At 38.4% G+C, this 288,358-nt stretch overlaps 2 protein-coding genes and 2 pseudogenes across 11 annotated transcripts; 3 read left to right on the forward strand and 1 right to left on the reverse strand.

The window, feature by feature from the left end:
* The first annotated feature begins 14,223 nt into the window (after positions 1-14,223).
* On the forward strand, positions 14,224-14,832 carry LOC112427356 (non-histone chromosomal protein HMG-14 pseudogene; annotated as a pseudogene).
* Positions 14,833-31,101: 16,269 nt separating this feature from the next.
* Positions 31,102-31,237, reverse strand: LOC112427378 (U2 spliceosomal RNA; annotated as a pseudogene).
* Positions 31,238-45,107: 13,870 nt separating this feature from the next.
* On the forward strand, positions 45,108-179,840 carry LOC105485489 (helicase for meiosis 1). Of its 10 annotated transcripts, none has more exons than XM_071080610.1 (39): positions 45,119-45,396; positions 48,902-48,999; positions 53,560-53,672; positions 55,574-55,883; positions 63,348-63,607; positions 63,955-64,002; positions 68,233-68,303; positions 68,980-69,112; positions 69,996-70,147; positions 70,733-70,810; positions 71,030-71,188; positions 73,500-73,700; positions 73,781-73,869; positions 93,416-93,459; positions 93,557-93,658; positions 94,061-94,206; positions 95,056-95,150; positions 95,819-95,952; positions 99,541-99,588; positions 103,506-103,586; positions 128,778-128,869; positions 131,123-131,229; positions 131,325-131,372; positions 135,196-135,293; positions 135,377-135,508; positions 138,114-138,199; positions 138,419-138,502; positions 138,631-138,788; positions 140,361-140,464; positions 140,925-141,071; positions 159,675-159,755; positions 159,997-160,112; positions 161,944-162,023; positions 162,943-163,046; positions 173,066-173,176; positions 174,793-174,883; positions 178,002-178,113; positions 178,199-178,350; positions 179,236-179,840. In XM_071080610.1, exons 2-39 carry the CDS (start codon positions 48,929-48,931, stop codon positions 179,303-179,305), a joined length of 4,308 nt encoding a protein of 1,435 aa, XP_070936711.1. In that variant the 5' UTR covers positions 45,119-45,396; positions 48,902-48,928; the 3' UTR covers positions 179,306-179,840. The 10 variants fall into 10 exon arrangements, with proteins under 10 accessions (XP_070936638.1, XP_070936675.1, XP_070936846.1 ...); XM_071080641.1 differs by having other exon boundaries at positions 45,134-45,211; XM_071080670.1 differs by lacking the exon at positions 45,119-45,396 and adding an exon at positions 45,449-45,579.
* A 44,678-nt stretch (positions 179,841-224,518) lies between these two features.
* LOC139358793 (small ribosomal subunit protein eS1-like) lies at positions 224,519-225,417 on the forward strand. Its single transcript, XM_071080902.1, has one exon. The coding sequence runs from the start codon at positions 224,558-224,560 to the stop codon at positions 225,350-225,352; it is 795 nt and encodes a 264-aa protein (XP_070937003.1). The 5' UTR covers positions 224,519-224,557; the 3' UTR covers positions 225,353-225,417.
* The last annotated feature ends 62,941 nt before the right edge of the window (positions 225,418-288,358 follow it).

Below are 288,358 nucleotides of genomic sequence, written 5' to 3' on the forward strand. Positions count from 1 at the left end.
TGAGCACTTTGCTTTGCCTTGATTCCTGTTTCTTTATTTGAATAAAGGGCACAGATAGGGTTATTGTGAGAATTAAGTGAGATAATTCATGTAAAATCCCAACACTGTGTCTGACATAGAGTAAGGGCCCTGAATAAATGTTAACTGTTAGATATATTAAAAGGACTTGAAATTATTATAAATTTAGCACAATTGGAAATAACATTTCAAGTGAAAAACTATTGGAATCATAGGTTTCTTCAATAAGCCTCATACATAATAGAAATGCTTTTCTAAAATTTAGAGAAACTTTAAAGAGACTTTGATTATGATTTCTAAAAAGGCAGGGATTGAGAGACTCTTTAACAAGACAGTCCTTTATCATGACAAAACTAGCCTAGGAAAGCTTCATCCAAGAATTGTCACAGCATCAATTTTAGGAACCCAGGTTGAAATAACATGCTTCCCCCGCCTCAACCCCACTTTGCATACATGATGATTATAAAATGAAATAAAACAACAAATATAATTATGCTATGATAAAAAACATTTTAAAACACAGTACAGAAATATGTAAGATTTGGGCCAGGTGCGGTGGCTCACGCTTGTAATCCCAGCTACTTGGAAGGCTGAGGTGGGAGAATCGCTTGAACCTGGGAGGTGGAGGTTGCAGTGAGCCGAGCCAACCTGGGCAATAGAGTGAGACTCCGTCACAAAAAAAAAAAAAAAAAAGAAAAGAAATAAGTAAGATTTGAAATTTTATATGATAAACTTCATTCTGGAGGCCAACATTTTCAAATACAACTTTCATTTTTAGAAAAGAGAAAAGGGAGGAAAACAGTTATAAAGTAAATAAAATGGAATGCATTTAGTTTACTGGATATTTTAATTTCTTATAAAATTAATTCACCTATATCTAACTCTACTTAATACAGTTGTTATTGACTAGAAATGCATAATTTTCTTACTTTCCATTTTTATTCATTTGTTCAGTTAATAAATATTTTTTAAAACCTACACTAAAATTTGTTTTCTGTTGTGAACTACACAGCCTGTTTAATAGTAAAACATCTCTTTCACAATCGAATATCTCCATACACTGAAAAAAAAGTCTATGCTTAAATCACTTTTTTGGTATTTGTAATTTATTATGACCTTCCAAAAGGCAGACATTAGAGAATGAAGGTTAAAGTATTTGTATCTATGACACAAAATAGTGTGAGACCAGACTGTAAAGAATTTAACTTGAAGTGGATGCTCTTACAGTATACAAAACATGTCTTGTCTCATTTTACTTGGCCAAGGGTAATAAAGAGGATAAGTAACAGTATTGTCCAGAAGCCAAAAAAGCCTAGAGGCAAAAAATTGCAGATGGCTTCACAACACAGCTCAAGTTACTGGAATCTAGTAAAGGATGAATTTAGAAATACAGTAAACTTTTGTTTATCTTGGAATTCAAACAACCAGCATATGCAGATAATGAGAAAGTTCTTCCTTTCTATTCTGCACTCCATTTTTAGGAAACGAAACAAGTAGGAAATATGCTTTTGCCAGAATTTTGCAGAAGTTTGGTTTAAAAACCAAAACCAAGGTATGCCATAGGGTCAGAACAGGTTAGGCATAATTTTTCACATCTTCCATATAGCTATCCAGTGAAAATTGGTCAGGGTTACATAAATCAGGTTTAACCAGACCAGCATTTCCTGTGCATTTTGTCCAGTTAGTCATACATGCGATAAGTGTGTATGCCCCCTGCCACGTGTCAGGTATACAGTAGGCCCATGGTACAATTCTGTGCAAATTATTCAGAGAATGTACATGAATGAGGACTTTCATTTAAGGAAATAGTGAGAAATTAGGTTGGGAAAGTAGTTTGGAGCCTGACTCTGAAAGACTTTGAAGATCAGGCTAAAGGATCGTGGAAGAATTTTTGTGACAAAGAATGATATGACCAAAGGAGGGTTTTATTGCACTCATTTAGAAATGGATTGCAGGCTAGTGTTCTCCCTCTCTCCTTTCATGGGACCACTGCTGATATAGGCAGAGGGGTGGGAAGCGAGCTGTTAGTGGCTATAACAGGACCCTTCATCTGAGATGGTCAGTGGGATTTGCTGGGCCAAATGGAATAAGCTGAGTCGCAAATCATAGAGGGGAGGTGAAGTTCAATGTGCCTAGTGAATGGTCAAGGAGTACCAAATCAGCAAGGGGTAGAAATAGACACTGGGGCATGAACCAAGAATTTAAAACCAGGGAGGTGAAAGTGCATTGTGTTAAGTACATTATCCATATCTGTTACCCTCTAATAATAAACATATCACCTAACAAATCTGCTACTATAACTACTGTTATATTCATCTTATGTGCTTGTGATTGGTAGATTAATTGAAAATATTTCAATAAGTCTAAACCGTATTTTGTGAATGCAGCAAGGATAGACTTAACTTTCCATCTTCTTTTTATGAAGTCATGCAAGCAGAAGAATATATAATGAAATTAAGGTTTTGTAGGAACATGTACATCATCTGTGTACCTGTGGTGCCAACTTTCTGGGTTCACAAAAGGGAACGATCATGGAAAGCACCAAAGGTCAGTAAGTTCTTGTGCTCACAAATATGAATGGAGAGAAGTTCCAAGGATCTGGACAGGAGAGCTGATATATCTGCTTTTTAAAAGCAGGACTTGGCTCAGCCCTGCGATGCCTGTGGACTTGCTACAAAAAGCTGTGCCTGAATTACTCGTATTTAATTATTTTCTATCTACTTTCTCTCCAAATAAAGGACATGAGTTATCGTAGCATCAGGTATTTATATTTCAGGAACTTTTTTTTTTTTTTAAAACACAGTTCTAGTTTTCCTTGTTCATCCCATGGTCAAGGTACTAGTGAGCAGAGAAATAACCTAAAGGCAAGTTGTACTTAAGAGAGGAATAGGGATCTGAGGTCTCAGAATTGGCCACAGAATTAATACTTAGGCACAGAATAATTGCAAATTCGATGAATACAAAGGAAAAGAAAATTAAATAAAAAGTATTTGTTACAGAATTTTAATACTTTATGAATTCCAAGGAATTTTTATTTTTAAAAAATGGTCTTTTTTTTTTAAACTTTAAGTTCTAGGGTACAGGTGCACAACGTGCCATGTTGGTTTGCTGCACCCATCAACTCATCATTTACGTTAGGTATTTCTCCTAATGCTATCCCTCCCCCGGCTCCCCACCCCATGACAGGCACTTGTGTGTGATGTTCCCCTCCCTGTGTCCAAGTGTTCTCACTGTTCAATTCCCACCTAAGAGTGAGAACAAGCAGTGTTTGGTTTTCTGTCTTTGTCATAGTTTGCTCAGAATGATGGTTTCCAGCTTCATCCATGTACCTGCAAAGGACATGAACTCATCCTTTTTTTATGGCTGCCTAGTATTCCATGGTGTATATGTGCCACATTTTCTTAATCCAGTCTATCATTGACGGACATTTGAGTTGGTTTCAAGTCTTTGCTATTGTGAATAGGGCCGCAGTAAACATACGTATGCATGTGTTTTTATAGTAGCTTGATTTATAATCCTTTGGGTATATACCCAGTAATGGGATTGCTGGGTGAAATGGTATTTCTAGTTCTAGATCCTTGAGGAATCACCAGACTGTCTTCCACAATGGTTGAACTAATTTACACTCCCAACAACAGTGTAAAAGTGTTCCCGTTTCTCCACATCCTCTCCAGCACCTGTTGTTTCCTGACTTTTTAGTAATTGCCATTCTAACTGGTGTGAGATGGTATCTCATTGTGGTTTTGATTTGCATTTCTCTGACGACCAGTAATGATGAGCATTTTTTCATGTGTCTGTTGGCTGCAAAAATGTCTTCTTTTGGGAAGTGTCTGCTCATATCGTTTGCCCACTTTTTGATGGGGGTTGTTTGTTTTTATCTTATAAATTTGTTTAAGTTATTTGTAGGTTCTGGATATTAGACCTTTGTCAGATAGGTAGATTGCAAACATTTTCTTCCATTCTGTAGATTGCCTGTTCAGTCTGATGGTAGTTTCTTTTGCTGTACAGAAGCTCTTCAGTTTAATTAGATACCATTTGTCTATTTTGGCTTTTGTTGCCATTGCTTTTGGTGTTTTAGTCATGAAGTCCTTGCTCATGCCTATGTCCTGAATAGTATTGCCTAGGTTTTCTTCTAGGGTTTTTATGGTTTTAGGTCTAACATTTAAGTCTCTAATCCATCTTGAATTAATTTTTGTATAAGGTGTAAGGAAAGGATCCAGTTTTAGCTTTCTACACATGGCTAGCCAGTTTTCCCAACCCCATTTATTAAACAGGGAATCCTTTCCCCATTTTTTGTTTTGTCAGGTTTGTCAAAGATCAGATGGTTGTAGATGAGTGGTGTTATTTCTGAGGCCTCTGTTCTGTTCCATTGGTCTATATGTCTATTTGGTACCATTACCATGCTGTTTTCATTACTGTAGTCTTGTAGTACGGTTTGAAGTCAGGTAGCGTGCTGCCTCCAGCTCTATTCTTTTTGCTTAGGATTGTCTTGGCAATGCGAGCTCTTGTTTGGTTCCTTATGAACTTTAAAGTAGATTTTCCAATTCTGTGAAGAAAGTCATTGGTAGCTTGATGGGGATGGCACTGAATCTATAAATTACCTTGGGCACTATGGCCATTTTCACGATATTGATTCTTCCTATCCATGAGTATGGAATGTTCTTCCATTTGTTTGTGTCCTTGTTTATTTCATTGAGCAGTGGTTTGTAGTTCTCCTTGAAGAGGTCCTTCACATCCCTTTAAGTTGGATTCCTAGATATTTTATTCTATTTGAAGCAATTGTGAATGGGAGTTCACTCATGATTTGGCTCTCTGTTTGTCTGTTGTTGGTGTATAGGAATGCTTGTGATTTTTGCACATTGATTTTGTATCCTGAGACTTTGCTGAAGTTGCTTATCAGCTTAAGGAGCTTTTGGGCTGAAATGATGGGGTTTTCTAAATACACAATCATGTCATCTGCAAACAGGGACAATTTGACTTCCTCTTTTCTTAACTGAATACCCTTGATTTCTTTCTCTTGCCTGATTGTCCTGGCCAGAACTTCCAACACTATGTTGAATAGGAGTGGTGAGAGAGGGCATCCCTGTCTTTTGCTAGTTTTCAAAGGGAATGCTTCCAGTTTTTGCCCATTCAGTATGATATTGGCTGTGGGTTTGTCATAAATAGCTCTTATTATTTTGAGATACGTTCCATTAGTACTGAGTTTATTGAGAGATTTTAGCATGAAGGGCAGTTGAATTTTGTCAAAAGCCTTTTCTGCATCTATTGAGATAATCATGTGATTTTTGTAATTGGTTCTGTTTATGTGATATATTACGTTTATTAATTTGTGTATGTTGACCCAGCCTTGCATCCCAGGGATGAAGCCAACGTGATCACGGTGGATAAGCTTTTTGTTGTGCTGTTAGATTTGGTTTGCCAGTACTTCATTGAGGATTTTCACATCAATGTTCATCAGGGATATTGGTCTAAAATTCTCTTTCTTTCTTGTATCTCTGCCAGGCTTTGGTATTAGGATGATGCTGGCCTCATAAAATGAGTTAGGGAGGATTCCCTCTTTTTCTATTGATTGGAATAGTTTCAGCAGGAATGGTACCAGCTCCTCTTTGTACCTCTGGTAGGATTCAGATGTGAATCCATCTGGTCCTGGACCTTTTTTGGTTGGTAGGCTATTGATTATTGCCTCAATTTCAGAGACTGTTATTGGTCTATTCAGAGATTCAGCTTCTTTCTGGTTTAGTCTTGGGAGGGTGTATGTGTCCAGGAATTTATCCATTTCTTCTAGATTTTCTAGTTTATTTGCATAGAAGTGTTTATAGTATTCTCTGATGGTAGTTTGCATTTCTGTGGGATTGGTGGTGATATCGCCTTTATAATTTTTTATTGTGTCTATTTGATTCTTCTTTCTTTTTTTCTTTATGAGTCTTGCTAGCAGTCTATCTATTTTGTTGATCTTTCCAAAAAACCAGCTCCTGTATTCATTGATTTTTTTGAAGGTTTTTTTGTGTGTCTATGTCCTTGAGTTCTGCTCTGATAGTTATTTTCTGCCTTCTGCTAGTTTTTGAATTTTTTTGCTCTTGCTTCTCTATTTCTTTTAATTGTGATGTTAGGATGTTGATTTTAGATCTTTCCTGCTTTCTCTTGTGGGCATGTAGTGCTATAAATTTTCCTCTACACACTGCTTTAAATGTGTCCCAGAGATTCTGGTATGTTGTGTCTTTGTTCTCATTGGTTTCAAAGAACATCTTTATTTCTGTCTTCATTTCGTTATGTACCCAGTAGTCATTCAGGCACAGGTTGGTCAGTTTACATGTAGTTGTGCAGTTTTGAGTGAGTTTCTTAATCCTGAGTTCTAATTTGATTGCACTGTGGTCTGAGAGACAGTTTGTTATGATTTCTGTTCTTTTACATTTGCTGAGGAGTCCTTAACTTCCAACTATGTGGTCAATTTTGGAATAAGTATGATGTGGTGCTGACAAGAATGTATATTCTGTTGATTTGGGGTTGAGAGTTCTGTAGATGTCTATTTGGTTCGCTTGGTGCAGAGGTGAGTTCAAGTTCAGGATATCCTTGTTAACCTTCTGTCTTGTTGATCTGTCTAATATTGACAGTGGGGTGTTAAAGTCTCCCACTATTATTGTTTGGGGGTCTAAGTCTCTTTGTAGGTCTCTAAGGACTTGCTTTATGAATCTGGATGCTCCTTTATTGGGTGCAAAAATATTTAGGATAGTTAGCTCTTCTTGTTGAATTGATCCCTTTGCCATTATGTAATGCCCTTCTTTGTCTTTTTTGATCTTTGTTGGTTTAAAGTCTGTTTTATCAGACTAGGACTGCAATCCCTGCTATTTTTTTGCTTTCCATTTGCTTGGTCGATCTTCCTCCATCCCTTTATTTTGAGTCTGTGTGTATCTCTGCATGTGAGATGGGTCTCCTGAATACAGCACACTGATGGGTCTTCACTCTTTATCCAATTTACCAGTCTGTGCCATTTAATAGGGGCATTTAGCCCATTTACATTTAAGGTTAATATTGTCATGTGTGAATTTGATCCTGTCATTACGATGTTAACTGGTTATTTTGCTCATTAGTTGATGCAGTTTCTTTCTAGCATCAACGGTCTTTACATTTTGGCATGTTTTTGCAGTGGCTGTACCGGTTGTTCCTTTCCATGTTTAATGCTTCATTCAGGAGCTCTTGTAAGGCAGGCCTGATGGTGACAAAAATCTCTCAGCATTTGCTCGTCTGTAAAGGATTATATTTCTCCTTCACTTATTAAGCTTCGTTTGGCTGGATATGAAATCCTGGGTTGAAAATTATTTTCTTCAAGAATGTTGAATATAGGCTCCCACTCTCTTCTAGCTTGTAGAGTTTCTGCCAAGAGATCTGCTATTAGTCTGATGGGCTTCCCTTTGTGGGTAACCCGACCTTTCTCTCTGGATGCCCTTAACAATTTTTCCTTCATTTCAACCTTGGTGAATCTGACAATTCGTGTCTTGGGGTTGCTCTTCTCAAGTAGTATCTCTGTGGTGTTCTTTGTATTTCCTGAATTTAAATGTTGGCCTGCCTTGCTAGATTGGGGAAGTCCTCCTGGATAATATCCTGAAGAGTGTTTTCCAACTTGGCTCCATTCTCCCTGTCACTTTCAGGTACACCAATCAAACATAGATTTGGTCTTTCCACATAGTCCCATACTTCTTGGAGGCTTTGTTCATTTCTTTTTACTCTTTTTTCTCGAAACTTCTCTTGCCACTTTATTTCATTAATTTGATCTTCAGTCACTGATACTGTTTCTTCCACTTGATTGAATCAGCTACTGAAGCTTGTGTATACATCATGTAGTTCTCGTGCCATGGTTTTCAGCTCCATAAGGTCATTTCAGGCCTTCTCTACACTGTTTATTCTAGTTAGCCATTCATCTAATCTTTTTTCAAGGTTTTTATCTTCCTCGTGATGGGTTCGAACATCCTCCTTTAGCTCAGAGAAGTTTGTTGTTACTGACCTTCTGAAGCCTACTTCTGTCAACTCATCAAAGTCAGTCTCCATCCAGCTTTGCTCCATTGCTGGCGAGGAGCTGTGATCCTTTGGAGGAGAAGAGCCACTCTGGTTTTTAGAATTTTCAGCTTTTCTGCTCTGGTTTCTCCCCATCTTTGTGGTTTTATCTACCTTTGGTCTTTGATGTTGGTGACCTACAGATGGGGTTTTGGTGTGGATGTCCTTTTTGTTAATGTCGATGCTAATCCTTTCTGTTTGTTAGTTTTCCTTCTAACAGTCAGGTCCCTCAACTGCAGGTCTGCTGGAGTTTGTTGGAGGTCCACTCCAGACCCTGTTTGCCTTGGTAGTACCAGCAGAGGCTGCAGGACAGCAAAAATTGCAGAACAGCAAATATTGTTGCCTGATCCTTTGTTTGGAAGCTTCATCCTAGAGGGGCACCTGCCTGTATGAGGTGTCAGTCGCTACTGGGAGCTGTCTCCCAGTTAGGCTACACAGGAGTCAGGGATCCACCTGAGGAGGCAATCTGTCCACTCTCAGAGCTCAAACGCCATGCTGGGAGAACCACTGCTCTCTTCAGAGCTGTCAGACAGCGATGTTTAAGTCTGCAGAAGTTTCTGCTGCCTTTTGTTCAGCTATGCCCTGCTCCCAGAGGTGGAGTCAACAGACGCCTTGCTGAGTTGCAGTGGGCTCCATGCAGTTCAAGCTTCCTTGGCTGCTTTGTTTACCTACTCAAGCCTCAGCAATGGCAGACACCCCTCCCCCTGCCAGGCTGCTGCCTCGCAGGTGGATCTCAGACTGCTATGCTAGCAGTGAGCCAGGCTCCATGGGTGTGGGACCCACTGAGCCAGGCGTGGGATATAATCTTCTGGTGTGCCGTTTGCTAAGACCATTGGAAAAATGCAGTATTTAGGCGGGAGTGTCCCATTTTTCCAGGTACAGTCTATCATGGCTTCTCTTGGCTTGGAAAGGGAAATTCCCCAACCCCTTGCGCTTCCTGGGTAAGGCATTGCCCTGCTCTGCTTCAGCTCACCTTCTGTGGGCTGCACCCACTGTCCAACCAGTCCCAATGAGATTGAATATTTCAGTTGGAAATGCAGAAATCACCCATCTTCTGTGTCGATCACGCTAGGAGTTGCAGACCGGAGCTGTTCCTATTCGGCCATCTTGGAACAGACCCCATTTTTTTTTTTCCATGAAGCCTCTTCATTTGTCTCTCCTAATGAAACTTTTGTCTTTTGTTTTTGAGACAGAGTCTCACTCTATCCCCTAGACTGGAGTTCAGTGGTGATCTCAGCTCACTGCAACCTCTGCCTCCTGGGTTCAAGCAATTCTCCTGCTTCAGCCTCCCAAGTAGCTGGGATTACAGACACATTCCCCCATCCCCAGCTACTTTTTGTATTTTTAGTAGAGACAGGGTTTCACCTTGTTGGCCAGGCTGGTCTCGAACTCCTGACCTCAGGTGATCCACCTGCTTCGGCCTCCCAAAGTGCTGGGACTACAAGCGTAAGCCACCACACCCAGCCATAATGAAACTTTTGAAAGACAATGAATATCTTTCTAATGATGAAGCTATAAGTATACAGTTTAAAAAGATGTGTGATAATGGGAATTAGACAGCTTATTCCTAATCACTACCATAGCAAAATAGTCTGAAAAATTTAAAAGGCAATAGTAATACATAGCATACACCATGTGGGAAAAACATAAAGTGGAGAGATATTAATTAAGATCTATTAATGGAAGTGAGAATAATCCATTTTTTAAAAATCAGGGAAAGCCAATTAAAGCTTATTTGTTACAATTAAAATATTTCAGCTCCATACACTTACTTGAAATAGTTCTCTTCACTTCTAGGACAATTAATGCCAGAATCACCAATTGCTCTCATTCATTTTTTGAGAGGATCAGGCCATCTAGTGGTAAAGAGACCTATCTATCACAATGGGCAGTATAAATATCTTGTGGATTACATATGATGCTATATGAGGGTGGGAGTTACAGCAAAGAACTGTCACATGGAGATATCAGGTTAGCCTCAGACAGTATTTTGTAAAAGTGTATTGTTTTTCTTAATGTAGAGAAAAGAGAAATTCACCACAAATACTGAAAAACAACACAAAGGGAATAACTAGCTCAGTAATAAAAAAGTTAAAATAATTACTTTTATAATCAAAACTATGATTCATATGGTTGAATTTCTTTGATCAAACTAAGTATTGGAGCATCAGTGCTGCTTCCTAATGTCTAAGATTTAGTCTTGACAGATGTTTAAATTTGAATTATTTACTCATATCAACTGAAAAGTGTAATTCCAAATAATTAAGGTTTATTAGTTGGCTAATTTAGTAAATAGCCTCTTATGTACTGGAGACTGTGTTGGGTGATAGAAAGGTAACCAGTTAATCTGGCAGTTTGAACTCACTGGAGAACAAACATGAATTAGTTTTCTTCTTCTCCAGTCACTGCTCTCTCAATAGTATCCTAGGCAGATACATAACTTGCTAGTTGCCTTCAGTTATTAAACAATGTGTAGCCATTTATAAGCTCTAGTCTCATCTCTCCTTCCCCAGCCCCTGCTTAATTGTAACTCAGGGGACAAGGACAGGGAGACAAGAGCTGTTGGTTCATTGTTCTCACCCTCTTCTTCCTTTCCAAGCTCTCCTGAGTTTGACGGCATGGAGGAGAGATTAAAAGGAAAGGGTACCAGTCTTTTTAACTAGTTGAGCTCATTACTAAAATTGCTATGCATTACTGCTTCTCTGGCAAATGTTGACTAGACATTTGTACCCTCTCTGTGGCAGGTTTCCTACTGCTGGTTCTGGTGGGAGCACCTGTGAGGTTCTTCAGGGGAACCATTTTCTTGACACCTTCAAGGGGTGGTGTACCCCATTGGTGTACCCCCACTGTCTCTGGCTGCTGGAGTCACTTCAACCAGCAGAATGCCTACTAGCTGGGGCATGAGAAACATGGTTAAAGGCCTCCTACTCTCCTGGTATTTGACTCATGAAAACATGCATTCTTGCTATGCTCATTTCCAGTGATCGCTTCTCTCTACCCATCTCCAATTTCCTTTTCCTTGAAATGTAGTTGTGGGACAGGTCAACAAGACTACTGCGTAGGAAGTTGTACACCTAGGGAATGAGATTCTAGTCTCCCTGTATTGTGAACACCCAAATCTCTATAAGTTATTTTCTTGGTGCTCTGTTTATGGCTTGGGGGTGGGGTATGTCCAAAGAGAGTTTCTAGGCCATGGCACAGGAAGGGGGAGCCTAAATGGAGTCTTGAAGAATCCCTGAGTTGAGGCCTTTGAGTCCAGGGAGACCAAAGCAGATAAAGTTTAATGGAAAGAATTTCAGAGAGAAGAGAGATGCACAGAAAGAGAACTCCAGATACCTGCAGAGGATCCCCTCGAATATTCAGCTGTGTACTGATAAGCATAACCATGTAAGGAAAGACTCTTACCATTAGACAGGAAACACGTACTTTCGTCAAGGAAAGACCCAAATGAATCAGAAGTAACAGGGCCAGAAATAATGCTTATTCCTCACCAGCCGGACAGAAAAACTTAAAGGTTTATACAGCACTGGTAGAGTATACAAAAGCTTCTGCCTCAATCGTTGGGAATAACTAGGCTTAGATTGAGCACTGCTCTGCTTCCAACTAACAATCTTAAAAGCAAGATACAAAAGGACCAAACAGCTTCCAAAATAACTTAACTGTCTTCTGGAATGAAGCCCAACAATGTTTAAAGAATTAAAAAAAAATCTAGCACCCAACATGTTAAAGTTCATGATGTCTGCAACCCAGTAAAAATAACCAATAACCAGCTATACAGGAAACAGGAAAATATGACCCATAATGAGGATAAAATTAATCAGTTGAAAGTGAATCATAACTGATATAGAGTTAGAATGAGCAAAGATATTAAAATGATTGTGATAGTTGTATTCCATATCATAAAAAAGCAAAACAGAGACCCAAATCTAATTTTAGAGATGAAACAATAATATGTGAGATCAAAATATACTGGAGAGAATTAACAGCATATGAGATGTTACAGAAGAAAAACTTAGTGAACTTGAAGATAATAATAGAAACAATCTAAAACGAGACAACAGAAAGGGAATTTAAAAAACAACCACAGGGGAACAGTCAAGCAGTCTAATAGACATCTAACTAGAGTTCCTGAAAGAGAGAAGAGAAAGGGAGAAATAGAAAAAAATATTTGAAGACATAATAGCCAAAAATATTCCAAATTTGATGAAAAGTACAAACCCACAGAACAAAGAAGCTTATATGAACCCGAAGAAAATTGCACAAAGGAACATCACATTCAAACTGCTCAACCCTAGTGATTAAGAAAAAAAATAATACAAGCAGCCAAAGGGGAAAAAATCACCTTATGCACAAAGGAACAAAACTTAGAATGACAGCAGATTAGTCACTGAAATCAATGCAAGTGAGAAGATGGTGAAACAACATCTTCAATGTATTGAAAGAAAAAAAATCCTCTGTCAACCTGAAATCTATGTCCAGTGAAAATACCTTTCAAAAGCAAAAGGGAAAAAAAAGTGCTTTAGCAGACATACAAAGGCTGAAAGATATTGAAAGAGATGGGGAGAAAAAAATCTGAAAGAATCCATCACCAGCAGAACTTTACTGCAAGAAATGCTAAAGGATGTCTTTCAGATAGAAGGAAAATGATATCAGGTAAGAAACATAGATCTGACATCATGACAAATGATGACATAAGGAGTACAAAGGCTATGAGAAAAATGGAGGTGGGTCTCAGCAGCTTGGGTGGCCGGAGTGAGAGGTGACAATGTGCTAGCAGCCCTCATTCTCAGTGCCTCCTTGGCCTTGGAGTCCACTCTGGTGGTGCTTGAGGAGCCCTTCGGCTCGCCACTGCACTGTGGGAGCCCCTCTCTGGGCAGGCCGAGGCTGGATCCGGCTCCCTCTGCTTGCGGGGAGGTGTGGAGGGAGAGGCGCCAGCGGGAACCGGGGCTGCACACTGGGCTCACAGTCCAGAGTGAGTTCCGACTGGCCCCGGCTGGGCAGGCCGGCACTGAGAGCTGCCTGCCAGCGCTGCAGGCCCAGGGCAGTGAGGGGCTTAGCACTCGGGCCAGCAGCTGCGGTGGGTGTGCCGGGTCCCCCAGCAGTGCCAGCCCGCCGGTGCTGCGCTGGAGTTCTCGCCGGGCCTTAGCTGCCTCCCTGCCGGGGAGGGCTCAGGACCTGCAGCCCGCCATGCCCCAGTCACTCCCGCGGTGGGCTCCAGCACAGCCAGACTGCACTTGGTCCCATCAACCGCCCAGGGACTGAGGAGTATGGGTGCAGTCAGTGGGACCGGCAGGCAGCTCCCCCCTCAGCCCCTGTGCAGGATCCACTAGGTGAAGCAAGCTGCGCTTCTGAGTCTAGTGTGCACTTGTAGACTTTTTATGTCTAGCTAAGGGATCAAAAACACACCAATCAACACTCTGTGTCTGGCTCAAGGTTTGTAAATACACCAATCAGTATTCTGTATCTAGCTAACCTAGTGGGGACTTGGAGAACTTCTCTGTCTAGCACTCTGTGTCTAGCTAAAGGATTGTAAATGCACCAATCAGTGCTCTGTCAAAACGGACCAATCAGCTCTCTGTAAAATGGACCAATCAGCAGGATGTGGGTGGGGTCAGATAAGGGAATAAAAGCAGGCTGCTGGAGCTAGCCAGCTGCCAGCCTCTGCCTTCCCTTCCACAGTGGTGGAAGCATTGGCTTGCTCTTTGCAATGAATTTGGCTGCTGCTCAGTCTTTGGGTGCACACCGCCTTTATGAGCTGTAACTCTCACAGCAAAGGTCTGTAGCTTCACTCTTGAAGCCTACAAGACCACGAACCCACCTCAGGAACAACTCCAGATGCGCCGCCTTTAAGAGCTGTAACACTCACTGCGAAGGTCTGCAGCTTCACCCCTGTCTTGTCAGACCACGAACCCACCAGAAGGAAGAAGCTCCAGACACATCTGAACCTCTGAAGGAACAAACTCTGGACACACTGTCTTTAAGAACTGTAACACTCACTGCGAGGGGCCGCGGTTTTATTCTTGAAGTCAGGGAGACCAAGAACCCACCAACTCCAGACACAGGAGGAGTGGCAGTGGCCAGGCAGCCCAGTGTCGCGAAGGCTCTTGGCGCGCTGCAGCCTGCAGGCACCGGGCAGGCGCCCTCCCTGCCGCCAGGATGCCCAAGAGGAAAGGCAGCTCCACCGAAGGGGCCGCCAAGGAAGAGCCCAAGAGGAGACCCCTGCGGTTGTCAGCTACACCTCCTGCAAAAGTGGAAGCAAAGCCGTAAAAGGCAACAACGAAGGATAAATCTTCAGACAAAAAAGTGCAAACACAAGGGAAAAGGGGAGCAAAGGGAAAACAGGCCGAAGTGGTTAACGGAGAAACTAAAGACAAACGGGGAAACGAAAACTGAGGAGAGTTCAGCCTCTGATGATGCAGGAGAGAGAAGTCAAGTCTGATTAATACCATATACCATGTCTTTTCAGTGGTCCCTGTCTCCCTTCTTGTACAATACAGAGGAATACTTTTATCAACTATTTTGTAAATGCAAGTTTGTTAGTAGCTCTAGAAATATTTTTAAGAAGGAGGGAATCCCATGTCATCCCATTTTTTAAGTGTAAATGCTTTTTGTAAAGAGGTGAAATCATTTGCTAGTTGTTTATTTGCTGGTACAACCAGAAAATAGTGTGGGATATTGAATTATGGGAGGCATTGACTGTCTTAGGTGTCAGCTTAACAATCCATAGATGTTTTTATATCCTTTAATACAAAGCATATTAAATGGCAATATGGAGTCAGTCCTGCATTTAATGTCTTGAACATTTTAAATTATTTCTGTTGCCTTGTTTTTTCATAGATTTTTTTCCTAAAGAAAACTACTCTTTGATCATGGCTCTCCCTGTCAGAATTGTGGGCACTCTGTAGCATCTTTGGTTGTGGTAGTCCTATTTTCCTAATAACTTGGTTACTGTGCTGTGAAAGATTACAAATTTGAATATGTAGTGTACATGCTATTCAGTTGTGAGCTGGTGGGCCGTATGTAACATCTGACCAACATGTGAAGATACTGGTACTTGATAGCCTCTTAAGAAAAATTTGCTTCCAAATTTTAATCTGTAAAGTTACTGGAATAACTTTTTAAAAGAATTACAATACATGGATTTTTAGAATTTTGTTATGTATGTTAAAAATTGTGTACAAATTGAAATGTCTGTACTGATCCTCAACCAATAAAATCTCAATTATGAAAATAGAAAAAAGAAACGGAAATATATTATTGCTAGTTTCTTATACATGAAGTGCCAAAATATCACTTGAAGATGGCTATCACTTATAAACCCAAAGGCAACTTTCAAAACAAAAAAGATACAGCTAACACGTTTACAAAAGAAACACGTTATAATAATACCAAATGTTCAGATCGGAGCAAGATGGCCGAATAGGAACAGCTCCAGTCTCCAACTCCCAGCGCGAGTGACACAGAAGACCGGTGATTTCTGCATTTTCAACTGAGGTACTGGGTTCATCTCACTGGGGAGTGCCGACCAGCGAGAGCTGAAGCAGGGCGAGGCATCGCCTCACCTGGGAAGCGCAAGGGGGAAGGGAATCCCTTTTCCTAGCCAGGGGAACTGAGACACACAACACCTGGAAAATTGGGTAACTCCCACCCCAATACTGCGCTTTAAGCAAACAGGCACACCAGGAGATCATATCCCACACCTGGCCAGGAGGGTCCCACGCCCACGGAGCCTCCCTCATTGCTAGCACAGCAGTCTGTGATCTACCGGCAAGGCAGCAGCGAGGCTGGGGGAGGGGCGCCCGCCATTGCTGAGGCTTAAGTAGGTAAACAAAGCTGCTGGGAAGCTCGAACTGGGTGGAGCTCACAGCAGCTCAAGGAAACCTGCCTGTCTCTGTAGACTCCACCTCTGGGGACAGGGCAATAACAAACACAGCCGAAACCTCTGCAGACGCAAACGACTCTGTCTGACAGCTTTGAAGAGAGCAGTGGATCTCCCAACACGGAGGTTGAGATCTGAGAAGGGACAGACTCCCTGCTCAAGTGGGTCCCTGACCCCTGAGTAGCCTAACTGGGAGACATCCCCCACTAGGGGCAGTCTGACACCCCACACCTCACAGGGTGGAGTACACCCCTGAGAGGAAGCTTCCAAAGCAAGAATCAGACAGGTACACTCGCTGTTCAGAAATATTCTATCTTCTGCAGCCTCTGCTGCTGATACCCAGGCAAACAGGGTCTGGAGTGGACCTCAAGCAATCTCCAACAGACCTACAGCTGAGGGTCCTGACTGTTAGAAGGAAAACTATCAAACAGGAAGGACACCTACACCAAAACCCCATCAGTACATCACCATCATCAAAGACCAGAGGCAGATAAAACCACAAAGATGGGGAAAAAGCAGGGCAGAAAAGCTGGAAATTCAAAAAATAAGAGCGCATCTCCCCCGGCAAAGGAGCGCAGCTCATCGCCAGCAACGGATCAAAGCTGGACGGAGAATGACTTTGACGAGATGAGAGAAGAAGGCTTCAGTCCATCAAATTTCTCAGAGCTAAAGGAGGAATTACGTACCCAGCGCAAAGAAACTAAAAATCTTGAAAAAAAAGTAGAAGAATTGATGGCTAGAGTAATTAATGCAGAGAAGGTCATAAACGAAATGAAAGAGATGAAAACCATGACACGAGAAATACGTGACAAATGCACAAGCTTCAGTAACCGACTCGATCAACTGGAAGAAAGAGTATCTGCGATTGAGGATCAAATGAATGAAATGAAGCGAGAAGAGAAACCAAAAGAAAAAAGAAGAAAAAGAAATGAACAAAGCCTGCAAGAAGTATGGGATTATGTAAAAAGACCACATCTACGTCTGATTGGGGTGCCTGAAAGTAAGGGGGAAAATGGAACCAAGTTTGAAAACACTCTTCAGGATATCATCCAGGAGAACTTCCCCAACCTAGTAGGGCAGGCCAACATTCAAATCCAGGAAATACAGAGAATGCCACAAAGATACTCCTCGAGAAGAGCAACTCCAAGACACATAATTGCCAGATTCACCAAAGTTGAAATGAAGGAAAAAATCTTAAGGGCAGCCAGAGAGAAAGGTCAGGTTACCCACAAAGGGAAGCCCATCAGACTAACAGCAGATCTCTTGGCAGAAACTCTCCAAGCCAGAAGAGAGTGGGGGCCAATATTCAACATTCTTAAAGAAAAGAATTTTCAACCCAGAATTTCATATCCAGCCAAACTAAGTTTCATAAGTGAAGGAGAAATAAAATCCTTTACAGATAAGCAAATGCTTAGAGATTTTGTCACCATTAGGCCTGCCTTACAAGAGACCCTGAAGGAAGCACTAAACATGGAAAGGAACAACCGGTACCAGCCATTGCAAAAACATGCCAAAATGTAAAGACCATCGAGGCTAGGAAGAAACTGCATCAACTAACGAGCAAAATAACCAGTTAATATCATAATGGCAGGATCAAGTTCACACATAACAATCTTAACCTTAAATGTAAATGGACTAAATGCTTCAATTAAAAGACACAGACTGGAAAACTGGATAAAGAGTCAAGACCCATCAGTCTGCTGTATTCAGGAGACCCATCTCACACGCAGAGACATACATAGGCTGAAAATAAAGGGATGGAGGAAGATTTACCAAGCAAATGGAGAACAAAAAAAAGCGGGGGTTGCAATACTAGTCTCTGATAAAACAGACTTTAAACTATCAAAGATCAAAAGAGACAAAGAAGGCCATTACATAATGGTAAAGGGATCAATTCAACAGGAAGAGCTAACTATCCTAAATATATATGCACCCAATACAGGAGCACCCAGATTCATCAAGCAAGTCCTTAGAGACTTACAAAGAGACTTAGACTCCCATACAATAATAATGGGAGACTTCAACACTTCACTGTCAACATTAGACAGATCAACGAGACAGAAAGTTAACAAGGATATCCGGGAATTGAACTCATCTCTGCAGCAAGCAGACCTAATAGACATCTATAGAACTCTCCACCCCAAATCAACAGAATATACATTCTTCTCAGCACCACATTGTACTTACTCCAAAATCGACCACGTAATTGGAAGTAAAGCACTCCTCAGCAAATGTACAAGAACAGAAATTATAACAAACTGTCTCTCAGACCACAGTGCAATCAAACTAGAACTCAGGACTAAGAAACTCAATCAAAACCGCTCAACTACATGGAAACTGAACAACCTGCTCCTGAATGACTACTGGGTACATCACGAAATGAAGGCAGAAATAAAGATGTTCTTTGAAACCAATGAGAACAAAGATACAACATACCAGAATCTCTGGGACACATTTAAAGCAGTGTGTAGAGGGAAATTTATAGCACTAAATGCCCACAAGAGAAAGCAGGAAAGATCTAAAATTGACACTCTAACATCGCAATTAAAACAACCAGAGAAGCAAGAGCAAACACATTCGAAAGCTAGCAGAAGGCTAGAAATAACTAAGATCAGAGCAGAACTGAAGGAGATAGAGACACAAAAAACTCTCCAAAAAATCAATGAATCCAGGAGTTGGTTTTTTGAAAAGATCAACAAAATTGACAGACCACTAGCAAGACTAATAAAGAAGAAAAGAGAGAAGAATCAAATCGATGCAATTAAAAATGATAAAGGGGATATCACCACCGATCCCACAGAAATACAAACTACCATCAGAGAATACTATAAACACCTCTACGCAAATAAACTGGAAAATCTAGAAGAAATGGATAATTTCCTGGACACTTACACTCTTCCAAGACTAAACCAGGAAGAAGTTGAATCCCTGAATAGATCAATAGCAGGCTCTGAAATTGAGGCAATAATTAATAGCCTACCAACCAAAAAAAGTCCAGGACCAGATGGATTCACAGCTGAATTCTACCAGAGATACAAGGAGGAGTTGGTACCATTCCTTCTGAAACTATTCCAATCAATAGAAAAAGAGGGAATCCTCCCTAACTCATTTTATGAGGCCAACATCATCCTGATACCAAAGCCTGGCAGAGACACGACAAAAAAAGAGAATTTTAGACCAATATCCCTGATGAACATCGATGCAAAAATCCTCAATAAAATACTGGCAAACCGGATTCAGCAACACATCAAAAAGCTTATCCACCATGATCAAGTGGGCTTCATCCCTGGGATGCAAGGCTGGTTCAACATTCGCAAATCAATAAACATAATCCAGCATATAAACAGAACCAAAGACAAGAACCACATGATTATCTCAATAGATGCAGAAAAGGCTTTTGACAAAATTCAACAGCCCTTCATGCTAAAAACGCTCAATAAATTCGGTATTGATGGAACGTACCTCAAAATAATAAGAGCTATTTATGACAAACCCACAGCCAATATTATACTGAATGGGCAAAAACTGGAAGCATTCCCTTTGAAAACTGGCACAAGACAGGGATGCCCTCTCTCACCACTCCTATTCAACATAGTGTTGGAAGTTCTGGCTAGGGCAATTAGGCAAGAGAAAGAAATCAAGGATATTCAGTTAGGAAAAGAAGAAGTCAAACTGTCCCTGTTTGCAGATGACATGATTGTATATTTAGAAAACCCCATTGTCTCAGCCCAAAATCTCCTTAAGCTGATAAGCAACTTCAGCAAAGTCTCAGGATACAAAATTAATGTGCAAAAATCACAAGCATTCTTATACACCAGTAACAGACAAACAGAGAGCCAAGTCAGGAATGAACTTCCATTCACAATTGCTTCAAAGAGAATCAAATACCTAGGAATCCAACTTACAAGGGATGTAAAGGACCTCTTCAAGGAGAACTACAAACCACTGCTCAGTGAAATAAAAGAGGACACAAACAAATGGAAGAACATACCATGCTCATGGATAGGAAGAATCAATATAGTGAAAATGGCCATACTGCCCAAGGTAATTTATAGATTCAATGCCATCCCCATCAAGCTACCAATGAGTTTCTTCACAGAATTGGAAAAAACTGCTTTAAAGTTCATATGGAACCAAAAAAGAGCCCGCATCTCCAAGACAATCCTAAGTCAAAAGAACAAAGCTGGAGGCATCACGCTACCTGACTTCAAACTATACTACAAGGCTACAGTAACCAAAACAGTATGGTACCGGTACCAAAACAGAGATATAGACCAATGGAACAGAACAGAGTCCTCAGAAATAATACCACACATCTACAGCCATCTGATCTTTGACAAACCTGAGAGAAACAAGAAATGGGGAAAGGATTCCCTATTTAATAAATGGTGCTGGGAAAATTGGCTAGCCATAAGTAGAAAGCTGAAACTGGATCCTTTCCTTACTCCTTATACGAAAATTAATTCAAGATGGATTAGAGACTTAAATGTTAGACCTAATACCATAAAAATCCTAGAGGAAAACCTAGGTAGTACCATTCAGGACATAGGCATGGGCAAAGACTTCATGTCTAAAACACCAAAAGCAACGGCAGCAAAAGCCAAAATTGACAAATGGGATCTCATTAAACTAAAGAGCTTCTGCACAGCAAAGGAAACTACCATCAGAGTGAACAGGCAACCTACAGAATGGGAGAAAATTTTTGCAATCTACTCATCTGACAAAGGGCTAATATCCAGAACCTACAAAGAACTCAAACAAATTTACAAGAAAAAAACAAACAACCCCATCAAAAAGTGGGCAAAGGATATGAACAGACATTTCTCAAAAGAAGACATTCATACAGCCAACAGACACATGAAAAAATGCTCATCATCACTGGCCATCAGAGAAATGCAAATCAAAACCACAATGAGATACCATCTCACACCAGTTAGAATGGCGATCATTAAAAAGTCAGGAAACAACAGGTGCTGGAGAGGATGTGGAGAATTAGGAACACTTTTACACTGTTGGTGGGATTGTAAACTAGTTCAACCATTGTGGAAAACAGTGTGGCGATTCCTCAAGGATCTAGAACTAGATGTACCATATGACCCAGCCATCCCATTACTGGGTATATACCCAAAGGATTATAAATTATGTTGCTATAAAGACACATGCACTCGTATGTTTATTGCAGCACTATTCACAATAGCAAAGACTTGGAATCAACCCAAATGTCCATCAGTGACAGATTGGATTGAGAAAATGTGGCACATATACACCATGGAATACTATGCAGCCATCAAAAAGGATGAGTTTGTGTCCTTTGTAGGGACATGGATGCAGCTGGAAACCATCATTCTCAGCCAACTATCGCAAGAACAGAAAACCAAACACCACATGTTCTCACTCATAGGTGGGAATTGAACAATGAGATCCCTTGGACTCTGGAAAGGGAACATCACACACCGGAGCCTATTATGGGGGGTAGGGGGGAGGGATGGCATTGGGAGTTATACCTGATGTAAATGACAAGTTGATGGGTGCAACATACCGACATGGCACAAGTATACATATGTAACAAACCTGCACTTTGTGCACATGTACCCTAGAACTTAAAGTATAATAATAAAAAAAAAGAAAGTAAATAATAAAGTTCAAATGACATTGAAAACAAACAAACAAACAAACAAAAAGAATATTACATGTTTTTGCTAATTTAATCTTCATAATGTTGTGATCTTTTTAGAGATTTATAACCCTCATTATAATATGGCCAAATTGAGAACAGGACACCAAGTAACTTATCCAAAATTACATCATTTTTTAACCTTGTTACAACAGTAAGATTTGAAATTAAGTTGACAGTAACTCTGGCTGCAGAATCTATGCTCATAAACACTAAGCAGCATATCTCCTTGTGCAGAGAGCAATAACCTTGCACTGTCTACACTATCTAAAGCTCTAAGCAATAGCCATAAGTGGCCATGAGCACTTGAAATGTGGCCGTTCAGATTTCAGGTGTGCTGTAAGTGTAAAATACACATCAGATTTTGAATATTTAATTCAATAGATAATGTGAAAATGTAAAATATTTCATCAGTGATTTTGACAATGATTACATGTGGAAATAATATTTGGGATATACTGATGTTATTATTGTTAAATGTTATAACATGTTAATGTTAAGATGTTATTAATATTAAAATTAATTTTACTTGTTTAAAAAATGTGGCACATATATGGAATACTATGTGGCCATAAAGAAGAATGAATTCCTGTTCTTTGCAGGGATGTGGATGAAGCTGGAAACCGTCATTCTCAGCAAACCAACACAGGAACAGAAAACCAAACACCATATATTCTCACTCACAAGTGGGAGTTGAACAGTGAGAACTCATGGACACAGCGAGTGGAACATCACACACCAGGGCCTGTCGGGGGGTGGGGAGCAAGGGGAGGGAGAGCATTAGGACAAATATCTAATGCATGTGGGGCTAAAAACCTAGATGACGGGTTGATGGGTGCAGCAAATCACCATGGTACATATATACCTATGTAACAAACCTGCATGTTCTGCACATGTATCCCAGAACTTGAAGTATAGTAAATAAATTTTTTTAAAAAGAAGGAACAAGACAATGCTAGGAAGAATGTCCTTTCTTATTAAAGACATCAGTGTGTAAATAGTTACCCCCATCATGCAAAGAGTAAGATGGCTGAGGTTATTATTTATAATTAATATGTATATATCCACTTACAGTTTATAAAGTTCTGGCATAATACATCATGTCATTTGATCCTCACATCTCTGAGGTAAGGAGGACAGATATTATTATTATACCTGAAGCAATGAAAAGTTAAGTAATATGTTCAAGGTCACACAGATAGCAAACAATTGTGTGCAGATGCATTCTGGTTTCCTTATTTCAAATCTTGGGCTATTTCCTTTGCACTGTCTATGAAGTTGGATCAGAGAGCTGTGACAATCTGTGGCCCATAAAGCTGGGTTGGTCGGCATGACTAGGAAGATAAAGATGAGATTAATGAGCTTCTTAACTAGGCAGCTGGGGTGGCCTTCCAGCTGTCCTTAAAGGGCAGGTGGCCAAAGAAAAAATTGCAGCCTTGAGAGCAAAAGTAGAACGCAACATGGGCCGAAATGATGAGAGAAACTGGACCCAGAGCAGCGTTACAAAAATTATGGAGTGCGGAGATAAAGCAGGAATGTCATGAATGTAACCCAAAAGAATGGGTGCCAAACTCGCCGGTGCAGCAGCTACTTGCAGAGCTTGTTAGCAGTGTAGCTTCTCCAGCTGTAATTTAGGATTTCAGCTTAGAACTGAGTCTGCTGATTCAGCCAATCTGGGCTGGGGGTGGGAGGACATGAAGAACCCCCTTTCCCACCCTAGAAAATCTGATAGAAAACATCCATTAAAAAAGCCAGAGACAAAAGCAGCAGAAAACATCTACAGAGATTTTTGATGTTAGGGTAGCAAAATGTTGGCAATATAATAACATATTTTTAAGAAAAAGCAGAGGGAGTCTAGGTCTCTTTTAGAAAGTAATTTAATAATATTTGTTAACACCTGCCTTGTGCACAGTAATAAGCTACATACTAGGAGTGCAGAAGTGAGTAAGAAATTAAGACAGACTTGGTCCTCATTCTCAGGGAGCTTACACTGCAGATGGAAGACTGATATTAAATAATTATATAATTATTGTATAATGTTTTATTATGCAACAGTATGATTGTAACAATGGAGGATGTCAAAACAGGGACAGACAACAGGGGAGCCTGACTCTGGGAGATCAGGCCAGGACCATCCCCTGAGGAAAGAGCATATGATTTCAGATCTGAAAAATTAGCTGTACTGGTCAAGAAAAGGGGATGAGGAGGACAAAATAGGTACCCCAGTAGAATATTAATTTGCTGCTTCAAAAAATATTTACTGAGAACCCACAATGTGCCAAGTATTCTTCAGTTCCGGAATACAGCATTAAATAAGAGGAATAAACATTGAGCTTTATATCCCAGTTTATGAAACAAGACAAAATTTTAAAAATTACTAAACAGAAAATCAGCTGATAATAACAATATTGGAAGATTTCAGTTCTCCTCAAATCAATCTGTTGACTCAATGCAATGCCAATAAAAATCCCTGTGAGACTATGCCTGTAGTGCCAGTTACTCTGGAGGTTGAGGCAGGAGAATAGTTTGAACCTGGGAGGTGGAGAACCAAGATTGTGCCACTCCAGCCTGGGTGACAGAGTGAGACTGTCTTAAAAAAAAAAAAAAAAAAAAAAAAAAGAGGAATTAGGGTGTGGAGCAATTAGTGAAAGTGTAAACTGGTACAACCATTTTGAAAAATAGCTTGGCAGTACCTGCTAAAACTGAACATGTGCATGTTGCATGACCCAGAGATTCTGCTCCCAGTTATAAACCAAACAGAGATACATTCATAAATGCACTAAGAAACATGTGTATGGATGTTCACAGCAACATTACTTGTAATAGCTCCCAAACAGGAACAACCAAAATATCCATCAGCAAAAGAATGCTTAAACAAATTTGGTTTATTCTTAAATTGGAACACTAGACAGCAATGAAAGTCAACAAATCTACTACATGAAACAGTCATAAGCATGAAGGTAATATTGAGCAAAGGAAGGCTGTAACATAAGAGTACATATTATATGATTCAATTTATTTAAAGTTCAAGTACAGGCAATATTAATTTATGGAAGTCGTATTTGGAGGGAGATTATTTTATTTCTTGATTGTGGAATGGGATGGGAATACAAGAGTGTTCACTTCATAAAAAATCATGAAGTTATATACTTAGGATTTTTGTACTTTTCTGTATGTAGGTGTGTTATAACTCAATTAAAGCATTTGCTTAAGAATTAAGACCATCCAAATCTCTAAATCTCTCTCCTTAGTGAGAAGGCATTGGTGACTATAACCTGAATAGCAACTTATTAAGAAAAATTAGTAGCAGAAATTATTAGAGTTAAACATTTCAGAAAAAGTGTTTAAAATTTATCTTTTGTGTGATTTAATTAAGTTCATACCTTACTGTTATTCTAACATCCCAATTAGAAGATATTCAAGTATAACTGAAGAAAAATTACATGGTGTACTAGGGTAGGTGAAGCTACAATGTGGTGACAATGTTCTCCCCTCCCCTTCACCACCCTGCTCCCAAATCTCAATGGCTTAAAACAACAATAGTTTATTTCTTGCACTTAACAGTCTAATGAGATGTTTGACAGGTGGCTTTCCACTTGACGGTTCAGGGACTCAGGCTCTTTCTGTCTCACGACTCTGCTGTCTTCTAGGATCTTGAGTTCCTCCTGGATCCTCTCTATCTGGACAGCCAAGGAGCAAATAGAAAGTGGAAAAGACACACTATTTGTTAACCGCCTTGGCCCCGGGATGACACATCCCTTCTAATCACACAGTAAGAATTAGTCTCTTGATCCTATAAAAGACAGTGGGACTGGGAAATGTGGTAAATCCTGTGCAGAGGAAGAACAAACACATTTAGTGAGGCTCCAGATATCTCTGACATATCTGGAACCCAAGACAGACCATGAGGTCACTAGAGAAATGCTCAGCAAAGAGCTGCCAGGGAACGGGCATTCTAACAGAAAGAGTTACAAAATGGCATCTTAGTCAGGAATCTTGTTGCATTCAGAGATTTAAAAAAGAAGTCGGAAAAGGAACAGCCTTTCATGATTTGAGAGAAAGAGGTTTTGTGAGGGAGATATTAATTAGAAGAAAAATTGAGATGGAACTTCTTTTGTATTAGAGGAAGAAATATATCAAGATTAATATTTGAAGCAGACTGTTGGGAAGTTAGTGAATTCATGAGATACTGTACAGGTCAGTGAGACTTTAAGGAGAGGTAAACAAAACAGAGAGACAGACAGGCAGGACTATAAAATATTTTGCATTCTTTTGCCCTCAAGAGTAAGGAAGTCAAGAATATAGTACATATTTCACCAAAAAAGGGTGAAATTCTCGGAGGAAAACCTCAGGCTTTTACCCACTTCCCAACATCCCTGACAATGGAAACTGTCCTTAATGGTAATAATTATAATAAAGAAAAATGTGTAGGAAACAGTAATTAGACTCTGATGTGAATGCCACCTCCTGGAGTTGTTCAAAATGGTGTTCCTGACCACTTAGCTTTACTTTGGACTGCGAATAAGTGCATGGGGTTTGTGTCTCAGAAAATAAGGTCAAGAGGTGAAAAATGTGAATTATTTTAAGACAGTTAATTTTGGTCTTCTCATGTAAGAGAGCTATTGGGAATTAAGCATATCTGTTATTTCTTCTGTAAACCTTGGTCAAAGTTGCTGTAGACAATAACTTGTATCTACATTGTCTCTGTGCCTGATCAACTCACATAGCTGCCTAGAAGGAATCTTACACTTGGAATGACAGGTGCACATTCTTCTGGTGCCCTGTGTGAAAGCACATGGAATTGTAGAATCTGCTGCTTTGACTATTCTCCCTGTCCTTATTACCACCTAGAAGAACTGAGACTGAACTCAAGGTGTATTAGGAGAAGGCTAGCCTGCTGAAACAAAGACACATACATAAATTCAGTTTTTTGTTTTTGTTTTTTTTAAGGAAGGTGTATTAGTCCACTCTCACACTGCTATAAAGAAATACCCAAGGTTGGGTAATTTATAAAGGAGAGAGGCTTAATTGACTCAGTTTCACATGGCTAAGGAGGATTCAGGAAATTTAACAATCATGGCGGAAGGCAAAGGAGAAGCAGGCACCTTCTTCACAGGGTGACAGGACGGAGTGAGTGCAGGCAGGGGAAATGCCAGATTCTTATAAAACCATTGGATCGTTTGAGACTCACTCACCGTCATAAGAACAGCATGAGGGAAACTGTACCCATGATCCAATTATCTCCACCTAGTCCCGCCCTTGACAAGTGGGGGTTTTGGGGATTACAATTCAAAATGAGATTTTGGGTGAGAACACAGCCAAACTATATCAGAAGTAAAGGTTTGTTCCACCCAAGTAATAGTCTGCTGTGATTGTCCCACGCTGGCAGACAGCCCTTCTGATGGTGATAATTTAAGGACCCATGTTTCATCCATCGTGTTGTACTGTCATCCCTGGGGCACTGCTGCCATCTGCATGGTTAAAACTGGGTCACTGTGAGTTCTCACTGGTGGGAAAGAGAATGTATCTGAATGTCTGAATCAGAAGTGACACACTTCACTTTCATCACATTTTATTGGCAGGAACTCAGTTGTGTTATTCCACTGAACTGCAAGTTGGGGTCACAAATGCTGTCCCTAGTGAGATAAGCCCAGTTATAAATTCATTTATATGAAAGATGAGAAAAATGGATGTTGGTGGATATTTGGCAGTAGCTGTCCAGGAAGAAAAGAGAAAGTTAAACAGAATCACTCAAATTATTTTACACCTATTATTAAAGCAACATATACTTGAACTTTGTTCATACTAAAGTTGTGTACACCATTTATTGTAAAATATTCTCAAATTCTGAAAATTATGATTTTTGAAACTACCATTGTACATTACAGTTGCAGAGAATTTTTATCCCCAATTTTGACTTATCTTTAAATGACTAAGATTTTGAAGTCCATATCTTTAAGATTTTCTGTTCCCTCCTTTTCTAAGTCAAATTATTAATGATAAATAAACAAACACATTGAAAGTTGGGAGCGATATAGTTACTATAAAGAAATGAAAGCAGAAGTTCCCTTTTGTAGTAAGTTTATAAAGCAATAATCCTAAAAATTTGTTTGAAAGTTCCTATTAACACACTGAAAGTATAGCCTTGTTAGTTACAGAATATGAGATTTTGTGATTTAGAGTATATAGAGTAAGATACTGAAAGATAATCTTACTTTCTGGTTTTGGCTAAGGCTAGAAAGAACATTTTATACAAGTCTTGGTGTATTCAAGGAAATCACATATCTGGACCCAATATTTTAGTAATATACAAGACTTAAAGTAGGTCCTGTTTGTATTTTTTATTAAGGTAGTGATTTCACTGATATATACAACTATCATAATTCATTAAATTGTATTTTTTAAATAGGTGCAGTTTATTGTACATAAATATTGTACATACCAAATTATTGCTTCTGGTACGGAGGAAGAAATGAGAAGCATGAGAAATGCTAAATATATGGGTAACTGTGGAAAACTATTTTTTCTATTAATTTCTTTAAAATATATATAATTTTGAAAAGCAAAAATTAGAACATTGCCTTGAGGGGTTTAAAATATTATGTAGAAGTAATGTATAGAACATCTATAACATAAATTATGGCAGGAAAGGGTGTAAATAGACCTAGATTGCTACAAGAAGTACTATATTAACTCTAAGCAGACTGTGAAAAGTTTAAGGATATATATTGCAATACCTAAAGCAACTACTTTAAAAACTGTGAAAAGGTATGATTAAAAAGCGAAGAGAGGCCAGGTGCGGTGGCTCAAGCCTGTAATCCCAGCACTTTGGGAGGCCGAGGCTGGTCGATCACGAGGTCAGGAGTTCAAGACCAGTCTGGACAAGATGGCAAAACCCTGTTTCTACTAAAATACAAAAATTAGCCAGGTGTGATGGCAGGCGCTTGTAATCCCAGCTACTTGGGAGGCTGAGGCAGAGAATTTCTTGAACCCAGGAGGTGGAGGTTGCAGTGAGCCAAGATCACACCACAGCACTCCAGCCCGGGCAACAGAGCAAAACTCTATCTCAAAAAAAAAAAAAAAAAAAGCTAAGAGATTCAAATAAAAATCTAAGAAATATTTAATAATCTGAAAGAAGGCAGGAAAGGGAAAATGAAGAAATGAAAACTGAGATGAGAAGTAGAAAATTAATAAAACAGTAGACTGAACCCAACCCTATCAATAATTACATTAAATATAAATTGACTAAACTCTCCATGAAGAAACAAAAATTGTCAGAATAGATTAAAAAGCAGACGTGACCACCTGCTGACTACAAGGAAGTACTCTAAATATGAAGATACACTTTGAGTATAAAATAAAAATTAGATAAAATATAGATATTTACATTAATAGAATTATAGTCCAGAAATAGAACCACACATATATGGCTGATTGATTTTTCAACGAAGTTGCCAAAATAATTCAATGGGAAAATGAAATCAACAAACTGCTGGAAAATCTGGATGTCCATATGGGAACAAAAAGACAAAAAGAACATCTACTCTTACCTCACATAACATGGAAAATTAACTGAAATGTATGACAAACCTAAAGATAAGCTAAAACTGCAAAAGTACTGGAAAATAAAATAGGTGCAAATCTTCCCCAACTTGACATAGGCAAACATTTCTTAGAATAAGACACAAAAATAATGAATCATGAGAGAAAAAAATTTATGAATTAGATTTCATCAACATGAAATATTTTCTCTTTGAAAGACACTATTAAGAAAATGAAAAGACAGGCCACAGTATGGGAGAAATTACTCTGTCATGTGTTTGACAAAGGACTGACTGGTATTTAGAATAGATAAAGACCTCAACTCAACAATAAGAAGACACCTCAATAACATTTTAAAAAAGATATTGAGTACATGAAAAGATGCTCAACTTTATTAGTCATTAGATACCACTATAACCATTAGAAAGGGTGAAATGGAAAAGACTGACAGAGCAAATGTTGGGAAAGCAGAATTAACTGGAACTCAAACACAGCTGGCAGGAATGTAAAATTGTACAATTACTTTGAAAAACAATATGGAACTTTCTTAAGGTAAACATATGCCTATCATGTAATCTAGTTATTCTACTCCTAGGTACATGCCCAAAATAAACGGAAACATATGACCATATAAAAACTTTTACACAAATGTTCATAGCAATGTTATTCACTATAACTCCAAACTGAAAACAACCTGAATGCCCATCAGCCAGTGAACAGATTAAAAAGTGTATTTTATTCATATATGGAATAGTATTCCCCAATAATACTAAACTATATTGAATAATATTCAGCAAAAGGAATGAATTACTCATATATAAAACAATAGGGATAAATCTGAAAATCATTAGACTAAATGAAAGAAACGAGACACAAAAGAATACATGCTATATGATTCTGTTTATATAAAATACAACTACTATGTAGTGATAAAAAGCAGATCAGTGTTTGCCTGCAGCCAAGGGCAGGTGGAACAATGGACTGTAAAGGAAATGAAGAATTTGGCGGCGGGGGGGCGGTTCCTAGAAATGTTCTGTGTTTTTTTTTGTTAAGGTGGTGATTTCACAGATATATATAACTATTAGAACTCATTAAATTGTGCCTTTTAAATATTTAAATATTTAAATATTTTAAAATTTTATTATACCTAAATTATTCATCAATAAATTTTATAAGAAAAATATAGGAAAATCTTTTTTGTATAATTCTTCATAGTTGAAATCTATTTCTCCCCCAATAACAACCCTAATTCAACGGTACTGGTTCAGCCTTCTGAAACCACACCTATACAAGCATAAGCAAAGAATATTTATTCTACTACAACAGTCCCTTAAATATTTGAAAAGGGCCAATTTTTTTTAGCCTTTTCTTCTCTGTATTATATAATACCCTTCCTCAATCCCCCAGTTTTTTTTTTTTTTAACATATTGTGTAAGTTCTAGGCTTTTTAACTTTCCTATTTTCCCACCTTTGAAAACACTTTATTGTCAATATTCCTTATAAACCAAATGCAAAACTCCAAGTGCTATCTGCTATGTCTTGTTCAATGGGAAGATTATGGCTTGTGGAAAGAGTAGGAGACCGGGTATACAGAAATTTGAGTTTGCTGGCTCTGCCAATGAGAGTTTTTTTTTTTTTTCTGTTTTTTTTTTTTTTTTTTAAATCTTAAGCAAAGCAATAACTATATTTCTCAGTATCATGAGGGAGTTGGAATTATTTATTTAACCTAAGATTTTATTCATTTTTGTACCCAGAAATGAAAGTATAGGTAAGAATCTTCTGAGAAACTTTCTCAATTAAGAAATTCAAATCAACTGAGACATTCTGATCACAAGTTACTGAGGTCTAAAAATTTTTTTTTGTTTAGATGCTAGGGTAATAATAGAAAATTAAAAAAAATTTTGGTATGATTTGAAAAGAATCATTTAGCTTTGCATTTAATTTGTACCCATTTTTCTATTTGCATATGTATCATTATCCCCTAATTTCTGATGTTGGAGATTTTCCAGTTATGTGCTTTAAACTGATAAAAACAAATACTGCACTTGATCTTAGCCAAAAGGCTGAGGAGTGATGCAGTCATGTGCTTTCAGACCCTGCAGGTTTGTGACTTGCTACAAAATCTCCATGGGTTCAAAAAATTCAAAACATATGGCAGCTCAGATGTTAGCCTGGGGAAAATAAAATATTAAAAAATTTGGAACTGCTTAGAGGATGCTTTGCTATATATATTTTAATGTGATTTGTGTATATGAATATGTTTGGAAAGATGTCCCTTGGGAATGAAGTTGAAAGAAAAACTCTTTATGCTTTAAGTCCACTCTGGATAGCAGTAGATATTACATATAAAATGAGAATTTGTTCAAAGCCAGGTATTTAAAAAATATACTTCTTCTGATAGTAATGTTTAAGTAACAACAAAAATCAGTGTTAACTGCTGTTCAAGGGAAATGGTGTGGTTTGTAGAAAGAGCTGGAGATCACATATAGGGGAATTCAGGCAACATCACCATATTCGATATCAAATATTCATGTCTAGGATACTTCCTAATTTGGGGAAAATATCAGCTAAATCATGTGAATGGTACTTTTATCCAGAAAAAAGAAAAATATGTTTAAACTCCCCAGTATCATACCTTATAGCCTACAAAATAACTTATTTTGTCAAAACTTCCCCCAAATGACTTGTGATACAAACCATCCTGCTGGAAAAAGAAGCTTCCTACTACTTGAGTGAGCTACTTGTTCATTCCTAATGTGTGGATGGAATAGACAGTCGGAGCACAGGTTGCAGAAATTGGCAGGACTCCTTTTCAGAGCTAATGTTGTCATTTTTTTTCAGGGTAGCAAATTTTATATTTTCTGTTAATTAAGAAACACATAAAACAGGTGAATAAAGATAAAGTTCCTAATGTTCAATGACACCTTACAATTTGATAGCTCTTTTACTTCACAGGTATCGGAAAGATGTCCAATATACATTAACTCATTTTACTTTTAATTTTACTTTTATATTAATCACTCTCTTATCTTACTCGTTGTTTTCTGGGCTTATGAGGTTTTAATTCCCACTCAGTCTCCATGTCTTTTCTTAAATCCTCAACCTTCACCTTTTGAGTTGTGTTTCTGGGCAGAACGCTTTCACTGGGACTTGCTTTAACCCACACTACTCCATTTACTAGTGGAAGGATAATGTTCTAAAACATCTAATATATATATCTAGTCTGTTCTCCATGTGCTTGGTTTCATGCCATTGTCCTTCCCTCCCCATAACACACGCATGCAAGGCGCCTACCCTCAGCCACTCATTCAGACATGCGCACACACCATTTTTATGAATTCTCAGAAATTTGCCCCATCCATTAAATGAGCAAATGCTTTTAAACTGTAGAGTGCTACTAAATTTTTTTGTGACACTGATATTTCATAGGCCACTAATCTGAGTTAGATAAAGCAAAATAACAATGCAGATAACTCATTTCCTACCAAAAACCATGAAGCATTATTACTCTGAGAACATGCCCCAGTTGTTGGAATCCTAGATTCTCTGACACTCCCTAACCAATAGTCCCTCTGGTTTCCCAGCTGACAACTAGGAGAAGGGACTTGACAAACTTTCCTGGTTTTAGCAATCAGTTCAATTAACCATCATAATTGCAAGTACTTTTCATAAACCAGGCTTACATTCCTGGTTGATTTCATAGCTCCTAGTTCTAGAGCTGCCCCTGCAGCCATGGTGACAGTTCTGCTGCCTGCTTCACTGCCTCTACCCTGGCAACATGTTGTTCTGAGGCTAGCAGATCTCGCCCAAGGCAGGATTCTCAATTTTGGAAGGCTTAGTGGAGCCAGGCCCAGGGAATGGTCTGTGAGTATTGCTTAAGCCGCCTCTCCTCCACAGCCTGGTCCCTGCAGTTTCTCTTGCTGTGTCTTGCTCCATCTGTTGCTCCCTGGATGCGAATGTGCCTCCCCTAGGGCGCTGGGTACTGGGCTGAGAGGGTCCTAACCTCACCACTCATTCCCTACTGAAGAGTTACTCTATTCCTTTTGCACTTCAGCATCTCCCTCTCCCTCCAGAAAGCTATTTCATGTTCTCAGGACTGGTGGAAGCCATGAGCAGCCAGAAGTTCTAGAGAAAATGTTCAAATTTATCCCCTTTTCCTTCTCTAGTGATTATTGGTGGTGGCAGCTGTTGTGTAAAAACTGATGTGTCTATTTCCCTTTGTAGTGGCTTCAGACTTCGGGTAGACATGTATACAGCACTCTCAACTTTGTTCCAAGGATCACTTGAGATGCTAAAATATATGCTATTATATGTACTGTGCATTCTCTATGCTTTGACAAATTTAAACATGGGATAACCCATGCTTACATGCATCCTAACTCAACATATATCACAAATGAATAATCATCTGCCAGTTGTGATAGCATCTCTTCCCTCTCCCCGTTTCCTGGAAAGGATTCCAGACAAATGCATTATTTCTGCTTCTACACAGTGTTTCTTATTTCTTGTTCTGGCTACACATCAATTTGTTCAGTATCTTAACTGGTTATTTGTACCATTGCAATATCTCTTGATTAACTACAAAATTATATCACCTGTAGAAACTATCTTCTTTCTGGACAAAATATATATAATAATAATGAATCTTTGATCATATGGCTGCAAGATCCTGCCAATTACTTTTTGGCCTGAGACCAAAAACAAAACAAAACATAACAAAAATGCTTTTTTAAAAGTATGTTTTCTACTCTGACTTCTGACATTTAAATATCTTTTAAAGATATCTGCCAGTGGCTTCTGAAAGTTCCTTTAAATAATCTTTTTGAAGATAAAATATGTTGCATGTTTCATTAATACAATTTTATATAAGATTCTGGATGCCAGATTCTTAATTATAATGCTCAGGTAAAGTCTACTCCAGACACCAACCACCTGAAGGAATATGTTAATTCTTATTTATACAGGGACTTTATAACAATGGCAAAAGAATTTGCTAAGAATGACTAAACCTAGTATGCTCAATGTGAAGTATCTATAGTTTGCCTCACAAACCTGAATACAACTAACCATAAAATACACATACACTGGTTATGAGTCCCCACATACTTCTCCTGAAGAAACTGGCATTCATTTTTACTTAGGAAATAATCTATGCTGGTGCAGAATAATTCCCTTTGTCCTCAAGTTTATGTGCTGGGACGTTTGCTTCCTAGTTCAGGGTTTGTGTTAACACATTTTAGAATCTACTTATACAGTCAAGTACAAAGAACAGCCATTGAATGCTGAATCTTTCTTAACTGATTTCTATGGAAAGCTTATGTTCTTTGTAATACACCTTAGCTGGCTGTGGTTCTATGGTGCATTAATTCTAGGCCTAATTGGAACACCCTGTCTGGCAGTTCTATTAGGATCAACATTCTTGACTTTGGAGAGCAGAAGATATTTTAAATTCACTTTGGTGGGAAGAGTCAATTTCTGCCTGAGAAGAGAAAAAAACAGATTTTCTGAAATATGAGTATAGGATCTTATACAAGACCATTAAACACTCTCCTTAGCCATTTGGAACTCAAGGAATTGCTTTCTAATTAATTTATGTCATTATGTTCTCGGTTACATAGATACTTACTAAATCTTTCCTAAAGAAAAATTATCCTGGCGAGGCATGGTGTCTCACACCTGTAATCTGAGCACTTTAGGTGGCCAAGGTGGGCAGATTGCTTGAGACAACAAGTTTGAGACCAGCCTGGGTAACATAACAAGACCTCATCTCTACAAAAAATAAAAATAATTAAAAAAAATTGGGGGGGCGGAGCAAGATGGCCGAATAGGAACAGCTCCAGTCTCCAACTCCCAGCGCGAGCGACACAGAAGACCAGTGATTTCTGCATTTTGAACTGAGGTACTGGGTTCATCTCACTGGGGAGTGCCGGACGATCGGTGCTGGTCAGCTGCTGCAGCCCGACCAGCAGGAGCTGAAGCAGGGCGAGGCATTGCCTCACCTGGGAAGCGCAAGGGGGAAGGGAATCCCTTTTCCTAGCCAGGGGAACTGAGACACACAACACCTGGAAAATCGGGTAACTCCCACCCCAATACTGCGCTTTAAGCAAACAGGCACACCAGGAGATCATATCCCACACCTGGCCGGGAGGGTCCCACACCCACGGAGCCTCCCTCATTGCTAGCACAGCAGTCTGTGATCTACCGGCAAGGCAGCAGTGAGGCTGGGGGAGGGGCGCCCGCCATTGCTGAGGCTTAAGTAGGTAAACAAAGCTGCTGGGAAGCTCGAGCTGGGTGGAGCTCACAGCAGCTCAAGGAAACCTGCCTGTCTCTGTAGACTCCACCTCTGGGGACAGGGCAATAACAAACACAGCCGAAACCTCTGCAGACGCAAACAACTCTGTCTGACAGCTTTGAAGAGAGCAGTGGATCTCCCAACACGGAGGTTGAGATCTGAGAAGGGACAGACTCCCTGCTCAAGTGGGTCCCTGACCCCTGAGTAGCCTAACTGGGAGACATCCCCCACTAGGGGCAGTCTGACACCCCACACCTCACAGGGTGGAGTACACCCCTGAGAGGAAGCTTCCAAAGCAAGAATCAGACAGGTACACTCGCTGTTCAGAAATATTCTATCTTCTGCAGCCTCTGCTGCTGATACCCAGGAAACAGGGTCTGGAGTGGACCTCAAGCAATCTCCAACAGTCCTACAGCTGAGGGTCCTGACTGTTAGAAGGAAAACTATCAAACAGGAAGGACACCTACACCAAAACCCCATCAGTACATCACCATCATCAAAGACCAGAGGCAGATAAAACCACAAAGATGGGGAAAAAGCAGGGCAGAAAAGCTGGAAATTCAAAAAATAAGAGCGCATCTCCCCCGGCAAAGGAGCGCAGCTCATCGCCAGCAACGGATCAAAGCTGGACGGAGAATGACTTTGACGAGATGAGAGAAGAAGGCTTCAGTCCATCAAATTTCTCAGAGCTAAAGGAGGAATTACGTACCCAGCGCAAAGAAACTAAAAATCTTGAAAAAAAAGTGGAAGAATTGATGGCTAGAGTAATTAATGCAGAGAAGGTCATAAACGAAATGAAAGAGATGAAAACCATGACACGAGAAATACGTGACAAATGCACAAGCTTCAGTAACCGACTCGATCAACTGGAAGAAAGAGTATCAGCGATTGAGGATCAAATGAATGAAATGAAGCGAGAAGAGAAACCAAAAGAAAAAAGAAGAAAAAGAAATGAACAAAGCCTGCAAGAAGTATGGGATTATGTAAAAAGACCAAATCTACGTCTGATTGAGGTGCCTGAAAGTGAGGGGGAAAATGGAACCAAGTTGGAAAACACTCTTCAGGATATCATCCAGGAGAACTTCCCCAACTTAGTAGGGCAGGCCAACATTCAAATCCAGGAAATACAGAGAACGCCACAAAGATACTCCTCGGGAAGAGCAACTCCAAGACACATAATTGCCAGATTCACCAAAGTTGAAATGAAGGAAAAAATCTTAAGGGCAGCCAGAGAGAAAGGTCGGGTTACCCACAAAGGGAAGCCCATCAGACTAACAGCAGATCTCTCGGCAGAAACTCTCCAGGCCAGAAGAGAGTGGGGGCCAATATTCAACATTCTTAAAGAAAAGAATTTTAAACCCAGAATTTCATATCCAGCCAAACTAAGTTTCATAAGTGAAGGAGAAATAAAATCCTTTACAGATAAGCAAATGCTTAGAGATTTTGTCACCACTAGACCTGCCTTACAAGAGACCCTGAAGGAAGCACTCAACATGGAAAGGAACAACCGGTACCAGCCATTGCAAAAACATGCCAAAATGTAAAGACCATCGAGGCTAGGAAGAAACTGCATCAACTAACGAGCAAAATAACCAGTTAATATCATAATGGCAGGATCAAGTTCACACATAACAATCTTAACCTTAAATGTAAATGGACTAAATGCTCCAATTAAAAGACACAGACTGGCAAACTGGATAAAGAGTCAAGACCCATCAGTCTGCTGTATTCAGGAGACCCATCTCACACGCAGAGACATACATAGGCTCAAAATAAAGGGATGAAGGAAGATTTACCAAGCAAATGGAGAACAAAAAAAAGCGGGGGTTGCAATACTAGTCTCTGATAAAACAGACTTTAAACCATCAAAGATCAAAAGAGACAAAGAAGGCCATTACATAATGGTAAAGGGATCAATTCAACAAGAAGAGCTAACTATCCTAAATATATATGCACCCAATACAGGAGCACCCAGATTCATAAAGCAAGTCCTTAGAGACTTACAAAGAGACTTAGACTCCCACACAATAATAATGGGAGACTTCAACACTCCACTGTCAACATTAGACAGATCAACGAGACAGAAAGTTAACAAGGATATCCAGGAATTGAACTCATCTCTGCAGCAAGCAGACCTAATAGACATCTATAGAACTCTCCACCCCAAATCAACAGAATATACATTCTTCTCAGCACCACATTGTACTTACTCCAAAATCGACCACGTAATTGGAAGTAAAGCACTCCTCAGCAAATGTACAAGAACAGAAATTATAACAAACTGTCTCTCAGACCACAGTGCAATCAAACTAGAACTCAGGACTAAGAAACTCAATCAAAACCGCTCAACTACATGGAAACTGAACAACCTGCTCCTGAATGACTACTGGGTACATCACGAAATGAAGGCAGAAATAAAGATGTTCTTTGAAACCAATGAGAACAAAGATACAACATACCAGAATCTCTGGGACACATTTAAAGCAGTGTGTAGAGGGAAATTTATAGCACTAAATGCCCACAAGAGAAAGCAGGAAAGATCTAAAATTGACACTCTAACATCGCAATTAAAAGAACTAGAGAAGCAAGAGCAAACACATTCGAAAGCTAGCAGAAGGCTAGAAATAACTAAGATCAGAGCAGAACTGAAGGAGATAGAGACACAAAAAACTCTCCAAAAAATCAATGAATCCAGGAGTTGGTTTTTTGAAAAGATCAACAAAATTGACAGACCACTAGCAAGACTAATAAAGAAGAAAAGAGAGAAGAATCAAATCGACGCAATTAAAAATGATAAAGGGGATATCACCACCGACCCCACAGAAATACAAACTACCATCAGAGAATACTATAAACACCTCTACGCAAATAAACTGGAAAATCTAGAAGAAATGGATAATTTCCTGGACACTTACACTCTTCCAAGACTAAACCAGGAAGAAGTTGAATCCCTGAATAGATCAATAGCAGGCTCTGAAATTGAGGCAATAATTAATAGCCTACCAACCAAAAAAAGTCCAGGACCAGATGGATTCACAGCTGAATTCTACCAGAGATACAAGGAGGAGTTGGTACCATTCCTTCTGAAACTATTCCAATCAATAGAAAAAGAGGGAATCCTCCCTAACTCATTTTATGAGGCCAACATCATCCTGATACCAAAGCCTGGCAGAGACACAACAAAAAAAGAGAATTTTAGACCAATATCCCTGATGAACATCGATGCAAAAATCCTCAATAAAATACTGGCAAACCGGATTCAGCAACACATCAAAAAGCTTATCCACCATGATCAAGTGGGCTTCATCCCTGGGATGCAAGGCTGGTTCAACATTCGCAAATCAATAAACATAATCCAGCATATAAACAGAACCAAAGACAAGAACCACATGATTATCTCAATAGATGCAGAAAAGGCTTTTGACAAAATTCAACAGCCCTTCATGCTAAAAACGCTCAATAAATTCGGTATTGATGGAATGTACCTCAAAATAATAAGAGCTATTTATGACAAACCCACAGCCAATATCATACTGAATGGGCAAAAACTGGAAAAATTCCCTTTGAAAACTGGCACAAGACAGGGATGCCCTCTCTCACCACTCCTATTCAACATAGTGTTGGAAGTTCTGGCTAGGGCAATTAGGCAAGAGAAAGAAATCAAGGGTATTCAGTTAGGAAAAGAAGAAGTCAAACTGTCCCTGTTTGCAGATGACATGATTGTATATTTAGAAAACCCCATTGTCTCAGCCCAAAATCTCCTTAAGCTGATAAGCAACTTCAGCCAAGTCTCAGGATACAAAATTAATGTGCAAAAATCACAAGCATTCTTATATACCAGTAACAGACAAACAGAGAGCCAAATCATGAAGGAACTTCCATTCACAATTGCTTCAAAGAGAATAAAATACCTAGGAATCCAACTTACAAGGGATGTAAAGGACCTCTTCAAGGAGAACTACAAACCACTGCTCAGTGAAATAAAAGAGGACACAAACAAATGGAAGAACATACCATGCTCATGGATAGGAAGAATCAATATAGTGAAAATGGCCATACTGCCCAAGGTAATTTATAGATTCAATGCCATCCCCATCAAGCTACCAATGAGTTTCTTCACAGAATTGGAAGAAACTGCTTTAAAGTTCATATGGAACCAAAAAAGAGCCCGCATCTCCAAGACAATCCTAAGTCAAAAGAACAAAGCTGGAGGCATCACGCTACCTGACTTCAAACTATACTACAAGGCTACAGTAACCAAAACAGCATGGTAGTGGTACCAAAACAGAGATATAGTCCAATGGAACAGAACAGAGTCCTCAGAAATAATACCACACATCTACAGCCATCTGATCTTTGACAAACCTGAGAGAAACAAGAAATGGGGAAAGGATTCCCTATTTAATAAATGGTGCTGGGAAAATTGGCTAGCCATAAGTAGAAAGCTGAAACTGGATCCTTTCCTTACACCTTATACGAAAATTAATTCAAGATGGATTAGAGACTTAAATGTTAGACCTAATACCATAAAAATCCTAGAGGAAAACCTAGGTAGTACCATTCAGGACATAGGCATGGGCAAAGACTTCATGTCTAAAACACCAAAAGCAACGGCAGCAAAAGCCAAAATTGACAAATGGGATCTCATTAAACTAAAGAGCTTCTGCACAGCAAAAGAAACTACCATCAGAGCGAACAGGCAACCTACAGAATGGGAGAAAATTTTTGCAATCTACTCATCTGACAAAGGGCTAATATCCAGAACCTACAAAGAACTCAAACAAATTTACAAGAAAAAACCAAACAACCCCATCAAAAAGTGGGCAAAGGATATGAACAGACATTTCTCAAAAGAAGACATGCATACAGCCAACAGACACATGAAAAAATGCTCATCATCACTTGCCATCAGAGAAATGCAAATCAAAACCACAATGAGATACCATCTCACACCAGTTAGAATGGCGATCATTAAAAAGTCAGGAAACAACAGGTGCTGGAGAGGATGTGGAGAAGTAGGAACACTTTTACACTGTTGGTGGGATTGTAAACTAGTTCAACCATTATGGAAAACCGTATGGCGATTCCTCAAGGATCTAGAACTAGATGTACCATATGACCCAGTCATCCCATTACTGGGTATATACCCAAAGGATTATAAATTATGCTGCTATAAAGACACATGCACACGTATGTTTATTGCAGCACTATTCACAATAGCAAAGACTTGGAATCAACCCAAATGTCCATCAGTGACAGATTGGATTAAGAAAATGTGGCACATATACACCATGGAATACTATGCAGCCATAAAAAAGGATGAGTTTGTGTCCTTTGTAGGGACATGGATGCAGCTGGAAACCATCATTCTTAGCAAACTATCACAAGAACAGAAAACCAAACACCGCATGTTCTCACTCATAGGTGGGAACTGAACAATGAGATCACTTGGACTCAGGAAGGGGAACACCACACACCGGGGCCTATCATGGGGAGGGGGGAGGGGGGAGGGATTGCACTGGGAGTTATACCTGATGTAAATGACGAATTGATGGGTGCAGCACACCAACATGGCACAAGTATACATATGTAACAATCCTGCACGTTATGCACATGTACCCTACAACTTAAAGTATAATAATAATAAATAAATTAAAAAAAAAAATTAGCAGGGTGTTGTGTGGTGATATGTACCTGTGGTCCCAGCTACTTGGGAGGCTAAGGCAAGAGGATTGATTGAGTCCAGGACGTTGAGGTTACAGTGAGCCATGAGGTTACAGTGAGCCATCACATAATTGCCTTCCAGCTTGGGCAACAGAGCAAGACCCTGTAGAAAGAAAGAAAGAAAGAGAGAAAGAGAGAAAGAGAGAAAGAAAGAGAGAAGGAGAGAAGGAGAGGAAGGGAAGAAGGGAGAAAGGGAGGAAGGGAGGAAGGGAGGATTGGAGAAAAGAGAAAGAGAGAAAGAAAAGAGAAAGTGAAAGAAAAAGAGAAACTGAAAGAAAAAGAAAAGAAAGAAAGAAAGCAAAGAAAGAATGGACAAATATTTTTTTTGGTTTGTGCTTAATTCAGTCTTCCTTTTGTTATTTAAGTATCTACTGAATTGGGCCTAACTCCCTAAACTTTTCTTTCCTCTTGAGAATCCCATCATATCAAACTACTTTTATTTCCTTTTTTCTTTTTTTTCTCAGAAATTAATTTTGTAATTCTCAGTTTCTTCCCAAATGATCTCTTCACTGTTTCTTGTTCAAATCTGACAGTAAAAAACACAACACATTTCTGGCTGTCACTTGCAGAAAAATAGTCTTGAAACCTCAACATCTCTTGGTTCCTGCTTCTCTAGAGCCGTCAACACTAATTTTTCTTTTTCTTTCTTGCTTTTTTAGATACAGGATCTTGCTATCTATTGCCCCAGTTGGAGTGCAGTGGTGGGATCACAGCTCACTGCAGCCTGGAATTCCTTGGTTCAAGCCATTCTCCTGCCTCAGCCTGCCAAGCAGCCAGGACTATAGGCACACACCATCACGCCTGATTAGTTTTTAAAATTTTGGTAGGGACGAAGTCTCGCTGTGTTGCCCAGGCTGAGACTAATTTTTCAATATTAATTCCTACTGACTAATCAGAGTGTAAAATATGTGGACATTACAAAGTAAAGAAAATTTTGGTTATGTTGGATATATCAGCTAGAACTCATGGCATTGGCTGTAATAGCATTATCATACGTCCCAGCAATTCCACTCCTAGGTACATATCCAAAGGAATTGAAAGTGGGGACTTGAACAGAGATATCTACACACGAATGTTCATAGAAGCATTATTCACAATAGCCAAAAGGTGGAAATGTGGAAACAATTCAAATGTCCATTAGCCAGGATTACAAATGGATAAACAAAATGTGGTATATACATACAATGGAATATTATTGAGCCTTAAAAAGGGGTAAAATTCTGATCCATGCTACAACACGGATGAACCTTGAGAACATTGTGCTAAGTGAATAATCCAGAAACAGAAGAACAAATATTGTATGATTCCACTTATATGAAGTACTTAGGATAGGTAAACTCAGAATTAGAAAGTAGAATAGAGGCTACCAGAAATTAAGGAAATGGGAAAAGGAGGAGTTCCTGTTTAATGGGCAGAAATTTCATTTCTTTCTTTTTTTTTTTTTAAATTATACTTTAAGTTCTGTGGTACACGTGCACAATGTACAGGTTTGTTACATAGATATACATGTGCCATGTTGGTTTGCTGCTCCCATCAACTCGTCATTTACTTTAGGTATTTCTCCCAACGCTATCCCTCCCCCAGTCCCCCACCCCGCAACAGGCCCCAGTGTGCGATGTTCCCCTCCCTGAATGGGCACAAATTTCTTATTGGGGATAATGAAAAAGTTCCGGGTATGGATAAGGGTGGTGGTTATACAACATTGTGAGTGTATTTAATGTCCCTGAATTATACACTTATATATGGTTAAAATTATAAATATTATTCAGGTTTTACCACAATGAAAGAAAGGAAGAAAGCGCGCCTTCTAGTGGAAGCTGGGTGCAGAGAGAGCTCTGTATTCTTGGCTGCAGCTGTCTAGAACGGAGACTGTCTCGCTAAGCTGGGACTTGGGAGTCTTGGATAAAATACCACAGACCCTTGCCTTTCTTACCAATTTTTTATATCTCTTACCTGAAGAGATGTTTCTTCTTTTTCTATTTGCCCTTAGGATCATTTCCAGAGGGTCTGAGTCATTTTTCGAGAATTTTCACCAGTTTCACTGAGAAGTCAGTTAGCAGAGCTCTTTACGCTGTCATGCCAGAAGTTGATTGGGAAGACTATATTTCAAATGTTAGTTATGTTATTCAATTTGGAGGATTGCTTATAACGTTGTTGCACTGGTTGTAAAACTAAATCTTTAGGATTAAAATGTTTTCTTGAGAAACGTGGCAATATTACTAAAAACCATGGCAATCTCTCCCCCTAAAATGGGATTTTTAGTAACTTTATCACTGTCCTGAGGCTTCCTTTTAAAAACTGAAGCTTTGACATTTTTTATTACATTATTTTAAGAGAAAGGTAAGGCTCTATAGATTCCCCATGCATTCTTGAATAAATGAGTGAATGAATGAATGAATGTTTTTGTTTATGAACATGGTGGCCATTTGCTACTGTGTGCTTTGACAGTAAGACTCCCCCATACCTGCTTGTTACTGAATTCTACAATTCTATCACTCAAACCCTATCTTAGTTCAAGCTGCTATAACAAATTACCATAGACTGGGTGGCTTAAACAACAAACATTTTTCACAATTTTGGTGCCTGAGAAGTCCGAGATCACAGTGCAGGCAGAACCGGTATTTGGCGAGGGCCTCCTTCCTTGCTTGCAGATACCGTCCTCCTGTATCCTCACATGGCAGAAAAAGAGCGAGCTAACTCTCTGGCCTCTTAAAAGGGCACTAATCCTACTCATGAGGGCTCTACCCTTGTGAGTTAATTACCTCACAAAAGTCCCACCTCCAAATACCATCACATCGGGGGTTAGAATTCAACATATGAATTTCAACACACTGGGGGGTTCACTATAGCAAATGCACGGTTTTGTTATTTTCCTCTGTGCAGCCTATGGAAAGTAACTTTCCTCTCCAGTATTTTTGAGAGGAATGATAATTCAACCTTTCTATTAAGAATAGTTTATGCAATCAAAATGTTATTTTCTCCAAGAGACAAAGACTTGATATTTTATCAGTATCCAAATAACTGGCCTATCTAACTACTGGAATAATTTTACATCTCAGCGAAGGTGAAAGAAATTAATATTCATGCGCATTTACTGTGTGGTAGGACTATTGCAAATATTATTTTATTTTACCCTTGCAGCAGTATCTAGGAGTTAGAGCTTATTAGTATCATTGAAGATGAAGAATTAAGACTTAAAGGTTGGGTCTTTTCCAAGGTCATACAGCTAATTAACAGTAGAGCTGCAAGGAAAAAAGAGAACAGGAATAGGGCAGTCAGACAGCAGTAGGTTGGCCCTAGATGTCACAGGTGGGGGTTTCCAAAGGAAGGATAAATGTCTCTGCAAGAAAAGCATCATTGATTCGTTGCTATTTTATCATCTACAAAACATTCCCTGCCAAATCTTCAGAGGACAATTCTAAAGAAACTTAAAAGGATAACTTCTAGTTTGTTCATGTTTAAAGTCGAAGAACACATTATTGCCCTGTTTTTATAAATTCATGTTGACTAAACGTATTTAAAGATCATTGTGTTTTAGAAAATTTATTTCTGAAATTTAACTTTATTTCTGAATCAAATTCCTCAGTAATACGGACCTCATGAGTGCCATTATTATATTTTATAAATAATATAGGTAAAACACTTTCCAGGTACGGAGAGACTGGAAGTCCCAGAGCTAAGGCCTAGCTAATTTTTATGAGAAAGGCAGGTTGGGGTGTGTTTATGTAGTTGTTGTACCCTTAGGGAAAGGGTACCACTTAGTAGACCCTTAGAACCCAGGATTAGGAGCTGTATTTAACGAGAATAGACACAGTAACCTGCAAGAGATATATTCAAAACAGTTACAAACTTTTGGAGAAAAAAAGGTAGGAAGGGAGACGTTGGGGGCTCGGGCGATCCATTGCTTGGAGATCGGCTTAGCCAGGCTCGGGGCGGGAGGGTCCTCCGAGGGGCTGATGAATCGGCGCTCGACTGGCCTAGGAGCTGCCCGCAGGGAGTCCTGTGAGGACTGGGCCGGACGCCCGCGGAAAAGGTGGGGAGCGGGGCCCGACGCCCGCGGAGAAGTGGGGACCCTGCCGAGCCGTCCGGGCAGCGGTCGATCTCTAGAGCCATCTGCCGGGCAGGCAGCGGACGGGCGCGGCGAGTTGTTGGTCACCAGTCGACTCCAGGCCGCGGGCCGGCGCCAGGATTCTCAGCCGCGTTTCCAGTCAGAAAGCGGTGAGGCTTGAGGTCCGCTCGCGCGCAGGACTGGCCCAGTTCCCCGCGGGGTGGGACTGACTGTGCTTCCGGCCCGTCCCTAGAGTCGGCTGATTGGTGTCTTGTGTTCTGGTGTGTGGCGCCCCCTGAGCGAGCTCTGAGGGGACGTACCCACCTGTCTGATCCGCCGGTTTCACAGCGGTGGTAGGAAGCGGGAAACTGGGGGTGGAGTGACGCGCCCCTGTGTCTCGTTCTTGCGCCACTCTCCAGGCCCTAAGGCCTCTGCCTTGAATTTAGGATAGTCTCCTTAGGAAATCCACAGAGCTGTTACTTTGCTGTAGGTGCTGATTCGGTTCCCAGCCGGACCCTTCCAGCCCCGTTGGTGCCTGGGGAGAGGGGGTGACATCTGGGGCTCCGACAATTGTATGGTCCTTTCCCAGGCCGGGCCTCGGAGTAATTTGTTCCCGTTGATTTTTCCTTCTTTGTCAAATTCTCTGCAGTTATTTGTGACGGTCGGTTATTCCTGTAAATGTTGGTCCCAACTTCTTCCGTAACTCACAAACATTTCTAGCAAATCAGTAATTTGTATCTGAGTTTCTGTACGTTTAAAATAAGGAGTATATTTCTGAGTAAAAATAGTAAGAAATAAGTAATAGGCCCGCAATTTTAGACAATAAGTTTATCCAATATACTATACACTAATTGTATGCAGTACAATAATTTTATACGATAATTGTATACAATGCAATAATTTCATACAATAATTGTATACAATAATTTTATACAATAAGTAAAATTATAGAAGACAAAATGGTGAATTGTTAATATAACTAGAGATTAATTGTATCTAGTTGTATTAATATTTAAGTAGAGATTGTCATTAATATAATTAGAGAAGGTGCAGGTCTGCACTGCTAATTATGTAGTCTCAAAAAGTATTTTAACAGTGATTATAGCAGAGCAGACACTTAAAAATAAAACTACCTTGGATATTGTTTATTGTGTTTGGCAATCTAATTTTGTGCCACCTGCTGAAACTAAAACTTTAATAATGAATAATGGGAACTTAGAAAATCTGAATCTAAACCTAGAACTTTAATTAATTTAAAATAGCATCCCCTCACATCACAAACTGATACTAAACTGTAGCAAGGTCCCTTTTAGGACCTGTGTTTGTTTTTTAAAAAAAGATTTATTTACATAATGAAAGTGCTAAATTCATCTTTTAGAACCTTCATGATTTTATTTACATAAATCCTGAATTAGAAAAAAATTTGACATTTTTCAGATTGGACAAATTTTAAGTTTCTAAGTTAACAGAAAATTATTTTTATTTAACATTATTTTTATAAACTGGTTATTGCTAATGCATTTATTCCACAATAAATTTGTATGGACCATTTACTGTGTGCCAGGCACTATTCTGTTACTGGAACACATTAGTGAGCAAAAAGTCCATGCTTGCTCTAAAGGAAGAAACATAATAAAGAACTAAGCATATACTATAATGTTAGTTATCAATTCATGCTATGAAGAAAAATAATGCAGGATGAGGATGATGCAGTTTTAGATACGGGGTGTTTTTTTCCATAGGAGTGTATAAGAACTAAAATATGTACATGATATTTTTATTCTGAACCCAAAACAAGTTATATTCTTGCATGCTAGAACTAGAAATCAAAAATTCTTTTTGAAAATATATGCTGTTTGTATAGGAGGTTTTTGTTAGTTTTTTGCAACACTTTTCTTCCCAAATGTTTTAAATTTGTAGTTTTGTTGTCTATTTATAGTTGCTTTGGGAAGAAAGTTATTCAAGTGTGTAAATGTTAGTCTTAAGATTTTCGACTTAAATTCTGAGGTAGCAAAGCCATATGAAAGTGGCCTGGTGAGGTTTATTTTAGAAAAAGTTTCTTTTGTTTGAACGTAGTTTTCCTAAAACTAGAAAGGAAACATTTTATTTGTTACTTTTTGGGCACTATAAAAACGTGATTAACATTTTCATTTATACTTTTTCAGATAATTGTTTTCAAGTTCTGAAATTGTTTACTTAAAGCTGTTAAAGACTTCGCATATTTCTGAATGACTCCCTCTACCTCCTGCCCTATTATCCTAGGCTTCTATTTTGCTTATAAATTGTTTTAGACATTTGTAGAACCACACTAATTTGTTTCATTTTTACACTTGTTTTTGTTGGTAACTGATTAAAAATAGAGAAAAATGAAGAGGGCAATTATATTAAACAGATGGAAGGGGGAAGAACCCAATAACGAAAACAGCGAAAAACCCCACGATATTCTATATCAGTAAGAACAGCTCTAAAGTATGTATATAGGTTTAATTCTCATACAGTAGCATTTGTCAAGCAGTGTATGTGGAAACATTCTCCCTTCCCCACATCACTCCGACTTGTATCTCATCCCCACATCAAGGAGGATTCAAAATTGGAGAGACATAATCTGACTTGGTAATGCGTATTTCTTCACTAGATGGCATTAATACAATTTCTTCGATTGTAGTTTCTGTCTTGAGGACAAATTTACAATGTATTAACTAAAACAGAAGAAACAGAAATGTGATTTATGTTTTGCAATTCATCTGATTTTATGGTTTGTCATATAGAATGTTCTTTGATGTTTAAGAATTTAGAAAAAAATGGGATATGCAGGGAAAAATAATTCTAATGGGAGCTATGTATGTATCTAGAGATTAGTTTTTTTTTTTTAAATCACATTTGCATCTTTGTTCAGCCCCAGATTTTTGTTATGTTCCAAGGTGGCCATTGCTGAATGTTTTTATCCTTTGTGTTTAGATAATATCTCTGAGTGCAAAAATTATCTTTTAAAAAAGAATGTAAACATATGTAGTATATGCATTATGTAATATGATTGTAAATATGCATATGTATGTTAAACTTGTAATTTTTTAATTTTGAAAAAGTTCAAACATATGAAAAAATATTATAATGAACCCCATGTACCTATTACATAGCTTTTGCTGTGATCAACTCATTGTCAATATTATTTCAATAATCCTTCATCTCTCCCCTTTATTTTGAAGCAAATCCCTGCATATGTACATAGTATATTGTTAGAGGTGCACACATTCACAATAAAATGTGCTGTCCTAACTCAAAAATAAAGGTGTGAACAAAATATTAAGAGCCCAAGAAGCCTGATTAATTCTGCCTTGAGGAAGAAGACAAATTCAGAAAAGCCTTTGAAGAAGAAATGACATTTGACCTATACCTTGAAGGATGGGAGGAATTTGCCAGTTCGAGAATGGAAGAAAACACGTTCCAAGCATTGGAGCACTATGAAGAGAAGGGAGCAAGTTTGAATCTATGAATGAGTGGAAAACAGAGAATAATGTATTTGAATGTTGAAGTGCTTCGAAGGAAGCTGCAGATGATGAAGCTGGAAGGATAGTCTTTGGTTATATTTTACAGGAGACTGGAAAATTAGTGATTATAGTTTATACAGAAATATTTTTCTACATCTTTATAAACTGCTTTTTCCATATTTTGTAGATTTATGACAAAGTCCAGTTTTCAACAATGCTGAAATCAAATGATTGCTTGTTTTCTTTGGATAATTTGTTTTTTGAAAAACCAGATGAAGTTGAAAAGTAAGTCTCCCTTAAAGATTGATAACACAGTGTATTACTTTAGGGTTTTTTGAATTTGGGTGAGTTTTAGTTTTCTGTCTGGTAAATATACAAATAAAAATGAGGAATCCACAGAATGATATTTCAGTTACATATTTGGTAAACATTGAATTCTCTTACCAGTAGTATAGGGGAGTAACTGAAGTTTAACATCTTAAATGTTATGATTTAAAAAGTAGAATAGATTTGGGCCTGGCGTAGTGGCTCATGCCTGTAATCCCAGCACTTTGGGAGGCTGAGGCGGGTGGATCACCTGAAGTCAGGAGTTCGAGACAAGTGTAGCCAACATGGTGAAACCCTGTCTCTACTAAAAGTACCAAAAAAGTAGCCGTGCCTGGTGGCGTATGCCTCTAATTCCAGCTACTTGGGAGGCTGAGACATGAGAATCGCTTGAAGCCAGAGGCAGAGGTTGGAGTGAGCCAAGATGGTGCCACTGCACTCCAGCCTGAGCAACAGAGTGAAACTCAAGAATCGATTATTGCCTATTTGGTTGCATTTATTTGCATTTCTGGTTTGTTCGAATTATTTTTGTCCAAGCTAAAACTGAGAAATAATGCTCAAAGAGTAGCTCAGGACAAGGAATGACATCACCATTTGGAAACAATGAACAGTATGCCAAAGGCAAAGTACGATAGGCACATTAAGTGCTGGCAGGAAGTAGGGGTGGGAATAAAGATGTGAGACCAAAGAAAACAAGACTGGAGAGTAGGTAGTATGTTAAATACTGGCTTTTATGGATTTTCATGTGCATTGTTCAATTTTGAATTTTCTATGTATTTTTAGTGTATTGTACTATTTTAGTGAGGTACATTTATTGCCTCATTATTTTACTTGTTCATTCAAATATTGATTGAAAGTTGAAAGGGTTATAAAAAGGATGAAACAGACTTTTACTTACAAAATACTTAAAATCTAGTTGAGATTAAACACACAAATGGAAAGGCATTAATAAATAATATGACCATGTAAATAACCATCTATACTGGGACACTTTTGAGAGTGAAGGAGCACATCCAACTGGGGCGACATGTGTTAATCAGGACTGGCCAATGCAAATTTTGTAACATGGTTGTTTTTCTGAAAATATAGTCAAAAATATGTGCGAAGCAAATGAGAAGCATATGTTCATGCAACGAAATTTCAGACTTGGAAGGAAGGTTGTCTTGCTCTACACAGTCAGGTCAGGCTTTTTGGGTAGTAGGGGGAAACTGTAGGAGGCTTTGAAGGATTTGATAATTCCTATAGGAAGAGAAGAACTGGGCATTTGAAGGCAGAGTGTTAGAGCAAGAGAAAAATAATGGAGATAGGACAATTCATGGTACTTGTAAGGGATAACGTGTAGAGAAGTTGCCTGGAATAGACGATTCATGAAGGAGAAACATTGGGACGGACATAAAGTTAGAAATTCTAAGTTGAGGTTAGATGGTGATGTGTGTTAAGTGCTGGAATAAGGATTTTGGATATAATTCACTGTGGGTTAAAGGCTGTGGAATTAAATCAACAAATATTTATTGAAATTATGTAAAGGACTTTGCTAAGTACTGCTGATGTAAATGGACATAAAAATAAAACTCAGGTGTTTATAATCTAGAGGGAGTATCAAATATCTGTCAAAGCTATCCATCTACTTATCTGCCTGTTTCTCGCTATTATCTGTCTGTACATTCACACACCTCAAGGCAGACTATATACATATTATAGGTTCCTTCTATAAGAAGAAGGGAGGAGAAAATCTTTGGGAACCTAGGGAGATTTCTTGGAAAAGGTAGGATTTGAGCCAGCCTTTGAATATAAGCTCTAGTGCCAAGAATAATACCTGGCACATAGTACTTGATAAATAATTACTGAATGGATTAATGAATGCATAAAATAGTGGAACTTCTGTAGGTAGATGTCTGAGGGGGACAGGGCACAGGGGCAAGCTGAGTAAATATCTTTGAATGAGGGTGAGGAGTAACCAGGTACGGTGGCTCACACCTGTAATCTCAGCACTTTGGGAGGTTGAGGTGGGCAGATCACTTGAGTCCAGGAGTTTGAGACTAGCCTGGCCAACATGGTGAAACACCGTCTCTACTAAAAATACAAAAATTAGCTGGACATGTTGGTATATGCCTGTAATCCCAGCTACTGGGGAGGCTGAGGCATGAGAATCACTTGAACCCAGGAGGTGGAGGTTGCAGTGATCTGAGATCTCACCACTGCACTCCAACCTGGGCGGCAGAGTGAGACTCTTGTCTCAGAAGGAAAAAAAAAGTTGAGAGATAGAATGCATTATCTATTGTACAACAGGGAGTTCAGTTTAGTTTGGACTATAAGGTATGTGTAGGAGGGTTAAAACTGTAAGGTGGTCTAAGGCTACTAGGAAGTTTGGCAATCTTTGAAAGCCACTGAAGGATTTTGAATGGAGTAATGAAAGCAATTCGAAATGAATATGGTAGGAACTTATAAAATATATTAGAAAGCATGGAGGCAGTGAGGGCAGTTAAGACAAGTTAATAAGAGCCTTGATTATTTTAATGACCATGGAAACACAAAGGAAATGATGAATTTAAGAAGCATTACAAGGAATATACAGTAAGACCTAGTATGTATCTAGATCTGCTTAGTAAAAAAGATACTGTGGTTTGGATTCTGGGTGACTGGGATGATGATGTCACCTCTGGAAAAAAGATTGGGAAATTATAAGGAAGATTTGATTTTATTAAGAGGCAGAATAGTAGAGCTATTATTCTTCTTTCTTGGATTTTCTGAAATAGTCCTTGTGTAGAAAAGAGTTAACATAGCAGCCTAAACTGCTGTTCTTGAAAAGGCCTGCTTGCAAGGTTGGCTTTGGCTAGCGTCTGAGAACTTAGATTTCAGGAAGATCCCCTCCATAACTGACAACAGTGGCTTGCTGTGTGTAAACTGTTTATACAAATAATATGGTTTATGTGAACACCTGCTTTTTTTCTGAGATTCTGGAATTTAGGTGTGTGCCAGACAGGGGATGCTCATGCTAATGTTAGTTAGTCCCCAGTAAAAACCTGGGCATTGAGTCCTTGAAGAGCTTCCCTTCTTTGGCAACATTTCATGGGTATTGTCCTAAGTCATTACTGAGATAATTAAGTGCCTCCCGCAGAGTCTGCTGGGAGAAGACTCTTAAAAGCTCATGCCTGGTTTTTCTGGAGTTTGTCCTGGTAGCCATGAGTAGGACTGTATGCTGAGTCTTATGAGTCATTTCGGGAATTATTGAACTGGGGGTGATCTTGGGGACCCTCTGACATAGTCCTAAATTTTAAAAGATCTGGCCTGTTATTAAACAGTCTGTCAGACGTTGCCAGATAATGTGTTGTAGATTTTTTACTTGGAAAATATGGTCAGAGTAGCTATGTGCTAGGTGCTCTGAGAGACAGAAAAGTAAAAGACTGAGTCTCTCACTTTAGAGTGTGTAACATCCTAAATGACTAGATCGTAAAATCTTTGGGACTTAGTATAGACAAAATATATGACGCTCTTCTCAACTTTATTTCCTGTCACCCAACACATCTTTTTGTCCTAATGAAGAACAAGTCAACTTTGATGGGAAAGGAACCTTTAAAGCAGTATCAGTTAACATGATCACAGTTGAAAGATGAGGAGGGGTAGTTAATGATGCCAACAGGGTGGCAAAAATATCAATTACTATAGGTTATAAAGAGTTTGTCAGTTTCAAATGATTTCTTGGCTTTTTCTGTAGTTTCTAGATGGTTCTGGACTAAAAATATTTAGGTTAGGACATTAATTTGTAATAATGTTATAGGAATACTCTACAACGGTCCCCAACCTTTTTGGCACCAGGGACTGAATTTGCAGACAGTTTTTCCACAGATGGTTTCAGGATGAAACTGTTCCACCTCAGATCATCAGGCATTAGATTCTCATAAGGAGCATGCAACCTAGAGCCCTCTCATGTGCAGTTCACAATAGGGCTCGCACTCCTGTGAGAATCTAATGCTGTTGCTGATCTGACAGGAGTCAGAGCTCAGGCAGTAATGCTCACTTGCCTGCTGCTCACCTCCTGCTGTGCAGCCAGGTTCCTAACAGGCCAGTATCAGTCTGCAGCCCAGGCATTGGGGATCCCAGCTCTGGAATATAAGTAATGGTGTCATTTACAATTGATGACCCATGATTAGTTGTGAGATATGTCAAGTAATTCGTTACTTGTAATAGTTAAAATGCTAAAGTTTGAGAATGATTTACTACTTTGTTTTTATATTGGAGCAGATTTAAGATTCCTGTTACTTGCATTTGAATTGGAGAAAAGGATATAGAGTTATTGCCATTATTTAGGTAGCATATCTCACACAGCGGTTTCATTAATCCTATGATACATGAGGGTAAAAGGTTGAGAACACTGCTATGTAGGGATAAATCAAAGTGCTGACAGAAAGTTAATTTATAGGATGTTTAAGAGTCTATAATTGAGTAATGTTTAATAAATACATAGCTTATCATGTTATATCTTTATTAACATATGTACTCACATTTTTATATTTTATATAGCCATCCAGATAATGAAAAGTCATTGGATTGGTTTCTCCCTCCTGCTCCATTGATTTCAGAAATTCCAGATACTCAGGAGTTAGAGGAAGAATTAGAAAGTCATAAACTGTTAGGTAAATTATCACATATTTGTTTTGAAGCCAAACCCATACAGTTCATGGCAATATTTATTTTAAAGCCCTTATTTGATTATTACACATTGTGTATGCATATATCAGAATATTGCATATGCCCCCAAAATATGTATGGTCATATTGGGTATTGATTTCAGAAATTTCAGATATTCAGGAGTTAGAGGAAGAATTAGAAAGTCTTGGTGGCCGAGGTGGGCAGATCACGAGGTCAGGAGTTTGAGACCAGCCTAGCCAATATGGTGAAACCCCATCTCTACTAAAAGTACACACACACAAAAAAAACCCTAGCTGGGCATGGTGGTGTGTGCCTATAGTCCCAGCTACTCAGAAGGCTGAAGCAGGAGAATGGCTTGAACCCAGGAGGCGGAGGTTGCAGTGAGCTGAGTTTGTGCCACTGCAGTCTATCTTGGGCAATAGAGGGAGACTCCGTCTCAAAAAAAAAAAAAAAGAAAGTAATAAACTGTTGGGTAAATTATCACTTATTTGTTGTGAAGCCAAACCCATACAGTTCATGGCAATATTTTTTTTAAAACTCTGATTTGATCAATACACATTGTGTGTGCATGTATCAAAATATCAGATATCCCCCCAAATATGTGTACTTATTATGCAAACAATGAAAATGTCTTTATTTTAATGAAATAAAATGAAAATCGGATCCTTCTTTTATTAAAAAGAGTGCTCACCAAGCTGGTGAGCTACAGGTCCCAGCTACTTAGGAAACTGTGAATAGCCACTGCACCCCAGCCTGGGTAACATAGTGAGACCCTATCTCTAAATAAATAAATAAACAGATCCCCCTTATCTCTAAATACATACATACCCCCCAAAACAAAATAGTGCCCACCAAATCTTAAAATTTAAAACATTTTTCTTCTCTATGCATGTAATACACATACATATGCATACATAAATGCACACAATACACTATTACACACACATTTTGATTTTTGTTTTATGAATGTTTTTTCTGTGACTATTAAAACTCCTATCACTGCTGTTCAGTTTGCCTTTCCTTTTACCAAAGGTAAGATCGCCTAATAACCAGATCCCAGAAATATTGAGTGAAAAAAGGGAGATGCAGAAGGTTAAATATAGTGTGATACCATTTTTAGAAAGCTCAAAAACAAGCACATTCAAACAATGTATGTGACATAATGTAATATTACTAAAATTTTAATTTTTAAATTGGGTTGTATGTTCATGCACATACATTTTATTATTAAGCTTCATAATTTACGTATATGTTATATATATACTTACATCAAATAATATATAGCATAGAGTACAATGTAGATACATAGATGCTAAAGCAAATTTAAGTTCTAGTAAGACGTCCAAATTCCCCCTAAACTTCCCTAAAAATTCTTGTAAAGCCTCTAAAGAAACCTTTAAAATTCTGTCACTCTGATGAAAACATTCCTTTATTTTAATTTTAGAAGCAAGATTACAAACTTAAAAGCATTAGATACGTTAATAATGAATTGTGTTTGGTAACATTGTATATAATTGGTCATTGTATTTCTGTGTGTAAATCATTTATATAAATTGTAAATCTTCATAATTGTATAATTGTATAATTTGTTATGGGTCAGAAAGAAATTAAACCTATTTTATAATGCAGGTGCCATATAAACTTCAAATTTAATTCAGTAATTCCATATTAATTTCTGAGTGTCTTTTAATGATGTAATATACCATAAGTGTAACAATCACCTGTATTTTAAAACTGTATATGGTATTACAGATTATCTTATTATTAGTGCTTTGCTTTTGGCTTTCATATTTAACTCGGAATTTTTATTAAAGTTTTTCATCATCATTTTGAAAGTTTTCTTTAATGGAGAACGCGTAATAATTAATATATTCCTTTTTTGTAGGTCAGGAAAAGAGGCCAAAAATGTTAACATCAAATTTAAAGATAACTAATGAAGGCACGAATTATATTTCACCAACACAAAAATTCCAATTTGCCTTTCCTTCTGATAAATATGAACAGGATGATCTAAATTTAGAAGGGGTAGGTAAAAATGACTTATCACATGTTGCTGGCAAGCTGACATATGGTTCTCAGAAGTATAAAAATCACATTGGCACTGAGATAGCACCTGAGAGGAGTGTTCCTGATGATGCAAAATTAGTTAATTTTGCAGAAGATAAAGGAGAGAACACATCAGTGTTCCGGAAAAGGTAATTATTATAATTAAATGAAATAATATTCTGTGAATAAATTTGAATATTTGTACATCTAAAAGTATTAAATATGGTAGAATGTGAATGAGAAAAACAGCAAAATTCTATCTCCTAAATAATTCCTTACTTTCTGCATTCCTGGTGTCATAGTCCTTGTCCTACACGTAAAAATAACCATAATTGTAATATTTAACTATCTACTACAAATAGTACCACAACAGTCCAGGCGGGACACAGGAATCTTCATTTTGAACAAATTTTCTAGATGATTATTATGCACACAAAAGTTTGAAGCCCATTTTCCTAATGCCTGGGGTTTTAAACAGAGGGGTGAAATTAGATTTTCTTTTCTTTAAGGGTTCATTTTGACCCCAGTATGGAGCATAAATTATAATAGAAGGGAGTTAAAATAAATTGTGAAGGTCTACTAGAAAGACTGTCTTATTAGTCTAGATGGGAGAAAATGGTAGCCAGACCTAGGACAGTGGTATCAGGAATGGAGACAATCCAGAATGATTTAGGAGATACAATCCCACAGGACTTAAGTGATTATTGGATATGAGATCTGACTCCTAGGTTTTCGGTTTGAGCCAGAATGATGAAGATTGGTAGTGCCTTTTTTTGATTTAAAGAACTATAAAGTTAGAACAGGTTCGGGGGAAGGTGATGAGTACAGATATGGCCATGTTGATTTTAGATATTTATAATTAGTCCAGATATTCAATTGGGTATATGGATTCAAGATACAGAAGAAGTTTAGTTGATTGTTTTTGTTTTCTCTGACATAGGAGATGTGGTTATCTGTGGAGTTTGAGGGGAAAAGTGAGAGTACTGAGCAAGAATGAGAAGAGTGGAATAAATTATGGAGAATGGGAAAGCAGTCTAATTAGAATAATGGTAGGATTGATTGACACTGTAAAGGGTCCAGCTAAGGTTGATCTCTATAATGTTTGTAATAACAGCTTTATTAAGATATAATTCACATACCATAATTTCACCTTTTTGAAGTGTAGAATTATTTTCTTATTTTTTTCATTCTTATGTATTTACCCACATTGGTTTTTATAATACATAGTTTTGCAACCATCACTATTAACTAATTTTAAAACATTTTCATCTCCTGCAAAATAAATTCCTTACTAATTAACAGTTACTCTTCATTCCTCCCTTTCCACAGCACCTGGTGACCACTAATCTACTTTCTGTCTCTATCATCTCTATGGATTTACCTATTCTAAACATTTCATATAAGTGGAATTATACAAAATATGGCCATTTGTGCCTGGCCTCCTTCACTTAACATAACTTTTTTTTTTTGGAGGTGAATATTTTTCTTTTCTTTATTTTACTTTAAGTTCTAGGGTACATGTGCACAATGTGCAGGTTTGTTACATATGTATACACGTGCCAGGTTGGTGTGCTGCACCCATTAACTCGTCATTTACATTAGGTATATCTCCTAATGCTATCTCTCCCCCAGCCCCCACCCCATGACAGATCCTGGTGTGTGATGTTCCCCACCCTGTGTCGAAGTGTTCTCATTTTTTAATTCCTACCTATGAGTGAGAACATGCGGTGTTTGGTTTTCTGTCCTTATGATAGTTGGTTCAGAATGATGGTTTCCAGCTTCATCCATGTACCTGCAAAGGACATGAACTCATCCTTTTTTATGGCTGCATAATATTCTATGGTGTATATGTGCCACATTTTCTTAATTCAGTCTATCATTGATGGACATTTGGGTTGGTTCCAAGTCTTTGCTATTGCGAATAGTGCCACAATAAACATACGTGTGCATGTGTCTTTATAGTAGCATGATTTATAATCCTTTGGGTATATACCCAGTAATGGGATTGCTGGGTCAAATGGTATTTCTAGTTCTAGATCCTTGAGGAATCGCCACACTGTCTTCCACAATGGTTGAACTAGTTTACACTCCCAACAACAGTGTAAAAGTGTTCCTATTTCTCCACATCCTCTCCAGCATCTGTTGTTTCCTGATTTTTTGATGATTGCCATTCTAACTGGTGTGAGATGGTACCTCATTGTGGTTTTGATTTGCATTTCACTGATGGCGAGTGATGATGAGCATTTTTTCATGTGTCTGTTGGCTGCATAAATGTCTTCTTTTGAGAAGAGTCTGTTCATATCCTTCACCTACTTTTTAATGGGGTCATTTGATTTTTTCTTGTAAATTTGTTTAAGTTATTTGTAGCTTCTGGATATTAGCCCTTTGTCAGATGGGTAGATTGCAAAATTTTTCTCCCATTGGTTGCCTGTTCACTCTGCTGGTAGTTTCTTTTGCTGTGCAGAAGCTCTTTAGTTTAATTAGGTCCCATTTGTTTATTTTGGCTTTTGTTGCCATTGCTTTTGGCGTTTTAGTCATGAAGTCCTTGCCCATGCCTATGTCCTGAATGGTATTGCCTAGATTTTCTTCTAGGGTTTTTATAGTTTTAGTCAAACATTTAAGTCTTTAATCCATCTTGAATTAATTTTTGTACAAGGGGTAAGGAAGGGATCCAGTTTCAGTTTTCTACATATGGCTAGTCAGTTTTCCCAGCACCATTTGTTAAATAGGGAATCATTTTCCCATTTCTTGTTTTTGTCAGGTTTGTCAAAGATCAGATGGTTGTAGATGTGTGGTATTACTTCTGAGGGCTGTTTTGTTCCATTGGTCTATATGTCTGTTTTGATACCAGTACCATGCTGTTTTGGTTACTGTAGCCTTGTAGTATAGTTTGAAGTCAGGTAGTGTGATGCCTCCAGCTTTGTTCTTTTTGCTTAGGATTGTCTAGGCAGTGCAGGCTCTTTTTTGGTTCCATATGAACTTTAAAGTAGTTTTTTCCAATTCTGTGAAGAAAGTTGTTGGTAGCTTGATGGGAATGGCATTGAATCTATAAATTACTTTGGGCAGTATGGCCATTTTCACAATATTGATTCTACCTATCCATGAGCATGGAATGTTCTTCCATTTGTTTGTGTCCTCTTTTATTTCGTTGAGCAGTGGTTTGTAGTTCTCCTTGAAGAGGTCCTTCACATTCCTTTAAGTTGAATTCCTAGGTATTTTATTCTATTTGAAGCAACTGTGAATGGGAGTTCACTCATGATTTGGCTCTGTTTGTCTGTTATTGGTGTATAGGAATGCTTGTGATTTTTGCACGTTGATTTTGTATCCTGAGACTTTGCTGAAGTTGCTTATCAGCTTAAGGAGATTTTGGGCTGAGACGATGGGGTTTTCTAAATATACAATCATGTCATCTGCAAACAGGGACAATTTGACTTCCTCTTTTCCTAATTGAATACCCTTGATTTCTTTCTCTTGCCTGATTGTCCTGGCCAGAACTTCCAACAGTATGTTGAATAGGAGTGGTGAGAGAGGGCATCCCTATCTTGTGCCAGTTTTCAAAGGGAATGCTTCCATTTTTTGCCCATCAGTATGATATTGTCTGTGGGTTTGTCATAAATAGCCGTTTTTATTTTGAGATATGTCACATCAATTCCTAGTTTATTGAGAGCTTGTAGCATGAAGGGCTGCATTTAACATTTTTAAGGTTCATGTGTGTTGTGTTATGTATTAGTCTTTCTTTCCCTCCCTCCTCCCTTCCTTCTTTCCTTCCTCCCTCCCTCCCTCCCTTCTTTCCTTCCTTCCTTCCTCTTTTTTTTTGTTTTGGAGTCTCGCTCTGTCACCCAGTCTGGAGTGCAGTAGTGCAATCTTGGTTTGCTGCAGCCTTTGCCTCCCAGGTTCAGGCAATTCTCCTGCCTCAGCCTCCCGAGTAGCTAGAGCTACAGGTGTGCACCACCATGCCTGGCTAATTTTTGTATTTTTAGTAGAGATAGGTTTTCACCATGTTGGCCAGGATGGTCTTCATCTCCTGACCGCATGATCTGCCTTCCTCGGCCTCCCAGTGTTGGGATTACAGGCGTAAGCCAGCACGCTCAGCCAGTATTTCATATTTTTTTAATGGCCAAATGATAGTCCATTAAATGGATATACCACATTTTGTTTATTCACTTATCAGTTGATTGACATTTGGGTTGTTTTAACTTTTTGTCTATTGTGAATAATATTGCTATGAAAATGCATGCAAGTTTTTGTGTGAATGTGTGTTTGCAGTTCTTTGGATGTAAACTCAGAAGTAGAATGGCTGGGTCATATGGTAACTTTATATTTAGCTTTTCTGAGGAACTGCCAAATTGTTTTCCAAAGTGGCTGCATCACTTTACAGTCCCATTCAGCAATATTTGAGGGTTCCAGTTTCTCCACATTCTGGCCAGCACTTGTTGTTGTCTGTCTTTTGTATTATAGCCATCCTACTGCGTGTGTGAAGAGATATCTCATTGTGGTGTTGATGTGCATTTTTGTAATGACTAATTGTCTTAGTTATTTTGGTCTGCTATAATGAAATACTATAGATTGGGTGGTGTAAATAACAAACATTTGTTTACACGATTCTGGAGGCCAAAAGTCAGAAATCAGAGTGCCAGCATGGTTGGGTTATTGATGAGGACCCTCTTCCTAGTTATTTTCTCCCATGGTTTTTCTTTGGTGTGTGTATAAACAGAGAGAGCTCATGTTTCATCCTCTTTTTATAAGGGCATTAATTCCATCATGGGGAGGTACTGTCATGACCTCGTCTAAACCCAGTTACCTTCTAAAGGCCCCACCTCCAAATACCATAACATTGGGAGGCTGAGGCGGGCAGATCACAAGGTCAGGAGTTCGAGACCAGCCTGACCAACATTGTAAAACCCCGTCTCTACTAAAAATACAAAAATTAGCCAGGCGTGGTGGTGGGTGCTTGTAATCCCAGCTACTCAAGAGGCTGAGGCAGGAGAATTGCTTGAACCCGGGAGGCAGAGGTTGCTGTGAGCCGAGATCATGCCACTGCACTGTAGCCTGGGTGACAGAGTAAGACTCCATCTCAAAACAACAACAACAACAAGAACAACAACAACAAAAATCATTGGGGATTAGGGCCTCAACAAATAAATTTGGAGGGAGGGACATTAATATCCAGTCTATAGCAATAATGTTAAGAATCTTTTCATGTGATTATCAGCCATTTGTATGTCTTCTTTGGAGTAATGTCTTATTCAGGTCCTTTGTCCATATTTTAATTGGGCTATTTGTCTTTTAATTGTTGAGTTTTAAGAGTTCTTTATTCTCAATCAAAGTCTCTTATCATCTGTATGATTTGCACATATTTCCCCCTATTCTGTGGGTTTTCAGTTTTTTGATGGTGTTCTTTGCAGCACAAATTTTAAATTTTGATAGAGTCCAGTTTATCTAATTTTTCTTTTATGCGTATGCTTTTGTTTTGATGTAATACTTATTTGGTGTTACTTTGGTTGCTTATGTTTTTGGTGTCATATCTAAGAAACTATTGCCTGATTCAAGGTCATGAAGATTTACTCAAGTTTTCTTCTAAGGGTTTCAGAGTTTTTAGCTCTTACATTTATGTCTGTGATCTGTCATTTAATATTTTAAATGTTTGTGTGAAGTAGGAGTCCATCCTCATTCTTCTTGCATGTAGATATTCAGTTGTTCTAGCCTCATTTGTTGAAAAGACTGCTCTTTCCCTACTGAATGTTATGGCACTGTCATTGGAAATCAGCTGACCATAAATGTAAAGACTGGGTGTTGACTGACACCAACTGATTCTCTGACACCAACTTGGCATCTAACCAAGTTGACACTTAACCTCTGGAATTAGCGTCAGACCCACAGGTTGAAGGCTCAGTTCTGTAAGACTGACCCCACTTTGAATTCCAGCTGAAAATGAGATTCCCAGGCTACCCACATTTCTGTCTGGCCAACTACAAATTTGAGGCTTCCATGACCCCATATTGGGTTTAATAATTTGCTAGAATGACTCAGAGACCTAAGGGAAACACTTTACTTACATTTACCAGCTTACTATAAAGGGTACAACTCCAGATGAAAGAGATACATATGGCAAAATATGAGGGAGGGAGTACAGAGTTCCCATAACTTCTCTGAGCATGCCACTCTGTCAGCAGCTTGATGTGTTCACCATTCCAAAAGCTCTCAGAACCCTGTTGTTTAGGCAAGTTTTAATGGAGGTTCCATTTCTTAGACAAGATTGATGAAATCACTGGCTGTTGCTAATTAAACTTGATCTTCAGCCCTGAATGGATAAGTCATCTCCATTACTTATTCTGTAAGGTGTGAGTGTTTTATCAGGAACCTTAATGGTTACTTCATCCCTTAGGGATATTGTGAACAAGTTACTTTGATAGATTGTCTTTTGATCAAATATAATACAGTACAGTCATAAAGATAAAGTGTTTCCTTGTTTTTAGAACTTTGCATAGAAGTAGTTCTTACACTGAAGTGGTTATTAGATATAGAGTTTGGGACGATTTAATCTGCTGATATACTTAGTTTACATCTTTTCCTTTTTTGGGGGGATACACAGTGCTGATTTGATTGGCTAGGAAAACTGTCTTATCTGGTAGCTTCTGTGAAATGCAGTTGTTGACAACTTTTAATTCATAACAAGTCTGTTAATTTATTCCTATAAATTTAATATGTTAATATAATTGAGTAGCTTGAATCACTTCAGTTAAATTTAACTATTAGGTGTTACAAAATTTACTATTTACTGTGACTATATCTAGTGACTTTTTCTCTCTCTTAAGCACTTTACTGACTTTAAATGGAATATTAGTTATCTGTTGTGTAATAAAATTATCCCAAAATTTAGTAGTTTAAAACAACAGTAAACATTATTATCTCTCACATTTTCTACAGGCTAGAAATTTAGGAACAACTTAGCTAGTAGTCCTGGCTTAGGCTCTCTTGTGAGAATGCATAAAGATATTGGGGGCCTCTCACAAGGAGGCCACAATCAAAATGTTAGACATGCTGCAGTCATCTGAAAGCTTGACAGGAGCTATCAGTTCTCTAAGGTGGCTTGCTGTCCTTGACTGAAGAGTCAGTGCTGGTTGTTGACAGGAGACCTCAGTACCCCTCCACCTGGCCTCTTCATAGGGTTGCTTGAGTGCTCTCTTTGTATTGTGACTAGCTCTCCACAGAGTGAGAGATCTAAGAGACCATGGGGAAAGGGGCAATGTCTTTTATTACCTAGCCTTGTAAGTCAAACATTTGCACTTCCGCAGTACTCTGCTAGTTAGACAGGCCAGTCCTGATTCCGTGATTCAATTTGTAGGAGATTGCAAAGGTGTGAGGAGCAGGCAAGGATCTTTGGGGCCATTTTTGGAGGCTGACTACCACAAATGGATTTCTCTGAGTTTTAGGAAAGTAGACATACTTCGGTGATAAACTTAGCAAGTTATATTTTAGGAGAATGTTTAGCTTTTTTGTTTGAGTAAACCATAATCTATGAATGTTTTTAAAGGGGCCAATTTTATGCTAGTTTTTCATATTCCAAGCAAGTGTTACAAGTGAGAAAATATGTGGGTCTTTTTTTTTTGCAGATTATTTAAAATATCTGACAATGTACATAGGAGTGCTTATTCCAATGACAGTGAATTGGACTCTCACATTGGCTCAGTGAAAATTGTACAAACAGAAATGAACAAAAGGAAATCAAGGAACTATAGCAGTAGTAAGCAGAAATTTCAATATTCTGCAAATGGGTTTACAGCAAATAATGCTTTTACTGCTTCTGAAATCAGAGAAGGCATGTTCAAAGCACCATCTTTTCCAGTTGCTTTCCAGCCTCGTGATATTCAAGGTAATTTCTTGCTTTTTCAGTTCATTTTATGAGTACAGACTAATCTGCATTTCTCAGCATAGGGGAAAATGAAAATATAGTAAATGTGAGTAGATTATCTCTCTGTGCAATTACTGCAGTTTTTTTTATTATGTTGCATTATTTTCTAAGCTGGGCTGTGTGTTAAAATATTTTATCCGGTGTGCTAAAAATATTTTTAACTTTGCTTTCAATAAAAAGTTGTGTTAGTTTTATTGAAACAGTTTTTATGGAAAGGATAAAAATATTCATTTCAGGTCGTAGCTGCCGACCATTAAAATTTTTTAAATATTTATATAAATATGTAGGTTTTTTTTTTTTTTTTCCAGAGGTAACAGAAAATGGTTTAGGTTCCTTGAAGGCTGTCACAGAAATTCGTATCCTTTAAGTTATTTACAATAGCTGCTTTGTATTTATTAAATCATAATTTTAAAATATTTTGTTTAATTGTGTTTCTGTTTATTTATTTTGATTGATGGAGAAAAAGACGGAAAAGTTAATCTTTTTGGTGATGTAAGAGGTACATGTGGCTGGGTGCGGTGGTTCACCCCTGTAATTCCAGCACTTTGGGAGGCCGACACATGGAGATCACGAGGTCAGGAGTTTGAGACCAGCCTGACCAACATGGTGAAACCACATCTCTACTAAAAATATAAAAAATTAGCTGGGCATGGTGGTGTGCACCTGTAATCCCAGCTCCTCAGGAGGCTGAGGCAGGAGAATCTCTTGAACCCGGGAGGTGGAGGTTGCAGTGAGCCAAGATTGTGCCACTGCATTCCAGCCTGGCAAAAGAGTGAGACTCCATCTCAAAAAAATAAAAAGAAAAAAAAAGTATGTGTGCGATAGTGCTACTCAAGGTGTGATTGCAGACTGGTTTCAAGTTGTGAACTGTTTGTTATCAGTTTATGACAAGTTAAGTACAGAAGTCAGATTTGTATTATTGTCAGAACTCTGAGCATATTTACTTACAAATAGGTACAGATAATTTCTCATCTTTTGAGAAAGAGCAGCCAAATTGGGTTGAACTGGGCAGGGGAAATGGATGAGAATGGGACATTGTGTGGATTAGGGACATTTCTACAGATCTGTGTTTTTGAAAATCTAATGTGAAGTTTATACATAGAATCCAAGTTTCAAGTCTGAACATTTCCAGTGTAAATATTTTGAGTATGTTTGTGTGTTCTGGAGGTAACATTTTCTTTGCTTCTTTAATACCCTGTTTATGCCTATAATAGTGCACTTCTTCTGTTTTAATTCACCAGCAGTTTATGTGACCATTTCCTCATGATCTATGAACTCTTTGAAGGCAAGGATCATGACTTAACTTACTTACCTGCCTACTTCCAAATACATTGAAAGGCAGATAAAGTAAGGCAGGTAAAGTAAGGAAATTGTTCTGGCAAAAGTATAGACATAAGCAAGGGTGAAGATAAAAAAGTATGAAATATGTTTGGAAAGAATAAGCTTTCCAGTTTGGCTGAAGGGAAAGATATGATTAAAGAAGTAATAAGAAATATTAGATAGTTATCTTAGGATCATATCATATAATGTTATGAATACCAAGGTCAAAGTTTTTTTTAATTTTATTTTTGTTTTATATTTTTTCCCCCAACTTTGTTGAGGTATAATTGACAAATAAAAATGGTATATATTTAAGGAGTACGACATGATTTTTTTTTATATATAAGCATTGCAAAAATAATTACCACAATCAGGCTAATTAATGTATCTATCGCCTTTCACAGTTATTTCTTTTTTGTGGTGAAAATACTTACAATCTCTGTAATAAGGAGAAACCATGTAATATTTTTGAACATGTCAAATATCATCATTAAAACTATGCTTTAGGAATATATAATTAGTGACTTATTGCTTGGCAATGTTCTAGCATCCACAAAAGTTATGGTCTAGTTGACAAAATGAAAAATGAATTCCGGATATTGCATAGCTGTGCTAGAGAAATGTAGCAACAATAACTAATCTTGGGTACTCCAGGGATCATCTGAGATAATTCTGAAGTATGGTTAGAAAATATTTGCCTGACTTCTCATGAAAAGTCATCTCCAATGCAGATAGCTGATTTGAGTAAAAATGAGGGAGAGGGATCAATAAGAGGGTTATACATGTTGATATAGTAACTATAAACAGAGCCAGTGTTTAGCACTTTATTCAGCATGGTGTCTCAATCCTGCCACACTTTCTTTGGTGATCAAAATAGGATGGAAACATAGGAAATATATTAGCAGTAACCTGTTAAAGATGTTTAATTATCTGTACAATGGCTGATTCTCTTTATCCCTTACTGTAAAGTCTTTCCATATGACACTGGCTTTTAAAGAGCTTTGAGGGTCTTTATGCTATATTAGCACAGCTGAAATGGTTCTGTTGTTTAGAGGTCTTTATTAGTTAGGACTACTGCTTACACGTGTGTCCACTGATTTATTGTCCAAAAAGTTCATTTTGTATAAAACTCATTGTCCTATACCTTGTTTCCAAGTATGTATTTAAAGTGGAAGACTGAATGCTATTTGTGATAATTTGAGAGTTTGTAGATTACTTGGACACACCTTATTTTCTTATTCTCTTTAAATATTTTACTACATTTGAATCCTCAGGGCAATAGAAGTTTTCTCAGATTGATCCTACCACAGTAGTCTTGTCATTTTCAGTTCTGCAGACATTTTCCCCATAATTTCAGTGACACTGCTGAGACTTTATTGAATGTAAGGCCAAAAATTGATTTCAGTTGTTGATAGTGATGATAAATGATGTTAGCAGTTGAGTTTTCTTATGAGCTGAAACACTGATTCTGTATCTACTCTGAATCAAAGATTCATTTTTGTGAATATTAATTGATATGGAGCTATCTAATGAGAGAAAAACCAACATGATGGCCCACTCGTGGGCTTGTTGCAAATAAATATTTGATAGTAAGAGACATGTTTTGAAGGAAAAATGAGATTCCTTCTAAAGCTTATGGATTTTCAAATTCAAAATTACGTTTTTGTTTGGCACAGATATGACACTTTGCACACCAGAAAGTAAAATGAGGATATATAAATTAACTGCTTGATGTAATAATTGCAAACGTATATTAACTGAGTGCTTACTATGTGTCAGGCACTGTTCTAGGTATGTGGGATATGTTACTTAAGAAAACAGACAATGAATCCTTGCTTTTGAGGAGATACTATTCTTGGGATGAGGGTAGGGAAGAAGCTATATCTCAACAGCTGTAACAACATATAAATAAGTCATAGAGATTTTTAGAAAGTGGTGACTATTATGGGAAAAGAAAAAAGTAGAGCAGGTAAGGGGGTTAAATTGGGACTGCTGGGATTCGTGGCTCAGGGTGTAGAATTAAACAGTACTTAGGGTAGACCTTGAGAAGGTCAGATGTAAGCACTTAATGGAGGGAAAGGAGCCAAGGAAATATGGAGGGAGGAACAGTCTAGGCAGGGGAAGGCCTCATGGCAGGAACATGGCTGATGTTTTTGAAGAATAGCAGAGTTCAGTATAGCTAGAGGAGATGAGTTGGGGGAAAGAGTAGTAGGACATGAAGTCAGAGAGATAAAGGCAGGGGCTGATGCGGGGAGGGAGTGGCAGTGGGAAGACAAGATCATGTAGAGCCTTATAGCCATATACTTTGAGAGAAAGGAGGAATTTGATCAGAGAAGTAATATGATCTAAGTTTAAACAGGATCGCTACAACAATCCATCAGTTCTTATGTATCTTTATAAAAATCCAGTTGTTTAAATAACTGTGTACTTGTGTTCTCAGATATGTTCTTAACCATCTTATATCTTCTAATAGATTATAACAGTCTCAATTGTAGGAACTCATTTTCTTCTTTATTTACAGCTTCCCACAGCTTTCTAAATCTATTAATGTATTCTGTATATAGTGTTCAATGACTGTAGTTGATATATTGTAAGAAGAATACCATGTAAATACAGATATCTCCCAATCTGTCAATAGACCCTCACCTTGGAGGGGGCACAGTTTATTCTTCATATCTATTTATATTTTTGAACTTTCTTATAGGGGAAGGATGATTTAAGTTCTTCCTGCCAAGCCAGTATGTTGATAATTACAATTAAACCCACCACTTAACACAACTAAATTATCAAAAACAAAGAGATTTAGTATTAAGTAACCAGAAACACATCAGCTAATGAAGTACAATCAATGCTCAATGAAATAGTTGAGTGAAATTCTGTACATTAAAGAAGAGATAAAAATCAACTGGCCTTGTCAAGGTAAATAAGAAAAAGCACTACTCTGGAAGAGAGAAACTAGAAGTATAGTTCTGATTTACTTGCCATTATGTACTTGCATCTCTTCCATCATATTTAGCACTCAAGTATAACCCTTATATAATCTCTTATTTCCCTATAGGAACTTTGCAAGTTCTTTTCAGAATATGGAATGTGACTGGAGACTAGAATAATTTATGATAATTCTTTTCTTAAGATGCCAAATAGCAAATGTTAAAACCTCATCATTAAATGTTGTCACAATCAATATTAATGTAACTTAATTTTAAAATTAAAAGTAACCAATTTTTAAAATTCTGAAATATTTGACTCCTTAATGTTATTGTAAGCGGCAAAATTTAGAAGTATTTTCAAAGAATTTCCATATTTCAACTATATACAGTCCAAAGCCTTTGATGATGTAAGTATTTTATTTAACTTATTTATTTTTCTACCTTTCACTAGGTTGTAATCACTAGATTGGGACAGCTGGGATTTACTAGATCTTTATGTTTGCACTGCCACACTCAGTGTCTAGCACATTATAGGAGCTCAGAAAATATTTGGTAAATGAATACGTGTGATTTTCATAGGTGGATTTGTTTGTATTTGAGTGCAGTGGTGAAATCTCAGCTCACTGCAACTTCTACTTTCCAGGTTCAAGCGATTCTCCTGCCTCAGCCACCCAAGTAACTGGGATTACAGGCGTGAGACACCACTCCTGGCTAAGTTCTGTATTTGTAGTGGAGACAGGGTTTTTCTTTGTTGGCCAGGGTCGTCTTGAACTCCTGACCTCAAGTGATCTGCCTTCCTTGGCTTCCCAAAGTGCTGGGATTACAGGTGTAAGCCATCGCGCTCAGCCAGGAATGATTTTCTTCTAGGTCTACATTGACAAATAAAACAGCGTGATAAAATACTAATAATGTTATTTTTCGAGAGTAGAGGCTCTAGAGCAAAGTTACAATTTCTATAACTTTAGAGGAGAAATGTTTGAATTATTATTCCTTAGATTCTTATTAAGACTTTTTTTTTAACAAATTGAGAATGTGTATGAAAAATTCTATATGTTACATGATAGATAACTTTTTATTTTTTAGCTTCTTTACACAGATAGGAATTTTGTGATTTGTGCTCCAACTGGTTCTGGAAAAACTGTAGTGTTTGAACTAGCTATAACAAGATTGTTAATGGAAGTACCATTGCCATGGTTGAATATTAAAATTGTTTACAGTAAGTATTTATTATAAGAGTGATGATTAATTATAATAACGAAAAACCATTGAAGCAAAATGAAGAAATGAATTCAGTTTCTGGCCTTAGGAATTACTTGGTTTTCTATATATTTCTAGTAAAGTCTGGTCTTATTTGTCATTAAATTTAAAACACATTTTCCAGAATTATAAATAAAAAGTGATATTTGAATTGAGAATTTGACTTTTATATGCTTATTTTTTAAAGGACAGGCAAAATGAACACATAAAATCAAACATTTTGTAATTCTAGAAATTTGCATAGGCACTTTTACTCTCCTTTCTTAGGTGTGTATTTAAAAATTTTTTTTTTTAATCAAAGTAATATATGCATATGGATTAACAATCAAGTATCACTAAAGGCCTTATGATGAAAAGTAATCATCTTCTGCCCTACCTTTCTCCACTTTTAGTTACACTTGCCTGAGAAATCATTTCTATTTTTAGTTCTTTTTGGTTATTGCCTTGATACCTCTAAATCAAACTTGTCTAACTTGTGGCCTGCAGGCTGCATGTGGCCCAGGACAGCTTTGAATGCAGCCCAACACAAATTTGTAAACTTATGACAATTTGTAATGTTTGTAAAACATTATGAGAATTTTTTTTCTTTAGCTTATCAGTCATCGTTAGTGTTAGCATATTTTATGTGTGGCTCAATACAGTTCTTCTTCCAGTGTGACGCAGGGAAGCCAAAAGACTGGACCCCCCTGCTCTAAATAATATGCCTATATTGTTCATTTTTAATTTATCAATCTTAGGAGTATGTAGATGTGTATTTTTATGCTAACTTTATTAACCAAAGTTTGTGAAAATAATTTTAAAATTGAACTGATGTTCAAAGTAAATATTTTATACTGTTACAGTGGCACCAATAAAAGCCTTGTGTAGTCAGCGTTTTGGTGACTGGAAAGAAAAATTTGGACCAATAGGATTGAATTGTAAAGAACTTACCGGAGATACAGTAATGGATGACCTATTTGAGATTCAGCATGCCCATATTATTATGACAACTCCTGTAGGTAGTATTTATACTTTATGATTTCCTTAGTTCATTAGAAAATACCTATTTTTCTTTACCGAGACAAAAAGTTTAAAAAATACAAACTAGAAGCATATATTTGCAATGTAAACAAATGAACATTAAAAAAATACTACAATTCAAGGCCCAGAAAGAATACCTACAAATCAGTAAGTAAAAGACAAATGACCAGATTGGAAAAATTGACAAAGAATAGGCAGTTTGTTATTGTGGATACTTTGCAATCATATTTATTGCTTTATTCTTTTACCTAAGTAGTGTATGTTATAGAGGGAGGTCCTTGGTAGAATTTAAAAACAAGTAATAAAACTTGGACTTAGAATATTTTGTGGTTCAGTGTAAAAATAATTGAGGGCCCAGTTTTAAAAATACCTTTAAGACTGTAAAAATTCTTTAAGTATTTTTTAATTTTAAAATATTTTTCAGGATACTCTTAAGGGATCAACCACAATTGCCCATTATTTGTAATATGTCATGTTAAAAATATTATTGATATCTGAATATTTATTATAATTCCTTATCACATTAAATTACTTGTATGCTTTTTTTTTTTCTGTCTAGGAAAAATGGGATAGCATGACTAGGAAATGGAGAGACAACTCTTTGGTTCAACTGGTTCGACTGTTTCTCATTGATGAGGTAATGAATGCATTCACTTTCAGAGATAAACATAAAAGGATAATTAGAATAAGACAGAAAGAAAAAAGACATTTCAACCAAACTATGTGTTTGTTTTATCCCTTCAAATGGAAAATGCTCATTTTCTCAAGCAAGAATGTTAGTAGTATTGAATATTTTAATTGATTACATGTATTTATAATTCTATAGCTAATGATTTTTTCTTGATTTCCTGCTTAGGTACATATTGTAAAAGATGAAAATCGTGGTCCAACTCTTGAAGTTGTAGTCAGCAGAATGAAAACTGTACAGTCTGTTTCTCAGACTTTAAAAAATACCAGCACTGTTATTCCAATGCGATTTGTAGCTGTATCTGCAACAATTCCAAATGCTGAGGATGTGAGTTACAATTTTAGCTGAGCTCTTAGGTTTTTTATGACTTGTGACATATTTAGTTATTTTGATCTTAGAGAAAAGTGAATTTTTTTGTACTCTGCTTTAATAGGAAAGTATGTTGTAGAAAGTTGTGGCTGGATCTCATAAATATGACAGTATTAAGGCCATAAAATTTGGTTAATCAGGTTTAATAAAATATTTTTTGTGGACATGTGGACATCTCTTGTTTGCTAGTATCTAAAAGTCTTAGTTTCATGGGTCTCAGGTGCCTCATAATAACTTCACTAATAATATGTGATGGTTGTTGTAACTAGCTGACTCTAATTGTATAGCAAAGTATGGTGGAGAATAAAAATAATTGCTTAGATGATTACCACTTGCTCCTCAATTCTATATGCTTGGCATTGTGGTAAGCACTAACAATAGATGCAAAAGTGAAAATATGTGGACTCCATCCTTGAGGAGGATCTCATGGTTAATGAGGTACATGGACATGTAAAGAAATAATAATATGCAATATTGTCCTTTCCATAATGAATATATGACTTAATTTTTTCTTCAATTTTTAAGTAAACGTCTTGAAAAATAATAGTCTCACTCTACTTTCTCACTCCTACTTACTTCTCAGCCTACTATAATACTGGTTTTCCCCTACTACTTCTTAGAAATTGTTTTCACAAATAGCCACTATATTGTTTATTCCAATGGAATATTTTGTCTTTATCGTTAATTTGGCACAATTAATCATTTTCTTGTTCTTAAAATGATAGCTTATTTTGTTCGTATTTGTCAAGAATAATATAGAAAAATTTAAAGTTTATTAAAACAACAAAACTAAATCCTAGTGTTTGTCTTTCCACATGTAGGAAGCATAATGTATATACTTTTTTTTGTAAGCATGTAGGAATCATAATGTATATACTTTTTTTTTTGACCTGCATTTCATCCATAAACATTTTTATATCATTAAATATTCTTCAGCACTATTTTTGTGGTTTTATTGTAATTTATTTATCAAACAATGTAATAATGGAAGATTATTTCCAATTTTTGCTATTGTAAACAGAGTGAAATTAATATATCTGAAACATCCATGATTATTTCCTTAGGGTGAAGTTTTAGAATGAAATAACTGAATCAAAGGGTATATAAAACTCTAAAGAAGCACTTCTTTCAATAAATGTTATATTCATTTACACTTCTACCAGAAGCTATTTTCCTGTATCCTAACACTGGATCATTTAATAGCGGAATTATTATTGCTGTTATTATTTTTAAATATTTACAGGATTTATTGTTTAGTGTGGTATCTCATTTAAAAATTTTTTGCTTCTTTGATTTCTACTAAAGCAAATATTTTTAATATATTTATCAACTACTTTAAGTTCTTTTTTAAAAACTTGCCAGATTATGTCATTTGCCTTTTTTTCACTTTGGGATACTAAATTTTTCTTACTTACTTGTAAGCCATTATTATGTACTAGTACTCTCTAATTCATCAAACTTTTCCCCTTTGCGATAAACACTACTTCTGTGAATGCTGTTTCTCTGTCTCTTTGTCAGATCTTCTTCCTCCGTTTTCCCCTAAATTAAGGTCTTTATTCTTGGCCTTCTGCTCCCCTCAAACTGTAAATTCTTGTGTGATCTTATCCCTACTCATGATACCCTTGAAACTATTTTAATGTTTTCTTCCTGTCAAAACAACAGTCAGTTTCATAGCTGGGCATGGAGCCTGATTATTAACTGGGCTATGTAAAGATAAAGATTGCTTACCACAGTTCCAGAAACTAACTAGTGACTCTAGGTTGAGTCTGAAGTTTGCTTTTGGCACTGGCATCTCTCAAGTGTTTGTTGTCTGCTTAAAAACTTGTCAACCCTTGCAAACCTAAACCAACTATTACTTTGCTACTATTTATCTAATATTTAGGACAACACAAAAGAGATGTCAGCTATTTTGAGGCATAGTTTTCAAAAATAGCAAAGAAGGTAAAATGATAGTGAGAAATTTGGTCTCTGTGACAAAACTGATTTTAATTTTTCTTTGGGATTCTTATGAAGGAAAATAAAACTAATAATAACTAATTGGAAGTTTACCATGATGAAAAGTGGGTATAATCTTGAAATACTACTGTTGGTAGTGTTGACCACTATATCAACAGAATAATATTAATGGAATATGTAATATTGAAAAAGACAGTATACTTGATTAAATACTTTTATAGCTTGACCTTAAAGTGATCTGTAATTGGGTTGTTTTTAGCAATAAAACTTTACTAGAAGAAAGTTTTAATGCACATGTTTTTGTGTTTTAAAGATTGCAGAATGGCTTTCAGATGGTGAAAGACCAGCTGTATGTCTGAAAATGGATGAGAGCCACAGACCAGTGAAACTTCAGAAAGTGGTCCTTGGATTTCCCTGCAGCAGTAACCAAACTGAATTTAAGTTTGATTTAACCCTCAACTACAAAATTGCCAGTGTTATACAAATGTATTCTGATCAGAAACCCACACTTGTGGTATGGATTGTTGATAGCTTATTTTTTAGTATATTCAGTTTTTAACATGATTAATACAAAAGTTATGAATTTATTTTCAGTTTTGTGCAACAAGGAAGGGTGTGCAACAGGCTGCTTCTGTTCTTGTGAAAGATGCTAAATTTATTATGACTGTGGAACAGAAACAGAGGTATAGTTTTTCATTTTTTCATGGAAGTAGAAGGACTTTTAGGGCTCATCTAGATGAGATGAGAAAATTAGGCTTGTCCCATAACCTTGGGGTAAACCTCAGTGTCCTCATCTATAAAATAAGGATAATGGTAATTTTGAGGATTAAGTGAGATAATGAGTCTTAGTGCAGGGGTGATCCAGGTTTCTTGAATGATAAAGATTATCCATACTGATAATCTGATGGTCAGATTTCTTGAATGATAAAGATTATCCATACTACTGTCAATTTTTTTTTAACCTAATTTCAATCCAACATCTTTTATAGTCTTTCACTAAAGCTGATCTTGCGAATTAATCTTTAAGGACTTTCTATCATGTTTGGCCACTTCCACCTTACTTAAACACTCTGGGTTCTGTGCTTCCATGACCATTTCTACTGATTTTCTTCCTACTTTGCAGGCTGCTCGTTCTCAGTCCCCTTTTCACCTCTTCTACCCGACTCTTAAATGTTGTCATTCGAGTGAGTGTATCTGAGGTTCATTCTTTCTAATTCCACACTCTTAGTTGTTTGTAACTACTCACATGAGCTTCAAATAATATTTATGCATGTCTCTGCATTCCCACATTTATGCCTTCAGCCCAGACTTCCCTACTGAGCTCCAGGCCTGTAGCCCATCTGTGTAACTGAATCCAATTGTATGTCTACCGACAGTCATCTCAAACTCAGTATGTATGAAATAGAACCTTGGTTCTTGCTGTCAGACTAGTTCCTTCTCCAGTGTTCCCCATCTTAATTATACATTATCTCCCTAGTTACTCATAGCAGAAAACTATCACTAATATCTTCTTCACCTTATATCTCATAGACAATCAATTAAAAGTCCTGTTTATTCTTACTTCTAAATATATCTCAAATATGTCATTTTGTCTCCATCAACACTGCCACTTCCCTAATTCAAGTCACTATTAATCTCTTGCCTAGGCTGTATCCTTTTCTTTAATCGCTGCACACACACACACTCTTATCCCACTTTGTTCTCTGCATAGCATAGATTTTGTGAGATTGCAAATCTAAATGTCAGTTTCCTGCCTAAAACCCTTTAATAGCTTCTTCTTGTCCTGGGGATTAAATGCTAAATCCTTAGTGTAGCCTGCAATAGCCCATATAATGTGATGCCTAGCCAATTCTCCAGACTTATCATGACCATTCTTCCCCTTTACTCACCATGGTCAAGCTGTATTAACCTCTGTGTTCTGTGAATACACCAAACTGTTACTCTGTACAGCATCATCTTGCATCATGCTTTCTTTTACTGGAATGGTTTTTACCTAACTCCTATTTATCCTTCATGTCTAAACTTTAATATCAGTTTTCCATAGTCATCAGTTTCCCTGTATTTACTTTTATAACCAACCTGTACTTTATTTCATAGTACTCACTGTAATTATAATATACTTTTGTTTAATAGTTATTTTAATATCTTTTCCATTCATTAGATTATCAACTTCTTCAGGAAAGGGGGACTCATGTTCATCCTGCTTACCACTCAATCTTAGCAGATGTGTTAGGTCATTCTTGCATTGATATAAAGAAATTTCTAAGACTGGATAATTTATAAAGAAGAGAGGTTTAATTGGCTCACAGTTTTGCAGGCTGTACAGGAAACATGGCACCAGCGTCTGCTTGGCTTCTGGCTAGGCCTTGGGCTGCTTACAGTTATGGCAGAAGGCAAAGGTTGAGTTGGTGTTTCACATGGTGAGAGCAGGAGCAGGGGTCGGGGGGTGCCATACACTTTTAAGCAACTGGATGTCACAAGAACTCACTCACTGTTGTGAGGACAGCACCAAGCCATTAGGGATCTGTCCCCATGATCTATTCACCTCCTACCACGCCTCACCTCCAACACTGGGGATTTCAATTTAGCATAAGATTTAAATGGACAGCATCCAAATTATAGCAGAAGGTCTCAGCAGAGTGCTAGCACATGATTACTATGTAATGAACATTACTTATTATTATTGTTAATAACTTCTGGAAATCAGTAAATATGTTTAGTGGTAGACCTCAGACTAAAATTGGACATGTGGATATAGGCAGATACTTATTTTTCTGCCTAATTTTGTATGGTGGGGGAATATACTTCTCTCTGCTTTGGGTCAGATCAGCTTTCCAGTTACCATTCTGTTCTTTTGCCACCACCTCTGGTTGCTTGTCAACCAAAGACATGTAGCAAGCCTAGAGGAGCCAATTTAGTCTTCTTTACATTCTTTGGTTTTTTTTTTTTTTTTTTTAGTCCACTAAAAAGGTAGACTATAAAGATAGTCTATTAAAGCATTACAAACATAGCCACTTATTCACCCTCTAGATACTATTTTGACACTTTTCCTTCCAGTTAAGGATTTAACTTGATCTTCTTAGTTACTACCATATGAAAAACTCTAGGGTGTGAAGCATGTAGAGTAGTTGTTTTATAATACACATCAACAAAGCAAGATAAAGCAACAAGAAACAGTAGAGAGCAAGACAGAATGAGAAAAACCAACAAAGAGCTCACAGCCAAAAAGTAGATGAAGTCTGAGAAGTAGATAGAAAGGTAGAAAGTGAAATTACTGCTAATAAGATAAGAATGCCATCAAATAATGATTAATAATTTTTATACCAACTGCATGCAGTTTTATAGCATTCTTATTAATTTTCTAAGTTTTTATAACAAAGATGGGGTTTCAAAAACATTGACCAGTTCATTATAAAACTAGTAATAGAATAAAGGCAAACTGGCATTTTAAATAAAGTGTAGGTATAGGGTAGAGAGACTGTAAGTAGCTATAAACAATTTGAAGCTTTCTACTTGTTGGGTGAATAAACTAGATGATCAGGTTGGATCATACCACTTTTTGTCAGAAACAAGATGTGGGGATCAAGTAATGAGGCTTGTTTTCTTGCTCATAAATTTAACTCTGAAGGCGGTTTTGAAAGACTTATGGAATTCTTTGTGCAATGGCGGCATCATTCACATAGAAATATCTGGTGTCCTAAGGTGAATACATAATAATTAACATTTTTGAGCTGAACTCATCCATGTGACCAGGGAATTGAAATATACTCTAAGTTCCCTTAAAACTAATTTACATTTCATCCACTCCCTTATTTCTGTTGCACACAAATTTCCTAATTTTGCTTCAGATAATCATTTTTTGGCAAACATATATCTTAATTCCTTTTCTCATTTCCTACTCTTACCTAATTACTAATGAAAAGTTTCTCTCTCCTTTAACTCTCTTATTTCTTCAGTCTTTGCCCCTTATTTTTTCTTTATCTCCTTGTTTATTCTTGTTTTTTGTTGTTGTTGTTGTTGTTGTTTTTCCAGGAACATACTGGAGTTAGAGTCAGATTTGAATTACAGTGCTGCTACTTTTACTAGCTGTGTACAATTGGGCATATTACTTAACTTCTCTCAACTTCAATTTCTTAATCAATATTGTATATGTGAGAATCAATCATCTCACATTGTTTCTATGATGATTAAATAGGCAACATTTCTAAGATACCTAACAGAGGGTAGCAAAGTTTGTACTTAATAGTAACATGCCCTTTCCTCTTTCCTTATCTTCATTCCATTGTGAATCCTTAAAAATGTCATGAGTGTTACCATAAAAATAATTAGTCCTAGTGTCATATCTGCAACAATGAAATAGAAAAATACTAGATGTCTTTATATATTTAAGAACCAAGCCTACCAACTTCTAAAATCTTTTAATGTACCCAGAATTCATTTTCAAATTATCAACACACTTTCTTAACTTCCTCTTCTCTTTTAATTTAACCTAGTTCTTTTTAAAAAGTAAATTTTATATGGCATATTTGAGGTTTACAACATGATGTTATGTGATTCATATAGCTAGTAAAATGGTTACTATAGTGATGCAAATTAATATATCTCTCATCTCACATAGTTATTTTTTTGACAAGAGCAGCTAAATCTACTTAACAAGAATCCCTAATCCAAAACAATTTTATTAACTGTAGTCTTCATGTTGTACACTAGGTCTTTAGACTTGTTCATGTTATGTATCTGCTTTTCTGTGTATCCTTTGACCTACATCTCCCCATTTCTTCTCCTGTTCTCACCCTTCCTGCCTCTGATAACTACTATTTTATTCTGTATCTCTGTATATTTGACTTTTTTAAAAAAGCTTTCAGATATGAGTGAGAACATGCAATATTTTTCTTTCTATGACTGGCTTATTTCATTTAGTGTCTTAGCAATGTCCTCCAGGTCCAGCCATGTTGTGGCAAATGGCAGAATCTCATTCTTTTATAAGGCTGGATAATCCATTGTGTGTGTGTGCGTGCATATGTGTGTGTGTGTGTGTGTGTGTGTGTACTATACACACATACCACATTTTTCTCATGCATTAGTTCATCAGCAGACCTTTAGGCTTTTTCCATATCTTAAGTATTATGAACAGTCTGCAAGGAACGTGGGAGTGCAGATATCTTTATGAGGTAATGATTTCTTGTTTGGGTATATACCCAGAGAAGAACTGGGTATAATGTAATTCCACTTTTAATATCTTTAGAATCTCAATACTGATTCCATAATGGCTGTACCAATCTGCAGTTTCAGCTTTCTACTTATGGCTAGCCAATTTTCCCAGCACTATTTATTAAATAGGGAATCCTTTCCCCATTTCTTGTTTTTCTCAGGTTTGTCAAAGATCAGATGGCTGTAGATGTGTGGTATTATTTCTGAGGACTCTGTTCTGTTCCATTGGTCTGTATCTCTGTTTTGGTACCAGTACCATGCTGTTTTGGTTACTGTAGCCTTGTAGTATAGTTTGAAGTTAGGTAGTGTGATGCCTCCAGCTTTGTTCTTTTGAGTTAAGATTGTCTTGGCAATGCGGGCTCTTTTTTGATTCCATACGAACTTTAAAGCAGTTTTTTCAATTCTGTGAAGAAACTCATTGGTAGCTTGATGGGAATGGCATTGAATCTATAAATTACCTTGGGCAGTATGGCCATTTTCACGATATTGATTCTTCCTATCCATGAGCATGGTATGTTCTTCCATTTGTTTGTGTCCTCTTTTACTTCACTGAGCAGTGGTTTGTAGTTCTCCTTGAAGAGGTCCTTTACATCCTTTGTAAGTTGGATTCCTAGGTATTTTATTCTCTTTGAAGCAATTGTGAATGGAAGTTCATTCCTGATTTGGCTCTCTGTTTGTCTGTTACTGGTGTATAAGAATGCTTGTGATTTTTGCACATTAATTTTGTATCCTGAGACTTTGCTGAAGTTGCTTATCAGCTTAAGGAATTTTGGGCTGAGACGATGGGGTTTTCTAAATATTCAATCATGTCATCTGCAAACAGGGACAATTTGACTTCTTCTTTTCCTAACTGAATACCCTTGATTTTTTTCTCTTGCCTGATTGCCCCAGCCAGAACTTCCAACAGTATGTTGAATAGGAGTGGTGAGAGAGGGCATCCCTATCTTGTGCCAGTTTTCAAAGGAAATTTTTCCAGTTTTTGCCCATTCAGTATGATATTGGCTGTGGGTTTGTCATAAATAGCTCTTATGATTTTGAGATGTGTTCCATCAATACCGAATTTATTGAGAGTTTTTAGCATGAAGGGCTGTTGAATTTTGTCAAAGGTCTTTTCTGCATCTATTGAGATAATCATGTGGTTTTTGTCTTTGGTTCTGTTTATATGCTGGATTACATTTATTGATTTGGGTATATTGAACCAGCCTTGCATCCCAGGGATGAAGCCCACTTGATCATGGTGGATAAGCTTTTTGATGTGCTGCTGGATCTGGTTTGCCAGTATTTTATTGAGGATTTTTGCATCGATGTTCATCAGGGATATTGGTCTAAAATTCTCTTTTTTTGTTGTGTCTCTGCCAGGCTTTGGTATCAGGATGATGTTGGCCTCATAAAATGAGTTAGGGAGGATTCCCTTTTTCTATTGATTGGAATAGTTTCAGAAGGAATGGTACCAGCTCCTCCTTGTACCTCTGGTAGAATTCAGCTGTGAATCCATCTGGTCCTGGACTTTTTTTGGTTGGTAGGCTATTAATTATTGCCTCAATTTCAGAGCTTGTTATTGGTCTATTCAGGGATTCAGCTTCTTCCTGGTTTAGTCTTGGGAGAGTGTAAGTGTCCAGGAAATTATCCATTTCTTCTAGATTTTTCTAGTTTATTGGCAAAGAGGTGTTTATAGTATTCTCTGATGGTAGTTTGTATTTCTGTGGGGTTGGTGGTGATATCCCCTTTATCATTTTTTATTGCATCTATTTGATTCTTCTCTCTTTTCTTCTTTATTATATAGTCTTGCTAGCGGTCTATCAATTTTGTTGATGTTTTCAAAAAACCAACTCCTGGATTCATTGATTTTTTGGAGGGTTTTTTGTGTCTCTATCTCCTTCAGTTCTGCTCTGATCTTAGTTATTTCTTGCCTTCTGCTAGCTTTTGAATGTGTTTGCTCTTGCTTCTCTAGTTCTTTTAATTGTGATGTTAGGGTGTCAATTTTAGATCTTTCCAGCTTTCTCTTGTGGGCATTTAGTGGTATAAATTTCCCTCTACACACTGCTTTAAATGTGTCCCAGAGATTCTGGTATGTTGTATCTTTGTTCTCATGGTTTCAAAGAACAACTTTATTTCTGCCTTCATTTCGTTATGTACCCAGTAGTCATTCAGGAGCAGGTTATTCAGTTTCCATGTAGTTGAGCGGTTTTGATTGAGTTTCTTAGTCCTGAGTTCTAGTTTGATTGCACTGTGGTCTGAGAGACAGTTTGTTATAATTTCTGTTTTTGTAAATTTGCTGAGTGAGGAGTGCTTTACTTCCAATTATGTGGTCAATTTTGGAATAAGTGTGATGTGGTGCTGAGATGAATGTAAATTCTTTTGATTTGGGGTGGAGAGTTCTGTAGATGTCTATTAGGTCTGCTTGCTGCAGAGATGAGTTCAATTCCTGGATATCCTTGTTAACTTTCTGGCTCGTTGATCTGTCTAATGTTGACAGTGGGGTGTTGAAGTCTCCCATCATTATTGGAGTCTAAGTCTCTTTGTAAGTCTCTAAGGACTTGCTTTATGAATCTGGGTGCTCCTGTATTGGGTGCATATATATTTAGGATAGCAGGATAGTTAGCTCTTCCTGTTGAATTGATCCCTTTACCATTATGTAATGGCCTTCTTTGTCTCTTTTGATATTTGACGGTTTAAAGTCTGTTTTATCAGAGACTAGTATTGCAACCCCTGCTTTGTTTGGTTCTCCATTTCCTTGGTAGATCTTCCTCCATCCCTTTATTTTGAGCCTATGTGTGTCTCTGCATGTGAGATGTGTCTCCTGAATACAGCAGACTGATGGGTCTTGACTCTTTATCCAGTTTGCCAGTCTGTGTCTTTTAATTGGAGCATTTAGTCCATTTACACTTAAGGTTAATATTGTTACGTGTGAACTTGATCCTGCCATTATGATATTAACTGGTTATTTTGCTCGTTAGTTGATGCAGTTTCTTCCTAGCCTCGATGGTCTTTACATTTTGGCATGTTTTTGCAATGGCCGGTACCGGTTGTAGCTTTCCATGTTTAGTGCTTCCTTCAGGGTCTCTTGTAAGGCAGGCCTGGTGGTGACAAAATCTCTAAGCATTTGCTTATCTGTAAAGGATTTTATTTCTCCTTCACTTATGAAACTTAGTTTGGCTGGATATGAAATTCTGGGTTGAAAATTCTTTTCTTTAAGAATGTTGAATATTGGCCCCCACTCTCTTCTGGCTTGGAGAGTTTCTGCTGAGAGACCTGCTGTTAGTCTGATGGGCTTCCCTCTGTGGGTAACCCGACCTTTCTCTCTGGCTGCCTTTAAGATTTTTTCCTTCATTTCAACTTTGGTGAATCTGACAATTATGTGTCTTGGAGTTGCTCTTCTCGAGGAGTATCTTTGTGGCGTTCTCTGTATTTCCTGAATTTGAATGTTAGCCTGCCCTACTAGGTTGGGGAAGTTCTCCTGGATGATATCCTGAAGAGTGTTTTCCAACTTGATTCCATTTTCCCCGTCACTTTCAGGCACCCCAATCAGACGTAGATTTGGTCTTTTTACATAATCCCATACTTCTTGCAGGCTTTGTTCATTTCTTTTTCTTCTTTTTTCTTTAGATTTCTTTTCTCGCTTCATTTCATTCATTTGATCCTCAATTGCTGATACTCTTTATTCCAGTTGATCGAGTCAGTTACTGAAGCTTGTGCATGTGTCACATATTTCTCGTGTCATGGTTTTCATTTCTGTCAGTTCGTTTACGGCCTTCTCTGCATTAATTATTCTAGTTATCAATTCTTCCACTTTTTTTTCAAGATTTTTAGTTTCTTTGCGCTGGGTACGCAATTCCTCCTTTAGCTCTAAGAAGTTTGATGGACTGAAGCCTTCATCTCTCATCTCGTCAAAGTCATTCTCCGTCCAGCTTTGTTCCATTGCTGGCGATGAGCTGTGTCCCTTTGGAGGGGGATATGCGCTCTTATTTTTTGAATTTCCAGGTTTTCTGCCCTGCTTTTTCCCCATCTTTGTGGTTTTATCTGCCTCTGGTCTTTGATGATGGTGACATACTAATGGGGTTTTGGTGTGGATGTCCTTCCTGTTTGTTAGTTTTCCTTCTAACAGTCAGGACCCTCAGCTGTAGGTCTGTTGGAGATTGCTTGAGGTCCACTCCAGACCCTATTTGCCTGGGTGTCAGCAGCAGAGGCTGCAGAAGATAGAATATTGCTGAACAGCGAGTGTACCTGTCTGATTCTTGCTTTGCAAGCTTCCTCTCAAGGGTGTACTCCACCGTGTGAGGTGTGGGGTGTCAGTCTGCCCCTAGTGGGGGATGTCTCCCAGTTAGGCTACTCAGGAGTCAGAGACCCACTTGAGCAGGCAGTCTCTCCATTCTCAGATCTCAACCTCCGTGTTGGGAGATCCACCGCTCTCTTCAAAGCTGTCAGACAGAGTCGTTTGTGTCTGCAGAGGTTTCTGCTGCTTTTTTTTTTTTGTTGTTGTTTTTGTTTAGCTGTGCCCTGTCCCCAGAGGTGGAGTCTACAGAGACAGGCAGGCCTCCTTGAGCTGCTGTGAGCTCTACCCAGTTCCAGCTTCCCAGAGGCTTTGTTTACCTACTTAAGCCTCAGCAATGGCAGGTGCGCCTCCCCCAGCCTCGCTGCTGCCTTGCCGTTGGATTGCAGACTGCTGTGCTAGCAATGAGGGAGGCTCTGTGGGCGTGGGACCCTCCCGGCCAGGTGTGGGATATAATCTCCTGTTGTGCACGTTTGCTAAGACCCTTGGTAAAGCGCAGTATTGGGGTGGGAGTTACCCGATTTTCCAGGTATTGTGTGTCTCAGTTCCCCTGGCTAGGAAAAGGGATTCCCTTCCCCCTTGCGCTTCCCAGGTGAGGCGATGCCTCGCCCTGCTTCAGCTCTCGCTGGTCGGGCTGCAGCGCCTACCAGCACCAATTGTCCGGCACTCCCTAGTGAGATGAACCCAGTACCTCAGTTGAAAATGCAGAAATCACCTGTCTTCTGTGTCACTCACGCTGGGAGCTGGTGACTGGAGCTGTTCCTATTCGGCCATCTTGCTCCACCCAGCTGCCACATTTTCTTTATCTAGTCTATCACTGATGGGCATTTAGGTTGATTCCATGTCTTTGCTATTGTGAATAATGCTGCAATGAACATATTTGTTCTTGTAGCCTTGTAAAATAATAATTTATATTCCTTTGGGTATATGCCCAGTAACGGGATTGCTAGCTCAAAAGGTGTTTCTGGTTATAGGTCTTTGAGAAATTGCCACAACGTCTTCCACAATGGTTGAACTAATTTACACTAGCAACAGTGTAAAAAAGCATTGCTTTTTCTCTGCAACCTCCCCAGCATCTGTTGTTTTTTGACTTTTTAATAATTGCCATTATTATTAAATGAGATAGCATGAGATGCTCTCTCACTGTGGTTTTGATTTACTTTTCTCTAATGATCAGTGATATTGAGCTTTTTTTCATAATGTTTGTTGGCCACATGTGTGTCGTCTTTTGAGAAGTGTCTGTTCATGTCCATTGCCCACTTTTTAATGGGGTTGTTTTTTTTTCTTGTAAATTTGTTTAAGTTCCTCGTAGACTCTGGATATTAGATCTTTGTCAGATAGATAGATTGCAAAAATTTTCTCCTGTTCTGTAGGTTGTCTGTTTACTCTCATGATAGTTTCTTTTGCTGAATGGAAGCTCCTTATTTTAATTTTAAGTTGATGCCATTTGTCAATTTTTGCTTTTGTTGCAATTGCTTTTGGTGTTTTCATCATGAATTCTTTGCCTGTGCCTGTATCCTGAAGGGTATTGCCTGCAGGGTATTTTCTTCTAGGGTTTTTATAGTTTTGGGTTTTAAGTTTAAGTCTGTAATCTGTCTTGAGTTAATTTTTGTGTAGGGTGTAAGGAAGGGGTCCAGTTTCAATTTTCTGCATATGGCTAGCCAGCTCTCCCAGCACCATTTATTAAATAGGGTGTCCTTTCCCCATTGCTTGCTTTTGTCAGATTTGTTGAAGATCAGATGTTTGTAGGTGTGTGATCTTATTTCCGAGTTCTCCATTCTGTCCTTTGGTCTATGTGTCTGTTCTTGTACTAGTCCCATGCTGTTTTGGTTACTGTAGCTTTGTAGTATAGCTTGAAGTTGGGTAGCATACCTCCAGCTTTGTTCTTGCTTAGGATCATCTCGGCTATTTGGTTCTATACAAATTTTAAAATATTTTTTTTCTGATTCTGTGAAGAATGTCAATGATAGTTTAGTGGGAATAGCATTGAATGTATAAATTACTTTGGGCACTATGGTCATTTTTTACAGTATTGTTTCTTCCTATCCATGAGCATGGAATGTTTCTCTATTTGCTTGTATCCACTTTGATTTCTTTGAGCAGTGGTTTGTAGTTCTCCTTGAAAAGTTTCTTTACTTCCCTCCTTAGCTGCTGTATTCCTAGGTATTTTATTCTTTTTGTAGCAGTTGTGAATGGGAGTTCATAGACGGTTTGGCTCTCTGATTGCCTGCTGTTGGCTATAGGAATGCTAGAGATTTTTGCACATTGATTTTGTATCCTGAGAATTTGCTGAAATTGCTTAATAGCTTAAGAAACTTTTGTGCTGAGAAGATGAGATTTTCCAAATATAGGATCATGTAATCTGTAAACAAAGATAATTTGACTTCCTCTCTTCCCATTTAAATTCGCTTTATTTCTATTGCCTGATTGCCCTTGCCAGAACTTCAAATACTATGTTGAATAGGAATGGTGAGAGAAGGGATCCTTGTCTTGTGCCAGTTTTCAAGGGGAATGATTCCAGTTTTTGCCCATTCAATATGATATTGGCTATGGGTTTGTCATATATGGCTCTTATTATTTTGAGGTATGTTCCTTCAATACCTAGTTTGTTGAGAGTTTTTAACATGAAGGAGTGTTGAATTTTATCGAAGGCCTTTTCTGCGTCTATCGAGGTAATAATGTCTTTAATTCTGTTTATGTGATAAATCACATTTATTGGTTTGTGTATGTTGAACCACTTTTGCATCCTGGGGATGAAGCCAACTTGATCATGGTGGGTAAGCTTTCTGATGTGCTGCTGGATTCAGTTTGCCGGTATTTTATTGAAGCTTTTTGCATGAGTGTTCATTAAGGATACTGTTCTGACGTTTTCTTTTTTTGTTTATCTCCACCAGGTTTTGGTATCAGGATGATGCTGACCTCATAAATGGGTTAGTGAGGAGTCCCTCCTTTTCAATTTTTTGAAATAGTTTCAGTAGAAATGGTGCCAGCTCTTCTTTCTACCTGTGGTAGAATTTAGCTGTGGATCTTTCTGGTCCTGGGGTTTTTTTGGTTGGTAGGCTAGTTATTACTGTCTCAATTCCAGAACTCATTATTGGTCTATTCAGGGATTCAGTTTCTTCCTGGTTCAGTCTTGGGAGAGTGTATGTGTCCAGGATTTTATCCATTTCTTCTAGATTTTCGAGTTTATGTGCGTAAAGGTCTTTATGGTATTCTTTGATGTTTGTTTGTATTTCTGTGGGGTCAGTGGTGATATCCCCCATATAATTTCTGATTGTGTTTATTTGATTCTTCTCTCCTTTCTTCTTTATTAGTCTAGCTAGCAGTCTATCTATTGTATTAAGTTTTTCAAAAAACTAGCTCCTGGGTTTGGTGTTTTTTTTTTGAAGAGTTTTTTCATGTCTCTGTCTCCTTTAGTCAGCTCTGATCTTCGTTATTTCTTGTCTTCTGCTAGCTTTGGGGTTTGTTTGCTCTTGGTTCTCTAGTTTTTTTAGCTGAGATGTTAGGTTGTTAACTTGGGATCTTTCTAGCTTTTTGGTAGGGGAATTTGGTGCATATATATGTTTCTCTCTTAACACTGCTTTAAACTGTGTCCCAGAGATTCTGGTATGTTGTCTCTTTGTTCTCATTAGTTTCAAAGAACTTCTTGATTTCTGCCTTAATTTTATTATTTACATAAGAGTCATTCAGGAGCAGGTTGTTCAGTTTTCATGTAGTTGTGTGGTTTTGAGTGTGTTTCTTAATCTTGAGTTCTAATTTGATTGTGCTCTGTTCTGAGAGACTGTTTGTTATGATTTCCATTCTTTTGTATTTGCTGAGAAGTGTTTTACTTCCAATTCTGTAATCAGTTTTAGAGTACATGCCATGTAGCTATCAGAAGAATATATATTCTGTTGAATTTGAGTGGAAAGTTCTGTAGCTGTCGATCAGGTCCACTTGATCCACAGCTGAGTTCAGGTCCTGAATATCTTTGTTAATTTTCTGTCTCAGTGATCTGTCTAATATTGACAATGGGTTGTTAAAGTCTCCACTATTATTGTGTGGGAGTCTGAGTCTCTTTGTAGATCTCTAAGAACTTGCTTTACGAATCTGAGTGCTCCTGTATTGGGTGCATATATATTTAGGATCATTAGCTCTTCTTGTTGCATTGATCCCTTTACCATTACGTAATGCCCTTCTGTGTCTTTTTTGATCTTTGTTGGTTTAAAGTCTATTTTGTCAGAAACTAGGATTGCAACCCCTGCTTTTTCTATTTTCCATTTGCTTGGTAAGTTTTCCTTCCTTGCTTTATTTTGAGTCTATGTGTGTCTTTGCATATGAGATGGGTCTCTTGAAGACTGCATACCAGTGGGTCTTGGCTCTTTATCCATCTTGCCATCCTGTGCCTTTTAATTGGGGCACTTAGCTCGTGTACAATTTAAGATTAGGATTGTTATGTTTGAGTTTCATTCTGTCATCATGATGCTAGCTGGTTATTTTGCAGACTTGTTTATGTGGTTGCTTCATAGTGTCACTGGTCTGTGAACTTCAATGTGTTTTTGTAGTGGCTGGTAATGGCTTCTCCTTTCCATATTTAGTGCTTTCTTCAGGAACTCTTGCAAGGCAGGCCTGGTGACTTCCCTCAGCATTTGCTTCTCTGAAAAGAACCTTATTTATCCTTTGCTTATGCAGCTTAGTTTGGCCAGATATGAAATTCTGGGTTAGAAATTCTTTTCTTTAAGAATGTTGAATATTGGTTCCCAGTCTCTTCTGGCTTGTAGGTTTTCTGCTGAGAGATCCACTGTTAGTTTGATGAGTTTCCCTTTGTAGTGACCTGACATTCTCTCTGGCTGCCCTTAATATTTTTATTTCATTTCAATGTTGGAGAATCTGATGATTATGTCTCTTCAGGTTGATGTTCATGTGGAGTATCTTACTGGGGTTCTGTGCATTTCCTGAATTTGAATGCTGTCCTGTCTTGCTAGGTTGGGGAAGTTCTCCTGGAAGTTCTGTTGTAGTATGTTTTCCAATGTGGTTTCATTCTCCCTGTCTCTTTCAGGTACCAGTTAGTTGTAATTTTGGTTTCTTTACTTAATCCCATATTTCTTGGAGGTTTTGTTCATTCCTTTTCATTCTTCTTCTTCTTCTTCTTCTTTTTTTTTTTTTTGTATTCTTGTCCGCCTGCCTTATTTCAGAAAGATAATCTTCTAGCTTGGAGATTCTTTCCTCCACTTGGTCTATTCTGCTATTGATACTTGTGATTGCCTTGTGAAGTTCTTGTGTTGTGTTTCTCAGCTCCATCACATCAGTTATGTTCCTCTTTAAATTGGCTATTTTTGAGTTGATTTTTGTGTATGGTATAAGGGTTCAATTTTATTCTTTTGGATATGGAAATTGTTTTTCCGGCCTCATTCATGGAAGAAACTATTGTTTCCCCATTTGTTTTGGTGCCCTGATGGAAAATTAGTTGACTGTGTATTTTTGGACTTATTTCTGGGCTCTCTGTTGTGTTCCATTGGTCTGTGTTTCTGGTTTTATGCAAGTACAATATTGTTTTGGTTAGTGTGGCTTTATAGTATACTTTTAAATCAGAAAGTGTGTATCTCCAACTTTCTTTTCCTTCTCAGTTTTGCTGTTGCTATCCAGGGTTTATTGTGATTCCAGACTAATTTTATGATTTTTTTTCTTCTATTTCTATGAAGGATGCCATTGGAATTTTGATAAGGACTGTATTGAATATGTACTTCTTTGGGTAGTATGGACATTTTAACAATATTGATTCTTTCAATCCATCAACACAGGATATCTTCCCATTTATTTTTGTTTTGGATTTCTGTCACCATTGTTTTATAGCTTTCAGTGTACAGATCTTTATCTCCTTAATTAAACTTATTCCTAAGCATTTTATTTTTTGATGCTATCATAACTGGGATTGTTTTCTAGATTTCTTTTTCAGTTAAGTTATTATTTGTGTTTAAAAATGCTACTAATCTCTGTATATTGATTTTGAATCCTGCAACTTTACTGAATTATTAGTTCTAAGTATTTTTAATGAGTTTTTGATTTTTTTTACATACAAGGTAATGTCTGCAAATAAAGGTAATTTTACTTCTTCCTTTCAAATTTGAATTCCTTTTATTTATTTTTTTCTTATCTGATTGCTCTTGCTAGTACTTCCAGTACTATGTTGAATAGAAGCATTGAGAGTGGGCATCCCTGTGTTGTACTATATCTTAGTGGAAAAGCTTTCAGTTGTTCCCCATTGATTATCATGTTGGCTGTGGATTTTTCATAAATGGCCTTTGTTATGTTAGTTGAGAAGTTTTCCTTATATGCTTGCGTGTTAAGAGATTTTTATCAAGAAAGGATGTTGAACTTGTTGTCAAATGCTTTTTCTGCACCAATTGAGATGATTTGTGTTTTTTATCTTTCCTTCCGTTAATGTGATACATCAGAGTGGTTGATTTGCATGTATTAAACCAGACTTTCTTGCCAGGAATAAATCCACTTGGCCATGATGTATAATCCTTTTTGATGTGTTGTTGAATTCAGTTTGCTTACATTTTATTGAGGATTTTTGCGTCAATATTCATCAGAGATACTGGCCTATAGTTTTCTTGTAGTGTGTTTATGTGGCCTAGGTATCAAAGTGATAGTAGCCTCACAAAATATATTTGGAAGTATTCCCTCTAGCTGTATTTTTTTGGAATAGTTTATGAAGTATTGGTAGTGATTCTTCTTTGAATGTTTGGTAGAATTCAGTTGTGATGCTATCTGGTTCTGGGCTTTTCCTTGTTGGAAGATTTTTCATTACTACTTCAATCTCATTATGTGTTATTGGTCTGTTTAAGCTTTCTATTTCTTCCTGATTCAAACTTAGCAGGTTATATTTTTCTAGGAGTTTGTCCATTTCCTATATGTTATCCAATTTGTTGGTATTAATATATAATTGTTCTTAATAGTCCCTTGTGATTTCTTTAATTTCTGAGGCATCTGTTGTAATTTCTGCAGTTTCATTTTTATTTTATTTGTTTCCTCTTTTTTTTTTCTTAGTCTAGCTAGATATTTGTTTGTTTTTTCAAAGAACCAAGTCTTGGTTTTATTGATCATTTTCTATATGTTTTTGGTGGTTGTTCTCTATTTGACTTATTTCTCTTCTGATCTTTATTATTTCCTTTCTTCTGCTAACTTTGCATTTAGTTTGTTCTTTTGCTAGCTCCTGTAGGTATAATGTTAGGCTGTCTATTTAGCATCTTCTTTTTTTAATGTAGACCCTTATTGCTTAAAATTTCCTTTTGAGTTCGAGACCAGCCTGGCCTACACGGGGAGACTACGTCTCTACTAAAAACACAAAATTAGCCAGGCGTGGTGGCACATGCCTGTAATCCTAGCTACTGAGGAGGCTGAGGCAGGAGAATCGCTTGAACCTGGAAGGCATAGGTAGCAGTGAGCTGAGATCGTGCCATTGCACTCCAGTCTAGGCAACAAGAGTGAAAGTCTGTCTCAAAAACAAACAAACAAACAAAATTCCTCTTAGAACCACTGTTGCTGCATCTCATAGGTTTTGGTCTGTTGTCTTTCCATTGTTTCTTGTCTCAAGATTTTTTAAATTTCCCTTTTGGTTTCTTTGACCCATTGATTGTTTGGGAACATGTTGTTTAGTTTCCATGTACTTGTGATTTTTTTCAAAATTTTTCCCGTTACTGATTTCTAGTTTCATATTGTTGTGGTCAGAAATGATACTACATGTGATTTCAATCGTCTTGAATTTAGATTAATTAAAAATAGTTAAATCTAGTTTTGTGGTTTAATGTATGATCTGTCCTGTAGAATGTTTCATATGCACTAGAGAAGCATATACATTCTGCTGCTATTCAATGCAAAGTTCTATATTTGTCTCTTAGGTCCATTTGACTCAAAGTACAATTCAAGTCCAGTATTTCTTTGTTAACTTTCGGTCTGGTTCATCTATCATTATTGAAAGTGGGATATTGAAGACTCCTACTATTATTGTGTTGCTATCTATCACTCTCTTCATGTCCTTTAATAATGTTTTATATATTTTGATGCTTCAGTGTTGGGTGCTTATATATTTAAGATTCTTATGTGCTCTTGATGAATTGACCCCTTTGTCATTAAATTTTGACCTTCTTTGCCTCTTGTAACAGTTTTTGACTTGAAGTCTATTTTAACTGATGTAAGAATAGCCACCCTGCTCTCTTTTGGTTACTATTTACATAGAATATTTTCTTCTACCCCTTAATTTTCAGCCTGTGTCCTTGTAACTAAGATGGATCTCTGGTAGGCAGCATATGTTTGGATCTTTTTTTTTTTTCTATCAATTTAGATACTGTATGTCGTGATTGGAGAATTTAATTCATTTGCCTTCAGGGTTATTATTGATAGATAAGGGCTTACTCCTGCAGTTTTAATTGTTTTCTGATTGCTTGGTAGATCAGTTGTTCCTTTCTTTCTCTTGTTATGTACGTTTGTGATTTGTTGTTTTTCTGTAGTGCTAAGCTTTGATTCCTTTCTCTTTCTCATTTGTATCTCCTGTAGCTTTTTGCTTTGCAGTTACTACGAGGCTTACATAAAATATCTTATAGTTATAATAGACTATTTTAAGCTGATAACAACTGTTAAACTTCAGTCACATACAAATACTCTAGATTTTTGCCCTCCCCCCACAATTTATGTTTGCTGACATAATTTACATCTTTTTATATTCAGTATTCCTTAACAACTCATTGTAGCTACATTTTTGACCATTTTGACTTTTCACCTTCATACTGGAGATTTGAAAGACTTACAGATCACCATTACAGTGGTGGCACATTCTGAATTTGACTATGCATTTAAACTACCAGTGTGTTTTATGCTTTCAATATGTTTTCATGATACTAATTATCATTCTTTTGTATCTGGTAGAAGAATAGCTTTAATCATTTCTTATAAGGCAGGTCTAGTGGTGAATTTCCTCAGTTTTTATTTATCTGGCAGAGACTTTATTTCTCCTCATTTCTGATGAACAGCTTTGCTTTGTACAGCATTGTATTGTTTACTGGCAATATTGTCTTCTTTCAGGGCTTTGACTGTATCATCTTGTGCTCTCCTGGCCTGCAAGGTTTCTGCTGAGAAATCCACTGATAGTCTAATGGAGATTCCCCTATAAATTACTTGATACTTTTCTCTTGCTACTTTTAAAATTCTCTCTTTGTCTTTGACTTTTGACATTTTTATTATAATGTGCCTCAAACCTTTGGGTTTGAACATGTTTGGTGATTTTAAGATTCATGGAACTGGATGTCCATATCTCTCCCAAGACTTGGGAATTTTTCAGCAATTATTTTGTTAAATAAGCTTTCTATGCATTTTCCTCATTCTTCTCCTTCTGGAACCTCCATAATATGAATACTTGTTTGCTTAATGGTGTCCCATAAGTCCTGTAGGCTTTCCTCACTCTTTTTTGCTCTTTTTTCTTTTTTTTTTCCTCTGACTAGGCTATTTCAGAAACCTAACTTCATTTCACAGATTCTTTCTTCTGCTTGTTTTGGTTTGCTATTGAAGCTCTCTATTTTTGATTTCATTCATTTAATTCTTTAGCTCCAAGATTTCTATTGGGTACTTTTTGAATGACTTTCTTATACAGATAAATGAATTGTCTTCCTAATTTCATTGAACTGTCTATCTGTATTCTTTTGTATCTCAGTGAGTTTCCTTAGGATTATTACTTTGAAGTCCTTTTCAGGCAATATGCAAATTTCTGTTTTTTGGAATCGGTTACTGGAGAATTATTGTGTTTGTTTGGTGCTGTTGTATTTTCTGTTTTTTTTTTTTCATGTTTCTTGTGTCCCTGTATTGATGTCTGCACAACTAGTGGAATAATCCCCTGTTTCAAATTTGTAGAGAGGTACTTTCCTTTGGTCACTCTGGTCAAAATGTAATTAGTTGTTTATTCATTGTTTTGCTCTTTTTTGTGGGGAGGATGAGCATTAGGCATCTCTAGTTGACCATCTTGCTTCCTCCTGACCTAGTTTTTGTTTTTGTTTTTGAGATGGAGTCTCTCTCTGTCACCCAGGCTGGAGTGCAGTGGCACAATCTTGGCTCACTGCAAGCTTCTGGGTTCACGCCTTTCTCCTGCCTCAGCTGCCCCAGTAGCTGGGACTAACAGGCACCTGCCACCATGCCCAGCTAATTTTTTGTATTTTCAGTAGAGATGGGGTTTCACCGTGCTAGCCAGGATAGTCTCTATCACCTGACCTCGTGATCTGCCTGCCTCAGCCTCCCAAAATGTTGGGATTGCAGGCATGAGCCACTGTACCTGGCCAACCTAGTTTTTTTAAATGCCATGTCTATGTCTCAGAGCACTGGAAACAACTATTGTTTATTTCTATGTTTTTTTTTTTTTTTTTTTTGGCTTACTAGTGATATAGTAGTTTTAGGAATTGTTACTTCTTACAATTTTTTTTAGGCAAATCATGAGAGTAGACTTATATTCTGACTTGTTAATCACCAATTATGTTTTTTTCTTAGGGGAAGTGAGTTTTCCAAATTCTTGGTTTAAAAGTGAGCTTTAATATTACAGCTCATAAGTTTAGGGACTTTTGAATATGTAAGTTGGATATTTTCTACTTCTTAAAATAGTTTTCAGATAATGATATTGTGAAAATTTTTTGATATCTCTAAGTTTTAAAATAATTAATAAACTGTTTCAGAGTCCTCTAATGTTACTGGGAGTAACTAAATAATTTTATGGTATTTTTAAATAGGTTACAGAAGTATGCATATTCCGTAAGAGATTCAAAACTGAGAGGTAGGTTTAGAGATAATTTTTGAATAGCATTTTCACATACAGATGAAAGGTGCCAATTATTGATAAAATACTAATAGTAGCAGCTGATATATTACAGATATCTTAAAAGATGGTGCCGCTTATCATCATGCTGGTATGGAGCTGTCAGATAGAAAAGTAGTTGAGGGAGCTTTTACTGTTGGAGATTTACCAGTTCTTTGTAAGTAAAACATATTTCTTGTGGATGCTATAAAATATTTTGGAAAATTATTTTTAAGAGGAAAAAAGGAAAAGCTCAAGTATTCTGCTTCTTTTTTCTTTTCTTCTGAGAATCTAGAATTAAGTGGTTACCTATGCATGTAGATGCTACAGTAAATTCTTTGGCAATGTTTAGATCTTTGTCATATTATTGAACGTAGTGTAATTTGAAAAACAAGAAGTTAATAGGTTTTTGGATTTAAAGTGTGTTACTATTTTAGATTGTAATGTTCTTTTTTCTTTCTTTTCTAAATTTCTTATATATGAGATTTTATTACATTTATAGGAATGTCTTTTATTAAAAAGTCTTCATGAAGCAATAAAGTTAAATGGCTCAAAATTACTATGTCTTCATCTGATGCAGTTACTACCAGTACTTTAGCTATGGGAGTAAATTTGCCTGCTCACCTAGTAGTTATAAAATCTACAATGCATTATGCTGGAGGACTGTTTGAAGAGTACAGTGAAACAGATATTCTACAGATGATTGGTAGAGCTGGTCGACCTCAAGTAAGTGACAATAACTTTGCTTTTTATACTTAAAAACATGATAAAAACAAAAAATTGTGTATTTTTTGATTAGCATGTCATAATTATATCAGGCTTAAAAGTAATATAGCAGAGAAAATTTACCTTTAATGGAGGAATAAAAGTAAAACAAGCCTCACCAACTGGGACATACTTCCTTCATTCTGTGTAAGCTTGCACTGGCTGATGAAGGGATGGGTTTATGAATGGATATACTCTTAAAGGTCTTTTGGTTTTGTTTTGTTTTTTTATTCTGAATGGGGGTACTCAGCATTTTGGATGGAACAGGTTTTCCTTGTTTAAGGCTGTCACATTACAGAACATGTAACATCCCTAGGTCCTAGCACTAAATGCTAATAGTGTTCCCAGGCATTATGACAAAGTCAGCCCAAATACATTTCAAAACATACCCTACTCTGACAAATACATGAATAAGTCATTTTTATAGCTATTATGGGAACATCAGGAAGAGTATATTTTCAAAACATTTGTAAATATTATGTTATACAATTCTATAATTTCGTGGAATAAATCAGATTATATATAAACTATACCAAATCTTACAACTTTTATGCAGTTACCAGAGTTTGTTTTGATTTTAACATTGCCAAAATTATGTTACATTGAAACCAAAGTGATATTTACAGCTATACTCTTGGAAGGCTTTTAAATTAAATTTTAGGTTAACAAAGTGAGAGCATTTTAAAGGTCTTTTTGAAGTGTTATTTCAGACAAGGAGACTGTTTAATATAAAATGAAAGTCTTGATTTTTTGCAGAGGACTGATACCAAGATGTGCTCTTCTTCACTACATTTCTGTTTTTTTCCCCAGTTTGACACTACAGCTACTGCAGTTATCATGACTCGATTAAGCACAAGAGACAAATACATTCAGATGTTAGCTTGTAGAGACACTGTAGAAAGCAGGTAATACAAAAAATGTTCCAAAAAGATAGTAATGCTGATATAGCTTATTTTATTTCCTTTTAAAATATCAAAAGGAAATTTGGTTTGGAGATTTTTTTAAGGCCATTTTCTGTAAAGTTTTCAACAATTTAACTAGATAGTTTGTGTCATTTTAGAGAATTTAATAATTTTTTTAAAATGTAGTCATTTTATTCAGTGGTATTTCTTGACAAGCATGTATTCTTGTTTATAACAAACCCTAATTTGTAATAAAGCCTTAGTAATTATGATTATAATTTATATATGAAATTATATAAATTTATAATTACTAATTTGTAATAAAGGAGAAATATTTTCACATCTTAATTTAATAATAGAGGAAATCTGGGACTTATTAGTAAGGTATTTAATGTATTCTCTTTTGGAGAAAGTAGGATATAATTTACGCTTCAACTTTTGTTAAAGCAGTAATCCGTGTTCTATAACCATAAAGTAGAGAGATATATCTGAAGCCTTTTTAGAAGTTGAACTGACTTCTTAAGGTTTTCTTTTATGTTTTTGGAAATTAAGTTATAGTTCATGAATTAGTAAAGTAGCAATTGGTGTATTATAAATTATTAAAGTTAAAAAGTAAGAGTTATGGCATTGAACTGCATATTCGTAATGCTAAGTTTTTTTTTTTTCATTAGTTTGCACAGACATCTTATTGAGCATTTAAATGCAGAGATAGTACTGCATACCATCACGGATGTGAATATTGCTTTGGAATGGATACGGTCAACTTTGCTTTATATCAGAGCCTTGAAAAATCCATCTCATTATGGTTTGTTACTTTGACTTGGAAAAGTAGTAATTTTTTCAAGCCAGCTAGGCCTGTATTTATGCTGATAAGTTACAGGATAGATAGATTACAGAAACTAATAGATGATAAAACAAAAGATAACAACAGTCCCAAATACATTTAGAGACAAGAGTAGACAAACTGAGAAATTTTAATCTGTTTTACTTCTAGTGTTTCAACAAGGTTTGAAATCAGCACCATTAAAAATAGACCTAGTGGAAAAAATAACAGAAATGTCTAAATCATTGAAAATAAGTTAAAGTTACAGAACGTTTTGAATTTTGTCTGTGCTTAGTGTTCAGCTACTCCCGTTTTTGAGTTTATGACTGTTTATTTTTCAATTTATAAGAAATGAAAGTATATAGTACTACTGTTGCTGCTACAATTTTCATCTTGCTTCTATAGCTAATCCACATCTTGTTATGTGGCTTCCAGAGGGTTTTTTTATGTGGTATAGCTTATGAAATAACCTATACTTGGGGTTGTTGAATACCAAATTAAAGCCTGACTCATTGAAGTATCATTCTAATGCACAGAGGTTCAAAACTTTCAGATCTCAAAGAGTAATTAATATAAGTCTATATTAAAGGAATATATAAATATTCCTATCACTTAAAAATGTCTATTTCAACTAGGTAATACATTTACTTAGTTCAAAAATCATAAAGTGAAGGAATATATACAACTAAAATTCTTCCATGTATATCCCCACCCACACAGTTGTTCAATTCCCATCTCTCCCCTTTCCATCCCCTAGTTCTGTAATCATTGGTATATCTTTTTTGAATAATTTTTTTGCATATAAAAGTAAATAAGAAAATGTAATTTTATTTTCCCACCATTTTAAACACAAATGGTGGCATAATGTATTAGTTTTCCATTCCTTTTAACAAATTATCCTAAAACAAATAATCTAGAAACAACCAGAATTTATTATCTCACACAGCTTATGTGGGTTAGGAATCTGGGACTGTCTTAGCTAGGTGGCTCTGGGTCAGAGGCTCTTCTTAGATTGCAAGATATGTCAGCTAGGGCTGCAGTCATCTGAAGGCTTTCCTGGGTCTTGAAGATTCACTTCTAAGTAGTCTCACTCACAGAGCTATAAGTTAGAGGCCTCAGTTTCTCACAGTTGTTGGCAGGCCTCACTCTTTTGCCAGGTGGATCTTTCGTTATAGCATGGCAGCTGATTTTTCTCAGGATGAATGATCGAGAGAGAAAGAGAGACAGAGACAGACTAAATCAGAAGCAGCAGTACTTTTTTATAACTTTGTCTCTGAAGTCACACATCATTACTTCTGCTTTATTGGGTTTTTTAGAAGCAAGTCACTGAGTCCTGGTCACACGAAGGCAAGAGGGATTAAGTTCATCTCTCAGAGGGCAGAATATCAAATAATTTGTGGGCATTTTTTTTTTTTTTTTTTTTTTTTGAGACAGCCTCTCTTGGTTGCCCAGGCTGGAATGCAGTGGCACAATCTTGGCTCACTGCAACCTCCACCTCACAGGTTCAAGCAATTCTCCACCTTACCCTTCTGAGTAGCTGGGACTACAGGCATTCACCACCATGCCTGGCTAATTTTTTGTATTTTTAGCAGAGACGGCGGTTCGCCATTTTGACCAGGCTAGTCTCGAACTCCTGATCTCAAGTGATCCACCTGCCTTGGCCTCCCAACGTGCTGGGATTACAGACATGAGCCACTGTGCCTGGCCTTGTGGTCATATTTTTTTTAAACCTCCATTATTATAGTCTTCTGCACATTCCTTTTTTTCTTAGTATGTCTTGGAAGCTTTTTTGAGACAGGCTTTCGCTCTGTTGCCCAGGCTGAAATCCAGTGGTGGGATCACAGTTTACTTCAGCTTCAACCTTCTGGGCTCAAGTGATCTTCTCACCTCAGCCTCCCGAGTAGCTGGTACTACAGGCATATATCAGTACACCTGGCTAACTTTTGAAAAAAAAAAAATTGTAGAGGCAGAGCCTCCCTATGCTGCCCAGGCTGGTCTCGAACTTGTGGGCTCAAGCGATCCTCCCACTTCACCCTCCCAAAGTGCTGGGATTTTGGCCGTGAGCCACCATGTCTGGCTGGAAGCTTTTTTTAGTAGCTAAATAATATTCCATTTTCTTATGTATCACCTGTTTAAACGATCCCCAATTGATGGACATTTATACTTTTTCTAATTGTTTGCTATTACAAACAATGCAGCCAAAAAATCCCTTCATTTTTTACATGCATAAATTTATCCGTATGATAAATCTCTAGAAATGAAATTCCCAGCAAACTATTGCAAGACCAGAAAACCAAACACCGCATGTTCTCACTCATAGGTGGGAATTGAACAATGAGATCACTTGGACACAGGAAGGGGAACATCACACACTGGGGCCTATTGTGGGGAGGGGACAGAGGGGAGGGATAGCATTAGGAGCTATACCTAATGTAAATGATGAGTTAATGGGTACAACATACCAACATGGCACATGTATACATATGTAACAAACCTGCACATTGTGCACATGTACCCTAGAACTTAAAGTATAATTAAAAAAAATTTAAAAAGATTAAAAAAAAAGAAATGAAATTCCTGTGTCAAAGATATATGCATTTATAAATTTGATACCTGTGGCTAAATTGCTACCTTAGTAGCTCATATACCTTTCAGCCGTGTTCAAAAGTGCCATATTTTGTTTCTCCAGCCTTTCCTTCAGGGTGTATACTTGTGTATTTTTATGAATATCAAGTATGAATATTGATATCTTTCATGTTTTAATTTTCATTCCTTCATTTTCATAGTTACTTTATTTTCTGTAGTTACTTTTTTGTATTGAGATATCACTTATAGTAAACTGCACAAATATGAGGTGTATAGGTCAATGAAGTTTTATATATATGTTTATACACACATATACACACATGTAACCACAGCCCAGATTAAGATATAGAACATTTTCTAGATGTTCCCTCATGCTCCTTTTCTGTCAGTATTTGCCCCCAGAAGTCAATGCTATTCTGACTTACATACCACAGGCTAGCTTTATCTATTCTTGAAAAGATTCCATTTATATGAATATAAATCTTTTGATGAAAGGAAATTATTAATTTTAAATAATGTTGCTGTGAACATTGTTATATATATCTTTTGATACACATGTATATGTATATCTGTGGGTATGTGCGTAGGAGTGAAATTATTGTGTTAAACGGTATGTGTAGTTACAACTTTAGTGAATAGCACAAAATGGTTGTATTACCAAATATGTTTTCCTAGGAACATTCATGTTATAATGAAAGTTCATTAGAATATATTAATCACTTGATGATATTTACTATGTGTAAAACATTTGGAAATTTATTCCATACCATTCTTGTTAAAATATGATATTCCTGTTCATTGTTTCTCTGGATATTTATTTAAGTCTTGTTTGAATTCAATAAGCTGAGTTTTTTTTTTCTTATATAAGACTCAATTAGACTACTCTTCCCTAGTTAACTGGGGTAAAGCCTGTAAAGATGAAACTGAGCCTGTAAAGATGAATTAAATTCTGTTTTACTTTTTGGAAATTTTCATGACATGCAGGTTTTGCATCTGGATTGAACAAAGATGGAATTGAAGCAAAATTACAAGGTTAGGTGCATTTCATTCCAAAAATTAGATTCTATATATTTTAGTGAAAAAGTTCAGTTATTATGAAAGTAAGAATATGCTTTTGTAAATCAGTTTTTAAAAAGGAAACTTATCTGTAGAAAAATAATGTGAACTATTTGTTTTTCACACAAAAAGCTTGGCATATACACTTTTTTGCTGAATTAATCAATTTATTCTATCAGAATGTCTTTCTTTGTATAATATGTTAATTTGGTTTATTTGGTTTTTATTTCTAACATCCCTGGTCTTTGAAAATATGCTTACAGATACTCTGTATTTTTTCTTTTTTTTAAAAGAGACAATCTTACTCTGTCACCCAGGATGGAATGCAGTGGCGTGATCATAGCTAACATTGTAACCTTGAACTCCTGAGCTCAAATGATCCTCCTGCCGAAGCCTCCTGAGTAGCTGGGACTATAGGCGTGAGCCACCACAACTGGTTAATTTTGTAGCTTTTTTTAGAAAGGGGGTCTCACTGTGTTTTCCAGCCTGGTCTCAAACTCCTGGCCTCAAGTGATCCTCCCACCTCTGCCTCCCAAAGCACTGAGATTATAGGTGTGAGCAATCATGCCCAATATGTATTTTTTCTTTTCTACTTAATTTTAATTGAAAAATATAAGCCTAGAGTGATTATGGGCTTTGTAACCCAACCTGTGCCAAAGATGTATTCCTATCCAACCTCAGCTTGTTATTTAATCAACTAGTATTTCTTACTTGTTTTTTAGAATATAAAATATTGTTAGGCATTTATTCAGATTAGAAATTGCTACCTTTTCATTGTGTTGAGACTGTCCCTTTAGTAAAAGAAAAAAATGTTAGACCCTCTAAAAAGATTTAGCCAATTTAAATTTATTCTCTACTTGTATTACATGTGTGGCAAATAAAAATGCAGAGATAAAGCAGTAAAATTGTCTTGCTTAAAGAATAAATATGTTGTTAAAACATGATCATAACAAATAGCATATATTCATAATGCTGCTGTATTCATGTTGAAATACAGATTATAAGTTGTATTATCTTCAAGGTATTGATTAATTTTGTAATGGAATTTAAAAAATTAAACATATATTTTGAAAATAATGATCAAATACACTCAAGAAATTAGATAGTCCAAGAGATATATTGCTATATTTGGATAACTTTAATGTTTTATCTTTTGTTAAATTAGCAGAATCACAGCTCATATTTGCCTTATCTTTGGTCACTATAGGGTTAGCAAAGTTTTGCCTTCTAAACAAAAATAGCTAAATATAACTGAATATTAAGGTTTTGGTATTGTAGGAGAGAAAAATAGTAACATCTTTTCCTCATTCATTGCAAGGTTCACAGCTGACACTCCTGTAACAAGACAGATTAACAAGAAAAAAGCATAACAAATTTATTTAATCAAAGTTGTGTATGACATGGGAGCCTTCAGAAATTAAGACCCAAAGACCCAGGGAAAACTGTGTTTCTATGGCAAGTCTAATGAAAAAAAATGAATAGTTGTCGAGAAACATGACTGGTCAAAAGGGTATTATCTAATATTAATAAACTAGGCAAAACTTAACAAGGCCTATTTGTTCAGATTCTTCTTGGCCTCTCTGTGTAGAATTCTTTCTTCCTGCGCATGAGACAGGACCATTCCATACCGTGGAATGAGGGTCTTAGAATTTAGGCAAAGTAGGTCAGAGAATTCCTTTATGACCATGTTTCACACAAAAAGGCAGGGAAAGGTCAGAGTGACCTTCTTGTTTCTGAGGTCCTCTCAGTCTTACTGAGTTGGAAATGCTTTGGGTCAGCATTTTCTGAGCCCTGCCATTATCCTTGGAGATCTGCCTTAAATCTCTCAGGAAGGATCGTTAGCATAGTATATGCTGTTTCCTAAACTTGATTATACTTTCTTGCCCAGTATACTCTAATAGCTTCCCCATTACTCTTAGAATAAAATACAAACTTTCACCACAGCCCACAAAATCCTGCTTGATATCTCCCTGCCTATTACTCTAACTGCATCTCTTGTCACTTTCTCTCTCTCTTATTCTACTCTCACCAAATTGGCCTTCTTGCTATTCCTTAAATACACCAAGCTTGTTCCGACATCAGGTCCTTTGCACACTTTGTTCCCTATTTTTGGAACTCTCCTTGCATACTTTACATGGTGCGCACCTTCATTTTATTCAGGTCTCTGTTCACATATTAACTTTTTAGAGAGGTCTTCCTGTGGTATCTTACTTAAATCCACCTTTACTGAGAGGAAGAGAAAATGATTCTATGATGTTGTTATCATTGTTTTCCTTGTTTTTAGAAAAAGTAATGTGTTTATTTTGACAATTAGGGTGAGGATAGCCTTACTCTATATCAAAATATATAGCAGTTATGAGAAATACATATAGGTTGGGCATGGTGGTTCATGCCTGTAATCCCTTTGGGAGGCCAAAGTGGGCAGATCGCTTGAGCTCAGGAGTTTGAGACCAGCCTGGACAACATAGGGAGATCCCACCTTTACAAAAAATGTTTTTTAGAAACTTAGCTAGTGCAGTGGTACATGCTGTAGTTCCAGCTACTCGGGAGACTGAGGTGGGAAGATTGTTTGGGTCTGGGAGGTTGAGGCTGCAGTGAGCTGTGATCATGCCACTGTATTTTAGCCTGCGCAACAGAGTAAGACCCTGCCTCAAAAAAAAAAAAAAAAAAAAAAAAAAAAAAAAAAAAAGAAGAAGAAGAAAGAAAAGAAAGGAAAAAAAAGAAAAGGAAATAAACATAAGCTTTAGTTAAAAGATTTAAAATTCTACGCAATCATTCTATACAGGTTCTTAGCCTTATGTTTCTTTATAGTATACGTGAAACCGTATTATTTATTTGTATGTTGATTGCTTTCTTCTGTAAAATATGAGTTCTAAAAAGAAAAACCTTGTCTTGTTAACTGCTGTAAACATAGAGCTTAGACTCATGCTCAGCTTATGGTAAAGTAAGCATTTTTCATTGACTTACCGAGTAATGGGTAATGAACGGATTTAATAGTGGGTAAGTAAGAAAATTAGAAAAGACTTCAAAATCTTTACTTCACCAAACACTTAACACTATCAAGCTGTCTAAACAGTGGTGCTTAAACTAAAGTATTTCCCAAAGAACTCTAAGGGTGTTTTTTTGAGTGGCTGCTCTGTTTAGGATTGAACTATTACAGTATTCCCACTGTCTGCTCTGAACTATCTTATGTCTCGTGGAGTATGGCATGAGGCAGAGAAGGAACTGTAAGCAGCAGATCACTACAATTGCTCTGATCCCCATCAATAGTGAACATGAACTAGCATTGCTTCCTGTCAGAGAAACAAAAGTAAACACCTGAAAGCATCAGTTAAAGTTGTTGCTTCAAGAATGTGGCAAAGAGGGAGGAGGGGAAGAACTGGTGGGTTTTGGAATAATCTTTGCAGAACTATTTGACTTCTTATACTTTGTGCATATATTAATATATCTTTGATAGAAATTTAAAGAAAAAAGAAAAAGAAAACCATTGCCTTAATGGAGGGCAGATAGCAAAGGAGCAAGTTACGTAGCCTCTATTCTTTCGTTTCCTAACCTATATATGAAAATATCAGTGTCTACCTTATTGTGATGTTTTGAGGATTAAATGAGGTAATACATGTATATCATTTAAATACTCCAAGTTTTAAGTGTTATTTCTACTTACTGAGTGTTATTTTTATTACTTGTATTCTTGTTACTATTAGAAAATGTTTTTAGTATATTAGTTAGCTTTTTTATTTAAATGAGCTTTTCCTTACCGCTTAAGTAGGGACTGTGGTTCTTCTAGAACAATTACACAGTAATAACACAACTTTAGCATATTTAATAATAAATTATTTTGCCCTACTTCGCTGTTTTACTAAAATTAAAATGTGTTTTCTATAATTAAACAGAATTATGTTTGAAGAATCTGAATGATTTATCATCCCTGGACTTAATAAAGATGGATGAAGGTGTTAATTTCAAACCAACTGGTAATTCCCTATCATTGTCAGTAAATTTAGCAATTGTTTACTTAAGACTAAATTAAAATTTTGTTTTACTGAAGTTTAGATGATGATAAAACTAAATCGTGATCTCAGTTCTCAATAGGGTATCATCATTATTACCCATAGGCATGATAAATTTAAACAAGCCCTATTTGTAATAGGATAGTTTCTTTTTGACAGGTGCACAGAATTTGTCTTCACTGATTCTGGTGACTTCTGGCAGAGGAACGAAATGCTTGAATCTTTGGGTTACTTAAACCTGCTATAACTATTATAGATACACTTTTATTGGCATGCTTTTGTATGCTTTTTATATTCTTAAATATTCAACCGTTGATAATCTGGTGGTTAGACTTCTGTAAGGTTAGAAAAAATATCTTTTCCGGCCGGGCACGGTGGCTCAAGCCTGTAATCCCAGCACTTTGGGAGGCCCAGACGGGCGGATCACAAGGTCAGGAGATCGAGACCATCCTGGCTAACACGGTGAAACCCCGTCTCTACTAAAAAAAAAAATACAAAAAAAACTAGCCGGGCGAGGTGGCGGGCGCCTGTGGTCCCAGCTACTCGGGAGGCTGAGGCAGGAGAATGGCGTGAACCCGGGAGGCGGAGCTTGCAGTGAGCTGAGATCCGGCCACAGCACTCCAGCCTGGGCGACAGAGCGAGACTCAGTCTCAAAAAAAAAAAAAAAAAAAAAAAAAAAAGAAAAAATATCTTTTCCTTCTACTCATTTTAGGTTCATTAATTGGGACTCCTATAACAAAAGATATTAGCAAGAGAAAAGCATACAAATTTATTTAATATGTTTTATATGACATGGGAGCCTTTATAAGGAAATGAAGACCCAAAGAAATGGTTAAACCTGAATGTTTTTATGCCAGGTGTGATGAAGATGGAAAGGTCATGGAGAAATAAGATAGGACAAAGGGGATATGAACTAAGTGTAATAAATTGGGGGAAATTTAGCAAAGCCTGTTCATTCAGATTCCTCTCTGTGTCTATGGAGATAAAGATGCTCCATTGTTTAGGTATAGGGAGGGCACCTCTCACATGAGGTGTTATGACTTGCTTCAGAGGAAAACCAGAAAAATTATTCCTGTACGTGTTGTTTCTCAAATTGCTACAGCTTAAAATATTCAATAGGCCAAGATGCCACATTTTGAGATAGCATGTCCTGAACCCTGTCTCTCTCTCTAAATTCTGTTTAGAGTATAATAAAAGAGAGAAAGGATGTTTTGTGGTTTTTAGCACTCATGATTAGAAGTTTTTGGAGAAAATGACTTTATTATTCCACTTAATCTTTTTAAGTAAAGGTAATTTATTGTTTGAAAGTTGGGTAATGTGGAAAAAATTTTTTTGAATTCAGAATCTCTCTTTTAACATTTAGCATGTACTGTTCATTTTTAATGTGTTTTTTACTTACTTGCAACCATACTATAGAAATACATGATTTTGTAAAATGTTAAAATTTATATTTAATATAAGGCTTAGTTTTAAAATAATTTGTTGCCCTGACTCTCAGCCCTACATTAATAACATTTTTTTCCCTTCTTCTTTGGTCCTTATTCTGATAAGCCTGATTTTGTTTGTGAGAATTGTCTTCTGTATGTTCTAGAGCATCTCACTAGAGGGGGCATAAGAATCACTAAGGCGTCGTCTTCATCTGTTTTTATATACTTTCATTCTCATCAGGAATCTTATTCCCACTATCACTTCTTTACTTCTTGAATCCACTGATACTATTCTTTTTGTCTTTAAACATACCTAATAAATGACCTATAATAACATTTATTCTTTGTCAGTCATCAGTGAATAGTACTTAGTTATTTTTTTATTCTTAACACTCCACTTTTCTGGTTCTCCTTCTTTAATCAGTCTTACTTTGCTGACCTTTTATGGTTACTATGTACTTCTTAAAGTTTCAGGCCTTGAATCTTTATTCCCGGATTATGCTCGTTTTTTGAAAACGTAATTCACCTTCACTGCTACATCTATAGTCATTATGTAAATGAATGCAAAGTTTTAGTTTTGATCTTGACCTCTCACCTTTGCTATAAAATTTGATCTTCAGTTTTCTATGATAAATTTTTACTTACATATATTACATGAAGCTTGACTTCCAGAGGCATATGAGTTAATTTAACATGGAATACTGTGAAGCAGAATGAACACAGAATTTGGGTTCCAAATATCTGTATTTCAGTCCCAGTTCTACTACTTGTCTGTTGCCTTATATTAGCTGTCTTAGTTTACTGTTGCCTTATATTAGCTGTCTTAGTTTATTCATCTAAAAACAGGAATGTATTACATATCCTACTTACTGTATTGGGTGTAGTGTTGATCCAATGTGATAATGAATGTAAAAACATTTTACTGTAATAGAAGTTGTTGCTGTCTCTTTTCCAAAGCTAGGAAAATCAATGTTTGCCTATTCTCATTAGCTTTTTTGCCACACTTAAGATCATCATAAAATATTGATGCCTTTGGTTTCTTTCATTCCTCGGTCATTCAATATCCAGGCATTTTCCATACTCATTCCATATCCTTTTGGTGTCTGATGTCACCAAACATCAAAAAGACAATCCAATTTGAGCTGAAAATATTCCTTATCATCTACTAGGGTAAAATTTCTTAACGTGTATTGGGGGTGGACTACTTGCTATCAAAATCAACTGAAGATGCTGTTGTGTTAAAAATACAGTTACTTAATTCTGCTTCAGACGTGCAAACTTCAATTTTTAGGAGTAAAACTTAGGAATTTAAATTTTATCTCTTTGGGTTTAAATCCTCTCTCAGATAAATACCTAGTTCTTTGATACTTTGTAAGATACTTGCATTTCAGCTAGCTATTGTAGTTGACCTTACCAGGCGGGTAGGTTTGTAATTTCCATTTTTTTTTTTTTTTGCAACTTTTGTCTTAGGTTCAGGGGATACATGTGCAGCTTTGTTATGTGGGTAAATTGCATGTCATGGGGAGTACAGATTGTTTCATCACCTGGGTAATGAGCATAGTACTCGACATTAGGTTTTTCAATCCTTACCCTCCTCTCACCCTCCACCCTCACGTAAGCCCTGATGTTTATTGTAGCCATCTTTGTGTCCATGTATACTCAATGTTAGCTCCCACTTATAAGTGAAAACATGTAGTATTTCATTTTCTATTCCTGCATAAATTTGCTTAGGATGATAGTCACCAGCTCCATCCATGTTGCTGCAAAGGATATGATTTCATTTAAAAAAATTTTTTTTATTATACTTTTAAGTTCTAGGGTACATGTGCACAATGTGCAGGTTTGTTACATATGTATACATGTGCCATGTTGGTGTGCTGCACCCATTAACTCGTCATTTACATTAGGTATATCTCCTAATGCTATCCCTCCTCCTTCCCCCCACTCCACGACAGGCCGCAGGGTGTGATGTTCCCCTTCCTGTGTCCATGTGTTCTCATTGTTCAATTCCCACCTATGAGTGAGAACATACAGTGTTTGGTTTTCTGTTCTTGTGATAGTTTGCTGAGAATGATGGTTTCCAGCTGCATCCACGTCCCTGCGAAGGACCTGAACTCATCCCTTTTTATGGCTGCATAGTATTCCATGGTGTATATGTGCCACATTTTCTTAATCCAGTCTATCATTGATGGACATCTGGGTTGGTTCCAAGTCTTTGCTATTGTGAATAGTGCTGTTGTGAATAGTGCTGCAGTAAACATACATGTGCATGTGTCTTTATAGCCGCGTGATTTATAATCCTTTGGGTATATACCCAGTAATGGGGTGGCTGGGTCAAATGGTATTTCTAGTTCTAGATCCTTGAGGAATCACCACACTGTCTTCCACAATGGTTGAACTAGTTTAGAGTCCCACCAACAGTGTGAAAGCGTTCCTATCTTCACATCCTCTCCAGCACCTGTTGTTTCCTGACTTTTTAATGATCGCCATTCTAACTGATGTGAGATGCTATCTCACTGTGGTTTTAATTTGCATTTCTCTGATGGCGAGTGATGATGAGCATTTTTTCATGTGTCTGTTGGCTGCATAAATGTCTTCTTTTAAGAAATGTCTTTTCATTTCCTTCGCCCATTTTTTGATGGTGTTTTTTTTTCTTGTAAATTTGTTTGAGTTCTTTGTAGGTTCTAGATATGAGCGCTTTGTCAGATGGCAGATTGCAAAAATTTTCTCCCATTCTGTAGGTTGCCTGTTCACTCTGATGGTAGTTTCTTTTGCTGTGCAAAAGCTCTTTAGTTTAATTAGATCCCATTTGCCAATTTTGGCTTTTGTTGCCATTGCTTTTGGTGTTTTAGTCATGAAGTCCTTGCCCATGCCTATGTCCTGAATGGTATTGCCTAAGTTTTCTTCTAGGGTTTTTATGGTTTTAAGTCTAACATTTAAGTCTCTAATCCATCTTGAATTAATTTTAGTATAAGGTGTAAAGAAGGGATCCAGTTTTAGCTTTCTGCATATGGCTAGCCAGTTTTCCCAGCACCATTTATTAAATAGGGAATCCATTCCTTATTTCTTGTTTTTGTCAGGTTTGTCAAAGATCAGATGGTTGTAGATGTGTGGTATTATATCTGAGGGTTCTATTCTGTTCCATTGGTCTATATCTATTTTGGTACCAGTACCATGCTGTTTTGGTTACTGTAGCCTTGTAGTATAGTTTGAAGTCAGGTAGTGTTATGTCTCCAGCTTTGTTCTTTTCACACTGGATAGTCTTGGCAATGCGGGCTCTTTTTTGGTTCCATATGAACTTTAAAGTAGTTTTTTCCAAATCTGTGAAGAAAGTCATTGGTAGCTTAATGGGGATGGCATTGAATCTATAAATTACCTTGGGCAGTATGGCCATTTTCATGATATTGATTCTTCTTATCCATGAGCATGGAATGTTCTTCTATTTGTTTGTGTCCTCTTTTATTTCACTGAGCAGTGGTTTGTAGTTCTCCTTGAAGAGGTCTTTCACATCCCTTGTAAGTTGGATTCCCAGGTATTTTATTCTTTTTGAAGCAATTTAGAATGGGAGTTCACTCATGATTTGGCTCTCTGTCTGTTATTGGTGTATAAGAATGCTTGTGATTTTTACACATTGATTTTGTATCCTGAGACTTTGCTGAAACTGCTTATCAGCTTAAGGAGATATTGGGCTGAGACAGTGGGGTTTTCTAAATATATATCGTGTCATCTGCAAACAGGGACAATTTGACTTCCTCTTGTCTTAATTGAATATCCTTTATTTCTTTCTCCTGCCTGATTGCCCTGGCCAGAACTTCCAACACTATGTTGAATAGGAGTGGTGGTGAGAGAGGGCATCCCTATCTTGTGCCAGTTTTCAAAGGGAATGCTTCCATTTTTTGCCCATTCAGTATGATATTGGCTGTGGGTTTGTCATAAATAGCTGTTTTTATTTTGAGATACGTTCCATCAATACCAAATTTATTGAGAGTTTTTAGCATGAAGGGCTATCGAATTTTGTCAAAGGCCTTTTCTGCATCTATTGAGATAATCATGTCATTTTTGTTTTTGGTTCTGTTTATATGCTGGATTACGTTTATTAACTTGTGTATGTTTAACCAGCCTTGCATCCCAGGTATGAAGCCCACTTGATCGTGGTGGATAAGCTTTTTGATGTGCTGCTGGATTCAGTTTGCCAGTATTTTATTGAGGATTTTTGCATCGATTTTAATCAGGGATATTGGTCTAAAATATTCTTTTTTTTGTTATGTCTCTGCCAGGCTTTGGTATCAGGATGATGTTTGCCACATAAAATGAGTTAGGGAAGATTTCCTCTTTTTCTATTGATTGGAATAGTTTCAGAAGGAATGGTACCAGCTCCTCCTTGTACCTCTGGTAGAATTCAGCTGTGAATCCGTCTGGTCCTGGACTTTTTTTGGTTGGTAGGCTATTAATTATTGCCTCAATTTCAGAGCTTGTTATTGGTCTGTTCAGGGATTCCACTTCTTCCTGGTTTAGTCTTGGGAGAGTGTATATGTCCAGGAATTTATCCACTTCTAGGTTTTCTTGTTTATTGGCATAGAGGTGTTTATAGTATTCTCTGATGGTAGTTTTTATTTCTGTGGGGTTGGTGGTGATATCCACTTTATCATTTTTCATTGCATCTATTTGATTCTTCTCTCTTTTCTTCTTAGTAGTCTTGCTAGCAGTCTATTAATTTTGTTGATGTTTTCAAAAAACCAACTCCTGGATTCATTGATTTTTTGGAGGGTTTTTTGTGTCTCCATCTCCTTCAGTTCTGCTGTGATCTTAGTTATTTCTTGCCTTCTACTAGCTTTTGAATATGTTTTCTCTTGCTTCTCTAGTTCTTTTAGTTGTGATGTTAGGGTGTTGATTTTAGATCTTTCCTGCTTTCTCTTGTGGGCATATAGTACTATAAATTTCCCTCTACACACTGCTTTAAATGTGTCCCAGAGATTCTAGTATGTTGTGTCTTTGCTCTCATTGGTTTCAAATAACATCTTTATTTCTGCCTTCATTTCGTCATGTACCCAGTAGTCATTCAGGAGCAGGTTATTCAGTTTCCATGTAGTTGAGTGGTTTTGATTGAGTTTCTTAATCCTGAGTTCTCGTTTGATTGCACTGTGGTCTGAGAGACAGTTTGTTATAATTTCTGTTCTTTTACATTTGCTTAGGAGAGCTTTACTTCCAACTATGTGGTCAATTTTGGAATAAGTGTGATGTGGTGCTGAGAAGAATGTATATTCTGTTGATTTGGGGTGGAGAGTTCTGTAGATGTCTGTTAGGTCCGCTTGGTGCAGAGTTGAGTTCAATTCCTGGATATCCTTGTCAACTTTCTGTCTCGTTGATCTGTCTGATGTTGACAGTGGAGTGTTAAAGTGTCCCATTATTATTGTGTAGGAGTCTAAGTCTCTTTGTAAGTCTCTAAGGACTTGCTTTATGAATCTGGGTGCTCCTGTATTGGGTGCATATGTATTTAGTATAGTTAGCTCTTCTTGTTGAATTGATCCCTTTACCATTGTGTAATGGCCTTCTTTGTCTCTTTTGATCTCTGTTGGTTTAAAGTCTGTTTTATCAGAGACTAGGGTTGCAACCGCTGCCTTTTTTTGTTTTCCATTTGCTTGGTAGATCTTCCTCCATCCCTTTATTTTGAGCCTGTGTGTGTCTCTGCATAAGATATGGGTCTCCTGAATACAGCACAGTGATGGGTCTTGACTCTTTATCCAATTTGGCAGTCTGTGTCTTTTAATTGAAGCATTTAACCCATTTACATTTAAGGTTAATATTGTTATGTGTGAATTTGATCTTGTCATTATGATGTCAGCTGGTTACACTCTGCACAATATTATCCAGGAGAACTTCCCCAACCCAGCAAGGCAGGCCAACATTCAAATTCAGGAAATACAGAGCACACCACAAAGATACTCCTCGAGAAGAGCAACTCCAAGACACATAATTGTCAGATTCACCAAAGTTGAAATGAAGGAAAAAATCTTAAGGGCAGCCAGAGAGAAAGGTCGGGTTACCCACAAAGGGAAACCCATCAGACTAACAGAAACTCTACAAGCCAGAAGAGAGTGGGGTCCAATATTCAACATTCTTAAAGAAAAGAATTTTCAACCCAGAATTTCATATCCGGCCAAACTAAGTTTCATAAGTGAAGGAGAAATAAAATCCTTTACAGACAAGCAAATGCTAAGAGATTTGTCACCACCAGGCCTGCCCTTCGAGAGCTCCTGACGGAAGCACTAAACATGGAAAGTAACAACCAGCACCAACCACTGCAAAAGCATGCCAAAATATAAGGACCATTGATGATAGGAAGAAAGTGCATCAACTAATGATTTCATTCTTTTTTATGGCTGCATAGTAATCCATGGTTTATGTGTACCACATTTGCTTTATGCAGTCCACCATTGATGAGCATCTAGGTTGAGTCCATGTTTTGGCTATTGTGAATAGTGCTGTGATTACCATAAGTGTACACATGTCTTTATGTTAGAATAATGTATATTCCTCTGGGTATATACCCAGTAATGGGATTGCTGGGTTGAATGATAGTTCAAAGTTCTTTGAGAAGTGTTCAAACTGCTTTCCACAGTGGTTGTAGTAATTTGCATTCACACCAGCACTGTGTAAGCATTGCCTTTTCTCCACAGCCTCACCAACATCTGTTATTTTTTTACTTTTTATAGTAATGGCCATTCTAACTGGTGTGAAATGATATATCATTGCAGTTTTGTTTTGCATTTCACTAGTGATGAGTGATGTTAACCATTTTTTCATATGCTTGTTGGTCACATATATGTCTTCTTTTGAGTAATGTTTGTCCTTTGCCCATTTTAAAAATAGGATTGTTTATAATTTGCTTATTAATTTGTTTAAGTTCCTTGTAGATTCTGGGTATTCGACCTTTGTCAGATGCGTGGTTTGCAAATAGTTTTTCCCATCCTGTGCATTGTCTGTTTGCTCTGTTGATAGTTTCTTTTGCTGTGCAAAAGTCTTTAGTTAAATCCCACTCAACAATTTTTGGTTTTGTTACATTTGCTTTTGAAATCTTTGTCATGAAATCTTTGCCAGGACCTGTGTCCAAAATGATATTTCCTAGGGTTTCTTCTATGCTTTTTAAAAAATCATTTTAGGTTTTACATTTAAGTCTTTAGTCCATCCTGAGTTGATTTTTATATGTAATGAAAGGAAGGGGTCCAGTTTTAATCTTCTGCATATAACTAACCCGTTGTCCCAGTACTGTTTATTGAATAGGAATCGTTTCCCTTTTGCTGGTTTTTGTTGACTTTGTCAATGATCAGATGATTGTAGGTGTGTGGCTTTATTTCTGGGTTCTCTAACATGCTCCATTGTTTTGTGTATCTGTTTTTGTATAGTACCATGCTGTTTTGATTACTCTATCCTTATAGTATAGTTTGAAGTGAGGTAGTGTGATGCCTCTGGCTTTGTCTTTTTTACTTAGAATTGCTTTGACTATTCAGGCTCTTTTTTGGTTCCACATTGGTTTTAGAATAATTTTTGCAAATTCTGTGAAAAATGTCATTGGTAGTTAGTTGATAGAAATAGCATTGAATCTGTAAATTGCTTTGGGCATTGTGGCCATTTTAACAATATTGATTCTTCCTATCCATCAGCATGGAATGTTTTTTACATTTGTTTGTATTGTTTCTGATTTCTTTGAGCAGTGTTTTGCAATTCTTATTGTAGGATCTTTCACCTTTCTGGTTAGCCACATTCCTAAGCATTTGATTCTTTTTGTGGCTATTGTGAGATCGTGTTCTTGATTTGGCTCTCAGCTTGCATGTTATGTATAGAAATGTTACTGACTTTTGTGCACTGATTTTGTAAACTGAAACTTTGATGAAGTTGTCTATCAGATCAAGGAGGCTTTTGGCAGAGACTCTGGTGTTTTCTAGGTATAAAATCATATCATCTGCAAAGAGAGATAGTTTGACTTCCTCTTTTCCTATTTGGGTGCCCTTTATTTCTTTCTCTTGGCTGGTTGCTATGGCTAAGATTTCCAATACTGTGTTGAATAGAAGTGGTGAGAGTGGGCATCCTTGTCTTGTTCTGGTTCTCAAGGGGAGTGCTTCTAGCTTTTGCCTTTTCAGTATGATGTTGGCTGTGGGTTGGTCATAGATGGCTCTTACTATTTTGTGGTATATTCTTTCAATACCCAGTTTGTTGAGGGTTTTGAACATGAATGAATATTGAATTTTATCAAAAGCCTTTTCTACATCTATTGAGATAATCATGTGGTATTTGTCTTTAGTTGTGTTCAGGTGATGAATCACATTTATTGATTTGTGTATATTGAACCAACCTTTCATCCCGATAATAAAGCCTACTTCATTGTGGTGGATTAACTTTTTGATGTGCTTCTGGATTTGATTTGCTAGTATTTTGTTGAGGATTTTTGCATCTATGTTCATCAGGAATATTCACCTGAAGTTTTTTTTTTTTTTTTTTTTTTTTTTTTTTTTTTTTTTTTTTTTCATTTTCCTCTGCCAAGTTTTGGTATCTTAATGATACTGGCCTCATAGAATGAGTTAGGGAGGAGTCCCTCCTCCTCAAATGTTTGGAATAGTTTCAGTAGGATTGGTGCTAGCTCTTCTTTATATATGTGGTAGAATTTGGCTGTGAATCTGTCTGGTCCAGGGCTTTTTCTTGTTGATAGTCTTTTTATTTCTGATTCAGTTTTGAAACTTGTTATTGGTCTGTTCAGGGTTTCAGTTTCTTCCTGGATCAGTCTTGGGAGGTTGTGTTTCCAGGAATCTTATCTGCCCATTTCTTCTAGGTTTTCTACTTTGTGTGTATAAAGGTGTTCATGATAGTTTGTTTTTTCGTTTTTTGTTTTTGTTTTTGTATTTCTGTGAGATTGGTGGTCTTGTCTTCTTTGTTATTTCTGATTGTGTTTGTCTAATTTCTGTTTTTTTTGTTTGTTATTCTAGCTAGCAGTCTATCAATCTTACTTATTCTTTCAAAGAACCAATATCTGGTTTTGTTGATCATTTGTGTGGTTTTATGTGTCTCAATTTTGTTCAGTTCAGCTCTGATTTTGGTTATTTCTATTCCTCTGCCAGCTTTGGGGTTGATTTGCTCTTGCTTTTCTAGTTCCTTTAGGTGTGATATTAGTTAGGTTTTTAATGTGATACTTCTAGCTTTTTTGATGTATTTAGGGCCATAAACTTTTCTCTTAATGTTGTTTTACCTGTGTATCAGAGATTCTGCTATGTTCTACCTTTGTTTTCATCAGTTACAAAGAATATCTTGATTTCTGCCTTAAGTTCATTATTTACAGAAAAGTCTTTCAGAAGCATGTTGTTTAATTTCCATATAATTGTATGACTTTGAAAGATCTTAGTATTGATTTCTGTTTTTACTGCATTGTGGTCTAAGAGTGTGCCTGGTACAATTTTGGTTTTTTTGAATTTGTTGAGAATTGCTTTGTAGCTGAGTGTGTGGTTGATTTTAAAGTATGTTTCATGTGCAGATGACAAGAATGTATATTTTGTTGTTGTTGGATAAAGTGTTCTGTAGATGTCTGTTAGGTCCGTTTGGTCAAGTGTCAAGTTTAGGTTCTGAATCTTTTTATTTGTTTTCTGCCTTGATGATCTGTCTAGTACTGTCAGTGGGGTGTTGAAGCCTCCCAACATTGTGTAGGTATCTAAGTCTCTTTGTAGGTCTATAACAATTTGTTTTATGAATCTGTGTGCTCTAGTATTAGATGCATGTATATTTAGGATAGTTAAATCTTCCTGTTGTATTGAACTTTTCGTCATTATCAGTGTCCTTCTTTGTCCTGTTTGATAGTTATGGTGTAAAGTCTGTCTTGTCTGAAATTAGAATAGCAACCCCTGCTTTTTTTGTTTTCCATTTGCTTGGTAGATTTTTCTCCATCTCTTTACTTTAAGCCTATGGGAGTCATTGCATATGAGATGGGTCTCTTGAAGACAGCATACAGTTGGGTTTTGCTTCTTTGTCCAACTTGTCACTCTGTGCCTTTTAAGTGGGGTATTATAGCCTGTTTACATTCAAGGTTAATATTGATATGTGTAGATTTGTCATTATGTTGTTATGTAGACTTGTTATGTTATGTTATGTAGTTGCTTTATAGTGTTAATGGTCTAGATACTAAAGTGTGTCTTTGTGGTGGCCAGTAATGGTCTTTCATTTCTATGTTTAGTACTGTGTTAAGGACCTCTCATAAGGCAGGTCTGGTGCAAACAACTCCCTTTGCTTATCTGAAAAGGATTTTGTTTCTCCTTCATTGATGAAGCTTAGTTTGGCTGGATATGAAATTTTTGGTAGGAGTTTCTTTTCTTTAAGAATGCCAAAGCTGAGCACAGTGACTCATGCCTGTAATCCTGGCACTTTGGGAGGCTGAGGCAGGAGGATTACTTGAGCCCAGGAGTTTGAGACCAGTCTGAGCAATATTGTGACACCTTGTCTCCCCAAAAAATTTTTCTAAAAATTAGCTGAGCATGATGACATGTGCCTATAGTCCCAGCTACTTAGGATGCTGAGGTGGCAGGATCACTTGAACCTGGGAGAAGGAGGTTGCAGTAAGCCAAGACTGCACCACTGCCATCCATCCTGGGTGACAGAGTAAGACCCTGTCAAAGAAAATGCTTAATATAGGCCCCCAAACTCTTCTGGCATGTAGGATTTTTGCTGAAAGATCTGCTGTTAGCTTTGTATGTTTCCCTTTGTAGGTAACCTGCCCCTTCTGTCTAGCTGCCCTTAATATTTTTTCTTTCCTATTGACCTTGGAGAATGTCATGACTACGTGTCTAAGAGGATGGCTGTTCTATGTAGTATCTCACTGGGGGTCTCTGAATTTTCTGAATTTGAATGTTGACCCCTCTAGCAAGGTCAGGGAAATGTTTTGAACCGTGTTTTCCATTATATTTTCCAAGTTTCTTGCTCGCTCTCTCCCTCTCTTTCAGGGCTACCAATGAGTTTTAAATTTTGGTCTCTACATAATCCCGTATTTCTTGGGGATTTTGTTCATTCTTTTTTATTCTTTTTTCTGTATTTTTCTCTGACTGAGTAGGTTTGAAGACCTGGTTTTTGAGCTCTGAGATTATTTCCTCAGCTTGGTTTATTCTGCTGTTAATACTTCCAGTTCTATTATGAAATTCTTGCAGTGAGTTTTTCAGCTCTATCAGATCAGTTTGGTTCTTTCTTAAAATGGCTATTTTGTCTTTCGCCTGTTGATCATTTTACTGGGTTCCTTAGATTTCTTGGGTTGGGCTTCAACTTTCTGCTGAACCTTGATGATCTTCATTGCCATCCAGATTCTGAATTCTAGGTCTGTCATTTCAGCCATTTCAGGCTGGTTAAGAACCATTGCTAGGGAGCTATGTGGTTGTCTGAAAGTAAGAAAACACTCTGGCATTTTGAGTTGCCAGAGTTCTTGCTTTCTGGCAAGAACATCAGCCCAGACAAATTGTTTTTCGTCTGTCTGGGCTGATGTTCCTTTAATATTTGAAGTTGCTGTCCTTCAGATGGGGCTTTTTCCTTTATATTCCTTGATGCCATTGAGATTTACTGTGGCATAAGTCAGGTTTAGTTGACTGGCTTTGTTTCTGGATGATTTGAGAGGGTTCGGGCTCAGCTTAGTGCTCCTGGGCTGCATGTTCGTGGCTTTTGTTTGCTGGCCCCTTGAGGTTAAGTTCCTCCTGTACTGGAGGGTTAGAGGTGTGCCTGGTTCACTGGCAACCACACTTCAATGCGGCAGTGGCAGAAGGGTCCACGCTCATGTGTAATGCCAATAGTGGCTGGGTAGTAGCACAGTGAGGTCTGGGCATGTGCACCAGTGGTGGTGGCACAGCAGAGTCCATGTTTGCAGTGTATCAGCAGTGGCAAGACAGCAGCATAGTGGGGTCTGCATGTACCAGTGGTGCACTGGTGAGGGTGGGGCTGTGGTGCCAAGGTCCTTGCACCATGTGCATGCTAGTAAAGCGATTTGGGGAGGCCATGGTTGCGTGCATGCCAGCAGAGTAGTTGGGGGAGGCTGCAGACAGGTGTGTGCTGGCAAAGCAGTGTGAAGAGGCTGTTGGTGGGTGTGCATCGGCAGGGTCCATCTGATGGTTAAGTGGCACGTGCTGGTTAAGGAGCTATGGTGGTGGCCACCAGGAAGTACCCCAGTTGGGCATCTGAGGCCACATTGCAAGTGAGCGCAAAAGGGGCTGGCAGACAGGGGGCACTCAGATAAGACTGGCCCCATCACATGGACAAGACTGCCCTGCTCTGTCTAGCTCCAACAGTCAACAGAGGCCAAAGCCACTTAGAGGAGCATGGCAGGCCTTGGGGGCTTGGCGTTGCTGACTGTACTCCACTATAGCCATTCCTGTGCCAAACCCTTTGGGCTCCACACAGGGTGGAGTCCTCTCCCTGCCACTTCTCCAGGCAGTTCTCTCTGCCAACTTAAATGTCTGCGGAGGTCATGAGGTCTTCTGCATCTAAGATTCCAGAGGTCCATGACAAGAGTGGGCTGCTCCTCACCTCTTTAACTCACCCTTCCCCAGGAGCCACCAGGGGCTGGGAATGAGTCCTGGTACTTGGCAGCCCAGTGCAGTGTTCCCAGCTTCTACCCAGGGTCTGTGTCCTCCCTCCAACCACCCTCAATGACTTCCTTCTGCAGATCTGCTTCGAGTGTGCTGGTCTTCCTGATGGTCTGGTCTCTTGGTGGGAGATGCTCTTCCTGGCTGTGTCTAGTCGGCTGTCTTGTTTCTCCTCCTCTTTTCTCAGTTCCTGGAGGATGGAAGCCTGAGTTAAGTGTGCCAACATGATCAGATTCTCTTGGGTGTTCTCTTCCTTTACACACAGTCACCTTCTTGCTGTGTGCTCACATGATTTCTTATTTGTGTATGTAATTTCTTGGCTTTTCTGGTGTTCCAGAGTTCTCCCTATGGATCTCCTAGTATCTGCAGGTCACAGGGTAACAGAGGCTGCAGCCAAGTCACCTGAGGCCTCCCAGAAAAAAGGGGATGCAACACTGGAGCCGGGACTCTGAGCTTCCCCATCAAATTGTGGAAGATGCTGCACCATGCTGGGTTTGTAATTTCTTAGCCTGTTATTAATGTAGATGTAATTTTCTTATATAGTATTTCTAATTAATTCATTTTTATGACTTCTTATTCCTTCATACTACTAATACTTTATTTTGTCTCTTTGAGTTTATTTTTTGTATATCAGTTTTTAGTTTGTATGTTCCTATAATTCTGTTTCGTATAGTTTTTGCTTTTTATGTTATAATCATAATACTCAAGTATCTAGGTATTTTCATCTGTATGTTTGAATTGAGGTTTTTACCTGTTTTGTCAGGTAATGTGTACTGAGAGAAGGGTTCAAAAGGCCAATTTTTTTTATCTTCAGCTGTTCTTGTACATGTGCAGATGTGCAGGTTGTTACAGGTAAACATGTGGCGTTGTGTTTTGCTGCACAGATCATACCATCGCCTACGTATCAACCAGCATCCATTACCTGTTCTTCCTGGTGCTCTCCTTCCCCTCGCTCTCCCCAACAGGCCCCAGTGTGTGTTGTTCCCCACAATGTGTCCACGTGTTCTCATTGTTCAGCTCCCATTTATAAGTAAGAACATGCGGTGCTTGTTTTCTGTTCCCGTGTTAGTTGGCTGAGGATAACGGCTTCCAGCTCCATCCATTTCCCTGCAAAGGACATATCTCATTCCTTTTCATGGATGCATAGTATTCCATTGTGTATATGTACCACGTTTTCTTTATGCAGTCTTTCATTGATGGGGATTTAGGTTGATTCCATGTCTTTGATATTGTGAATAGTGCTGCAGTGAACATACGTGTGCATGTCTCTTTACAAAAGAATGATTTGTATTCCTTTGGGTATATACCCAGTAATGGGATTGCTGGATCAAATGGTATTTCTGGTTCTAGGTCTTACAGGAATCACCACACTGTCTTCCACACTGTCTACACTCCCACCAACAGTGTAGAAGCATTCCTTTTAATCTGCAACCTTCCCGCCTTCTGTTGTTGAATTTCTACTCTGAATTTAAGAAAGATTAACCTTCTAAAGATAGGTGGTAACTGCAAGAGTCTGCAAGAGTCATTAAACTGGGATGCAGATCTTACCTCTTTGAAGGATAGGGATAGAGGGAAAGAAGAAAGGAAGGGATAGAGGGAAGTAGGAAAGGAAGGGATGGAGGTAAGGAGAGAAAGGGAAGGAGGTTAGGAAAGAATGTGAGGGGAGGGAGGGAACATGGTGGGGCAGAGAGGGAGAAAGTATGGGAGGAAGGAAGGATGGGATGGAGGAAGGGATGTTTTTAGACAACTTATAATTGAATCCAGTAACTCTGGAAGGAAGAGAGAAGGAAAGGAGGGAGGGAGAGGGAGATAGATCTTAGCCTGCAAGGAGGGAGGGAGGCAGGGATCTTAGCTTGCAAGAAGGGAGGGAGGAGGGGAAGGCAGGAGGGATTTTAGCCTCCAAGGAGGATGGGAGAGAGAAAGCCCTTGGAGGATCTTAATTGCAAGGAGGGAAGGAGAAAGGGAGAGAGGGAGGGAGAGAGGGGTCTTAGCCTGCAATGCAATCCAAAGAACATTTGGCAAAGTTGATAGGAACTCTCATAGATCTACCTTAGCATCCCTGCCATGCTCAGTCATTCGTTGGGGGCATCTCATGAAAGTAGATCTCGGTGTAAACATGATGATGATTCAGAGCACAGCAGCTGGGGCCATCAGTCACTGACACTTCTTGCAGTAGGAGGTCTGAAGGGTACATTCTCATGACCCCCATGCTCCCCACCACTCTATTTTGTGACCTTTACTTTGAATTATCCTGAATTTCCTATGAGAATATTAATCATTCAGTAGCTATATTGATAGCAAGTTGTTTCTTTATTTCCTCCCTTTACTTGCAAATCTTTAAAAATTTCTTTTCATTCCCTCTGCTTTGACTCATTTTCCTTATGTTTTCCTTTCTAGGTTATGTTTTTCTGTCTTACCTAGGAAAGCTTCATCTCTACTAATAAGCCAACAAGTATTAAGTCTTTTCTTAAAACCTTTCATTTTCTCTAGCCGGAAGAGACCTTATATTAACTTATAAATATCTAGGGTAAGAGGACCATCTTTAAATATACTGCAATGGTTAACTAGTTCCCTTGGTAATCATAATCTTGATATCTCACACACTTCTCTCAGAAGCTCCCTTTTATGAACTAATCCATTATTCTCATGTTAGCTGAACATATTCACCAGTCTGCTAATTGAGAGCCTGGCTACTTCTCTATTCCTTATTGTTAGTTTTATCTATTGTACCATGTCCTTGATGCTTGTAACTCTGTTGGAATGCCAAAAATCTTTTCTTCTTAGCAAAACATTTAGCACATACATAAATGTTAGCCCTTTCCTCGAGAAGCAGTATGCTACTTTCTTCTTCCCAGCTGTTTTCTGTGTGTTCATAAGGCTTGAAATTCTTTGGAATGTTTTTAGACAACTTGTAATTGAATCCAGTAACCTGTTTCTTTTTTTGTTTGTTTGTTTGTTTTGTTTTGTTTTTGAGATAGGGAGTCTTGCTCTGTCAACCCAGGCTAGAGTGCAGTGGCACAATCTTGGCTCACTGCAACCTCACTTTCTGGGTTCAAGCGATTCTCCTGCCTCAGCCTCCCGAGTAGCTGAGATTACAGGTGCCTGCCACTGCACCCAGCTAATTTTTGTATTTTTAGTAGAGACAGGGTTTCATCGTCTTGACCAGGCTAATCTCGAACTCCTGACCTCATGATCCACCCGCCTAGGCCTCCCAAAGTGCTCAGATTACAGGTGTGAGCCAACGCGCCCGGCCGAATCCAGTAACCTCTTAAGTGAATTCCATTTCATCAGTTACTTACCCCCACTTCTCCCATACTCCTACCCACAACCAATCTGCTGTTCTTTTTCTGAAATAACTTATTTTCAGAATCCAATTTAATTAAAATATTGCTCAAGAATTTTAAGTGATCACCTGTTATTTTACAAATCAAATCCAAAACATAACCTCTTTTAATATCATTTGAGGGCTCTTTCAGGGCCTCTCTAGTCTATCATTAGTCATGTTTTAATAATAAAATTAGGTAACACTTATAAAATATTAGGCACCATGCTAAGTACTATATACCTATTTTTAATTGCACCTAATCTTCTCCACAACAAACTTCTGTGGTGGGTAGTTTTATTATTCCCCCATTACATTAAGAAACTGGTCACGTAACTTGTACATGATCACTTGCCTACCTTATAAGAGGAGGAGCAGGGATTCTAATCAACTCTGTTTGATCAGGACTCATAATCACTATCAAGCTATATGTTTTTCCAGCCATCATTATAGTATTCTAAAGATAGTCTTTCTAACTTTACTCTTTGGATAAACAGTATTTTCCCCAAGGTCATAATGGCATTATTTCCTCTCTACCAAAGCATATTAGTCACTTTAAAAACCCTTCTGAAGACCCATTATTTGTAGTAGGCCATTCTACACTGACCATTCCTCTTAGATTTGATTTCCTCCATACTCAGGTTTATATGTAAATACTAACATTAGCCGATTTTTTGTCCTCTAGGTACTTGGCATGTGGTTATCTTCCAACCAACCTGTAAGTTCTGGAGATTGTGTCTTCTACATTTTTTGGTGTGTCTTTTGTGCCTGGTGGCATTACAGGCACAAAGTGCATGTTAAGAAAATATTTTAAATTATTTTTAAATTTTTGTGGGTAAATAGTAAGTGTATATTTATAGAGTTCATGAGATATTTTGTTACAGGTATGCAATGTGTATAATCATATCATGGAAAATCCATCCCCTCAAGCATTTATCCTTTGTGTTACAGGCAATCAAATTATACTCTTTAAGTTATATTAAAATGTACAGTCAAATTATTATTGACTATAGTCACCCTATTATGCTATCAAATACTAGGTCTTATTCATTGTTTCTGTTTTTTGGGTTTTTTTTTTTTTCCTTCTTTGTACCCATTAACCATCCCCACCAACCTCCTCTCCACCCTCCCACTACCCTTCCCAGCCTCTGGTAACCATCTTTCTACTCTCTATGTCCATGAGTTCAATTATTTTGATTTTCAGATTCCACAAATAAGTAAGAACATGCCATGTTGGTCTTTCTGTGCCTGGCTTATTTCACTTAGCATAATGACCTGGGCTTCCATCCATGTTGTTGCAAATGATAGGATCTCATTCTTTCTGTGGCTAATACTCCATTGTGTGTATGTACCACATTTTCTTTATCCATTCATCTGTTGATGGACACTAAGTTGCTTCCAAATCTTGGCTATTGTGAACAGTGCTGCAATAAACACTGAGAGTGTAGATAACTCTTTGATATAATGATTTCCTTTCTTTTGGGCGTATACTCAGCAGTGGGATTGCTGGATCATATAGTAGCTCTTTTTTTAGTTTTTTGAGGAACCTCCAATATATTTTATCCATTGTGGTTGTACTAATTTACATTCCCACCAATAGTGTATAAGGGTTCCCTTTTCTTCACGTCTTCACCAGCATTTATTATTGCCTGTTATTTGGATAAAAGCCATTGTAACTGGGGTGAGATGATATCTCATTGTACTTTTGATTTGCATTTCTCTGATGATCAGTGATGTTGAGCACCTTTTCATATGCCTGTTTATTGTTTGTATGTCTTCTTTTGAGAAATGTTGATTCAAATCTTTTGCCCATTTTTCAACTGGATTATTAGATTTTTTCCTATAGAGTTGTTTGAGCTCCTTATATATTCTGGTTATTAATCTTTTGTCAGATGGGTAGTTTGCAAATATTTTCTCCCATTCTGTGGGTTTTCTCTTCACTTTGTTGATTGTTTCCTTTGCTGTGTAGAAGATTTTTAACTTGATATGTTCCCATTTGTCCATTTTTGGTTGCCTGTGCTTGTGGGGTATTACTCAAGAAATTTTTGCCCAGACCAATGGCCTGGAGAGTTTCCCTAATATTTTCTTGTAGTAGTTTTGTAGTTTGAGTTGTTAGATTTAAGTATTTACTCCATTTTGATTTGATTTTTATATATGTCAAGAGATAGGGGGTCTAGTTTCATTTTTCTGCATGTGGATATCCAGTTTTCCCAGCACCTTTTATTGAAGAGACTGTCTTCCCTAATGTATGTACTTGGCACCTTTGTCAAAAATGAGTTCACTGGATGTGTATGGATGTCTTTCTGGGTTCTTTATTCTGTTTCGTTGATCAATGTGTCTGTTTTTATGCCAGTACCATGCTGTTTTGGTTACTATAGCTCTGTAGTATAGTTTGAAATCAGGTGTTGTGATTCCTCCAGTTTTGTTCTTTTTGCTTAGACTAGCTTTGGCTATTCTGGATCTTTTGTAGTTCCATATAAATTTCAGGATTTTTTTTTTCTCTTTCTGTGAAGAATGTCATTGGTATTTTGATAGGGATTGTACCGAATCTCTGGATTGCTCTGTGTAGTATGGAAATTTTAACAATATTGATTTTTCCAATCCATGAACATGGAATATTTTTTCATTTTTTGGTGTCCTCTTCAGTTTCTTTCATCAGTGTTTTATAGTTTTTGTGTTTTCTTGTTTGTTTGTTTTTGAGATGGAGTCTCCCTCTGTCGCCCAGGCTAGAGTGCAGTGGTGTGATCTCGGCTCATTGCAACCTCCGCCTCTCATGTTCAAGCAATTCTCCTGCCTCAGCCTCCTGAGTAGGTGGGATTATAGGCGCCTGCCATCACGTCCAGCTAATTTTTGTATTTTTAATAGAGATGGGGTTTCGCCATGTTGGCCAGGCTAGTCTCAAACTCCTGACTTCAAGTGATCTGCCTGCCTTTGTCTTCCAAAGTGCTGGGATTACAGGCGTGAGCCACTGCAATCAAACAGTGTTTTATAGTTTTAATTACAAAGATCTTTCACTTCTTTCATTAATTTCTAGATATTTAATTTTAGTTGTGGCTATTATAAATGGGATTACTTTTTTATTTCTTTTTCAGCGTTTTCACTGTTGGCATATAGGAATGCTACTGATTTTTGTATGTCGATGTTGTATCCTGCAACGTTACTGAATTTGTTTATTATTTCTGACAGTTTTCTTGTGGATTCTTTATGTTTTTCCAAATATAAGATTATTTCATCTGCAAACAAGGATAATTTGACTTCTTCCTTTCCAAGTTGAATGTCCTTTATTTATTTCTCCTATCTGATTGCTACAGCTAGGACTTCCAATACTATGGTGAATAACAGTGGTGAAAGTGGGCATCCTCGTCATATTCCATATCTTAGAGGAAAGCTTTTCCATTTGTCCCCATTCAATATGATACTAGCTGTGGGTCATGATAGATGGTTTTATTATTCCTTCTATACCCAGTTTTTTGAGGATATTTATCATGAATGGATGTTGAATTTTATCAAATGCTTTTTCAGCATCAATAGTGTTTTTTGTTCTTTATTGTCTTGATATGATGTATCACATTGGTTGATTTGCATATGTTGAACTATCCTTGCATCCCTGGGATAAACCCCACTTAATCATGTTGAATAATCTTTTCAGTGTGTTGTTGAATTTGGTTTGCTAGTATTTTGTTGAGGGTTTTTACATCAATATTCATCAAAGATATTGGCCTCTAGTTTCCCTTTTTTGATATGTCTTTGTCTGGTTGTGGTATCAGGGTAATAACATCCTCGTAGAGTAAGTTTGGAAGTATTCCCTCCTCCTCTATTTTTTGAAACAGTTTGAGTAGGATTTGTGTTAGTTCTTCTTTAATTGTTTGGTAGAATTCAGCAGTGAAGCCATTGAGTCCCAGGCTTCTCTTTATAGGGAGACTTTATCATGGCTTCAGTGTCATTACTTATTATTTTTCTGTTCAGCTTTTGGGTTTCTTCATGGTTCAATCTTCGTAGGTTGTATGTGTCTAGGAATTTGCTCATTTCTTCTAGATTTTCCAATTTATTGGCTTTTCCAACTTAGTGGCTCCTAGTAGCCACTAATGATCCTTTGAATTTGTATGATATCAGTTGTAATGCCTCCTTTTTCATCTCTGATTTTATTTATTTGGATCTTTTCTTTTTCTTCTTAGTCTAGCTGAAGGTTTGTCAATGTTGTTAAACTTTTCTGAAAACCAATACTCTTGTTTCATTGGTCTTTTGTATTGTTTCCTTCATTTCAATTTTATTTCTGCTCTGATATTTATGATTTCTTTTCTTCTGCTAATTTTGTGTTTGATTAGAACTTGCTTTTCTGGTTCTTTAAGATGCATCATTAAGTTTTTTATTTGACATTTTTCTTCTTTTCTGATGTAGGCATTTGTAGCAAGAAACTTTCCTCTTCATACTACTTTTGCTGTATCCTATTGGCTTTGGTATGTTGTGTTTCCATTATTATTTGTTTCAAGAAATTTTTCAATTTTCATCTGAATTTCTTCATTGACCTACTGCTCATTTAGGAGCATGTTGTTTAATTTCTATGTATTTGTATAGTTTCCAGAATTATTTTTGCTATTTATTTCTAGTTTTATTCCAGAAGATGCTTGATATTATTTCAATTTTTAAAACTGTTTTAAGATCTGTTTTGTGACCTAACATATGGTCTCTCCTTGAATGGCCCATGTGCTGATGAGAAAGATGTGTATTCTGTAGCTGTTGGATGAAATGTTTTGTAAATATCTATTAGGTCCATTTGGTCTATAGTGCAGATTAAATTTGATGTTTCTTTGTCGATTTTCTGTGTGGATGATCTGTTCAGTGCTGAAAGTGGGGTGTTGAAGTCTCCAGCTATCATCATATTGGGGCCTATCTCTCTCTTTATCTCTAATAATATTTGCTTTATATATCTGGGTGCTCCTCACTACAACTTCCACCTCCCAAGCTCAAGCAACCCTCCTACCTCAGCCCCCGAAGTAACTGGGATCACAGGCATGTGCCAACATTCCTGATTAATTTTTTTGTAGTTTTGGTAGAGATGGGGTTTTGCCATGTTGCTCACACTTGTCTCAAAGTGCTGAGTTCAGGAAATCCTCCTGCCTTGGCCTTGCAAATTTCTTGGGATTACAGGCGTGACCCATTCTGCCCAGCCTCAGTCTGTGTATTTTTATTGGAGAGTTTAGTCCATTTACATTCAATGTTGTTATTGATAAGTAGGAACTTACTCCTGACATTTTGTTACTTGTTTTCTGGTTGTTTTACGGTCTTCTCTTCCTTCTTTCTGTCTTTCCTGTCTTATGTTCAGTGAAGGTGATTTTCTCTGGTGGCATGCTTTAATTTCTTGCTTTTTATTGTTCGTGTGTCTGTTTTATGTTTTTCTTTTTTCTTTTTATTTATAATACACTATTTTATTAAAGAATGTTTTTTTTTCTTTTCTTTTTTTTTATTATTATACTTTGAATTCTAGGGTACATGTGCATTTTATGTTTTTCAATTTGAGATTACCATGGGGTTTGCAAATCCTGTCTTATAAACCATTATTTCACATTGATGATAACCTAACACTGATTGCCTAAACAAGCAAACAAAATGTAAAAAGAAAAATAATAAACACTCTACACTTTAACTTCTACCCCATGCTTTTTACCTTTTTCTTATTTCCCTTTACATCTTATTATTCTATGTCTTGGAAAGCTGTTGTAGCTATTATTTTTGATTGCTTCATTATTTAGTCTATTTAAGTCAAGACAAGTTTACACACCACAATTACAGTGTTATAATATTCTGTTTTTCTGTGTGCTTACTATAACCAGTGAGTTTTGTACTTTCAAATGATTTTTTTCTTGCTCATTAACATCCTTTTCTTTCAGATTGAAGAACTTCCTTTAACATTTCTTAGAGGACAGTTCTGGTGTTGATGAAATCCCTCAGCTTTTGTTTGTCTCGGAAGGTCTTTATTTCACCTTCACCATTAAAGGATATTTTCACCAGACATACTATTCTAGAGTAAAAGGGTTTTTTTTTTTTCTTTAGCACTTTAAATATGTCATGCCACTCTCTCATGGCCTGTAAGGTTTCCACTGAAAAGTCTGCTGCCAGACACATTGGAGCTCCATTGTGTGTTATTTATTTCTTCCTGCTCTTAGGATCCTTTCTTTATCCTTGACCTTTGGGAGTTTGATTATTAAATACCATGAGGTAGCCTTCTTTGGGTTAAATCTGCTTGATATTCTATAACATTCTTTTATTTGAATGTTGATATCTTTCTCTGTGTTTGGGATGTTCTCTGATACTATGCCTTTGAATAAACTTTCTACCCCCATCTCTTTCTATACCTCTTCTTTAAGGCCAATAACTCTTAGATTTGCCCTTTTGAGGCTATTTTCTATATCTTGTAGGTGTGCTTCATTTTTTTAAAATTATTTTTTCTTTTGTCTCCTCTGACTATGTATTTCCAAATAGCCTGTCTTCAAGCTCACTTATTCTTTCTTCTTGATCAATGTTGCTTTTAAGATACTCTGACGCATTCTTCAGCATGTCATTGCATTTTTCAACTCTAGGATTTCTGTTTAATTCTTTTTGATTATTTCAATCTTTTTGTTAAATTTATCTGATAGAATTCTGAATCCTTCTTCTGTGTTTTCTTGAATCTCTTTGAGTTTCTTCAAAACAGCTATTTTGAATTCTCTGTCTGAAAGGTCATATATCTCTCTTTTTCTAGGATTGATTCCTCCTGCCTTATTTAGTTCATTTTGGTGAGGTCATGTTTTCCTGGAGGTGTTCGTTGGTGTCTGAGCATTCAGAAGCTAGGTATTTATTCTAGTCTTCACAGTCTGGGCTTGTTTTTGCCTCTCCTTCTTGAGAAGACTTTCCAGGTATTCACAGGAACTTTGTCCATAAACCCAATTATGCTGTGGTTTATGCAGATTCGTAGACTACCACCTCGGTGGTCATGGATAAGACCGAGAAGAATTCTCTGGGCTAGCAAAGACTCTTGTTTTTTTCCCTTACTTTCTCCCAAAAATACTGATTCTGTCTCTGTGCTGAGCCACTTGCAGTTGGGGCTATGCTGATGTAAGCACTCTGTGGGTACCACCACTGGGACTGTGCTGGGTCAGACCTGAAGCCAGCACAGCACTGGGCCTAGCCCAAGGCCTTTCCCTTTGGGATATTGAGTTCCCCCAGGTCCTAGGTGTGTCCAGAGATACTGTCTGGGAGCCAGGGATTGTGGAGTCAAAAACCTTAGCAATTTACATAGTGTTCTATTCTATTGTGGCTAAGCTAGCACTCAAACCAAAACACACATTCCTTCTCACTCTTTCCTCCCCTTTCCACAGGCAGAAGTCTCTGCCTGTGGTCACCACCTTTGCTGGTGCTCAGGGAGTTGTGCCAAGTCATCACTGATGTTCACTTAAAGCCCAAGGGCTCTTCTGTCAGCTTATAGTGAATGCTGCCAGGCCTGGGGCTCATCCTTCAAGGCAGTAGGCGCCCCTCTGGCCCAGGGCAGGTCCAGAAATGCTAAGAGCCTAGGCCTGGACTTGGAGACCCCAAGAGCCTCCTTGTTGCCCTACCCAACCATGACCAAGCTGATACCTGATTTTTGATTCTTGTGACAGTGCTTTTGTGTGTGCATATTGTTGTTAAAATGTGGTGTTCCCATAGCAGGGACCAATGGTCTAGGCTTCTGTTCTGCCATCTTGCTTCTCCTCCCTTCAGGAAATGTTTGTTAAACAAAAAAAGAAGTTGTTTCAGCTGATGAGGGGAATGTTCATTTTTCCATCTTTTCTTACAGAAGCAGGAAGATTGATGGCTTGGTATTATATTACATTTGAGACGGTGAAGAAATTTTATACAATCAGTGGAAAAGAAACCTTATCAGATCTGGTAAATTAATTTTCACTAGAAAATAAATATATAATGATAGAGTATAAAATAATATTTGAGAAACAACTAATTTGTGTATCTCATATAATTTGGGAATGAATGAGCAGAAAAGAAAGCATTTCTAAGAATGCTTATGTTTCCTCTGGTATAATTCTGATCATGAGATATGGAATAATTCTTAGAATATATTATATTTTCTATTTTAACTCTTAGGCTAAGAAAATTTATATACAAAACTAAAGTAGGTATGGCAACTGCTTTACAACTTAGGTGATAATGCTAATTACTTTGATAGTGGCTACAGAATGTAATAATATGTAAGAAAGATTCCAAGATGATGTGGTGTGATATATTAGGAAAGTCTGCCATGAGCGAAGGACAGTGAGTTGCATGCAGCATGTGTGCCACGTACTTGCAACCCTTCCCTAAATCTTTTGGGTCAGAATATTGAGAACAATGGAAATAGAATAGTATTGGTGATGACCCAGATAAAAGAACTGACTGTAGAGAAAATGAGAATAATAACAGGTTATGCTAAAATGTCCACAATGGGGTAACTTTGCCTCTGCAGCAGTGAACAGAACCATAGGCATGTCATTGGTACATACTAATTGCATTGGTCCTTTCTCCCTTTACTTAGGACATGAATGTGAAACAATATTTATAAAAGAAAATATTTACTCTCAAATTTAAGCCATTCATTTTTATTAAAATATCTAATTTGATTACTGTGGTAAGATTATTATAATAAAAATTACACAGTAGATTTCCAGTTATGATTGAGGAGTCACATAAACAACAATTGATGAAAGATAGAAGGTTTGTATTTTTGTGTAAACGTTATTCTTAACTAAGGAGAAATCAAAGAGTCGAAAACACCCACTATTAACATTAACTCATCTGATCTGGAGTTTAGCAAGTGTGTAAGAAAATTAAAACAAGTGTTAGTTCCATTTTAGATATGTGGGAAACCAAAGCACAGAGACTGCTTTGTTTGTCATCCGGCAGAAGTAGGCTCTAGAATCCAAATTTCCTAGTATCTAAAACATTCTTTCTATGACTAAATTATCCTCAGTTGAGATAATGATTTGCAAACTATAGAACAGAATAGTAGTAGTAGTAGTGTTACTGGCGGGGGTCCTTGCTCCCAGAGCTCCCAAGATGGTAGTGGGCTGCTTCCAAAATGGTGGCAGGCAACTTCCAGGATGGTGGCAAGCCTCATGTTCTCTGACCTGGGGTTCTTGGCCTCACAGATTCCAAGGAACGGAATCTTGGGCCATGCAATGAGTGTTATAGGTCTATTAGAAGCCGTGTTCCCGGAAGAGAACCATTCAACCCAGTGACTAGTGTTCAGCTCGATTAGGACGAACCCAGGCACTTAGCCATGCAGGAACAACGGCAAGCCTTTAGCCCAGTTGGGAGTGGCAGTGGGCGCCTTGCTGGATCAAGAGCACAGTCGACACCCTGCTGGATCTGGAGGGATGGAAGTCAGCTGTGGGTCTGCCACAGCAGCAAACAGCAGTGGTGGATGGGGAGCAAAGCTCAGCTAGAGCTCCAGAAGTAACAAAACATGGACCAGAAGAGTGCAGTTGCAAGATTTAATAGAGTAAAATAGAATGAAGACAGGGCTCCCATATAAGGGGAGGGGACCCAAAGTGGGTTGCCATAGCTAGCTGGAATGCTTGGATTTCTTTCCTGATCCTCGTCCCTCCCACTGTGCTCTCAGGCAATAGATGATTGGCTATTTCTTTACCTCCTGTTTTGCCTAATGAGCATTTTAGTGAGCTCTCTGATTGGTCGGGTGTGGGCTGAGTTGCAAGCCCCATGTTTAAAGGTGGATGCGGTCACCTTTCCAGCTAGGCTTAGGGGTTCTTAGCCTAGGAAATTCCAGCTAGTTCTGTCTCTCAGTAGTAACAAAATCAATGTTTATTGAGGACTTATTTATTACTATGTGATAGGCACTGGGCTAGATATTTTAAATTCTATCTTGTTAATCTTTAAAGTCTTACTGGTATAGTCCTGGTGTCTAATGCAGTGTCTGGTATATAATAGGAGTTAGTAAGCATTTGTTAGTGAATGAATGAATCCTTAAAGAAGCAAAATGTATAAAGCAGGTTTTTAACTCTGTTATGTTAATTGATAAAACTGTGATGGTTTAAGGCAGTATGAAAAATAAATAAATGTGGAGAAAGGATGAGAGGATATAAACAAAAAATAGACTTCATTAAATGGACAACTGCTGAAATGTTATAGGTTACACTGATAGCCGGCTGCAAGGAATTTCTAGATATACAGTTAAGGATAAATGAAAAGAAAACACTGAATACTTTGAACAAAGATCCCCATCGGATAACTATCAGGTACAGAAATTGCATATGTTTTAAATAATTTTAAGAGGTTTTATTTAATTAAAATAAATAATAATACATGTTTTGCCATGTGGTTTTATTTACAGATTTCCAATGGAAGGAAGAATTAAAACAAGAGAAATGAAAGTAAATTGGTAAAGATGATTCATACTTATGAAAGTTTTCTTTTTTTTGGTTTTAAAACATATTTTAAATTTGTTTTTCTTAATACAGAAAAAATTACATAAAAATGAGTTAGAATGTGGATGTGAAATTAATTTCTTAGAACTCTCAGACTTTAAAATTGATGATTTATGAATGCTTTTTCTTAACAAACATTTGTTCAGAGTGTACTCTGTTGAGGCAAGGTGGACGGTTGAAAGCAGACATGCTTCTTATGCTTCTCATTGTCAGGAGCTTTCAAGTTAGCTTGAATGAGAGTAATACATTTGTATTATTTGTAAATTGTGGACAGTATGAAAACCTGTGTAATAAATGTCTACTGAATGGTAGTGGCATTCTGGGAGAGACAAAGAGTAAAAGCAAAATCATTAGTAAAGGAGAGTATATGTGACAGTGGATGACTATTCTGCCAAAAATGGGGAGTTTGTACAGAGATTAGTAATTGAAAGAGTAAATTAAGGTTACACTGTAACTTGTGACTTTTAGCAGTTTGCAATCACAAATGCAATGATACTGTTCTCTGTTACGCTAAGTGCTTGGCTTTCTGAGGATGTAGGTCTTAGTGTTATGTAATTTAAGGTGAAATGATCTTTTTTAATGTGGCTCAATAAAACCAATTAGCCAAAGAATTTATTTTTCCTCCATAGCTAGAGGAGGCCATTCCTTCTTTGGGATTCTTCCTGACATCTCATTAAATTTTATCTTCCAAATACCTTTAAGTCCATAAAATAGTCTTCTCATTGTTGTTTACAATTCATCAGGCAGATTTGTAGCGTGTACCACTGAAGTTAATGTTTATTTTCTTAGCTGTACTTCTATATTCAAATATTTATTTGTATAAATTCATATATCCTTAGAGATCATAGTAAATAAACTTAAGAGATCATAGAGCCCAATCCTCTCATTTTACAAATGACATAAATGATGCCCATATAAGTTATGACTTCACCAAGGTTATGTTGCTATCTAGAACTCTTGATTTTCTCATTTTTCCCCCCAGTATACTGTGTTGCATAAATTATTGAGTCAAATTAAAGCAAGTATTTTTCCACACTCATTTTCATGGGAACACTTTATTTGAACTTTCAGTGCTTCCATTAACTTTGCCTTGGCCGGGCGCAGTGGCTCAAGCCTGTAATCCCAGCACTTTGGGAGGCCGAGACGGGCGGATCACGAGGTCAGGAGATCGAGACCAGCCTGGCTAACACGGTGAAACCCCGTCTCTACCAAAAAAATACAAAAAACTAGCCGGGCGAGGTGGCGGGCGCCTGTAGTCCCAGCTACTCTGGAGGCTGAGGCAGGAGAATGGCGTAGACCCAGGAGGCGGAGCTTGCAGTGAGCTGAGATCTGGCCACTGCACTCCAGCCTGGGCGACAGAGCGAGACTCCGTCTCAAAAAAAAAAACAACAACTTTGCCTTAAATTGGGTAGTATATTCTTTTGATTGAAGCTATCAGATTTTAAAGTTTATTATACTTTATAATTTTTTTATACATGTCATAATTTAGATTCCCATTATCATTTCACGCCTTTGTGCATCTTGTTTAAGCATAGCCAAGAAGAGAGAATGTGTGTATGTGTGGGATGGAGGGGTCTTAATCCAAAATTTATAGTCTTTTGGTAGGTGTTGATGGCTAATAGTTACCTTTTTCATGGCTTTATCATCCCTGTTACTTTGCTGAACTTCAAATCTGTTCTTCTCCAAGTAGATGTTAATCCTCTTAGTTTAGGATTTTATCTTTCAAATTTCTGGTTTCCGCCCTTTTTATTTTATTTATTTATTTGTTTATTTATTTATTTGTTTATTTAGAGACAGAGTGTTGCACTGTGGCCCAGGCTCGAGTGCAATGGCATGATCTCGGCTCACTGCAACCTCTGCCTCCCAGGCTCAAGTGATTCTCCTGCCTCAGCTTCCAGAGTAGCTGCGATTACAGGAGCTCACCATCACACCTGGCTAATTTTTGTATTTTTAATAGAGATGGGGTTTCACCATGTTGGCCAGTCTGGTCCCGAACTCCTGACCTCAAAAGTGATCCGCCTGCCTCAGCCTCCCAAAGTGCTAGGATTACAGGCGTGAGTCAGCGTGCTTGACTCTGCTCTTTTAATTTAAGGCTATTTTTAAATTCTTCCTAGCTTTAATTCCTAGGTCTTCCCTCTTTAGCACTAGCTCTGTTTTGTTTAACTGGTATTTTTCAGTGAACTGACAGGGTATGATACGGAGCCACCATACAAAGCCCTGGACTTCCCAACTCTGGATTCCCCTTTTACACACAAGAGTAAACTGTGTGTAGACTGATATGGTCTGATCATGAATGTAATTCCAACCAAAGGAATACTTCATCTCATTTAATTCTTTTACTAACCCTGGGTTAGTCATAACTACCATGTAACTCTGCCCCTATTAGTTGAGGTGGTAGAGGTGCCATCTCACATGAGGCTGTGGCACTTCTCTTTCTACTGAGGACAAGCTCAGGGGTAAGATCACAGGACATCACTGCTTGCCTTATCTGGTGCAGAGAAACAGAGAGCCCTGCCATGGTTCTGTGAAAAGTGTCCTATTTATTATTAGATATATTGCTTTTTAATATAAATAAATATTACTTCAAAAGTCTTATTTTTACTCCAGCAATTTTGTACTCCACATTTGTGCATCCTTAGGTAACTTAACAAGGAGTTTTATTTACCCAGCATTTAAAAGCACCCCATTTACATTTTTCTATCAGTTCCTTCTTTGATAGTATACTGTGTATCTTTGTAACTTTCTTATTAGTTGATATAAAATAATTTTCAGAAGCATATACCATAGCCAAAAAAAGTGAATAGTTTAAATTTCTGTTGTATACATCCATTCCAGGAAGTGAGTTGATTACTTCTTTCAATTTTCATGTATCTTCTGCTAAACTAAATCATGAAATATAACTATTCTACCCTTTTTCTTTGTATAGCTGACTGTATTGGTCTTATCAAGAGACCTCCTTCTACTGGAGGAGTTTAGGAAGAAATTTGTTATTTAAAAGAGATCTCCTTAAGAGAGTAATAATACGTACAGTAACTTTAGTTTAGTTACAACCATCAGTGATTTGCATATCAGTGCCTGATTAGGTAAGTTTATGGGCAAAACAGGTAGCAAAGAACCCGGGATATAGTAGGCACACAGGCACTAGTGTCTTTTTTCTCCTTATATAACTAACACCTCAAATTTAGTAGCCAAGCAGCTTCTGGTTTTGAATAGCCAGCTAATATGCTACTGACCTTCATACACTGAACAGAATTATCAGCACCTAATACTATGCCTGGCACTTAATAAGCATTTAATAAAAATTTGTTGATTAAAAAAGTTGTATTTGTTGATTAAACAAGTTGTATTATTTTTCTCTAATTCCTTGAAAAGAAATAGTAGAGCCAAAAGATAGAACTGTATTGGAGGAGAATATGAAAACAATTTGAGATAGTTGAGATTAAAGTAACAGTCTTAGTGAAAGTCTCCTGTAATTTTTATCAATCTAGAGATTATAATGGAAGTTGGAGAAGAAATGAGATCTTTTAGAGAGAGAGAGAGATTGAGTGAATAAAGAAGAGCAATAAATAAATAAAGACAACTTTGAGGATTTGGGAAAAAGGGAAGGAACTTTTATTATTGACCTGCAATAATAACTATGCAAGATAGAGAGTCATGTAATATTGCAGAAATTAAGGCAGAGAAAAGTTTTAAGAAGGAATACTTCAGTGAGTGATGTCAAATACTGTAAGATACATAACCTTTAAAAGGGAGTAACAATTTTTTTCTTTCCCCCAGTCTTATTCAGGCTCAACTAGGATGCATTCCCATACAAGATTTTGCTTTGACGCAAGATACCGCAAAGATTTTCAGACATGGCTCCCGAATTACAAGATGTATGTTATGGGATTAGTGGATTTTAAATATTTTTTCCAATAAACTAGTATATTAGATTTAACATTGGAAACTTTTTTTTTAGGGTTGTCAGATTTTGTAGCTGCTCAAGAAAAGAAGTTCACCGTACTATTGAATAGTTTGATTTTAGCTAAATGTTTTAGGTGTAAACTTTGGGAAAACTCTCTACATGTATCCAAACAACTGGAAAAAATTGGTAGGTACTGAATATAGGCAGGCAGTTTGGCCATGTCTGCAATTTATTCACTGTTAGTAAAATTATTCTGTGATGATTACAGACCTTCAAGGAAGATAATGTGTTTGTAGGCTTAAATAAGTGCTGTACTTTACTTCCAAAAATCTGATTTTCATTTGCTCCTGCTTAAAAGATTCCATTTGAAATCAACTGAATGATATATGAGTACATGAGAAACCTAATAAAAATTAATGCTGTCATTTGAAAATTTTTTCTCATACCAGGAGGGAAATTTGGTTATAATAATTAGGTAACTATGTGATGCCCTCTCTTCCACTTTTATGACTAATATTTTGTTTTGATCTCAATTACAAGGTACAGAGTTAGCAGTCCCAGCTGTTCCTAATTCATTACAGAAAATTATGTCACTTTTTTATGTCTTAATTTTTTTTTTTTTTTTTTTTGGTTTTCAATAACAGTAGGGTATTAATACTGATTTTTCATAGAGATTCTGTAGACAAAAGATTGTGCCTGATTATTTTGTCTGTAGGAACCTTGTGTAGTGTGTGCTCTGAGACTATAGGGAGTACCATTTACAAAGGATTTTCCTGTTTGGTACCTGTGAGCTTGTGACCCTATTCCTTCTTAGATAGCTAGAATTCTAAAAAGAGAGTTACTATCTTATGACTGACAGCCTTGTTAGTTTTACAATTTTGTATGCATCTTGGGGGTATCACCAAATTAAATAATGGATTTTTAGGGATGTTTTGATATTTATTTGAACAAAAATTACCAACTGTTTATGAAGAAGTCCTACCTTTTGTATCTGTGAAATTTGAAATCAGTGGTGTAGCAGAGGGCTGACTAGGAAGTCATGGGAGCTGGGGTGAAGGGGAGATTGGCTGGTGCAAGTAAGGGGAGAGATTCTTGATGGAAAGGGTAAACTTCTTACAGAAGTCCTGGTAACCAAATACCACATCTGTCCCACAAAGGCAAGAGTTCTCAATTGGAAAGGTGGTTCCATACAACATTTAGAAAATTTTGAAATTTGGCTAAGTGATTACTAGTAAATTTCATTATACTTGAAAAAGCCAATCTTTCTGGCTTTCTAGAGTATTGTCAATATGAGCATCCATTGCATTCTGTCCCTTCCAGATTGGTGAAACTAACCTGTTTTCACACATACTCATTACAGCTGAACAGAAAAAAGCAAATATTACCCAGAAAAAAAAAAAAAAAACCGTATAATAGAAAAGTGAGAGAATCCAAACAAAAAGTTAAATCCAAGTTGTTACTGAGCATCTTGAAAAATATAATGCATAGAAATTGATTTTAATGGTGGCTATAAACTAAAAAGTTAAAAGTCAATAAATATTTTGAGGGGAAATGGAAATGAACATTGAGGAATTATGAATACTAGAAGCTGTGTCTTAAGAAGAACTAAGAGAAATTCCCAAGAACAAGTAAATATATGAGTAAGGAAATAGTGTCATGCCTTCACTAGTAATATATGTAATATATATGCCTTAGAGAAGGTAGTAATATTTTGGAATTTTATACTGCTCAGTGTCTTCTATTTGGGGATTTGGATAAATTCATTCATAAGCATATAAGAATTTTAAATTCTGCCTTCTGACAGTATAAGGAAATAGGAAAATTTCAAAGAAGAAAATGAACTTGATGTTTTTTGTTGTTTGTTGTTTTTGAGATGGAGATTCGCTCTGTTGTCCAGGCTGGAGTACAATGGCATGATCTCGGCTCACTGCAACCTCCGCCTCCCATATTCAAGTGATTCTCCGCCTCAGCCTCCCGAGTAGCTGGGATTACAGGCATGTGCCACCTCGCCTGGCTAATTTTGTATTTTTAGTAGAGACGGGGTTCTCCATGTTGGTCAGGTTGGTCTCAAACTCCCGACCTCAGGTGATCCACCTGCCTCAGCCTCCTAAAGTGCTGGGATTACAGGCATGAGCCACTAGGCCCAATCGAATTTGATGTATTTAAGGAATAAAATGAAAGCAAGAGTGACTGGAGAGTAGTCAGCAAGAGGAGAGTTAAAAGAAATTAGATTTGAGACATAGACTGTAGTCAAGTCATATCAGTAAGGAAATTTGACCCCAGTAAGGAAATTGCCACTTCATTCTAAATGCAATGGAAAAGCATTGGAAGTTTTAGGCAGTAGAGTAAAATAGTCTGGTTTAGGTACAGAAACATAGAACTGTATTTCTGAGACCGAAATGAGAGCCATAGTTTCATGAAGCAGTATTCCCTTGCTTCATTCAAGCATGATCTTTGAATCATATTGCCTTTCTTTCAAGCATGAGTACAAAAGTACGTATCTGTTGGTGATTGTCCTATGGATGACATATAGTGAAACTAAACGTCCATCATGTGGACCAGTTTCTCTTTCTTCTATAAAGCAAATGCATATTTTATTTGTCTGAATAAATATGAATAATTGAATAATGTCACAAACCAAATAATCCAACTGAAAACTTTTTATAAAAACTATCAGTTATTTGACTGGATCTTTAAATTTTTTTTTACTAATTTAGTTGTTATATATTTAAATATATGTTTTATTTAAAGTGGATTATTTTTAAGTTGTTATTTGATTAATTTTCCACAGGTATAACATTGTCAAATGCAATCGTAAATGCTGGTTTGACTTCCTTTAAAAAAATAGAAGAGACAGATGCAAGGGAACTTGAATTGGTATTTATATTCACTTATTCCTAATTCCTGAATTCTATCTAAATTCTGAGGCCTACCTTTATTTCTATTAAAAGTTATTTTCCTTCTCATAGTCATAAGTATTTTAACTTACCAAGGTTTTGGGTGATAAGCATTATTAAAGCTATGTATTCTAAAAAATATTTTACTGAAAGAATTTCACGTGTTGTGGTAAGGATATAATGATGTAAATATTTTTAGATTTTAAATAGACATCCCCCCTTTGGAACCCAGATAAAAGAAACTGTGATGTATCTACCAAAATATGAACTTAAAGTGGAACAGGTAAATATTTTCTGTTTCTTAGATATTTTATTGTCTTTTCAGAAATAAAGCTACCCATAAATAGGCTTCAGCTGAGTACAAGAAGTAAGATTATTTTTAACACTTTTTATACTTGTCCTTTTTTAAAGATTACAAGATACAGTGATACGACGGCAGAAATATTAGTGACTGTTATATTAAGAAACTTTGAACAGCTACAAACTAAAAGAACAGCATCGGATTCTCACTATGTTACCTTAATCGTAGGTGATGCAGATAATCAGGTAGTTTATCTGCACAAGATTATGTAAGTATGAAATTCCTGACATTTGATTTTATTTCTAAGCATATACTGTAAAAGAAAAATTCTACTGGAAAAAACAAAACAAAAAACATGGCCCTAGTATTGTTTGGATGCAGTCTTTCTTCTACTGTCCTCAAAATACACCTTCTACTTCCAAATTAAGGTCTAACAAATTACTATAGCTCCATTGTAGGATCCAAACAAACAAAGCAAATGTATAGAGGAGGTACCCTCCCTTATATCTAGTTCTGTGGCATGCCATTCTATAATTTTTACTGCAGCATTTTTCCAGATACTATTATTTTCCCCCACGATATCATAAGCAATCTCTAAGTATCAGTTGCAGCTATAACTAATATTTTTTTACACTTAGTAGGTTCCAAATATTGAATTATTTAATATTTGTATGAGACAGGTGCTATCCATATTTTGTAGAGGAGAAAATTGAGACAAAAAGAGTTTAATGAGTTTATGATTAATCAAACCTTAATCATGGTCATATAGCTAGTTAATAGCAACATCTAGATTTGAACCCAAGCAATTTGACTCCAGAGCCTAGACTGCCAACCATATTACTGTACTTGTAAGTTCAGGAATGGCAGTAATTCTGAAATGGGAGTCTCCTAATTGCGCCAGTATACTAGAAGATACCTTCCCAAAAAGTCGCATGCAAGGTTTCTGAAGGGACTGCAGTGACCAGGATATCCCTTTCACTGGTAACTGCTCTCCTGCAGCTAACCATGACCCACTTACAGAGAATATGCTATTGTACAAATCTTTGTTCTCTGTGACTAATAAATCTATGACTGTATGAGACTAAAATAAGTTCAGTCATAAAATTGGTTGCTGGTTTGTTTGTAATGTTTTTAGATACAAACCATTTTATATCAATTTAAAAATACTATTGAAATTGTTCTCATAATACATGTAACCTACGTATAGCCAGTTTAAAATGGCAGCAATTTAAGGACAAGCCCATGTGCTATTAATACAAAGTATATATTCTTATTGGGACTAACATGAGTACATGCAAGTTAGAAACAGCTGTAATTAAGAAAATTAGAGATCAGAGGGGGTGACTCACACCTGTAATCTCAGCACTTCGAGAGGCTGATGCAGGAGGATCACTTAAACTTAAAGCCCAGAGTTTCAGACCGGCCTGGGCAACAAAGTGAGACCCTATTTGTACAAAAACAAATAAATAAATAATCTGGGCTTAGTGCCAATGTGCCTGTGGTCCCAGCTCCTCAGGAGATCTAGGCAGGAGGACTGCCTGAGCCTAGGAGTTTGTGGCTGCAGTGAGGTATGATTGCACCACTGCACTTCAGCCCAGGCAACAGAGTGAGACTCTGTCTCAAAAAAAAAAGAAAATTAGTTAATTTTTTAAAAATCATGGTCAAGAGACTGCCTTTGAACTCCGTTTTTCTCCCTCCTTAAAAGTTGAGGAAAGCAGTTTTCAGTAATTGATTTCAGTTACTACTAGAGAGTATCTTTCTTAAGAACAATCAGCCCTTGACGATTAATATGTATTTCATTCAGTGTTTGGATCACTATTTAAACTATACTGTTTTTTAGGGATTCTGTTTTGCTAAAAGCTGGAAATTGGGCTAAAAAGATTGCTGTGAAGAGAGCTCTTAAATCTGAAGATCTTAGCATAAATCTATTAAGTTCTGAATTTGGTAAGTTAATTGAAGTAATGAAGACGTGAATATAAATAACATAATTGCATTTAAAAATTACATCCTTTATGCTGGTACAGAAAAACAGTATAAATGGTATAATGCAAAAATAAGATATTTAGATAATGTGAATAAACTTTAAAGGAAGTTTCATGTATTTAGGTATGTAAAAGATATCATGGACCAGGATGCCATAATTAAAAGTTTATCTTTTCATTTATAGATATTTTATTTTCCTAGATAGTTAAATTGCAGTTATTGTTGGAAGATTTTTATTTTTATAATGATCAATATATAATTTTTTAGTTGTATTTTTTAACCTTTCAACACATTTTAACTTTGTGGACTTCTTAGCTCTAGAAGTTATAAAAATGTAAGAGAGATAAAAAGAAATGTGTTCTCATATGTGGATTTATATGACTTACATAAGCATTTGTATACTTTTTTTTTCATTTTCCAGTTGGGCTTGATGTTCAGCGGAAATTTACAGTCTTTTACTTAGAACCCAAGAGGTTTGAAAATCAAATGACTATGCAAAGAAAATCTGAAAAACAGATTTCCCATTCTAAACTTTCAGATAGATCTACAGTAGCAGGACCTAATAAAGGTAAATAGCTCTATTAATTCTTATTTTATATTAAAGCAAAGGTATGGCTAGAGAGGAATATCAGTGTTATGGTACTGCAACACTCCGATTGAGGATACTCTGGAATAAGATATTTAAGCTTCATAGTTATTGCATTAATAGTATATAGTAGAGATTCTTATAGTTAGTATTTGTCAAATTGGGGTGATAATTGGGGAACAAGTTTTTTGATTCACCTTTTGGTATATGTCTTAGTCCGTTTTCGTGCTGCTGTTAAAGACATACTTGAGACTGGGAAGAAAAAGAGATTTAATTGGACTTACAGTTTCATATGGCTGGGGAGGCCTCACAATCATGGTGGGAGTTAAAAGGCACTTCTTACATGGCGGCAGCAAGAGAAAAATGAGGAAGAAGCAAAAGCAGAAACCCTTGATAAACCCATCAGATGTCATGAGACTTATTCACTATCAGAATAGCAAGGGGAAAACTGGCCTCCACGATTCAGTTACCTCCCCCTCAGTCCTTTCCACAACATGTGGGAATTCTGGGAGATACAATTCAAGTTGAGATTTTGGTGAGGACACAGCCAAACCATGTCAGTATACGTTTTTCCTTTTCCATACTTATGCCATCATTACAGCCATTGTCAGGGGAGAGCAAGTGATGTACAAGAATCAACAGATCTGTCAGATTTGTCTTAACAGATCTGTTAAGACAAATCAGAGTGAAAATGAATTATTGTTTTTTATTATGGGAATTTTTCAAACATATACAAAAGTAGATAGAAGTATATGATGAACTTTAATTTACTCATTATCCACTTTAAACAGTAATTAACTCATGGCTACTACTTTCATCTATACCTCTCTTTAGTTTTTTTTCATCCATATTTTGAAGCAAATTTTAGATATCGCATGATTTCCTCCATACATGTTTCATTATATATCTATCTAAATGGTAAAGATTTTTTTAAACTACAATACTTTTATACATAAAAACTAATATCCAATATTAAGTCAGGGTTCAAATTGTCTCATAAATATTGTAAATATATTATCATCTTCATACCATCTAGATATACCAGATTAACTCCTGAGTTCTTTTGGCTGTTTCCAGTAGTTTTGATAGTTTCTTTGCTATGCAGAGTAATATGCTGTTCTAGGCTCATCTTGTATATATCTAGCTTCAGTCCCATACATAATAAACCCTTTGTTCAAGAAGCCTTTTTTTTAATGTTAGTAGGTTTCAGAGATCACAATCTGTGTCCTAGAGGAGCTCATTGCCTTTGACTGATCATGATCTCTTAGATTTTTTCATGCATAGAGTTAAGTATTATGTGATTTTTTTTTGTCTTAAAAGACATCATAAATTCATACTTATCAAATCAAATTCAGAGATAACAGAATTTATCCTTAAACTCAATTATCTATATACGCCTTCTATCATGCTGAGAAACTTGGTTCTCAATGGCTCAAAAATAATAGAATATCACTAATTTTCTATCCTTTATATACATTACACACACAATAAACAGTCTGAAAATAGCAGCATCAGACTATCACTCTTAATATGATCATTAAAATTTGAGAATTATTTTACAGGTATTTTTGTTGTTAGACTGTATCTTACTATCTTAGACTATATCTCAATAGTAAAATTATGTGTTTAAAAATCACTTGGAATAGATCCTCTGAATGCGGCCATGTCACTCTGGATACATATACTTTCATTTGTTTCATTTTATTTTATATTTTTAGGAATAGCTTTTAAAAATTAATTTTGTTTTATAATAATGTAAAACATTTACATGGCTCTGTAATTAAATCTACAAAACAAGCACTAAATATATAAACACTTGCAGCATAGGCAGTCTGCCTTGCATGAAGCATAGGCAGTCTGCCTTGCATGAAGCATAGGCAGTCTGCCTTGCATGAAGCATAGGCAGTCTGCCTTGCAGTGCATTCTCATTCAGTTGGTCCTATTTTCACCTTTTTGACCCCATAAGGGGAGCAGTTAACAGACACTGGGGAATTTGAGAGCAGCAGTGTGATTAGTCATGCTCTCTGAATAGTATTGGCAATTATGATAAATAGTAACTGCAGTGAGTAGTGGCAGGAAGAGCACATTTAGAACCATTCTGTGAGCTCATGAGCATTCATCTTCTTCCTTTTGAAGAACACAAGAGAGCTTCCATTTCTGGGTAGGATATGGTTTTGTGGTAGGCCAGTGCTTCCCCAGCTACAACTATGAAAACCTTCATACCTTATAAAATTATAATTTTTAGGGCATCAGAGATTTGTGGAAGCAATAAGGACTAAAGGAACTAAAATTCTTATAAAAAGGCTAGGTAGACCATGCCCTATAAAAGGGTTTACATGATCAGCCACTCACTATGTTTGCCTGACAGAGAAAAAGGGAAACCTCTTCTGGTAAAATATAATCTGGAAACCACCCACACAATGTCTGTCATATGATAAAAAAATTATGAGGCCTGCAAAGAGACAAGACCATATGACTGATAATCAACTGTGTAAAGAAACAAGCCAGACATGGTGACACACACTAGTAGGCCTAGATATTCAGGAGGCTAAGGCAGAAGGACTTCTTCAGCCCAGGACTTTGAGGCTGTAGTGCACTATGATCATGCATGTGAATTTACCACTGCACTCCAGCCTGGGTCACATAGCAAGACCACATCTCTTTTAAAAAAGTGTAAAATAATTATGATTAATATTTTCAAGAAAATATAGAAAAAATAGGTAAATGCATGAAAAGATGGAAAGTTTTACCAGATAATTAAAATCTATACAGAGATTTAAATGGACTTTCTAGAACTGAAAATACAGTGTCTGAAGTGAAGAGCCAGTTGGGTAGGTTTAACATTAGGTTCAATATAAGCAAATGTAGGATTTGTGGGCTTTGAGACATATCAGTAGAAAATATCCAAATTGAAGCCCAGAGATAAGAGAATGGAAAGAACACAAAGGAATATAATACGCAAAAAAAAAAAAGGTCTAGCATATGCATAATTAAAGTCCCAGAAGCAGAGTAGAGAGAGAAGTGGACAAAATTAACCTTCAAAGAGACAATGGCAGAGTCCATTTTAAAATAATAAAAGACATCAACCAACAGATTTAGAATTTTGGTAAACCCCAAACAGAGGCAAATACAGGGAAAACCACACCTGGACACATTGTAGCAAAACTGCTGAAAATGTTAAAATTAGACACATCATTTATGCATTCCCTTCAAAAGAGCAACAGCGAAACTGACAGCTAACTTCTCAACAATAATGATGGAAAACAGAAGACAATGGAATGTCATATTCAAAATTTTACCAACCTAGGTTTCTGCCCAGTGGAAAATATCCTTCACGATGAAAGTGAAAAAAGACATAGAGAAAGAAAATAACTAAATAACTTTAGTATATTTATCAGCCTGAATTAAAATAAATACTAAGGCCAGGTTTAGTGGCTCATGCCTATAATCCCAGCACTTTGGGAGGCCAAGATGGGCAGATCTCTTGAGCCTAGTAGTTCAAGACCAGCCTAGGTAATGTGGTGAAACCCTGTCTCTACAAAAAAATTAAATTAGTATGGTGACGTGCACCAGTGGTCCCAGCTACTTGGGAGGATCATGTGACCCAGGGAAGTTGAGGCTGTAGTGAGCTGAGATCACACTACTGCACTCCAGCCTAGGTAACAGAGTGAGACCCTGTCTCAAAATAAAAAATAAAATAAAATAAATGCTAAAGAGATTTCCTTAGAGGAAAATGATCTCAGATGAAAACATGGATGTACTGGAGGGAATGAAGAAGAGTAGAAAGGATAAATATATGGCTAAATATAAATTGACTATGTAAAACAATAATTGAAATGGCTTTCAGAGTTTAAAATATATGTGGAAATAAAATGCAAAGCAAAAAATTACAGGCTTGCATCTCAAGAATATGCCATATCAAACAATAATGTAACAAGAAAAACAGAAATCAACGATACATAGGATATAAATATACAACAGAGAAAAATCAACAAAGCTGAGATTTGGTTCTTAGAAAAGATAAATAAAATTAAGAACTCTCTATGAGTGAAGACTGATCAAGAGAAAAAGAAAAAACACAAGTAACAATATCAAGAATGAAGAAGAAGATATTACATTGTACATCAAAACATTACTGAAGATATTCAAAAGCACAAAAACAAGATATTAACAATTTCGTAATGATAAATTTGACATAGTTTGGGTTAAAATGAGAAAATTTATTGAGAAGCAGAGCTTACCAAAACTGACAGAAGAAAATAAAAACTGAGTAGTCTGATACTAGTGAGACTTTGTCTCAACAAAAAGAAAAAAACCAAAAAAGAATTAAAGAAATTGTCATCATTTCTAAGCAACATGATTATAGAGAAAATCCAAAAGACTCTATGGACATGCCGTTGGAATTAATATGTTTAGAAATATCACTGAATGCAGTCAATATAAAAAACAATTGTACAATAGCACCAAAAAGAATAAAATACTTAGGAATAGATTGAACAAAAAAGCATAAGAATTGAACATTGAAAACTACAAAACACCATTGAAATAAATTAAAGAAGTTCTAAATAAATTGAAAAATATTTTATGTTAGTGGATTGACAGTCAATATTGTTAAGATGGCAGCACTTCTCTTATTAATACACAAATTCAACAAAGTCCATATCAAAATCCTAGCTGTATTTTTTGCAGAAATTCACAGGCTGATCCTAAAATTCATGTGGAAATACAAGGGACCCAGAATAGCCAAGCCAACCTTGAAAAAAAGGAACGAAGGTAGAGGACTCACAATTCTTGGTTTCAAAACTTGTTACAAAGCTGCAGTAATTAAGACAAGGTGCTGCTGTCATAATAATAGACATAAAGATCAATGGAATACAACTGAGAGTATAGAAATAAACCTATACCTCTCTGCCAATTGATTTTTGACAAGGATGCCAAAACAATTTGATGGTAAAAGAATTTGAAAATAATTTCAAGAAATAGGGCTGGGGAACTGCATAGACACATGCAAAAGGATATATTTGGACTCCTACCTCATACCATATACAAAAACTAACTCAAAATGAATCAAAGACCTAAAGGTAAGAGTTAAAACTCTAAAACTCACTAGGTGCGGTGGCTCATGCCTGTAATCCCAGCACTTTGGGAGGCTGAGGTGGGTGTATCACCTGAGGTCAAGAGTTCAAGACCAGCCTGGCCAAGATGGTGAAACCCTGTCTCTACTAAAAATACAAAAAAAAAAAAAAAAAATTAGCTGGCCATGGTGGTGGTCCCCTGTAATCCCAGCTACTCAGGAGGCTGAGGCAGGAGAATCACTTGAACCCAGGAGACGGAGGTTGCAGTGAGCCAAGGTCACTCCATTGCACTCCAGCCTGGGCAATAAGAGTGAAACTCTGTCTCAAAAACAAACAAACAAACAAAAAACTCTATAAAACTCTTAAAATAAAATATAGGTGTATATCTTCATCCATTACCATGTACAAGGCAACAGTTTCTTAGGTACGATATGTAAAGCTCTAGCAACCAAAGAAAAAATAGATGAATTGGACTTAATCAAGATTAAAAACTTTTGTGCTTCAGAGGACACTATTAAGAAAGTGAAAAGACAACCCACAGAATGGGAGAAAATACTGCAAATCATATATATCTGATAACAAACTAGTATTGAGTATATATAAAGAAATCTTACATTTCAACAGTAAAAAGACAAATAGCCCAATTAAAATTAGTCAAGGGGCTGGGCACAGTGACTCATGTCTGTAATCCCAACACTTTGGCAGACTGAGTTGGGTGGATCACTTGAGGTCAGGAGTTCAAGACCACCCTGGCCAATATGGTGAAACTCCATCTCTACTAAAAAATACAAAAATTATCCAGACATGGTGGTGCACGCCTGTAATCCCACCTACTCAGGAGGCTGAGGTGGAAGAATTGCTTGAACCCAGGAGGTAGAGGTTGCAGTGAGCTGAGATTGTGCCACTGCACTCCAACCTGGGTGACAGAGTGAGACTTAGTCTCAAAAATAAAATAAAAATAAAACTAGTCAAGAGATCTGAAGAGACATTTTCCAAAGAAGTGATACAAATGGTTAACACACATATGAAAAGATCCTCTACATTGTTAGTCAACGCAGAAATGCAAATCAAAACTACAGTAAGATACCACTTCCCACTCAGGAGGATGGCTTTAGTCAAAATGATGGACGATAGCATGTGTTGATAAGGATAGGGAGAATCTGGAACCTCAAACACTGCTAGTGGAAATGTAAAATTGTGGACTGCTTTGAAACACAGTAGTTCCTCAAGAAATTTAACACGGAATTAACATATGATCCAGCAATTGTACTCCTAGGTGTATATCCAAAAGAATTGAAAACATAATCATATGAAAACTTAGACATGAATGTATATAGCTGCATTATTTATAATAGCCTAAACTGGAAATAACCCAAATATCTATCAGCTGATGAATAGATAAGCAAAATGTGGTATATCCATACAATAGAATATTATTCAGCCAAAAAGAAAAACTAGTGATACATGCTACAGCACCGATGAGCCTTGAAAACATGCTAGATAGAAACTAGTCACAGAAGACCAGATATTGTATCCTTCAATTTATATGAAACGTCTACAACAGGTAAATCTATAGAGACAGAAAGTAGATTGGTGGTTGTCAGGGGTTGAGGGCAGAAATAAATGAGGAATGACTACTAATCGTTATATGGTGGGTTTTTTGTGTGTGTGGTGATGACAGTGTTCTGGAATTGTATGATGACTGTCGCACAGCCTTGGGAATACACTAAAAAGCCACTGAATTGTACAGTTTAAAAATGTGAATGGTATGGTATGAATTATAATTTAATTAAGAAATTTAAAAGTCCATTGTATTCCTATATACCAGCAAAAAGGAGAAATTATAATTTTAAAACAGCATTTACAATAGCATAAAATATCAACCTAGTAATAGAATAACAAAAGATGCTCAAGACCACTACATGAAAACTAAAAATCATTTTTTAAAGGAAATTAGGGAAAACATACATTAATTAAATAAGATACCATTTCAAGGACTGAAAAGTTTAATATTGTAAAGATATCAGTTCTCGCCAAATTAATCTTTATCTTCAATGCCATCCCAATTTCAGCAGGGTTTTGCTGCTGTTGTCATTTTTTTCTGAAATGACCAGCTAATTGTAAAATTCATATGAAAATTCAAAAGGACAGGGTAGTCAGGGCAAACTTGAAGAAAAAGATATTTGGGCAACCTACTTTACTAGATATCAAGACCTGTTATTAAACAATAGATAAAAGAATGTGATGTAGGCATAAGGATAGACACATTAACCAGTGGAATGGACTAGAGTCCAGAAATACACCTACAAATAATACAGTCATTGGTTTCTGACAAAGGTGAAGTGCCACACAGTTGGAAAAAGGACAGTCTTTCAATAAATGCTGCTAGACCAACTGGACGTCCGTATTGAAAAAATTGTATGTCAGGCTGGGCACAGTGGCTCACGCCTGTAATCCCAGCACTTTGGGAGGCTGAGATGGGTAGATCACGAGGTCAGGAGATTTAAGACCATCCTGGCTAACATGGTGAAACCCCATCTCTACTAAAAATACAAAAAATTAGCCGGGCATGGTGGCAGGCACCTGTAGTCCCAGCTACTCAGGAGGTGACTGGCATGAACCTGGGAGGTGGAGCTTGCAGTGAGCCGAGATTGCCACTGCAGTGCAGCCTGCGTGACAAAGCGAGACTCCGTCTCAAAAAAAAAAAGAAAGAAAAAAATTGTATGTCAACCCTGACCTCACACTGTACACAAAATTTATTTCCAAATAGATGACTGATTTAAATGTGAAAGAAAAACAATAAAACTTTTAGAGGAAAAAAAATAGGTCTTCAAGACCTTGGGATAGGTTGGCTTTTTTTTTTTTTTTTAAACAGGGCACTAAACGTTCTAACCATAAAAACACCATGAATTTGACTATGTTAAAATTAAGAACTCTGTTCATCAAAAAGATACCATTAAGAGAGTGAAGGGTGCAACTCACTGAATGTGAGGAAAAAAATTGAATACATATACCTGGTTGTTATGAGCTGAATTGTGTGCACCCCCAAATTAATATGCTGAATTCATCAGAGTGCGACTCTATTTGGAGATAGGGTCTGTAAAAGATAATTGAATTAAAATAGGGTTCCTTAGGGTGAACCCCAATCCAACATGACTGGTGTTCTTATAAGAAGAGGAAATTAGGATGCAGGCACGCATGGAGGGAAGATCATGTGAAGACACAGTGAGCGATAAACATTCACAAACCAAGGAGAGGAACCCTACCAACACCTTAATCTTAGACTTGTAGCCTGTAGAATTGTGAGACAATAAATTTCAGTTGTTTAAGCCACTCAATCTGCCACTTTGTTATGGCAGCCTTAACAAATTAATACACTGAAAAGAATGATTTTACATAATATATAAAGAACTCTTATGTGTATTAGTAAATATTTTAAAAATGAGTACCCAATTGAACAGACACTTCAAAATAGAAGATATCCAAAAAGTCAAGAACATATTAAAGGGTATTTAACTTCATTAGACAATGTGAGAATGAAAATCTACAATGAAATATTGCTGTATCATTATTCAACCATCAAAAGGACTTAAGTGAAAAAGAAAATACCAAGCATTGATGAGGATATATAACAACTGTTACTCTTAATCACTAATATGATTATAGATTGCTACAACTACTTCAGAAAACTAGCAGTATTTATTAAAGCTTAGCATATGCATTCTATGATAGAGTAATTCCCCTGGCATATTATGTGATAGCGCAATTCTTCTTCTAGGTGTATACCAGATAGAAGTGTGCATATATGTTCACCAAAAGATGTATTTTGGAATGTTCATAGCAGTACTATCATATTAGCCCTAAAACGGAAACCAGCCAAAAGCTCATCAGCAGTTAGACAGACAAATGAATTGTGGTATATTGACCCAATAGAATTCTACAGGGGTCAGAAAACTTTCTTAAAAGGCCAGATAGTCAATGTTTTTGGTTTGCAGACTGTAGATCTTTATAACTATGCAAGTCTGTCTTTGTAGGTCTTTGCAACCCAAAAGCAGCCGTAGATAATATGTAAATGAATAGACATAGGTGTATTCCAGTAAAACTTTATTTACAAAAATAGATGGCTGGCCCATGGACTATAGTTTCCAACCCCTGCTATAGAGCAAGGAGATTGAATTAGCTATGACTACACACAACAATATGAATGAATATCACTAACATAAAGTAAAGCAAAAGAAGCCAGACACAAAAAGTAATACTGTATGCTCGAGCCCATGTATATAAATTGCAAAAATAAGCACTACTAACTCTCATGGTTTGAATTGTGTTTCACAAAAACATATGTTGATGTTCTAATGCCTGGTACCTGTGAATGTGATCTTATTTGCAATAGTTTGCAAACGTAATCAAGTTAACGTGGACCCTAATCCAATAGGACTGCATCCTAATCCAATACGACTGGTGTCCTTATATGAAAAGGCAAAAAGACACAGACACAGAGAAAAGTCCATATGAATACCAATACAGAGGAAAGACAGCCATGCAAAGACAGAGGCAGAGATTATAGTTCTGCTCCCACAAGCCAAGAAATGTCTAGAGCTATCAGAAATTGGAAGAGTCAAGGAAGGATCCTCCCCTAGAGGCTTCAGAGGGAGTATGGCTCTGCCAACAACTTTATTTCAGACTTTTAATGTTCAGAACTGTAAAAAAATAAATTTCTGTTGTTTTAAGCCACCCAGTGTGTGGTATTTTGTTATAGCAGCCCTAGAAAACTAATATACTAATCTGTGCTGTTAAAAGTCAAGATAAATGTTACTCTTGACAGAGTTGACTAGAATAGGACAGAAAGATAGTTTCTAGGGGTGCTGATATTTCTCTGTTGTGGGTAGTACTGAACCCTATATATATTATTTCCTTATTAAGTCAAGAACTTTCACCTTTTCACTTAAAGGAAACACTTTACAGCTTCTCTTTGGCACATCCAAATTGCCAGCATCACTACTCTTGTGCTTTGGAGCCATTATTAAGTAATATAAGGATTACTTGAACACAAGTACTGTGATACCATGACCATCGATTTGATTATTGAGACAGCTACCAAGGGACTAAGGGGTGGTTAGCATATACAACCTGGATATGCTGGACAAAGGGATGATTCACATCCAGGACAGAATGAAGTGGGACAGCATGAGATTCTATCACGCTACTCAGAATGGTGTGCAGTTTAAAACTTACGAAATATTTAATTCTGAAAATTTTCATGTAATATTTTCAGACCAGAGTTGACCTTGTATAACTGAAACTGTGGAAAGTAAAATCATGGATGAAGGGGGCTACTGTATGTAGTCATCCAAATCTTAGGAACTTATGCACATCCCTATTGTACAATTCAATTTTTATATGTAAATGTATATATCCCTGGATAAAGATACACAATTATACCTTTAAACATAACATACATACACTATTTCTTAGTAACTGACACAATGACGGGTCAGTAGATTACTCTACTAAGGTTGTGACACCAAATTTGGGCCTTTTCAAAACAATCCAAATTTCACTTGTTCTAATCCCTTGACAGATGGTGTTATTAAATGATACAAACTGATATTTAGTTAAAAGAATATAATTGCTAAATGGCTATTTCCAAATATGCTTGCAAGCTGAACAAATGTTTCTATTTTGTTTATCATCAAATTATAGGACTATGTATAAAAACAAAAACATGCACCTTAGGGAATGTAAAATAATGGAAAATTCTTTTCATGCTTTCTACAACTTATTAGTCCGTTTTCATGCTGCTGATAAAGACATAACTGAGACTGGGTAATTTATAAAGAAAATGAGGTTTGTGGGGCTCACAGTTCCACGTGACTGGGGAGGCCTCACAATCATGGCAGAAGGTGAAAGGCACGTCTTACATGGTGGCAGACGAGAGAATGAGAACCAGGCGAAAGGGGAAACCCCTTATAAAATCATCAGATCTTGTGAGACTTATTCGCTACCACAAGAACAATATGGGGGAACCTGCCCCCATGATTCAGTTATCTCCCCCAGTTCCCTCCCACAACATGTGGGAATTATGGAAGCTGCAAATCAAGATGAGATTTGGGTGGGACACAGCCAAACCATATCAAACTTTTTGAAAACATTCTTTTAGCTGCAATTTCTCACATATGGTTATAGTTTCAAGAGGTAAAATTCTTGTACAATTTGAGGAAGAACATTTTTGTTATTTTTAGTATATGGCAATGTGAAATATGTTTTTAAGTTGTAAAAACAAAAATTAAAAAATGTTCAGGCCTGCTCTTAGTATATGAAAATTAGACATTCAAACTTCTTATCTTTTAAATGCATTCTAAATAAGAGCTATAGGCTTTGCTTAATTTAAAGAAAATCTATTTGACATTAATAAATTTATCTTCATTTGCAGTGTTACTCAGAATATGAAAATTTAATGTCTTGGGACTGGGCGCAGTGGCTCACACCTGTAATCCCAACACTTTGGGAGGCCGAGGCAGGCGGATCACCTGAGGTCAGGAGTGCGAGACTAGCCTGCCCAATGTGATGAAACCCCATCTCTACTAAAAATACACAAATTAGTTGGGCATGGTGGCAGACACCTGTAATACCAGCTATTCGGGAGGCTGAGGCAGGAGAATTGCTTGAGCCTGGGAGGTGGAGGTTGCAGTGAGCCGAGACTGTGCCACTGCACTCTAGCCTGGGCAACCAGTTCAAAACTCTATCTCAAAATAATAATAATAATAATAATAATAATAATGTAGTTGAATGAATACAAGGATAAAGCCAATCCTCAGGCACATTGTGTGTACATTTAAATACTAGTCAAAAGGCAGTCTACTTTTCTTTATATTGTTTAGTGTGTATGTGCATTAAGTTGCAAAATCAAGGACTCCAGTTTAGTGTATTTCTTTTCTTCATAAATAAATAACAAAATGATAGTCAAATATTTGACAGAAAAATGAAAAGGAGACTCATCATTAAAAATAAAACCATGAATGCATAAATCTATGATTAGCATAAATGGAGAACTGCAAAAGTCAAAGTAATATTTAAAAGATACTCCAGTAGCTTCTGCACAGACCAGATTATTTGAATTTATAATTAGAAAGTTACACTAAGTGTGTCAGAGATTCTTGTTATTTTCTATTTATTGTCTCGACTTTTTTTTTTAAAGAAGTGACCCTTGCCCCACCACCTCTTAATGACCCTGTTAAAGTAATTTTAAGTATTTTCTTTCAATACATAAAACTATGAAATATTTGCATCTCAGATTATGACAGTGATGGAATATGAAATCTGCTATCTTTAGGCTGGGTGCAGTGACTCACACCTGTAGTCTCAGCACTTTGGGAGGCCAAGGTGGTTGTACTGCTTGAGCTTACAGGTTCAAGACCAGCCTGGGCAACATGGTTGGTCTCTACAAACCCTGTCTCTACAAAAACTACAAAAATTAGCTGGGTGTGGTGGTGCACGCCTGTAGTTCCAGCTACTGAGGGGGCTGAGATGGGAGAATCGCTTGAGCCTGGGAGGCTGAAGTTTCAGTGAGCTGAGATGGTGCTACTACACTCCTGCCTGGGTGATACAGCCAGACTTTTTCTCAAAAGAGAAGAGTACAGCTTAGATTAATTTTTTTCTGAGAACCTTATCTTTCTAATTACCAATATCTGTAAGCTTATATTTGCTAATAAGACAAATTCAGACAATTCTCAGGAGGTAGGGAGAGCGGCAGAGTAGAGGGGAGCACTTTTATTTTCGAAGTACCATGTGTAACAAAAATACAGCAAAAAGATTTCATCAGGTAGTATCCATTTGCTAGTATTATATAAACAAACAAACAAAACTTGCATACAGTCCTCATTCCTGAAAAGACTTGCCAACTTTGCCTTGAAATTTTTGGGAGCCGTCAGAATCTCTCCATTAGATTCCCAGATTGTAGTTGTTGCCACTGGGAGCAAATGTGCGTAGTTATTGTGCACCACCTTGTGGCAGCGTTGAGACATCCTTCTTTTTCAGAAGTTCTTTAGTATGTAAGAGACAAAGGCAACTCTTTATTGCTCAATTTAAAACAGGAACTTGCAAAGCTTTTCTTCCTAGTCTTCCCACCTCAAAACAATAGGTTCCTTCTCCAAATAACTTAAATGAATCATTTGGGAGAGCTGAAGCAACTGGTACAACTAGAGAGAGTTGTTGATAGATCAGGCTCTGGAATTAGACTACCTTGAATTAGAATCTCACATTTGCTACTTACTAACAGCATAGTCTTGAGCATCTTACTTAACCTCTGTAAGAATTAATTTTCTCATATGCGAAATGGAGATATGGTAGGAACCTTATAGGCAGACAACCAAGGGTGACTAGACATTTGAGGAAAATGTAGAATGTGTGAAAGTCCAAAATAAGTAAATAGAAAATGGATGAAAAAGCAACAGGATAATTCAGGAATGTAATAAAACCTAATATAAAACTTTAGTAACCTCAGAGAAATTAAAGATTAAATTGCAACCACAAAACTGAATAGGATGCCATTTTAAAATAAAAAGAACCAGAGCAAGCACAGAGAAGCAAAAATTATGTTTGGAAAGAAAACTGGAGGGCTTGAAGATAAAGTCAATACCTTCTCACTGAAAGCAGAAAGTCAAGGAGACAGAAAATATAAGAGAAAAAGGAGGCAATTTAAGAGCCCAGAATCTAACTTATAAGTGTTCAAGAAAGAACAAATACATCAGAAGAAATAATTTGAGAAAACTTTTTAGAACTGAAGTGCGACAGAAATCTTCACATTAAAAAGGCTTACTTAATGCTAGTTAGGCTGAATGAAAGGTCTATATATAAAGCATAATTGCAATATTTCAGAACATTGTGGATAAAGATAAAATTGTAAATGCTTACAAGGAACAAAAATAAAAAATTGCAATAGTCTTTTTGTGAGCAAAGTTGGATGCTAAAAATCAATTGATTTAAAATTCTACTTGTAAGCCAGGTGCAGTGGTTTGTGCCTGTAATCCCAGCTACTTGAAAGGACGAGAAAGCAGGATCGCTTGAGCCCAAGAGTCCAAGGCTGCGGTGAGCTGTGATCTCACACCTGCACTCCAGCCTGGGTGACAAAGTGAGACCCTGTCCCCAAAACTAGTAATAAAAAATAAAATTCCAAGGGAAAAATGATTTTCAACCTTGTGTTATATGCCCAGCTAAACTACTAAGTATGAAAGTAATATAAAGATACCTTAATACATTCAAAGATTCAGAAAATTTTATTCTCACACATCCTTTCTTAGGCAGTTGCTTGAAATTGAGCACCAGTAAAACAAGAAAGAAAAAGCCCAAGAATCAGCTTTTTCAGCCCAGGAAATTCAGCCCAGGAAATTAATGAAAGAAAGTTCAAAGGTGACAGTTATAGGACAGGGCTAGGTTGCATTAGGAGGCAGATAGAGGGTTCAAGGAAGGAGGCATCTATGAGGGAAAAATAAATGGGTGAGGTATTTCCATGTATTTGTTTTTACCCTTGAACTATTGCGTGAACTTAAAGAAACAAGGTGGATATTGCTAGAATAAAAGGAAGGCTGCAAAACTTCAGGGGAAGCAATATGCTGCTCGAGAAAGAAAACCACTCCACTTGACTCTGCGTTAAAAATATTTTTACCTTCTGTATATCTCTCAAATCAGTCTATTCTCTGTAACTCTACCTCCACCACCACTCTGGAGTTACCATCATTTCTGCTTAGACTTCTACTGGTTTTTTTGCATCCTTTCTGTCTTATCTCAAATCTGTTCTCCATATTACATTCTATACAGTGATGTTTTTCAAAATGCAAATCTGATTATGCCCCCTCTTTGACTAAAACACTTCAGTGGCTTCCCATAGCTCTTCGAATCTAAATCATTAGCATCCCCTAGAAGGTTCTATATGGTTACATGGTCAGCCAGTCCCTAAGCAGCAATGCAGTGGTAGCTGCTATGTAGTCTTGCCTCACTTTTGTAGATTTGGCTGGTAAGGACACCCTGATGGATTTAAACAGTTTTATTACTTACACAGATGGCAAAGCAAGATCAGCATGGTATTAGCTGCTTATATCCCCAATTCCACAGGATGATACCAAACTAGAGGGGTCAGATGACAGACAACATGAGTGGTGAGTTGCTTTGTTTTTGAGAAGTGAACTCTAGGCTGCAGCTAAGCAGTTTTATCCGAAAGGGACAAAGTGGAAAGTTCCATGCCTTAGTGGAATCAGGGAGGCAGATGAGAAACTGCCTCATGGCAAGTCTTCTGCAAGATCGGGGGTTTTCTGCAAGGTATGTAGCAAATGTGAAACGGCCTTTGATAGCTCCTCACAAGACTGCCTATCTTGCCATTTTTAAGGGTGATCCCAGGGCATTCTGCCAACAGTCGAGTCTTACCTACATGGCCTATATGGAGACATGCAATTGCCATGGTGCCATGGTGGAACTGTTCCCCTGCTAACATAGGCTGCCTTTACTACCACTATAGTCTTATCTTATGTACTTTCTCATATTTGCTAGCATCAGTCATACTGACCTTTCAGTTTCTCCAATGTGCCATGCTTTTCCTTGTCATAGAGCTTTAGCATATGCTGTGCCCTCTGCCTGAATCCCACTTTCTCCTCACTCTTTGCCTTCTTAACTTCCCTTCTTTCTTTGGTACTCAGCCCAACGTTCCTGACCAGAACAGCTCCACCTCTTATCGCATAGCATGATGTACCTCTCCTTCACAGCATTCAGAACAATTTTAGTTTTAAATTTATTTGTATAATCTTGAATTGATGTAATAGTAGAGATAGTGGGGATAATACATACATTAATATATTTATCGCCTAATTGTCAAATGTTTTTACATACTTAATTACATTTTATTTTTACATCTCAGTGAGATAAACAGAACAGATATTATTTTAAATCTTTTTTCCTAAATAAGAGCCTATATTAGAGCTCATTTTAAATTCTATTTTAGTGTTCCCTGTACTTCACCACTATGTTTTTTCTGTAAATACATTAAATGTAATGCAGCATACAGTAAGCAAGAGGCACAGAGAAAATGTCACAGGGGCCCAAAGGAGAGGGAAATCAGATCAGGTCATCACCATAGACCTCCAACACAGAGGTCCCATTTGAGTCAGACTTGAAGTTGGTAGGCATCTGTTGGGCAAGGAAGTGAGGGTCTTCTAAGACAAGAGATAATATCAAAGCTACAGTTATAGAAAGGCATGGGACTATTTGAAGAATGGCAGTTGAATGTGTTTTGATGGATGTAGGGTCCCAGGAAGGGAAGCTGGAATTGGATCGTGCAGGGCCTTGAAGATGGAATTGATTTTGTTTGCAGTAGGAAGTAACTTACGTTTCTAAGTGGGCAAATTGATCTGATCAGCATTGAACTTTAAGCATTAAAGAAGCAACAATGTGTAGAATAAATTGTAGCATGGAGGATTGGATTCAAAGAAACCAGTTTTGATCTAAGTGAGAGGTAACAGGATCATGACTTGGGACAAAACACCTGAAGCAGTAAGTCATGACACACCTTACAAAGTTTAATGTCAAAGCCTTTCAGTCAGTGCCTAAGAGGAACACACTTGTGTTTGAGGAACGTTAGGTCTATTTAATGTACTGCAGCAAAGGAGAGATCCATAGCAACAGAACTGTGGGTCATCTCAGGGAGCCGGGATGATTTTCTTCTTATAGGATTTCAGAATCTTATTATAGGATTTCAGCTTGTGCTGGGTGACTCTTGGGAAGGTTTAGGGAAAGCAGAGGTCAGTTCTAGATTGGATGCCCTCAGGAAGTGAGATATTGGGTATTTTGGTACATTTTATTTTGGAAGTGAGATTTAAAAAATAGTAGTCATCTGTGATAGCCAGAAGAGGGGGATGTTTCATTATTTTTACGGTTCTTGAGGGTTCTTTTCTCTAGTTTCAGAAATACTTACATGGTAGTCTTATCTCTGTCTTCTTCTACTATGGTCACAGAGTGGCCTTATCTGGGTATTTACATTCTCACAATTGTTTGCTCAATTGGAAATACTGTGGTTTAGCTGTCAGCTACCAGCCGCCAGGTGTTTTTACTTCATCAGTACCCAATACATTGATCTGTTCAGCCCCAAGGACCAGCCATTGCCTCCTATGTTGAGCAGCCTCATCCATTTCCCTAGGCTGCAATATGTATATTATCACTGTCTAGATATGCCATGACTTGGAAAAGCTTGATTGAACAATGGTACCGAAAATGAAGAGTAAAGGACTAACAAATGTTGTAAAGGTTTTCAAGCTCTCCACTATCTCCAACATTTCTGGGTCATTTAAAATCTATGCTCCAGCAAAAATAAACTGATTTCACCTCTTACAGTCTGTGATTTGTTGCCTTTGGGTATTATGCCCTCCATCTGGAATATCTTCCTTTGGTCTCATTCTCATGTTCATATTTCTGTCTGTCCTTCAAGGACCAGTTCAAACATCTCTCTCCTTCCCTGTGCTACTAGTGAGAGCTAAGATCAAGAAAAAGCTGATTTAAAATATAATAAATGAAGAATAAATTATATATTTGGATATATTAATTCTAACTTAGAAGAGTCAAGATGGAAACAATCTCTCTTTTCTGTGAATTCATACAGCAAATTTATTAGATCCCTAAAGCATTTATTTCTAATATTTATTAAATATGTATTACATCCTGTTTACTAACTTCTGTTAGCAGTACCATCAAAATGCCATGACGTTTTCTTCTTTCCAGGTTATTCAGGCTTAAGTACAAAGCAGCAGAAGTGTTTTTGAACTCCACCCTCATTCTTACCTCATTTAGTATATAAGTTACTGATATGTGGCCATATTTGGCCCTATTTTATATATATATAATATATGTTGTATATATACACACACATATAAAATATATACCATGGAGGTTGAGAGTATTAAATTATATATATAGTATTAGATTATATAGACATATATATAGACTATATGGACATATATATATAGACACACACATCTATATATGTAGACACACACACAGACACATATATATATAGACACACACACACACACCAGGGAGGTCATACACACACACCAGGGAGGTCGAGAGAAGCTTGTAGGTGGCTCGATGTTTCTTGTTGGGACTAATAGTGGGGCAGGGACTAACTTATCAAAAATATGTTTTAAAAATTACCAGGCGTGGTGGTAAGTGCCTGTAGTCCCAGTTACTTGGAAGGCTGAAACAGGAGGATCTCTTGAGCCCAGGAGATTGAGGCTGTAGTACTAATTATGGTGCCTGTGAATAGCCACGGCACTCCAGCCTAGGCAACATAGCAAGACCCCATCTCTTTATTAAAAAAGAAATTACATGGATTACAAAACACTTAAGGAAATATACAAATGAATATTTTTGTATTGTCTGAAAGGAAGGAAACTGGATAAAAATTAATTATATTAAATTAACAATAATAAATGCAGTGACAAATAGGTTTGTTTTTCCTATATTAATTTAGGAATGACTGCCAGCAAAAAACTTGGGAACCGAGAATGCAATCATCCTTGTAAAAGTAAACATACATGTGGACATGACTGCTGTGAGTTCCTCAAAACAAGTTTATTTCAAGTGTTCAAAATTGAAAGGTTTTTGGTGGATGGTAATGATATCCTAATTATCTATGTATGATATTTATAGTATGCAATGTAATAACTCGATTTTCTCTCTTTTGTGGGCAACATGAAAAAAGTAAATACTAGATTTGAAATTTTAAAGAAATTTGACTTTATAAGAATAAGATCTGAAGTTTAACCTAAAGAATCTGAAGTTTCTTTTCATAGGTAAAATTGGAGTTGCACAGAAGTCAGAAATTAAAGAGTCAACAATTTCTTCATATTTATCTGATTTAAGAAACAGGAATGCTGTTTCATCTGTTCCTCCAGTTAAACGTCTGAAGGTTAATTTTAATAATATTTTTCCCTTTGTTCTGTAATTAAATGTATATAAATATTCTTTATTCTGTCTATCAATTAGGTAGGTATCCACAGTGTACTTTAGAATTACTGGTGGGCTTGACTAAGAATATTACCATTATTCATAGTCCTTCTTCTCTTCTTTCTTCCTTCCTTTTTTTCTAAATCTTTCTTCTTTCCTTTCATCTTCATTGAGCACCAAGAATATGCCAAAGTGCTAAGATATAGTGATGAATAATACAGTATTATTCCGAATCATAGAATTTGTAGTTGAGTGAGGAATACAAATAAGTCAATATGCTTTTTTAGTGTAGTGTGATGAGTGATTCTGTGACAGAAGTACAACACACTTAAGTTTAGATAGAAAATGTACTCAATCAACATTTGATGGACCAAGAAAGGATTCCTAATAGATGTGATTGAGACCTGAAGGATAAGCCAAGGATGGAGGGGCAGGCACCAGAATGATAGTAGGAAGGGATAGCTCAATATTCCAGGAATAAAGATTATACAAAGGTCCAGAGATAGTAAAAAGAGAGAGAGAGAGATCTTTAAAGAAACTCTTTCTCAGTAACACAGTATGTCTAGAGTTCAATTTCAAGTAAAGGAATAGAGAGAGATGAGGCTGAAGAGGTAAGTAGGAGCTAGATCATGCAGACCTTTTTGCTATTTTAAGGAATTAGACTTTATCATGAAAGTACTGAGAAGCCAATGAAAGGTTTTAACAGTGACATGATCAAAATTGTATTTTATAAAGGTCACTCTGACTGCAATGTAGAAAAGGGATTAAAGGATGATAGAATAGGAACAAAGGGACTCATTAGGTGGTTTTTACAATAATCTAAGCAAAATAATGGCCTAGTTTAGGGTAGTGGCAATAGCAATGGAGAGAAGTGACTAGGTTAAATTATTTTTCAGAGGTAGAATCGCTACCTTGCTACTTCGTTGGTTATAAGAGACAAAGTAGAAGGAGCAGTCAAAAATGATGCCCAGCTTTCTGGCATTAGCAACTGGGAGAAAAGTAGGGGCTCGTTCGGGTAGATATTCTGAAGGAAAAGCAAGTTTGCCGGAATAGAGAACAGGATAAGTTCAACTTGGGAAATACTGAATTTAGAGGGCCTGCAAGATATCTAGATAAAGATGTCCTACAGACAGTTGGATATAACTGTTTGAAAATCAGGAGAGAGAGCTGAGCTAGAAGTAGAAATTTGAGAGTCATTCACATGTAGATGACAATTGAAGCCACAGGAATAAATGAGATCTTTGATTGAGAAAGTGTAGTGTAAGAAGAGACCTAGTGAAGAACCATGAAGAATGCCAACATTTAGGCCGGACGTAGTGGCTCACGCCTGTAATCCCAGCACTTTGGGAGGCCGAGGCGGGTGGATCACAAGGTCAGAAGTCCGAGACCAGACTGGCCAACATAGTGAAACCCCGTATCTACTAAAAATACAAAAATTAGCCAGGCGTGGTGGCAGGTGCCTGTAATCCCAGCTACTCAGGAGGCTGAGGCAGAGAATTGGTTAAACCCGGGAGGCAGAGGTTGCAGTGAGCTGAGATTATACCACTGCAGTCCGGCCTAGGTGAAAGAATAAAACTCCATCTCAAAAAAAAAAAAAAAAAAAAAAAAAAAAAAAAAAAGCCAACATTTAAGAAGGACCTGAGTGAAATATTCAAGTCAAGAACTAACCTGAGTTTCTCCTAATTCATTGATTTGGGGACTTTATGTACCAGCAGGAGTTTTGTTGTTGGGCTCATTTGTTAAAGTTATTGATGTGAAACTGCTAGTTGAACTTATTTTTGTTTCTTTAATAGATACAGATGAATAAATCTCAAAGTGTGGACCTTAAAGAGTTTGGTTTTACTCCAAAACCTTCCCTTCCTAGTATATCAAGGTATAAATATAATGTTAATATCTAAGGTAAAATATTTATCATAAACTCTGTTCCTGCAGGTAACCACTTATTCAGGGAAAGATAGTCACTGGCTACCATCAAGTCACAGTTATCGTTTAGTTCCATAATGAAGCAATAACATCATAATGGTTTCGTTATCTTTAATACCCTAAATTTATTTAGAACTCTACAGTTATGAAATAACACTCATGAAATCATCTCTTCCCTAGGAAACTACCTCTCCTATGACGTTCCCTTAGATTCTCTCTTTATAGGGAATATAAACTAAGTGACAAGAGTATACTTTAAAAGTGGAAATGATGTTGGCATACAAAGTCTAACCTTTCCATTTAGAAGCTCAGTCCATGCTAATAATATCTCAGATTTATAATATGAAAATTGCACATTTGTGCATTATATTTTCTGACTTAAACAACAACATGGCCCATAAAATGAGGTATTTTTTTCCCCATTGTTTAGATGGAAAAACTGAAGTTCATATTCCTACTTAGTAAGCAGAAGGCCTCAGATGGTAACTCAGTGTTCTTTTCCTGTATCCTGATATCTACAGGACAATCATATATGTAATTTCCCTTGCAGATAAGGGCATTTTATATGCAGAAATGACATTCAATATATTTAACAACTAGTACAGAACAGGAACTGACTCATCAGAACAGATGCCAGCAGTACTTCTAGAGATCATGGCTTTTGTTATCTAACTAAGGGCATGTAAAGATGACTAAGTATTGGTCACTTCCATTAAATACCTATTTATTTGCCACCCAGGCAGGGTCCAGTTTATCATAGAAGTATTAAATGGATAAATCATTATTTTTATTTATATGAATAAATAGTTTTCAGGCTTAGATTAATTTTCATATTTTCTTTAACTTTTTATGGTTTTATCTTTATAAAGGTCAGAATATTTAAACATATCTGAATTACCTATAATGGAACAGTGGGATCAGCCTGAAATCTATGGAAAAGTTAGACAAGAACCATCTGAATATCAAGACAAAGGTAGATTACCATTGATACTTACTTGAGAGAGTAAATGGCTTATTATTACTTTGAATTGACAAGTAGTGTTATTGAAACACCAGCATCTGAAATTATTGTAATTATTAACTTGGCAACATTTTTCTCTTAGATTACTGAATCATTTTCAAATTCTTGGGTCTGTTATTCAAATAGTCTTACTCTGTCATACATTTTTTAAAAATCTCTTTCCTACATAATGCTATTTTAATTTAAAGATACTATGAGGAAAATCTGAGCAAATAAGGTATCCTTGGGTATATAAAGTATTAACATACTGAATGATTATGTTCATATCATTAGAATTATTTAAAATAATTGTATGTTTATAAAACTAGGAGAATCAGAGTATTTATCCAACTTACTCAAAGCCTGGATATCATTACAAAGTGGATAGGAACTATAAAATTTTATGTTTATAAAACTAGTCCAGTTTTACAAAATATCAGTGTGACCTTGGGTAAGTTATTTAATCTCTTTGGGCTTTAGTCTTATCTTTAAGATGAAGGTATTGAACCGGGTGACCTTTAATATCTCTCCAATTCTTAAAACTATGATTCTTACAGTTCTATGTTAGTATGAGGATATAACTTAGGTTGTGGCATATAGCTAGTTTGTAATCTAGATTTGCTTTTTTATTTGTGTCTGTCATTAAATTAATGAGATAATGCATATAAATTTGACACTGCCTGGTTCATCATTACTCTGGTTCCTGCAATTAATAGAGCATAATTTCCCTGAATAATGCTATTAATAGCCAGTCTGTTAAAACATGAGATAGTCCTATCCATTGAGTTATTTCTTCAAGTGGCTCTATGTAGAAATAGTAAGCTTGGGGTTTTCTGAAAATCATTTCATGTGTTTGGCATTGGTTTCTGTTGACATTCTTTTCTTCATGCTGCCATTTTTTTTTTCATGTTGTAACTTTTTTTTTCGTCTAGTCATAATTTAAGATTTTACAGAGGCAGAGGCTGGAGTCTTCACTGCCTCTTATGATACCATGGCAGCTATTAGGCCCAGCAATGATATCAAGAAAAGTTCCCTAATCTCACCTGGAGAATCAGAGCATTTATCCAACTTATTCAAAGCCTGGATATCATTACAAAGTGGATAGGAAGTATAAAATTGTCAACTTTCTTATATTTATCTTCGTTCAACACGTAGCCCTCTAACTTACTGCTTCCTTATCCTACTACTCTATTACTTGTCCTTCTGCACACAAGAGCTTATCTATCCTTCCCTCTGCTTACTTTTGTGTTCTCTTTACATGGTTTTCCTCCTTTTCTTTCCCACTCACTATTCCAAATCCAATTTATATTATGATATTAAAGCCTCATCTAGATACTTTAACCCCCAGTAATAACTGTATCCCTGTTTTATTGAGTGGGCTACTTTTTTTTTTTTTTTAAAGGAGGAGCTGTATGGTGTAGTAGTTAAGTTCACAGGATCTGAAAACAATCTGTCCAAGTCCTAGCTCTGACATTTGGTGTAACCTTTCATAATCTACTTAATCACTTTGTCTAAATTCCTCATCTGGTTATATTTTAGGGCTTTCGGGATTAAATGAGATAATGCATGAAAAGCTGTTATAGTTTCTGATACTGTTAGTAATAATTGAGTATGTTTATTATATTTTTCACATATTAGTCTTTGGTGGCAAAACATACTTTAAATATATTCAAATACTGCTTTTGAGAATGTTTTTTAAAAAGCATAGCAGTTTTTATCTTCTGTATTCCAATTTCAAAAAGGGAAGAAGAAAAAATGTCAAAAATTATATGAGAAAGCATGTTGAATCATAAGACTTAAATTGGAAGGGACCTTGTGCAGTTTCTCATTTTATAGTGAAAGAAGCCAAGACTCCAAGAGATTAAATGACTGGCCCCAAAATTTCATATCTAATTAATGGAAAGACCAGAAATAGATTCCATGTCTTTTGAATCCCAGCCCAATGCCATTTCTATAAAATGAAATTGACTTTTAGTTATCAGTGGAGAATTGAAAATTGAACCGTAGTATATGAACTCTTTCAGCTTTTCGCCCCACCCCTCAACTATATATTTCCCTGTCTCTGCATCCATCTGTAACCATCTATTTGTCTTAAAAGAAAAATTATCTTTTCTTCCACTCGAGGCATATCTCTCCTCCTGTAATCTTAATTCTATCTAATCCTGCTTTCCCTGGGACTTTAGAAGATCATTGTCCATCTCCTCTTTCCCATATTTTCATTGTTTCCTCTCCACTGCGTCTTTCCCTTTAGCATATAAATATGCTGAAGTCTCATCCTTCTTCAGCTTCATGTCCTCATCTAGCTGTCATGCCTTTTTTTATTATAAATGATAACAATTCTACTCAAAATGACGTAAGCACAAGAAAAGGAACCAATTGTCTCAAGTAAACTGAAAAGTATCTGGCCTAATTCTGGCTAAATCAAGGCACTCATGCCTCTGGCTTTCTCTCAATCTTTTAGCTATGCCTGTTGCTACTTGGCTTTACTTTTTAAATAGGGTTTCTCACATGGCAGGTAGCCCCTAACTTTCATCTTAGCAGTTTAGCAGCCTCAGTGAAAAAAGGTAGACTTCCCTGTTAGGTTTGGCAGACCAGAACTCATTCTAACTGGCCTCATTTGAGTCATGTGTTTATCCCTTGATCAATCCCAGTAACCTGAGGATTGGGTCATTGTATACCTGTGGCCCCAGAGAAAGCAGGGCACCATGTAAAATGGCCTTACTAGGATCCAGTGGAATTGTAGAAGTAGTTTCTTCAAAGGAAAGGGAGGGTACTCCCACTAAAAGAAGGGAAAGCATACCAGGCAGACAAAAACCAGAATTCTAGAGTCCCTGTACCCTCTATCTCTTGCTTTGTCATCAAAACAAAAATTAATTGAAAGAGCAATTGACACTCAGTATGCTCATCACTTCCTTATACCCTAGTTCCTCTTTATTCATTAAAATTTGGGTTTTCTCTGTATCACTCCTTTGAAACTGTTTTTGTTCAGGCCATTTAGTGACTTTCTGAGTTCTGAATTCAGTGAACTGTTTTCAACTGTTAACTCTCTTTGACCTCTGTAGTATTTGATACTTCTGGTCTTTCCTTTCTTTTGGAAATCTCTCCTTTGATTTCGATTAAACCATTATATTGGTCTCCTGTTACTTCTTAGACTGCATGGGCTTTTCTTCCTGTTGATGTTGTAAAAGGATTCTTTTTTCTTTCTTTTTTCTTTTTATTCTTCTCACTTCAAAAACTTTTCCTATACAATATCACCCAAGCCTGTGTCTTTAATCACTGACTATGTTTTGATAATTTCTAAGTCTGTGTCTCCCATCTAGGTCTTTCTTTCTAACTCCAAATCCATCTGTATAATCACCTTCCTGGACATATCCACCTAACAGTTAACATATCAGACATGTCAGCATCTGAACTCTGTCTTCTTTGTACCTCACTCTGCACCTTCTCTTTTTTCCTTAGCTCAGTGAATGAACTCTTTTCTTTGTTAAGCTGCTACAGGCAGAATGTCCTTCTAAATAGCTCACCGCACATGTAAATAACCACCAAATCTTAATTATTTTGCCTCCTGCACATCTCTCATATTTGTTATTTCCTCTCTATCCTTTCTGCTGATACTCTAGCTTAAGCATTCATTGTCTCTTATTTAATACAATAACTTACTTTTCTCTCTGCTTTCAGTCTTATTATCCTTCAATCCATAATATTCCAGGTGATCTAACAGACATATCTGGTTGTGTAAACCTTCTGTTGAAACATCTTCAATAGTTACCCTTTGCCAGTAAGAAAGAAAAACAAAACAAAAATCTCCTCAATATGGCAAATAAGCTTCAACATGATCTAGCATTTAATTACCTGTGCAGACACAGTGGATCCTTCCTTCTCCTACTTTGTGCTCCAGAAATCCTGAAAACTTACAGTTCTCCCAAAATTCTCGGTTCTCTCATATTGCTGTGTCTTTTTTTTTTTTTTTTTTTTTTTTTTCTGCATTTACGTTCCTTTTATTACCAAGTAAGTGTAATTTTTTTAAAAACCTCCAACAAACCACAGAGTCTGGTTTTTACTGATTCAGGACTGGTTCTGTTACAGCCATTAAACCAAGATTACTCATAGCACAAAAATTTTTTTTCAGTCTGGTATTCAATACAGAAGTTAGAGCAATTATAAAACCAGTTCTTACATAGAGCAGCAGGTTCCTTGTGGAAAACACATTTCCACTTATCAAAAAATGACATTCTGTTGAGAGATATGAACATCATGTCCAAAATACCAACTCTCCTCCCAGAGAAAATTTGGAGGGAGCCCCTTTCTTCTCACATTGACAACCTCCAGATTTGAATTACTCATCAAAAGATTTATCACGATTAGACAAGTGCCAACGATTCAGAGCATGGTATGGTGAATTCTAGCCATTCCTTCTTCAGTTTGAGACCTCTTAGATTCACATTTGTGCTGTGGCGGTAAATTTATGATCTACATAAACAAGAAGCTCATTTTTCTGCAATTTGTATATGGCCTTCATGCCAGAGATTATAGCATCTTTCTTTTTATGGTACTTTGTTTTTTTTTTTTTGTTTTTTTTTTTTAAATTTATTTATTATTATTATACTTTAAGTTGTAGGGTACATGTGCATAACGTGCAGGTTTGTTACATATGTATACTTGTGCCATGTTGGTGTGCTGCACCCATCAACTCGTCATTTACATCAGGTATAACTCCCAATGCAATCCCTCCCCCCTCCCCCCTCCCCCCTCCCCATGATAGGCCCCGGTGTGTGATGTTCCCCTTTCTGAGTCCGAGTGATCTCATTGTTCAGTTCCCACCTATGAGTGAGAACATGCGGTGTTTGGTTTTCTGTTCTTGTGATAGTTTGCTAAGAATGATGGATTCCAGCTGCATCCAAGTCCCTGCAAAGGACTCAAACTCATCCTTTTTTATGGCTGCATAGTATTCCATGGTGTATATGTGCCACATTTTCTTATTCCAATCTGTCACTGATGGACATTTGGGTTGATTACAAGTCTTTGCTATTGTGAATAGTGCTGCAATAAACATACGTGTGCATGTGTCTTTATAGCAGCATAATTTATAATCCTTTGGGTATATACCCAGTAATGGGATGGCTGGGTCATATGGTACATCTAGTTCTAGATCCTTGAGGAATTGCCATACTGTTTTCCATAATGGTTGAACTAGTTTACAATCCCACCAACAGTGTAAAAGTGTTCCTATTTCTCCACATCCTCTCCAGCACCTGTTGTTTCCTGACTTTTTAATGATTGCCATTCTAACTGGTGTGAGATGGTATCTCATTGTGGTTTTGATTTGCATTTCTCTGATGGCCAGTGATGATGAGCATTTTTTCATGTGTCTGTTGGCTGTATGAATGTCTTCTTTTGAGAAATGTCTGTTCATATCCTTTGCCCACTTTTTGATGGGGTTGTTTGTTTTTTTCTTGTAAATTTGTTTGAGTTCTTTGTAGGTTCTGGATATTAGCCCTTTGTCAGATGAGTAGATTGCAAAAATTTTCTCCCATTCTGTAGGTTGCCTGTTCACTCTGATGGTAGTGTCTTTTGCTGTGCAGAAGCTCTTTAATTTAATGAGATCCCATTTGTCAATTATGGCTTTTGCTGCCATTGCTTTTGGTGTTTTAGACATGAAGTCTTTGCCCATGCCTATGTCCTGAATGGTACTACCTAGGTTTTCCTCTAGGATTTTTATGGTATTAGGTCTAACATTTAAGTCTCTAATCCATCTTGAATTAATTTTTGTATAAGGAGTAAGGAAAGGATCCAGTTTCAGCTTTCTACTTATGGCTAGCCAATTTTCCCAGCACCATTTATTAAATAGGGAATCCTTTCCCCATTTCTTGTTTCTCTCAGGTTTGTCAAAGATCAAATGGCTGTAGATGTGTGGTATTATTTCTGAGGACTCTGTTCTGTTCCATTGGTCTATATCTCTGTTTTGGTACCAGTACCATGCTGTTTTGGTTACTGTAGCCTTGTAGTATAGTTTGAAGTCAGGTAGCATGATGCCTCCAGCTTTGTTCTTTTGACTTAGGATTGTCTTGGAGATGCGGGCTCTTTTTTGGTTCCATATGAACTTTAAAGCAGTTTTTTCCAATTCTGTGAAGAAAGTCATTGGTAGCTTGATGGGGATGGCATTGAATCTATAAATTACCTTGGGCAGTATGGCCATTTTCACGATATTGATTCTTCCTATCCATGAGCATGGTATGTTCTTCCATTTGTTTGTGTCCTCTTTTATTTCACTGAGCAGTGGTTTGTAGTTCTCCTTGAAGAGGTCCTTTACATCCCTTGTAAGTTGGATTCCTAGGTATTTGATTCTCTTTGAAGCAATTGTGAATGGAAATTCATTCCTGATTTGGCTCTCTGTTTGTCTGTTACTGGTGTATAAGAATGCTTGTGATTTTTGCACATTAATTTTGTATCCTGAGACTTTGCTGAAGTTGCTTATCAGCTTAAGGAGATTTTGGGCTGAAATGATGGGGTTTTCTAAATATACAATCATGTCATCTGCAAACCGGGACAATTTGACTTCTTCTTTTCCTAACTGAATACCCTTGATTTCTTTCTCTTGCCTGATTGCCCTAGCCAGAACTTCCAACACTATGTTGAATAGGAGTGGTGAGAGAGGGCATCCCTGTCTTGTGCCAGTTTTCAAAGGGAATTTTTCCAGTTTTTGCCCATTCAGGATGATATTGGCTGTGGGTTTGTCATAAATAGCTCTTATTATTTTGAGGTACGTTCCATCAATACCGAATTTATTGAGCGTTTTTAGCATGAAGGGCTGTTGAATTTTGTCAAAAGCCTTTTCTGCATCTATTGAGATAATCATGTGGTTCTTGTCTTTGGTTCTGTTTATATGCTGGATTATGTTTATTGATTTGCGAATGTTGAACCAGCCTTGCATCCCAGGGATGAAGCCCACTTGATCATGGTGGATAAGCTTTTTGATGTGTTGCTGAATCCGGTTTGCCAGTATTTTATTGAGGATTTTTGCATCGATGTTCATCAGGGATATTGGTCTAAAATTCTCTTTTTTTGTTGTGTCTCTGCCAGGCTTTGGTATCAGGATGATGTTGGCCTCATAAAATGAGTTAGGGAGGATTCCCTCTTTTTCTATTGATTGGAATAGTTTCAGAAGGAATGGTACCAACTCCTCCTTGTACCTCTGGTAGAATTCAGCTGTGAATCCGTCTGGTCCTGGACTTTTTTTGGTTGGTAGGCTATTAATTGTTGCCTCAATTTCAGAGCCTGCTATTGGTCTATTCAGGGATTCAACTTCTTCCTGGTTTAGTCTTGGAAGAGTGTAAGTGTCCAGGAAATTATCCATTTCTTCTAGGTTTTCCAGTTTATTTGCGTAGAGGTGTTTATAGTATTCTCTGATGGTAGTTTGTATTTCTGTGGGGTCGGTGGTGATATCCCCTTTATCATTTTTAATTGCGTCGATTTGATTCTTCTCTCTTTTCTTCTTTATTAGTCTGGCTAGTGGTCTGTCAATTTTGTTGATCTTTTCAAAAAACCAACTCCTGGATTCATTGATTTTTTGGAGGGTTTTTTGTGTCTCTATCTCCTTCAGTTCTGCTCTGATCTTAGTTATTTCTAGCCTTCTGCTAGCTTTCGAATGTGTTTGCTCTTGCTTCTCTAGTTCTTTTAATTGCGATGTTAGAGTGTCAATTTTAGATCTTTCCTGCTTTCTCTTGTGGGCATTTAGTGCTATAAATTTCCCTCTACACACTGCTTTAAATGTGTCCCAGAGATTCTGGTATGTTGTATCTTTGTTCTCATTGGTTTCAAAGAATATCTTTATTTCTGCCTTCATTTCGTTATGTACCCAGTAGTCATTCAGGAGCAGGTTGTTCAGTTTCCATGTAGTTGAGCAGTTTTGATTGAGTTTCTTAGTCCTGAGTTCTAGTTTGATTGCACTGTGGTCTGGGAGACAGTTTGTTATAATTTCTGTTCTTGTACATTTGCTGAGGAGTGCTGTGTCTTTTACCTGGTGTTTTCCCTTCATGGCATAGGTTCCCTGTCCTCTTGCCCTGCCTCACAACCACAGCTCTATCAAGCTGAAATTTCAACTACTCTTCCTTCATATGCTATCACCTCAGGAGTCTGTCTGTCATGTGGTATCACCTTAGAAGAGTATGTCTCACTTCCATTGCAGGTTTAGATCCTCCTTCCTCTGCATTCCCATTGCACTCTGTACAAACTTCCATTTTTAATACATATATACATTGTTTGTCTCAGTGTGTGCAAATCAACATACAAAAGTAGAATAATATAAACTGTAGTTATAGGTACAGTTGAAGAATAAAGAAGGGTTTGGACAGGTGAAGAAATTGATGGAGGATATTTAAAGTGGAGGAAACTCAGTGATATGCTGGAGCAAGTTTATACTGACTTATGAGAGATGATTATTAAATTTTCAAGAATCTTTCAGCCATTATTAAAAATTTAATTACATAAACTTTCAATTAAATTGTTAAAAACAAAGGCAAAAATACTCAAAACTCATCACTTTCTAATTGTTCTACTGCATTTTACTGTTATCTGTGTTCTTGAGGTTATTTATCTATATGGTAGAAATACTATATAATAGGGTGCTGTTGTGCATTTTTTCCCAATTTCTTCTTCAATTATGTTACATTAATAGCTTGAAATGAGTTATGGTGGGAACATTTATACCATAGGAATCAGCAAACACTACCAATCTGGGTTTGATTTATTGTTTTGCTTATTTTTTAGACTTCAGAAAGTGAGGGATACAATTTTAATAGTGTAGATTAAACAAACGTGTGTTGTTATTGTAGCCATTACATTGTGAATAACACAAAAAATTGAGAGAATATTCTTCTAGTATTTGAAAATTACTGTCTAATTCAGGAAAGAAGTTACTTAAGTCAATGGTGAATGAGTTAAATCCCAACAGATGTCTTTGTTGTTTTATGAATACTTTCATCTTACTTGTTAGAGTCAACAAAAATATCAAACAACATTCACATGAGAGCTACATTCATTCATCACTTGCAACCATAGGTTGACTACAGATAAAAGAGTGGCAAAACTTAATGAAAACATTCAATGAGAATCAATTAGATATATGGAATTTGCATTTAAGCATATCATATATGTTGTTGTTATTGTAAAGTGTGTGCTGTATAGCTTTTACATCAGTAAAGTTTATAATAAACATATATGTATACATATTCATATGCTTTTTGTAGAGGTAGCTGTTAAACATTTATTAGCACAATACTGTGTAAAACCATGCAACTAAAGGCATTTAGCCCCCCATTACAAGTTTTTGAGGTAGATACTGTTGTTGCCTTATTTTGCAGAATCAGGAAGTTTGAATTACTGTCTAAGACCATACAACTAATAGAGAGGTGGAATTTTCACTTAGGTAGTTTGGCTCTAAATCCAGCCTGTAAACAATGAATAACAGAGGATTTTTTAGCAGGAGAAAAATAAATATTATTTATTTTGGACAAATATCTTTTATAACAATACTGAAAATTAACTTTAGGGAGAAGATATGGAGGAGGAAGACCATTTTAGAAACTATTATTATCCAATCTTGGAGTAGAGTTATTCTAATATGGGAATTAAGAGGAAAAATTAATTGCCTAAAAAATTTATTGAAACTTAAATTTAGTGCAACTTAATACAGTTAATAGAATTGGCTGAATGCAGTATTCAACAATGCTTGACACAATGCTTTTGAAAACTATTACTCAAGAACTCTGTTTAGCAGTTGAAAGATGTGTTTGATATATCAATAGACTACAATGCTTGTGGTTTAAAAAGTACCTATAGTCTTTTATACATACACATAACAGATTTTTCTAGATATAACTATTCTACAACTTCAAATGAGAAAGTCTCTCAAACAGTGTTCTTCAACAGAAGTCTCAATATATCTGGAAACCAAAATTTGACAGATGCAGATAAAAGCAATTCTCTATTTTCAGAAGTTTTGAATGTGAACTTTGAATTGGGAAATGAAGTTCGGGATGATTTTGATGAGGAAAACTTAGAAGTTACTAGCTTTTCAACTGATACTGAGAAGACAAAAATATCAGGTAAAATCATACTTAGCATGGAATCATTTCATTAGAAATTCTTTGAATATTTTTCATTTCAGCTCCTGGAACTAGGTTTCTTTGCCTTTGTTGTGTGTGCTTGTTTAGTTAGATTTGGTTTGTTAAGATGGTAATTTTTAGCAAAACTGAAAATGTGACCCTTCTACACAGAACATTTCCCCCCTAAGGGAAGAGATGAAGGTTATTCCATGATGATAATGTAGCAAATGAGCACTTTCTATTCTATTGCTCCTATCTTTTGTAAAAGTAAATTCAAATTGTTTATTCAATATTCTCTCATGGAACAGACTATTTTGCTCTCCCTTGTAAGATCGCAAATGGTCTGCTAATATTTGTGAAGGACAAAAAAAATCCATTTTTAAAGCTATTCATCTGTTTGCAAAGAAAATAACTTTTATTTCTAGTTGAAATATGGACTTTTCAGCTTGAAGTAAATAAATAAGTAAATAGGAAAGAAAGGATTAGTTTGTCCTATACTAGAAATTCTGTTTAAATCATATACAACCCCAAAATAATGAGGCTTATTAGCTCTTTGAGTGAAAGGCAAATTTACTGTATGTCACTAAAACAGAGAATTGAAAATCTTGGCAAGCATATGACAAGATAGCAATGGAAATACTGTCTCCCATTAGGGCTGACAGAAAGAAATCAGTCCCTCAGCCTTCTCAGTGCAGACTGGTATTCCCACAATTATAGATGCCTCTTACTATAACCCACCTCATGTTTTTAAAAGAGTATTTCAAAGGGAAGCAGTTAGAAGTTGAAATGTTATTGTTTCGGGGGCCTTAGAATTACTTGGATAACTAATACTGCTTCTGAAAAGAACAGGATTTGACCACCTTCACAGAATGGGCCAGGACAATCTCCATGATGTGGGGTCATTAGGCACAATTTTGTATATCACTGGACAACTACTGTTTCCTACCTCGAGTTTAAATGTCATTGGGTACTGTAAGTTAATAGGCAATGTGTACTGATCCTTCGAGGTTGCCTAGTCCTAAGAGGGCATAGCTTTGTCACTGGGAAAATCAGTCTCAATATATTTCCCCCCATGTAGAGAGCATTTTAAATGATTATGAGCAGACCATTGAAAATACTGAGTGAACTTCAACTTGATCATTTATGTGAATGAAAATGTAAGTATATAAATAATGAGGGTGAGTGGAAAAGCACAAACTGTTTTTCCTCACTCTCACACCATGATCAGCCCAGAAGACATCTGTGACCAAATGTCTGGGTTTTTTCCCCACACACCAAGCAAGCAATCAGTTCCACAGTGAATACCAGCTGGGTGTCTTCCAACCCAGTAGAGTTAGAAACAGGGGCCAAAGACCAAATATGTATTTTACAACAACACAGGTGGCTTGAGGACCTTATAATATAATTACTAATAAGCTAACCTACATGTTTTTTAGTTTTACTCCCTTAGCTTTGTGCCCCTAATTTTTCTATGCAAATTAAATTAGGTGATTGAGAATTATTCATTCCTTCCTTAACCAGATCGTATCTGTTGGAGAGAGCATTGTAGAACTTGTGAAAAGCTTCATTCAGCTGTTTCTTGGCATTTTGTTTCAAAATGTTATCTCTTCACATAGGATTTGGAAACACTTTGAGTTCAAGTACCAGGGCAAGTAAGCTACCCCTTCAAGAGTCAAAGAGCAAATTCCAAAGAGAAATGTCAAACAGGCAAGTTTTAGAAGTTTGGTTTGTAATACATACAACTTTATATCCTCTTGACACATAGTTGGAGATGGGAATCAAAGTATTAGATGTCAAAGATGCTAAAAGGTATTAGCCAGCCTAAACCCTCTTAATCTTAGAGGTGTGTTTCTCAAAGTGCTGTTGTTAAACCACCTGCATCAAAATCACTTTGTGGTGCATATTAAAAATGCACATTCTTGAGCCCCACATTAGACCTACTAAATTTTTGTCTCTGGGACTAGAGCCCAGGAACCTTCACTTTTAACAAGACTTGAAAACTGAATAGGAGTTTGACAACTAGAACAGAGGCAGATAGGCATTCCAGGTATAAGAAAGCATCTGTAAAGGGATAAGGCTTGAAAAGGCATCCCATGCTCAAAGATCAGTAAAGTGTGGGATGTGTGGTCACAGCATAAAGTCTGTTGCTGAGGTCTTATTGTAAGGGCTTTGAGTGCTGTGCTTAGACACCTGTCCTGTACCCAGACAGTCAGGGGTTGCAAACCCAACTGCCTTCAAGATTTGGTGGGCCAAGGCCAACTGTAGAGTGTCTCATCTAAAGGAAGCAGCCACTACTCAGCTCCAAACAGTTGTTACTATGCAGGCAATGTGAGTCTAGTGTTATAAAATATTCTGATTTTTCAAGAAAAGCTAGGAATCTGAAATTTTTTGTGATATTTTATTATTTTTAAATTTTGACAACTAATTTTAAAAAATGTGACAAACTCTGCGGCACCCTCCTCCAAATAATAATATCTGTAGGCCAGATGTGTCCTAGGGCCCTCTAGTTTTTACCTGTATGGTAGGCAGTGAGGAACCATCCAAAATATTTAAGCACAGGAAAAACAATTTGATTTAAAAAATCATCCTAGCAGCAGTATGCAGAGTGAATCGTAGGGCATGGGACTGCCAGAGGCATGGTGGCCAATGAGAAAGACAGACTATAATGAGGCCTAAACTAGGGCAGAAGTGATAGGAACAGAGAGGTAGGGTTGGATTTTTAAAACATTTCAGAAATAGAGCAGATTCAATGCGGCAATTGATAGGATATGATAGTTGAGGAAGAGGGAAGAATAATGGCACCTAGGTAGATGTTATTTAAGGATATAGGAAACAAGAGATTTAGAATAGAAAATATAATTTTATAAATATCCAATTTGAAGTATCTTTAAGAAAATGCAGAATGCATTGGGAAATACTGGACTTGATTAGAAGTCAAGGGAGAGAAATTATGGCCAAAGCCAAAATTTTCAAAACAGAAAAAATACCAACAGCTTTTTATTCAGGGTCTGATTTTCTACTTAAGGATTATTTATTTCTCTGCTTTAAAAAAAATACTAAATTTGTGGTATCCCTTGGAATTTTTGCTGTTATTTAGCCATTACTGATCATTAGCATCAGCATCATAGACTCATAGTTTTCATAGAATTCCAGAGCTAGGGGGGGGGTCTTAAGTATTGGGTAGCCTCCCTCTCACTGGATCCTTGAATCACTATTCAACATCACTGGCAAGTAGTCGTGCCACCTCTACCAAGACAGTTCCAGTGACCAGGAGCTCATCCACCCTTGTTCCATGTTAGGATTCTTAGATCATTGAATAGCTTTTCAAAACATTTGCTGAAAATATGTCTTTTTATCACTTTGTTTCATTGGTTATAACTCTGAGTCACATAGAATAAACAGATGTAAGCATCCAAGTGAGACAAAGTTGTAGGTGTAGAGAAGCAAAAAGTAAATAAATCATAAGAAGGAAGGTAACAAGGCACATGAACAGTTTTGTGCACCACACCTTTAAAAAACAGCAAATAATTTTGGAAGAGTTTAGAAGTGACCAACAGAAGATGTGTGGGTTTAAAAATGGATTCTAACAAGAAGCCTCTGGGGATCTGGTGTAGAAGTTGCTGCTGGGGAAAGGCCTGCGGGACCTGAGGATTTGGGATGGAAAGGAGATTTGCTTTTTTATTTTTTTAAGTTAGAGTACAATGGCATAATAATGGCTCACTGCAGCCTCAACCTCTTGGGCTGAAGGTCCTCCCACCTCAGCCTCCCAAGTAGCTGGGACTACAGGTACATACACACCACTATGCCTGGCTAATTAAAAAAAAAATTTTTTTTCTAGAGATGGGGGTCTTGCTATGTTGACTAAGCTGGTCTCAAACTCCTGGACTCAAGCTGTCCTCACACCTCAACCTCCCAAAATGCTGGGATTACAGGTGTGAGCCAGTGTGCCTGGCCTCCTTTTTCTTTTATACACTTTTTACTGTTTTAATTCCTTGCCATGTATATATATTTATTAGTCAGAGACAAAATGATCCAGTCCTATCAGTATATGTGGTTCTTCCCTGTCCCCACCCACACTGCTCATTGCTCCTTACATGGTTGTTACATTTTAGCCTTCAGGTGTCAACTTAAATGGTTACCTCATCAGAGAGGCATTGATGATCATCTTTTAAAAATGGGTTTATGGCTCCACACCATTATTTCTTATGCTATTACCTAGTTCATTTTCTTTTTATAATTTTAGGATCTATAATAATCTATATATTTGTTTTTATTCATTGTCTGCTTGATGGTAACTCCCTGATGTTTTCTTTATTACTTCACACTCAGCTTCTAGTACAATATCTGGCGTAGGGTAATGAAGAATAAATGTGTTTTAGTGAATGAGTTAATACAGAAGGTTCAGAGTAAATTCTTGCATACAGTTATATCTAAGAAGATAACTAGAGATGTCTATCTACAGTGAGACCAGAATAGAGAAAGGAGATTAAAAGTTAAGCAAGTGGAATTTAGAAAATGTTTATAGGGTTCTATGTAATAGACAATTAAGCATTAGACTCAATTTTAAAGAAAATTGTTGAATAATTATTTCTATACTCCCTTAAAAATAGTGTTTTTTCCTAATTTGGGATGTATAAATTATGGTTTGGTCTAAAGGAAAGGAAATATACCAAGTTCTCCATGAGTATTAGAAACAATGCATTACATTTTTATGATAAATGTGATAAACTTTGATCATATTCCCCAAATATCATTATGAACCAAATTAGAATGATGTGTTTTTCTTGTTTGCCATATTTTACAAATAATTAATTTTAATTTTTAGTTTTGTTTCATCACATGAGATGTCAGATATTTCTTTATCAAATTCTGCTATGCCCAAGTTCAGTGCATCCTCCATGACAAAATTACCTCAACAAGCCGGAAATGCAGTTCTTGTAAGAAGAAGCACTTCTTTTTCTTTTAAATTTTGCCCAAGTGCTTAAACTTTCAATGATTGTTATTTTTTAATCTAAAATGTAGTTCCATTTTCAAGAAAGAAAACCACAAAATCTGTCACCAGAGATTGAGAAGCTATGCTTTACTTGCTCTGAAAAAAAACCAAAGTCTTCAAATTATAAAAAAGTGGATTTTTTTATTAGAAACAGTGAATGTAAAAAGGAAGTTGATTTCAGGTAAGAACTCTTTAAAGACACTTTAAGATTATATTAATAAAAAACTTTTTTACAAAGAAATTCAGCATTCCTTTTTCCTTGGTTCGTTTTAAAGATCAGAGCCTGAACATTTTATTTATTAAAGACATTAAATTTTCAAACCTCAGTGAGCTAAGCTCCTTAAGATGTTTCAAACATCATATACCTCAGTTCTTGAAAACCCACATTTGATGCTGTTTATTCAAACATTATATTGAGTTGATAAACTTACTTCTACTGATTTGAATACAGTGTGTTAATTTTGTAAAGTGTAAAGTCACTTGAGAAATCCAGATGAGATCAGCTAATTTTTCAAAACTTGAAGTTGTATTTTAGTTAACCAGTTATTTCACAATCAATAGGTTCAATGAAAATGTCAGATTAAATCACATCGGTTGCCCCACTGCTAGCTATTTTAAAAAAGGAAACTGTGTTGCAGTTTCTATCTCCTTGAAGAGTCAAAAGATTTGAGACCTGTTCACAGTTTTTTGTTTTTATTTGTTTGTTTTAAGACTAGTCAAGTGAAACAGTGGGAGTGCAGAAAAAAACAAAGAAATCTGTAAATGATTGTGATCAATAGTTGTAAACACCACTTCTCTTGGACCAGGCTGTTCACACCTTTATTAAATGACATAACTTTTCAATATGTTTAAAGAAATGCCTTTACAGTTCCTACCATTTGCAGTTTATGAAGTCTAATTTTCCCCAACAGACTTCCTACAGAGTTATGCATACTGAAGTTTATTTGATACATTAACTTCACAGTAATCTTCAAGTTTATTTTATTGTATTTAGTATTATTTATTGTGTATTTTAAAATAAATTGTGTTAAAAAGTGTTATTTTTACTTTTTCTTCTTTCTCCCAGTATGTATCATCCTGATGATGAAGCTGATGAAATGAAGTCTTTATTGGGAATATTTGATGGTATTTTCTAAAACAAACAAATGCTTTTATATTAATAAGAGAAAGAATAAAGACACCTAATCACAAAGCACGCTTTTCATTTTTAAAAAGTAGTTCATAATTGTTCAGAGTTTTTCTCCTGAATTTGATTAGCTTTGTTCACTTTTTGCAACAAAATATATGGACCGATTTATTTTCCCATTATATTGTAACTTCTTGAAAAGCTCTTTTACAGTGGCTTTGTTTCAATAAGCCCTTAACTTAAGGGCTTATTGCACTTAGAAATAAGTTGCACTTAGAAATAATTATTCGGTTATTAATTGGATTTTGACAAGAACCAATGTAAAATTTTATTTTTATATTTTGTTAAGAAGAAAAATATTCTTTGAAAGCAAAATAATGCTAATGCAATGAATCTGCTTATTGTATGGATTAATCACTAATATTATTCCCATGTATTTTGTTTTACTAAGATTTTTAAGAATCCAATGACTATTTGAACCTACTGTTACCTAACTTTGAGCAACAATAAATGAAACATTAATCAGTATAATTGTTGTTTTCATCTAGCTTGTTTTTCAATGTCGTGAATTCTTAAACTTTGTTGACTTTTACCGTAGTAAAAAGATTTTATATTTTTTTCCAAGGAATTACATTTCAAATTCATTTATTGATAAGTATTATAAAGGTACCCTAAGCAATGTTTATTATCAAAATTTTTAATAGGTACTATTAGAAGTTGAGGCCCACTTAAGAACTTTTAGGGCCGGGCGCAGTGGCTCAAGCCTGTAATCCCAGCACTTTGGGAGGCCGAGACGGGCGGATCACGAGGTCAGGAGATCGAGACCATCCTGGCTAACACGGTGAAACCCCGTCTCTACTAAAAAATACAAAAAACTAGCCGGGCGCGGTGGCGGGCGCCTGTAGTCCCAACTACTCGGGAGGCTGAGGCAGGAGAATGGCGTAAGCCTGGGAGGCGGAGCTTGCAGTGAGCTGAGATCCGGCCACTGCACTCCAGCCTGGGCGGCAGAGCGAGACTCCGTCTCAAAAAAAAAAAAAAAAAAAAAAAAAAAAAGAACTTTTAGAAAATATTTTTTTCTTTTTTAAAAAACTTTTATTTTAGATTCAGTGTTACCTATGCAGGATTGTTACTAGATAAACTCGTATCATGGGGATTTGTTGTACAGATTATTTCATGATGCAAGTACTAGGCCTAGTACCCAATAGTTATTTTTCCTGATCCTCTTCCTCCTCCCACTGTCCACCCTCAGGTAGGCCCCAGTGTCTGTTGTTCCCTTCTTTGTGTCCATGAGTTCTCATCATTTAGCTCCTACTTATAAGTGAGAACATGCAGTATTTGGTTTTCTGTTCCTTTGTTAGTTTACTAAGGCTTCCAGCTCCATCCATGTTCCTGCAAAAGACATGATCTTGTTCTTTATTATGGCCGTATATGTAAAACATTTTCTTTATCCAGTCTACCATTGATGAGCATTTAGGTGGATTCCATGTCTTTGTTATTGTGAATAGTGCTGTGATGACCGTAAGTGTGCATGTGTCTTTATGGTAGAATGATTTTTATTCCTTTGGCTAGATACCCTATGATGGGATTGCTGAGTCAAATGGTGGTTCTGTTTTTAGCTCTTTGAGGAATCACCACACTGCTTTCCACAATACTTGAACTAATTTACACTCCCACTAACAGTGTGTGTGTTCCCTTTTCTCTGCAACCTTGCGGCATCTATTATGTTTTAACTTTTTAATAACAGCCATTCTGACTGATGTGAGATGGTATCTCATTGTAGTTTTGATTGCCATTTCTCTAATGATCAGTGATATTGACATTTTAATGAGGTTGTTTTGGTTTGTTTTTTGTTTTTTGTTTTTTTTCCTTGTAAATCTAAGTTCCTTAAGATGCTAGATATTAGACCTTTGTATAGATGCATAGTTTGCAATTTTTCCTATTCTGTAGGTTATTTCTTTACTCTGTTGATAATTTCTTTTGCTGTGCAGAAGTTCTTAAGTTTAATTAGATCCCATTTGTCAGTTTTTCCTTTTGTTGACATTGCTTTTGGCATCATTGTCATGAAATCTTTGCCCATTCCTATATCCCAAATGGTATTGCCTAGGTTGTGTTCCAGGGTTTTTATATTTTTGCATTTTACATTTAAGTCTTTAATCCATCTTGAATTGGTTTTTGTATATGGTGTAAGAAAAGGGTCCAGTTCAGTCTTCTGCATACAGCTTGCGGGTTATCCTACCTCCATTTATTGAATAGGAAGGGAGTCCTTTCCCCATTGTTTGTTTTTGACAGCTTTGTCAAAGATCAGATGGTTGTAGGTGTGCAGCCTTATTTCTGGGCTCTGTATTCTGTTCCATTGGTCTATGTGTCTGTTTTTGTACCAATACCATGCTATTATTGTTGCCCTGAGTACAGTTTGAAGTTGGGTAATGTGAGACTTCCAGCTTTGTTCTTTTTGCTTAGGATTGCCTTGGCTATTTGGGCTCTTTTTTGGTTCCATATGAATTTTAAAATAGTTTTTTCTAGTTCTGTAAAGAATGTCATTCATAGTTTGATAGGAGTAGCATTGAACGTATAAATTGCTTTGGGTAGTATGGCCATTTTAATGATGTTCATTTTCTTATCCATGAGGATGGAATGTTTTTCCATTTGTTTGTGTCGTTTCTGATTTCTCTTTGTAGATCTCTTTCACCTACTTGGTTAGCTGTATTCCTAAGTAGTTTATTCTTTTTGTAGCAATTGTGAATGGGATTGTGTTCCTGATTTGGCCCTTGGCTTGGCTGTTGTTGGTATATAAGAATGCTAGTTATTTTTGTAGATTGATTTTGTATCCTGAAACTTTGCCGAAGTTGTTTATCAGCTGAAGGGGCTTTTGCACCAAGACTATGAGGTTTTCTAGATATAGGATCAGGTCATCTGCAAACAAGGATAGTTTGTCTTTCTCTCTTCCTACTTGGATGCCCTTTATTTTTTTCTCCTGCCTGATTGCTCTGACCAGGACTTCCAATACTATGTTGAATAGGAGTAGTGAGAGAGGGTATCCTTATCTTGTGCTGGTTTTCAAAGGGAACATTTCCAGCTTTTCCCCATTCATTGATGTTGGCTGTGGGTCTGTCATAGATGGCTTTTACTATTTTGAGGTATATTCCTTCAGTACCTAGTTTATTGAGAGTTTTTTTTTTTAACATGAATGAATGTTGAATTTTATCAAAAGCCTTTTCTTAATCTGTTGAGAAAATTATGTGGTTTTTGTCCTTAGTTCTGTTTATGTGATGAATCACATTTATTGATTTGCATATATTGAACCAGCCTTCCATCCAGGGAGGAAGCCTACTTGATCATAGTGTATTAACTTTTTGATGTGCTGCTGGATTTGGCTTACAAGTATTTTGATAAGGATTTTTGCATCAATGTTCATCAAAGATATTGGCCTGAAGTTTTGTTTTTTTGTTGTCTCTTCCAGGTTTTGGAATCAGGATGATACAGGCCTCATAGAATGAGTTGAGGAGGAGTCCCTCTTCCTCAGCTTTTTGGAATAGTTTCAGTAGGAATGGTACCTGCTCTTCTTTGTACATCTGGTATAATTTGTCTATGAATCTGTATGTGGTCCCAGTCTTTTTTTGGTTGGTAGGCCTTTTTTTTTTTTTTTTTTTTTTTTTTTTTGAGACAGAGTCTTATGCTTGTTGCCCAGGCTGGAGTGCAGTGGTGCAGTCTCGGCTCTGCAACCTCCGCCTCCTGGGTTCAAGCGATTCTCCTGCCTCAGGATCCTGAGTAGCTGGGACTACAGGTGCACGCCACCACGCCCAGCTAATTTTTGTATTTTTAGTAGAGACGCGGTTTTACCATGTTGGTTTTACCAGGTTTTACCAGATGGTCTCGATCTCTTGACCTCGTGATCCGCCCATGTTGGCCTCACAAAGTACTGGGATTACAGGCATGAGCCACTGCGCCTGGCTGCTTGGCAGACTTTTTATTACTGACTCAATTTTGGAGTTCATTACTGGTCTGCTCAGGGAATCAGTTTCTTCCTGGTTCAGTCTTGAGAGGGCGTATGTGTCCAGGAATTTATCTATCTCCTCAAGGTTTTCTAGTTTGTGTGCATAGAGGTGTTCATAGTAGTTTCTGATGCTTACTTTTAAATTTTTTTGAGATGGAGTCTCACACTGTTCCCCAGGCTGGAGTGCAGTGGCGATCTCGACTCACTGCAGGCTCTGCCTCCTGAGTTCACGCCATTGTCCTGCCTCAGCCTCCTGAGTAGTTGGGACTACAGGCACCTGCCACCACGCCCGGCTAATTTTTTGTATTTTTAGTAGAGACGGGGTTTCACTGTGTTAACCAGGGTGGTCTCAATCTCCTGACCTCATGATCTGCCCACCTTGGCCTCCCAAAGTGCTGGGATTACAGCCACTGTGCCTGGCCTCCGATGCTTATTTTTATTTCTGTCGGGTCAGTGGTAACATCCCTTTGTCATTTCTAGTTGTGTTTATTGGAATTGTCTCCCTTTTTTCTTTATTAGTCTACTAGCAGGCTATCTTAATTTTTTTAAATAACCAACTCCTAGATTCATTGACCTTTTGAATGGTTTATGGTTTGCTCTTGCTTCTCTAATTTTTTTCAGTTATGATGTTGAGTTGTTAATTTGAGATCTAACTTAACTGATATAGGCATTTAGTACTATGCATTTCCCTCTTATCCACAGCCTTAGCTGTGTCCCAGAGACTCTTCTGTTTTTATCTTTGTTCTCATTAGTTTCAAAGAACTTCTTGACTTCTACCTTAATTTCATTATTTACCCAAAAGTTATTCAGGAGCAGGTGGTTTAATTTCCATGTAATTGCATGGTTTTGAGCGATTATTTTAGTCTTGACTTCTATTGTTATTGCACTGTGGTCCAAGAGTGTGTTTTGTATGATTTCAGTTCTTTTGCATTTGCTAAGGATCATTTTATGTCCGATTGTGTGGTCAGTTTTAGAGTAGGTGCCATGTGGCAAGGAGAATAATATATTGTCTGTTATTTTGGGATGGAGAGTTCTGTAGAGGTCTATTAGATCCATTTGGTCCAATGTTGACTTCAGGTCCTGAATATCTTTGTTAATTTTCTGCCTCACTGTTCTGTCTAATATTGTCAGTGGAGTGTTGAAGTTTCCAACTGTTATTGTATGGGAGTCTAAGTCTCTTTGTAGGTCTCTAAGAACATGCTTTATGAATTTGTGTGCTCCTGTGTTGGATGCATGCATATTTAGGATAGTTAGGTATTCCTGTTGGATTGAACCCTTTACCATTATGTAATGCCCTTCTTTGTTTTTTTAAATCTTTATTGTTTTAAAGTCTGTTTTGTCTGAAATTAGGGTTATAATCTCTACTTTTTTCTTTTTTCTATTTGCATGATGATTTTTCTCTATCCCTTTATTTTGAGCCTGTGGGTGTCACTGTGTGTGAGATGGGTCTCTTAAGACAGCAGCATACTATCATTAGGTCTTGCTTTTTTATGCAGCTTGCCACTTTGTCTTTTTTTTTTTTTTTCCCAAGACAGATTCTCACTCTGTTGCTCATGAAAGGAGCTGGGCACATTCCTCAGCCCCGGGCTCAAAACTCCCTGAGCCCAGTACAAACACATCCCATCCTCCCATCCCACCACATATCGCCATATATCTCTCAAACTCCCTGAGCCCAGTATAAACACCACCTGGAAAGTCTCCGATAAGGAGACGGCCGTTCAAGGTTTTACTGAAAGCGCGGGAATCAAAAGAATTCCTTTGTTCCCCTGTAACTCTCGGGCTATAAAAAGCAAACGCTCGCATTGTTCGGGGCCCTCTTGTATGCTGTGGAATGGAGGGACCAGGTTCGAACTTGTAGTAAAGATTCTTGCCACTTGGCTTTGACTCTGGACTCTGGTGGTCTTCTTTGGGGAACAAACAGTCTGGGCATAACATCTGGGGGCTCGTCCAGGATTCCCCAAGCCCACCAGACCCCTGGTCAACGGATCTGCTAGGATCGATCTACTGATAGGTGAGCTGACTCGTCTCTGTCTGTCTTTGTCTGTGTGTCTGTTCTGAATCTGAATCTGTGACTCACGAGGTCTGAAAATGGAGCTGGCACAGTCCTGGCGGACGCGCTATAGGACAGCCAGTGGAGACCGGTGGGAGACGTCCCCTGGCTCTCTTCTGATCTAAATGGCGATCTGAGCTGCCGGAGTGCGTTTGCGATCCGAGCAGCAGCTGTCTCTGACCCGGACTGCCGGGGCGCGCGGGCTATCTGAGCTGCCGGAGCGCGTTTGCGATCCGAGCAGCAGCTGTCTCTGACCCAGGCTTCCGGCGCACGCTCGCATCCCCGGTCCCCGGGGCTTCCGGCCTCCGGCGCGCGTTCGCGACCCCAGTCCCCGGGGCTTCCGGCCTCCGGCGCGTGCTCGCAGCCCCGGTCCCCGGGGCTTCCGGCCTCCGGCGCGCGCTCGCGGCCCTGGTCCCCGGGGCTTCCGGCCTCTGGCGTGTGCTCGCGGCCCCGGTCCCCGGGGCTTCCGGCTTCTGGCCTCCGGCTTCCGGCGCGCGCGCTTGCAGCCTGAACTGCCCCAGTTCCCGGGCTGCCAAAGCGCGCCTGCGACTAGGTATCATTAATAAGTCAGATCAGATTTCCTTTATAGGGATTCTAACCCACATTCCTTTACAGGAAGAGACTACAAATCATTACAGGATGGGTAATACCCAGAGCACTCCTCTATCTCTCCTTACAAGTAATTTCAAAGAAGTTAGAGCAAGGGGCCATGATCTTGGTATGGAAATCAGGAAAGGAAAGCTAATTACTCTGTGTCGCTCCGAATGGCCTGCCTTTGATGTGGGGTGGCCACCCAAAGGGACCTTCCGGCTTGCTGTCATCACTAGGGTAAAATCCAAGATTTTCCTACCTGGGCGTGCGGGCCACTTAGATCATATCCCATATATCCTCATATGGCAGGACCTTGTTGAGAACCCGCCTCTTTGGCTGTCCCCTTTCCAATTAGCCTCTGAAGCCTTTAAGGCACTGGTTGCTCGACCACTAAAATCCAAGCAACCAACTGCCCCCCCCCATCCTGTTCTACCTGATAGCTGGGACCCACTGTTCACAGAGCCCCCTCCGTACCCCTCTGGGCCCCAGGCCTCGGCCCCCCGGGCTGAGTCGCGGGAGAGAGCAGGCGGAGGGGAGGCGGCCGGCACTCACGGGCCCGCTGAAAGGGAAAGTAACTTTGAAGGGCCGGCGGGGCGGACGCGAGGGTGCACTTCGCGGACTAGCCCCCCCAGCCGCCTGACTCCACGGTGGCTTTACCCCTTCAGGAAATAGGACCCCCAGATGACACAGGAATCCCCAGGCTCCAGTACTGGCCATTCTCCACCAGTGATCTGTATAACTGGAAGACTCAGAGTGCTCGGTTTTCAGACAACCCCAAAGATTTACTGGCTTTACTGGATAGTGTCATGTTCACCCACCAGCCCACTTGGGATGATTGTCAGCAGCTCCTCCGAATCTTGTTTACCATGGAAGAGTGAGAGAGAATACAGGTAGAAGCTAGAAAGCTGGTCCCGGGGGACGACGGTCAACCGACTGCCAACCCTGACCTCATAAATGCGACCTTTCCTCTGACCAGGCCGGCGTGGGACTACAACACGGCAGAAGGTAGGGGACGGCTACACCTTTATCGCCAGACTCTGATGGCAGGTCTCCAGGCGGCTGCTCGCAAGCCCACTAATTTGGCTAAAGTATATTCTATTCTACAGGGAAAGACAGAGAGCCCAGCTACATACTTAGAAAGATTAATGGAAGCTTTTAGACAGTACACCCCCATAGATCCAGATGCTCCAGGAAGTCAGGCAGCTGTTGTAATGTCTTTCGTAAATCAGGCAGCCCCAGATATTAAAAGAAAACTCCAGAAATTAGAAGACTTGGAAAGAAAGCGGATTCAGGACCTCCTTCAGATAGCCCAGCGGGTTTATAATAACAGAGATACTCCAGAAGAAAGGCAATTTAAGGCCACTGAAAAAATGACCAAGGTCCTGGCAGCGGTAGTACAGAAAGAACATCTACAGCCAGAGTACACCCAACCCAGGTGGCCCCCCAGGCATGATAATCTGAGAAAAGACCAATGTGCCTACTGCAAGGAGGCTGGCCACTAGGTAAGAGACTGCCCCAAAAAGAAGCAACGAGGACAGGGACCCCCTAGGTCTACACCCGTACTAGTCACTCAAGATGAAGACTAGGGAAGACGGGGTTCGGATCCCCTCCCGAACCTAGGGTAACTTTGCAAGTGGAGGGGTCCCCGGTCCAGTTCTTGGTCGATACGGGAGCACAGCACTCAGTCTTAGTTAAAACTAATAGGAAATTATCCTCCAAGTCCTCGTGGGTACAAGGGGCCACAGGAGTTAAGAAATACCCATGGACAACACAAAGAACAGTAAACCTCGGAGCCAAGAATGTAACCCATTCTTTCCTGGTCATCCCTGAGAGCCCCTGTCCCCTATTAAGGAGAGACCTGCTAACTAAAATGGGAGCACAGATCCATTTCCTCCCTGAGGGGCCCGTCGTGACCAACTCCCACAATCAACCCGTGTCTGTCCTGACTATAACCCTAGAAGATGAGTACCGGCTCCACCAGGAGCAAACGGCCCCTGACCAGGACATAGCAACCTGGCTCCAGCAATATCCAGAAGCTTGGGCGGAAACGGGGGGCTTAGGACTAGCAAAACACCGTCCTGCCTTATTTGTTGAACTTAAACCTGGGGCAGACCCTGTGCGGGTACGCCAATACCCGATGCCCCTAGAGGCCAAGAAAGGAATTGCCCCGCATATCCGCCGGCTCCTTGACCAAGGGGTCCTTCGCTCATGTCACTCACCCTGGAATACTCCATTGTTGCCGGTACGAAAACCTAATAGTAGAGAATACAGACCTGTACAAGACTTAAGAGAAATCAATAAGAGGGTTGTGGACATACATCCAACTGTGCCTAACCCGTATACCCTCCTGAGTACCCTAAACCCCAAACATCAATGGTACACTGTTTTAGATTTGAAAGATGCTTTCTTCAGTTTGCCTTTAGCCCCTCAGAGCCAAAAGCTCTTCGCCTTCGAGTGGAATGACCCTGATAGGGGCATAAGTGGCCAACTGACATGGACCAGACTGCCGCAAGGATTCAAAAACTCTCCTACCCTGTTCGATGAGGCCCTCCATGAAGACCTGGGTGAGTACCGATGCAAACACCCTGAAATAACCTTACTACAGTATGTTGATGACCTCCTGATTGCTGCTGAGACCCAAGAAGCTTGCATCCAAGGGACCAAGGGTCTCTTACAAGCTCTGGGAAATCTAGGCTACTGAGCCTCGGCAAAGAAAGCTCAAATCTGTAAGCCAGAGGTAACATATCTAGGGTATCTGCTTAAAGAAGGGCAGCGCTGGTTAACAGATGCCCGGAAACAAACTGTTCTGCAGATCCCCAGGCCACAATCCACCCGACAAGTGAGGGAATTCCTGGGGTCGGCGGGGTTTTGCAGACTATGGATACTTGGGTTCGCAGAACTGGCTAAACCCTTATATCAGGCAACACGGGGGCAGCAGCCATTTAAGTGGACAGATGAAGCCGAGTCGGCTTTCCAACAGATTAAAACCGCCCTACTCTCCGCGCCTGCACTAGGACTACCTGATGTTACCAAGCCCTTCCATCTTATACGTAGATGAGAATAAAGGTGTTGCCAAGGCGGTAATAACTCAGAACTTAGGCCCCTGGCGAAGGCCAGTTGCCTACCTGTCAAAGAAGTTAGACCCAGTGGCTGCCGGGTGGCCCCCCTGTCTCCGAATGATTGCAGCCACGGCTCTGATGGTGCAGGATGCTGATAAACTTGTCATGGGGCAAGAATTGCGGGTCGTTACTCCACATGCCATCGAAGGTGTACTCAAACAGCCACCTAATCGCTGGATGAGTAACGCCCGACTCACCCACTACCAAGGACTACTACTAAATCCTCTCAGGATAACTTTCCTGCCCCCAACGACCTTAAACCCTGCCTCACTGCTGCCCAACCCGGACCTGGACACCCCACTCCACGACTGCACCGAGATACTAGCTCAGGTGCACGGAGTTCAAGAAGACCTGCAGGACCGCCCACTTCCTGACGCCGACCTCGTTTGGTTCACTGATGGGAGCAGCTTCATGCATCAGGGCCAGAGGTACACTGGAGCGGCAGTAACTTCAGAGACTGAGGTAATCTGGGTGGAACCCCTGCCCCCGGGGACATCGGCCCAGAAGGCCGAACTGATAGCGCTCACCCAAGCTCTTACCTTAGGGGCGGGGTAAAAGCTGACGGTATATACAGACAGCCGATATGCCTTTGCAACGGCGCATATACATGGGGCCATTTACAGGGAGCGGGGGTTACTGACGGCTGAAAGAAAAGAGATAAAAAACAAGCAAGAAATCCTAGCCCTGCTAACAGCCCTATGGAGGCCAGAAAAGTTAGCCATTGTGCATTGCCCAGGGCATCAGAAACTAACTACTCCAACTGCTCAAGGCAACTTTCTGGCGAACCAAACTGCAAGAAAGGTGGCAAAGGTTCCCAGCCAACTCCTTGCACTCCAGCTCCCTGATCCGGGCCCCCGGGACTTGCCATATTTCCCTGATTATTCAGAACAAGATCTCCAGTGGATTGACAAGCTTCCCCTAAAACAGATCCAGAATGGGTGGTGGACTGATACTAATGACCAAACCATCCTACCAGAAAAGTTAGGACAACAAGTGTTAGAACACATCCACCGAACCACCCACCTGGGTGCTCGGCGGATGATAGACCTGATCAGACGCTCTAAGCTCAAATTCAGGCATACAGCTGAGACGGCCAGAAACATTGTGACAAGTTGCAGAGTCTGCCAGCTTAACAATGCCTACCCCCAATCCCAGGCTGCATCGGGAACAAGGCTCAGGGGAACCAGGCCCGGTATCTACTAGGAAGTAGATTTTACTGAAATAAAGCCAGGAAAATACGGGTATCGGTACTTACTTGTCTTTGTAGATACTTTTTCAGGGTGGACTGAAGCATTCCCCACCAAAAAAGAAACTGCTCAGGTTGTAGCAAAGAAAATCCTGGAAGATATCCTCCCCAGGTATGGCTTCCCCGTCCAGATAGGGTCAGACAATAGGCCGGCCTTCGTCGCTAAGGTAAGTCAGGATTTGGCTTCCATCCTTGAGGCAAATTGGAAACTACATTGCGCTTACAGGCCCCAGAGTTCAGGACAGGTAGAGAGAATGAATCGGACCTTAAAAGAGACCTTAACTAAATTAACTATGGAGACTGGCACTAATTGGGTGGTCCTTCTCCCCTACGCTCTGTTCCGGGCCCGTAATACCCCTTACAGACTGGGCCTTACCCCTTATGAAATTATGTATGGCAGACCCCCACCCTTAGTTCCCAGCCTAAAAGAGGATCTGCTCAAGTCTGAAACAGAAAATGTCTCTGAACTCTTATTTTCCCTACAAGCCTTGCAGAAAATTCATCAAGAAATCTGGCCCAAGCTGAAGGAACTATATGAGACCGGTCCCCCGCCGACACCCCATTCGTACCAGCCGGGAGACTGGGTCCTGGTCAAGTGACACCGACAAGAGACCCTAGAACCCAGGTGGAAAGGACCACTCCAGGTACTCCTAACCACACCCACTGCCCTGAAGGTAGAAGGCATCGCGTCGTGGATCCACTACACCCACGTCAAGCCAGTGGACCCAACCTCCGACCTTCTAAGACCAATCACGGTGGTGGCTGAAGCACTGGACACGTGGACTGTGGACAGAGCTAGGAACAACCCCTTAAAACTCACCCTGCGCCGGCAGCATAGCTCACTGCAAACATGCAGTTAAGTAGTCTAACCCTAACATTAGTCGCCCTAGTGACCGCTGGGGAAATCACAAAACCAGCTCTTAATCCCTTTGTCTGGAGATTCTGGCTTTATGAAAACCGAACCCACCCTGGACAACCTCATAAGCCCGGGAAATTATTGGCCAGTGCTGATTGCCCCTCCTCAGGGTGCAACAGCCCAATTCTGCTAAATTTTACTGGTTTTCAAATAGCCAAACCTATGACACCCAATAATATGCTTTGAGTTGATGAGACTAAATACAATTGTAAACACTATTGGTGGCACCAAAATGCCGGCTGTCCTTATAACTATTGTAACATCCATAGACCCCGTTATTGGGGAGAGAGAAAACAGTTAGACCCTAAGTGGCCCTTCCATCGCAGATGGGATGGAGACTTTTCATATACATGGATAGTTAAAGACCCCTGGAACTCCCGCTGGACCATGCCTCAACATGGGGCTGTATACTACTCCCCCTCCTCCACATGGCCTAGCAGTCACCTCTATCTGTGGTGAGGCCTAGTGCAAGTACTGCCCCTAGTCCACGGGAATATCCAACGACAGGAAAACAGACTAACACAAGACTTACGTCCTTTCTCCTGGTTAAAGTTATTACAAGAAGGACTAGAACTTGCTAACCTTACGGGACTTCACAGCCTGACTGGCTGCTTTCTGTGTGCCACTCTAGGGCATCCACCGCTAACCGCTGTCCCTCTGCCATGGGGATCCTCTACCTTTACCCAAGCTAACAACCTCCGAAACCTCTCATATGCTCCTATCATAAACGTGCCCCTATACCTAAACCCCAGTCAGGAGAAGTTTCCCTACTGTTTCTCAGGAACCAATTCCAGCCTCTGCAGCATTACTGCAACGCCCCCTAATATCACCTTAAGGGCTCCGTCAGGCATATTCTTCTGGTGTAATGGAACCTTATCTAAAAACCTATCAAGCCCCTCTGTTACCAACCTACTGTGTCTTCCTGTCACATTAGTTCCCCGGTTGACTCTACTTACTGCCAGCGAGTTCCTAAGGTATACCGGTAACTGGACTAGTGCTGTTATTCACCCAGACCCTAGACCGAGACCTGCACGAGCCATATTTCTCCCCCTCATTGCAGGAATCTCCCTCACCGCATCCTTCATTGCGGCCGGACTGGCAGGGGGAGCCCTAGGTCACACCCTCATAGAAAGCAACAAGTTATACCAACAATTTGCCGTTGCTATGGAGGAGTCGGCTGAGTCCCTTGCCTCCCTTCAGCGGCAGCTCACGTCCCTAGCTCAGGTAACCTTGCAGAACCGGAGGGCCCTAGACCTACTCACTGCAGAAAAAGGTGGTACATGTATATTTCTAAAAGAAGACTGTTGTTTCTACATAAATGAATCAAGGCTTGTAGAGGACCGGGTCCAACAGTTACGCAAGTTAAACACTGAAGTAAAAACACGGCAGTTTGCTTCAGCTGCAGACCAATGGTGGAATTCCTGTGTTTTCTCTGTTAGCCCCCTTCCTTGGACCCCTGCTAAGTCTACTATTTTTGCTTACCGTAGGACCTTGTGTTGTTAACAGAATTTTACAATTTGTTAGGGAGAGATTTGACACCGTACAACTCATGGTCCTCAGAGCCCAATACCAACCTGTAAACACTGAGACAGAATCAGACTTATAAGACCCAAGATTGGCTCTAGAAATGCCTAAAAAGAAGGGGGGAATGAAAGGAGCTGGGCACATTCCTCAGCCCCGGGCTCAAAACTCCCTGAGCCCAGTACAAACACATCCCATCCTCCCATCCCACCACATATCGCCATATATCTCTCAAACTCCCTGAGCCCAGTATAAACACCACCTGGAAAGTCTCCGATAAGGAGACGGCCGTTCAAGGTTTTACTGAAAGCTCGGGAATCAAAAGAATTCCTTTGTTCCCCTGTAACTCTCGGGCTATAAAAAGCAAACGCTCGCATTGTTCGGGGCCCTCTTGTATGCTGTGGAATGGAGGGACCAGGTTCGAACTTGTAGTAAAGATCCTTGCCGCTTGGCTTTGACTCTGGACTCTGGTGGTCTTCTTTGGGGAACAAACAGTCTGGGCATAACACTCAGGCTGGCTGGAGTACAGTGGCACAATCTTGGCTCACTGTAACCTCCACATCCCAGTTTCAAGCAATTCTCATGTCTCAAGCTCTTGAGTAGCTGGGATTACAGGCATGTGCCACCATGCCCAGCTAATTGTTGGTATTTTTAGTAGAGACGGGCTTCACTATGTTGGCCAGGCTGGTCTTAAATTCCTGGCCTTAGTGATCTGCCCACCATGAGCCACCATGCCCAGCCTCTTTGTCTTTTAAATGGGGGCATTTAGCCTGTTTACATTCAAGGTTAGTACTGATAGGTGTGGATTTGATCTTGTAATTGTGTTGTTAGCTGGTTATTATGCTGGCTTGTTTGTGTGGTTGCTTTATAGTGTCACAGTAGTCTGTGTACTTAAGTGTGTTTTTATATTGGCTGGTAATGATGGTTTTTCCTTTCCATATTTAGAGCTTCTTTCAAGATCTCTTGTAAGGTGGGTCTTTTGGTAATGAACTCCTTCAGCATTTGCTTATCTGAAAAGGATTTTATTTCTCCTTTGCTTAGGAAGCTTAGTTTGGCTGGATATGAAATGCTTGGTTGAAGTTTCTTATTTTTTTTTTTATTATACTTTAAGTTCTAGTGTACATGTGCACATTGTGCAGGTTTGTTATATATGTATACATGTGCCATGTTGGTGTGCTGCACCCATTAACTCGTCATTTACATTAGGTATATCTCCTAATGCTATCCCTCCCCCTGTGAATCCATCTGGTCCTGGACTTTTTTTGGTTGGTAGGCTATTAATTATTACCTCAATTTCAGAGCCTGTTATTGGTCTATTCAGGGATTCCACTTCTTCCTGGTTTAGTCTTGGGAGAGTGTAAGTGTCCAGGAAATTATCTATTTCTTCTAGGTTTTCTAGTTTATTTGCTTAGAGGTGTTTATAGTATTCTCTGATGATAGTTTGTATTTCTGTGTGGTCGGTGGTGATATCCCACTGATATCACTCTGCTTGGTGCTGAGTTGAGTTCAATTCCTGGATATCCTTGTTAAATTTCTGTCTTGTTGATCTATCTAATGTTGACAGTGGGGTGTTAAAGTCTCCCATTATTATTGTATGGGAGATATAAGTCTCTTTATAAGTCTCTAAGGACGTGCTTTATGAATCTGGTTGCTCCTGTATCGGGTGCATATATATTTAGGATAGTTAGCTCTTCCTGATGAATTGATCCCTTTACCATTATGTAATGACCTTCTTTGTCTCTTTTGATCTTTGATGGTTTAAAGTCTGTTTTATCAGAGACTAGGATTGCAACCCCTGCTTTTTTTTGTTCACCCATTTGCTTGGTAGATCTTCCTCCATCCCTTTATTTTGAGCCTATGTGTGTCTCTGCATGTGAGATGGGTCTCCTGAAGACCCACCCAAACTGATGGGTCTTGACTCTTTATCCAGTTTGCCAGTCTGTGTCTTTTAATTGGACCATTTAGTCCATTTACATTTAAGGTTAATATTGTTATGTGTGAACTTGAGCCTGTCATTATGATATTAGCTGGTTATTTTGCTCGTTATTTGATGCAGTTTCTTCCTAGCATCAATGAACTTTACATTTTGGCATGTTTTTGCAATGGCTAGTACCTGTTGTTCCTTTCCATGTTTAGTGCTTCCTTCAGGATCTCTTGTAGGGCAGGCCTGGTGGTGACAAAATTTCTAAGCATTTGCTTGTCTGTAAATGATTTTAATTCTCCTTCACTTATGAAACTTAGTTTGGCTGGATATGAAATTCTGGGTTGAAAATTCTTTTCTTTAAAAATGTTGAATATTGGCCCCCACTCTCTTCTGGCTTGGAGAGTTTCTGCCGAGAGATCTGCTGTTAGTCTGATGGGCTTCCCTTGACGTTTTTTTCTTTAAGAATGTTGAATATGGGCCCCCAGTCTCTTCTGGCTTATAGGGTTTCAGCTGAGTAGTCTGCTGTTAGCGTAATAGTGTTCCCTTTGTAGGTCACTTGCCCTTTCTCTCTGGCTGCCTTTAACATTCTTTCTTTCATTTTGACCTTGGGAAGTCTGATGATTATGTGTCTTGGGGATTATTTTCTTGTGTAGAATCTAGCAGGGATTCTCTGTATTTCCTGAATTTGACTGTTGGCTTCTCTAGCAAGGTTGGGGAATTTTCATGGATGATATCCTGAAATATATATTCCAGGTCATTTGCTTTCTCTCTGTCCCTTTGAGGGATGCCAGTGATTTGTAGATTTGGTCTCTTTTCATAGTCCCATATTTCCTGGAGGTCTTGTTCATTCCTTTTCACTCTTTTTTCTTTATTTTTGTCTGACTTATTTCAGAAAGCCAGTCTTCAAGTTCTGAGATCCTTTCCTCAGCTTGGTCTTTTCTGCTGTTATTACTTGTGATTGCATTTGAAATTCTTGTAGGGTGAGTTCTATCAGATCAGTTAGGTACTTTTTTATACCAGTTATTTCATCTTTCAGCTCCTGTATCCTTTTATTGTGTTTCTTAGTTTCCTTGGATTGAGTTTTGCCATTCTCCTGAATCTCAATAACCTTTGTTTCTATCTGTATTCTGAATTCTCTTTCTGTCATTTCAGCCAACTCAGCCTGGTTAAGAATCCTTGTTGGAGAACTAGTGTGGTCACACAGACACTGACCATTTGAGTTGCTGGAGTTCTTGCATTGGTTCTTTCTCAACTCTGTATGTGTATGTTTCTTTAACTGTTGTGTAGATTGAGTACAGTCAATAGATCTGTTTTCTAGATGTTTTCACAAGGCCAAGGCTTTTTGCATGGTCTTTATTTGTAGCTGACTTCTTGTCTTTGGCTTCACAGTGGGTATGTTAGCAAGGTATTTTTGGTGTTGAAGCTTTGGTGTGATCCAGTACGTGGTGCTTAGGGGTAGTGGTCAGTTGGTAGGTAGGCTATTGCTCAGTTGTGTGGCTCCCCTGTATTTCTGCAGTTGCAGCTGTGCTCCCTCTCAATGCTCTGAAAGTATGTGCTTCTCTCCCACTTGAGTACTGGCTGTAGATCGTGGCTTGGGGCCCTCCTGGGCTGTCCACCACAGCTCTGGGGTGATCTCAGGGTTTATGTTTCCTCCTCAACTTGGAAGAAGCAGAGGAAGGGACCTTCATAGTAGTTGTAACCAAGAATCTTTTGCTTGTTTCCTGTAGGCTTCATCCCCAGAGAGATAAAGGTCAGCAGTTGCTCAGCCCGGGATGGGGAGTTCTATGCTGTGGGCCCAAGTCAGGGGTTCCCTGCCTGGTGATGAGCGAGGATGTGGGTGAGATCCATAGGAGACAGACTGGCTTCCTCTCCTTCAGCTGACTGCAGCTTGTCGGAGGTGTGGATAAGTCACTTAGGGTCTTCATTAGTCTGAGGGTAGCACGGGTAGTACCACTGCAGAGGCAATGGCAGAGAGGCTTTTGGTTGGCTCTGCCTCCGAGAAATGTGGAGCTGCTGTTACTGGAGTGTTCAGCCAGTGGGGTGGGATAGCTGCACTGCTGGCATGAGCTTGGGGCTCTGCTTGTTGAGGAGCAAGGGATTGAGGGCTCACCAAGAGGAGAGGCTGGTATTTGTTCCATATGGTGCCTGTGGTGTGTTGTAAACTCAGGTGTATCCCTCAGGCTGTTTCTTCCCCAGAACACTGGCAGCAGGGAGGGAACTGCTGCTGTAGCAGTGGCAGAAGGGCTTTAGGATGCCTCTGGGAGCCTCTCCTCAGGGAAATTTTGGGCCACTACCAGTGGGTATGCTCAGCCACTGATGAAGTGACTGTTCTGTGGTTATGAGCCAAGGACCCTGCCTGGTAAGGAGTCGAGGGAGGGGCAGGGTTCCTAGAGAAGAGGGACTGCACTCCTCTCCATATAGTGACTGTGGTATATTGGAGGTGCCAGCATAGTGACTAGGCCGTTTGTTCCTTTCCCAGCCTGAGGGCTCTTAGGGTGGTACCACTACAACTGTAGTGATGGAGGGGCTGTAGTTTGACTCTGGGATTTCCTCCTCAGAGAAATGCTGGGCTGCTTATGCCTCTAATTGCAGTGATCAGGCAGGGGCATGGTGGTGGTACACTAGAGCCCCAGGTTGGGAGGCCCTGCCCAGTGAATGGGAAATGAGGACCAGGACCTGCATGGAGAACAATGTGGCTACTTTTCCATGAGCTGATTGCTCTGTGCTGGGAATTCAGACCAGCCCCTGCTCCCCACAGACTCTGCAGAGCCCAGAGACAGCAAGGGTGAGAGCTGTGAGAGAGCAAACGTGGCAACCCGTCCCTCCCACTGGGAGCTCTGTCCAGGGAGTTGCAGAACTGCTACTGGCTCAATAGCCCCAGCTGGAGAACCTGCCCAGCGAGGATATACAGGATTAGTGACCCACATAACAAACAGTCTGGCCAGTTTTCTGTGGGACTGTGGCAGCATACTGGGGGTCTGCTCCAGTCCCTAGTCACCTTGGATTTTCCAGTACCTGAAGCTATCAATGGTGGAGTCTGCAAAACAACAAAGATGGTGGTCCGCCCCTTCTTCTGGGACCTTGCTGTGTCCCAGGGAGGTATGGACCTGTTGCCAGTCCAAACACACCTGTAGGAGGTGGCTGGAGACCCCAGTTGGGAGGTCCTGCCCAGTGAGGAGGAACAGGATCAGGGATCCACTTAAGAAAGCAGTCTGCCTACGTTTTCATAGAGCAGCTGTGCTATACTTGGGGTCTGTTCCATCCCCCAGTTGCCTCAGACTGCCCAAAGCCCAAAGGCAAGAATGGCGAAAGCTATCAAACAGCAAAGATGGCAGCCCACACCACCCTCTGTGACCTCTATCCCAGAGAAGTTTGAAATCGGTGGGTTGGAAAACACCAGTGAGGGTAACTAGAGACCCCAGCCGGGAGATTCTGCCCAGTGAAGAGAAATGGGATCTGGAATCCACGTGAATAAGCAGTTTGACTGCTTCTCCGTATAGCTTCTGGGTTGTGCCAGGAAACCACTGCAGTCCCTAGTCAACTGGGACTCCCTAGAGCCCAAAGGCAACAAAGGCTAAGGCTGTGAAATAACAGAGATGGTGGCCTGTCTCTCTCCTTGGGAGCTCCATCTCAGGGAGCTGTAATGCTGCTACCAGTGGCTGGCTTGTTTCCCAAGCCAGTGGGTCTTATCCTGAGAGATGCCATGGAAACAAGGCCTGCAGGCTATCACTTCTCGGCCACCTGGATTCAGCCCCTTTCCTAGGGACATGTATAGGGGTCTAACCTCCTGCTTTGCTGGAGTTACAGCTGCTTTGCTGGAGTTGCAGCTGCTTTTGCTAGGAAGCCTGGGTATCTAAGGCTGCTGGGGCTGTGTGTGTGCCTGAGTGGCTGCTCTGCCAAGACTCTATGTAGCTCTACATGTCAGACTGAATGCCCTGATGGAGTGGGTCCATGAGAGGGTCACCTGACCCAAGGGTTGCAAAGATTCATGGGAGAAGCGTGGGTCCCAGGGGTTGCTCACTCACTCACCACTTCCCTGGGCCGAGGAGGCTCTCCTGGCTCTACGTGACTCCTGGGTGGGCAGTCATCCTGCCTTGGTTTTCTCCATTCTCCCCGGGTCAGGTTGTTTCCTTGATGAGTTTCCAATGCATGTACTTGGATGTGTCCGTGGAAGGTGCTGTATTTACTCGCCTGTTCCATTTCTCTTCATGAGAGTGGCATACACTAGCTACTTCTATTCAGTCATGTTGGCCAACTCTGTATCAATATTTTTTTTCTTTAAGCATAAAAACCTTGGAGATAAGAGAAGTAAAAAAGAGAGACTTCTACATGAAATTGCTACTGTTATTATTGGTAAACATTTATGAGGCATCATATGAATTAAACTTAGATAAAAAGTTTAAAACAAAACTAAGACTTTGTCCCTGTGTTGAATAATAAGGGCAATCAGTCCCTTTATTTTAGTCCTCTTTACAACTGCTGTGTTTCTGCATCTGAATCAATCATGCTACAACTTTTAAAGGTTCTTAAACACCATTAAAATGAGAAATTGTTGCACTACAGTCTGCTCATCTCACATACATAGATGTTGACACTAAAGAAATAGCAACTTAATTCAGCATGACTTATTGTGATCTGCTAAGTGAAAAGCACTGTACTTGCTACTGTAAAGGATGAAAACACTGTTTCTTTTCTTGTGGAGCTTAGTTTACATTCTGGTAGAGAAGTTAAGATACATAATAAAGTAATAATAAAATATAGAGTACATCACAGCAATACTCAGAAACTATTTGCTAAAGAGATTAATATGGCTAGAAGAGAACCTGGTACTAATCATCAGGACAATGGGAGAATGACCCTGAAGGCATTTTAGAGATCTTTGAGGCTGCTCCCCTTATCACAGTCTGAGAATGTTAGGATCTTGAGGGCAGCAAGGGCTTGCTACCTTGAGCCTAGGTAGGGTAGGCTAGGGTCTCTCTGCTCTCTGCATTCAGGAGCAGGACTCCTCAGCCAGTGGTGGCTTAACTGCCTCAGATACAGCTCAACTTGTTGCTCCAAATGTTACAAACTGTAAACCTTGGCAGCACCACATCTTCATTCAGACAGGCCCAGATGTGGCTCATGCTCAAACTACAGAAGGTACAAACTGTAAGCCTTGGCAGTTCCATGTGCAGAATGCAAGAACTATGGAGGTGTGACTTCCTCCACTTAAATATCTGCGGGTGATTGAAAAGCCTAGGGGCCCAGGTAGTGATTTGTCACAGGGGTGCAACCACTGCTGAGTTCTCTTACTAGGGTAATGCTTAGTAGAGCCACAGGGGCTGGGCCACCCTTGAGACCCCAGAATTGTAGAGTCACCGGCAGGTGGTAATGCCTGCCTGGGAAAGTTACAGGCATCAGACTCCAGCCCATGAGAGCAGCCATGTGGGTTGCATCAGCAAAGCCATAGGGGCAGGGCTGCCTGAGGCCTTCGGGGCTCCTCCTCCAACCGTAGTGTGCATGGAGTTTAGGGAGATTATTCTCCAACTTTAAAATTTAATGTCTAACCTGCTAGGTTTTGAACTTGCTTTGGGCCTGTTACTCCTTTCTTCTTTCTTTCTTCTTGCCTATTTCTCCCTTTTGGAATGGGAATGTGTACCCTATGCCTGTCCCACCATTGTATCTGGGAAATAGATAACTTGTTTTGATTTCACAATTTCCCAGATGAGACTTTGGGCTTTGGACTTTTAGGTTGGTGCAGGACAAGTTAAGATTTGGGAGATTTTGGGGATGGGAAGATTTTACATTGTAAGAAGGACATGAGTTTGGGGAGTGAGAAACAGAATTCTGTGGTTTCTTCTGACCAAAACTCATGTTGAGGCTTGGTCCGCAATGTGGCAGTGTTGAGGAGGAAGTAAAAGCATGGAAAAGAAAGGTGATTAGGTTGTTAAGAGAAATTAATGCCATTCTCAAAGGAGTAGTTCTAACTCTGTAGGACTGGTTAGTTACTGCGAGGCCAGGTGGTTATATAAAGTGAGGCTGCCTCTCATGTTTTGTCTCCTTGCGCTTGCCTGCTTCCCCTTCTGCTTCTTTGGCATATTATGATGAAGCATGAGGCCCTTACCAGAAGCCAGCCAGAAGTGGTTAACTGATCTTGTACCTCCCAGCCTCCAGAATCACGAGCTGAAATAGACCTCTTTTATAAATTACCCAGCCACAGGTATTCTATTATAGCAACAGGAAACAGACTTAGACAATCTCCTAAGTAACCAAAATGAATAGAAAATTAACAGCGTTATTGTAGACATGCCAAACTTTTTGCAAGTGTTTAACTGGAAAATTATATGTACATTAAATATATGTAACTCAAAAAAACCCTGTTATATATGCTAACCATGTAAGTCCAATCACTGGCTATTCTTTTCATGAAATGAATAATAACTGTAAGTTTTCCTATTCATAAGTTTTAAATATATTTTATTTATTCATATAGGATAAACCATACAATGGAGCTTTTCACAAAACTCACCATTGGGTTAAATTTTTTCAAAAGGTTTCCCAGTTAAAAAGTTCCTCAATAGGCTATATTTTCTTATCTTATTGGCATAATGACACCTACCACATAGATACATGGTGAGAACTTACTAAGCCACTGCATAGGGATTTCTTAGTTTAGAAGTAGATACATAGTATGTGTTCAATATGTGGTAGATTTTTGTATCCCCAAAACATCCTTAACAGCACTTTAAATAATCCATTGAGAAGGGGGGAAATAATACAATGTCCATTTGTATTATTTCAGTTGCATTAGAACTTGACAGATGAAATCTTGACTTTCCACAGATGTATTATTCATTAAAAAAATGTATCCCCGACTACCCTCCTACATATACTTCCTTGCCCTTTCAGGCAGATCCCCCTCTCTTTATCTCCTCCTCACCAACACTATTAGTTGGTGTATGGTCAGAACGTACAAACATATTTTGTTATTACCTTAAGTTAAATGTAATTAGTAAATAAATCTCCTGCAAATTCTATTATAATACATTCTAAAGCCAAATTGAAATGATTGCAGAATTATTCACTGTTTTAAGTTTTGGCACAATTTACCCCTTAGTAGAGTCATTCAGAGTCTCTTTACCATCACCCTATTTCTAGAAAACATTCTCATCAAGCACAGTAGGGAACCGTTCTTTGAGGACCCTTAGCCTATGGGTCACATGGATAATATTACTTATGGCATGCTAGCTAATAACAGGTGTGTATATTTAAGAATTTTTTTTGTGTGGGAATAGAGTAGGCACCAGTGAGGAGGAAGTAAAAGCATGGAAAAGTAACTAAGCTAAGAATTAAGCTAAGTAAGTAAGCTAAGAATTTCAGTCTGGGTTTTGAATAGGTAGTAGAACAAAACAAAAATGAAAACCCTGACACTTCTTATCTTTTGTCATTTCAACTCCTGGCTGCCCATAGTTAAGGGCCTTGCCACTCAATCTGAAGACTAGTAACATGGAAAACCCCTGGGAGCTGGCTAGAAGCTCAACATCTCAGACCACACCCTAGGCTTTCTAAGAATCTGCATTTTAACAAGATCCCCAGGTGATGATATACACATCAAAGTGTAAGAAGCACTTGTTTAAGGTGGAAAGGAAAGGAAAGAGGCACTATCAGAATTTTAAGAGAATCCATTCCAGGAGACAATATAAGAGTAACGATGATTACTTGGTTTTCTGCACATATATTTCCTATTTTAAATATAATGTAACATAGCTCTTCTTTAATTGCCTTTCAGTATAGGCTGTTTCCTTCACCGATTGTGTAAATTATCTTTATAATTTCCATGCATCAACTGGGTATTCTTTTTATGTAGCTTGAGAGGTACTTAGATGCTCTGTAAAGTTTTGTTTTAATTAACATAATAAAAGCAGATAATTTAAAGGAACAATCTTTGTTTCAATTTGGAAACCTTTCCATAAACTAACATATGCCTTAAAAATTCCTACATACTTTAGCAAAACAAAATGGAAACAAACCAAAAAAACCCTGGTAATATTCTGTTCTGAAAGATTTAGAAAAATGTGCATAAACCTGCACTTGCATATTATTTGTTGTAGGTATAAAATTTTTACTTTAAAAGGAATTAAAATTAAGCTGACAGCATTTTGCCTGAAGTACCTCCTTATGACAGTAGATAGCTTCAATTCTTTAGAAATTACATACATAATTTTTTTAAGTTTTTTTTTAAGTTTCTATATCGATCAGTCCTTTATATCATTTAGAAACTAGAGAAGTAATTTTAAAGCTAAAATGGTTTTACCACAATTTTTTACATGACTGATTTACTCTGTGTTTTTTAAAATTTCTGTGATTTTATTCTTTCTGTTATCTGACATGTTTTTAAACAAGGGAAATAATTGAATGGTACAATGAAAACCTTAGAGATTCTAGTTCAAAATTTCAGCTTACGGAAGGGAAAACAGCCCCCCAGAATATTAAATGCCTTGCCCGTAGTTTCTCCGCAAGTAATTTGTGGAACCAGAACTGGAACCCAGGTTGGTTTATTTCTTTTCCTAGTTCAGTTCCTAATGTTGAGGGTTATATCTCAATGCTCACTTTTTAAAAACTTTTTATCTTTTGTTCAGAAATGTAAAATGTACTTTACTGTCTTCTTCCTTAAATGTGTTAAGGAACTCTTATCTGCTATGAACTTACAATAATCCAATTCTAAAAACATTTTTACCCGTAATTATTGCTACACTTACACTTTTGAAATATAGCAGACATACAGTATATGGTATGTGACAGAGTAGAACGGTCTTGCTATGCATTATTGTTTGAAAACAGCCAACTATCTTATTGTTCTTTAGTTTAATGGTGATTGAAGAGTTGCTATCTGTTACCCATTGTATCAGAAAAAGTTCTAGAAAGACGAATATGGCCATATTGTATTTCAAGGGGGCTCGTTGATGACCTAGGTAACAGTGATCATTGATGACCTAGGTAACAGTGATCAAAATGCAATACAAATATATGGGTCTTTGAAATTATCAGGAGCTTTAAAAATTAATATCACCACCATCAAATTATATTACCAAATATTTCTGTTTTCACGTTTTCTCTAGACTCCACAGATTTATTGTGTCTGAACTTCTTAAGGAGATAACATGCAGACATGGTCAAATTTTACAAAAAGGAAAGCTACACATTCTTTTGGATAGTAGATTATAAAAAGAGGATGGAGTAAATTTGAAGAGTAACAAGAAGTGACTGAGGAACAGATTGACCAGCAGATTGTAGAAGGAGATAAAGAGGCAAGGATAGGAACTGGAAACACTGAGAAATCCTCCTCTGGCAAGCTGATGTTAGAACCACCTGCATGCATGTAATGGGTATAGTTGATATTTGCAATTTGGGCTGAAAGGAATTATTAAATCCAGCACTTTTAAATAATAGATGAAAAAATTCATATTTTTAACTAGAAGAAAATATTTCACTTGGGAGACTTTATTTTTGAAAATCAAAGTATTTTACTTATATGTATTTAAAATGTAGTTTTAGATAAAAAGAAAAAACACATATCCCTCCTATTTTGATGTATTTTGAGATATTAATCAGTATTTTTGGTTGTTTTGTTTATTTTTTTCCCTATGACTTTACTCATTGAGGCAGTTAGACTATGAACTAGTTATTCCTTTTGGAAGAGTTTTCAAATCTCTGATTTTTAAAAATTTTAAAAGCCAAGATTCAGCCTTGAGACAAAAGAATTAGAAAAACACCTGACAGGTCAAAGCCAGTTTTTCCTGTCCCCAAGACTGAAGACTCTCTGGACTTGTGGAAAAGGAGAGAAATCAGAGGAAAAGAAAAGAGCCTAGATGCTGGGTACTTGAAAATGGACCTGTACCCAGCTTTCTCCTGGATTGATTCTGAAGTGGGGGTGGGGTACAAGTTTAAGGGATAGTAGAACATCTCCCTCTGCATAATTTTGGGAAATTCAAGAACAGAAGGAACATCAATTTTTCTATTTAATTTGGAGTTCACCCTATGCTAGAGTTCACCCCCAGAGTTCACCCTGTGCTAGCCCAGGAGCAATATAGTAGAGACGGCAATATGGTATGTTAGACTTACAAAGGGGGACTGAAATAGCCTCACAGAGTACCTTTGTGCCCCAGCATAATGGTTGGAGGAGCAGCAGATCATTTCCCATAAGCCAGAGGCTAGTAGAGGGATGGGGTAGGGACTTCTAGTGTCTCATTAATTTTATCACTCTCCCAAAAGTTATAGGAACTGGTGTCCAATACAAGGAGGACACAACTGTCAGCTTTGTGGACTGGCAACTAGAACATAAGTCTCAGCAGATAGTAGCATGGTCAGATGTTGACAACTAACAACAGATGATGGCCCCCAGAACATATATGTAATCCTAATGTAACTGGGTTTGGGAGTGGGAAGCTCAAGTTGACTGAGATTATTTTTCTAGCTTCTAGTGTAATGGAGGCTTGAAATAGAAATTAAAACATTTCATGTATACTTGAGTTTGTGGACTAAGATTTGTACCCTCTGTTATCAATAGTGATAGATCTGTGCAAGTTTTATATCTTAATATTAGTAAATAAAGTCTTCTTTAGATTTAATATGACATATCAAATATGTCATATTATTTGATATGGTCAAATTTTACAAAATTTGTAGTACACTGGAGATTCTGTTTTACCAAGCATCTCTACATTTAAAAAGTATTTAGATACATGGAACTCTTTTCTATAAATACAGAAAATTGAGAGAAAAGAGAATATTTATTTCTATGTAGACTCTAAAATGCTTGGCTTATTTTAGAAGACAAAAGTTTCAAAAGACAAAGTTATTTCAAAATAATTTCAAAAGACAAACTACAACATAAAAATTTTAGTTGGTATGTAAACTCAGATATCAGTCTCAGGCAGATAGATGCTCAAACGGTGATTCTACCAGCATTAAGCTAACATTTACTGAATACATGCTGTGTGACAGAACTTGTCCTAAGCTGTTTAGAAGGCCTATTTTGTTTAATCCTTTTAACAATCCTATGAGGTGAATTCTCTTATTGTGTATATATTCTATAGAGGAGGAAGCTAAATAAATTGCCAAAGGTTTCAAAGTTTGAACTTTGTGAGATTCACGAATCTTTAGCATAACTGTTATGCCATTCTGCCTAAAAATGAATGAAATGCTGACTGCATCTTTAAAATTACATCAACTCATAAAAAATCCATGTTTTTTCTAATCTTTAGTGTTTTTGTGTTAGAAAATCTGGAGTAAATTCAAGAGACCTCTTACTCAAGGCACATCCTACAGTCTTGGTTTCTGGTTTAAGTCGAGTTTCCAGAGAAAGCAAGACTGCTATGACCTTCTCCCTAGATAATCTGGTCATTGTGCAGGGCCTTTTCCCTCAGTCCTTCTTCCCATTTGGCCCTGGACTCACAAATCACTATTTTGTGGGTTTTGTTTTTTTTTTTTTTCCACACTTAAGCTTCTGGACTTTAATTTGTTTTTCTGACTTGGCTCTGGGTCCCTTCCAATGCTGTGTTATAAACCTTCTCCATTGTTATCAGTAAAAACTGGCCTAAATAAGAAAGAGAAGAAAGCTTTTTGTGACCTTTACTTGACTTACAATACTTCAGTAACATCTGCTTTGAAATATGACTCTCATCTTGCCATTTCCCCTCATAGGATATAGTCAAATGTGATTTTCTTTCATATCTCTCACCTAGGAATATGATATTGTTTTGAAGAAAAGTTTGAAAGTTAAATCTTTACTGAGAGTATTTGATATCTATCTTATAAAAATATGACCAAATAAAGTTACTCTTGAAGTTCTATTTTTATCCTTAAATTAAAGTTTAAAGAAAGGGAAGGGATTAGCACTTATTATTAGATTTTTATGTTAAAAATTATGAACTTTCAATATATAAATTTCAGTTTTTCCCAATAGGCTTTATTGCTTCCTCTGTCTTTTCATATTCCTGTGCTGTCCATCAACTGTTTCCTATCCTTTTGGGATTTTCCTTAATTTCTGTTTGCATTATAATATCAATTTCTTTTATTTTAAATGATTTTAATTTCATTTTTAATATATCGTGAGAACACACTGAAATAATTTCTTTCACTTCTTTTAACTTTCAAAATAACTTTGTCTTTTGAAATTTTTGTCTTCTAAAATAAGCCAAACATTTTAGAGTCTACATAGAAATAAATATTCTCTTTTCTCTCAATTTTCTGTATTTATAGAAAAGAGTTCCATGTATCTAAATACTTTTTAAATGTAGAGATGCTTGGTAAAACAGAATCTCCAGTGTAATAAATATTTCTTCATTTGGATAATTCCATTGACAAAATTATGTGCAATAATTTGCAGCTTTATGTATGCTTTTAGGTTTGAAGAACGGTAGTTTTCTTTATTTTTTTGCACAATAAAATTAGCTTTATTGGCCAGGCGCGGTGGCTAACACCTGTAATCCTAGCACTTTGGGAGGCCAAGGTGGGCAGATCACCTGAGGTCGGGGATTGAGACCAGCCTGAACAACATGGAGAAACCCCTTCTCTACTAAAAATACAAAATTAGCTGGGCCTGGTGGTGCAAGCCTGTAATCCCAGCTACTTGGGAGGCTGAGGCAGGAGAATCGCTGGAACCCAGGAGGCAGAGGTTTTGGTGAGCCAAGATCACACTGTTGCACTCCAGCCTGGGCAACAAGAGCAAAACTCCATCTCAAAAAAAAAAAAAAAAAAAAAGCTTTATTGTATATTTATCTAATTATGAATGTAGCACATGCCTAGAGTTTATAATACCTATATTATAAAACAATTCAGCAGTCCTATGCAGTATACTATGTAAAAATGTAAGGAACAGGATGTCATACTATCTAAGTAAATCTAAATACCTACATACAAATACCTAAAATACAAAAATATGTTTTGTAGAAGTAGATACAAACTGAAAGATTTACATAAAATGCATTAGAATAATGTGTGTATGTTTGCGGGGAGGAGGTATTGGGTGATCTTCTTGGGAAACAGAGATAAAAGAGAATAAAAAAGAAATTTCAGATAATAAAGAAATGTACAAAGAAGTTAAAATCATCCTCAATCCCACTACTTGATGATGATCACAGTTAATATATTTTGGTATACGGCCATCCAGACAACACAAACACGCTTTAAAGTAGAATTATAATTTGTTTCTTAATCTTTAATTTTTTTTTTTTTTTTTTTTTTTTTTTTTTTTTTTGAGACGGAGGCTTGTTCTGTCACCCAGGCTGGAGTGCAGTGATGCAATCTCGACTCCCTGCAAACTCTGCCTCCTGGGTTTCAATTATTGAAAGTGATTCTCCTGCTTCAGCCTCTTGAGTAACTGGGATTACAGGCGCACACCACCACGCCCAGCTAATTTTTGTATTTTTAGTAGAGACGGGGTTTTACCATGTTGATCAGGCTGGTCTGGAACTTCTGACCTTGTGATCCGCCTGCCTCGGCCTCCTAAAGTGTTGGGATTACAGGCGTGAGCCACTGCACCTGACTAATCTTTAATTTTAACAATACAATATCAATGTATTGATATACATAATCATTTTTCATGTAGTACATTCATGGATGTGCCCACCTTATTTAATGACTACTTTATTGATATATATTTAGATTATTTGCAGTTTTTGGTTATAACCAATGTTGTAATAAGCACTCTTATACCTATAGCTTTATTTGCTTTTTGTTAGAAATTCACATTTAAATTATTGAAACAAGCTGGGTACGGTGGCTCACACCTGTAATCCTGCACTTTGGGAGGCTGAGGCAGGCAGATCACTTGAGCCTAGGAGTTCAAGACCAGCCTAGGCAACATGGTGCAACCCCATCTCTACAAAAAATACCAAAATTGGCAGGGCGTAGTGGTGCTTGCCTGTGTTCCTAGCTGCTTGGGAGGCTGAGGTGGGATGATCACCTGTGTCCGGGAGATTGAGGCTGTGGTGAGCCATGATCGCTCCACTGTACTCCAGCCTGGGTGACACAGTGAGACACTGTCCAAAAAAAAAAAAAAAAAAAAAATTATTGAAACAAATAATCAAATTGCTCTCCAGAAATGTACCATTTTTATATTTCCAATATGAAGCTTTCTGATCCGCGCACTCTGAAACTTTAAACCTTGAAAAAAACAAAAAAACCCAGCAAAAACAAAATTATCTCCACATTCCAGACCATCCAAATGTCCAGCTCTCACCCTTAGGCTAAATTTACTCACAATATTTTCTGTTCAGTGTTATGTGAAATGAAAGACTATGAAACACATTAATGCCAGTGCACAAATGACAATTTAGCATTGCTTTTGTCCGATCTAAGCATCAGGGACTGAGAGAAAGCAGAAGGGACGCACCTAGAACTACCTCTCATTTCATTTATATGTATTCACTTCAGTAGTACATCAACTTTCTTGGCTAAGTTTTCTATGTGCATCAGAATCCTGAGGTTAAAGAAAAAAAATTAAAGCTGTTTGCCAGGTGTGGTGGCTCACACCTGTAATCCCAGCACTTTGAGATACAGAGGCAGGCGGATCACCTGAGGCCAGGAGTTTGAGACCAGCCTGCCCAACATGGTGAAACCCCATCGCTACTAAAAATACAAAAATTAGCTGGACATGGTGGCACTCCTGTAATCCCAGCTACTCAGGAGGCTGAAGCAGGAGAATCACTTGAACCTGGGAGGTGCAGGTTGCAGTAAGCCAAGATTGCGCCACTGCACTCTAACCTGGACAACAGAGTGAGACTCCATCTCAAAACAAAACAAAACAAAACAAAAAACCTTTAATTACTAATAGTAGAACCTGTGTTCTGAGAAATTGTGAGTTTTCTATTTCTCGGCATCATTTCTAAAGAAAAATTCCTAATTTTTCTTGATGGTTCTGACATCAGTGATAATCCTATGCCCTAAAAAGTTGAATGGGTTTTCAAACAGAGCAACTAAATCAGACAGCAGTTCCAGTGTCCCAGCTGGAGCAGCCTGGTGGGGTGGGCTGAGCCACACTGTTGAGCCTGGCAGACTCTGAGCTTTGCCTGTACCCATGCACTACAGGGCCCTGGGCTAGTCACTTAACTCCTCTAAGTGTCACGTTCTTCAACTGTTACATGAAGATAAGGATATTCACTTGGCTCTCTCTCTCGATGCAAAAATCCTCAATAAAATACTGGCAAACTGAATCCAGCAGCACATCAAAAAGGTTATCCACCATGGTAAACTGGGCTTCATCCCTGGGATGCAAGGCTGGTTCAACATATGCAAATCGATAAACTTAATCCAGCATATGAACAGAACCAAAGACAAAAAACACATGGTTATCTCAATAGATGCAGGAAAGGCCTTTGACAAAATTCAACTGCCCTTCATGCTAAAAAGTCTCAATAAATTCGGTATTGATGGAACGTATCTCAGAATAATAAGGGCTATTTATGACAAACCCACAGCCAATATCATACTGAATGGGCAAAAACTGGAAGCCTTCCCTTGGAAAACTGGCACAAGACAGGGATGCCCTCTCTCACCACTCCTATTCAACATAGTGTTGGAAGTTCTGGCCAGGGCAATCAGGCAGGAGAAAGAAATAAAGGGTATTCAATTAGGAAAAGAGGAAGTCACATTGTCCCTGTTTGCAGATGACATGATTGTATATTTAGAAAACCCCATCGTCTCAGCCCAAAATCTCCTTAAGCTGATAAGCAACTTCAGCAAAGTCTCAAGATACAAAATCAATGTGCAGAAATCACAAGCATTTCTATATACCAATAACAGACAAACAGAGAGCCAAATCATGAGTGAACTCCCATTCACAATTGCTTTAAAGAGAATAAAATACTTAGGAATCCAACTTACAAGGGATGTGAAGGACTTCTTCAAGGAGAACTACAAACCACTGCTCAATGAAATAAAAGAGGACACAAATGGAAGAACATTTCATGCTCATGGATGGGAAGAATTAATATCATGAAAATGGCCATACTGCCCAAGGTAATTTATAGATTTAATGCCATCCCCATCAAGCTACCAATGACTTTCTTCACAGAATTCGAAAAAACTACTTTAAAGTTCATATGGAACCAAAAAAGAGCCCGCATTGCCAAGACAATCCTAAGTCAAAAGAACAAAGCTGGAGGCATCACACTACCTGACTTCAAACTGTACTACAAGGCTACAGTAACCAAAACAGCATGGTACTGGTACCAAAACAGAGATATAGTCCAATGGAACAGAACAGAGCCCTCAGAAATAATACCACACATCTACAACCATCTGATCTTTGACAAACCTGAGAAAAACAGGAAATGGGGAAAGGATTCCCTATTTAATAAATGCTGCTGGGAAAACTGGCTAACCATATGTAGAAAGCTGAAACTGGATCCCTTCCTTACACCTTATATGAAAAATAATTCAAGATGGATTAGAGACTTAAATGTTAGACCTAAAACCATAAAAACCCTAGAAGAAAACCTAGGTAATACCATTCAGGACATAGGCATGGGCAAAGACTTCATGTCTAAAACACCAAAAGCAATGGCAACAAAAGCCAAAATTGACAAATGGGATCTAATTAAACTAAACAGCTTCTGCACAGCAAAAGAAACTACCATCAGAGTAAACAGGCAACCTACAGAATGGGAGAAAATTTTTGCAATCTACTCATCTGACAAAGTGGTAATATCCAGAACCTACAAAGAACTCAAATAAATTTACAAGAAAAATCAAACATCCCCATCAAAAAGTGGGCAAAGGATATGAACAGACACTTCTCAAAAGAAGACGGTTATTCAGTCAACAAACACATGAAAAAATGCTCATCATCACTTGCCATCAGAGAAATGCAAATCAAAACCACAATGAGATACCATCTCACACCAGTTAGAATGGCTATCATTAACAAGTCAGGAAACAACAGGTACTGGAGAGGATGTGGAGAAATAGGAACGCTTTTACACTGTTGGTGGGACTGTAATCTAGTTCAACCATTGTGGAAGACAGTGTGGCAATTCCTCAAGGATCTAGAACTAGAAATACCATTTGACCCAGCCATCCCATTACTGGGTATATACCCAAAGGATTATAAATCATGCGGCTATAAAGACACATGCACATGTATGTTTACTGCAGCACTATTCACAACAGCACTATTCACAATAGCAAAGACTTGGAACCAACCCAAATGTCCATCAATGACAGACTGGATTAAGAAAATGTGGCACATATCCACCATGGAATACTGTGCAGCCATAAAAAAGGATGAGTTTCGGTCCTTTGCAGGGACATGGATGCAGCTGGAAACCATCATTCTCAGCAAACTATCGCAAGAACAGAAAACCAAACACTGCATGTTCTCACTCATAGGTGGGAACTGAACAATGAGATCACTTGGACACAGGAAGGGGAACATCACACACTGGGGCCTGTCGTGGGGTGGGGGGAAGGGGGAGGGATAGCATTAGGAGATACACCTAATGTAAATGACGAGTTAATGGGTGCAGCACACCAACATGGCACATGTATACATATGTAACAACCCTGCATATTGTGCACATGTACCCTAGAACTTAAAGTACAATAAAAATAAATAAAAATAAAAAAAAGAATTACTCCATAATGTGAGGTCCTGGAAGATCCTGCTGTTTGTAGGTCCGAATATGGAGGTTGTAGAAGACCCTGAAGAGTCCTGAAAGTGGGGTCTCTTCCCAGTCATTAGAAGTGTGAAAGTTGTCAGAATCAAAATGAAGTCACTTGTGTTGAAAAAACCTTGACAAATAGAGCTGGGGAAGGCTACTAAGAGAGAGTTCTCATACATAAATGTCTGATAACAAAAACTATCTCAAGAGACTGAAAAAAACACAACTTTGCACAGAGGCCATCGCAAACTCACACACAAAAATTTTCTATGAGAACATCTGCTCATCAACTGCCTGCCCAAACTCAGACTGCTGTCACCCTTGTTACTGACCCTTTAGCCAAGGATGATTATCTCAAAACTATTATGTAATTATCTTTAGTTTTCTTTAAGTACCTCTTACCTCCCTGAATACATGCATTGTTTACTATGGCTCCCATACTGAAATGCCCTTTTTCTGAATAAGCAGCATTTTCTTTTAGAGAGGCATCCTCTGTTGGTTATTTAGGTTGACAGAGGGCAACAGCAGTGATACAGAGGAGCCTCTGAGGCACCTGGATTTCCCTTAGAACACTCCCATTCTCTCTGGGAAGACAGTCAGTGAAGACACCAGGTCAGAAATGACAGAAAGCCTCCTGCAATGGCTGAGCAAGTAGCCCTCAATTCTGGCACTTGCTGCAGTCAATACTTCCATGTCTTCCCTGGTGGCTGCGGCTGGTTGCTCCAGGGTGCTCTGCCTCATCCATCTGATATTGCCCTAAATATTTCCTGAATGGCACCTTAGTGTAAGGACTCCACCTTTTTGTTCTGCCTTTACCTGAGTCATGGCAGTGTCTCAGCTGCTCCATGGTCCTGTCCTCTGACTGCTGTGCCTTGCTCATAATGCTTCTCATAACTTGAATTAGTGCCCAGGATAGCCTCCACTGGAACATGTTTGAAGGATTTTCCATTCTATACAGTCTTCTACTATCCCTTTCCTCTTCCTCATATGCCATTTTGAAGCAACTTGGAAATCTAGTGAGCTTTCTAGAAAGCTATAAACATGGTGTCTCTGCAAGTTCCCCTCATCTGTCTTACCCTTGTGGCTGCCCTCCTGATGGTTAAACTAGATTCACAAGGTACCGAGATGCATGAACTGCAATTTATCATTTAGGATTTTTTTGTTGCAAGCAATAGAAACTATTCCTGGCTAACTTAACACAATGAAAAGAAGACAGATGGAGGGAAGGAGGGAAGAAGAGAGAGAAAGAGTGAGAAATAGAATCAACCCCAACAATTTCCTATTCTTCTGTCATTCTACTCAATATTTAATTTTTAGGAAACCGATAGGTCTAGCTTGATCCACGTGTCCTTGATAGGACACTTTTGCTGACCATCCCAAGACTGCATGCCATGGGGAAAGGACATGCCCTAAAGGAGCCATTAGAAGAAGGGTAAGTGAGTGCTACACAAGGAACAACAAACACCCACCAAAGGAAAGCGGAGGTTCCTTGAGGACCTTCTAAAGCCTCTCTGTGAAGCTTTCTCTTCACAGCCTAGAGTTCAACTTGGGTCGTGAAAATAAATAATTTTCTCTAACAACAAAAGTTGCTCATGAATCATAGTTTTAACTCAAATTTTAATGAGGCCAGAAATTTGTTTTTATGTATTTATTTTTATTCTGAAGTTTTATTTTAAGTTCAGGTTTACACGTGGAGGTTTGTTATATAGGTAAACTCATGTCACAGGGGTTTGCTGTATGGGTTATATTTCATTATCCAGGTTCTAAGCCTGGTACCCAGTAGTTATTTTTCCTGACCTCTCCCTCCTCCCACTATCTACCCTTTGACAGGCCCCAGTGTCTGTTGTTCCCCTCTATGTGTTCATGTGTTCTCATTATTTAGCTCCCATTTATAAGTGAGAACATGCGGTATTTGGTTTCCTGTTTTTGTGTTAGTTTACTAACTATAATGGCCTCCAGGTTCATCCATGTTCCTGCAATGGACATGATCTTGTTCTTTTTTATGGTTGCATAGTATTCCATAGTGTATATATACCATGTTTTCTTTATCCAGTGTATCACTGATGGGCATTTAAGTTTATTCCATATCTTTGCATTGTGACCAGTGCTGCAGTGAAAATACATGTGCATGTGTATTTATGATAGAACAATTTATATTCCTTTGGGTATATACCCAGTAATGGGATTGCTAGGTTGAATGGTATTTCTGTTTTTAGCTCTGAGGAATTTCCACACTATTTTCCACAATGGTTGGACTAATTTATAATTCCACCAACAGCGTATAAGCGTTTCTTTTACTCCACAACCTCACCTGCACCTGTTATTTTTTGATTTTTTAATAGTAGCCATTCTGACTGGTGTGAGATAGTATCTCGTGGTTTTGATTTGCATTTTTTAATGATTGGTGATGTTGAGCTTTTTTCATACACTTATTGACCACATGTATGTCTTCTCTTGAAAGGTGTCTGTTCATATCCTTTGCCCACTTTTTAATGGGGTTGTGGAACCATACGTTGGCATCTGTGTTCTGTGAAGAGTCTAGAAGAAGCGGGACTTGTAAGAACCTGTGCACTCCGGGGCCACATGCAGAGGATTTTTGTGTATCCTGTTAGTTTAGATAGCATTAAAACGTTTAAACTGACATACTTAAGGCTGAGCCTCTATACCTCTCTTAAGTGTCCATGCACATTCATTTGCCTGGGGCCAGTATGGCCTTATGCTAAGAAACTACTAGGCAACTGCCCTTCCTGAAGTCTCCAAGGATCTTGGCTATGGGTGTCTCCATCTCTGTTTTTATGAAGGCCCCTGTTTTCCCAAGTTAATTCTGACAAGGTCTCTTTAACAGCTTGGTTGTCCACCTTTCCTCATCTGAGAAGGCGAGCATAGCAAGGTCTTATGTGCTGTATGTGTTGTCTCCTCTGAGGTAGCTATGGAATCTTGTTCTAACACATTTCATTAGAAAGTGAAATTTAGGCCAGGTGTTATTACACATGGCTCACACCCATAATCCCAACACTTTGAGAGACCAAGGCAGGTGGAGCGCTTGAGTCCAGGAGTTCAAGACTGGCCTGGGCAACATGGCAGAACCCCATCTCTACATAAAGTACAAAAAATTGACTGGGACTGGTGGTATGTGCCGGTAGTCCCAGCTACTTGGGAGGCTGCAGTGGGAGGATCGCTTGAACCCAGGAGTTAGAGGCTACAGTGAGCCATGATTGCACCACTGTACTCCAGCCCCAGTGACAGAGTAAGACCCTGTCTCAAAAACAAAAAGTGGAATTGAGCATAAATTTTAAATTCTACTAAGGGTCCTCATTAGTGAGATGTCACCCTACACCTAATTGTAGGGTGGTTTCACCTAACAGGCATGAGCTTTAGGGCAGCCTTCTTGGGAGGCTTCAGGTTCTTTCATGGACCTTTTACAGTCCATCCCTGTCTGTCTTTCTGGCCATTTTCAACTGTTAGTTTCACACAAATCTCTCCCTTCACTTCATACATCAAAATTTTGGCGCCTCCACAAACCTGACTGATCTCTGACTCTGTGTGTGTCCTTGACCTTCTGACTTTTTGTGTATGTTGTTCTAACAATACCCATCCACCTACTCTGCCCTGCAGGTAGGTGGATGGGTATTGTTAGAACAACATACACAAAAAGTGTATGTTGTACCCACCTTCTTGCACCCCCTGCTTTCTCTTGCCTTGTGATGGTTAATATTGAGGGTCAACTTGATTGGATTGAAGGATGCAAAGTATTGATCCTGGATGTGTCTGTTAGGGTGTTGCCAAAAGAGATTAACATTTGAGTCAGTGGACTGGGACAGGCAGGCCCATTCTCAATCTGGATGGGCACCATCTAAGCAGCCGTCAGTGTATCTAGAATAAAGCAGGCAGAAGAAGATGGAAGAAGAGACTTGCTGAATCTTCAGGCCTTCAGCTTTCTCCCTTGCTGGATGCTTCCTGCAAGTTCTTCAGTTTTTGGACTTTTGAACTTAAACCAGTGGTTTGCCAGGAGCTCCCAGGCCTTCAGCTATAGACTAAAGACCGCACCGTCAGCTTCCCTACTTTTGAGGTTTTGAGACTCAGACTGATCCACCACTGGTTTCCTTTGCTCCTCAACTTGCGGATGGCCTGTCATGGGACTTTACCTTGTGATAGCATGAGTTAATTCTCTTTAATAAACTCCCTTTCATATACACATATATCCTATTAGTTCTGTCCCTCTAGAGAATCCTGACCAATACACTCCTCCTCTCCATCCTAGGCAGCAGGTCCTTCCCTCCCTCTGTGCCTCTGTAGCAATCTGAATCCACTTCTATCTACCCTTCCACTGCTTTGTTTACAATCATGCTTTTGGGCTGTCTTCCCTACCAATGAGCCTTGGCACATAGTACATGATTAGTAAATTTCAGTGACCATAATGAGAAGTCGTTCAGGGAAAATATCATCAGCACAAATCCTAGAGGTTCTGAAGGATCCAAGTCAATTATCAGAACCTAAAACTATTGACAACAGTGCTTTGAACTGAGATGCTTTGATTATGAAGGGCTTGGGGTTTCCTGTGTTATTTTTTTTTTTTTCTGGTAACAAGTAGTATTTATTAAGAGCTCTGTTGGTTTACATCACATTAAATGAGTCTCTTGTCAGATCTGTGCTTGGAGGCTAAGAAACTAATGGAAACAAGCTCTAGCTATTGGTACCATAAAGGTCATGCTGATTATGCTAAAATCACAGTGTACTATTAAAGAAAGTGAACAACATATTGTGATTGTACTTCTCACTTTGCTGTTGGAGCTAACCCACCAGTTTGTGGTTTACTACTGGGCTCTATGAAAGGAAAGAGAGCCCCTAAAAACTTGTTAGAGACATCTCAAAGCATGAAAATGCAGAGAGCCTGTGAGTTAAATTTTGAAAACTGCTTCTTGAAATTTATCAAGAAACCTTAGCTTTAGATGGAAAATTTCAGTATCCTAAAAAGTGAAGGAGAGAGAGCTAGTTTCGGGATTTACTACAGCAAAAGGGAATTCAGAGTCCTGTTTTGTTGTGGTGTTAATCTCTGATTCTCACATTTTGCGGTTTGAGGTAAGGTTTCAGGAATCTTGTTTTTATAGCTACACTGTTATAAACATTGTCTACCTCTCTGAACCTTTTTCCTAACCTGTAAAATTGGGACATCATATCCACTCTACAGATCTGTTGTAAAATAAATAAGACGTATAAAACATGTAGTTCAGTTCCTGACTTATAATCTGAAGTCCAATGCATGTTCAAAATAGTAGAAGCGTGAACCCTGAAGAAAGGACTCATGCTTTGATAAATAACTAGTGACCATTTATCCCTGAGGATGAATTTAGACACCTGCAGCCAAGAATGAAAAAGAATAAAAGAAGTGAAAGAATTTGATTAAGAGTAGCAGTGACATATCCTCTCTTTTTAATGCTCTGCTAAGTGATTTGACCCCTCTCGGAATGAACTGCAGTGCTATTTAATTTAAAGAACTCAGAGGTAACGAATTGCCAACAACCAGGGTATTTAATGGATGGCCTCACTAGACTGGTGACTAAGCTAATTCAGAACAGCTGGAAGGGCTTATCCTGCTCACACAAATCATGTATAGTTCAGGCATTGTGGAGAAAATCACTCGGAAAAGTAAACAAAACACCTCTTCTAAGCAAAATGTAATTTAGGATTATTGAAAAAGGAATTCTTAGACTTCTAGTAGACATATTTTTGTTTTAAGTCACATAAATATTTGTTTATAATAATTGCTTATGAATAACTAGCATTTAACACAATTGCACTTCATTTTCTTTAGAATTTTGAAATTATTTTGTTTTCAGTTGAATGAATCATACCATTCTGAGTTATATCTGTCCCTTGCTTCAACCCCCACCCCAGCCCCCACCCCAGCCCCCACCCCAGCCCCCACCCCACTTTATTCCTCATGGGATCCTTCTTATACTCTTCTTCACACTGTCAGAGAAAACTGTTCCAATAAAGTAAAATCTAGACAGCAGAAGGTTAAATAAGCAGAAGAATGCTGGAAATAATGCTACTTAATAAGTTAAGCTACTTTCTGTAGCTTAAAATTGGAGGTAGCATTGGCCATAGTAATAGGTCTGACACCATTCATTCATTTGTTCATTCATTCAATAAATACTTAGTGAGCTCTTGGGAATTCTCAGATGAACCAGACACTGTATTTCCACAGGATCCCTCTTAAGACCAATACAAATAAGATAAGGTTGAACATAACGCAGGTGGGCATGGGTGGCTGCTGGTGGTGGTGAAGCCAGCCAAAGTTATCACTCATCAGGATAGGCCTACCTGAGGACGAAGTCTTTCACCTGGGCTTACAGGAGTCTCATGTGGGCCGGGGGAGCTGTCCTACCCTAGCTGAGCCCTCCCAACTACCCATAGTATGCATTGGCTACAGACATGGCTTAGGTTAGAGCAATATTTTGTAGCTATGGAGAATAGCAAGACTTACATTAGCATAACTGATGTAGAACTGAGTCCACTGGCAACATGTATTAAACAGCTGCTCTAATTTGCCACAGTGTGGAACTTGAATGAGATGCCAATTTAGTTTTTAATCCTGTTGTAAATTGACCATTGCTTAGCATATTCCTGATAGACCCTTTGAAAAGCAGAATTCAAGGTTTAGATTTTTTTCTAGTTTATCTGAAGAGTATAGGAATATTATGAAGAAATTTTGGGTAGACAATCTGAAGGAAAAGACAGATCAGACATAGACAATATCTTTTTTTTTTTTTTTTTTTTTTTTTTTTTTTTTGAGACGGAGTCTCGCTCTGTCACCCAGGCTGGAGTGCAGTGGCCGGATCTCAGCTCACTGCAAGCTCCGCCTCCCGGGTTTACGCCATTCTCCTGCCTCAGCCTCCCGAGTAGCTGGGACTACAGGCGCCCGCCACCTCGCCCGGCTAGTTTTTTGTATTTTTTTAGTAGAGACGGGGTTTCACCGTGTTAACCAGGATGGTCTCGATCTCCTGACCTCGTGATCCGCCCATCTCGGCCTCCCAAAGTGCTGGGATTACAGGCTTGAGCCACCGCGCCCGGCCTAGACAATATCTTAAAACTCGTATCTTGGATCAGTTTTTCCAAACAGTAAAATATTGCCTGTATCTTTAAATGCAGAGAAGTGAAAAGTCTTAGTTAAAGCTGACTGCAAAAATAATTAAATTATTTTAAATAATATATATGGGTCTTTGCTGATACTAGTTTCTGGCTGTTTAGAAATGATACATGTTTTTAATCTATAATGAAACTATTGCCACATTCATATATACTCCACAAGACATTAGTAAAGAATTAAGCTTTTAATGTCTGAATATGAAAGCTGTAATGAGCATTAGAAAAGCAATTATTAGGTACATATCTACCATAAAATGTTCAAACTGGATGTAGTAGCAAAGAAAAGACCTTTCTAATTACCCTCAGTTCAGCATCAGAGACCCACAGGCTCTGTGATAGCAATGCCTGTCTCCTCCTCACTTTTACTAAAAAGTAAACTGTGGCTCCAGTGGAGGTGTTGGGGACACATCCGGATCCCAGGGAGCAGCCTTAAGAAGAAATCTCAGCCAGTGGCTACATCTTCCCAGACACTTCCAAATAAGAGACAGATCCAAATGAAAGGCATTGATAGCTGCCCAACAGCAAAATCTCATTCACTTTGATGCCCGTAACTCAATTCCTCCTAAGTGTGATCAAGATAGACTGGGAGGCTACAACCCTTGCACTGTGGGTATTGATCACCTGTCTTTCCCAGTGGCTTCTGGCAGCCCCTCTCCCATTGTATTGTGAGAGAGCTGAACTACTTGGGAGATTACTTCTGACACTTGGAGGGTGAGGGGCTTCATTAGTCAGGATTTTTGACATTTTTAAGTATTTTTCTCTCCTAGCTTTATTAAGGTATAATTGACAAATAAAAATTATATACTTATAGTGTACAATGTGATATTTTGATGTACGTGTATATTGTGAAATGATTAAGTCAAGCAAATTAATATATCCATCATCTTACATTTTTGTGTGTGAGAGAGAACATTTAGGATCTACTCTTATAGCAATTTTCAAGTATGCAATACGTTATTATTAACTATAATCACCGTACTATACCGTAGATCTCCAAAACTTATTCATTCTGTTACACTATAACTTTGTACCCTTTGGCCAACATCTCCCCATTCCTGCTTCCCACCCTGCCTCAGCCCCTGGCAACCACCATTCTACTCTGTCCCTATGAGTTCAACATTTTTAGATTCCACGTACCAGTGAGATCAGGCAGTATTTGTTTTTCTATGCCCAACCTCTTTCACTTGGCGTAATGGCCTCCAGGTTTATCCACGTTGTTGCAAATGAGAGGATTTCCCTTTTTTTAAAGGCTGAATAGTATTCCATTATTATTATAGCACATTTTAAAATCCATTCATCCATTGTTAAACTAGGTTGATTTTATATCTTGGCTATTGTGAATAATGCTGCAATGAACATGGAAGTGCAGGTATCTCTTGACGTAATGATATCATTTCCAGAAGTGGGAATACTGGATCATATGGTGGTTCTATTTTTAAATTATTGAGGAGCCTCCATACCATTTTCAATAATGGCTGTGCTAATTTATATTCCCACCAACATTCTACCAGAGTTCCCTTTTTACCACATTCTCACCAACATTTATCTTTTGTCTTTTTTATAATAGCCATTCTAACAGGTGGTTTTAACTCCATTTCCTTGACAATTAATGTATCGAGCATTTCTTTCATATCCCTGTTGGTCATTTATATGTTCTCTTTGGAGAAATGCCTATGTAGATCCTTGGCTCGTTTTAAAATTGGTATTTGTTTTCTTGTTATTGAGTTGTTTGAGTTCCTTAGAACATTTTAGAGTTTTCGACTAATGCCTTCAACTCGTTTTGCTTTATCAAATTGCATGGCTATTAACATTTTTGTGCCTGGAGCCACCCCAGAAATTATTCCTGGTTCCTGGCACTTAGAGTGATTAAGTAGACAGAATGAAAGGAACAAGAATATGGACGTATTAGGATTCCAGAAGATGGTAGTTTTGATTCAGCTAGATGCCCTCCTAAGACTACAGTGGACCTGCTGTGTTCTGCCCGTCCAGCAATCCCTCCAGCTCAGTGCTGGTTCATAAGTTTCCTCGTTTCGAGTGCCATAAGAAGTTGACATTGAACACTCCCACACAGAAAGAGCTGGGGTGCCTACTTTGTGCCATCTTTCCTACTCTCATCTTTAAGCGTTAAATACATTTTAACAGAGATTTGGTTTGGGGACACTGTTTTACTTTCACCCTATAACACCATATAAAATTTAGAGGAAAGTTTATGTTCTTTAGAAAGTGCAAAATTAATATTTATTAAATGAGGTAGGTAAATCAGATTTTATAGGTTAGGGCAGATTGGACATTTACATATATGTATATTTTTTTTCCTATTTTCTTCAGGCCTACAAATTTTATCCTATTCTCACTTTAAAACAATCTGAATGATTATTGTTCTCTCAGAGATAGCCTCTTTAGCCTTATCTCTTTCTTTCTTACACCCCAATGGTATATTCTGATTTAAATAGCCTAAGAAATTAGCTCCCGAGAAATGTCAGCAAAAGGAGAAACAAAGCTAGCAGAACATATGAGTTACTCCCTAAATCTAAGAAATTTTTGAAAGAACAGATGAAAAGTTGTAGCCAGTATCAAAACAATGAAGCAGAAAAAGCTACTGTGTTTTCATCCTGACCAGATGAGCACTCTTGGTGTGGCCAGTGAGTCTTCCTTTTTCCATGCATGTGTGCAACAGAAACCAGTTTATGATTTTACAGGTAACCTAATGCCAAGATTGCAAAATGGAGCATAAATAGTCTGCAAAAATACATAATTGTGTAAGTGTGTGTGCACGTGTGTGAGATTAATATGGCACATTAGGTTTCCATTTTAGTGCTTTTTAGCTTTGTCCTGTCAGTTCACAGAAAAGCTGGTCAAGCTTTTTTTGAATCACTCCTGCACTATTATGATTCTGATGATCAAAAAAGATACCCACAGGTTTTCTAAAGCACATCATTTCACGACCTTATGTCAGTCTGAAACACAATGAAACAAAACACAGCAAAATCAAACAAAATGGTTACATCAGAAAAGAGTAACTGGAATGCTTAAAGAAATTTAGAAACATTTAAAACTGGAATATTTTAAGAATTAAAAATAAATTAAAACAAAATTGCTTTACCAAACAAATCTTGATTCTTTTCTTGCTATTTGAATAGCAATGGGGGAAATTTCACTCATGTAAATAAAATGTAAAACTGTGTTTTGTTAATGACTTTCTGCAGGGTATGGAACATTTAAAGTTGGCTGTGTACAAAGCCATCTTGTTGGCGTCTGCTCTTAGGTATCCCTCTGTCTTAAATCTCCAGGGAGGCAAAATGACATCATGGTTAAATGTGTGTATCTTGGCATCAGGATGTTCCGGGTCCAATGCTAGCTTTGCTACTTATTGGCTATTTGAGTTTAGGAAAGATATTTGAGCTTTCTTAAAGTTGGTTTCTTCATCTACAAAATGAGGTCAATAATACTAACACCTCAGAGAGGTTATGAGAATCAAATAAAACCATACATATGAAGTAGGTTGTTCAATATACACATAATATACTCAACAAATAACTGCTGCTGTTGTTATTATCTGATCTCAGGCATGAGGTATGAATTTAAGTATATTGCATTTTTCAGGGAGAGTTTCTAATTATTCTATAATGGATTTTAATTATTAAACATAAATCAAGGCCTTTTTTTTTTTTTTTAATGGGGATGGAGGTAGGGTACTTTCTAGTACTCCTGCATTCTCTACATGGGTAAACCCGATCTGTCCATCAGTATCACTTTATTTTTTCAAGGACATTGTTGGTAGCAGGAATAAATCTGAGTGACATGCCAGAATGGTAAGTGAAATTTTCTCCTCTCTCATCATTACTATAATAACACGGTTTACATCCCTCTTCATCTCAGTTATTCATCCACCCACCCATTCCTCCATCCAGTTATCCATCCATCCTTTACTAAGTGTCAGGCATTGGAGTAATGACATGAATACGGTACCATCTCTGTTTCCAAGGACCTCAAAGATAGTCAGGGTTGGGGTGCAAGGAGGATGGTGGTAGTTGTGGTCTCAGACGCTTAAAGAGATAATTATTCTGCAAAGAACTTAGTATAATGATTGTGACATATATAGGATTATGTGGAAAAAGGGACATCAAGCACTTCCCACAAAAGTTTCTTTGCATTGGATTTTAAAATTCACAATCTCTGTATAAAGAGCTTTCTCCTTGGCAATCTGTTTATTCCAGCATGCAACCATTAAATATTCTACAAATTAGATTAAGGTCCTTAGTTGTTGACAGGAATACATAGAGCTATTTAGCTGTTCCCTGTAAGTTTAACCTCCTTAGTTATCTTTAAAACATAACATATATGTGTATCACCGCTAATGTTCTGAAAATGGACTAACGTCTAATCACGGCTTGAGAGCTACAGAATGTTTAATGTGAAGCAGACTTTGAAAAGACACAGCCGAGGTGCAGTTAACTCAGTGAAGTAAATCTTTGGAGCCTCATTTTCTGAGTGTGTACGTGTGTGTGTGTGTGTGTGTTGGGTGGGGGGGTATATACTCACAGTGTGGGAAGAACATTTGTATTTCCATTTATTTCATTATTTCATTTATTTGTACATTGGTTAGTTAATCAGTCTTTTATTAATCCATCCCTTGTAACACATAGACTTACAGTCATGTTCTAATCCTCCTTTTAAAGCTGCTTCTTTGGAAGCCTTTTTTTTTTTTTTTTTTTGGACAGAGTTTTGCTCTTGTCGCCCAGGCTAGAGTACAACGGCACAATCTCAGCTCACTGCAACCTCCGCCTCCTGGGTTCAAGTGATTCTCCTGCCTCAGCCTCCCGAGTAGCTGGGACTACAGGCACCTGCCACCACACCCGGCTAATTTTTTGTATTTTTAGTAGAGGCAGGGTTTCACCGTGTTGGTCAGACTGGTCTTGAACTCCGGACCTCAGGTGATCCACCATCCTCGGCCTCCCAAATTGGAAGTTTTTTATGTCATAAATTGTCTCAAGTAAATTTCGTCTGTTAGATGGTAAGTGCCATTTACAGTAAAGGTTATTGTCACTGTTGTTGTTCCTGTTATTATTATAATCAAGAACTTGAGCCTTTCGGCTCCCTGATCAGCACCATGGCGGTTGGCAAGAACAAGCGCCTTACGAAAGGCGGCAAAAAGGGAGCCAAGAAGAAAGTGGTTGATCCATTTTCTAAGAAAGATTGGTATGATGTGAAAGCACCTGCTATGTTCAATATAAGAAATATTGGAAAGACGCTCGTCACCAGGACCCAAGGAACCAAAATTGCATCTGATGGTCTCAAGGGTCGTGTGTTTGAAGTGAGTCTTGCTGATTTGCAGAATGATGAAGTTGCATTTAGAAAATTCAAGCTGATTACTGAAGATGTTCAGGGCAAAAACTGCCTGACTAACTTCCATGGCATGGATCTTACCCATGACAAAATGTGTTCCATGGTCAAAAAGTGGCAGACAATGATTGAAGCTCATGTTGATGTCAAGACTACTGATGGTCACTTGCTTCGTCTGTTCTGTGTTGGTTTTACTAAAAAACGCAACAATCAGATACGGAAGACCTCTTATGCTCAGCACCAACAGGTCCGCCAAATCCGGAAGAAGATGATGGAAATCATGACCCGAGAGGTGCAGACAAATGACTTGAAAGAAGTGGTCAATAAATTGATTCCAGACAGCATTGGAAAAGACATAGAAAAGGCTTGCCAATCTATTTATCCTCTCCATGATGTCTTCGTTAGAAAAGTAAAAATGCTGAAGAAGCCCAAGTTTGAATTGGGACAGCTCATGGAGCTTCATGGTGAAGGCAGTAGTTCTGGAAAAGCCACTGGGGACGAGACAGGTGCTAAAGTTGAACGAGCTGATGGATATGAACCACCAGTCCAAGAATCTGTTTAAAGTTCAGACTTCAGTTAGTGTCAAATAAAAAGTGCTATTTGTGGGAAAAAAAAAAAAAAAAAGAACTTGAACATGTCAGAAGAGAAAATAAATCCTGTGATCCTAACAAGACCCTGCTCAGTTGTACCTAATTCCGAAATCTTTAAATTCACACTGATATTCGCACATTTATTAAAGGAATAATTATTATAGAAATCTTACTCTACCCTAATTCTATCTCCCCAATGTTTTTCTGGTATTTACTTTAAAGACAGTATCAAATTACCAGAAATGTAAAGCCCACATCCCTAATGTTTATGTGAAACCAAACTACATTTGATTGTAGTTGAAGGAAATTAATCCAGCAAACAGACAGTCTGGATTTCAGTTTGCAGTTTATAATATTTATATTTCTGCATCTTTAATTCTTTCAGAAACTGATTTATTTTCGATAGGTTATGTACCATCCACAATTTACTTCTCTTATGACATAAAATAAGAAATACAATGAGGAATAAAGAAAAAGGCCAGGCGCGGATCCCAGTACTTTGGGAGGCCAGGGAGGGCAGATCACCTGAGGTCAAGAGTTCAAGACCAGCCTGGCCAACATGGTAAAACCTTGTCTCTACTTAAAATACAAAAATTAGCCAGGCATTTGCCTGTAATCTCAGCTACTGGGGAAGCTGAGGCAGGAGAAATTACTTGAACCCGAGAGGTGGAGCTTGCAGTGAGCTGAGATTGAGCCACTGAACTCCAGCCTGGGTGACAGAGTGAGACTATATCTAAAAAAAAAAAAAAAAAAAAAAAAAAAAAAAAAAAAGTGTTTCTGACTTTCCTGGTGGTAGGTAGAGCTTAATGTCTTTGTAAATTTAAGAGTTGGAAGAATTATGAGAAAAAAATCAGTAAGGAGTGGAGTGACAATACAGATGGAGCAGGCAATGAATTAATGTGGCTTTCAGATCCTTTACTTCACAGTTTTTTGGTACATTCGGCCTGACGTAGAACATCCTACGATGTAGGATATAATTTTGAACATGGCAAGGGACCTAGTATGTGATAATCCATCATCTGCTGTCCTTGTCTTTCCTGCAGCTCAGGATACTACTTGTTCCATTTCCTGTTTTTATACAGGGTAGGGTAGACTAGCGAGACACACATACAAAAAGCAGGGCCAGGCGCGGTGGCTCACGCCTGTAATCCCAGCATTTTGGGAGGTTGAGGAGGGCGGATCACTTGAGGTCAGGAGTTCGAGACCAGTCTGGTCAACATGGAGAAACCCCGTCTCTACTAAAAGTACAAAACTTAGCCAGGCATGGTGGCGAGCGCCTGTAATCCCAGCTACTCAGGAGACTGAGGCAGGAGAATCGCTTGAACCCAGGAGGCGGAGGTTGCAGTGAGCGGAGATCGTGCCACTGCACTCCAGCCTGGGTGACAAGAGTCAGACTCCGGCTCAAAAAAAAAAAAAGCAGATCTTTTTTCATGTGGCTCTTATGCCTTGTACAAGTAATGCTGGCAAATCCTTCCAATCCTTCCTGATCTTTTCACCACCAGAAAAACAGGATAGAAAGGCAGAGAGGGGACGGAGGGAGAGCAAGAGGGTTAACATAGCTTATTCATTTATTTACTCATCAAACTAATATTTATTGTTTGTCATGTGACAGGCACCAAAGTTGGTTCTGGGAATTTGAAGATGAATGAGTTACCACCCCTGCCTTTAAGGTGTTTCAGTCTAGCCGGAAGAACAATGTTTAAACCAGTAATTAAGCTTGATAAGGCAATTATTTTAATGGTGAGCCACAGCTCTGAACAGAAGGGGTGCAGATGTGGAGACACAAGCTCATCCTTTTATTGAGCTCCCTAATAAAGAGCAAGGTGCTTAACTCTATTGATCTCCAGCTTCTTCATTAAAATGGGTGGGAGAGCATCTTCTCACTTGCAGACAGTGCGTGTAAAGTGCCCAGAAGAACGCTTGACAAGTAGTGGGCATTCAGCAAATGACAGAGTGTGGATGTGCTTCGGGGGCTATGAAGGACTCAAGGGCAGCAGGACCACAGGAGGGGTCCTGAAGTCCCATGTCAGACATGCAAGAAAGGCCTTCTTGCACACTGCAAGAACACTAGGTACCAGGATTAGCAAGGCGTTGCCACTGACAAGTTAGTCCCTATTTCCCAATTTGTCTTCACTAAGTGGAATCTTTCCTTTAAGATTGCAAAGGGAGGCCAGTGTGATGGCTCACACCTGTAATCCCAGCACTTTGGGAGGCCGAGGTGGGCGGATCACTTGAGGTCAGGGGTTCAAGAGCAGCCTGGCCAACATGGTGAAACCCCATCTCTACTAAAAATACAAAAATTAGCCAGGTGTGATGGCGCATGCCTGTAGTCCCAGCTACTCGGGAGGCTGAGGCAGGAGAATCACTTGAACCCGGGAGGTGGAGGTAGCAGTGAGCCAAGATCGCACCACTGCACTCCAGCCTGGGTGACAGAGCCCTGTTCCCTGCACTGGACCCCACTCCCTCTCCCTTGTCCTCCCCAGCCTCTGCCTCCTGCTCTCACCTAATGCTCTGGTGACCAGCCAGGGCAGGCCTGGAGGCCGAGGTCAGTGGTTTGTTGGGACAAGGGCTGGGCTCCACAAAGCCCCACAAAAATTCTAACAAGTGCCCAATAGACGTTAACTATTTTTTACTATAATGATTATCACTGCTTCTGTGGAAACAAACAAGGCAGTTACTAACACCTTCCATGCATTATCTCATTTAATTGTCCAACACCACGAGGCAGGCACTGTTATTTATCGCCATGTGGTGGATACTCTCTGAAGGTAAGAGGGGTTTAGTAACTTACACTAACGAGTGGTTTGTGGTAGAGCCAAACTTAGAATTAGAACATAAGAGTGAACTGAATTCTTGTCAGCAAGGCTATTGGCACATCTGAACGTGAACTGCAATGAGGACTGCAATGAATTTTTCCCCCCATTGTATTTTGCGTTTGTGTGGGGCTCCCTTGGGGGAGTGTTCTGATTGGCCTTGTGGCTGTTGTTAATAGCACCTCCTTACTAGTCAGATATTGAGTTAAAATTTTGCCCCAGGACAGCAGAATAGCTTGAACCCGGGAGGCGGAGGTTGCAGTGAGCCAGGATCGTGTCACTGCACTCCAGCCTGGGCAACAGAACGAGACTCCAACTCAAAAAAAAAAAAAAATTTGCCTCAGGTTACTGAATGTATCTGGATGATTTCATACACATTTATCACACTATTCAGTATAAAATGGGTGTTATACTTTTGACAGTTATATAATGGGAAAAGGAAAGAAAATCAGGAAAACTTAGGAAAGTTAATGAGGGGAAAAGAGAAAGTGAGTGTAGCTGTTCCTTTTTGGCCTTTTAATACTGTACCTTGTGACAGCTGGTCTCAAGCACATGGTTTAATGCTCTGTTCTGGAGTCAGGAGTGCCTACATTTCTCTGGGAAGCAGAACACTGTTGTTTAAAATGATGTGCTTTGATATGGCATTTTTTCTATTATAAATATTCTTTTTGTAAATTCACAGACAACCTATTGTTAGCTATTATTTGGAGCATTAGTTTTTCATACTTTTCCTCCTCTGTCAACATAGACCCTGCATGGTGTTAAAGCCAGTCACAGTTGACGTTCTGGTTTTCCTTCTTAATCTTGGGTGTTTAGTGGATAGAACCATGAACAGCAAAGTAGTTCCTTTTGATTTCCATGTAAAATTATTTTTAAATTGTATTTTGTGCTGCTATCTGAATGTGTTTTCAAAATCTGTGTTGCAAGAAGTGTAGTCAGCTTTCGAGTTGCTTGTTTAACAGGAAGCCAGCAGCACATGCTACTCACATGAGAGTTCTTTAAAGGGTCAATTAATATGGAATATTTAATGATACACTTGATACTTACCTTCCTGGTTTTCAAAGTGTCTGTCTTAAAATAGTCTGTAACAGCTGCTCTGAATAAACAAGCATCGTACTTCCCTGTGCCTTTTCCTGGGAGCATGGGGGCAGCATGGCTTAATGAGAACACTTAAGGTCAGGAGTCAGGAGACCTGGGTTCTAGTCCCAGCTCTGTCTCTGACAGGCTGTGTGACCTTCATATTTCCTTCTCTTTGCCGCTGGCTTCTGTACTTATAGCAATAGCAGTGGATACTTACATGTGCAATAATATACTAAATAGCAACTAAAATGTTTTACACATATCTAGGCAGCATTATGGTTTCATGATCAGGGATCAGGCAGAAATGATTGAATCCCAGCTCTGGCACTTAACAACACTGACCCTGGGAAAGTTACTTCACTTATTAAATCTGTTTCCTCATCTGATAGGCAAGAAATTGTGGAATTTCTTTGCAGGATTGTGGTGAGAATGAAAATATTTAAATGCCTGGTACATGGTAGGTACTTGGTAAGATTATTTCCTTCCTTCTCCTCACTGCCTCCCCAATCCTCATGTCTATGAGACAGGAAGAATAAGATCTTATCACTGCTCTACAGAGGAGGAAATGGAGATGTGCCCTGGCTAAAGGGCTTTTCTCAAGGTCACACAGACAGGAAGTGGTGAAGACAGGACTTGAGTCCAACTGTCCTGATTCCAAATTCGGCGAAGTGTCCCGTTACTGCCGCCAAATTCAGTGGATAGGTGGCAAATTGCAAGAGGAAATGGCTGGGGAAGTGCTTTCAAAAAAACAAGGCATGCCCTGGAAATGTAAAATGAGATTGTTTTATTTTGCACTGAAAGTTGTTCTATTTAAAATGAAACATCTGAAATAATGAAACCTGTTTTTATTATTTTATAGTCTGATTAGTTTATGGATTATTTGCTTTTGGGTAATTTTATAGCCCCTCTACTTTCTGTTTGGTTCTGTTTTCATGGAAATTTGTGCAAGTGAAGCAATTATTTAAATCATCACGTTGTCTGCTAAATGTTGGACTTTGCAGTAGATGCTGGGTATTCAAATGTGAATGAAACTCAATCCCTGACCCTGTGTTGATTTAGTCTATACAGTATGGGTTTTACTTCATATTTTCCCTTATAAAACCGTGGATGGGAAGGGAGCCATTGTGAATGTGAATGGGTATGGCTAAAGTTTGGTAGGTGGGTGATGCTTTTCTGGATACATAGTCAATTTTGCTGATGTGCACATTATGCCACTAATGTCACAAAATGGATTTCTTTTTATGTGTGTGCATGGCTCAAGGTATTTCTCTCCTGTCTTTCTTTTTTTAGATAGAAATATATATATATAGATAGATATAGATATAGATATAGATATATATGTATTTCAGGAGTGCCTATATTTCTCTGGGAAGCAGGAGCACTGTTGTTTAAAATGATGTGCTTTGATATGGCATTTTTTTCTATCATAAGTATTCTTTTTGTAAATTCACAGACAACCTATTGTTAGCTATTATTTGTAGCATTAGTTTTTCATACTTTTTTGCCTCTGTCAACATAGACCCTGCATGGTGTTAAAGCCAGTCACAAGTTGACATTCTGGTTTTCCTTAATCTTCCATATATACATACATACATATATATATATGCACACACACATATATATATATATAAAACTTTTATTTTAAGTTCAGGGGTACATGTGCAGGTTTGTTACATAGGTAAATGTGTGTCATGGTGGTTTGTTGTGCAGATTACTTCGTCACCCCAGGTATTAAGCCTAGTACCTATTAGTTATTTTTCTTGATCCTTTCCTTCTTCTCACCCTGCACTGATAGGCCCCAGTGTGTGTGGTTCCCCTCTGTGTGCCCATGTGATCTCATCATTTAGCTCTCACTTATAAGTGAGAACATATGGCATTTGTTTTTCTGTTCCTGCATTAGTTTGCTAAGGATAATGGCCTCCAGCTCTATCTATGTCTCTAAAAAGGCATGATCTCATTCTTTTTTATGGCTGCATGGTATTCCACAGTGTATATGGACCACATTTTCTTTATCCAGTCTGTCATTGATGGATATTTAGGTTGATTTCATGCCTTTGCTATTGTGAATAGTGCTGCAGTGAACATATGTGTGCAGGTGTCTTTATACTAGAATAATTTATATTCCTTTGGGTGTATATCCTGTAATGGGATTGCTGTGTCAAATGGTATTTCTGTCTTTAGGTCTTTGAGGAATCACCACACTGTCTTCCACAAATGTTGAACTAATTTACACTCCCACCAACAGTGCATGAGTGTTTCTTTTTCTCCATAACTTTGTCAGCATGTTTTTTTTTTAACTTTTTAATAATAGCCTTTCTGACTGATATGAGATGGTATCTCATTACAGTTTTGATTTGCGTTTCTCTGAAGATCGGTGATGTTGAGCTTTTTTTATGTGCTTGTTGACTGCATGTATGTCTTCTTTTGAGAATTGTCTATTCATGTTTTTTGTCCACTTTTTAAAGAGGTTTGTGTTTTTCTTGTACATTTGTTTAAGTTCCTTATAAATGCTGGATATTAGGATTTTGTCAGATGCATAGTTTGCAAAACTTTTCTCCCATTCTGTAGGTTGTCTGTTTACTCTGTTGAGAGTTTCTTTTGCTGTGCAGAAGTTCTTTAGTTTAGTTAGGTCCCATTTGTCAATTTTTGCTTTTGTATTTCTTGCCTTTCTATAGACATTTGTATAGGGCACAAAGGCATAGAGGTAAATCATATGAAGTTCCCACTTTTAGAGGACGAAGAGAAAATGGAGTTGATCTGGGAGTCAGGCTTTGCAAGAATGCAGAAATAAAGTTATTGGATGTTATAAGACTGGTACAAAAGTGCATGCAGCTGGGTGAGAGAGATGAGACCAAGAAGAGGACAGAGACATGAATGGTTACTACAGAGGAAGAAGGTTTGAGAAATAAAACTGAGTGGAGAGAGAGTTATGTGAGATGAAGAATGTGCAAAGACATTCAGATCTCAGTGATGTCTCCAACAAAAAGCTATTCTCAACAATGATGTAGGAGCCTTAATAACATCAGTACTGGAAATCTGGCCGTACCATTTGCATTTGTCAGGAAAGACATTAAAGTACGTATCTTTGGTGGACAGGCTGGAGCATGAGATGAGGTTCTATTCTCTTGAATATCTTGAAAGTTCAGGGAGCAAAAACTATAGAATCGAAATGCTTAATGGGCATCTAAAGTGCTGAAAGTAAAGAGGCTTGCTCTCTCTCCTCTCTCTAACCTCTAGACTTGCTACTTCTCCCTCTCTCACACCTACTGAGCCATTATCCTCCCTGTGCTTTTTAGTTGACTGATAACTCCTCCTTTCCTGGTCCATCTGGTCTTGACTGTACTCCCAAGTCCTGTCAGAATTTATGATCAGCCTTTCCATTTTTACTCCAATTCCCTGCACCTTCTGTAACATGAGATATGCCAGTCACCTGACTCCTAGAGCACCCTCCTTCTTAGGCTTTGCTGCCCTTGCCCGTGAGCAGCAGAGAGCTGTTGGAGAAGGTGGCTCACCACCCGGCTTTTACTGTCCATGTTCACTGCAACTTGACCCTGCTTTCATTCACCTCTTTGCAGTGCCTCATAACAACACCCTCTTGGCTTCCTGTCATTCCCTTGGTCATGTTCCAACCCTCCAAATCCCAGACACCCTGAATCTCTAACTCTTAGTACCAGCAAGCTCAACTAGTCCTCATCATTACCACCCAGTCCTCCTGAACCCTGATTTGTCCTCAGTCCATCCCATTCCACACCCTACAATGGTGACTATTATTAAAGTAGCAGTAGCAACTGTGCCAAACTTTACAAGTTACATTTGTATGCACATTTTTGCCTTCTGATTTCCAGAGAGAGTTTTGGGTCTTGAAGTGGATGTTTATAAAATTAGAATCTCAGAGAGAACCAGGTGCTGTGAGAACTTTGATTGTGAGAAGTTGGACACTATACAGTAGAAGTACTTTTTTTTGGCTCGTGGGTTCTAGAACCCAGTGGTATGCTTGGAGAGCATTATCGATGAACCAGAAGCTCTCAAGTCACGTTTTTCAGTTCCCAGCAGCACCCAGGCTGTTTGTCCCCTCTTGCAACCAGCTCACAGCATCTGCTTATTTTTGCAAGCCTGTTTCCAGCAATGTTGTAATTCAGTAGTGCAACTTTCTCTTAATCATATAGGCCATACCTGATAAAGTTGGTCTAGTGTAATTCCATCACTTATCAATACTCCAAAATGTAGGTTTAGCAGAAAACCTTCAAATATGAGAAAGCATTTGTTGGCTAAGGAAAGTTAGTAAACTTAGTTTAGTCAGCCACACAAGAAATGCATAAGTTCAGATTATTATGACAAATAGAACTGTGTGTGTGTCCATACATGTGATTTGGGATTCTGTAAAATATAGCAATCAATTCATCCTCAGTAAGGGGGAAGCAGGAATTGAGAGCTCTGGAGTTCAGAATCAGTGGTAACACAAAAGGTTTGGGTATTTCCAGAGACACTATTCAAGAAGCGAATGTTCAGGCCTATAATTCCAGCATTTTGGGAGGCTAAGGTGGGAGGATTGTTTGGGCCCAGGAGTTCAAGACCAGCCTTGGCAACATAGAGGCCCATCTCTACAGTTTTTTTTTTTTTAATTAGCTGGGCACTGTAGCACATGCCTGTACTCCCAGCAACTTGGGAGGCTGAAGTAGAAGGATCTCTTGAGCCCACAGGGTCAAGACTGCAGTGAGCCATGATCATGCCACTGCACTCCAGCCTGGGCAACAAAGCAAGACCCTGTCTCAAAAAAAAAAAAAAAAAAAAAGAAAAGAAAAGAAAAAACATTGTTTATAAGTAATTGTTGAAAAATAAATGAATTATATGTAAAAAAAAAAAAAAAGAGAGAATGTGACATAAAATGTTTCTTAAACTACATATAAATGCAACAAGCTAAACTTCATTTATGCAAATGTTTAGAGAGTTTCTAGATTCTGACTTAGAGCCTAAGGACTTTTAATTAATACACTATTCTAACAAGCTTGTGAGGGAGCATGGTATAGTAGAAATTGTAGTTTCCATTCATTTTCATTAAGCCTGTTTAAGTCTAAGGGGATACAGGTTGTAAGTTAGAATGGGAATGAAGCATAGTTGAAAGTTAAGTTTGCAGTAGTAAACACTGTAAAACATGGATTCAGTAACTAAAACAACATATTAATCTTGGACTGGAATGGTCCTATTTGAATGCACCATTGTGGCAATTCAGTTTATTGTTTTTTGTTTGTTTGTTTGTTTGAGATGGAGTCTGTCTTGCCCAGGCATGATCTCAGCTCAAGGCAACCTCCACTTCCTGGGTTCAAGTGATTCTCCTGCCTCAGCCTCTCGAGTAGCTGGGATTACAGGCACGTACCACCATGCCCAGCTAATTTTGTATTTTTAGTAAAGATGGGGTTTTGCCATGTTGGCCAGGCTGGTCTTGAACTCCTGACCTCAGGTGATCTGCCCACCTCGGCCTGCCAAAGTGTTGGGATTACAGACATGAACCACTGCACCCGGCCAGCTTTATTGTTATATAGAAAGAATATGGACTTTAGCATTGGCCAGACCTGGGTTCAAATCATCAAATTAGGTGAATGGCTGTGGGCAAATTCCTTAATCTCTTAACATATTAATTTTATTTCTTATGAAGTGGGGATAATTCTTACTGCAGAGTGTTGTGAAGAGTAAGTGAACTCAGATGGGCAGGATACCTAGCACAGCACCAGAGATGTAGTGGACAGTTAGTAATCATGTGAGATTCTTTCCCTTCTCCTGTCCCACTCCATCATCTGATCTTCTCATGATATAGGGCTTTCCCCACAGTTCTTTTGGAACTCTATGACTTCGCTGATCTATGGCAAACTTTTCTTCTCTGTTGTAGTCATCTTTGTGCAGATGTTTTATTTAGACTCTTTGAATATAACACTTGGAATATTGTGGCTTCAAAAAATGATATAATTGGCATATTTTAATCTGTCGATTTGTCTGTTGGCAATTTCATATGTGTAACACTCTACCCAGAACTGGGAGACCTGCATTCCACATGGCTCTGTTGCTGATAAGCTCAGTGATCTCTAAGTCTCCATTTTCTCTGTGATCATCAGTGGGTGGCATTTTATAGTGAAAAGGATGTAGGCTTTAGAGTTCAAATTTTGGATCTGCTACTAATCAGCTGGATGATCTAGGGCAGGCTCTTTTACCTCTGGGTTCCCTCGGCTTCCTCTGGAGGCTACCACTGTCTATGCTGTAGGCTGCTGTCATGATTTGATAAGATAAAGTATGACAAATTCCTGCCTCAGAGCTTTGAATATTGTAAACTCTTAATAAAAGAGTGGCAAAACACCTCCCACTAAATACTATTATGGTTAGTATTATTAATGTCTATTTCCCTTAGGTAGCTGAGGGATCCAGTGATAGAACATAATTATTATAACTGAAGAATTTTAGAAGACATTGAGCAATTTCTTCAAGGTCACATAGGAAGTGATAATGGAGTGGCATGTAGCTGCGAAAATGAGGAATAGCCCATCTTATTAATATGCTCCCTGTTTGTGGAATCAGTTATTTGGATTATTTCCAATTCTTTCTTTTATGGATAGCATGAATGTCCATGTCCTTGTGCAGATTATTTCCCCCCTTTGGATTATTTCCTTCAGTTTTGTTTTCCAATGCGAAATTTCTAGGTCAATGGTCATAAACATTTTTGTAGCTCCCATTAACATACTGCCAGATAGTGTGCAGAGAAACAGTTTCAGTGAACAAAAGCACAGATTTCCAAAGTCTTGGTTAAAAACAAAGACTTGAGTGGCATGTCGATTTTATTCCAATCTCAGTCACTTATTTGCAAATGACTTTGTACAGATTACTTAACCCCTCTCAATCTATTTTCTCATCTATAAGATGGGATAAAAGTAGGTACCTCATGGGGGTAAAAGTAGGTACCTCATGACACTGGTCAAACTATTAGTGCGGGGTGTTTATAGTGCTCAGCCTTCATTATCTTGAATCCATGTCTCCTCCTCTCCACCCTCCATCTTTCACTTGGGCCACTGCCTCCTAATTAGTCTCCCTATGTGTATTCTACGTCATGCCAATCCATTATCCCATCCACATTGTCAGTAATCTTGATAAATAGCCAAAACATTAATCTTATCGAGTGAACCCCTTTGTAACCCTTAGAATGCTTCCCCATGCTTGGAGTGTGGACCCTGCCACCCTCTCCAGCCTCAACTCCCTCCTCTCGCTCATTCCATGAATAGCCATTCCCAGAATGTATCACACCATTTTTTTCTTCTAGAGTTGGAACTTGCCATTTTCTTTTGTTTCTTGGTTTCCAAATACCCCTTGTATACATCTTATCCTTTTAAATATTATTTTTGTGACTGATTTTTCTTTTCTTTTTTCTTTTTTTTTTTTTGAGATGGAGTTTCACTCTAGTGGCCCAGGCTGGACTGTAATGGCCTGATCTCGGCTCACTGCAACCTCTGCCTCCCAGGTTCAAGCAACTCTCCCGCTTCAGTCTCTTGAATAGCTGGGATTACAGGTGCCCGTCACCATGCCCGGCTAATTTTTGTATTTTTAGTAGAGATGGGGTTTCACCATGTTGGCCAGACTGGTCTCGAACTTCTGACCTCGGATGGTCTGCTCGTCTCAACCTCTCAAAGTGCTCGAATTACAGGTGCGAGCCACCATGCCTGGATGTGACTGATTTTTCTACTAGATCTAAGGTTCATGATGGCAGGGGCCACTTACATTTTTATTCACTGTCGATTCCTGGGGATCAGCACAATGACCAGCACTAGTGCTCAATAAATATGGAAGAATGTATAAATAACTATATAACCACTGTTATTAGTAGCAATAAACAAGAGAGAAATAATTTTAGATTTCTTTTTTTTGAGACGGAGTCTCGCTCTGTAGCCCAGGCTGGAGTGCAGTGGCTGGATCTCGGCTCACTGCAAGCTCCACCTCCAGGGTTCACGCCATTCTCCTGGCTCAGCCTCCTGAGTAGCTGGGACTACAGGCGCCCGCCACCTTGCCCGGCTAGTTTTTTGTATTTTTTAGTAGAGACAGGGTTTCACCAGATTAGCCAGGATGGTCTCGATCTCCTGACCTCGTGATCCGCCTGTCTCGGCCTCCCAAAGTGCTAGGTAGATATTTGTTAAATGCCTTTGTAAGTTTAAATTGCTACAAAATTAAATATGTAGGTGTTTTTCAAGGGCCTCTAAATATTCAAATGTATCTTGTAATTAAGATCTTGGTTTTTTCTTATATAATCTTTCATGTTAATAAGGGCAAGTCTGAAGAGAGGGCAAACAAACAGTTTAATATCTAGCAATCTTTCATCTTAGCCAACATTCTTCACCCAAAACCTATAATAACATTACCTAAACCATCCAGGTGGCTGGGCACAGAATCAATCTTGAGCCAAATAGCAGAAGGATTTAATGATGAAGTTGAACATTCTTAAAAGATTAGATTATGCCTGGTACATTTTCTTTCATCTGAGACCTCCTGCCATTTTGGTTTGCATATCCCAAAGGTGCAAGCTATTTCATATTACACTCTTAACTTCTGCAGGTTCAAAACTGCATTTTGTGGCCGGGCGCAGTGGCTCATTCCTGTAATCCTAGCACTTTGGAAGGCCGAGGCAGGAAGATTGCCAGAGCTCAGGAGTTTGAGACCAGCCTGGGCCACATGGTGAAACCCTGTCTCTACTAAAATAGAAAAAATTAGCTGGGCGTGGTGATGCATGCCTATAGTACCAGCTACTCGGGAGGCTAAGGCAGGAGATTCACTTGAACCTGGAAGAGGGAGGTTGCAGTGAGCTGAGATTGTGCCACTGCACCCTAGCCTGGGTGACAGAGCAAGACTCCATCTCAAAACAAACAAACAAACAAAAACTGCATTTTGTTCATTCAGAAGTAGAGTTCACTCTTTTATTCATTCAGCATTTATTTCACACCTACAATATTCAAAGCCCTCATTAGGCACTGAAGATATAACAAAGAAATCAGGTTTAAGAGAGGTATATTTTGGAGGATACACTCTCCCTATAGCTCATGTTTACCTATGGAAGAACTTTTGTTAGAGTATTAGCATATACCTGGGTATGTATATGTCACTTAGTTTCTTCTGGGTCTTCTCTCTGAGACTTACTTACCTGCAAAGAGGGTGGTGGTTTTCCAGTCTATTCTCATTTGTATGACAAGCTAAGCAGAGTAGGTCTTGTCTCCAAGGGAAAGGCTTACCACATGGGGAGAGGGTAAGAAGATGAGAGGGGGTCCTGCATCCTTAAGCCACGGTTTCCAATATATGCTGAGTTTTGTTAATAAAACCACCTACATTTCTGTGTGTTTTCTGTATTTTTGCTCCTTGGGTTTTTCACTCAGTGGGAAAGAGGAGTATTTATCATTTTGACCTTGGGGGAGTGTGAAGCTTATGGCAGCCTAGCCCACAGGCAAATGACTGTCAAAACTAGGCGCAGCTGTTTGTGAGGGGTATTTAGGCCTTAGCAAGTGCAGGATGCACTGGTCCTGGCAAGTGAAGCCATGCTGGGCTTTGTGGATGGGCATTTTGGGTTTTGTGGGTACAGCTTGGACTCATGTTGCAGGTGAGGCTGAGGAAGGCATTTGACATTTTTAGTCATTTGGGGTGGAATAGCATTTGCTGCTTTTACTGTATTTTAGTCAAGGCTCTAGGCCAGGACTTCAAACTGCAAAAGCCACAAAATTGGTTTTATTTTTATTTTTTGAGATGGAGTCTCGCTCTGTCACCCAGGCTGGAGTGCAGTGGCGTGATCTCAGCGCACTGCAACCTTGGCCTCCTGGGTTCAAGCGATTCTCCTGCCTCAGCCTCCTGAGTAGCTGGGACAACAGGTACACACCATCACGCCCAGCTAATTTTTGTATTTTTAGTAGAGATGGGGTTTCACCATGTTGGCCAGATGGTCTCGATCTCTTGACCTCGTGATCCGCCTGCCTTCAGCCTCCCAAAGTGCTGGGAAGTGTTAAGAGTGCTACTGTGCGAGGTTCTTTCTTTAAATTGAGAGAAACAAGCCAAGGAAAGGATAAATTAGCTTCACCACATTCACTTAATTTTGTTCTAGGCCAAATAAAGCCCTGGAGGGACTAATCTTATGTAATTTTGTAGTTTATCTACAAGATCTTAATAGGCCACCTGTGATATGACTAACCTCAACTGACTAACCAAGAGCAGACCAAGAAAGCATCCTCTGTGTAACTATATCAAAACATCACTCTGTATCCCATAAATGTGTACAACTATTACATACGAACTAAAACGAGGAAAAAAAGATGGCCAGAAGTGACTGGCCACCAAGACTCTAAGAGTAGGAGATCTGGTGTGCCAAGGAAAAAGGAATTGAATCAGAACTAAGTCAAAAGGAATGCATCCTCTCTGCAGATAAGCAGGTCTCAAAGACAAGACCTGTGAGAAGCTGAACTCTATACTGCCTAGGGGGACAGAAGCATTTGTTCTAATTCCCCAACAAAAGTTCCTCTACAAGAAAACATGAGTTTTGTTTGCTCTGGATTTGATAATTAAGTTCTGGCCATTAGATCATGGTACTGTAGCTGTAAAAGAGTTGTTGGATTTTGTTACTTAGCAGATAAAAAGGAATGGGGGTGGCCCTTACTTAACAAATATATGGCGTATTCTTGGGTTGAGATAGAGAAACAAGTCAGTAAACTTATTGCAAACCAAAAAGTTAAGAAGATGATTAAAAAGGCCTGGGCTTGGTACAGATTCTAGAGATCAGGTTTTCTTAGAAAATCAAGGAGAAACTAGAATTGGTTTGAAAAATATGTTTTGTTATGATCAGAAAAGAAGCAGTGGTAGACTGAAAAGACTAAACTAGGAGAAATGTTCACATTTCATGAGAGATATGAAGGGAAAAATGAGATCTTAAGTCAGGATACACAGACATAAAAAGGAAAGGAGATTCACTCTAATGATTACCAATTAGAAAGTGGGATGGGCCTGAAGAAGCGAGTGAGACAAGATGTGAAATTTTTTACCAGGTTCAGAAAATGTTGCCAAGTGTCCCTTTAAAGATGTAGTGAGAGTCTGAAGTATCATTTGGAAGGCCCAGGGCTGGATATGGTTTTGCATTTTGTACAGGGAAAAGATTTCTGCTAGTAGAGGTTGAAATGCAACTGCTGTCTTCTTGCTGTGGGATCTCACCAGGGTTTACATCTGCCCTGGAGGGGTCCTTTCTCTAGTTTGTATAAAATATTCATCATCTCACTAGGCTAGTGGTGGTGACCCTGGGATAGCAATATCAAGCGGTTACAGAAAAGTTGCATTTGCAGGGGAAAGCCCAGAGATGCCAGCATAACATACTGAAGAATTCACTGAGTTTCAAGGTGTTAACATTACTGTGATTGGGCAGGCAGGTATCACTTGCACCCTGAAGGAACATTCTCAAAGCTTTTTGGAGTTCAGACTCTAAGGAGAGGCAGGAAAAGATGAGGGGCATTCTAGGAGGAGACAGTCTAGGGCTGGCTGGATGTGGCCTGATGAGAGTCACCTCCTGGCTGGGATTATGTAACTTGGGAAGTGAAGGTTGACCAGATTTATTTAAATAATGAATGCATGTTTTTGGTAGGGGAGATCATATTCAGAACCTTAAAATTCTCTGTCATCTGGGAGATTTTATGATAAAACATTGAGGAGTATGTTAGAACATCAAATATCTGGTACAGGAAGCTAAACAGAAAGTAAGCCATTTATTTCTACCCAACAGTGATAGCTCTAAAGAGGAAGAGAAGGGAAGATGGGAGGAGCCTCTGAAGTTTTCTCAAAAGAAAATGGGATCAGTGGATGAAAATTAAACATGAGGGATATACCCTATTTCTGGCAAAACGAAAGTACTGAGGACCTAGTCATTAAAATGTACAGAAACTCTATTTTCTTAAAGTGTCCATAAAAAGGTGTAGATCATCCCAGGCCCCCAAGGATGTGGGCCTCAGAAATGGTTCTGGAATCAAAAGAAGTTCTCGAATCTTCTGGAGTTCACTTGGAAAAAATGAGAGGACTAAGAGATGACCTTCCTCAGGAAGCAGTTTTTACAGCCCAAAGCAATTACACAGCAAACAGCCATTGCAACAGATGCTGTTGCCCAAGACTCAAAATGCCTGCTTGTAAAAGATTGTGAAGATGATGACTCTACTAGGCAGAGACCACATTCAGTTTAGTCCTTTAGTGCTAGAAACATGGGACTCAGAAGAAGTAGAAGATAGGAAATTTAGAATGTGCGGGCTGGGAAAGAAAGGTTCTACAAATAGGGCTGGAGGAACTAGGGCTGCCACCATTGCAAATTTCTGAACTTTGAAAGAAGTCAATGATGCCCCAAGTGCCAGGCTTTGAGAGAGAAGACACTTTGCAAAGTTAGATTTTTTCCTGCCAGTATGCATGGGGCCACAAGTAACCTCCTGCTTGAAAATTTCTCCTTGTTGAGGGTTTTTAAAAAATTGTGCTAAAATATACATAGCATAAAACTTACCATTTTAACCACATTGAAGTATATCGTTCAGTGGCATTAAGTACATTCACACTGTTGTGCAATCATCACCACCATCCCTCTCCAGAACTTTTTAATCTTCCCCAACTGAAACTCCATACATTAAACAACAACTCCCCTTCAAGCCCCTGGCAACCTCCTTTCTACTTTGTCTTTCTGAATTTGACTACTCTAAATACTGCATATAAATGGAATCATACAGTTTTTGGCCCTTTGTGACCAGTTTATTTTATTTAGTTTATCCATGTTGTAGCGTGTTTCAGAATTTCTTTCCTTTCTAAGGCTAAATAATATTCCTTTGTACAGACACCACTTTTCGTTTGCTTTTTCTTTTATTGATGGATACTTGTCTCCTAATTGAGTTTAAAGCTTTAGAAAATTGGCATAGTATTGCAGGCATCCTGGCAAGGCTGAAACCAGGATAATTTTGTTTTTATTTGTAGAGCCTTCTCTATCTTTCAAATGTCCTGGAGTTTCTGCTGTTGTCTTTGGAAGTAACTACATGGCTCTGGGTTATGCCAAATTGTGGATTCTGGGAACACTGTCTTGCTTGTTGTGGTAGCTACTTCATGGCCTGAGGATTAACTTTCCTTTTAAATATGGCGGGTGTGGGGCAGATGATCATCTTGCTGCCCTTATAACTCTTTGGTCTCTTTAGAAGTGGACGGTGTCAAAGACTTGAGATAAAGTTGAATCAACGTCTGAGGCTCTGAAGGAGCTATACTTTCTTCATTTCAACTTGAAGCTGTTTTAAAACAAACAAACAAAAAACATCAAAAACCTCTACAACTCTACCCAGGCATCAAGAGCTCCTCCAGCTGAGAGTATAGAATAAGAAATTCGAGAGGATGAATTTGACCTTTAGTATTTTTGGACTTTGTATTGGATATCTTTTGTACATCACTTCAAAATCCTCTTGCTTGGCCTTATTGCAACCCCAGCAGCAGTAGCCAGTTCCATCCAAGCTTCCAAGAACTTCACAGGTACACCTGGAGAGCACTTCACCTGGGACCACACTCTCTACCTGTCCTGTCTTACTCTTTCTCCTCTGGGCTTCTCTCTGGTGCATGGGTTGGGGGGAGATATTAAGTATTCCCCAATAGCAATGGTCAGTTTAGTAATTTATCTTTGTATTTTTCTTTCTTCCTTCCACATTTTTATTCTACTGCTCCTTAGGGTCACTTTGCAAACTAAATTCCTGCATTCAGGGTTTTGTCTCAACTTCTACTTTCTGGGAAACTCAGGCTAAGACAGACTATGTAAAGATGCTCCATGACTTAGACAGGGTTTTATCCTGAGAATCCATCATAAGTTAAAAGAATTGTAAGTCAAGACTGGGTGTTTTGTAGACATGATGGGATGCAAAACCAAAAAACACTCTATCCAAAAAAATGCTGGCATCACAATTACATTGTAGAGTATCGGTGGTTTACCCTCATGATCACTTGGCTGACATTGTAGAGTATTGGTGGTTTACCCTCATGATCACTTGGCTGACTTGGTGCTGCTGTCCAGCGTTTCAAGAAAGTACGGAACTGCATATTCTTAGCCTAGGGATAGATCAAAATTCTAAGTACAGTTTCTACTGAACGTGTACCCCTTTCACATCATCGTGAAGTGGAAAAGTTGTAAGTTGAACCATAGTAAGCCAAGGACCATCTGTGTAAAGGCAAGAAAATCTGAGTCCAGAATTTAATTCCTTTAGAATTTAACATTTGTGGACTTGAACTTGCAAGGAGATTTAGTTTCTAGTCTTTAATATTTTAATGGAAAACTAAGGTTTGTATTTAAAATTGGCACTGTTATCTTAGTATTTAGAAAAAAAAAACTAGACAAATTTAACACAATTTAATGAAGTCAAGAACGATTTTCTAATCAGGCAGCCCCCAGAACCAGACTCGGGCTGCCACATGGGAGGATAACATTTATGGTCAGAAAAAGGAAAGTGACAGAAAATGGAAGTGAGGTACAGAATCAGCTGGATTGGATATGGCTCAGCGTTTGCCTTATTTGAACACAGTTTGAACAACTGGCCACCTGTGATTGGCTGAAACTCTGTGATTGGCTGAAACTCTGTGATTGGTACAAGAGTAGGTTATGGTCTATTTACACATCCTGTTAGGTTACAGTTCACTGTGTCCATATGTACAGAGAAATCTTTAGGCCAAAATTCCTTTTTCATTGTTCTTTTGTTCTGTAAGTACTTATTAAATGCCCAGTACATTAGGAGCCTTTGAGGTAATCAAAGCTACAGGGTGACATGAGAATATTTGAGTACTTCATAGGTTTAGTGTCTTGAGATAATAGCATATAAACCCTTTAGGCTTAACCAAAACAGGAAACATGGAGAGAAAGGACAACCACTGGGCACATCTGAATTGTTTTGACATCCTAATTATGTCCCCAGGCTGCAAGCTCTTCCCTCCATGCCTGCTTCCTCTTCTATTTCTCCCCCTTTCTTATCTACATCCCGCTTCTACAGGGAACAGATATTTCAGTCTTTGGGAATTTATCCCTATTCCCTGGCCCCCCAAAAATCCACCCCCATGGTCCTGATAGTTTCCTCCCTTGAGAATCTAGATCCCTGAACACTCCTGCCTCTGGCCTTCATGGTCCCATCTGGCAGCATCTTCCTCCTCAGCTTTCCTTGAGCTTAGGGCTGGCCCTTGGCCTTAGTGCCTGAAGGATAGAAGGTGGGGACATTTCTCCAAGCTGGTAGCTGGTTTTCTGGCTCAGTGATCGCCTCCTCTTCTGTAGGATCATGGTTTCCCCATTTTCATTCTTACCCCTCCCACCACCTGTTTATATAGGAAGGGTCCAGAATACCTGTAGCCCTGAGTCCATCCTCCCTGGTTCCCCAAGAAGCTTAGGCTTGATTCCATGCCAGGCATGTTGAGAAGACTGAAGACATGCTCTGTGTGACAGGGTGCATTTTATGATGCTTCAAAGCAAGGAGGTAAAGCCAAAATGATTTCATTTTTCTATTTACAGATTTATTTGAGGTGAGGGCTGCTGGCCTGTGAACTTGATCACAATAGCCTTATTTATTTGGAAAAATATATTCTAAGTTCTAAGGACTAGACATGTTAGTGTACTACATTCTAGAATTTTTCTTAAATTGGGGAGTACCTATAGTGTATAAATATTAATGCAATCATTATATTGTGTTAATAATTGGGACTATAAGCCTTAGCCAGAGTCTTAGAATTTTGTGAATTTTAATTTATAATTTTATTTTAAGGTTGCCACTAGAAACCTTGTGATTAACTTTAAGAGCTTTTTGGCTGTAATGACTGCAATTAGGATAATTATGCATACTTTCTTTAGCATTGTGTCAACGTGGTAGTGAGGACATAAACAGCCAAGAAGCAGTTGTAGGTATTCCCGGCTCATTTTTGCATTCATCACACATTCATTGAATGTTTTGTACTTATCTCAAATAGTAGAGGATACCAATAGTGTCAGTTTAAGAATTACATGGTTCTTGTCCTCCAGAAACCATAGAGTCCAGCAGGAAGGAAATGACATGCTGGTATTTGGCAGGCAGAGATAGAAGTTTGGTTTGAAGATAACCTTTTGTGCTGATGTTACATCTGCTGCAGTCACTAGCCACATTCATTGTGCAAAGGCTGGAGGATTCCACTGTCAGCATGGAAGGGACCAATTAGTCATGCGTGGGTTTCATCCTTGCCTCTATAAGAAGTAACACCTCAATAGTCATGGTGGTGTTTTGAGTTTAAATAATCACACATATTTCTTGGTATGTTTTTCAGATCTCCAAGTGCTGTGATTTTGTGTCACATGTGCATTATTTGTTAAAACAGGATTATGGTGTGAATGATGGAGCTGTTTTTTGGGGTGGTGGTGGAGGGTGTTACATTTAGACTCTGTCACTCTCGCTAGGCATCCTTTGATTGACTGTGTGTAAGGTGTGGCAATCTGAGTAGTCACACTGGCCCTCCCATTTCCCGTAGTCTTTGGAAATCTGACCGGCAGCATTGAGAAGTAAGTAAAAGGGGTGCCCTCTCAGATGTCCCTTCCTTTTAAGGAATGATGTGTATTAAGTCACAAGATTGGTTGGGGAAGGAGCAGCATGACACAGGTGTATCGTTTCTGTGGTTTGGGATGAGGCGTAAGTGCATAAATTCCAACCAGAAAAGGAAGTGCAGGGAATTCTACTCTCAGGACATGCTTATGGTCCTGACAACTTCTTTGGCAATGTCAGCAGCCCCTGGCATTTTGTCATGCATTCTCCTCCAATGTGAAATTCAGGCTTAGTGCATGCAATACGCCAGTCAAGCTTGTGGCTCCTCCAGGAGGGGAGCTGTGACTCATTCATGAGTCACTTGGCCAGCTTGGTTTCTTTACAGTCAATTAAACAAATGAACGAAAACAATTAAAAATAGAAGTTGCAGACTAAGGCTAATCAAAAGGCAACAGTAACTCTTGTCTACTGTCACTGTTGTTTCTCTAGATTGTCATATCTTTAAAAACTCAGTAAGACAAATCTGTTAGTGTTTGATTTTAGATCTCTTGTTTATAATCTAAAAATCAGACCCAGAATCCGATTTACCTTTTTGGTTCTAATCTAGTTATATTGTAATTCTAACACTATGCACAGCTAATTTATGTATTAAATGTAGAATTTTTCATTGGCTAAATGCACTTTCCTCAAATTTGTAAGAGGTTTTCCACTATTCAAAAGTGTTACAAGTTGCATTAAGGCATTGTTGATTATTCAAATTTTCAGATTTATTTTCCAAGTATTAAAAAATTGTGGGTATATTTTCAGGATGTTTTATCTATCAGTTCATATTTTTGAGCCCCTCCTCACCCTTCTCAATTCACATTTTAAAAATTATTAGTTCATCAAATCTAGGAACTGTAAAAATGTCCTACGTTTAATTTTCTCCCCAAATCATAAAATTACAGTAAGGTTTCCAAAAGGGGCATAAATATGTCCTCATCTCTTACACACTAAAAAGCAAAATTCTTCAACTGATCAGGTATTGTCACCTCTTTGATGTCTGTGTGCCTCTGTCGTGGGTGTAGTTCAGAGCCTTATTTCCCTTCCATTAGACCACAGCCTGATATACCATGGTTTCCTTTATCTCCTTGTCATTGTAATAGGAACACCTTTCCCTTTGCTGGTTAACTCCTATTTCTCTCCAAAATGCAACACAGGTAATGGCCTTGGTTGGCCCCTCTGTTTTTGGTGCCTCTCCTGTGTGCCTCCCTAGCACTCCCCCTTTGTCATGGTGCACACCACTGCACCCTGTTGTCCCTTTGCCTCTCCCTACCTGGCTGTGAACTTATTCGGGGCACAGATGGTTTCTTACTCATTTCCGTAACTGCAATCGGTAAGTGAGTGAATGAAATGTTCATCCTCATTATTCTGATGAGGAAACTTATTTCTAATTTTAGAGACTGAGGACCAAATTTGTGTATTTGTCAGACCCTGGCTTTTCGTTTTCTCCAACCACCGAACATTTCAGTGCTTGTAACACTGTAGGAGAGAGTAGACTCTGTGGTCTCTGTGCGATAGGTGCTGCTGCTCCTTTCTTCCTGGGGAATTATATATTTACTTCTTTGATATACCTTATCACTGTGAATTTTATTTGCCAACTGGCAGTGTAAACTCTGGCTTTCTAGAGGTTTATTTTAGGAAGAGCTCAGTGTTTATCAACTTGAATGACATTTGGCTTAATTGCTTTAAAATGAAGGAATAATTAGAAGCAACTGCTTTGCTTTGGATAACTATAGGAAACTGGAGTCTTACAGCTGTAATTGCCCCCAAATGGAGAAGACCTTAAGAATTTATGTTGAAAGTAGAACACCGCCAATTGTTCTCACTGGCAAATTGGCTGATACGAAAGTTTGCCAACCGGAAACTTGCCCCATCAGTTCGCTTAATCTGTGGGAGGTGAATATATTTTATGAAGAAAAGAGATAGAGGGAAATTAGAGGCTATTGTTACTAGTGTGTGATGGGTTCATGCACTACTAACTCTTCTCCTCAAAGCTGCAGATAGCCTTGTCATGAAAGAATTTGTTTCTTGTAGCATGTCTCCTCTCATTTGCCTTGGTGTGCTGCTATATTTTGTTTCGTATATGCTTTTCTCTTAATAACAACCCAATGATTCACAAAATTCCTCAGAGTGTGTGTACAGTCTGAAGTTTTCTGAATGTGATATTTGAAAATGCTAAATACAGCATATAATTAAAATTTCAGTGGTTAAGTTTTCATCATAACTTATTTTTGGAACTTAGAGTTTCCTTTTTGAGACTTTTGATGTGTAAGAAGGGTACAATTTTTAACAGAGCTATCTGTGTTTGTTAGAACTATACTTTTTTTGTTAGAACTATACTTTTCATAAGAGTCATTCCTCCTGGAGAAACATCTTTGTCTAAAATATTTAGGAATTCTTAAGTAATTGTTACTAATACTCATCTTAGTTAAATGTCTTAAAAAACAATTCCACATATGAGAGATACACACACACACAGCCTCTTTAGTTCTGTTTATGTTTTCACAGGAAGAAAAAGAGTGGCAAAATATATTTTCTGCTCTGTTCTAAGGGTTTTGGTCCAGATCACAAGTCTCAAGATTCTTAGCAGCAGAAGAGTTTACAATTCTAAGTAGAGGTACATCTGTTTCTTTGTTGTAATATTAATAGATGACATCCAGGAAAGTCTTGGGTTTTGCAATATTTTCATCTAGCCATTTCACAGAATAACTTTAGAGAATGTATCCTTATTCTAAAGGATATAAATATTTAAAGAATAAACTATAGAGTTCTTATAATTCCAAGATAATAAGCATATAAGGCTCTTTTGAAGTTTCCTCGAATAAATCCTAATTTCTTGGATTAGAATTAAGAAACAGCTTTTTGAGTATGGTCACTGATAATGTCAAAAACTGTTTTGCATTCAACAAGGCAGGCCAGAGACCAGTGGTAGTGCTTTCATATTTTGATCTGATCACTATTTTGAGCCAAGCTCCTGATAAGGGCCAAAGAAGAAACTGTAACTTCTGTACTCCTCTTATGATTGTGGATTGTACAATCAAAAGATAGCATGCTTTTTAAAATCACAATTTTCAAGTAATGAGATTTAAATTTTAAAAAAATGTTTTTTGAGACAGGGTTTCATTTTGTTGCCCTGGCTGGCATGGACTGGCGCAGTCATGGCTCACTGAAGCCTTGAATTCCTGGGCTCAAGCCATCCTCCCACATCAGCCTCCTGAGGAGCTGGAACTACTGGGTGTGTGTCACCATACTCAGCTAATTTTTAGATTTTTTGTAGAGATGGGGTCTCAGTGTATTCCCCAGACCGGTCTCTAACTCCTGGGCTCAAGTAATCCTGCTGCCTTGGCCTCCCAAAGTGCTGGGGAGATTCAATTTTCATATGTCAATTACATTTACAGAATTTGCAAATCCAATTGCAGGAAATGGGTAGACAAGCTTTAACTTTTTTTCTCCTTCCAATCACTAAACTTGAAGTGAGCTAATTAATGCAGATGGACTCTGAGGACATTTATATTCAGAATTTGAAATGGTCAGATTTTAAAGAGCAATGAGTCTAAGATATCCTTTGCTTATAAAGGGTAGAAGAGGACCAAATAGTTTCTGGAGAAAGGTTATCTTTTGTAGTGAAAAAAACCAAAAACCAAAAAAAAAAAAACCACCACACCACCAACAACCAAATTAAACCTAAACCTCTGGCAAATATAAGTGTTGTAAGCAAAACAAGACAATAAACAAAATAATCACAAAACTGAATAATTTAGAAAGAAATTGTTTACTCTATACTGTCATTTAGGCCTCAGAATAGTAAGAGGTTTTTAATATATTCACACACATTTCATTATTTGGCATAAATTTCTTACACATAGGCATATTTATTGGGGAGATATATTCCTTAACATTGGGATATGTATGAGTTTCCTATTGCTGCTGTAACAAATTATGACAAATTTAGTAGCTGATAATAACCCAAATCCAGTATTTTAACAGCTCTGGAGGCCAAAGGTTCAAAATCAGTTTCACTGGGCTAAAGTCAAGATGTTGGCAGGACAAATTTTTTTTAGATGCTCAAAGGAAGAAATTAATTTTCTTGCTTTCTTCAACTTCCAGAGGCCACCTGGATTCTTTACCCTATGGCCCCTTCTTTATCCTTCAAACCATATCACTTTAATGTCTGTTTCCATCATAACATGGCTTTCTCCTGTTCTGTGGTCAAATCTTACTCTGCCTCCTTTTTATAAAGACCATTGTGATTATATTTAGGACACACCCAGATAATCCAGTATAACCTTCCTATCTCAAGATCTTTAATTATGTCTGCAAAATCCCTTTTGCCACAATAAGGTATTATTCATGAGTTCCAGGGTTTGGGATGTGGACATCTTTAGAGGCCGTTATTCAACCTACCAGAGTACTTTTACCAGGTCCTTGCAGCATAGTCCCTATGGGGCTGTGTTCTGTAAATCGTATTGCATAGTTATTGCTCTGTTCCCAGCAAATCACCTGAAGTCTGACATGTTTCCGCATAGTCTCTTCCAGGTGTTGTCCATGCAAACTACTGTCGCTCACTCCTGGGCAGAGGACTTCTGCCAGTTTCTCCATGACTACTACATAAATCACTGAATCATAGTCTTCTCAGCTACAGCCTCTAAGGTGTCATTCACCTTGAACTCCTGAGAAGTATGTCTTCATGCCCACTCTTGAACTTGTGTGGCATGTCTTGTGCTGTGATTTGGGTGCCTTTTGTTAGCTGTTGCGATGAATTAACATTATTACCAGCACATAAAGTAATGTCAGATAAAGTCAATGAACCAATTGACATATGCCACTGAAGCCGAGGTAAACACAAGTGTGGGCACCAGGAATGCCCAGGAATGCGCCAAGCTGGCTCTTGTTGCCTGTATGGGTATGAGAGCCATCATTGTGCTGTGCTGGTTGGCCACAAGAAAAACATTTCTTAGCTGTACTGTTAATGTAATAGATTTCTACATTTTTCATATAGAACTGTTCTCAGATTAGTTGCATAAGGGCAGTGCTTAATGTTCAAAGCACAAATTTGAAATAAAATGGTGAGGTATTGAATTACTGAGAATTAGTTCCTTTATCAAACCCCCAAATCTGTGGCATGAAATTAAGGCTGCTTCCATGATGTAATGCTAGTTGTTTTTACTCTCAGTGTGAGCTGACTGTTAATAATGGCTGTGTGATTTTGAGCAGACCATTAAGTTCTTTGGTCTTCATTTTCCTTATTTGTTAAGTAAGGAATAATTTGACTACAATTTGTTACGACAATATTTCAATCATGTGTTTTAATATCCATGGATAATCTAAAATATGTAAAGTATAATCTGTATCATTTGAATAGTCTAAAACTATTTGTATTGGAAAATTTTAAACATACACAAAGAGAATATGAACTCTCAGGTACCCATCACCTAGATTCAACGGTTATCTAGGTTATCACATTTGCTTCAACTATGCCCCTTTATTCTTTAAAAATGTATGTTTGATTTTTAATTGGCACATAATTGTACATATTTATAGGGTACAATGTGATATTTTGATACATATATTCGATGTGTAATTATTATTCTGCCTAAGTATTAAAGCAAATCCCAGGCATCATGCTGTTTTTGTCCTTACATGCTTTGATATGCATCTTTAAATCTTTAAACAGTTTCTTAAATAGTCAGAATGCCATTTTCACATCTAACAAAGTGAACAATTTCTTACTATAATCTAACATACAGTCTATATTCAGATTTCTTAGATTGTCTCAAAATGTTTCCTCTACACTTCACTCCAAAGAAGGATCCAAACAAAGTCCATTTAGATCCTTATTGCATTTGAATTTTACCTGTGAGTCACTTTTAATTTAGTCGTCCTTTTCTCTAGGTAGTAACGTGATCAGGAAACCAGGTCACTTGTCTCGTAGACTATCTTACATTCTGTATTTGTTGTCTTACTTTCTCATGGTGTCATTAACTTGTTCCTCTATATAACACCTTAAAATTGAATATTAGCTCTGAAGGCATGAACAGATTAATATTCAACTATTTTTGCTAAGATATATCATAGGTGATGCAGTATACTTCATTTTGTTCCACATCAGAGGTAAATAATGGCTGGTTGCCCATATGTAGATTTGCTAAGATTGATCAGTGGGTTTAGGTGGTGACAGCATCATCTCTTCAGTATAAAGTTTTTCATTGACTTTTCATCAATGGTGTCATTTATTATTAATCTTTGCCTAAAACAATTTTTTAGGACTTGCAAAATGGTGGTTAAAAAAAAACGACATTGATTCTTTAACATTTTTTGACTGGAATTCTTTTGTAAAGAAGAGCCTTTTCTTATCAACTAGGTAACCTTGAAAGTGTAATACATATGGGAAAGGCAGAAGTAGTTAGGTAATTATTTTCCTTTGATTACCAATTTTCAGAGTAAGTCATTTCTAGTAATGACTAATTGTTGCGGGAAGTCAGGGACCCCAAATGGAGGGACTGGCTAGAGCTGCGGCAGAGGAACATAAGTTGTGAAGACTTCATGGATATTTATCACTTCCCTAATAATACTCTTTTAATTTCTTATGCCTGCCTTACTTTAATCTCTTAATCCTGTTATCTTTGTCAGCTGAGGATGTATGTCACCTCAGGACCCTGTGATGATTGCATTAACTGTACAAATTGATTGTAAAATGTGTGTTTGAACAGTATGAAATCAGCACACCTTGAAAACAAACAGAATAATGGCAATTTTAGGGAACAAGGGAAGACAACCATAGGTCTGACTGCCTGCGGGATCGGGCGAAAAGAGCCATATTTTTCTTCTTCCAGAGAGCCTATAAACAGACGTGCAAGTAGGAGAGATGTCACTAAATTCTTTTCCTAGCAAGGAATATAATATTAAGACCCTAGGAAAAGAATTGCATTCCTGGAGGGAGATCTATAAATGGCCGCTCTGGGAGTGTCTGTCCTATGCGGTTGAGATAAGGACTGAGATACGCCCTGGTCTCCTGCAGTACCCTCAGGCTCACTAGGATTAGGAAACCAGTCCTGGTAAATTTGAGGTCAGACTGGTTCTCTGCTCTTGAACCCTGTTTTCTGTTAAGGTGTTTATCAAGACAATATGTGCACTGCTGAACATAGATCCTTATCAGGAGTTTCTGATTTTACCCTGATCCTGTTTCCTCAGAAGCATGTGATCTTTGTGACCTACTCGCTGTTCGTACACCCCTCCCCTTTTGAAATCCCTAATAAAAACTTGCTGGTTTTGCAGCTCAGGTGGGCATCAGGGACCTACCGATATGTGATGTCACCCCTGGAGGCCCATCTGTAAAATTCCTCTCTTTGTACTCTTTCTCTCTTTCTCTTTCTAGGGAAAATAGAAAGAACCTATGTTGAAATATTGGGGGTGGGTTCCCCCTATAGTTGTCTTGCTTTCTCATGGTGTCATTTGTTCCTCTGTATATTATAATACCTTAAAATTGAATATTAGCTCTGAAGGCACATGTTCATGATATTCAACTATTTTTTCTAAGATACATCATAGGCGATGCAGTGTACTTCATTTTGTTCCACATCAGAGGTAAATAATGGCTGGTTGCCCCATACATAGATTTGCTAAGATTGATCAGTGGATTTAGGTGGTGACAGTATCATCTCTTCAGTATAAAGTTTTTCATTGACTTTTTATCAATCGTGTCATTTATTATTAATCTTTGCCTAAAACAATTTTTTAGGACTTGCAAAATGGTGGTTAAAAAAAACGTCATTAGTTCTTTAACATTTTTTGACTGGAATTCTTTTGTAAAGAAGAATCTTTTCTTATCAGCTAGGTAACCCTGAAAGTGCAGTACATATGAGAAAGCCAGAAGTAGTTAGGTAATTATTTTCCTTTGATTACCAATTTTCAGAGTAAGTCATTTCTAGTAATGACTAACTGATTTTTTTCTGGAGGGGAGGGGCAGACTTTCTATTGTTTTAAGTCTCATTCTGAGCTACTGGGTCTTTATATATTCAATGTGTTTTTATCAAGGTACTCATAATTCTTTTAAACTTTTTTTTTTTAGTTTTAATTTTTGTAGGTACATAGGTATACATATTTATGGATTACAGGAGGTATTTTGATATAGGCATGCAATGTGTAATAGTCACATCAAGGTACATGGTGTATCCATCATGTCAAGCATTTATGCTTTGTGTTACAATCCAGTTATACTCTTTTAGTTATTAAAAAATGTACAATTATTTTTGACTGTAGTCCCCTATTGTGCTTGCAAATAGTAAATCTTATTATTTCTATTTTTTGTGTGTACCCATTAACCATCCCTACTTCCCTTCCAACCACCCACTACCCTTCCCAGATTCTGGTAACCATCCTTCTATTCTCTATCTCCATGAGTTCAATTATTTTAATTTTTTAGCTCCCACGAATAAGTGAGAACATGCCAAGTTTGTCTGTCTGTGCCTGGCTCATTTCACTTAACATAATGACCTTCAGTTCTGTCCATGTTGTTGCAGAGGACAGGATCTCATTTTCCTTTGTGGCTGAGTAGTACTCCATTGTGTATAAGCACCACATTTTCTTTATCCATTCATCTGTTGATGGGCACATAGGTTGCTTCCAAATCTACTTTAAGCTGATAACAACACTGTTTGCATAAGCAAACAAACAAGCAAAAAGAAAACTAATAAAACTCTACACTTTAATTTTGTCCCTCCACTTCTTAACTTTTTATTATTTCTGTTTATATCTTATTGTACTGTCTGTCTGGAAAAGTTCTTGTAGTTATTATTTTTGATTAGTTCATCATTTAGTCTTTCTACTTAGGAGTAGTTTACATACCACAGTTACAGTGTTATATAATGTTCTGTATTTTCCTGTGTACTTACTATTACCAGTGAGTTTTGTACCTTCAGATGATTTCTTATTTCTCATTTATGTCCTCTTCTTTCTGATTTAAGCATTTAACATTTCTTGTAGGACAGGTCTGGTGTTGATGAAATTATTTAGCTTTTGTTTGTATGAGAAAGTCTTTATTTCTCCTTCATGTTTGAAGGATATTTTCACCGAATATACTATTCTAGCACATATGTTTTTCTCCTTCAGGACTTTAAATATGTCATGTCACTCTCTCGTGGCCTGTAAGATTTCCACTGAAAAGTCTACTGCCAGATATACTGAAATTCCATTGTGTGTTATTTGTTTCTTTTTTCTTTCTACTTTTTGGATTCTTTCTTTATCTTTGATTTTTGGGAGTTTGATTTTCAAATATCTTGAGGTAGTCTTCTTTGGGTTAAATTTGCTTAGTGTTTTAGAAGCTTATTGTACTTGGATATCGATATCTTTCTCTAGGTTGGGAAGTTCTGTATTGTTATCCTTTTGAATAAGCTTTCTGCCCATATCTCTTTCTCTACCTACTCTTTAAGGCCAATAACTCTTAGATTTTCCCTTTCAAGGCTGTTTTCTAGATCTTCTAGGCATGCTTCATTGTTTTTTATTCTTTTTTCTTTTGCCTCCTCTGACTGTGTATTTTTAAATAGCCTATTGTCAAGCTCACTAATTCTGCTTAATCAGTTCTGATAAAGACTGATACATTCTTCAGTGTGTCATTGCATTTTTAAACTCCAGAATTTCTACTTAACCTTTGAAAATTATTTCAATCTCTTTGCTAAATTTATCTGATAGAATTCTGAATTCCTTCTCTGTGTTATCTTGAATTTCTTTGAGTTTCCTCAAAACAGCTATTTTAAGTTCTCTGTCTGAAAGGTCACATATCTCTGTTTCTCCAGGATTGGTCCTTGGTGCCTAATTTAGTTCATTAGGTGAGGTCATGTTTTCCTGGATGGTCTTGGTGCTGGTGGATGTTTGTCTGTGGCTGGGTATTGAAGAGTTAGGTATTGTAGTCTTTGAGGTCTGGGCTTGTTTGTACCTATCTTTCTTCCAAACGCTTTCTGGGTATTCAAAAGGACTTGGGTGTTGTGATCTAAGCTGTATCTGCATTAGGAGGGCACCCCAAACCCAGTAACGCTATGGTTCTTGTAGAGTTGTAGAGGCACTGCCTTGATGGTCTTTGATAAGATCTGGAAACATTCTCTGGCCCACCAAGCTGAGGCTTTTGTTCTCTTCCCTTACTTTATCCCAAATAGAGTTTCTCTCTCTGTTCTGGGCTACCTGGAACTGAGGGTGGAGTGACACAAACACCCCTTTGGCCACCACTACCGGGACTGCACTCTGAAGCCAGTACCGCACTGGGTCTCACTCAAGACCCACTGTAACCACTCCCTGGTTACTGCCTATGTTCTTTGAAGGCCTTGGTGTTCTACCATCAGCAGGTGGCGAAGTCAGGTTTGTGTCCTTCCCTTCAGGGCAGCAAGTTCCCCCAGGCCCCAGCTGGGTCCAGAGGTATCATCTGGGAGCCAAGGACTGGGATCCAAAATCTTAGAAGTCTACCTGGTGTTCTATTGTATGGTGTCTGAGCTGGCATACAAACCATGAGACACAGTTCTTCCTACTCTTCTCTCCCCTTTCCATGGGCAGAGGAGCCTTACCCCATGGCCAGCATCACAGGCCCACAGGGAGTACTGCTAGACTACCACCAATGTTCTATTAAGGGTCAAGGGCTCTTCAGACAGCTTGTCATTAATGCTACCTGACCTGGAACTCCCCTTCCAGGGCAGGGGGCTCTCCTCTGTCGAAGGGCAGGTCCAGAGCTAAGCCTGTAATTGGAGACCCACCAGAGCCCACTTGAAGCTATATCCCCCTGTGACTGAGCTGGTACCTAAGGTACAATACAAAGTCCCCTTTGCTATTTCTTCTTCTTTTCTCAAACAGAAGGCATCTCTCTCCATAGCTACCACAGCTGGGAATGTCGTGAGTCTCACCTGAAGCTAGCAAGTCTCAGAGTCTGATCTGAGGCCCATGGTGTACTACCTGGGTACTGATGCTGGTTATTTAGGGACCAAGGGCACTTCAGTCAGAAGGTGATTGGTCCTGCTAGAACTGAGCCCATCACTTCATGGCAGTGGGTTCCCTTGTGGCCCAGAGTGTGTCTAGAAATGTTGTCCAGGAGCTAGGGCCTGGAAAGGGGACCTCATGACTATGGTGTCCTATCCTGCTGTGGCTGAGCTGGTATCCAAGATGCAAGACAAGGTCCTCTTTACTCTTCCATCTTCTCTGCTGAAGCAAAGGGAAGGATTCTCTTTTGGAGCTGAGAGCTGTACAGCATGGGGTTAGGGGAGGGGTGTGGTACAAGCAGTCCCTTAGTCACCCAGCTGGTGTTTCAGTAGGTTGTGTTCCCCCACAGTCCCCTGGCTCTGAGCCCGGTTCAACATTAGGAATCACCTAGGAATTGCAATCCTTCTGGTCTAGACTGCCTTTCAAGTTTATGTTGGGCCCCAGAGCACTTTAGCCTGTGGTGGTGAGGCTTGTGGGAACTCAAGTTCTGACTGCTGAGATGGGCAATTCCCCTCTGGCCAGGGCTGGTTTAAATACTCCCTTCATGGGCGGACTTCAGCTGAGTTCAGCCTGGTTTGGATTTCTGCTGTGATGGGGCAACACTGAGTTAAATGCAATGCCTCACGCTTGCTGCACTCTTTCTCTACCATGTGCACAGATTCTCTCTCTGTACCACTCAGCTACTACCAGGAGATGGGGGAGGGGTGGCATCCATGATTCAAGACTGTCTTTCTTATCCTCTTCAGTGCTGCTTTCAGTGACATGAAGTTAAAACCAGGTACTGTGAGTGCTCGCTTGATTTTTGGTTCTTATCAAGGTGCTTTTTTGTGTAGTTAGTTGTTAAATTGGTATCATTGAAGGAGACAGTTGGTGGAGCCTTCTATTCCACCATCTTGCTCTGCCGTCTTACCCATTATGCTTCTTGATATTCAACTTGTCCTGTGTTTGGCCAATGGAAGCCCCTTGTTGATTCTTTGTTTTTGTTTTTGAGATGCAAGTCTTGTTCTGCCACCCAGACTGGAGTGCAGTGGCACGATCTTGGCTCACTGTAACCTCCACTCCTAGGTTCAGGCCACTCTCCTACCTCAGCCTCCCGAGTAGCTGGGATTACAGGCACCTGCCACCATGCCTGGCTAATTTTTGTATTTTTTTAGTAGAGATGAGTTTCACCATGTTGGCCAGGCTGGTCTTAAACTCCTGACCTCAGGTGATCTGCCTGCCTCGGCTTCCCAAAGTGCTGAGATTACAGGCATGAGCCACAACATCTGGCCCCTTGTTGATTCTTGTAACAATTTTTTACATCAGTTTTTAAAAGATGTAAGAGATACATATCTGTTTATATATACATATATATGTTATATATAACATATATATCTGTTTGTATATACATATATGTATATATGTAACATTTTTTCTTTGATTTATTTTTAATTACATAGTTCAATAGCATTAAGTATGTGTCCACATTGTTGTGCAATCATAACCACCGTTCATCTCCAGAACTCATCTTCCCAAATGTAAACTCTGTAACTCTGTAACATTAAACAGTAATTTCCTATTCCCCCTTCCCCTATCCATTGGCAGCCACCATTCTACTTTTTTGTGTGTGCCTATACATTTGACTACACTAGATACCTCATGTAAGTAGAATCATACATTTGTGGTCTTGTGACTAGCTTATCTCACTTAGCATAATGGCTTTGAGGTTTATCCATGTTGCAGCATATGGCAGAATTTCCTTCCTGAAATTTAAGGTTGAATAATAGTCCATTGTATGTATATACCATATTTTGTTCTTCCATTTAGGTATTGATGAATACTTGAGTTGCTTTAATCTTTTGGCCATTGTGAGTAATGCTGCTCTGAACATGAGTATACAAATTCAACTTTTAAAGTATAATATTGGTTTGTGTACCTTCTTTAAATAATTATACAGCTCACTGAATATTCACAAACTGACTTTCCTATATAGTTAGCATAGGATATTACTGGTACCCTAGAATCCCACTTTGGTCCCTCCCTCAGGCCTGAAAGGTACTTCTATCTTGACCTTCAACACTATAGATTAGTTTTTCCAATTTCTTTTTTTTAAGTGTACGTAAATAGAATCACACATAATGCACTCTTTTGTGTCTGGCATCTTTTGTTCAATATCATGTTTTGAGACATATCCACATTGTCCCATGCAGCAATATTTTGTTCATCTTATAAATGTACCATATTTTATCCATTTTTCTGCTTGCAAGTTTTAGTATTACAAATAACACTGCCTTGACCATTCTGTACATATCTTTTGCTGAATGCCTACATATCTTTTGGGACACATTTCTATTGCATATAGAACTAGGAGTGGCTTTTAACTGTGTCATTCTAGCTGTATCACACAGCATTCACCAGAGTTTCTCTAAATATTCTTAATGTCTTTGTGTTGTTCTGTGTTTAACATTTAATATGCCAAGGGTTCTCAAGGAACATATGGTCACAGTTTTTTTTCCCTCAATGGCATCTGTAAAGAAACAGGATAAACATTTCACCATACCATCAACTTTCCAAATAGATATGAAGGCACTATGTTTAGCTGTCAGTTAAATCAGTTTGGTCGTGTATGCAATGCATTTACAGCTTCTTTAATTTTCTTAGTGTATATTGTATTCGCGTGATCAGAAATTCTGAATGCCATAGATATTTTTGGTGGTGATATGCTGAGAAGCTGACAAAAGTTGAGAGGTAACCAGAGATAATATATCCTTTTTGCTGATGTGGCCACTTTAATGTCATTAAGGCCCTGTCAGTCACCCAGAGAACCAGCTATTTTTTTAAATTGAGTGTTTACAGGGGTGTTTTTTTTTTTTTTTTGGTCATAATATTGACTGGAGGGTAAAATTGGTTATCAAGCTGACGTCATTTAGTAACATTCAAAATTATGTGGAAAGAATTTATAATGATTTGTAATTTAGACATAGACATTTAGTTTTAAAATAGCAATGACATAGATTTACTTATTTTTAATTCTTTGCCTTCAAAACTGCAATGGGTTGTTGACAAATTTCTGTCACTTCTCACCAATAAGATTCTACAGGGAACGGGAGAGAAGAAAGAGGTTGTATCCATGGCCGTATCCCTTCTCCAGAATATGGAATTACATGTTCTAAAAACTGCTCTAAAAGCTCCAGAGTGAAAAGTCCAAAACAGTATTGTTTTAGTTGATTTGGGCTGCTATAAAAAAAGACTGTAGACTGGGGAGCTTATAAACAACAGGAACTTACACAGTTCTTGAGGCTGGGAAGTCCAGGATGAAAATACCAGCAGGTGTGGTGTCTGGTAAGGGCCTGTTTCCTGATTTATAGATGGCATCTTCTCATTGTGTCCTTATAAGATGGAAGGGCAAATGAGTCCCCTTAGGCCTTGATATGGTTAGGCTTTGTGTCCTCATCGAAATCTCATCTTGAATTGTAATCCTCAGGTGTTGAGGAAGAGACCTGGTGGGAAGTGACTGGATCATGGGGCAGTTTCACCCATGCTGTTCTCATGATAGTAAGTGAGTTCTTATGGAATCTGATGGCTTTATAAGCGTCTAGCATTTCCCCTGCTTGCACTTATTTTTCCTGACACCATGTAAAGAAGGTTTTTGCTTCCTCTTCACCTTCCTCCATGATTGTAAGTTTCCTGAGGCCTCCTCAGCCATGCAGAACTGAGTCAATTAAACTTCTTTTCTTTATAAATTACCCAATCTTAAGTATTTTTTTAATAGCAGTGTGAGAATGGACTAATACAGGCCTATTTTATAAGGTGACTAATTTAATTCATGAAGGCTCTGTTCTTATGATCTAATTACCTCCTAAAAGGTCTCATTTCCTAATACCATCACCTTCAGGGTTAGGATTTTCAACATATGAATTTAGGGTGGGAGAAAGACTCAAACCTTCAAACCATAGCAAATTCTGTGGGCTGATACAATGGGACTGGTTATTAGTTGGGGGTTAAGCAATTCCAAAACAAAACCCAAACACACAGAAATATACCATATGAGTCCATTTATATAAAGTTTTAGAAAATGCAAATTAATTTATAGTGACACAGAGCAGATTGGTAGATGCTAGGGACAGGAAGGGATGGAAGACAGACATGACAAAAGAGCATAAAAACAACTTTGGAAGCCATTGAGGGTGATGGAAATGTTCACTCCCTTGATTGTGGTGGTGGTTTCATAGATGTATACACCTGAGACAACTCATCAAATTGTGCTCTTTAATATGTGCAATTTATTGTACATGAGTCACACTTCTATTAAAAAACAGCAATGATGTAAAATGTTTCCTCTTAATATTCTTAAAAATTAAGTTGATGGTGGTTAGGAAATTACTAGTTTTTAGGCCATGTTGCAAGAACAAAAAGCTAAGCTAATATTCTTTATACAATATAACTTGTATAGATACATATTCATATAAAACTTTAAAAAGTGGAAGTCACAATATAAATCTCACAGGGTACTTGGGATGTTGCTATTTCTGTTAGATAATACACTTTCAGTTTTTAACTTCCGTAAAATATGCCTAAAAATCCCTTCTACTGCCTGGATAAACTGAGTGATTTTTTTTTTTTCTGGATATTGAGACACAAAACAAGACATTAATTTCCTCCTTCTAGAGTTTTTTTTGGCAGTCAGTTATATAAATATGTATTATGATACAGCTTGATGTGGACAGCACTCGAGGTGTGTGCAAGGTAGAGTGATGGATGAGCCTAGAGGAGGCAACTGTCAACACTCTGGCTGGAGTGGGGTGATGTGATATATGAGGGCCTGGTTGTTTTCCTGAATACAGTTTTGACAGATCAAGTAGATTTATAATCTAATTTATGCACTTCACAAGCACTGAATCGTTCTCAGAAGAACTCAGTGTCTATTCCTTGGGTTATGTTTGTGAGGCAGGTTGAAGGCCTGGTTTACTCAAAAAAGCTGAGAAGACATTAAATAACTAGGTTAATGTTATCCTTCATGAACTAGTGTAATAGCAAGGAATAGCACTCATATTTTAATTTCTCATACTTTTAATACCTTTTTTCTGGTTTTTACAGATTAAGAAAATCAAAACCATGTATTTAATGCCTTCCCATTTGTAAATTTTCTTAGAACGTTACAGTAGATAATTTCACTTTAGAACTAAAGATGGGGGGATTTTTAAATAATAAATAATTTCAGATATTAAGAGTGTTTACCACCATAATTTTCATTTAAAACATTTTCCTCTGGGTGCTTTGTTGAAATTAGGAAACACATCTCTAAGGGATGGCTGGTTATGGAGTGATGACTTGGTTGTCAGGCAGGTTTCATGTTTGAGTAGAATAAACTTTCCTACCACTTTCCAGAACTTTACTGTGTCTAGCCTTATGTGTAGTTCTGGATTTAGCCTTTTAGACAAACATTCTTGCAGGTGGTTTCTAGCTTTTTATCATCAGGAACCTTCTTACAATTTAGAGGGGGAAAAAGAGCCATGTTTACCTTTCCCCAGTTCCTTACCCTCTGCAATATGAGAAGTGCTGTAGGGCAGGCCTAAGTGAAGTATTATGGAGTGTGTTTCACGAAAGTGTGTGATGCAGTTTAAAGATTGGAGTAGAGTGTTGATACATGGCAATGGGGTGGATCAGGTTGAGAGTGAAGGCCCAGAGGAAGGATACATAGATCCTTAAGGCCAGGCTTTCGGATATCTGCAGCAAGCGATGAGAGAGCAGATGGGATTGCAGTAGCCATGTATGACATGCAGATGAACTTGCAGGAAGCTACTGAAGGATTTTAAGTAGGAAAATAATATAATTGGAATTAATTTTGTTTTAGAATAATCTAGCAAGGAGCAGGGTGAAGGTGAATTGCAGTAGAGAGGGAAACCAGTTAAAAAGTTTTGTGATAGTATCTGTACAAAATACAATATTAATTAAAAGACTAAGTTGTGTTTTATGCTATTTATCTGCTTATTTTGTATATAACACAATGTGAGATGTGGAGAGAACAAAGTATAAATAAAGCTTTTGTCTGTTCTCAGCTAGCTTAAAAGCTACAAAGGAGAAATATCTATATCTATATCTATATCTATATGTATGCCTCATTTATATACACACACAAATAATCGTAAGGGAAAATATGCTGATCACTGTAAGAGGTACAAACAAGGTTCTAGGAAATTCAGGATCCCTTGTCACTGGAGGAGAAGGAAATGTTTGTATTTCCTTTGAGCTCACTTTAATTTTTTAAAAAGAGTATTTAATAAATTACATAAAACAATTTTGCAATAAAATATAAGGAATAGGTGGGGAGCTTTTTCATCAAAGAAATGGTTTGGAGAGTTCAAACTAGTTGGGTAGAATTTCCTGATTTTGAAACAGATTATCCAGAGATATATACATTTGTGAGATATCATTTCATAGCGTTTTAGGTAAGCAAAATGCCCTGTCTCTCCCTCCAAGGCAACAGTTGGTGGACATGTTTACCACCCTTAGGTTTTTGTTGGGTTTGGTTTAGTTTTAGCCTCATCATTTAGGGGAGAAGAATTTTGTGCCTATTTGCCCTGAAGTTTCGTTAGTGGACGGTTGTGTTTATACCCCGTGTATGGTAATGATGAACTCCTATGCATTTTATCTAGCTTTTTAACTATTTTTTTTTTTTGAGGCAGAGTCTTGCTCTGTCGCCCAGGCTGGAGTGCAGTGGCGCGATCTCGGCTCACTGCAAGCTCCGCCTCCCGGGTTCCCGCCATTCTCCTGCCTCAGCCTCCCAAGTAGCTGGGACTACAGGCGCCGCCACCACGCCCGGCTAATTTTTTTGTATTTTTAGTAGAGACGGGGTTTCATTGTGTTAGCCAGGATGGTCTCGATCTCCTGACCTCGTGATCCGCCCGTCTCGGCCTCCCAAAGTGCTGGGATTACAGGCTTGAGCCACCGCGCCCGGCCTAGCTTTTTAACTATTAAATGAAGCTTGGTTTAAGAAACTCTTTAGATGGTAGCATTGTGCCAATCCTGTTCCCATTTTATCACATCCTATACGTTAAGTCTAGTTCAGCAGAGCATTATGCTACATTCCCTTCTCAGTGAATTATAGATCTTGAAGCTTTTACACACTATGTTCTGGAAGAAAGTATAACTGTTTCCTGTCGGGTTGAAATGCAACCTAAAGATATTTCAACTGCTTCTGTAATAAGGAGATAAGGTTAGACATGATGAAAGAAAAGATTACCACTGATTTTTTTCCCTTTTATTCAAGTGATTTCAAGGAATTATTTCGTAAGAAAATCACCTCAACTGATGAAAACCAGTGTTAATTTCCTCTTTCATTTTTTTTTTAAATTACCTTTATTAAGGTAATATTTTTCATGTTTCTTAGTTCTGTTTCTGGGACATTGATTCCGTTTTTTTTTTTAATTTTCTTTCTGTTCTTATTAAGATACATGGTTTATGGTGATTTCATAAGATAGTTTAACTGTTAAGAAATTGTTTTTACATATTTATGGAAATATTCTATAGGTCTTTATACAATGTTAGTATTTATGTGTTTACCTGTATAACTGTGATAAAATATAATGCTTACAAGGTTTTATAATACTTAGAGGAAATTATGCAAAATGTATATATTTCCCTCTCTATCTTCCTACCGGTCCATCCATCCATTCATCCAAAGTTCAGGTCTGTCAGCTTGGGCAAGCCATTTAACTTCTCCTGGCCTTGCTTTCTCATATTTAAAACAATAGTCTTGTAGAAGATAAATTCTTAGACTTTTTGTACTTTTATCCAGGGTTTTCAGACAACTTTCCAATTTATATTAAGAATAAGTTAAAACATAAACTATCAGAACTTATCAGCCACATGAAAATTTCATTAAAATAGGCTCATTGGAGCCATGTAATAGAATTAGTCCAGATTCAATACATTTACATTACTTTCCTCTAAATGCAATCACATGCTTAAATTGATGAGCAATAGTATAATAGTTCCATAGTGAATTTGCTTCAAGCGATAATTATGTTAAATTTTCTCTACAAAAATTCATAACCATTCAATAAAGCTTTAATATATTGTCATCTAAAGGTAGATGTAAGTTTTGTTTTTAGAATAACTGTTGAGTATATTTCAAGTGATTGATTTGTTTTTTTAATTATAAATTTATAACCAATGAGTAACGATTTATTGATTTTATGAATGGTAAATAAAACATACATCGGAGAATAACTTGAGTGGTAAGCTGTATCCAGTTCAGTTACAGATATGGTAATTTGAGGAATATTTTTGATATTTTTTCACTTGGCACATGTAACTGTGAAAATATACTTTAAAATATTCCTTGGCCCAGCAGGGTGGCTCACGCCTGTAATCCCAGCACTTTGGGAGGCTGAGGTGGGCGTATCACCTGAGGTCAGGAGTTCAAGACCAGCCTGGCCAACATGGTGAAACCCTGTCTCTACTAAAAATACAAAAAATTAGCTGGGCACGGTGGCAGGTGCCTGGAATCCAGCTACTTGGGAGGCTGAGGCAGGAGAATTGCTTGAACTCGGGAGACGGAGGTTGCAGTGAGCTGAGATTGCACCATTGCACTCCAGCCTGGGCAACAAGAGCAAAACTCCATCTTAAAATATATATGTGTGTGTGTGTGTGTGTGTGTGTGTGTGTGTGTATGTGTGTGTGTATATATATGTATGTGTGTGTGTATATGTGTGTGTGTGTATATATGTGTGTGTGTATATATGTGTGTGTGTGTATATGTGTGTGTATATGTATATGTGTGTGTGTGTGTATGTGTGTGTGTGTATATATGTGTGTGTGTATATGTATATGTGTGTGTGTATATATGTGTGTGTGTGTGTGTATATATATGCCTTAAAGTACTTTTTACTTTATGGTTCATTTTCATGGAGTGGTTTATTTTTTCCATCAACATACCTAAAAAATTCAGATACAGTGAGAAAATGCTTCTAAAATAGAATGTGTCAGAATATTCTTCGTTTCTTTTGCCTCTTGCATCATTTATCCACAGCCCCTCCCCCTCCCTCCACCTTCATTGACCTCGGCTTGGTTTGTGACAATCTAGGTTTACATTTTTGAAATATTAAATGCTCTCAGAGAGCTAAAGATTTGGCTGTGTTAGGTTCAGATATTTAGGGACCTCCTGAGCTCCACAGTCCCATTTACCAGGTCTGCTGTTGGTAAAATCATTGCCACCTGCACTCTGGTTTTTAGTTCCACTGCTTTGCTGAAATCATGGTATTTGAGTTTTTCATCTGATTCTGTAATATTTTCATTTCCAGCATGTCCCTTTCTTACTGTGTTATCTTTCTCAACCCTGCCTGTGGGTGTTCCTGTTCCCCAAAGGTGTTTTTCACACTGTATGTTCAGACCTGGACATACATTAATTCCCTTTTTTTTGGCCAGTCTGAAAGCTACTGGAGAGCAAAAACTTTATTTCCTTCTCAAGTTAGTTTTGTGGTTCACATAGAAAAGGTATTCATAGAATACTTGTTGATTAAATAATTAACTGTTATTCTATTCCATTACTACCCTTTTTCAGTTAATTCCTGGGTCTGTGCATCTCAGCCCTTAATGTATACAGGTTAAGTATTCCTCATCTGAAAATGCAAAATCTGAAATACTCCAAAATCTGAAACTTGCTGAGTACCAATATGTGGCTCAAAGGAAATGTTCATCAGAGTATTCTGGATTTCAGATTTTTGGATTAGGGAAGCCCACGCAGTATGTAATTTGAAAATATTCCAGAATTGAAAAAAATTCAAAATTCGAAACATTTCTGGCCTCAGCATTTCAGATCAGGGATACTCAGCCTGTATTCCAACTTTGATCTTAGACTTTTTTGTCTGCTGGACAATTCTCCTTGACTCTTCTTCTGTAAATTCAAACATAACATGTCTGAGACTCAATGTCTTTCTTGTGTTCTGTTTTTACTGGTGGTATCATCATTCTTTTAGTCAGTCAGGTTTGAAAATGTCTAGTATCTTTTTAAAAGTTATGGTGCCCCTTTATGATCCAGGAGTATGGTGGGTCAGATCTGTGAGCTGTCAGATGGACCGATGGCTAGAATTCTGGCAGTCACTTAACTTGTTTTTTTTTTTTTTTTTTTTTTTTGAGGCGGAGTTTCGCTCTGTCTCCCAGGCTGGAGTGCAGTGGCCGGATCTCAGCTCACTGCAAGCTCCGCCTCCCGGGTTTACGCCATTCTCCTGCCTCAGCCTCCCGAGTAGCTGGGACTACAGGCGCCGGCCACCTCGCCCGGCTAGTTTTTTTTGTATTTTTTTTAGTAGAGACGGGGTTTCACCATGTTAGCCAGGATGGTCTCGATCTCCTGACCTCGTGATCCGCCCGTCTCGGCCTCCCAAAGTGCTGGGATTACAGGCTTGAGCCACCGCGCCCGGCCAACTTGTTGAATCTTAGTTCCCTTATCTATAAAATTCCTACTTCTTGGACTTGTTTTGAGGATTGTGTCAGAGTGTCCATGAGAGTGCTGAGCGTGGTCCCTGGTGTGTGGTGAATGCTGAGTGAGCTGTCTGTGACACCCAGTGTGTCATGAGGGGTTCTGTGATGCTTTTCAGCTACCTCACTACTTTGGTGAGGCTGCTGCTGATGCTTCAGTACAGTTTCTCATCTCTTGCGTGGATTCTTGCAGCAGGGGCCTCTGCTCTGGCCCATGCAGGACTCCACCAATAGATTTTGATTATTTCCTTCGCCTCAGAAACCATGATGACTTTCTGCACCCAGCTTGATCAAACCTGTGCACACCTCAGTTTGATATTTAAACTTTTGGACAATCTGATCTTCACCAACATTTCTAGCCTTCGTTTGGTCTCCTCTGCATGAATTTCCAATCACTGTCTTCACACTTTCTATCTCCTCTACTTGTCTTGTGTATCCCACAGTTTCTTCTCCTCTCCTTTGTGTCTAGTTTTCTAACCATCATTTGTGGCCCCTGATTCTTGCTGTCCATGAGGTTTCTCCTGAACCCTTTCTTGTGACATTGTTCTTCCTACTTAATCCATGAATCTTATTAATTCATTCATTCACTCACTCCTTGTAAGGTAGTGATTCTAGACACTTGTTCTAGTTATAGACACTTGGATATACTGGTGATCAATAAAGAGACACTCCAACCATCCCAGAACTTATGTTGTTTATCAGTATTTATTTTACAGGGAATCATGTTTTGTGACATCTTTGTATAATTTGCATTTATTTGTTGAACTTCTATAAAATTTTTTCCCTGTACAAATTGTAAATTACTTGATAGATAGGTATTTTACAGCTTTTAATATTTCCTTTAATGTCTTATTTGATATTTTACACAGAGAAGGAACTCAAATATTGGTTAATTATAGAGGGTCACATTCATGGCTTGAGGTTTGAAACTACACCTTCAAAATCAAAAATATTACTTGCAATATATTTGAAATCAGATTTGTATGTTATGCTTTAGGTATATGTTTCTTTTTTTTTTTTTTTTTTTTTTTTTTGAGACGGAGTCTCTCTCTGTTGCCCAGGCTGGAGTGCAGTGGCCAGATCTCAGCTCACTGCAAGCTCCGCCTCCCAGGTTTACGCCATTCTCCTGTCTCAGCCTCCCGAGTAGCTGGGACTACAGGCGCCCGCCACCTCGCCCAGCTAGTTTTTTGTATTTTTTTAGTAGAGACAGGGTTTCACCGTGTTAGCCAGGATGGTCTCGATCTCCTGACCTCATGATCCGCCCATCTCGGCCTCCCAAAGTGCTGGGATTACAGGCTTGAGCCACCGTGCCCGGCCAGGTATATGTTTCTTTTTAAGAAAGATCTGTAACAGCATAGTTTGATCGTAGTAATTGAGATTTTTCTGATAAAAATTTGACCATGAGTGGACAGTATGCTTCTATTCTTACCAATAGTAGGTAGAACACATTTTGATATCACTTGAACTTACCAGAAAGTTTTTATCTTCCTTTCATATTTTTTGTGTGTGTAACACTCCCCTTCCTTTTTAATGTGATGTCTGAATTAATATTTGAAAAAATTCTATATTTAGAGCAACAAGCAGTTAAGTATTAATAGTTTTTGTTACTGTGGAAAATAATAGAAGTAACTGATGATTGTCATTTGCATGGCTTGAAGGCCTTCTCTGACCTTCTATGCGGAGTTAAATGCTCCCCTCATTGCTCTCAATGTGCACATCCCCTGTGCTTCCTATTTTGTGATGCTTTCCAGAGTTATTATTATTTGTATAGTGTCTAATTTTCCTACTAGACCACATGCTTCATGAGGGCAGGAGCTCTTTCTGTTTTCTTCATGACTCAATTGCCAGGACCTAGTAAGTCCACAGCACATATAACGAGTGCTCACTAAAGATGCATTGCAGTAAATTTGACATTCATTCACTAATCAAATACTTACTGCATTCTTGTAGATGTCAGGGACTGAGCTGGGCTCTGGGTTTGCATTGGAGAATAAAACACAGCCCCTGTCCACAGGGTGCTCATCAACTAGCAAAATGTGCTAAATTTATCGTATTTAACTGACATTTATATACTGTTTAAAGTTTCTAGATTTTTTTTTTAAGCCTCAAAATAACTCTGTGAAGAGATATCATTTCCCTCTCTAGATGAGGACAAGATCAAGTAACTTACTCAAGTTCACATAGGATTGGAACCTGCCTCTGTCTGATTTCCAAATCCTTCACCTGAGACCTGTGCTACTTCCTCCAGTAAATCACATGGGGGTGATAGTCGTAACTTGCACCTGGCTTATCAGAAATTAAATCTCTTTCTCTTGGCTCATGTGTTTTTGGGTTTGCATTAAAAACTGGGGCAAGGAATTCAGGTTTGGAAATGAGCCCACTACTGATTGACGCTTTTGCATCTCATTAAACCTTTTCTAGTCAGTCTTATCCTCTTTTCTTTGAAACTCTTTTCCTGTTACCACAATTTTTCATGGTGATATTTTTGTTTGACTTTGGAAACTGACTAGTCTATATTTTGGGCCTATTGGATTAAGTTTAAAAATCTGTTCTTGGTATTTGGGTTCTCCATAGTCTGAACAATTTCTGCTCCTTTTAACCCCTCACTATTCAAGTGAGTCCCTAGTCGGGCCTACAGATATGTACCTACCTTTATACCTGTCTTTAGGCTCTCTCTCTCTCTCTGTAATGCCTTCCACAAACTTTTGGCCAATTAAAATTAAAAAAGCATTCTTCCCTTTAGTTTTCAAAGTAAGTTCCACTGCAGGGTTTGCCCTTCAGTCCTGTGCTAGCCTCCAGGCCTTGCTGCTGCTTTATGTGTGCTGGTTTTGTTCCCTAGTGAGGGAACAAAATTTCTGGAGCAAAAGGACCAAATCTTGTTTTTCTTTTCTGTCTCCCACAGTGTCTAGTAGAATGCTGGGCATAGGATCATGCCTACTAAGCACGCACTAAAATGTTGGTTGAAGTAAATTTAATTACAGAGTTTGTACTTCCTAATTATAACTGCAAACCTCAGTGTTTTCCAGACATTATGGCACACTGGAGAAAGGCAGCTAGAGGAGGCACAGTCTTCTATGAGAACAGAGACACTTCCCATTTGTGTCGTGCGTGACAGGTTACGGATTGCTTTCATGGGCATTCACTCACTTAATCCTCAAGCTAATTTTATTGGAGAGAAATTGTTTAATCCTCATTGAGGAGTGATAGCATTAGGACTCAAAATAATTTGCCTGTAAATCACATGGCAGGAGCTAGGACTTGGTGCCAGCTCGTGTGACTCTAGTGCCCTGCCACAGGAGAGACAGGAGCAACCAGGCTGCGAGCTCCAGAAGGCAGGGCCCAGTAACGTTTATTGCACATCACTGTTGCAAGATAAAATTGAGGTTCATGTGTCAGCTGCCCTTTGAATTTTCTCATGTGTACATTTCTGTCTGGCTCTGCTTGCACAGTTGAGTTTGTCTCCTCTATTCCTGGGATTTCTCTACCCATTAGCCATTTACATTCATCTGTCTGTCATCTGTCTGCCTATCATCTCTTTGTATGTTTGTATATAAACAATAAGACATTTGCAGTTATATAAAAACCAACCATCTGAAGTCTTAAAAATAATTTGTGCACTTTGGGAGGCCAAGGCGGGAGGATCACCTGAGGTCAGGAGTTTGAGACCAGCCTGGCCAATGTGGCGAAACCCCGTCTCTACTAAAAATACAAAAATTAGCTGGGTGTGTTGGCAGGTGCCTGTAATCCCAGCCACTTGGGAGGCTGAGGAGGGAGAATTGCTTGAACCTGGAAGGTGGTGGTTGCAGTGGGCTGAGATCGTGCCACTGCACTCCAGCCTAGGCAACAGAGTGAGACTCCACCTCAAAATAATAATAATAATAGTAATAATTTGTGATGTTGTAAATTAAAATTTTTGTTAGTGCCTCCTTAAAACTCCACTCTGCCAAGGTTGATGATTCCTGTGTATAGGTTGGTGCATAACTGTATTGACAACATTCGGCTAGAGAACTCAAATATGATTTTGAGAAAGATTCTTTTGTGTGCTTACATATTTCACGATTGTTTAAAAGCCCTGATCATCTTTGGAATTTGTCCTTGGAAATTTATGAATACTTTTAAGGTCAATGCATTTCCTTCCCTTTGCCTCATGAATTGAGTTCTTGCTATGGGAAAAGAACATATTTTTCCAGTTATCTGATTATAATTTAGAGCATTTAAAATTTTTTTTTTTTTTTTTTTTTTTTTTTTTTTTTTTTTTTTTTTTTGAGACGGAGTCTCGCTCTGTCGCCCAGGCTGGAGTGCAGTGGCGCGATCTCGGCTCACTGCAAGCTCCGCCTCCCGGGTTCACGCCATTCTCCTGCCTCAGCCTCCCGAGTAGCTGGGACTACAGGCGCCCACAACCGCGCCCGGCTAATTTTTTGTATTTTTAGTAGAGACGGGGTTTCACCGTGGTCTCGATCTCCTGACCTCGTGATCCGCCCGCCTCGGCCTCCCAAAGTGCTGGGATTACAGGCGTGAGCCACCGCGCCCGGCCGCATTTAAAATTTTTATTGCTGTTGCTATGAGTGATTAGCAGTGTACTTTCAATTTTGCACTCTTGGTTGTGTATACACCCTGGGCACAATGGCATGCCAGAGGACCATCAAACTGGATAGTTCACACTTAAATTGACTACATCTTCCATATGGGCAGTTTATGTCTGTGGCCTTCTGACATTTCTCTGGGGAGCATTAGCTTGTGGAACTCATCTTAAACATTTCCTTTGCTTTTGGTTTGTATAATCTGATGCCAGAACCATTTAAAATATGATTAAAAATTTAAAACATTAAATATAGATATGGATTGCTGTAGACAGTATGGACTCTCCAAAGAAAAGACAGTCTTCTATTTGTGCTCTTGACGGGATATAATCTATTTATAGTTTTTAAATAACCTACATGAAAAAGATTACAATAGCTTAGTTTAGAGGTAGTATAAACATGAGATTGCCATCTTCATATTAGCCCTGGAGAGAAATAAACAAGAAATAGGCATGTTGACTTCCTTGATCCCAAGGATCTGACCACTGTATCAAGTGGTTTTGATGCTATGGAAAGTGTGGTTGTGGAAAAAGTGTCTGAGATTTTTTTTCAGTTCAACCAGAGATGAGTAGTTGAGACTTCTTTTCCATAAAGGAATTTGCTAGACAGATGTGGTTCCTAAGGGTCAACCAAGTTTGCAGTTGCCCAGTAGTGCACCTGCTATTCCAGAAGAGGTGCAGATGCAGGTATCTAGTCCCTGACCTGGAGGACCTAGTTTATATTTTGGTGAGAAAAAACTTAAGAAAATTAGATCTAACTTACATGGTGCTTAATGTTTGTGAAGTGAGAGATCAGAGAAGGGAGAGAGTAGTGTAGGAGGAAAAGCCAGAATGATAGGTTGGGAAACTGGATCTCAGGCTCTTCTCTCTACCATTTGTCCCCGCAGGCCAGAGTCCTGAGGTCCTGTCCACTCTCAACACATGCCTTTAATACTCTTAGAATTTTATTTTCTAAGACCTTTTCAAAAATCAGAGGATAAGCCTTTAAGTTGCTGGTATAGTGTTGTTAGGGAAAAAAAATCAGTGATGCAAATATTAAATATTAATCACTATCTGCCCTTGGTGGTATTTTCTTAGGCATTTTTAAAACCTGAGGTTATTGAAGTTTTCTTCTTCAAAACTACAAAACAAAAAAGCAGTAGTTTTGTTTAGTACTTTTTAACTGATAGATTCTCTTTTGAAAGCATTCGTCTGCCTTTGAAGTTGTTATTTTTTTGTGTGTCAGAAAGATTTTTGTCAAATGTCTGCTTTTTAGAAAAGATGCTCATTAGGTATGTTTTCTGTATGTTCTACAAATTTCACAAAGCTTTCATTCTTCACAGGAAACTAATGTAAAAGAAACAAAAAACAAAAAACAAAAAAAACATGGTATTTACTTTCTTTTAAACTTCCAAGTCATGTAGTCCCTGCCTGGCTGCTCTGTGTCATTACTACATCATGGCACTTGACACCTTTATCTATATGCACTACATTTTTGTTTAAATTAGTGCTGTTTGCAAGTAAGTCTATTGTGTTTGCTTCTAGATAATGTAATTGATGGACAGAGGAACTAAAGGACCTGTCCAATTGTCTGTGCTAAATTTGTGGGTCAGGGTGTTTAAACACAGGCTGATATGAAGTTTTATTTTATATTCCCCTTGATATTATATCCCAATTGAGAACCTGTTTCTTTCTCACTTGGCCAATCTGCTAACAGTTAATTCTCCCCGAGAGATAATAATGCTACTTTTCTTGCTCTAGCAGCAGTCTCTATGGTGGCCCACTATCCCATAGAACATTTTTTCTTTAAAATAGAATGAAAATACTGAGCATACCTTTAAATGACTTGATTTATGTTTTATGTATTTATCTATCTTAATTATTTTATAGATTTAAAAATTATATAAACCATTTTCAGAGTGGGTTAATACCTTGCTGTATGTAACACATTCAAAATTTGTCTGTCTCTAGTAGTGTTTACGGGAGACACAGCATTTTTATTCTATTAGGCATCACTACATGGGTGACCTACTGTCATTTTGAATGTTTCTCCTGTGTTGAACTCATTATTTCTTTGTCTGCAAGTTACTTGAATTAAGCTTATGTTTTATACATAGCTCATAAGAAAGAAAAAAACAAAGGAATATAATACACAGATATATACATGTTAATGTTAGTAAGGTTACAGATAACTTTTATTTTCTAATTTATGCTTCTTTGTATTTTCCAACTTTTAGAAGCTTAGAAGTACTCTTTTTGTGAAAGGAAAATAACTGTTTAAAATTTCTAACCTTATGTGCTATTGATTTTTTGTAGAAGTTGGGAGGCGAAGGGAGTCTGCTTTATTTTTAGGATAATAAGCAATTGAGTAATCTTTTATTTGTCTGGTGGTGTTGAATAGAGAGAGATTCTGCCTAAGTAAATTTTATATGGCTCAAGCCTACCTTGCTTTTTTTTTTTTTTTTTTTTTTTTTTAAATGAGACTGAGTCTTGCACTGTGGCCCAATCTGGAGTGCAATGGCATGATCCCGGCCCATTGCAATTTCCATCTCCTAGGTTTAAGTGGTTCTCCTGTCTCAGCCTCCTGAGTAGCTGGAATTACAGGCGTGTGCCACCATGCCCGGCTAATTTTAGTATTTTTAGTAGAGACGGGGTTTTGCCATGTCGCCCAGGCTGATCTCAAACTCCTGACCTTGGGTGATCTGCCTGCCTTGGCCTCCCAAAGTTCTGGGATTACAGGCATGAGCTACCACGCCTGGCCTCAAGCCTACCCTTTTAAAGCTGAGATTTTAGTTTTCAAACTTGAGATGAAACCTTACGTGTTAGTATTACATGTTTTAAAATCCATTGTGATGAAATACAGTATATTGAATTCATTTTTATCCTGGAATCAGGGTCATTACTGTGACCTTCAATTGTACTTTTGGCCTTTCCCTTGCTGTCAGCTGTCACTGCAGCAATGCTAATTGGGGCTTTTAATCATGTAGCTTAGTGAAAACAAATAGCATAATATTTTATGTAGATTGACTTACTAAATTCTGAAGACTCATCTGAAAGCCTCCTTCTTGGAGTGAAAAGTATGTGGTTTTCTTCTTCAGGACATGGAAGAGGGGATTTTATCACTTATGTTCCTGTATTTGTTTTAATAACTGATGACCCATGGCAGATGTTTATTTTTGCTTTTATGTTCTTATCTGTATATGGAAAAGCTTAGATTGGGTATTGGTAAGACCTTGGAATTAGATACGACTGGATACAAATTCCACTGATACTTCTTAGTAGCTGTGTGATCTTGGGCTTTCAGCTTAACCTCTTCAAGTTCATTTCCTCTTCTGTAAAATGAGGATAATCATGCTTTTATCATAGAGTTGTGAGGATTACATGAAGATTTCATGCATTGTGCTAGCATAGTATCTGCACATAGTAATTGCTCAATATTATCAATAATGATAATTATTTTCATTATTAATTTGGCTATGACTGATGCCTGCCACTTCTTAATTTCATTGTTCAAATAACCTGTATCAGATTTGGAATGTGAAGCTGAGCAAGCTTGATAGTTGAAAGAAAAGATTATTATGAAACATTTAATGTATTTTTCACTGACTAGAAATATTTTCTCATCTTCCCATAAAGAAGATAACACAATTAAAGGATATCTATACGTGGCAGAGAGTCTGGATACCTGCACTACATTATGATATTTAAAGGAATCATTGCAAACTATCTGCAAGAATCCTGAGAGGTTAAAACTGAGTTTATAATTATATAGACTTGGTAATTTGTTAAATGCATCAAGAAAAATGAGATTACATTGTAAGTTTTGAGGAAATTTCCCATGTTTTAAATAAGACTGTTTATGAATTCGATACTTTGCTGTAGGTGACGGGTATGGAATTTGTCATTAATCTGTACCAACTGGATTAAAATGGGTTCAGCAGGTTTTTAAACTTATTGTTGATAATGGAAATATAAAGCTCTGAAAAAATTATGACCATTTTTTTTCCATTGTCTACTCATCTTTCATTTAACTTCTATTGATTTAAAATCCTTTAGTGCAGTTAACTGCTATTATAAAGTCTATTGAAGTAAATACTCATATAACAATTTTTTACTTGTATGACAGTTGCTTTTGGAGTAGCTGGAAGAGCTATGAAACATTACTGAGGTAATTTCGTTTTTAACCATTTGGAGGATAGTTTTCTATGTGTTAAATGTCCAATTAATCAGTACCATAGCTCTTTCTGCTAAGAGTCTTAGAAATGAACAAGATAGTATAACCACTGAATGCAAAATTTTAAAGGTGTTAGTGAAAAGTATCTAAAATAAAAGGCAACACATGAATTACTCTGAAAAAGCAGTTGTTTTAAAATAGCAGATAAATATTTTTGTTTCAGTTATTCACAGGAACATCAATCTATCAAAGCTTTTCCCTCATGTCTTTAACGGGATGTAAAGTACATAATTTAATGCAATAATTAATATGAATAGCAGTTGTTGTGCTTACATAGCAAGTATTTGTTATTTTGCTGAGGTATTTAGAGAAGTTTCTCCTTATACCGAATACTTCCAGAATGTTTTATATTGTCTGTGTGTGTGTGTTTGTGTGTGTGTGTTTGTGTGTGTGTGTGTGTATGTGTGTGTGTGTGTTTGAGTGGGGCGGGGGTATTGGGTGATGGTTATGTAAATTTTTTTAAAAACTGCTTTTTCTTACTCCTTTTCTATCAGCTATCACATCTTACTCCTGTTGTTACATTTTCTTCAGTAGTCCTTTCCTTTTAACATGGAAAACAGGTAATCAAGGGTTTTAAAATTGTGCAAGAAAAGTATGCATAATTTAGTGCTTACCAAAGGCCTCAAGAGTGAATTAAAAATCTCAAAACCTCCTCTCATATTACAAATGCAGTACACATTTTAAAAACCCAGAAAATGTTAATAAGAATAAAAAGGTCACTTATCATCTCACATACTAGAGATCATTTCTTTTTTAAACTAAAACAGGAAAAGATAAATTGCTACAAGTATTTTAGCAAGAAGAGCACTGATATAGGGAAAGAAGATTGGTAATAACCAATATTACTCTGAGGATATCAAGAAATGGTAGAATAATAGGAAGCCACCACTTATGATATCAGCCACCTATAGCCCTACAGTGGGTGATTATCAGGAGCTTTACCCAGAAGCCATGTACACATCACTCTAACATCTGTCCCCACTTCTATCAGCCACTGCTGGAGGAAGAATATGGTTGCTTCTCTCCAGTGTTCTTACTTTCACATGAGTGCCTTTCATCCACAGAGCCTAAGCCAAAATCCTGCCTACAAGGAATCTGGGAGGCCGGGCGCGGTGGCTCAAGCCTGTAATCCCAGCACTTTGGGAGGCCTAGACGGGCGGATCATGAGGTCAGGAGATCGAGACCATCCTGGCTAATACGGTGAAACCCGTCTCTACTAAAAAATACAAAAAACTAGCCGGGTGAAGTGGCGGGTGCCTGTAGTCCCAGCTACTCGGGAGGCTGAGGCAGGAGAATGGCGTGAACCCGAGAGGAGGAGCTTGCAGTGAGCTGAGATCCGGCTACTGCACTCCAGCCTGGGTGACAGAGCAAGACTCCGTCTCAAAAAAAAAAAAAAAAAAGGAATCTGGGAAATGTAGTTTCCAGGCTTCCAGGCACGGTGAAAGAACTTGAAAGGATAGGGATGATGTTGACAATTCTGTCATCAACAGATAATATCCCTGACAGCATCTTTCCAAATTCTTTCCTCAACACACATATACTACTTACAACTGAACACTTAATCAGGACCATAGCTAGATATATGCTGTTTGGTAACTTGCTTTTATCACTTGATTTAGTATAATGCATATCTTTCTAAACTCTGTTATTGTCTTTGTTTTCTGCTGCTGCAACAGAATACATAGACTGGGTAATTGTTAAAGAACAGAAATTTATTTCTTACAGTCTAGAGACTGGGAAGCCCAAGATCAAAGGGCTGTATCTGGTGAGGACCTTCTTGCTGCATCATCCCATAGTGGATGGTGGAAGGGCAAGAGAGTAAGAATGAGAGAGAGAGAGAGAAAGATAGAGCACGAGCGAGCAAGAGGGGTCAGATTTGCTTTTATGACAACCACTCTCTTGGTAATGAATCCATTCCTTTGATAACAGCATTAATCCATCCATGAAGGCAAAGCATTCATGACCTAATCACCTCCTAAAGTTCCTACCTTTCAGTACTGCTGTATTGGGGATTAAGTTCTCAATACATGAACTTTGGGGGACACGTTTAAATGATAGCAGTTATATCTTAAATTTTTTGTGTGAAAAAGGAATATATTAATATTTTTTGGTAAGCTGCTTTTATCACTTATGATGTTGTTACATCTTTTTGAATGGCTCTTTAGAATTCTCTTGTTGGATTTATTAAATAAGCACCCAGTGCTAGACAACTTAGATAGGTTCCACCTTCTTGCTATTATATCAGTAACTTGCTGTGCATCCTTGTGACTATAACTTAGTATATGCCCTTTTATTCTTCAGGGAATATTCCAAGAAATACAATTGCCAACTCCAATGGCATGGTCATGGCCTTTTCTGACTTGTATTTTGCTTCTTCCTGAGTTCTTTTTGCTTACTTCCCTTTCTCGGGTAACTGGATACCAGAAAGTTGTTATGGAGATATAAAAATTCAGGATGGTTTTAACCCTTAGGCCCTTTTGCATTCAGAGTCCTTAATCTTCAGTCATATAAGATACTTGAACCTCCACCCATGCTTCATCTAAACACTAAATGTGCCTTAAACTAAGAAAGCTTAAGAACTTCTGCTAAATATTAATTCTAACTTTCCAAGCCAAAAGAACAGGAAGCTGGAGGAAGTGTCTCTAGAGACTTTACCTCTTTCATTTTACACTTCCTTCTTCTTCCTTTTCTCCCTTTTTCATTCCATTCTATTGTGATCATTAAAAAAAATCATTAAGGTATTTAGTATTTAGACACGATCTGTTATTATACACAAGACTTCCCAGTTTTCAAGCTATGTTATGTTCCCAGTTATGTTCCCAGTGACAAAAATTAGCTGGGCATGGTGGAACGTGCCTATAATCCCAGCTACTCGGGAGGCTGAGGCAAGAGAATCACTTGAACCAGAGAGTCGGAGATCGCGCCACTGCACTCCAGCCTAGTAACAGTACGAGACGAGAGAGAGAGAGAGAGAGAGAGAGAGAGAGAGAGAGAGAGAGAGAGAGATGAGAGAGAAAGAAAGAGAGCGAGCCCCGAATCCTAGCGGACCTTGATTTAAGTCCTCATGTGGTATGGGAGACATGGAGGAGAGGAGGGTAAAGTTGGTCTTGCTTTAAAGTTGGTCGCCCTCTGCCTTTCCATGAGAGCATGTGCTGGACACAAGAAAGTTGCCAGCGGTTTAAGCATTTTTAAAGTGCAAGAAACGCTCCACAGAAAAGGCTCGAACCAGCCAACTGCAGATTTGGAAGCAAGCACACCACCCGACTGAGACACACCGACAGTCGACCCTCGCTCCCGCATCACCACGCAGAGCAAGCGCCCATCCAACGCTAGGCGGAGCCACCACCTTTTGTACAACAATTGTGCAGGCTCCAAAGCCTCGGAAAACCGGAGACATGCATCTTGCCCGCTACGGTTGAAACCCGTGCATTGGGTAATTCCGAAGCTAGAAGGGCAGCAGAATGGCCTTCGCCCGGTCCTGCCTCTCGTCCACTGGAAGCTCAGTGGGGAGCGGGAGCCAGGGAGGTGAAGTGCACAGACTCGGCAGAGGCGGCGGGGAGAATCGCGGGGTGAGAGGGCGCGGTGGCTATGGGGTGGGAGCCGCTGCTGAGGGAGGCCTGGGTTGTCGGTAGGGTGACTGTCGGTGGAATCTTTGGAGGAGAGTGATTTGGAAAAATGGCGAGGGGACAACAGAGGGGAAGGTGGTGACCCTGAGCGTCCGGCCAGGGGAGAGGAGGCTGTGCTGTCCCTCCTCTCCCCTTACCTGGCGGGGGACAGGCCGTGGTCAGGAAGGGGATTCTCCCTGGACGAGGCTAGTCCACCGCACTTCGGCGGCGCTGACCCCTGCGATTTCCCCACACGCGGGGCCCTGATCTGCGGTGGTGTTAGTGCTGCCCGGCGGCTGGGTTCGCGCGCTCACTCTCCTGACATTGCCTTGGCTCACCACCGACGCGGATATCGCCGCCAGAAACCCTTCCCGCCCTCCTAAGGAACTTGAGTGCGCTTCCTTGGTGTTCTCACTGAAGCTCACGAACAGACAGATGTGAGCACTCTTTTACACGCTGAATTTGGCTATAGCAAAAAAGCCCTGACCAAGAGCTTGGGTCTCCTTCGGACCTGCACACGACTCCCCAACTCACGCCTGCAACCGCGGCTCTTGGCTGGCGGGCAGGCAGCGTCCACCAAGCGTGGAACCGCGGCAGCCGCAGTCCCCGCAGGCTGGCAGGCAGACAGTAGCAGGAGAAAGGACACAAGGCCTGCGTGTTGGGAAAGCATGGGAGACGTCGCTTTCCTACCGGGCGAGAAGGTCTCCCTACAGTCTTTGGAGACAAGATGGACGGAGGCACCCCTTCCAGGAACAAGGCGGCTGCTCCTGAAGCCTGGCTCCGCACGGAGGCTCCTGGGTCTCACGGGCCCTCTCCCTACCCGCTGTAGCCAGAGCTGCTTCACACGTCTCAGCTGGCTTCCTCATCCGCCTCTGCCTCCTCTTCCTCCCCAGCCGTCCTTGGGACAGCAAGGCCCCCAGCCCGTGGGAAAGACCTAGTCTCCTCTCCAGCACTTGTAAAGGGAGTTGGATGCCCGTCTCTTAACCCCAGGAGGACAGAGACGCTGAGGCGGAAGGGGACCCCTTCTCTTGCTGCTTCTCTTGGCATAGCCGGTCAGGGCCCAGGACTCCTCGCTTCTCCTGGAGGGCCTGGCTCGCGTGGCCCAGGAGCTGGCCACGTGGGCAACTCCCGCACTGCTCCTCAGCGAACGGGAGGCATTACCCTACATGGCCCACACTTACCTATGAGAGACACTCGGGAAATGCTCCTGCGGAAGCCGGAGCTCTGCGCGTTTGACCACTTAGGGGTGAAGCTTCCGTCCGCCCATCCTTCCTTCGGAGGGTCTTGGGGAGAAGATAAATGCTCGAGGACGATGCGCTTTGCAGCGTCTCACCGGAGACCAGAGGAAAGCAGGACGCGTCTTCCTGGAAGGAGGCGGCCGGAGGCCTGCGGTCACAGGGAGGCTTTCGGAGCAGGAGCGCCGTCTCTCCGTCTCTCCGCCGAGCTATCCAGCGGCTTCCAGCATCCCACCTGGCGGACTCCTCTTCCTCTCGCTTCTCCTACTGCAGGTCTTCTATCCTGGTGTTCCTCGAATGCTTATCTTCCTTTTGTGCCTCGGAACCTCTCACGCCCGCCACAAGTCACTCATTTCCTTGGTTGTTCTGAACTTTAAATAAGGTAATGCATGTAAGAGTGCCATAAATGCTCAATAATTGTCGTCTGTTATTATTTTCATCAGTAACATCATCTGTTATTTTCATCAGTGAATCGTCAGTGTTGTCTATTTTTAACATCTGCATTTTTCATTGTCCGAATATAGTCACATACATTTGAACATTTTATAATTATTGAATAATAAATTAGTTCTGCTATTTTACAATAAAAAATAATGCTGCAGAGAGCATTCTTACACATATATCTTGGCAGATGTAGGCCAGAGGCTCTTCTTTTATCCATCCTGTGGCCAACATATCAATATATACACCTTTAATGAGATTTTGCCAGCAATCAAAGCCTTCAGGGAAAATCTCCCTAGCTCTTTACTACATTGGATCAAGGACTCTGGACAATTGGCACAACATCCTGGAATCGCTGAAACGGAGATATTATTCTCTGCCCTCCTCAGTTGTCTTTGTCTTTTCACAACGTCTTAATAAAAGTGCTGGCGACAAAAGTGTAACTATGTCATTGTTCTCCTGCTGTCCTTGCCTGTGTGTGTCTTCTCCCAAACCCGACTTTCCTCCAGCAGCTTCACTGAAAAAGAGGAGGGGGCTACGGGGTTGGGGAGCGGTGGGCCGGGAGGTGAGGAGGAAGTAAACTGAATAGAGAAGAAGCTTCTCACAGGCCAGGAGAGGGTAAGGAAGGGAGTCAAAGACAGAATTTTCTTCAGCAAACAGTAAAAGGGGAAATCTGGGGACTCTAAGAGTTTTTAAATCCTTTGCTCCATCACCTAAGTAATCCATTATTTTCCCTTATGCAAATCAGGACTCCTACTCCTCCCTCCCTCCCCACCCCAAATCCTGATTCCTGTTTACAAAGAATGTTCAAAAATAAGGAATTACACATAACAGTTCCCAGTTTACTCAGGAAATTCTCAGATTACAAATTACAAATAAACAAGTGAAGAGAAGAACCTTGGTGGTTCCAACATAGTATGGCCATCATTTTATACTCAAAATATAGAAAGACAACCTCAGAATAAGAAAACTTTTGGAATTTAATAAATCAAGTTTATCATTAAAACACAAAGAAAAAAAAAACTTTCCAAATGTTGCTGATCTTCTGTTTCAAACTACTGTTAGACTGGGGAGCCGAGAGTGGGGGAATCTGCCAAAGACTTTTGGATGAAAATTAATCATCCGTTGTCTACCATAGTCACACCCCAAGGCTTCTCAGATCAAATCCTTCTAAGGAATTTCCAAAAGGTATAAAGCAAAACCGGAAAAACAGTTCCGAAATTCTGGAGTTCGTTTTCTTTCATTAAAAATATAAATAGCAGGCTAACAACTGTTGATACACAATAACAGGGACACAGAATTCCTCCCGGAAGACCGACAGGCCCACGGACCCCGCAGATGCCACGGTGGTGGAGGAGGTTAAGTAACTTGGTTCAGGGTGTCTGGGCACACCTCTGAGTAAGACTGTCTCCGCAGCTCCCCTCACTCATCTCTATGCCCATACCTCCCCACAATCCTCCCTTTTCTTTGGGCCACTGACGGCTCTCCGACCAACGAAGAGTCTTCCCAGCCCCCGCAGCTTCTCTCCTTCCGGGACCTTTACTTCCTGATCCTCACTCCATAGTGAGATGTGGCCTAACGCAAGGGAAAGTCCAGCACGGGAATCCGTCTAATGGCCTTTGGGTTACCCAGGGGTTTGCCCTGAGACTAGATGAAAGTAGCAAAGGCTTTATTTAGTTCCCAGTATTCCAAACTGCAGCAACCCACCGGAAACACCCCCACTTTCAAAGACAGGCTTTGAGCAGAGGAACTGTAAATTCGAGATTGGATCCACCACAGAGAATACTCCAGAGGTGGCCCGCCGCTTGGGTTAACTTCCAGCCACCACGACCCAAGGTTCCAAGTCTTTGCTATTGCAAATAGTACCGTGATAAACATATGTGTGCATGTGTCTTTATAGCAGCATGATTTATAATCCTTTGGGTATATACCCAGTAATGGGATTGCTGGGTCAAATGGCATTTCTAGTTCTAGATCCTTGAGGAATCACCAGACTGTCTTCCACAATGGTTGAACTAGTTTACAGTCCCACCAACAGTGTAAAAGTGTTCCCGTTTCTCCACATCCTCTCCAGCACCTGTTATTTCCTGACTTTTTAGTGATCACCATTCTAACTGGTGTGAGATGGTATCTCATTGTGGTTTTGATTTGCATTTCTCTGATGACCAGTGATGATGACCATTTTTTCATGTGTCTGTTGGCTGCATAAATGTCTTCTTTTGAAGTGTCTGCTCATATCATTTGCCCACTTCTTGATGGGGTTTGTTTTTTTCTTATAAATTTGTTTAAGTTATTTGTAGGTTCTGGATATTAGATCTTTGTCAGATGGGTAGATTGCAAACATTTTCTCCCATTCTGTAGGTTTCCTGTTCACTCTGATGGTAGTTTCTTTTGCTGTACAGAAGCTCTTCAGTTTAATTAGATCCCATTTGTCTATTTTGGCTTTTGTTGCCCTTGCTTTTGGTGTTTTAGACACGAAATCCTTGCCCATGCCTATGTCCTGAATGGTATTACCTAGGTTTTCTTTTGGGTTTTTATGGTTTTAGGTCTAACATTTAAGTCTCTAATCCATCTTGAATTAATTTTCATATAAGGAGTAAGGAAAGGATCCAGTTTCAGCTTTCTACTTATGGCTAGCCAATTTTCCCAGCACTATTTATTAAATAAGGAATCCTTTCCCCATTTCTTGTTTTTGTCAAAGATCAGATGGTTGTAGATGTGTGGTATTATTTCTGAGGGCTCTGTTCTGTTCCATTGGTCTATATCTCTGTTTTGGTACCAGAACCATGCTGTTTTGGTTACTGTAGCCTTGTAGTATAGTTTGAAGTCAGGTAGCGTGATGCCTCCAGCTTTGTTCTTTTGACTTAGGATTGTCTCGGCAATGCAGGCTCTTTTTTGGTTCCATATGAACTTTAAAGCAGTTTTTTCCAGTTCTGTGAAGGAAGTCATTGGTAGCTTAATGGGGATGGCATTGAATCTATAAATTACCTTGGGCAGTATGGCCATTTTCACGATATTGATTCTTCCTATCCATGAGCATGGTATGTTCATCCATTTGTTTGTGTCCTCTTTTATTTCACTGAGCAGTGGTTTGTGGTTCTCCTTTACATCCCTTGTAAGTTGGATTCCTAGGTATTTTATTCTCTTTGAAGCAATTGTGAATGGAAGTTCATTCCTGATTTGGCTCTCTGTTTGTCTGTTACTGGTGTATAAGAATGCTTGTGATTTTTGCACATTGATTTTGTATCCTGAGACTTTGCTGAAGTTGCTTATCAGCTTAAGGAGATTTTGGGCTGAGACAATGGGGTTTTCTAAATATACAATCATGTCATCTGCAAAGAGGGACAATTTGACTTCTTCTTTTCCTAACTGAATACTGTTTATTTCTTTCTCTTGCCTGATTGCCCTAGCCAGAACTTCCAACACTATGTTGAATAGGAGTGGTGAGAGAGGGCATCCCTGTCTTGTGCCAGTTTTCAAAGGGAATGCTTCCAGTTTTTGCTCATTCAGTATGATATTGGCTGTGGGTTTGTCATAAATAGCTCTTATTATTTTGAGATACGTTCCATCAATACCGAATTTATTGAGAGATTTTAGCATGAAGGGCTGTTGAATTTTGTCAAAGGCCTTTTCTGCATCTATTGAGATAATCAAGTGGTTTTTGTCTTTGGTTCTGTTTATATGCTGGATTACATTTATTGATTTGCATATGTTGAACCAGCCTTGCATCCCAGGGAGGAAGCCCACTTGATCATGGTGGATAAGCTTTTTGATGTGCTGCTGGATTCGGTTTGCCAGTATTTTATTGAGGATTTTTGCATCGATGTTCATCAGGCATATTGGTCTAAAATTCTTTTTTTTGTTGTATCTCTGTCAGGCTTTGGTATCAGGATGATGTTGGCCTCGTAAAATGAATTAGGGAGGATTCCCTCTTTTTCTATTGATTGTAATAGTTTCAGAAGGAATGGTACCATCTCCTCCTTGTACCTCTGGTAGAATTCAGCTGTGAATCCGTCTGGTCCCGGACTTTTTTTGGTTGGTAGGCTATTAATTATTGCCTCAATTTCAGAGCCTGCTATTGGTCTATTCAGGAATTCAACTTCTTCCTGGTTTAGTCTTGGAAGAGTATAAGTGTCCAGGAAATTATCCATTTCTTCTAGGTTTTCTAGTTTATTTGCATAGAGGTGTTTATAGTATTCTCTGATGGTAGTTTGTATTTCTGTGGGGTTGGTGGTGATATCCCCTTTATCATTTTTTATTGTGTTCTTTTGATTCTTCTCTCTTTTCTTCTTTATTAGTCTTGCTAGCGGTCTGTTAATTTTGTTCATCTTTTCAAAAAACCAGCTCCTGGATTCATTGATTTTTTTGGAGGGTTTTTTGTGTCTCTATCTCCTTCAGTTCTGCTCTGATCTTAGTTATTTCTTGCCTTCTGCTAGCTTTTGAATGTGTTTGCTCTTGCTTCTCTAGTTCTTTTAATTGTGATGCCATGTTTTTGCAATGGGTGGTACCTGTTGTTCCTTTCCATGTTTAGTGCTTCCTTCATGATCTCTTGTAGGGCAGGCCTGGTGGTAACAAAATCTCTAAGCATTTGCTTGTCTGTAAAGGATTTTATTTCTCCTTCACTTATGAAACTTGGTTTGGCTGGATATGAAATTCTGGGTTGAAAATTCTTTTCTCTAAGAATGTTGAATATTGGCCCCCACTCTCTTCTGGCTTGGAGAGTTTCTGCCAAGAGATCTGCTGTTAGTCTGATGGGCTTCCCTCTGTGGGTAACCCGACTTTCTCTCTGGCTGCCCTTAACATTTTTTCCTTCATTTCAACTTTGGTGAATCTGACAATATGTGTCTTGGAGTTGCTCTTCTTGAGGAGTATCTTTGTGGCGTTCTCTGTATTTCCTGAAGTTGAATGTTGGCCTGCCTTACTAGGTTGGGGAAGTTCTCCTGGATGATATCCTGAAGAGTGTTTTCCAACTTGGTTCCATTTTCCCCCTCACTTTCAGGCACAGCAATCAAACATAGATTTGATCTTTTCACATAATCCCATATTTCTTGGAGGCTTTGTTCACTTCTTTTTCCTCTTTTTTCTCTAGACTTCTCTTCTCACTTCGTTTCATTCATTTGATCTTCAATCATTGATACTCCTTCTTCCAGTTGATCGAGTCGGTTACTGAAGCTTGTGCATTTTTTACGTATTTCTTGTGTCATGGTTTTTAACTCTCTCAGTTCGTTTATGGCCTTCTCTGCATTGATTATTCTAGTTATCCATTCTTCCATTCTTTTTTCAATATTTTTAGTTTCTTTGCGCTGGGTACGTAGTTCGTCCTTTAGCTCTGAGAAATTTGATTGACTGAAGCCTTCTTCTCTCAACTCATCAAAGTCATTCTCCATCCAGCTTTGATCCGTTGCTGGCAATGAGCTGCGTTCCTTTGGAGGGGGAGATGCGCTCTGATTTTTTGAATTTCTGGCTTTTCTGCCCTGCTTTTTTTTCCCATCTTTGTGGTTTTATCTGCCTTTGGTCTTTGATGACGGTGACGAACTGATGGGGTTTGGTGTGAGTGTCCTTTCTGTTTGTTAGTTTTCCTTCTAACAGTCAGGACTCTCAGCTGTAGGTCTGTTGGAGATTGCTTGAAGTTCACTCCTGACCCTGTTTGCCTGGGTATCAGCAGCAGAGGCTGCAGAAGATAGAATATTGCTGAACAGCGAGTGTTGCTGTCTGATTCTTGCTCTGGAAGCTTCATCTCAGGGGTGTACCCCGCCGTGTGAGGTGTGAGGTATTGGTCTGCACCTAGTGGGGGATGTCTCCCAGTTAGGCTACTCAGGGGTCAGGGACCTACTTGAGCAGGCAGTCTGTCTGTTCTCAGATCTCAACCTCCGTGCTGGGAGATCCACTGCTCTCTTCAAAGCTGTCAGACAGGGTCATTTATCTCTCCCAAGGTTTCTGTTGCTTTTTGTTTAGCTATGCCCTATTCCCATAGATGGAGTCTACAGAGAGAGGCAGGCCCCCTTGAGCTGAGGTGGGCTCCACCCAGTTCGAGCTTCCCAGAGGCTTTGTTTACTTACTTAAGCCTCAGCAATGGGAGGCGCCCCTCCCCCAGCCTCGCTGCCAGCTTGCAGTTAGATCTCAGACTGCTGTGCTAGCAATGAGGGAGGCTCCGTGGGTGTGGGACCCTTTGGGCCAGGTGTGGGATATAATCTCCTGGTGTGCCATTTGCTAAAACCCTTGGTAGAAAGCACAGTATTAGGATGGGAGTTACCCGATTTTCCAGGTGTTGTGTGTCTCAATTTCCTTTGGCTAGGAAAAGGAATTCCCTTCCCCCTTGAATTTCCCAGGTGAGGCGGTGCCTCGCCCTGCTTCAGCTCTCACTAGTCGGGCTGCACCCACCCACCAGTGCCAACCATCCAACACAACCCAGTGAGATGAACTCGGCACTTCAGTTGAAAATGCAGAAATCACTCGTCTTCTGTGTCACTCACGCTGGGAGATGGAGGCTGGAGCTGTTTCTATTTGACCATCTTGGGCGTGCCCCCAAAATCAGTTTTAATATAACTGAAGTTTCTACATTCTGACTCCAAATGTCAGATTGTGACATTTTATCTTTCTCTGACTTTATGCCAAATTACTTCAACTTCTAGCATCTATCATTCTCATTTATGAACAAATATGTATTTAGCAAATGTGGAAATACAAACCATGAGCCAAACAAAACCAAATCCTGGGCTTATGTAGCTGATAGTAAAAAATTCACTAAACTAACCACCCAATTACAGTTTCATGCAACGTGATAGGAGTAAGGGACCACCGTAAGGAGGTCAGAAGGTGCTTTTCAGAGGTGGAGAGTACAGCTGTTCTCAGAAGGACAGGTGTTAGAAGAACCTTCCAGGCACAGAGCAGAGCATGAGCAAAAGCTCTGTGGAGGCCAGGAAGCTGGTAAATAGGGAATAAAAGAGGCCAGTTTGGCTGGAGCAGAGAGAGCAGGATGGAATTGGTCTGAGTAGTGAGAAGAGATGGAGAAGTGGGCAAGGCT

The sequence above is a fragment of the Macaca nemestrina genome, chromosome 1, assembly GCF_043159975.1.
Source record: "Macaca nemestrina isolate mMacNem1 chromosome 1, mMacNem.hap1, whole genome shotgun sequence".
Classification (NCBI taxonomy): domain Eukaryota; kingdom Metazoa; phylum Chordata; class Mammalia; order Primates; family Cercopithecidae; genus Macaca; species Macaca nemestrina.

Excerpts from the sequence above, each read along its gene's own strand:
- LOC105485489 (XM_071080537.1), top strand. The coding sequence starts at position 45,135 with ATGAATCGGCGCTCGACTGGCCTAGGAGCTGCCCGCAGGGAGTCCTGT. Across the intron at positions 63,608-63,954 it reads CCAGCCTCGTGATATTCAAG|AGGTAACAGAAAATGGTTTA; the intron begins GTAATTTCTTGC and ends TTTTTTTTCCAG. Across the intron at positions 128,870-131,122 it reads AAGAAACCTTATCAGATCTG|GTTACACTGATAGCCGGCTG; the intron begins GTAAATTAATTT and ends GAAATGTTATAG.
- LOC139358793 (XM_071080902.1), top strand. The coding sequence starts at position 224,558 with ATGGCGGTTGGCAAGAACAAGCGCCTTACGAAAGGCGGCAAAAAGGGA.